The 288,358-nt window shown below is 42.7% G+C and overlaps 3 protein-coding genes and 1 non-coding gene across 6 annotated transcripts; 1 reads left to right on the top strand and 3 right to left on the bottom strand.

Moving 5' to 3' along the window:
* Positions 1-52,351: 52,351 nt before the first annotated feature.
* Positions 52,352-106,953, bottom strand: HS1BP3 (HCLS1 binding protein 3). Its single transcript, XM_065631445.1, has 7 exons — positions 106,838-106,953; positions 101,769-101,934; positions 92,222-92,429; positions 89,751-89,973; positions 66,503-66,660; positions 65,866-66,001; positions 52,352-55,157 (listed from the first exon to the last, which is right to left on the bottom strand). The coding sequence occupies exons 1-7, from the start codon at positions 106,876-106,878 to the stop codon at positions 54,929-54,931; spliced, it is 1,161 nt and encodes a 386-aa protein (XP_065487517.1). The 5' UTR covers positions 106,879-106,953; the 3' UTR covers positions 52,352-54,928.
* Positions 106,954-107,090: 137 nt separating this feature from the next.
* TRNAS-AGA (transfer RNA serine (anticodon AGA)) lies at positions 107,091-107,172 on the bottom strand. Its single transcript has one exon. It is a non-coding gene; the product is annotated as a tRNA-Ser (tRNA).
* A 15,747-nt stretch (positions 107,173-122,919) lies between these two features.
* GDF7 (growth differentiation factor 7) lies at positions 122,920-126,670 on the top strand. The gene is made up of 2 exons (XM_065632508.1): positions 122,920-123,256; positions 125,748-126,670. Exons 1-2 carry the CDS (start codon positions 122,920-122,922, stop codon positions 126,668-126,670), a joined length of 1,260 nt encoding a protein of 419 aa, XP_065488580.1.
* Positions 126,671-139,102: 12,432 nt separating this feature from the next.
* Positions 139,103-267,333, bottom strand: LDAH (lipid droplet associated hydrolase). 3 transcript variants are annotated; one of them, XM_065631272.1, is made up of 8 exons: positions 267,257-267,320; positions 260,963-261,081; positions 251,560-251,718; positions 230,036-230,170; positions 210,609-210,778; positions 180,713-180,953; positions 157,601-157,683; positions 139,103-142,327 (listed from the first exon to the last, which is right to left on the bottom strand). In XM_065631272.1, the coding sequence occupies exons 2-8, from the start codon at positions 261,066-261,068 to the stop codon at positions 142,136-142,138; spliced, it is 1,086 nt and encodes a 361-aa protein (XP_065487344.1). In that variant the 5' UTR covers positions 261,069-261,081; positions 267,257-267,320; the 3' UTR covers positions 139,103-142,135. The 3 variants fall into 3 exon arrangements, with proteins under 3 accessions (XP_065487344.1, XP_065487345.1, XP_065487346.1); XM_065631273.1 differs by lacking the exon at positions 260,963-261,081 and having other exon boundaries at positions 267,257-267,333; XM_065631274.1 differs by lacking the exon at positions 267,257-267,320 and having other exon boundaries at positions 261,036-261,064.
* Between the last annotated feature and the right edge of the window lie 21,025 nt (positions 267,334-288,358).

Below are 288,358 nucleotides of genomic sequence, written 5' to 3'. Positions count from 1 at the left end.
TAATCTAAAAATAGTATGCTGTAGAAGTATAAATGCTGTAGTCTAAAAATAGTATGTTGAAGAAGTATAAAGGTTTCTGTGTGACTAACAATAAATGGCTCTCATGATGATCATATTGGTCGTGTCGTGAAGTCCATGCCCTCGCGTCATGCAGTCCATGCCCTCGCGTCATGCAGTCCATGCCCTTGTGTCATGCCAGCTTGACTCGATGAAAATCCTTGCACTATGAGCAAAAGGAATTGGTGATAGCAGGGTTGTGTATTAGGCAGAGGCAAAATCTTCATTTACTTGTGTCTTAAGAAAAATGCTCATCAGATGATAGATATCAGAATTGTTCCCTTTTTTAAGGGAAGCAATGATGAAGCACTAAGAGTAAATTGGAGAAAAACCTTGCAGGGATTGCACAACCTTTGTCGCAGTAGAAGGTAGTGGATTGTACCAGTGACATTCAGCTTGCTCATTTTTAATTTCTCCTCATCTGTGTATCAGAATTAATTTATACTGCCATTAATCAAGAATAAGCTGTTGCCCTACAATTATATGGCAGAATGACTAGTTCTCCTGGGAAGCAAAGGCTGCCTCTGCCTCCACTGCAGGCTAGTCCTTGGGAAAAACACCAGGGAAGCTGGGCTGGAAGAGGAGGTGCAATGTCCAGCTGTACCCAGTCTGCACTTGGTTGGGACACAAGTCTCCCCATGCAGACAGTGAGACCTGGCGGGTAGGAAATCAACTACACACCTCCTGGGGCATTGATTCTCCTCAGGGGTCATGTCTTGCCCTGACCCAAGTCCCCAAACTGGCAAAGCAACTGTGGTTCCTCAAACCCACCTGCTTTTCCAGAGTTCATAGAATCACAGAACATTTTGGGTTGGAAGGCACCTTCAAAGCTCATCTAGCCCAATCCCCTGCCATGAGCAGGGACGTCTTTAAACAGATCAGGTTGCTCAGAGCCCCGTCCAGCCTGGCCTTGAATGTCTCCAGGGATGGGGCCTCTACCACCTCTCTGGGCAACCTGTTAGCTGCAAGGAAGGCTGTTTCTCTTGAAGACATGCCTTGGTGGGGGTGGCTTTAGCGAGGATTTTCTCCATCCTGGGTGGCTCCCACTGGCCTAAGTCTTGCTAAGGCTGGGCCCCGCGTGTGCTACCCAATGCCAGGAGATGAGCTGGTGAAAGGAGTGCCCAATCTGCTGGGAAAGGTGTGACAAAATGCATCCTCTTCTTCCAATGGGCTCAGAAAAGGTCCTGAAGGTAGCTGTGGGACTGAAGAGGGATGACCGGCAAAGGAAGAACAAGCTGCTCACACCAGACAGTCCTGGCCTTGCATGTGGGCAATGGGGATCGCTCAGAGGCAATCAGCCTTTCAGAGGGGAAAATACCCATCTTACTTAGATCTGACATCCATGTCTAGTCATGGTTTCCACTGGGGCAAAGAAACCCTCCCAAAATGGTTCTAACAATTAGGCCATTTTTCATATGCTGACATTTCGAGCCAACGGAGACAGAAAGCCAGAAAAGAGCATCCTTCTAGAGGTGAAGTGTAAAGCTGGCTAACTCAAACACCAGGCCCTATCATGAGGTTTTTTTAAAAACATGCACTGTCCCTTTAAGTCAAACACATTTCAGTTCATAGCACTCATAACAAATTTCATTTATGTTTAAAACTGTACCACTCAGTGTAATTACTCCATCATCCCTTGTGGCTAAGCCCTCATCCTGCCTTTTTATGAGCCATCTATAAATACAAAATGATTTATCCAAGTGCCACCATATTGTAAACTTGGTCACGTGGAACTCTTGATGAGGGACATCCACCAAGTTTAATTATGCCATTGATTCTTGCTAAAATATTAACTTGAAGCTGGCTATAGAGTACTCCAGTCACTTGAAATCAAATGAAAGTATAAAATGTCCTGTACTTTGAAGACATGCAGCATGTACTTTTCAAGTGGTAATCTTCAGGGAAAATCTTTCATTGCCTGCTATAAAGATAACCTCTTGTATTAGGATTCAATGTGAAGAGTTATAAAAATCAGAGCCAGAAAGGATCTATTAATTCACCTCATGTTTCTCTGCCAATGTAAGTTTGTTCCAAAAAATGTATTATTGAGTGTTATTGGTACAGCTAAGCTTTCAAAAGAGCTAGCTAATGGGGATTCCATAACTCTCTTTGGACAACGTCCCCCAGGCTAATAGACCTTGGCTTTGGAAAAAGCAGTTCTGACATTTAATCTGCAGTTTCTTTTTTTTTTTTTTTGTTTCACCTCACTGCTTCCAGCTATACCTGCTTGAATCAGCTTGAATTTTGGTTCTCCAACCCTGATGTTACACAATCTCCAACACAAAGCCTTTCTGCTGTTGTCTGACTAGCCTGGACCCTTGGATCAGTTTTTCAAAGCAGGCTCAGGGATTCAGCCACAGCTGTAATGGAGAAAACCAGGATCAGACTAGAAGATTCAGACATATAACTCACTTATTTTTGTGGAAGTTATGCAGCTACCACCCTGAAATAGCTTTGGAAACCTCAGCTGTTTTGTTCTTTCTGTCATTGCAGAGAGTGAACATCCCTCCCAGCCTCCAACTTGGTTTTGCTAAGGTTTTTTGAGTCCCCTACAACATATAGATATTTCTGCAACATCACTGTCAATTCAATGACTAGGCCAGCTTCGAAATGACTTAATTTTGACTCTTAATGTATTGTGTAATGTGTGTAAGTATTTGTATGCACAGGCGTATATGTGTACCTACAAAAATCCATACATGTGCGAGCACAAACCCGTGAGGTTTGTCTTATCTGTGTCTACAAGCATATTAAACTTCTTTGAACTGACATTTTATGGTGGAGATATCTTAAGTTCCACAAAGAAACTGTTTGGTTTTTGTAGTTGTTGTTTTGTTTGGTTGTTTGTTTTTGTCTACAGAGTGTAGTAGACATTCAACAGACTATGATGAAGCACCAGGATGTGTAAGCCAACAACACTGAAACGGTGATGGCCTTTCTGCCTGTTTTGCTTATGACAAATCCCCAGAAACCCAGACTGGCTATTGCTCCGCGAAGTACACCAGCTTTGTTTCTTGAGTAGTTGCTCTCCTTTAATGTCAGCCTCTCCTCATCTGTAGGCTGGTTTGGAAGAGCCACGGCTGTGCTAATAGTGAAAGAAACAGGTTAGTTGGAGGAACCCACAGAGACGATGAGCAGCGCCCAAATGCTGACCCAGGTCTTACCTGGTCCAGGGGGATGAGATTTGTCCTTCAGTAGAGATGCCCCAGTTACTTTGGAAAGCAGCAGAATAGTCACAATGTGTTAACAAATCTCTAATAAATGGGGGTTTGTGGCTCATGAGTTCACCTCCCTGAATCAAAACAATAATACTTCAAGTTGCAGACCAGTGTTCCTCTATGACAGGAACTACTAGTTTCAAGGCCATGAACCAGGTGGGATGAAGTAACCTCCAGAAGTGGTTCAAAGCAGCCTGAACTCAGGGTTGAGTTTGTTCATCTGAATGCAGAATTAATCAGGTAGTGATAAACAGGGTTATAAGCTGCCATTTCTGATTCCTGTCTTATAACACCATCTGAGTTTGGTCGCATCTGTTCCCTGAGGAGCTTACCGCATCCCGGGCAGATGGACAGTCAGCCAGCTGTGGCTCAGAGATCACAAGCACCTCTTCTCTCTGATGCAGCAACATGATTGACAGAGGGAAGCACCACAGTGAGCAACAAGACAAAAAATGGGTATCGGGTGCTCCTGAAGATTTATTGTGCATGACATGTATATGAAACTCAACCATATTAATCTTGCCATAGACTGTAACAGTTTGTCCCTGCTGTTAGGAGATTTAAATACTGCAGTAAAACATCACAGACATAATTCTGATCTGTTTAGACTCATATTCTTAAGTTTCACATCAAGGTCTTGATCTCAGATCTGCAATGATTTCCAGCAACCAGGGAAGATGTGCTGCAAACCTGAGCTTTATGGGTAAGTCCTCAGCAGCTCCTGCTCTAATGACTTATTCATGACAATAAATTAGCACGACAGGCCCCCACCTCTGAAACAGAAAGGTTGCTGCATTAATTAAACTTCTTAATTGGTATGGCCACCTCCTCCCACCCAGAGCTGACAGTGAATAAACATAGCATGTCACTGCATCCTTCTTACGAACAGACATGGAGACATTTCAGAAAATCAATGACAATGATTAAGAGAGTTCTCATTCCTTGCTCCTACCTACATTTTAGTTTCCACACCAAGTGTATTGACTAAATGTCTCCTCCCACAAGGTTATGTACACATGCTTTCTGCAGACAGCACCCACAAAGTTTCTTGTTAGAGGCAGGCAACACTGCTCAAATTCCTAGCAAGCATCTTCCTTTATTGTTTGGAGTACAAGCCCGGTGGAGTCTGGGCACTGTACAAGCCTGGAAAGAGATATTCTGTCCTCAGAGATCTTCTGGTCTGTAAAACAGATTAAAAGTGGCCAGGGAAGAAGAAGTGATGTTAATTTTTCCTGCATGGGGAGCCTGGCAGTAGGATGGGGGGATATGGCTCCTGGTTGAGGATGGAAACCCCATAGTAGGGTCCCTCTTCATGATCCTCCTCCCTCGAGAGGTCAGGCCAGCTACTGCACCATCCCGCAGCTCAGCAGATTTGGCATTTGGGAGGCCGTCGTTGTGCTATCTGAAGAGCAGCCATAAGAAACAGACGAAAGAACACCCTTCCCAGAATGTGTAAAACTCCTAAGAATTGATGAAGGCATGTTGGCCCAGCCTTCCTTGTCTACTCCAGCTGCTCTGCATGGTCCCAGTGATGCTCAGATCTGGGCTAGCGTCACAGCACGATACAAAGCAGATGGAGCTCAGTGGTGAGCCTGGCTCCTGATACTCGACTGCTAAAGAGCAATCTTCTTGAAGAGATTTTTTTTTTTTTGCTTTAAATCACTAGTTGACCCAGATTAGGAGCTTTCACTGTTAGCAGCAGTGCTTTGTGCACTACTGCATTATTAGTCAAAGATGTATTTTTGTATCTTAAAAATTTGTATTTATTCATCAGAATTTTAGATATAATTTTTCCTATAAAGACCTAGGGAGGTGTCACCAGCATTACCTGTGAAACACAGCCCAGCAATTGGCAGAACACGCCTATATTTTGTTTTCTTAAATGGATTTAAATGTATATCAGGTTAAGTTAACCAAACCTTCTTGACCTCTCCTCACTGCTCCAGTGAACATCAATCACTGTAGTGGGATCTACCTACCAACAAAGCTCAGAAACCTGCCCAGCTTATGACAATGTCACAGGTTCCTCGTGGTGACTGTGCTGCTGTATGACGTGTGAGCCGAGGGAATGGCAGGAAGATGTGCCAGGGGAGGTTTAGGTTGGACATGAGGAAAAGGTTCTTCCCCCAGAGGGTGCTGGACACTGGAACAGGCTCCCCAGGGAGCCTGACAGTGTTCAAGAAGAGACTGGACAATGCCCTCAGACACACGGTGTGAACTGTGGGGTTGTCCTGTGCAGGGACAGGAGTTGGACTCAATGATCCTTGTGGATCCTTCCAACTCAGGACATTCTATGATTTTAGCACTTCCAGCCCATCTCTGGAGAGAAATAACTTGACTGATTTTTAAACCTCAGTAAAAGAGGTTTTTCTCTCTGTTGCACATGCAGATACCTGCAGGGAGGTGTGTGATCTCTACTGTGATCAGCTGATGAATGGTAATTTATTGCATTTCTGTAATTCAGATGTATATCCAAGTCCTGGGGCAGGAAGTGTGTGTGTGTATATGTATGTATGTGTGTTATCACAGAGTCACAGAAGAGCTGAGGTTGGAAGGGATCTCTGGAGATCACTTAGTCCAAAACCCTGCTCAAAACAGGGCCAGATACAGCAGGTCAGGCTGGGCTGTCTCTGGTCAGATTTTTAACGTCCCCAAAGACTGAGGCTCCGCAACTTCTCTGGGTGACCAACAGTGATGGCAGAGCAGCACTTGCTTTAATCCAAGCTGCACAGACACTGCAATCCCCTGCTCCCACATGCGTGGCCGGGACAATGTCTCTGCCTCTCTCCTGTCCTCCAGTCAAGGGGGCAACTCCTTTTGTGGTGTAGATACACTGCTGAAGAGGTGTACCCAACATATGTGCAAGCTTTCATCCCCAGAGTTACCAAAGAGCCTTTATGTTTTTGAAAACAACCATGCCTAGAAGACCTTTGTAGGTGCAGAGCCTGTTTGTAAGGCTCCCATCACTATAGCCTGAACCTCCCATGATTCTGAACACATTCTTTCTCACAGTGGCCCAGGATATAGAAAAAAAAAAAAAAAAGAGTTCAAATGGTTTGTCCATTTCTGAGACACAGCAGGGACACCAGGTTGTTCCACCTGAGCTCCAGACCTGAATCATTGGTTCACTTTCCCTCTCTATTCCAGTATTGCCTGTAACCAGGTGGTAGCTTTAAAGTAAGAGAAGCTGGCACATGCACCTGGCTTCAAATTGCAAATATTAGAAAATATTCAGGATTTTGGATCCAAATAACCCTGGATCTGTATGCAGACTTTGTAGCTAATGCCTAAAAAGCATGAGGGATTCGTAAATTGTGTCTCAGAGAGACATCTCTGAGCTACTGACACTCCTACTGAAGGGTTTGAATGGTGCTGCTGATTTTGCCTTTTAGGTTGTTAGGTCATGACTAAATAACAGACAAAAACTAAACTATGCAATATTATGACTATTGCATATGGGGGCTGAATGACTTGGCTAAAGGCAAATGTCCAAAGAAACACTGAAACAGAGCAGCTGCTTTATGACCCCTTTCCTCCTCCTCCACAACAGTTGGGGCTTCTCAACTGCTCCCCAAATCTCTAGGAGACACCTCCCACTGTGAGAGCACAGGAGGTACTGCAGAGCAAAATAATTTGGTTTTGCTGCCTTTTGACATGCAAAGACCCTCCTCTGACTTCTCTCACATGAATATGTATTTCCTACCCAGCTACAGGCTTTGTGTGCTGTATATATATTCTATACCATAGAAACACCAAGGGCAGGCCCTACACCTCTGGACTACATTAGAGAGAGGATATGCCCATGGATGTGTCCGTAGAGGCTGGATGAGTTGGAGTCTGACTGTGCTGGACACTGTATGAACACAGTCCTGCTCACACATGGTTTGGGGGACAGCTGAATTCAGCTATTTTGGGATTTGAACTGCTCTACAACACAGACTTCTGTATAGCAAGTGTAGGGCTCTGACAACAGATCTCCTTTTCTTTACTAGTTTTTGCACAACTGCTTACAAGTAGCACAAAAACCTTCCAGGATCTGTAGACCACAAGTTGAAAAGCAGTGATTTAATAAACAAAACACTAATAGTTGAGACAAGCAAGCATGGAAAAATCATAAAGAAGTAAATTGGATGTGCGGAGTTATTAGCCAGAGCGATTATCACAATTTCTTGCCTTCTAAACTATCTTCAGGTTGCAGTTTCATTGCACATGCTATAGAACTTCTCCCCCACCCCCTTTTTTTTTTTTCCCCCATGTGCTTTCATTTCTAATAACATGTGTGAGGCCAAGTCTTTCAGGAAGCAAATATGATCAAGCAGCAACCCAGGGGCAAGCACAGCACTTGGCAGTGGTGCATATCAATATTGTAATGCCAGTTCCCATTAGCAGCCCTGCCTCAACTAATGTACACAAGGGCTGTGGTCAATAAAAAGAGCTCGATGGATGGTGAGAACAATTAGTCCCAGTATCGCTTCTCATGGTCATTATTGGCAGGCTTTCCTATGAATTCTTTACGAAGAGAAGATGCTGGACTGGGGGCCCTCATAGGGTCAGTCTCTACTGTCACAAGCCACCATGTCACACGAATTCCCAGGTGTGCAGCCGTCACCTCCTAAACCAAGTTTCTCCTCTGGCTCCAGTGCTCCTCCTGCAAGGTTGCAGCTGAAGCACTCTCCTCCAGTGATTGGAAAACCACGTTTAATTTCCAGCCTAAAGTTATTTGTGGCTGGTTGATACACGTTTGTACTTGTGCCAACAGTTGCCTTTAGCTTACATGGGTTTTTTTTTCTTTCTCTGGTGCTTACCTCCTTGATGTATTAACAGACAGCGCAAGTGAATTGCTTCCCAGCTTTTGTTTTGCCAGGCTAAACTGGCCAAATTCGTTCAATTCCCTCTCACTGGACATGTCTGGGGCTCCATCCAACATCTCTTTGCATGCCAGCCTGCTCCAGCTGGAATGACTTTGGGCTAGAGGAAGCTGTGATGACACAATTTTTTTTTCCAGAAAAGGTTGTAAAGGAGAAAAAAAAATGCTTTTGCTCTTTCAGATGTCTCTGGTCTGTTACAGGCTGTGACTATTTTTGCTGTCTTGTGCAAGCACATTGCATAGGTGCTCACAGCAAAATGATGTAATTTCTTAAGGCTACGTCTGTGTCAGGCTAGTAAAGCAAGCCAGGGCCTGACGGCGTGGCATGGCTCGCATCCACACAGCTCGACTCTCATAATCTCTAAATCAGAGTGACCTCATCCAAACAGCCCGCTGGAAGCGATCCCCGGCCGGTGCTAATCCCCAAACCGTGCCTGGGCATTGTCTAGCAGGGAGCTGGTCGGCCCCGGTCAAACGGTGCCAGGAGGCACATAAACATTTATCGTCTGCAATGGTCACAGGGCAGTTCATAAACCTGCCCTGACTCGGTTTAATTAATTAGTGGAGAGGGAGTTTTAGTGCATGACGAGCGCTTCGGACTCTTCACTCCGGGTCCGCTGTTCCAGCTCTCATACCTAGCATGTTTTTCCTTTATGATATTCCCAATTCACTGACGCCTCCTAACTGTCTATTGTCTGCAAATATCATTAGCCCTCACTTACTTTTTGTTCCAGAAGAAAACTAACTAAATCTGGCTCCAAGGAATTTCACCCATTATGTCCCCTCCGTTCCTATCATTTTCCTTTCAGACAAACCTGTTGTGTTTGTTCTTGGCTATTTCCTGACAGACCTCCAGCTTGAATACCAGTCCCCGCTTCTTCCAACACAAACAATAATTTCCCATGTGGCTCTTTTATCAAAAGTGTTGCTGAAGTCCAGACAGATTAGATCTAAAGCATTTCCCATGTCTAAAAAAGCCTATAGAGTACTTTGTTTGGTCTTTTATTTTTTTTTAATTTTCTTATCACCAAAAGCTATCAGGTTTGCCTGACTCAAGTGACCTTGGTAAAGCCCTGTTATATTTTTATCGTATTTTTTCCTTTACTTGCATGTCTTCAATCCTTCCTTCAAAATCAGTTTACATGTCGTTCAAAATTTGTACTGAACATATCCAGCCCTTATTCTACAAATTCATGTGAATTCAGTTGCCGAGCAGTCCATGTCACTTGCATATCCCAGGCTCAGGAGGTCTGAAATTCTCCCTGTTTCTTGAGCACAATCAAGAAATGAGGTGCGTTTAGGAAGTCTATGGTAGGCAGAAACAAAACCCAGAGCTGGAGCTAGATCAAGCCTGCTGATCCTGAGGCTGCTCGCTACCTCTCTGGAAATTCCCGTTTTTCGATGGCAGCAAATGAGCCGTGTAACTTCCCATCGTTCAGCATGCTCAGGAAGAAAGTAATGGATGCATGTGATATTGCAGTGCACAGGCAAAGCAGCAAAAAGAAGACACAAGCTTTCGCCATTTACCATGATTTTACCCTGCCCGTGTTGGTCAATGGCACTATGGTGCAGTGCGGGAGCACTCAGCCTCATTTTTGCTGAGATAAAGGTCCAGTCAAGGCAGAAAAAAAAAATCAGTTGTAGGGCTAATCCCCTTGGTATTTAGCATTTAGGCAAAGGCCTCCTTGTTTCTCCGTGGGGGTTTTGCAGCCCATCCTGAGCCCTCAGCTGCTGTGCCAGCCGTGACGACCTGCTCTGGCCATGCTGCACAGACACACGTGTCCCCCATCCCTGGCACCAAGGGGTCTGCAAAGATGGATGTGTGGGGATGTGCAGGGCCAGCACAGATTCTGCTTAGGAGAAAGGACAGTACCTGCTAGTTTGATGTGTGTTTCCTATGAGCCTCATCTGGAAATACCCTACGTGCGCAGGACCTGTGGTCCCCTTTTCAGAGGATTTGGTTTTCAGCCCTGGGAGCCATGTGAGGTGCTGCAAAGGCTCCTGCTTGATTGATTTCCAGTCCTTTCACCTCCTTTGCTAGCAAACCTGTCCCTCATCTGCCACTATTCCACAGCTTTCTGTGTATGTACATGTACATATGCATACATACAGAGTGTTTCAAAAAGATGGACCCAATTTCAAAGCAGTATATTTCACAATGGCAACAACTTACAATTACATAAAAATTTACAAACAGTTTAATGAGAGGCATCTAGGGTAATCATTTGAAACTCTACGCTCCACCATTTCAAATGGTAAGAGTTTCATCCGTGGGCAGTCCATGGTTGCAGAGATAGAGTGATTTCAAATTGGGTCCACCTTTTTGAAAAACCCTGTACACATATATGTATATAAAATCAATTTATTTCAAGCAGTCCTCTGTCTCCTTTTCCACTCAGCCCAACGCAAAAGACCCAGCGGCTGCAGACAAGCTCCTTGTCCACCGTCTCCAGCAGGCTCTGCTCCAAAAGTCTGCTGGTCTTATCTGGGACAAAGGAGCTCTTTCCCTATTTAGCTGGACGGTAGCTATGGCAACATGGCACAAAGACATCTCAATAGCTGGCTAAGGCTCTACCGGCCCCCTATGTAGCAGACAGACACTGTTCGCTGGTACTTAAACTCTGCGTCGTTTTGACAAAGGCGTCGTTTATTACCTAGGACTGGGCCCCTGGCTCAAAATGTCCAGTAGCTGGAAGCGAAAGCAAAGCACTGCAACCCCCTCAACAAATGGGACATTTCAGGGGATGTCCATGAATAGGTCTTGTAACGGGTAATGAAAGAAGCAGTGGAGAGGGAGGGGAGGAAATGAATGAGCGGAGATTGCAGCAGCTGAAGGGAAGCCCGTTGCAGGAGACAGCGAAAGGGTGCTCTGAGTTATGGCTTGTCTGTCTGGGAAAGCTGCACTGATACAGCTTTCCTTTTTGTCCAGAATGAGCTGCCTGTGGCCACACACGAATTGTTTCACATCCTTTCAGCTTGCCTTTAAATGGAAATGCTGCCTTTTTGTGTGTGTGCAAGGGCTGTTTGCCTCCTCTGTGCTGTAAAGACGACAGTGCAGCCACAGCAAAACTCTCTTCCCTCTACCTACCAGCCTGCACATGTAGCCATCATTGTCTCTGGAGCTTATCAGAGGCACATTTCGGAAAGCTTTGTGGAAAAATGACTTATAGATGCCTCGCGTGTAGCACTGCATCAGGGAGGTCTGCTGTGGAACACCAGCACTGTACTTCTGCGTCTCAACATAAAGCTCCATTCCTGTGTTAACCTGACGTATCTCCTCTCCTTTCCTCTTTTTAACTTCTACAGCATTTTTGGAGATGTTCCTGAAAAAAATCGACATTGTTTCGACTTCTGGGCAGTGATAGCACAGATTTCACCAGAGTCCTCTCCACTTTTGCCATAGCTCTGGCTGAAGCAGTCCCAGAAAGCACCAGGCAAGAAGCAAAGGGCTGTGGAGATGCCTGCTTTCCTGGCCATGTATTGTCTGATGCAGAGGTCTAAACCAGCAAGCACCTCTTTATTTCTCCTTCATGCCACTGGCAGCATTCCTCCCTGCAAAATCCTGCTGTACCCTGGACTACGAAGCTGCCCAGGCTTGCACATGTGGGCTTGGCCGTGCAGCCTGGGGACAGGGCTGTGGCACACGTCGCATGGTGCCTCGTGGCCCTGGCCTCACCCAGCACCTGCCTCAAGCAACCTCACACATTGCTCGGGGAATTTTCTGCTCTGTTCTGCCCCAAAGTGTTTCACAGCGGTGGCAGAGCCAGGATGTGCTGCCGCTTTGACCAGCTCCACTGCCTTAATAAGCCCGTTTCAGGCCGGCCGATGGCGTTAGTGTTTGTGGTATCGCCACAGATACATTCAGGCACTTTCCTCACCAGTTAGTTTCCTTAAAAGCACCAAAGACTCCGCAGAGCCGCCAGCCCCGGCACAGGGCCATCTGTCTGGCATTACCGGCCCTGTCACCTCCTGGTGACAAGTACCTTGAGAGCGGCACGCCAGCTGGTGCACGGCGGTCACCGTGCTGACAGCGGGGATGTCCTTGGGTGTTCTGCAGGCTCAGTGCCTCCACCTGCTCTCCCTGGCCACACATGTTAATTGTGAGCCCTGAGGGGTGAGAGGTGGATGAGCCTCACCTCCCCACACCCCATCCCAGCCGCAGGCTCGAAGCGTAAGGCAGGGAGGGAGGGAGCTGCCACATGGCCCCATTGAGCCTCGCCAAGGTGGGCAGCACCAGCTGGCAACCAGCCTTTGCTGGTTACAACCATGCACCAAGCCTCGGCACGTCCAGGGTGTGCAAAACCCTCTCTGCTCTCTTGAAGGAGAGCTGGAGGCATTCAGAAGATGGCCATCATCTCACAAGGCCACCAGTTCAACTCAGGCTTGTGAGGGTGCAAAGGTGATATAAGGCTTGCTCCAGATTGCTGGGGAACCGCGCATGAACGCAGAAGGCTCAGAAAAGCCCAAATATGAGGCTAGCAAATAGCTCATATTATGTTTGCTGCTGCAGAAGCCTGATGTAGCAGCAAGCTCTTTGCAAGGCAATGGCTATTCATCACTCAAAAATATGCTAATATATTAGACTGGATAGTTTATATTTCATCTCTGCTCCTCTGCATTTCCATATGTAACCTCCTGCTATTGAGCCCGACAGGCTGCAGTCCTATTTGAAGAAATCGAATTAACTCTTATTTAAAGTGGAAAGTTGGCTGCTGCAAAAAGCATGAATCTATCTCACACTCTCATGCCACTTGGCTGGCAGCACCAGCTTTGGGACCAGTGAGGATGCTCGTTGCCTACACCCATGTGAGAGTTCCTGGTGCCTGGTGCCCTTCCTGCTTCTCACAGTTGCTGAGGTGGTCCCCAACTCTCTAATTATCAGCTCTCAGGGACTTGCCCTCTGCCTTACCCCAATAACTCACTGCCTCCCGCAGACCCATGTTCCAGCTTTCACCACAACCTGTCTGAGCCGTTTCGAAGTCTTAATGCCATTGCAAGCTATTGCTTTGTTGGATGACGGTGCTGAGAAGTCTGATGTGCCCCAGAGCTGAGGTGGAGGGAAGGAGAGGAGGCAGGAGAGGGAGCAGCACACCCCTGAGACCTGCTCAGGCTGCCATGAACCTCCTGACAGCTGCACGACTGGCTGAGAATAAGCACCAAAATGACCTCTCCAGATCCTCAACTTGCTGCCTTGCCTCAGGCACATTCCTGCCTGCCATATGGGCAAAGACACATTTTCTGGGCAGCAGCGACATACCTATTATGTTTTTTCTCTTGTTCTCAAAAGGACCAGGATGTATCTTTTTGATACCTTTACCCAGCAGCTTCAGCCAAATTTGGCACAGAGGCATGAGTTCTGAAGTTCTAACTCCCAACAAACTCCGGGAGAGCAAAGCAGCAGAAGAGAAGAGCAAGCCCTGGAGAAAAAGACCACTGAAGTTTCAGCTTGAATGCACACCAGAGAACAGTATGGGGTCAGTGTAGGTGACTGCATGTGCATTTGGGGTGGCTGGCACCCACAGAATCATAGAATGTCCTGAGTTGGAAGGGACCCACAAGGATCATCGAATCCCTGAATGTGACAACCCCACAGTTCACACCATGTGTCTGAGGACGTTGTCCAGTCTCTCCTTGAGCACTGTCAGGCTTGGGGCCGGGACACCTCCCTGGGGAGCCCGTTTCAGTGCTCCAGCACCCTCTGGGTGAAGAACCTTTTCCTCATGTCCAACCTGAACTTCCCCTGGCACATCTTCCTGCCATTCCCTCAGGTTCTGTCACTGGTTGACAGAGAGATCAGCACCTGCCCCTCTTCCTCCCCTTGTGAGGGAGCTGTAGACCATGATGAGGTCTCCTCTCAGTGTCCTCTTCTCCAGGCTGAACAAATCAAGTGATTTTACCCAGTGGGATCCTACAGCCATGCCACATATGTACCCTCACCCCAGGTGTATGGTCCCTGGGGATGTCAGCAGGGATGTCCATGAGCGGTCTTTCAGCCCCTGGGGTTGTCCCAGGTGCCTGTTGGGATGGTAGAAGGACACCTACATGCCACTTTTTGAGCGATGAGAGGTGCCTCTCACCCTTTCCTGGCAGACAGGACAGTTTCCAGCAGCACAACACCCCCATGGCAGAGCCTCCGCAGGGAGCCCAGGGTCAGAGGACACTCACATTTTTAGCTTTAGGCATCAGATGCTCAAGCAATGACATCAGCAGGGCTCTGTGCAGGCAGGAGGGGGGCTCGTTCCCAGCCTGCAAACCGCAGCTGGTGAAAAAGCCCAGCACAGTGGGAAAGCAAAGCCGAAAGCTGCAGCTCGCTCCCCCGCATGTCTGGAGCACAGACCTTTTCCTTTCTGGTGGCCAGAAGTGGGCAAGGCTGCTCTTATCTAAAGGTCAGCGAGGAGACAGCTGAGAAATATTGCTGTCTCTGGTTTGTCATTGTGCACAATGCACAGATATTGAAATAAGGCTGGATGGGGGGCTGGGAGTTGGTTGCAGGGGGGACAGGGTTGGAGGTGCTACGTTTTGTTCTAGAGAAAGATGCATTAGCTTGTCCTAAATGCTGAAGTTGTTACGGCCTTTTCCTTTGCTGGTTAGATGAAAGCAGGGGAAAAGGAGGTCTGGAACTTGTAGTCCTGAATCATTTAATGGTCATGATCTGTACTTTGAAGCAAGATAATAAAAGACATATTTTCATGCTGCTCGTTTCAGGAGCCTTTGCTCTTCCGCCAGGATGTTTCTGCCTGCTGGAAACAGGCTGATGGAAAAAGTATTAAAACTTTCAGAAATCCTGCCTGAGACTTTTACTTTGTTCTTTACCTCTGAGGTTTATGTAGCATTTGTATGGTCTTATCCATCAGACAGGACAATAAACATCAAGAACCTTCAGGTCACAGAGGAACCAAGTTGCCAACCCAGAGCTCAACTGATTTCTCCTAAGTCCCACATGCTACACCAGAGCAGTTTAAACACCAGGGAGTTCTAGAAAGCCATGAAGAACTTATCTCTCAGGCTCTGCCTAACTCCTGAAGATGCCAAAAATCAGGAGGAATGACTGTCGTGTCCCACCCAGCAGTATGGGAGAGGGGGAGAGGTGACTCAGGTTCGTGGGTCTCCTTGGTTGGAAAGCAGTGTACACAATACTTAAGGTCTGTAAACAAAAGGCTTTTGTTTTGCAACTTGGCCCAACTGGCAAATGATTTGGTGGCAGGATTTACGTGATTTAAGTTCAATTGGCAAACATAAAAAGTTTGCAGCACGTGTGGGGCTGTAAATCTTACATTACTATATTACTTATAAAAAGGAAAGCAAAAGAATAGAAGTATAGGGAAGAGAGAAAAGAGATTTCACCATCCTTATGGCTCCGCAATGTGTATGACGGGGTTCATAGTCTCAGATCCAGCGATGTCCAGCATGCTCCGGTGTCTTGTTCAGTTCCTGAGGTGAGACTGGTGGGTGAGGTGGTCCTCAGGGTGGTGGGTGGGCACGGCGGGCACCACCCCGGTGCTTACACAGGTGGGCTTTTATAGTCCTCTGGATTACTTGCTTGCATAATCTTTGGTCTTTTGAGTAGGCATCACGGCGGGGGAAGGAGTGATTGCAAAAGATGGAAAAGTCCTGAATGGTCTCAAGCGGTCAGGGGTCTTCTCCCTTAGTGCCATGCTGGGCCTATCAGAAGACAGGGCTACGTGTCCTTCAACACATCCCCCATCTCTTATATTAGCCAGCCTGCCTTGGTCTGTGGCTCGTTAGTGTGTCGTTGATATGTAAATCGTAGCTCGTTAGCATGTCGTTGATATGTAAATCACAATTCACCTTATCCTGAATGTCCCATCTCCTGCTCCTAGGGATGTCCCATCTCCCGTGGCTGGATGAACTGTTTTTGCCAGTGTTTGAGACATTACCCTTTTCAGTCTCTGACAATGACCAGAGTGAGCGTCCAACAACAGACCGTTGCTGATGGGCTGCTCGTCACTGCTGTCACATGCTACGACATCTGACATTGGGTTCTGGAGGAGATCTAGGGACCTTACACATACGTGACAGAGTTGAGTACGAAGTAGCTGCCATGCCCAAGAGACACTGAAATGAGGCATTGTCAGGAATTGTCTTTTAGTTATCAAAGATGAGCAGCATCACCATGGAGATAATTGTCTGCCACAGCATCAACCCTGAGCACCCTGAGCCAGCTGGGGAGGGCAGGGGCACATCTTCTGCCTGAATCACAAGTGGGTTCAGGTGTAAGGTGGACTTAGCTCAGGTAAAATCACGTATCTAGGCACTCAATGAAGAAGTTCTGGTTCTTCAGAAAATCTGAGGTAAATCCTGAGTTGTCTACACAGTTCAGGTACCTCCACAGAGAGGCAGCAGATGCAGAGATATCTTCACGCCTGCGGGTCTAAACTTGACTAAGACCCAAGTCCAAGTTGGATTTCTACACCTTTTACAGGGATTTTGCCTTATTTCTTTAGTCAGTTGGAGGCTAAATGCAGATAATCTCAGCTCTCTTCCAGATGTATTGCTATACTATGCTGTTAAATTTTTAATGAAGCCAAGATACTGTTTTTCCAAAGAGCTTTTGAAAATCAATAGTGCTCTTTTACAGTGATTCATCTTTACAGTGGTAGGTCAATAAGGAGGAAAGCCCCAAAGCCTCTGGGGATAAAGCTATGTTCTTAACTGAAGTGCCGAATTTTATGTGACAAAGTTTGGTAAGATTTGTGAACAGACGAATAATTTAGAGGACGTATCACCACTACGTCACTTGTGTTGTGATACTTGTTTTTTAGAGTTATTAAATTGATCTTTGGTAACAATGAATTATATGCAGCTCAAAGGTAGTTTAGTGTTTTAGAATTTTAGCACAACAGAATTACTGGTCTGAATTTCTTACAGCACTTCTTATACTATTATTTTTAATTATTCTACTTGAAAGCCAAAACCAATTGGTGAATAGGAACACTAAGGCGTCCTTTAGGTAACCTATTATTAAGTCTGACCATCAATATTCAGACTTATCATGTCAGAATAAGTAACCCCCTGGAAAAAAAGTGGAACTGCCTGGTAAATTAATATTTGTAATAAATCACCTTTTTTGATTAGTTTAGGAATGCTTTGTTTGATTAAAACATCAACAGCTAAATTAATTTGAATCCACCTTGGGAATCATATTCATATAAAACTCCTACAGCATGTCTGCTTCCTTTAACTTCAGTGAGACTGAAAGTAACGCCCAGGGTTTTTCCTAAATTTAAATACTTTCCTGAGCCACAGTGTATATTTGTGAGCTGTCATTCAGTCTTGACACCCTCTGCTTGCCATAGGAAGGAAAAATGAAGAGGAAAAGTATATTCATGCTGCCCAAGTTTAGGCACCTCTGCTAGAAGCGATTTCCTGGTGTTCCCCACACCTTTACTGGGGAGAGCTTGGGGCTGCTGAGGAGGGATGCAGAAAGCCTGCATCAACCTTCTGGTACCAACCAACCAACCAACCAACCTCCTTTCTCCAGCCATTCCCAACATATTCCTGCAAACTTTGGGATTTTCTCCACTCCTTCTATTGAACAGCCTTGGCAGCTGTTGGCAACTTTGACTTGTCTGTGTTTACTTGGTCTGTCCCTGGCTTGGGGAGACACACGACCTTGGACAAAAATCTGCTGGACCTCTCCCCGTCCCACCCCAACTTCCCTTTGCACCCCGGATAGATGTTGTCTGCACTTAATGCTTTGTAAATACCGAGAGGCTTGAAGCCTTCACAAGCTATTTTAGGATTTATCTTACAGACTTCCTTGTTTTCTTGTTTCTCTCTAAATCTTATCACCAGTTTAGGTACAAGCCTGTTGTTCTCTGCTTTGAAGCCAGATAAACAATGGCCTAATAACTCCACTATTCCATTATTTTTAGTTTAGACATTCCCCTGTATCATTCCTGTAACTAAAAATCACTTCTCTTCTGTTAATGGTATCAATCATAAGCCTTCAGGTCTTTTTGGTTAATCCAGCTGTGACACTTGGTCTTATTTTTGTCGTTTTTGTTCTCCTATATTTTGTAACTTCATTCAAGTTTTATTCTCCTTTCACCTTCCTTGAAAGTTTTTTATGCAAAAATAGGTCTCGCGCTTTCATGGGTCATCCCTGAAACTGAAATGACATAGCACGAGAGGCTGAATTGGAGGATAACACTGGAGTTGGGTGCTTTGCATTATTCTCCACTTCTGACAGAGTGGGATCAATAGCCAGGAGCAAATTACTCAACAAATCCATCTTGTTTGAGCTGTCTTTGAAATGAGAAGAATGTTTGCCAGTGTCTTATTGCTGGTTATTTCAAACATAACACCTAGAACACGCCTGGGTGAAGGGCACTGGATAGCTCTTGGATAAAAATGTATCTAGGCCCAGGTAAAACATTATGCAGAGAACCGATCACAGAATCACAGAATCACAGAATGTTAGGGATTGGAAGGGATGATGATGGTGAGATGGATGATGAGAAGGACAATGTGACCTCCCAGGAGAAAGCCCAGGGAAAATCTCTGCTAATACAGCTCGCAGGCACAGATGTGGCAGGTATGCCACAAGTGTAGACAGAAGAATTAATAAGAGCAAAAGTAAAGTTAATTGGAATTTCTGGGATGCATTTGTTTTACCCGCAAATAATCGGGTCTTTCCTTGAGGATATTAGTATGGGATTTCCTTACTTTAATACAAAGACCAGTTTCAACAGCAAAATTGTTCACAATTCAGCTAGTGTGTGCAACCACTTCTAGCTTTAAAAAAAGCGCAATGTTTTCTTTCCAAAGATTCTTGGTTTTTTTTCACTGAGCTTGGGACCAGGCTCCTGGAGATAAAACACTCACAATGGACGTGGAGCAGCATCTGAGTCAGGGATTGTCGCAAGGCTTCCCCCAGCAGTACGGCAGGGCAGAAAAGGGGAAGATAAAGGGTTTTCTATCCAGGAGAAATCACATTTATCTCGAAGTGACAAGCAAGCTTGAGAACAATGCTCTTTATTTTATTGAACAGCAATCCTTTCTCTTCTCCTTTGCAGAATACTTTCAGTGGCCAACTGGGCTGTGTGCTGGAAAACCATATTAGCAGATTAATTAGTAATGCATTTTTAACAATAGTGTAGAAGATATGCATAGGAGAGAAAGATCAGGCAGTTAAACTGAATTATTATGCTTGCATAGGTTTTTAGATTGACTACTTTATGCTTTTGATTAAATTATTAAAATTTATGTGTTTTTCAAGCAGTAATCTTCTCTGAAAGATTATTTTCTCTTGACCAATCTCCATATAGAATTATTTCCATGGCAACAGTTTGAGTGATATGAGAAAGAAACAAAATTATGAACTTCCATTAACATTGGGTTAAAAACCTAGTTTGGTTTTAAAGCAAAAATACAGCTGATTTTGGCTTTATAAAAGGTAAAGAATAGCCACTGAAGGATTCACAGCTGTATAAAGAGGAAATTCAAACTTGATCTTTCATTATTTCTGTGTAGCAAATGTATTATTTTCAAAATAGGGTTATTAGCTTGCTATTGTCATTAGACCTAATAAATCTAATGTTTATGTCTATTTGGAAGTATCTTTGAAAGTAATGGGACGTAAAAGATCCATTACTTCTCCTGAGTTAGCAGACTGATAAATCAATGCACAACAATCATTATTTGGTATTTCTCGGTAGTTTCCTCAGTGTTGAAATGTTTAGATAAGTTAAATGTTTTAAATGTAAGGCATAAATTAGAAAAATTAGATAAACCCGGAGGGACAGATGCCGTTCACCCTGGGGTAAGTGAGGGACCAGCTGAAGCACTCCTTGAGACATCAGCAATTATCTTTGAGTGCACAGCAAGGGTGGAAGAGGAGATCCCAGCAGGCTGGATGAGAGCAAACAAGAGAAGAAAAGGGAGAAGGATGTGGATGGAGAGAAGACAGACCAGTCAGGCTCGCTTTGGTACCCAGAAGGATTCTGTATGAATTATTCACAACTTTATGAGTACCGGCAGGATAAAATGCAAATATATCAAAAGTAGATTTTTCAAAAACAAGTAACATGAGTCCAGTCTGACACCTTTCTTTGACAGGACAACTGGTCCCAGGAACAGGGGAAAAGTAGTTGGTGTGTTGCATCATGACTTCAGAAATGCTTTTGTCATGGCCAAATGATGTTCTTATAATAATAGCTAATAGAAAGTGAAAGAGACTAAATCATACCAAGGTAGGTGCTGAACCCCTTGACAAATGACACCCAAAGGCAAGACGTCGATCGTTCAAAGTTCACTCTCTAATGAATTTTTCTTTACAGAAGTTTGCAGAGATTTCAGTCAATTTGGTTTTCACTTCAAGTTCAGACAATGGAGTAGAAGATGCACTTTCATTTGTGGAGGGACGAAGTCCTCAGAGGGAAGTTTGCAAACCTGCTTGAGGTACACAGAGCGGTACTCAGAGCAATCTATAAGTCATGGGAAGAACACAGCCAAAGAAGGTGAACGTAGTAAAATGTTAACTTGGGAAGGAGAGATCAAATGTGTAAATACAAAGCAGGCAGCAAACCAGCACCACCACATCCACCACCCCAAAACCCAACCAAAAAAGCAAACAAGCAAACAAAAATCCAACCAAATGAAAACCCCAAAACATCCCCAAACATGAGATTATAACTGATAGAAGATGAAATGTTAATTAAAGGGGAAAAAAAAGGGAAAACCTGTTCTGCATTGTGTTCATAAGTGTGTCACAAGCTGTGATTTTGCTCTGCTTTTTGTTGATGAGTCTTGTGCTTGTGTGCTGAATCCCAGTTTAAGAAAGGCTGGTGACCGTCCAGGATGGGCAGCTGTGACAGAGATTTAAGAAATTTGAGTCAGGAGGAATGGCAGAGAAGTTACTCTAGAAGAGAGAGGACTGAGGGGAGAGGAGCAGGCAGCAGTCTCTCTGAACGTGGTAGGGAGGACAGCAAGCAGCTTTTTCTCTCTGTCTGGTTGCACTTGGCAAGGCATATTTGATTGAAGCTGCTGCAAACGGCATTTGGATGAGATAGTAGGAAAATATTTCCAACTGAAAAGCAGTGGAAGGAGCGGCCGGGGGAGTTTCTGAGCCTCTTCCACAGGTTCTCTTAAAGAGCAGGTTAGACAAGCTTTCAGCAAGGATGGTCTATATATGCTTGTTCCTGCCTTGAAATGGGCTGAGAGGAGGTAAGTGCTGTTGCTGTCACCTGTGTTGGATGGTGCGTGCATGGAAGGTCACCAACATGTAGACTGTGGGAGGATGCAGCTGGATGATGGTCTCTTCTCCTGTTTGAAGGTTTTCTTCATACTCAACAGAGGCTTTGTTCTCCATCACTCAGATGTCAGCAGAAGAGTTCTGGAAGCAGGAGAGATATCAGGAGCGTGTTTGGAGCCCCCAGGTTCACAAGCTTCCCACGTGAAATATTCTTGATGCAAACTCTCTGGCTGCACTGTCAAAGAGCACCTGTGCATCTCGCACGTCTTCAGAGCTCAGCTCCCACACTCGCAGGACACCATCTATCCTGGACACGTGCAAGACCGATACCTTGGAAAAGCACAAAAAACCCTGTTCTTCCTCAGATCTGTCATTACCTACCTGTACAGCTTTGTGTATATATTTTTGTACTTAAATACTCTGCTGAACGGGGCCCAGAGGGAGAAGAGTAGTGCTAGGAGCAGAGTAAAATTTGCCTAAAGGCTTCCTGAGGCAGGGTTTACCTGGAGATTCATCAGCAAAAAACCCCTCCTTCATCTTGGCAGGCTCTAAGCCTCTAATCTGATCCCATCAATAAACTACAGATTCAGCTATCAAGAATTCTGTATCATGACACTGTAATTACTCGTTATTGTGCATTTCATAAGTGCACCATGGGCAGAGTGGCTGCTGGGGTGAGCAGGCTTTCCTGCTGTAAGGTAATCAAGGCTTATGCAAAAGGATCTGCTGGGGACATGTGTGCTGTGTAATCCTTGCCGTTAAGCGACTGAAAACAGAACTTCCCGCAGAGCCCATTTAATCCAGCAAGATGAAATTCACTTTGGATGGTTTCCATTTCTCAAATCATAATGGACAAAGGAAGAAGCATCTTATCAGGTTGTGGAGAACATCAATCTCTTCAACAATTTTTAGAAACATACGTTACCCTGTCCACAATGGATCTTCTAACATGTTTCTTCCTTTTTTGTAAATTTTCAGGCTTGTCTAGGAACTCTTTTAAAATTCTAATCCTTTAATCTCAGTGTGATAAAGTTTCTTTTAAAAGTTAGCATTGGAAGTGCTCTTAAAAGTTGCGTGGAATGCACACAGCCTTTCAGAAGAAAATCAAACTCATGTTTATGTCTTCTCACTAATTTAAATCATGTTTATTACAAGGACACTACAGCTAGGATGGCTGTAAGTGAACCAGGGAAGCTTATTCTAACCACTGTTAAACTTTCCTGTTTTGTGGTAATAACAAACTGAGGTCTAAATATTTTGGGGAAACAAAGTTGGCTATGAGGGAGGAATGCAGACAAGATTGTTTTCAATAACAAGACCTTGTGTTCATACATTATTTTGCACTTTTCAAGGTGCAGAAAAAACATTTATAGGTTAATTGCCATCACCAGCAGGATGCAGCTCTGGTCCCATCAAAGTTTGGTATGGGCTGAATTCAATCAAAGCTTAATGGCTTTGAAAACACTAAAATAATCTTCTACAGCGATGTTACTATCCTGGCTGCTGCCTGCTCCGGGTCAGACAACCCCTGGTGCCAGCAGCTTGGAGGACAGGACACCTCCCAAGCTGGGCTGCTCAGAAACATGGCTTATTACCCAGCTGTTTTCTTGCCTAAGGAGGTTCAGTATTTTAAAAAGGGCTTCTGGGAAGAGGTGGGTGTGTATCAGTGGGATGCAGACACTGGGATGTTTGTCGGTGGGGGTCTAGGTGTTACTCAGAGGCCAGGCGTGTTTGTGGGTTTTGGTGCCAGGATCTGGCACTTCTCAGCTGGTGGCACACTTGCCTCCCCAACCTACCACTTGAGGTTGCCAATCTCAGCCCTTTACTCAGTAGTTTTCTCTCATGCGTTTACCTTTAGCAGTCAATAGCTATGGGCTTTCCTGTGTGCAGGTTTCCTCCTGGGTCTGTGAGATCTGTGGTGTTGCACTGGAAGCCTTTCTGTGCCTTTCTGCCTACCTCTGCTCCTGGGAATCACCACTTTTACAGAAAAGAGCCTTCTAGAAACAGAAAAGTGCTACCAAGCTAAAAGTCCAACTTCCTTTTCTTCCCATTTTCATTAAATAAAAAGAGCCTACTTCAGCCCAGGCTCATCTTTAGAATCTCAAAAATGACTTTACCTTCATTTGATTTACTTCTACAGCACGAAGCCCTGGATCTAGTCCTGATAACCTGCTTTTCTTTCCTGGACAGAAGACCAAGTTCAGGGTGAATCAGCCTCTCCTGAGCCTGCAGCTGAAGGACCAGCATGGAATCCAGAAGCCCTCCACACCATTTTTACAAGTCAGATGGCTGCCAAGGCACCAGCGACCACTGCAGATATGTGAGTATGCAGCACTCCCTAACATCTGGGGTGTTACTAGGACTTGCTCCTGCCCGATGCCACAGTGCAAAGGGAGAAGGCAGAGCCCACGCAGGAGAGACCCCAGTGCTGTCCCTCTCCCTCAAGTCCCTGTCCCTGCAAGCACGGCCAGCATCAGCAGCGGGGATACCCCTGCCTCTCCACTCTGATCGTACTCGTCAGGGTTTGTCCAGTACTTACTGCCCTTTAATTGTGCTCTCTCTTACTACAAGGCTTAAGGTCTTCAAGGGCCAAAAGATTTCCAGGCCTTTCTCTGACTTAGTTATTTTTAGGCTTTAAAGTTCAGCGGTGATCCTTTCCTCCTCCTCATGTCTGTGTTGTGTCCCGCTAGGATAAAAGGGAGAGGCTGTGCTTCCTTTGACTTCGGTCATCACCTCCTCATTTTTGACGACAAGAATCTCATAAACATCATTAGATTCTTGTGTTTGTTTCACTGGGAAAATTAGCTTTTATGCTGCAACAGTTGAAGATTGAAGGTGGACCACAAACAAGTCACCAACTTGGAAGTGCCTTTACCCATCTTCCCTTTGTTTGCAATACTTAGTTAAGCACACTAATAACTGAATAGAAATCAAAATGCTTTCAGACAAGCACAAGCTGGGACATCAGTTCAGTAAGAATAAAGTATTTCATTAAAAAGAGCTCAGTAAGATGAAAACACTCACTCTAGAACTGGCTTATAAGAAAAAGGACAACAAACTGTTATCCATGCCAAATGCAAACCAGAAATAACCGGAGTTTGCAAAGATACCAGTTTAATCACTAATTGAAAGGACTATTGTTCTGCAAACCTTGAGGCAGGAACTGTGTTGCTGTTGTGGGATCCAGTCCAGTCCCCAGAACATGGGCTAATGCAGCAGCTTGCCAGCACCATCAGCTCCACTGCAAGCAAGGGGGACATGGGGTCCGTCTCCACACAAGAGGTGTTACACCTTCCTCCTGTGCCTCCCCGAGTCCAGAAAGTAAGATGTCTGTGTTCACTGGCAATTTCTCAGCATGAAAGGCAACTCTGCCAGCCACTTTCATTAGCACTGTGGCTGACGCTCCTTGTCGTGGGGATGAGCGGATTTCTGTGTGCTGGGTTTTGGGAGGTTGCTTTGAGTTGAGAGGACTCGTCCACAAATAGTCACAGGCAATTCAGCCCTTCCAGACCATTTCTGGTAAACGGGACACTGGGTTTTGCATATTCTGAGGAGGTAATCGGAGTACCACGTGGGAAAATGCCAGGCAGCCATGTGTGTTTGTGTCACTCGTGTTTGCTTCAGCAGCGTCCATCTGGATTTAAATAAGGAGCCTTTCAAAGCCAGAGTTTAAATGCAGCATTTAGGGCTGCTTTGTCCCAGAATAGTAAAATGTCAGGAACCATAGGTCCGTTGCAGCAGTCTGGCTCAGCTGACGGGCTTTCTTTGTGCTGCTCAGATTTATGTGACCCCCTGTCCTGAGGTCTTCTCTCCGTGGCGAACATTTGCATGTCCCCTGGGACTGTGAAAGGTAATACTGCAACGACTCTGTGTGTACGGATGTGGCAGTTGGCTCCTTGTAGATGCTGACAGTGGGATTTTCGTCACCAATTTAGCTTTGATGCTTTATGAAACTGCCTGTTTTATGTAATATGAAGCTGACTATAGCACATCCCAGCGTAGTAATTAATTAGGTAGGGAAGGCTGTGCCCTCTTGGGACACGTTTCATTTTCACTCAAGATAATTGAGGAGGTACTGTAAATTGCCTTGCCAGGACAGACTTCCCTGCCATTGTCCACCCCGTCCTTATCCCCGTGGACCACAGAGGGACAGCACAACCTACTAAGGTGGCAGAGAAAGGCTCCTGCCCCACAGATCTGCCAAGGCAGGTGTTTTCTCATCTATCTCTCTCCAAACTCAGATGCTTGAAGGCCTCCATCATTCACAATCCTGAGCCTTGAGCCTTGTCTCCCAACCTTGTAGCCCCTGTGGGGGTCATGGGGAGTTTTTTTGACCTGCAACATCCTCGTATTTTAGCAGGTTAAAGCATTCTTGCATACAGGAGATGTGGATGCAGGTTTTGGGGAGGAAGGGGCAAAGAAGTCAAGAAAATAGGATTTTCCCCAAGGTGAAAGCTCTGACCGCTGTCACACAGAAGAAGAATAGCAGCTTTGCTAGCGTGTTCCTGAACACAGACATTGCGCTATGCTAAAGCACTGCTGACAGTGATGCACCTGGTTTGTGCTGAGCATGCCCAGGTAGCAGCTGCAGGGACCTTGGATTCAGGAGGACATGGACAGTGTCAGCAATCTGGGTGTAGTGTGGCACCTGGAAAAGTAGTCTGGTTCCCAAATTCGATTCTTCTATGAATTTAAGCCCAAAAGTCAGTGTAAATAGCATTTTAGCTGCATTAGGGGCATTTTGCTTATGCCACTTCTCAAGAGTTCTTGTTCTCCCAAATTAGAAATTTTGTTCCCAGGTATTAAAACACCTGTTGATATGCTTTCCTTTAGTGTAAATTATCCGTGAAATGAGGTTATTTTACTGGTGTGGAGTAATGGTGGCTGTTTGCTTACATCTCAGCAAACAGCAAGTCCGCAATAGCAGTGATAATAGTGGTTTGCTCACTGGGTGTTGGCACTTCTGAAAATGGTTGGCAGTGTTTGCTCAGAAATTGGGAAGGGATCTAATGATCCAGAACTGATCTAATTTGCATGGATATCTTACTTTAAATGCCACCTTGAACAAAATTTAAATTCTGCAGTAATGTTTAGGAAGGTAGATGAGACTGAGAAAATGGAGACTAAAAGAAAACAATTATTTATCCTAAGGAGGCTGAATTATTTTCTGTAGGTTTTCATATCTTGCTGTGGATTACACAGAAAGCCTGGGAGTGTTCAGGTGACCAGCTATGACTCTATACTTATTTTTAGCACCCACTGTGTCAGGCCTACTTCTCTCCAAGCATATGAGTGCCAATTGCTCATCTCCCTCTTGAATCCAGAGGGTCTGATGGTGATGTACTGACCATTTCTCAGTTCTGTCACTGTCTGATGTTAATAAAGGCTTGGCTTAACAGGTCACTACTGAAAGTTTAAACAGTTCAAGAAGTGGAAATCAGGCAAATTTAAAAGCGGGTAGGAATGTTTGAAAAAGTCCCATCAGCGGCAGAAACTTCTAGGTAAGGTAAAGGAACTAAAACAGAGCATAAAGTGTGTTGAAGTAGAGGGTTATACAAGGCAGAGGCAAACCACAGTCACCCTACTGAAGAGATTCAGTCCCTCTTAAATAAGGATTAGAGAAGGGTTATTTCTGTCATTGCATTCGAGTTAATTGCAAAGCAAGCTCTTACTTGCCTTCAGGTAAGTATGGGAGTTGGCTTCACTCCAGCAGAGAAGCAGGGGGGATGGAGCAGAAGAAATTCGGGATTGCAGCTTTGCAGAGCCTCTCAGGCTTTGGCTTCTGGGCCTGATTCTGCACAGCTCCACAAACGCTGGGGAAGCCCAGTCCCCTCCTCAGCAATTGCCCAGGTGGGGTGTCATGCTGCAAAGGGGAAGGAAAGCTCCAGCACTCTCCTCCTCGTCAGCCTCCACCAGGAGTGGTGCCCCAATCAGACTGGCTGTTGAGGTGGTTGTAGTGATGTGGAGATGACTGAGATGTCTTGGGCATCCTTCCAAACCCAGCCACAGTAAACAGCAGTCCTTGATAATACCAGGATCTATATATAGAATCACAGAAACGTTTTGTTTGGAAGAGACCCTCAAGATCATAGAGCCTAACCATAACCTAAATCTAGCACTAAACCATGTCCCTAAGAACCTCATCTACTCGTCTTTTAAACTCCTACAGGGATGACAACTCAACCACTGCCCTGGGTTCCAATGCCTGACAACCCTTCCCATTCAGAAATTTTTCCTAATATCTAATCTGAACCTCCCCTGGTGCAACTTTAGGCCATTTCCTCTTGTCCTATCACTTGCTGCTTGGGAGAAGAGACCAACCCCCTCCACGCTACAACCTAGTCTGTACCTATCTATCTATTTTCCTTTCTGTGGGGAAGAAGAAAAGGAGTTAGGAGGTTTAATATGATCAGAGTCACCCAGTATCAGACTTCGTTACTGTAGGTCCTTTTCTAATTTGGTCTGGGATCTCTCCAGTAGCCAGCTGAATCAAACCTTCACAGAAGGATCACAACTGCTCCCGTCCCTTCAGAGCAACACCACCAGAGCTGCTTCTTAAAAGGGCTGGAGGGAGAGGCAGGAGGCACAGGCAGAGGAGATCATCCCAGGAAGGAGTAGTGGAGACCTCTAATTTAGGGTGCACAAAGTTCACAGTGTTCACAAACCTTCCCCTAGACAGTCCTTCCTTTCCTCTTCTTGACTATACACCTACAATATCTGAAGGAGCCGCATCAGGCAGCAAGATTTGTCCTCCGAGTTTCAGATGGCCGAAGTGGAAATAAGACCAGTCTATGGCCTTATAAAAGCAATCCAACAAAAAGTGGCCTATAAGCCTCATGGCCGTTTTACCTGCCCAAAATCGACTGCATCATGCTGGTGGTGCAAGAACAGGTAAGAAAGCATGTAGCAACCTGGGTGAGAGCAGCACAGCCACCCCACCCCTGTTGCAGGAGGGGGATGAGCAAGGATGAGTGCTCCTGGGTGGCCTGGGTTCAGGCTGTCCCCATTTACACAGCAGCAAGTGTCACCTCCAGCTCACGGCTGAGTCTGGGCTACTCTCCATGTAATGAGAGCATACTATTAGGATCTGGAGAAGGTTTGTGGGTTTGTTCAAACTACAGTATGGACCCTGATCCTGACAAACAGCATTTAAAGTGTTTGTCTCAGTATTTCAGCAAAAGTTCCTTGTTGTGTTTCTTCCTTTTCCTAATTTAGATGGCTGGAGGGTGCTAACGAGCAACTCATTGTTTTTTCTGCAGCTCACCAGCTCCAGCTTGCCCAGCATCCTCAGCTTTTGAGCTTCAGGCACTGGCACAGGTGCAAGATATATCCATCACCACTGTGCTGCAGAAAACAAAGGAGATCTCAGCACAGCAGGAGTGAAAGATGTCTGAAAAACAGTTGCTCCCTGTTCAAACATGTAGGCTGCATCTATGCAAGGAGTTAAGCCAACCAAGTAGAAGGTCTTGAGAAAGGGAAAGGATCTGTGTTAATCTTCATCTGTTTGTGAGAGAGTCTGATTTACTACAAACTGAAATTCTGTGTTAATTAAATATCTCACCTTCATCCAGAGAACATAAGTACACTGATAAAAAGTGTGGGATTTGAGTGCAAGTTGGCAGGCAAAACAGGGTAGCCTAAGCGCAGAGACCTCTGGTAATGGGCAGGCTCTCCATCAGGAACAAAGGCATGGGTAATGCAAGCGGTGGGGAGCCACAATGGCCAGAATGATGTGGAAGCTGCAGCTTCTGTCCTGCTCTCAGTCCTCTCTGACTTCCACAGCAACGTTCTGTGGGAGCTGCAGGGAGCTCCCAGAGCTGTTGCAAGGGGAGCAACAGGTTAGGGACGTCCCCTATCACATGGGAGCAGGTGAAGAAGTTGAGCCAGGATGCAAAGGCAAGGGAAGAGTGATCCTGGGCGGCTGTTAAGCACTGAGTCTTGTGGCAGTTCGCCACTCTTCCTCCAGCTCCAAAGCTGGGCTTGTCAGAACTGGTGACCTCCACAGTGACCACCTTTAACAGAAGCCATTGAGATACCTCAATATGTAACTTTCCTGTTATCACAGGCCATCGTGGAATCACAGAACAGTTGAGGTTGGAAGGAACCTCCAGACATGCTCCAACACCCCTGCTCAACCAAGGCCACCTCGAGCCAGTTGCCCAGGACAGTGTCCAGACAACTTCTGAATATCTCCAAGCATGGAGACTCCACAGCCTCCCTGGACAACCTGTGCCAGTGCTCAGACACCGTTGCAGTGAAAAAGTGTTTCCTGATATTCAGAGGAAACCTCCCAGGTTTCAGTTTGTGCCCATTGCCTCTTGCCCTGTCACTGGGCATCACCAAAAAGAGCCTGGCTCCATCTTCTTTGCATCCTTCCTTCAGGTATTTGTATACATTTATAAGATTTCCCCTGAACCTTCTTGTCTCTAGGCTGAACAACCACAGGTCTCTCAGCCTTTGCTCATATGTGAGATCCTCCAATCCATCATCTTCATGACGGTTTGCTGCACTCTCTCCAGTATGTCCATGTGCTGGGGAGCCCAGGACTGGACACAGGAGCCAGGCAAGGTATCACCAGTGCTGAAGAAAGGAGAAGGATCATTTCCCTGGACCTGCTGGCAATATTTTGTCTAATGCAGTCCAGGATGCGATTAGTCTTCTTTCTCTCAAGGGCACATTGCTGGCTCATGTTCAACTTGGCGTCTACCAGGACCCCCAGGTTCCTTTTCCACCAAGTTGCTTTCCAGCTGGGTGGCCCCCAGCATATACTAGTGCTTGGGGTTGTTCCTCCACAGGTGCAGGACTTTGCACTTCTTGTTGAGCTTCATGAGGTTCCTGTTGGTCCATTTTCCAGCCTACTGAGGTCCCTCTGGATGACAGCACAATCCTCTGCTGTATCAGCCACTTCTCCCAGTCTTGTGTCATCAGCAAATTTGCTAAGGGTACACTCTGCCCCATTATCTGTCTCCACTAATGAAGATGTTAAACAGGGATGGACCTCGTATAGACCCCTGGGGTACACTGACCTCCAACTAGACTTTGTGTCACTGATTACCACCTTCTGGGCCTGACCACTCAGCCAATTTTCAATCCACCTCACTGTCACCTGCCTCTCCAGCTCATACACAACAATAGCTTGTCTATGAGGATCTCAGTGTCAAGAGACTTGCTGAAGTCTGCGCAGACAATATCCACTGCTCTTCCCTCATCTGCCAGGCCAGTCATTTTGTCATACAAGTTTATCAAGTTGGTCAAGCATGATTTCACCTTAGTGAAGCCATGCTGGCTACTTCTGATGACTTTCTTTGTCGTTCTTGTGCCTCAAAATGATTTCCAGGATTAACTGCTTCATCACCTTCCCATGGATCAAGTTGAGGCCTGTAGTCCCCTGGGTCCTCCTTCTTGTCCTTCTTGAAGATAGGAGTGACATTTGCACTCACTCCTCCTACTTAGCTGGAAAATATTCCAGTCCATAAAAAGAGATGTGGTAAAACAGCATCATCACTGAAGAGATTCCACGTGCGAGAGGGTTTTTTCTGGCCTGGCCTTGCTGGCACAGAACAGGCTTCGGTATTTGCAAACACTTTAAAGATAAAGGGTGTCTCAGGAACCAGGAAGAGGACTATTTTGACTCCAGCCTTTTATGTTTTGATTCCATCCATGGATTCACAAACAACATCTGGCAGTCCTCTCCTCAGACGATCTCACGGGCTATAAAATGTTGTGAATGCAAAGACAGGAAAAAAGAAGTGGCAGCCCCTGTGGGCATCTCTCCCTAATGATGCACTTCTGGCGTGACACGGAGCTTGGAGCACTTTTGATGTGCTCAAGGGTCCCAACTCTGCAGTGGGCTGTGTCAACCATTCCCCACTTGGCAGAGGAAATGCCTTGATACTCATCCACACAGTAAATGAAGTGAGAATAACAGCAACGAAAAAGATAATTAAGGAAAGATATCCAATAGAGATGCAAATTAACCTCCTTGTACAAAGACTTCTGCAGATCCTGGGATTTTGTGTACTTATTACTTCTATTAAATGTGACATATTGAAAGCTTCCCTTTGCCAAAAATGCTCTTTCACTCTTTCTCTCTGACCTCACTTAGCTAGGTCACGAACAAAAGCACAGATTAAAGGAGAGATAAATACAATTTATTAAACACTTTGGACTGTGGGGAAAGATGTCATATATACAATCTTCATGAAACATTCAATATTTTAAAATATTTTATTTTGCTGGAGGTTTTGTACTATTAATTGCCAGTAACATTCAAAAGTTCAATGTTCCTCTTTCTCTACCAACTCTTCCCTTGCTTGCAAGGAGCTTAACCACTCCCTCCACACCATCCTTGCTGCTTCTCCTCTTTCCTCTCTGCATCCAAGCTTGCAGCATCTACTGCCTGATTTAGGCAAAAAAAAAAAAAAGCCATAAATGTACCTTTCCTCTAGGTTAACATCTCAACAAAGAAGGGTTGTTTCTCAAAACAGGATGAGGTGCTTGTCTAATGTGGAAGGTTGCTGTCAGGCCAGCATGCAGACCATGCAGTTTTGTGATCTGCAACCCCAACATGCATGGTGAGGCACTGGGTAGAGGCCATTAGGCACTGGGTCAGTTAGTGGGAAGCAGGTTTTACAGTCTCAGTCATGGGATAAGTCCATGGGGCAGCAGAACCCGTCGCCAGGCTGATTTCTCATTGACTTCAAACGGGCAAGTGCTTTCCTCCTGTCCACAATAATCTTCTGTGGTTTTGGTGTCATCTCCTAAAATTGTCATTTGCTACTGCAGGGCCCCCTGTGTTTCAGCAGGGACATCTCATTCCTTATTCACAACTGGGTTTGGATGAAGCTTCTGGTGGTGGAGGTCTCTGAGGAGGCAGTGCCACCAAACAGTGCACCTCCAAGAGGTGCACAGCAATCCCATGTGCCACCTCACGTGCCAACTAGCTCTTTCCATCTGCCATGGTTGGAGACCAGCCATCCTCAGCAGGCGTGAATTTACTGACAAAGCTAAACAGCAATGAGACCTTGGTGAGCACCGGCCACTGGCTCCAGCACATGGTGTGTCTGTGTCAGGACATGTAGCATGGCTGGAGCCGGCATTGCTGGATGCGAGTGGAGACAACATCCTTAAACAGCCAGGGGCAATGACATGGGCACAGAGAACATCCCAAGGAACACGAGGCATGTTCTGCCAGGCAGAAGGTCAGACACGTTTGCTCCCATGAGTAGTAGTTGTGATGACTGTCTGGACCAACATTTCAGCCTGCAGGAGATATGAGGCAATTTGGGTGACTGTATCCTCTCTCACTGCAAGCTAAATGATGTCAAGCGCAATGTCTGCTGCCAGAGGCTCAGATCACGCTTGGGCGCTTGCTGCTGCTGAGGTGCTGTGTGATAACCTGCCAACCTGCTGTCATGTTTCGGAGCCTCTTAATAAGTGCAAATCAGGAGCAACTCCATAAAAGTCAATTACATTACACCCCTGCAAAGCATCAGCATCGAGGCTTCTGCACACTTATCAGCAACACTGTGCCCATTAGTCATGTGTTACTCAAAAATGTACAGAGAAAAAAAAAAAAGCCTGGCTGGCACTCATTGAAGTAACTGCTTCAAGCTAAGATTTATGAGAAATGGGCTGGGTAATGGGAAACAGATCTTTCCTTCTGAGCTCACGTGCCACTAAACAGTTTTACTATCTTCCACGTGTCCTTGCCAGTCATGTTTCATCATGGTGAGCACATCATTTTTTCTATCAACATCCTTTGGAAGTCACAGCTAGCTTGAGAACTTCTTTTATTTAGAAAACAACTTCCTTGGGACTGAGTCAATGCAAAAAGCTCGTGTAGCATAGCAAGAAAACAAGGCAATTATGAGAACTGCTGTGCTCTTTCCTCACATTACAACTTCCAGCAAATGCCCCAGCAATGCTGCAGTCAACTGCACTTGGGCAACCTGCACCAGTCCCAGGGGCCTGGGCACAAGAAAGACTTTGTCTGTGATGCTGAAGTGGTTGGTGGTCCCTGGCACATGTCTGGCCCTGATGGTCTCCCCAGGTCTGGGAGTCAGCTCACACCATGGACTGCTTCTACAATGGCATGGTCCCCCTGTGCCAACGGGTCTCAGGTCTGGAGGTCCTGCAGAGGTTCACCTACCAGTAGGGTTGTAAGGTTTATCACTCTTGTATCTACCTCTTGGTCTGGAATGATATCTGCTCCCCAAAAAGGTAGACTCAGAAGCTGCTCATTAGCAGATATGGGCTCCTCCTGTTAATATTAGTAGACTATGATCAGTTTATTTGCCAGTGCATCTCCTCTTGTTTCCTTTCCTCTCCAAGAACTTTGCAGTCCTGAAAACAGATCTTCTTCGTGTCCTGGGTTTCAATGTTGTTGTCTCTCAATCAAACACTTTCTCAACAGCAGTGGTGCAGTCTGCCCTTGAAAGATTCAACCTAAAGAAAGTCTGTCAAGAGAAAAGCACAGCCTGCTCTGGATGGCAGATGTAGGCCAACTGAAATTGCTCAAATGCCACAGCTTATTATTAAGTGTGACTAGTCCTGGGTGGTTTCTTTACACACTGAGCTGTGCAGGGAGAAGAGGACTAGCAACAGCTCTGCTTTGTGCCGTGCCTGGCCAGACTCTGGTCAGCAGAGCACAGAACCATCTCTGCTGTGTGAGCCGTGTGTTGGTTGCACATGAAGCTGCTCTGTGTTGTATGGCTGGGGTGCCCAGGGCCAGGATGAGGGACTCCAGAGCTAAAATATTTGTGCTTATAGCAGAAACCTGTCAACAGTTTTGGAGAGGGCAGCCGTGGCTGTATATACCTGAAGTAAGCTCCTCAGGGTGAACGTCTCATTGGGCAGAGCTTGTTCTGCATGCCAAGACCTGCACCTGAGCTCAGCTCATCATCCTGGGCATGTCCCAGGTCAGCAGAGAAAGGATGGGAGCAGCATCGCCTGCATCGAGTAGAGGTTTGGCAGCACTGCCGGAGGCTGAGAGGCAGCACCGTGCTCTCCTTTGTGGGGCTGAACTCAGGACCAGGTGGCATCATAAGGCAATGGCTACCACAGCCTTCAAGCAGGGTGCTTGCTGGAAACTAGACAATTTTCCCATCAGATTATAGCAGTTATCAAGGTAGTGACACGAAGACCTTAAAACCCAGAGCATCGCTGATAATGAATGTTCTCCCAGTGAATGTAAGTTCATCGCTCACTTTGCAGCCCCCACTGTGGTCACAGACCACAGACAGACACACAGGAGACTTTTGTGACCATGAGCATCAGAGGGAGGGGGAAGCAGCTCTGTGTGTATGAGCACATTAGTCACCATTGCCCGCAGGGTTATTTTTAACTGCCTTTCTTCTCTAGGGGAGCGCTTTCACGCAGCATTTCTAAAGGGAAAAGAGGGGCTTGACATCATCACACTTCCATTCTGCATGAGAACGAAGTTCCCACCAAGAAGAGAAAGACCCAGCCTGCTGCTAAGGCATCTTACGGACAAGCAAGTTCAGTTTCGGGAAACCAGCAGCATGACCCTCGGTGCCACCGCGGCATAGCCGGCTGGCACAAAGCTGAACGTGGCTGCACAGACCTGGCATCTGCCAACGAGGATCTCACCTCAGAACTTCAGCGTTTGAGTCCAGGGTCATTCGAGATGGACAGGCCAAAGCAACAGCGCTTCAGAAGCCAGCCTGCCCTGCAAAGGATTCATCGAACTGGCTGAAAAAGCTCAGGATGTCTCCTGGCTTGAGTAGCCTGTAATGAATTAAAAATCTGGCCCAGCTCAGGTAGTGACATGTGTGTGCTCAGGCCTGTGAAGGTGACGCTGCCGTGCAGAGAGGCCTTTTCACACAGGACAGTTGGTGGCATCCCCTGCTTTTTTCAGTCATGCCGCTCTACTGTCAAGTGTTTGTTGAGGTTATGTAAACTAAATCCGAGGACCAGCCCTGGGAGAGGCTTTTCCTGAAGGGCCAGACATCCTGGGGCTATGGGGTAAGAGCTCTTCGCCATTAACCAAGAGTGCCATGACACCAGGTGTCCTCCTACGGCTGGAACAAAAGGCAAAACTGGGGCAAGGGCACTTTTCTGCAGACACGAGTAACAGCAGATTGTTTCACAGGAAGAGACAACTGAGGTGCAAACTCTTTCCATGTACCAGAGCCATCTGCAGCAGTCCAGCCCCGTGCTCGGAAGCTGGGACACGAGGGTGTCCCCACTCCCGTGCTGCAGGGATGGGGACGTGGGGACGTGGACAGGGCTGCCACGGCTGCTCGCCTGCAAACCCAGGCCAGAGCGAACTCCAATACTCAGTCCCATGTTTGTGTGTCAAAGCAATGATGTCGTCACGTTTCTGGTGTGATAACAGACCAAAAAATTGTTCTCAGTACAGCAGCAGGGAGGGGTGTGACTTTGCCAAAAGTGTTTACAGACCAGTGGGGAGCAGAGGCTGGCCAAGAATGGGACATGTGGCTTTAGAAACAAACAGTTTCTACTGGATGGAGGGTGACAGAGCAGAGGTAAATCACCTTTGAGGACACAGAATCATAGAATCATTTCAGTTGGAAGAAACTCTCAGGATCATTGAGTCCAACCATAACCTCACTCTAGCACTAAACCATGTCCCTAAGAACCTCGTCTAAACACCTTTTAAACACCTCCAGGGGTGGTGACTCAACCACTTCCCTGGGCAGCCTGTTCCAATGCCTGACAACCCTTTCCATGAAGGATTTTTTCCTAATATCCAATCTAAACCTCCCCTGGAACAACTTGAGGCCATTTCTTCTTGTCCTATCACTTGCTACTTGGGAAAAGAGACCAACCCCCTCCATGCTCCAACCTCCTTTCAGGCAGTTGCAGACAGCGATCAGGTCTCCCCTCAGCCTCCTGTTCTCCAGGCTGAACAGCCCCAGTTCCCTCAGCTGCTCCTCATCACACTCGTGCTCCAGGCCCCTCCACAGCTTCGTCACCCTCCCCTGCTCTCTCTCCAGCACCTCAATGTCCTTCTAGACAGGGCTGGTCTAGAGCACAGCTCTCCACAGACCCACACCTGCCCCACTGGGGCGATGGGGACGTGGGTCAGGAAGCAGCAGCCACAGGAGGGATGCTGGAGGAGAAAGCTCTTCTGCATTGGCTCCTCCACCACAGCCTGTGATTAGGAGGTACCACCCTCAGCACCAGCACCTCTGCTATGACACCCACTGTCATGGTCCCCAGGATGTGGCAGTTATAGCATTTGGTGTCCCAGGGATGCACCCTAGCTGTTCAGTGCTCCTCAGCTCCAGCTCAGCGCATGGTCCCAGGCCAGATGTGGAGCTGAGGGTTTTGTTAGCTTCAGGAGAGATGATGTTCATCTCAACCTGACCTTTTTCTTTTAAATTCTGGTGGTAGAGGTGTTACTCAGATTAGGGATACAACTGGCAGAATGCAGCAAACATTTCTGAAAGATTTCAGCATCAACACAGATTTCAGCTTGTTGAAGCAATTTCCTGACTCTTAATCTAACCTCTAAATCCAGTAGTTTTATTCTGAAGGGCAGGGAAACATTTTGAAAACTTATTAGATTTTCTACTCTTGCCTGTTTCTATGGGAAAATGGAAATGGGCAAATAGTAATACCTATCAAGTCATTCCTTGCCATTTTAATTGCATAATGCTACAAATCACACAAGTATTGTGTCTGTCTGCTTAGAGCCCAAGGGCTGGACTCTGGCTTTCCCCTCGCCCCTGTAAAGGAGAAATATCTCAGCAGTGGGGAAACCTTTGGAACAGAGATACAGATCTGCCTCTTTGTTTTTGAATTCACTAGGAAATATTCCAATTAAGTGCCAGTCCCCCCTACATGACTTAGCAAACGCAATGTAAAATAGTTGCTTGAGATAGAAAAGCCACATCACAATCCCTTTAAGATCAAAATATCTGTGGAGATTTTCTTTAAAAGCAGACACAGGTTTCAGGTTCTCTTGATGCTTCTGCTCCCATTTACTGTATTTATTTTGTTGAGGTGTCAGGCTGGTGTCAGAAAGGCAGGAGCGGAGTCTCAGCGTGGCAGCTCTCGTTCACGGGCGTTGGACTGAAGGCAAGAAGACAGGTCCTGCTGCCCAGGACGGCATCGCCTCCACTGCCGCATGTCCATGTTCTGCTCATGGACCATGCCAGCAGCTGCTTACCGCCCAGTCACTGGGCTGTGACATCCTGTGCCGGTCGAGGTCCTTTGCTGGAAATCCCAGGCTTCCTCAAGCAGAGCACAGAGCCCACTTTCCTTTTGGCTCCTGTAAGTGCTTCCTTTGGGCGGTAATTAGGTTCACTCTTATAGGAGGAATTAGGTGACTGACTATTAGAGACCTTACCAAAGGCGGTGATGTGCAAGGGAAAAGGGGCCACCCTTTGTACTCAGTTCATGGAGCTTTGCAGCAGACACCCTGAGCTGCTCAGGCCACAGGCAGAACAGCCTTAAAAAGGATGGAGCAATTTACATACCGAAAAGAGTTTAAAAGCCCCAAAATCAGATAAGAAACAAACCTATTTAACCTGTGCGTTGTCCTTGGGTTTGAAGACCTACTGCGCAATCCCAAAGGCAAAACCCTAACAGGTGGATTTTGTTTCTGGGGAAATGGAGACGGTGCAGCTTTTTGGAAGTTTAGGAACATGTAGCTTTCTCTTGTGTGTATCAGCTTCACACACGATCTGCATGCTGCATTATAGCACCATGTTCTTAAAGATGTAAATGGGAATGAGATGAGACAGCGTGGGCAAGGCACAAGCCACCTCCCCTTTTCCCAGCATCGTCTGTTCTCCGTCCCCAGGGCACCGTCAGACTTTCTTCATTAAAGACAGAAGCCAGTGGGAGCTGGGTATCCTTGTTTCCCTGAGCCCAGACATCCAGATAGGTGTCAAAAATTTGTCAGATTGCCTTAGAAGCCACTGCCCCAAAGAATGAAACATATATATATAAATTTGAGAACCTTTTTAGTTGACTTCGATGCACAAAAAGACTCAGGTCACTCTTGGGCTTCTCAAATGCCATTTGAAGGACGTAGCTTCTGAGTCTGACCTTTGAAAACTCATCAGCTGCCTGGTCCTGGTGCATCTAGTGTCTGCAAAACGCTCAGACACTGATATTTCGGTCCCCCAAGTCAGTGATTTTTCATCCATGGTTCACAGCTTCTGTGAGTTGATGTCTGTCTACCTCTTCAAATTTCAGAGCGGCTGCTGAAGGGCAGGTCCTCTGCCAGCAGCTCATTCTCACCACATGGATGTGGACATCCACCTTGAGGTCTGAGAACCGGCAAAACTAAATGTCGCAGATCTAAGCCTGTTTCTGGGCACACCAAGAAATGCCTCAGCCTTTTCCTTTGCTCAGTAGGAGCAAACAGTGTTTAAAACAGGTCTGGGGAGGATGTGGCAAGACCTGTGTTTTATGTTCTAGGTCAGTGATTAGGCAGCTGCTGGAGGAAATGTGCAGAGCTGTGAGACAAGCCCGTGCCTCCATCCTAACAGGTAGGCGCTTTGAGTGTCCGGTCAGCAGAGACTCCAGACAGGGCTATAGTTAAGCTTTTACTGTTAAAAAGTGTTTTGGTTTGTATTCATTGAGATAACAAGGGTGTGAATGCTGGGTACTGCTTGGGAGTAGGGAGACTACTATCAACACCCGCTTAGTGTAAAAATACACATCCTTCCAGTCATCTTAGGTGGACTAAAAACCAGATACATAGCCTCATGTCTATATTATGGAAACATACTTATTTGCATGCATCTGATGTTCATACAAAAAACATAAAATAATGTTTATGTTTAGGGGAACATCAAACTCCAGAAGGTTTTTAAAATCAATTCAGTCGCAGGGGAAAAATGAACTATGGTCTCCCATGTCTAGAGACATCTTACTAGCCAAGAAGTACATGATGGTGCCTCGTCCAGCCCTACCACAAGGGGAGTAATTAAAGGTCCTCCTGTTCATTGAGAAATTTGCTTTTGTGTATGACTCTCCTCCAAGAGGGAAGACCTGAAGACTGGATCACATGCTGCTGCTCAAAAGCAGATCCGTCTTTTTCTCCCAGTTATATCAACGGGGCTATTGATAAATACAGATACAAATCTCACCTTTCTTGTGTCCCTAGGCCACTACTGCAGCAACAACATTGCAGCCAACGCTTCTCATCTGCAAAACTCAGGCCCATGGGGGTGCATAGTCCAGAGCTGGGACAGAAACCTCGAAGGGATGTGTCTCAGTGCCAGGCTGCAATCCTTGCAGCGGCTCCAGCCCTCTGCCCCACGCCTGCACGCCCTACCTTGCCCCCTCAAATGATCTGCCTGGATTAAACTCATGTTTTAGCTGCTCTGTGGCTTTCTCAAGGGCTTGTCTCTGCTTTTACAAGCTGGCCACAGAGCAGCTGGGCTGCAAATTTGCTCTGGACAAACCCTCCCCTGTCACTACAATAATGAGCAGGCTGTCCACACGCAGGTAGTAGCAGCGGTGGTCATTGAAAACAGGCAAATAAATAAGGAACCAGTGGTTGCTGCAACAGGTGAGCAAACTTCCAAAGCAGCCCCCATAGTCCTGAAAGCCTGGGGGGAAGCAGGGGCACCCTGAGAGGGAGGGAAGTGCTTGGAATTTGCTAGCACTCTTTCAGCCTTTTTATAGCAAAATTCAGCACTGCTGTTTTCCATCTCTGTCTCTTTCCTGGTGGCACTGTGTTGGTGTTAACAGCAACAGGTACTTTCAATCATCAAAATATTACTTATCCTGTGTACAAAGACAACACCCAGCCCTGCAAGTCTGTACCCATATGAGCCTTACCCCCGGAACCAGCAAAGGAGACCTGGGTGCATCTACCTGAGTGTTTTGCCTTGGATCAAGTGTGAACTTTTGAAGAGAATCTCCCTCTTCTCCCCACCTACTACTTCAGTTCACATCAAGGAAAGGTTCTGGAGCAAATGATGAGTATTTCAGATGAAATGACTATTTGTTGCAGCCCTGGAGGGCACTCCTGAAGGGCCTTTGGCCCATGGGACCTGCGAGGGTAACCCAATGTAACGCCCACACCACGCAGAGTGAATGGTGGGACATCAGCATCAGCTTCCACCCACCCACCCTGCTCTCCTAATTCAAAATAAAATTCAATAATCCTGACCTTTCAGGAAAAACTTGGCATATATTTATATCACTGAATTAATTCCTGCCAGCTCTGGGCAGTTGTTTGATCTCTTTGTAAAGATCTTTTCCTGTCAAATAATGGTCAGCTCATCTTACTGTCTGCATATGTTCCTGCTTGAGGGGAGAGATAAATACTGGCGTACCCATTTTCTAGGTGGGAAATAGAGGAAGAAGGACATTGCATTATTTGCCCCATGTGAGTTCTTGATAGGGATGAGTTTGGAAATCACAGACTCTCCTGTTCAGTCTATAGAGCTTGCTGCTTTCCTGAATGTCCTATCCTGAAGGATGACTCCTGTAAATATGCCTTATAATATTGGATATTAAATGGTTGCAAAATTTACTGAAGGTGGTGACTGGTATTGCAATCCCTCAGAGAGAGAGAAGCTAAGTGCTCTTCCATTCAGTGAGAGCTAGAAAGTTAGAAGATACTGTCCAAAATAATAGGAGTAATAAGAAAAACAAAGAAGCCCATACATCATGGCTTAAGGGAAACAAACAAATCAACCCACAAACCAAACCAATAAAAAGGGGGCAGACTGTCACTTGAAATTATGCCAGGGAACTTGCATCTTGGGTTTTCGTGGTGGTTTGTGTGTTTTTTCATTGAGAAACGGTTGCATGAATTCAGGTTTAACAGCGTTTCAAGATAAATGTTTTTTCCTGAGGGATAAGGGTCATTTTCATATTACAAGGGTTTTGCGTGAAATCACAGAATGTTAGGGATTGCCTCCACACTGCCTCCCTTTTCTCCCACCTACCCGCCATGTATCCCCTTCTTTATCAGACGATGCAGATTTGCAGAACTGTCTCTCCAAGCACCTCTCCCACCGCACCAGCAGCAGCAGGAGACAAGGCAGCCGTGGCGCTGGGTCTGCCGGCTCCCAGCGACACCGAAGAGACCCCGGAGGGAGCTGGCAAGAGAAGCAGGGCTCCTCGTTAGCCGCTGTCGGAACAAACCCCGCTAACTGATTTCCAGCCTCCCGTGACTGTTTGTGGAGGCAGGGCCCCTGAGCCCGCTGCCAAGAGCCTGTTGCGTTTATTCGACTGGGTTGCTCAAGGCAGTGTCTGGGGATGGGGTTGGGTTTCTTTGCACGCACATGAAAAATGGAATAACGGGCCAAGGGCTCCCTCTGTGTCCACCGCCAGGCATGACTTCTGTTCCCCTGGCTCGGGGAGCCAGACTGGCACAACCTGGGTTTGGGCACACGCGTGTGACTTTGTTTAGCCCCTCAGTCCAGCAACGCTGCTGAGAGATGATCTCCAGGTAGCTTTGGAGGCCACCCATGGAGGGCCCAAAGCAGGTCAGAGCACCCCGGAGCTCCCTCTGATGCCCCTGCATTTCTTCAAGGGGGCTCAGACATTTTATTTTATAAGGAAGCGTGTGCCCACTTCAGGTTAGATTAATTTTGGTGTGACAGGAGGCATGATGGGATATTTTGCATTGTGTTATTTTCAAAAAAGCTCAATCCCTGCTTGCAGAGGGCCTGGAGCTGCTGTAACAGGCATGATCTTAATTTTACACATAGAGCTTTTATGTAGGTGCGTGGCCTGTTGGGTAGCTCGTCAATGAAATATTGTTCCATCACTGCATGAGATAAGCAGCTCTTATCTTTGGCTGGAAAGGCTGACAGCAAATGCACCTTTTGCAAAATGAGAAAAAGAGCCCTTTGGGGGAATGAAAGAGGTGGGGGCACCACTCTCCAGCGCCCGTCTGCACAGGGAAGTCAGGACAGTGCTCATTTTTTGAGTGCAAATGCTGCAGTGCAAATCAGAGAGCTTGTCTCCTTAAAATCCCAAAGGCCAGATGCAGGTACAGTTCTCTTTCATTATTCCTGAAATATTTATAACCCAGGCTTTCCAAAACACACCACTAATCCAACAACTGCAGGAGATTGAAAGTTATTTTTCTCCTCAAGTGTACCCCCTTGTGGGTTTTGAAACATTCGTGACTTTGGGTTTGAAAGGAACTTGGAGTGCGTACAAGCTGTGCAGAGGAGCAGGGCGAAAACCCTCTGCGAAGATTTTCCCATCACCTTCACGCGAGTTCGAAAAAACTGCAGAGCAACATGAACTTTCCACCCCACAACTCAGAGGTACCTCCCCATTATGCCACCAGCTTATCTTGTCTCCACTTCCAGACACACGGCCATGCTGTCCCCTCTCTTGCTCCTGGCATCTCAGCCCCCGCACCAGGTCACAGTGAGGAGGAAACGCTGGTTGGGTTAATGGCACACGAGGCAACATGCCTGAGCTCGGGTTCATCCCGGGCACACCACCTTCCCAACAGGCACGTCACCCACCCACGTCACGCCACGGCTGCCGTCTGCCACCTGACGCTGTAAATATTTAATGGCTTCACAGCCAGAGAATGTGCTTTTTTTCTTTCCACGGATAAGAGGTCTCAGAGTCCTCTGCTCTCGTGCTTAGGGAGGCAGCTCTTCACATGAGCTGTCGGTCCCGAGGAGACAACACTCCCTCCCTCCCTCCTGCTGAAATGGGGTTTGCAGCCGCATCCCTCCGAGGATGCAGCGGCACGGCACAGCCCAGGCCTGCAGCAGGGCTGAAAATCGCTTCGGTTTTAACACCCAGAAATGAAACTTTATTAAAACAGGGCAGTGTGCCTCCGAATGAACTTCTGGGTTTCAAATTTTTTTTTTTTTTAAAAGCTGTCACAGTTGTTCACCTACCTCACTCCTGGCTTTTGGTTCAAATTTAAAATTAAATTACAGTTTTGTAGTTTTAGGGGAAAAGTGATACTCCAAATGAAAAGCTACTTCCATTGTTTCTGGCTGGTGCTTTCTCTTATTGTTTTGCTGAGGAGATTTTGTTGCAGTTTTCGCCTTTCTGTGGCAATTTGAAATTGTGGTATTTTCTGAAAACTTCGGATTTCGCTATGAATAGATCCATGATGCCAACACTTCCAGCTACAGCTCTCCCAGGATGAACATGTATTAATTTAATTTTTAAAGGCTCCCTATGAAAATACGCTTTTGGCGCAAGGCGAGCACATGGCAGAGAGGGACAGACCTCTGCCTACCCACGGGAGGTGGCCCACCATGGCCTGGGAGGAGACAAGTCCCACCTGGGACAAGCCACCGCCTCTCCATTCTCCCTGCGTCGGCTGACACGAACCCCTCCACAAACCCACCACCAGTACATTTTTCCGGCTGGCTTGCTTGATAGCGAATGGCCACAAGCACACGTGCGGCAACAGGCCCAAAATACTGCTGGTGGCACAGCTCCAGCCCAGGGGTCCCGGCCTGGAATAGCCTCCCGGCAGCTGGTGGGTGGCAGCAGCCGCCTCCTCTGCTTACAGCTCAGGGAACACCCAGCAGGACTTTTGGGGAGAAAGTGTCCTCAGGAAGGATCCATTTCACCTGAGTTTATAGATTCCTACAGTCTGCAGCCAAGCGTGTTGGCCACTGTCCCTTTCTGAGAAAAACAGGCACTTCCAGAGGGTGTTTCATCTCACCCCAGGTTAGATGAAGGTCAGATGAAGCAGTCTGCAAACACCAGTTGTTTTCATTGACTAAAAAAGGGTTCTCAGCTGCCAGCTCTGATAGGAAACACTGCCCTTGAGGTCTGGTTCCTTTGCCTTGACATGGATGTCTAATATCTGCTTGGCCTGCAGCTGCTGCCCCCCAAAACTCCTGTAGGTCCACCTAGGTAGGTCTTGCTATGTGCCACAGCCCCTTTGGAGGTGGACATTGGCGACCAAGAGATGTGCTTGCTGGGAAAGTCTGGCTCAGCCTCCTCCTACACTGGGCTTATGGTGGAGAGAGGTGTCCATGGGCTGGCTGCCAGGGGAGAACAGATGCGCAGGAAAACTTACGGAATTGCCCACAATATTTTAGTACCAGCAGTATATACATTACTTTTTTTTAACTTTTTTTTTTTTTCCTTTTATCATACAGTTAAATTTGGGAAGGTTTAGGCTTTATTTGTCTGCTTCTAATTAATAAGGCAAAAGGCACAACTGTGACATCCATGTGATTTCTACGCCGGTTCCCAAACCCTTCTTTCAAGACATGGGACTACAAAGCCTTCTTATCCACACAGTTTTAAGAAAAAATTACATGGACTAAAAGAAGACCTTCATGCAACTTCTTCACCCAAAGGCTGCTGAACTGTTGGAGCTGAAGCTTTCTTAATATCTCAACTGGAGCCAAATAACTGAGCATGTGAAATGTTATCCTGAACAATTAAAATCTGGCAAAGTTTAAGGAACTAAAAGCAGTGTCCTGTAAAGGAAATGGCTAGACATATTTATCTGCAGCAAGAATAACTTGGCACTTAATACTAATAACGATCATGTTGCTATTGGTTTAACCAGGTGCCAAACGGGATTATGGTCTCATTCGCGACGTGTAATCAATAAGGAAAAAATAACAGGAAGCCTCCAATGAACAGAAACTACTCAGATCTCGGCGAACTATGCTTTAATTCATACTGCCAAATCTCACTGATTGCTGTCCCTGCAGGTCCCCTGCCCTGCGCAGCCACGTTAACAAAGCGCAGGGATGGCAGAAAGCCCCGCTGCCCTCAGCCCGCCGTGCTTCGGCGACCTGCAAGCCTCTGTGTTCAATCACTGACCTCGCTTTCTCTTCTTGTGAAGCACGCAGCCACGCTCCCACGTAACTGCTCATTAGTCAGCATCCCATCACTCCTCAAGCATTTTCAGAACCGTGTTTCTAGGAACCAAGACTGCCGTCAGGACATCGCTGCCAGGCTGCAACAGCAGCATATTCAGCTCTGCCGCGGCGGCGGCTGATGCCATTTCCATTCCAGGCATGGTTACACCCCTGCTGAAGGGGCAGCGATGTTTTCATGTTTTGTTCAGCCCTGGTTCTGGGAAGCCATGCAAAAACTCAAATAAAAGGGGCCTATCCCATTTTTGTATTCGGTACTATTTTTTTTTTTTGTTTTTGCCGGGGGGGGAAGCCACACAGGTTATAGTCCTAGTGCTTAATGCTGGGGAAAGCCACACAGATGGTTTGCTCATTTTTATGTCTCTGATGGTTTTTGCTGTGACAAGTTGACTATGATTTCAAAAAAAGTTTCCCTTTAAAAAGTTCTGACACAAATCCAGTAAAATGCTTCATTCGCACCCATTCTGAGTAGTCTGTAGTGACTGAACTGTGACTGGTTTGGGAATGGGAAACTGGACGGGGAAGAGAAAGGTGGTTTTTAAAGGAATTTGCAGTTTGGCCCTGTTTTGCTGACATAATAAAGAAAACAGTTAAGGTTTTCCTCTTCTATTTATGATGGTTGTTCATTTCCTTCTTATATTTTATTGGGAAAAAATAGGAGGAAACCCAGATTCTCACACCCTTAGTATCGGGAAAACTCATTAGCGATCCTAACAAACATTGTTTTTCTCACATTGTTAGACATTTCAAAATGAAACAAGAATTCAACTGGAAAATAAATTAAACTTGTAATACCAAAATATCCTGTCCTATTTCTAGTTTTCCCTCCCTTTCGTCTCTTGCAATGTCACCAGTTCACTGGTTGTCCAGCAGTCAAAGCATCTTCCTGAATTTCTAACAGAACAGAGAAAAGGCAGACAACAAATTTTTCAGAGGTAGAATATTTCAGCTCATCCTTATGCACATCACAAAAAAAGGGAAAACGAATCAGAAAATCCCTTAACCCACAAGATAGTTTTGTTTGTATTTTTAGTTTGGCCTTGAGGTTCATCGCCAAGATAGGAAACCAGACAAATCTTTTGCTGGCTCTGCTACAGGCTCCCTATTTAACTGTGGGAAGGTTAATAAGCCTGGTTTTTTCCATGTCCTCATATGGACTACATACATATATATTATCAGAGAGAAACACAGAGCCTATAAATGATTCCAAAGTCTTAAATCCCAGTCTCAACTGAAGCATCTAAAATAACGGAATATTTTTTCATGAAATGACAATTATTGAAATAGCTACAGGAAAAGGAAAGGGAGGCAGCAGGTCTCCAACAGGTGAATACCCCAGCCCTGGGCAGGGGCACGGGGCTGTGCCCACTTTGTCACTCCTGTCCAGCACATTTTGAAGTGTCTCTGTCATCTGTGTCATTGTCACAGCAAGGCGAGACAGCAGACAGCGATACCTGCTATCCTGGGATCTCTTAGTGGATTTTAATGCTGCCCTGTGTAACCCCCTGTGTGGATCTCTGGTAGAATTAAATGGGATACGTTATTCAAACATGGCTCTAGGGAAACAGCTTTATTTCTTTCAATAAACTTCCAGTTTTTCTCTTTCTCTTCTTATCACGTGGCTGAGCCAAAAAAAACCCCTATGATTTTCTTTCACAAAGCTGGTGCATCTGCAGATCAAGTAGGAAAAAGGAAGAGGGGGAAAAAAAAAAGGAAAAAGGAAAAATAATTTTAAAAGCCTCAGGAACATAAACGGATTAAAAAAGCTGTGATAAATGCAGATGTTACAGATGTCACTCACAGTAATTACTGGATGAGCCACTGTAGGTCAGTGCCTTGAAGGGGAAGGCAGTGAATCTGGTAATTACTGCATCAAAAGGAAACAGAGACATCATGCACAGGCTTGCAAGGATGGGCAAACTGAAGCTGGTAAATCTGCTTAGACATGGGAGGTAGCAATGGTGTCTCATAGCGACCCCCAGTCACTGGTTTTTGAGCCAGGCTTAGGACAGGCAGTCTCCTGTCTTGTTGCTTAAGGAAATTTTTATTTCTTCTAAATTTTTTTTCTGTACTCACCCAGAAGGGGAGAAATGTGGCCTTTTACCTTTCTCAGCCTCAGGGACTTTTGAACATCCACCTCTCATTTCTCCAGCAAACATAAAGCAAGACAGTGCCAAAGTCATGCTTTACCTTCCCTACTGAAACGGGAAAGAAATAGGATTCCTAGAAGAAGAGACAGGGATTTTATAGCGAGTCATAAAGGACATCTACCTGGAAGCAGTTTTCTCCCCCTGCCACTCCTTTAGTTTAGCCAATCTTTGCTTAATGCAAAACTCGTTAACAGCCTAAAGAGCAGAGACAGATGAGCAGAGACTAAGCTGCTGTACTAAGGGCACCTGACTGGGTTTTGTGAAATCGACTCCAGCATGTGCAGAGCAGGGCACACCTGAACCTCCCTGAGACTTTGCTCCTTCCTCCCTTTGCTCGTTCAGTACAATCCCTCACTGCGAAGGTGGAAACAGGCTGAGGTCAGCTGCACTTTGGGCTCAATTTACCACCAAACATGCACTGATGACACCAAGTGCGGCAGCACAACGGAGAAGGATTTGTGAAGTGAAACAGCTGGTAGGCAGTACCCACCGTCCACACGGACACCTACGGGGAAAGTTATTTCCACTTCTAGGTGTCCAGTTTTTGCTCGGTGGCGGCTCTGTGCTGGGAACGAGCATGTGGCAAGTGGAGTCCATCAGGAGATTTGCTGTGAAAGTGCTCCCTTCATCTAAACTGAAACACGGGTGAAGACAGCCCCAGATTCTTTTTCATCCCTCATGAAAAAGATGAATTTTCCACATCATTCCATGTAGAATTAGGTTTTCTTTTTAAGTAAAGCATTGCAACTATAAATAGCCAGCAGTTCTGGACACAAAGAATTCCTTTCACAGACTGTACACAAGACTAAATATGTAAGCTATTAAAAGTCAAGACAGGGGAAGGCATAAGGAGGAAAACAAATCATAGTAGCCTGCCGTTTTGTTTGCATAAGGGGGGAAAGCACCAAGTAGCTGTGCTTCTCAGCATTCAAGGTAAAGAAATGATTATTTTTGTTCACAGTAAGAACTTGTTAACATACTTTGACATTATCAAACTCAGCAATCTCTATAAGCTCCTCTGAGGTGAAATCAGTGGCCTTCAATTATTATTACCGACAAAATAATCTGAGAAGTTTGTGATCACTAGCACAAATTCCCTGGATGAACTTAAAAAGCAGAGAAATCAGCAGAGAAGTAAAAAGAGCGTTCAGTAAATACACCAAGAATTTTGTAATTTTATTTTGTTTGGTTTTATGTTCATTTGAAAGAAACCATGGCACTTACCAATGAACCATGAAATGAGTTGTTCACTTTGGCTCTACAGCCCCAGTCTTTCAGGGGACGTGAGAGGCTCTGGAGCTCTGTGGATAAATCAGGCAGACACCTCCTCTCACCCTGTCCTGTCTCTGCCATTCCCACGGGTGCTCTCCAAGTCGATCAGGCTTCACCAGCAGTGTCACATCCTATTCCTTTGCCTCCTCTCCCAAGCATCAGCATCACCAGGCTCCTAGCGATCCGCACGGGATTGTGACAGACTAGATTGACCGCGTACAGCTCTCCCTGCAGGCGCAGGAAGCAACCCTTTGGTGACATAAATGGCATGGAAACATCGCCTTTGGCAGAAAATGGCTAACTCGCATTCGGAGAGCATTTAAGGAGAGACTGGTTTGCATTTTTTTTACCCCAAACCGACAAAATGACGCTTTTCATACATTGTCCTGATTTGACTGGGTGACTGAAACTCCCACATTAAGGTGGCAGGCTGGCCACGATGCTTCCCCACGGCTTTAACAGCTCCAAATCTGAAACTGTGATTCCCCAGTACTGGATAATAAAAACAAAATACTGGAGGGTAACAAACAGTGGTGGCTGTTAACACAGCAGTGGGCTGTTACGTCTTCCCGTGTTTCGTGGTGACTTCAAGCTCTGAGGTTCCTGAGCACCTCACTGAAGCCTAAATAACATCAGATGTTCTATTTAGGGGTTATTCCACTGAAATTTGCTGAGAGTTTTGATGATGTAATTTGTTGCCTAATAACCCTTGGTAAATCTTTTACATTTAACTTCCTAGGCAAATCATAGTATCTACTACTCTTACCATTAAAGGTGGGATCTGGAGGAGCATTTAAGAATAGTTGAAATCTTCCTCTGATATCAGTAAGGCTTTTACTGCAAATATAACACCTACATGTCAAAAGTGGCTTTGGAGAAAGTATATGTTGCAAATCAGAATTTCCACTCACTCAGAAATCTCTCCTGAGTAAACAGGACAAATGGCTTTGTTGTTATAAGGCCAGTGGACACATCTTATTGAGGGTGCTGGGAAGCAGGATCTTAAAGCACTGAGGATATTCTGTTCTTTCGGTCGTCAAATCCTCACTAAGTGGCTCATTCAGAGTGAGTTTTGGGTTAGCCCAGTATCGTATTCTTCACAACAGCAAAAGCAGATGACTACAGGAAAATACAAAAATATTTTCTTGTTGAATATTCTCCTCATTTCCAGCAACTTGTAGCTCAAGGACTTCCCAAGCTCTAAGCGGCATCTTTAACAACCCTTGACAGATTTCTCTTCCATGAGTCTAACCAGTGTCTCCTTGACCTCAAAGAAACTTTCGGCATCCATAACATCCTGGTATGAATAAAACTTAGTCCCTAAATATCTATGACTAATCAATCCTTCAAGCAGCTTCACTGACTTCTGAGCTTCCACAGCAGCACTTAATTTGGCTATTAATTTAATTTACCATCATCGCTCTTCACTGCTAGTATTTTTCCTCAAAGCAGTGTACCCTACAGTACACAGTAACACAGGCACATGATTTCCCTTCACTTGAATTCTCCATTAGGTTCAGTGCATGACATTAAATATCGGTAGTATGTGGAAGGCTATAAAGGAAGATCAGTGATACGGTGAGGGCTGAAAAAAAGGTTTTAAAGATGAATCAAGGAAAGAATAGGTGCAATACAGAAAGCAAATAAGTGACTTTATTCAGTCCTGTTATTGCTGTTGAGATGAAAAGTAAGAATATAGATAAAACCTCCCAGTAAAACCCCTCTTTCTTCTTGACTTAGAGGTTTAAACTGTCACGAACGTGTGATCACGTCAATCAATAAGAAACATGGTTGATGCACACACACACAGATTCAAGAATCATTTGTGACATTAGCAAGAGTCACATTTTTAAGCGAAACATCAGTGCTTTCTTGTACTCTATATTAAATCTAACAACCACAGGGATTGGTCATTTACAGTCTCCTTTCGTTACCTAACGCCTTAGTGCCCCGTGAGCGTGCTGGATTTTTATGACCTTAAATCACAGGCTGACTTGTGTATTCTGCTGTAGCAAGTTCAGCTTCTTTGCAGAAGCTAACATCTGGGCAAAGATTAGCAGAAAATATCAGTTTTGATTAATATATTTTTTTAGACTCAACCCAAATTGTCACTGACAGAACTAGGCCTTAAATGCTACGTGGGAATTAGCTTTCCTAAAAAATTAGCAACAGAACAGACCTGAGCAAATGACCAACAGGTCACCTGTGAAATACCCAGCTTGGTGAGATCAGTGTTTTGTGACTCAAATAATGAAGTATATAATGTTGTTAATCAGTGCTGTACCATGTAACAAGAAGAAGGTCATGCAAAACACGAAGCAGCTTCTAAAGCAACAGCGATACCTTTTATGAGTTCTAATCACTAAAGAAAACATCTTTTGCAAGGGTTTAAATATAACTCTGTTGCTTTTCAAACCTTCTGATGAGCTAGCTATTAGTGATGTCGAAAGGTGATGCCTGTCAGCCAAGAACTACATTAGAGTCTGTAATTGAATTTCGAGAGTTGTCAAGAACAGGCTAATAAAATAGCTGCTACTAGAAGTGATGTATGAAAAAAAAATTAAAAAAAGAAAGTTCTGGTCTGGCAGGATGCAAAGTATGTCGTGTGGTTTCCCTATGTCATTTCAAATAATATGTTCAATTTTTCTGGGCTACATTTCTCTGACATTTTTCTCTCGTATAATAATGATTCATTATATATAATTTATTCAAGGACTGTAATTCACCTCTAAGTGCCTATAAATATTACTGCAGCTAGACATTTGCATTGTAAAACAAATGCATAACACTGGGATTTATGAAGGATCCTTTTATGTTAGTTCCTTGACAGGAAAGATAGATTTTTTCTGAAGAAAAACATTGACCTTAAAATCATCTTAAAAATCTAGCACAGGAAACAATTAATAGATCTTCCTTCTCTGTGTTGTTTACATAATTTGACAATTTTAGGGAGGGCTGGGAGGCAAAATATTCCTTGGCCATTCATACAGCTATACTGTTGTTACATCAGGGTTACTGGGAATGTTCCCATGGTTATCATGGTGATATATATCTGCCCTCCCGTTGCTTTGCAAAGGCATGAGCCATTTCCGAGTGGAGCTCTTAGAGGTGGTGGAAGGCAGAGAGATGACACTGCTGCGAGGAACGGTAAAAGAAAAACAGAGTCCCAGCTGGAACAAAGGCTGCACATCGTGTCTGCACCAAGGGGTGTCAATGAAAAGGTGAGGGGTGCTGGTGTCCTTTGGTGCCCTGGGTACATTGGTATGTGGATATGTAGACATTCTTCTAAAACCAGGAGAAATCCAATGCAAGATGACAACACTAATCTAGGGCACACCAAGCCATAACAAGCCAGAACCATAGTGATGCCCTGAGCTGTCTTGCTGCCACCCTCACTGGGCAGAGTTTTTCTGTCTAGAAAAGAGAGTGAAAGGAACATTCTTAGTTCTCTTTCTGTAGTGATAAGAAATAGAAGTAATGAGCTTCAGTTGCAGGAAGGAATGGTTATGCCAAACAGCAGGACAACATTTCTAATAGGATAGCAAAGGGTGAATGTCACAAGGATGGAGCCAGGCTCTTCTCAGTGACAACCAATGATAGGACAAGGGGCAATGGGTACAAACCGGAACACAGGACGTTCCACTTAAATATGAGAAGAAACTTCTTCCCAGTGAGGGTGACAGAGCCTGGAACAGGCTGCCCAGGGAGGTTGTGGAGTCTCCTTCTCTGGAGACATTCAAAACCCGCCTGGACGCCTTCCTGTGTAACCTCATCTGGGTGTTTCTGCTCCGGCGGGGGGATTGGACTGGATGATCATTTGAGGTCCCTTCCAATCCCTAACGTCCTGTGATTCTGTGAAAGACTTGTCATGGCACAGCCAGAAAGCCTCTGACACCTCCAGTGCTGCTCTTCAGACAAACTTTTAAGGACAGGTTAGAAAAATGTCTGTGAGAGATAACACCAGCATAATTACTGCCAGGGCAAGAATAATTCAGTGCTCATGCTCAGCCTGTGTTCAGCCTCCATGTCCTGCTCTGGCATCTGCCTTCTCTTCCAGTTGCATCCTCGCACCAGTAGCACCTTGTCCTGGACAGTAAGATCTGCCACCAGCAGGACACAGGCCAGATGTTCCTGCTTAGGGCAGCAAGGCGGACAAACTGGACTCCCCAGTCTGCTGCCAGCTCTGTTCTTCTATGATTTCTCTAATTTACTTCAAGAAATCTTAATCCTTTTCCTTTGTCGATCCCACACTAAGGGTGAAGATCTGCACTCAGTCTACTGATCATTAAATCCATGGCCCTCAATATGGTAGTTTTAGCAGTGTTGAGGCCATGTTCTGGGCTGCAGGCCAAAAATACAGAAACGCAAGCATTTTCCCCCAGTAGTGCTGAATAAAGTGGAGATCAAGATTCCTCAAGCCTCAGTTAAATATACAGTGGTTGTTCATGACACAAGGTAGTGCAACAGGAAGCCTGTCCTGAATTAATTTCTCCTGCCTGCCATCCTCCACCTGATCTTTGACACATCATTTATTTTCTCCTCAGTGCTTTTGTTCCCCTTTTGCAGGATGGGGCAAACAGGCTTCCTAATTGCACCAAGACACCATGAGAACAGACAGGATCAGGTACTACCTGTGCCCATATATAGTTTTACCTGACTTACCTTTTTTAGCTGATCTCAAAGGAAACATGAGCACAGCTACATTCTTGGTTTCATAATTATTTACACAGGGTTTTATCTGAGCGTGCACTTCAGCACCATGTAACGCTCCTCACATCTTAAATGGAATCCATTCTTTAAATTCAATTTGCTGCTACTGTACAAACTAGAGAAGAACAATAACACCTGCAGGTTAGCAAAATGTTTTATTATACTGAAACATACTGCACATAGACGAGAGCCAATGGTTATGTTTTATCTGTCCCATTAAACTAAAACACCCTTACCATATTTTTAGTTGTCTTAAAAAGGAAATACTAATAGAGATAATTTCATTATAAAAATATATACATAATGCTTTCTATTTGTTTTGTTCTATATTAGAAAGACAAATTTGAGGACAGTGATATGGCTTAAATTTATTAATATTCTCCCTCTGGGGAGCTTGTCTTCACATCTGGATAGAACACACGTGGAATAAGTTCAGGAATCTCTTGATTGACAGTTGTCAACCTGTGACAGCAGGTATCAACTCACATTAGATGTAAATTCAGCATGTTCAGTAAGGGTGCTTGAGCCAGGGAAGAAGAGAGGTAGTTTGGGATGCCCGTTCTACCATGTTTTTTCCTGCATATTAAAATTTCTCTCTTCTTTTTTCCTCTGGATAATCCCAGATTTGTCCTCCCTTGTTTTAACCATTGCTATAGTAATGACCAGACCGTAACTTTATCAAAAAGCTATGATGGCTTCTTCTTTAAGTTCAGGGAGAATGGAAGGAGAGAGTGACTCCAGAGAGCAATTCAGAGTGCCTCCATGAGGACACCTGCATGGAATCACCTCCTGGAGAAATCTCTTTCTCTCCACTAACTACAGTGGAAGCCCAGGAAGACTTGGCTGGAAAAAAATTAGCCCATGTGAATCTTGAGTAAATTCACAAGAGTCCTACAGCATCCAAACCTCTGACACTCCACAACCTCCAACGATGTCTGGAGCTGCACTCTCAGCTATTTTCAGTCATTTGCTGTTCTCCCCAGGGCCAGAGGTGCACAGTGTCCAGTGTTTGCAGTCCTGCAAGCTGGCATGTGAGCAACAACAAAGCCAGCAGATTGTCAGGCTTAGCTGGAATTTCAGGATTTCTCTGAACTACAGAGGAACTGTTACCTATACTTAACATGGTTAAGTTCCTGGTTATAAATTACTGAAATACCAGCCTGGGAGGAAAGGGCCACTACAAAAATGCACAGGATAAAAGGAAAATGACCTTTCCAGTGAGCTGAAATATGCTGTCTAAACTGACAGGAACAGCATCCTTTCCTGCCTCAGAGCATTTGTTGGACACTATTTACACCTGCCACGTGTGCAACACGCTTACCATTTTCAATTATGACTAAACTGGCCAAAACTGTAATTTGTTGATACTAAAATAGTAGTAGACAATCTGCAGTGCTGTGTCCTTGTCCACATTCCCTGTATAACCCGGAAAATTTAAGCAACACTATACCACAACTGCACTGTTTTGAAAACATCACGTTGAGCCTGTGCCAGTCAAACCTGCCGCTCGCTATATGATGATATGTATACAAATGAGCACTGTGACTGTAAAGAGATCTGGTCAGTTCTTGCTGCCACCACTTGAGCTCATTGGAAATTTGGGCCAAGACGACATCCCTGCATTTTAAAAATATATCTGTTCAAAAAAGACTTGTATCTTGGTTGTTGATAGATTCATTTTCCTGGATATACTGGAGAATGTCCACTTCGCTCATTGTCTGAATCCTGTTTTCCTTCGGCTTTGCCAGTGGAGATGGATTAGTGTTCCTGGGGGCAACTGCTGGCTTCGGAGGCAACGGCGGTTTTGACGGTACCTTAGGTTTTGGTTTGGAGGTTAAATTCAAGAGTTTCTCTAAATCATCTTCAACTCTGGAATGAGAAGAAAACATCAGTAACCTTTAGGGAATTTCTGAACTGCTTCTTTTTTTGTGTGTAAGAAAATGCATTCTTGCAAAACCCAAAACTTTCTGCACGAAAGGATCAACTTTGATGAATTTCTCTTTTAGGAAGAACTTTCCATAAAAGTTGCAATGATGTTACCAAAATAAGAAGTGTCTTTTTATAATGTGATTTTTTGGATCACTGTGCAAGTCAATTAATTTTACAATACGTTTTCAAATGTTTAAATTAAATGCAATTTGCAATTATCAAAATAAAAAGAACTTGATTCTAGTTTGGGGAAAAAAATACTTTTGATTTGTGACAGGATGGTTTGCTTCCTAAAGAGCTCAGAAATTTTCATGGGATAGTAAAATTTTTCACATTCAGCTCTGCTTCCCCTTCATCCCCATCCCCCAAGATTGAGACTGAGCATTGTCCATGCTCAATCATGAGAACTTGGAAAATCTAATGGCTTTAAAAATACTATATTCATATTTACTTCCAAGAAAATGACGGAGTTTTCCTACCTGTGAACATATACAACAACTCTTTTTGGTGACTATTTCACTAGGAAATCCCAAAACACCTGAAACACTTAAGTATGTTTTCTACCTGGATCGTTTGACCTTATCAAAAGCCACAGCATGCTGTGTGCGTTCAACTCTCTTCCCATCGAAGTTGTTAAAAGATACTGAGAGAGACTTTTTAACAGATAATCTTGTGACTCCAAGAGGTATCTGCCTTTGGAAAGTGAGTATGTGAAGGAAAGGGAAAGAAGGCTGTGACACATCATATCTCTAACAGATGTAGCAGAGATGGCAAAGTAAAAGTTACCATAGCTAGAGAAGTCTTTGCCGGCCACAGTAACGTCTGCCCTGAATCAAAACAGCCTCTTGTTTTGGTCCTTTGAGCACAATGGTCAAACAAAGCACCATGAAGAGTAAACACAGTTGTTAATTTCCTAAAAGTTTGATTGATAAATAATTGTTAAGCAGTCAAAACCCAATGAGCAATCCATGCACATCATCAGCTGTGTAATGACGAGCTATGGAAGTGAAGCCCCTGATAAAATGCAAACTTGAAATATGCTTACAAAACACATAACTCCCGAAAGGCTCCACCCCTAACTGTGGCACACAAAATCAAGAAAGCTAAAGCGTAAGAAGTGCAAGCAAAACCTTTACATGGGGGACCAGGAGCCAAAGATTAAGATGTAATATGTGGGTATCTCCTTGCCAAACCCCAGCTCTAGTGTGACACACTCTATGCCCATAGCATCTTAGGCAGTGAAATGATTTAACTGTTTAATTGTTTACAAGCACTGATATATGAACTGCTTTTATCAAGCTTCAGTATCAACTGAATCAGCCCGTTAGGCTGTAACAGTGCCAGCTGTCAAACTCCCTCTGCCCCAGCCAAAGGGCAGTCTGAGAGGGAACCTACAAATGAACTAGAAGACAAAATTAAGGTGCAGGAGCTATTCCAAAGGGACTGCAATTTTCTTGGGTGCTAAAATTCCGTTCAAAACTTGTAAGGATAAGAATGTCTGATCAAATGATTCTTAAAAAAAAAAAAAGGCACACGTACAGCCCATCCTCTCCCTCTGTCTCTGCTAGAGCACTCCATCCAGAGGTGGGACAGCCCTTCCATGGTGTGAACTGTGGGGCTGTCATCTGCAGGGACAGGAGTTAGACTTGATGATCCTTGTGGGTTCCTTCCAACTCAGGACATTCTATGATTCTATGACATTCTATGATTCCATCCAGGAGGATGGGCTGGATGCTCTCTGTTGGCCACAGCACCCGGAACTATCTCATGGCAAACGGCAAGGAGCAAACGGAGATGTGACTTAGGGAAGAGACAAGAGCTGTTTCTCTCTGGGAGGATTTTCTGAAGCTCCTCATTTGAGTCTCTGGAGACTGGAAGGGGTTTGTTGGAGCGGCTCTCCAGCAGCTCCACTCACTGGAACAGGACAACACACAGGGTGCCTACAGAAGGTGCTTTCTTAGTTTCTTCTTCTACAAGCCCCATAGGTAGGCAGTCCCCGGAGCATGAATGAGTATCACCTCATTTCATGTCAGGTATTTTTTGGTCCTTCCACTCACTTGTCTTTTGTAATTCATATCTTCCTCACTGCCAGACAATGAGGCCATCTTGGAGGCATTATCCAGACCCCTGCGAAGCCACTGGGACTGCTGACTAAATGAGACTGTGATTTTTCCCTCTCTTTGTTTACCAGTAGCCTTAAGAGAGATATTGTACATACTTCAACCACACTGGCAGAACAGTTGGTGGCGCCTTCTGCAGACAGTTAAATTAAAGTAGGCAGTTAAAGCAAAGCTGAGCTCTTCCATAATTTGGGAAGCAACTGATTAGGGTAACTGGCCAGAACCATGGGGAACATGATCAACAGAAGAATCAATGTATCTGAGATACTTTATTACTCCATACCTAGTGCACTTTGTTTGAATGTTAAAGCCACAGGGACTTAAAGAGCTCCAGCACCCTTAGCTAAGGATCTCACTGTTATTAGCTGTGAGGAACTTCTGACTGCACTGTCCAGGCTGAAACAAACTATGCTTACCATGAACTGGCCATACAGTGAACAAGGACTACCCTGGAATTTCTGCCGAACAGATGATCAGAACCCTGCAAAACCATTCTTGAAGTCAGATCTTTTTGTGACTCCCAAAGAGAATCTAAAAAGGATCGTTTAAACCAAGGCTAATCTTGTAAAATCAACTGCCTGAACACTAATATCTAATACCAGGAAACACCTAAACAGACCAACTGACAGAGCAGACAGACAGAGCAGGGTCACTGTTCCAGAGCTCTGCACCTTGAACTCTACCTCATGGATTCTGTGTTCCAGCATGCAGCTCCTGCTGTTCCCTCAAATTTCATGCCCTAAGTAATTGTGTAAATTATATTCTCTTCCACTTAGATAATAAAATTTCTGATATCTCTTGTTTTCCACAATTCCCTGTGGGTGTCATATCCCATTTAACTTACAGAACACTTTGTCAGTGTATTCCTTTCTCCTGAATTCCTCATCTACACAGAAGAAATTAATTTAATTTAAGCCCAGGCATTTTTATTTGCTGCAAACTCTGATATCCAAGAGATATCACACGTGTGATCACATTGCCAAAACATGTTCTTGTTCTCTTTGCTGCGTAATAAACAAAACATGTTAGGGCTGGTATTTCTGAAGCCCAACTTTCTTTATCTGATCTGATGCCTCCTTTCTTGGCATAAATAAATACTGAATGAATCAGTGTCCATGTCATAAAGTTTTGGTCATAAATAACAGAAACCATAATGACCAGATGAACAATACACACAGATCATATGGAGGAAACATGATTTTGAACTAGGTCCACTGCCCAGAAGGGGCAGCAGAAAACACAGCTCATTAACCTGATGAGATGGTAGAACTTCCCAAATTCTCTACCCCTCTGTGGCTCTATGCTAATTTCTGTGCTAACCACAGCAACAAAACCACTCAGCAAAGTAATAAATGTCCCAAAAAATGCAGTCCACTAGGTTGCAGGGGTTTTTTTGGGGGGGCGGGGTGGGTTTTTTTGGTAGTGTGCTTTTAGGCCAAAAATTTTACAGGAGATGATTTTTTAGATCATGTAAATCTCCTTTTTTTTGTCCTGGATTTTTGAAAGACCTTGGTTAGACAGAAGTCCTTTACAGAGAACAGAACAGATAACATTTGTTCTTTGTCTTAAAACTTGCTTTTCAGTGCTGCAGTGCTAGGCAAACTGTTTGATCCACTGCCGTTTGATCAAGTGAGACACAACTGTCTTTGAAAAACTAAAGAGGTAAAATGCAAAATGCCTCAGGCAGAGATAGAAACAAGGACTTCTGTTTCTTAAGAAGCAAATGAATCATTACAATGCGTAACTACCACCATGTTTAACTCCAGATCAGGAGGAGGAAGAAAAAAATCAAGCAACTATTCTGGAATAACAAGGAGATTAAAGGAAGAACTTTCCTACCCCCACCCTCCATCTTTTTACAGACAATCAGGCATGAAGGCCATGTAATTAATCATTCTCTAATTAGTCTCTTTCTTTCTCTGTAAGGAAAAGCAGTGCCACATTGTTTAAAATTCCTGCCATATTGTTGTGCTGATTAAAAAACTCTATTGGTGGAAAATCTCATTGTTTCCAGACACAGAAAGTAATCAAAACCCTTTCTGAAGAAAGGATGTCACAAAGCCCTGTGATATAACTGCTATCATGTGGACTTTGAGAGAGTGAATGAATTCTCACTCGGAGACAGACACAGCTGCCATCATTTTAGATGCTGCTTCTCTGAACTCTTTCCTGTCTATCTGGACAAGATCTTTGGGACAGGAATGACTATGGGCATGCATGGCATCTAGCGTGATGGGGACAGTGACCTCTGCTTGCTGGGAATACTCTAATGAGGAGAATCAGTAATGAAAGGAAGAGACAAAAGACTCCCATAATTCGCTAAACTATCCAAAAGGATCACGCTTGAAGCCAGGTTATGCAACTCACAGCAGTTCTTGCAGAACAGACTTTTATCCTTCCCTATCTTATCATCAGTGTCTTTATTTTGTCTAGTGTTGATTCCAAGTACGAGAGATACCTTAGTGAAGCCTTGGGGAGAGGTGTAATGTCACATATATGACTTGGGAAAATACTTGTGCCCAAAACCAGGCAGGAGGCTTTGAAGCATCTGTTGACCATCACTTTTGCTATGGTCATTACAGACAGCATGATGTCTAAAAAGGCCTGTGGAAATTACACAGGCTGGAGTTAACCAGAGCAGGGTGAAGCACAGGGGGCTGTGTGGGAGGTATCTCCCCTCCTGCTCTTGTTTTCCCCTGCCATCCGTCACAGGTAAATTCATATTGGTACTTTAACCAGTGCTGGGCAATATGTCTGGGCACTGGAACATGAGAGTCTGTACTGTTGAAATGCTAGAGGAACCACTGCCACAGCTTTGGTCTGGGACAGATTAGCCCTCCTCAAAAAGCTCCCAGGCACAACTCGGAGCTGGTGCAGGACAAGGACCATTCCCAGCTGTGTGTAGTCACTGTGTTCTGGAGATGGAGAGGGTCTGACAGCGTGGACACAGCCTGGTGGGACTGTCTGGCTGAGGGACAGAGAACAGGCTCATGAGTAGATGCAAGTCCTACATGCACATGTCCACAAGAAGCTCTCTGAGGGGAACAGCCTACTGGTTAGATCACTCACCCAGGAAATGAGACAATTCAATTTTTACAATTTGAACCAGACAGCTGGTTCCACTTTTCCCCAGTCTGAAGAAGCTCAAGCCTCTGTCTCTTGCTTCTCTAGAAAGTGTAATTTGGAGGGAGTCCAGTGGTGGGCCACAAAGATGATGAGGGGTCTGGAGCATCTTTCTTATGAGGAAAGACAGAGAGAGCTGGGTCTGCTCAGCCTGGAGAAGAGAAGCTGAGAGGGGATCTCATCAATGTTTATAAATATCTCAAGGGTGGGTGTCAAGAGGATGGGACCAGACTCTTTTCAGTGGTGCCCAACGATAGGATGAGGGGCAACGGGCACAGACTGAAGCACAGGAGGTTCCATCTGAATATGAGGAGAAACTTCTCTCCTTTGAGGTGCCAGAGCCCTGGACCAGGCTGCCCAGAGAGGCTGTGGAGTCTCCTTCTCTGGAGATATTCAAACCCACCTGGACACATTCCTGTGCCATCTGCTCTGGGTGAACCTGCTTTAGTAGGTGGGTTAGACGAGGTGATCACCAGAGGTCCCTTCCAACCCCAACCATTCTGTGATTCCATTCTGTTCCCCAATCACCAGGCAAAGGCACAGGTGGGGCAGGGAGGAGCAGGCAGGTGAAGATGTCTGTCAAAAATGCAAGTAACCTTGGCGATGACAGTTGAAATCTGGTGACTCTCAAGCCTAGCAAACACAGCTCTTGCTACACTAGGAGAGACCAGGACTCTGGGTCACTTCTCTGCATTATCCTGTACAAGACACATGTGTTCCTAGGGGTGGGGCAAAAATTAATGTTTCCTGTCTGGCAAAAGCCTTTCTATTCTGTTGGCCAAGTTTACTTTGTAGCTCTTCCACTGTTTGTAAGTAGCGTCCCTACACATCACAGCACAAATGCAATGAACGAAATAAATTCTTGGAAACCAACACAGAAAGTGCTCTGGGGCAGCAAAGACGACCCATCAAAAACTGTTAGGAAAAGAAGCATGTATTTGTTTACAGAAAGCTACTGCAGCCAAATCAAGGCTCCTTCTCCAAAGTCAGGTCACAGCAAGCAAGAGAAACTGCCCCCGAGTGGTCAGGAAATGTCTGATTCTGTTGCTGCAACCTCCTCTGCCACCTGTCCAACACCCAAACAATCCTCTGCCCAGAAGATCTAGAGTTAAACCCTCTGGAGATTCTCAAAGCTCTTCTCCCACCTCTGGTGCAGCTCTCACATCCTCAGGACAGCAAAGAAAGCATTTCTCATCATGTAGTGCTGGAGATGGTGTCCCATATGACTCCCAGCTAGTCTGAAGATGTAAGTGTTGCTCTCTGAATTCAGCATCTGTTAACGGTCTCTTAAATGAAGAACACACAAACCTTTTCTGCTTCAAGAGTGGAAACACATCCTCGGTAAACCTGAACCTAACAAATCTTCTCCAGAAGCTGTATGAATTGAATGGTATTTAGAAATGGCCATTGTCAGGATGGGGTTTCACAAACAGCTTCAGCTTCTAATAAGTAACTCCTGAAAGGGTCATCACTTGCATCACTGATGGCACAGCTTGCAGCTGTGAATACAGATAAACCTGTAAATCCAGGCAAAATTCATCTTTTAAGGGTATGGGCAGGATGATGCAGCTGTAGCACAAAGGTAAGAGCTGGACTGTCCCTTTCAACACCAGCAGTCTTAGATCGGCATAAGCCTGAGAAAGAACACATCAGGTCTGCCATCACAGGGCAGAACTGGGATCCTGCTGCCAACACTGGTTTCGGCACTGGAAAAAAGACAAATCTTATGCTGACAGCTGCTTCCTTCCCATTCAACTACCTATTCATTATCAAAGGTGAAGCTAATTAAATCTCTCCTGAAAAGCTGCTCAGACCACAGTGATAATTATTTCAGGCTAGGATGTGTGATGATTTATGTAATTCTGTGGGCCCACAGAGCTGCTGAAACATTCACAGGATCAATTCTAGCATCAGTTTTCCACAAAAGCCTGATCCATCACACCAGGCAGGCACAATTTAGATTAATGAGGCAGAAGAGGTCGACCACAGTTCTGCTGCATGAAAACTTAATTTGCACATCTGTGGCCACTGGGTGGATGGAGATGAGAAATTAAGATGGCATGAGAATCCGCGATGAGAGAGTTTGCAGGATAGCGATTTTTACAGAAGTCGACTTCTGTCTCTAACTTAAATGGGAATCAGACCTGAAGAGAAGCTTTGAGAGTGGAGGTAAATGGCCACACAAATCCAGAAGGAATCTTTATATGGTATGATGTGACCCTGGAAAATGATAGGAGAAAAGAGAAGCCTGGTCCCAAGGATAATTCTTTTTAACATCTGGGAAAGGGTTGATCAACTACCCTTTCATCTCACTGCAGCTGGCTACCTTGCACCTTGGAAAAGTCAAAAGCAATGGTACCCAGGACTTCTCAGAAGAGCCTGAGGTTTCTCCATATCCCTGTGGTGAAAAGATAAGCCAAAAAGACTTTGTTATCTATTCCTCCCTTTCTCAAACCACATCCCATGAAGGAAGAGTATGATGTGCTCCTTTTTTCCTGAAAGCAACATGATGGGGCTTCACCTTGCTGGTTCCTACCACAGCAATTTGTCTCTTTTCCACAGGTTCTGGAAGGACATGCAAGTACAGTGCTCTACAGGCATCTCACTCACATATTCTGGCAGACCTAGTGGGAGGAAAGAGTGTCTGTATCTACAATGCCAGTGGTTAGAGTGAGGTAGCTCACCTAGTTTCTCCATCACCATGATTTAATATTTGTTGGTAGGCCAAGAAATTAGTAACCAGTAAAAGGCTGGTCAATGGTCAGGAAGAGGGAAGGTATTTGTTTGAATGGACACGGGCATTTTGTCATAAATCTTTCATTACACTTACAAAGCAATTGCTGCTTCTCAGAGCTCAACACTTGTCAATGTGAAGTAAGTAATTCTATTTAAAATAGTAATTCTCGTTTCATTTAAGCAGGTACCCACAGAGAGCACAGTCTTCGGTTTGCAATGAGAACATTTATCATATTCTCTTCTCCCTCGTGTTGTGACAAGCACAGCCCACGCACTTTTTGCAGACTCATTTGTCTCCATAACAGTCTCTTCCTCAGGAGTTACAAGTCACTGCTGGGGATTCTCTGCTGTGCTGACGGCGCTGTGGTGCTGCTGCTGCTACAACCACACAGGTACCATAAAGACCACAAAGGACTTAGTTGCTCCTGTGCTCTGCTCTGAACGTCACCTTTGTCCCATCTCCCCTTTGGAAGGAAAAGGTTCTGCCTTAAGATGTGTTCTCCTATCTCTGCCCATGATTCACTGGAAAGCACATTTTCCAGTAAGTCAGATGCTTCTCAGATATACCACATGCATGTGAGCAGAGCATGTGGCACACGCAAATGCACACTACATAAGTCAAGAGCTACTACATCTGCATTACTCAGCTCATCCATCTGTGGATAGCAAATATGTCTGGGTTTCTGGACCTACCACAGACCCGCTGGTGCATCAGAGCTCAGGCCAGTTTTAGGTCTTGACAAAATGTGCCCAGGCAATTTACATACAGGTGAGATGAAACAGTCTACTAGGTTAAAACAGCATTGCCTCTGCTCTTCTTTCCTTTAACAGCTGTTAAAGGGATTATCCTTGGGAATAGATTTAGGACCAGGCTTCTCTTTTCTCCTGTCATTTTAACAGTAAAGCCCCCAGTCACCTTGCAATTCAGTCCACAAACTCTCTACAATGTGCAGATAACACTGTGAACTAGGTTTATTTGGGGGACTTCAGAGAGTGTTGGGCACCTGAACAGTCCTCTCTGCCCGTACCTCTTGCACAGCCAGGAGTTGCCTCTGGATTCCCATAGCAACTTTCCCGTTGGACCACTGCCATGATTTTCTGCTTCATTACATGTGTTCATTTCCAATTGGACCTTGATGACTTGTCAACTACTGAAAGCGCTGAGACAATTCAAGAAGAAATGAAAACTACTGGAATTGAAAAGAAATGGAATCTTTTCCCATGGGTTTCCGTTACCACCTGGGTGTGCTGCTAACACTGATAGCCTCAAATTGATCTAAAAGGACGGTCTATTGGTCTCGGCGCAGACTTCAGAGACCTTTCTCTGCCACAGAGGAAGAGAAAACATATAATCCAAAGGACATTAACCTGACAGATGGAGAAGCTCTCTCCACTAGCGGATAATAATGCAAGGACTGCATTGAAACGGGTGCTTTTCTTCTAGCCATACGAACAATCTGGATCAAGCACTATATGCTGAGATTGCTAGCAGAGGAGAAAGCAAACACGAAAATATTGCAAGCACATACATGTTTGTTTGCTCCCAATATACCACAACCCTAAATCAGGTCACATCCTGCCTCATCAGCTTCTATAAACATCAGGTGGGCTGTCAGGATGTAATGTGAGATGGCACCCAACCCAATTTAACCTCTGTTTAAATTAAGTTAGGCGCTACTGCTGAGACAGCTAGCACTTCTGCATGCACAGAAAGCAATAGCTGCAAAATTACCAGCTTCAGGAGAGGTTTGAAACCACACACAGGTTCTCTCTCCTGGGTTTAGTACCTGCTGCAGAAATCATACATCCTAATAGGACCTGGCTGGCGAGAATTAGCCACGGGAGCAGGTTGGCTTCATCATTCAGATGCCAGCCTGAGATCCAAAAGGTATGAATTTGGCTTTTTACTGTAGCATAGATTCCCTGGTGATGCTGGTCTCTCTAGTTGATCTCATGAGCACTACCAGAGCAGGCAAACTAGCCTTCTGGGAGAGATGTCAGGAATAAAACACATTAAGTGATGGTATACTCCAGTGTTACACTAACAAGTGGGCAGGTAAGCGTAAGAACAAGTACATTATGCATTCCTGTAACTGTGAGCTCCAGCCCTCCTTTCCATTAGATTAAAAATTAAATGCAGGGTGATTAGTGAGAGTCCTTTACAACAGTGGAGGTGGGCACAGGATTCCTCCTGAAGTGGGCACTGAGGTTTGTGAGCCATCAGCAGAAAGTCATTCCTCTTGTGGCAAGAGGCAAGAGCCCCTGATTTCAGCTCTTCCAAGCTGAATTCCTCTGTTTCTGGGCTTAGTTTCTCACTATTCACTGTGGAGGTCAGTTTTCACTCCCTGTGGATCACTTGCAGAAAGTCGAAGTGTCATGTTAGGAAACAGGGCCTAGCTGGCATGCCTTGGGCCTTCAAGACCCTTCTTCTGAAGTCACAGAATAATACCTTGCACCCTACTTTTCTCAAAGGGTCTTCCTAATTTCCTTTTTAATGTGCTTGCTTTCCAAGCTTCATGACACATATCTTACCTTTACCTGTAAGTACAATTACTGATTCACAGTTAGCATTCAAAGTATTTAAGCTTTGCCCTCAAATTCATCTATTTTGAGGTCTAAATGACTCCTGAGATCACCTTCATCCTACGGGACAGATTTGAGATGCGTACCTCAGCAGTTCCTCAGTGTCCTCCTCAGGATCCGTGTTCAGTACGGGCTCCCTGTTCTTACAGGCCGCTGGCAGCAGTAGTGAGTCACCCAGTCTTACCACCCCGCCGAGGTCTGGATCTTCAAATAATTTCAGATCTAGAAAGGGGAACCAGAAAACGCTGTAGTTACATCATGCTACGTAACACAATACCTGCATTAACACCAGCTGGTAAATCTGGCTGCTGGACTGAAAAAAAGGATCACGTAGACAATTCTCTTTTTTACAAGGAGTTCCAGCCCACAAAGTGCAGTGCTACTCTGCACTCTCACGACTTGGTAAATCTACTTTCTTCTTGCACTCAAAAGTAGGTCACGTTATTCTTGTTAGTGTGGCATGAGTGACTGTGGGACCACCAGCTCCCACAGAACTATTAATATCCCAGCCCAAAATCTCAACGGCGAACAGCTGTGCGAACTACAGGTCTTAGAGATTCTTTCTGAATTATTCTAGATGACTCTGCCTCAGCTGAAGATTTGCCGTGACATTCCCAAGTCATTATTTAGCTGGTACACTCTGTATCACTACATTTTAAAAGCTCAGTTATACACATCCTTTAGAGAAAACAATCTGTATGTAAAAATATAGAACAGATTTACTCTCTTTCATCTTCTTCCTGGGACCAACTGATGAGAAATCTTTTTCTGGGCCAAAGAGTCCTTCATCTGGATCTACTTCCTCTTCAAAAATGGTTAACTTGGGCTTCTCTTCCTTGGTTAGAGGAGCAGGAGTAGATATCTTCTTTTTTTTTTTAGTTCTGAAAACATGTGAGACAAGAAAGTCAGCTGCAATTCTTCGTTTAACATGAAAGATTTACAGCTAGAAAGTCTCAAAAGCTGAAAATAGATGGAGGCTGGGAAAGGATTAGGGAAAGGATTAGAGAAAGGTACATGGACATCTTTTAGTTGCTGGCAGGAACAGGATATTGAGCTGGAGGGACTGTTGGTCTGACATCACCTACCTCTGCTCGCGTTTTGTATTCTTAAGAACTATCAGGGAACCCAATGGGACTGGAAGAGCAGGGCTAACAATGCTGTGCTGTGCAAACTACCACCCCATTCCATTTGTTTTAAGCAGTTTTACTCCTCCAACACAGAAAGCTTAAAATAAGAAAGAAAAAGCCATTCATAGACAGACAGAAAAGGGACGGCTTGAAAAATAAAGTGCAGGTTGGACCATCACACTGATCCCTTTGGAAAGGTTTAAAAAAGTCTCTTTTGCTCCTTTATTTTGCCAGTGTCTGCTGCTGTTTTTGACTGCTGCATAGTCTTTACATCAAGGTGTTAGACACTCTCCTCATCCTCCCCAAAGGGACATGATATGAAGACTACGTCACCTTTAAGATGAAGCAAGCAGGGACTGAAAGATACTTGCTTGGACAGACTGCTATTTCCAGAATTTACAAGTGTCACTCAGTTCTTTCTTCAGCCAAGGAGAAGATTAGCTTCCTCTAAACTTAGTCTTCTCTAAAATTTGACAGTGACAAAGTTAATTTTTAGGCTTCTTCTCAACTCAGTGGAAAAAGACATCTCCACAGGACAATTAATCCCATCTATTTTGAACACTGATATTTGGATGCAATAAATCTCTGAAGATCTCCTCTCCTCCTGGTTGGAGAAGGAAGCTAAAAACTAGTTTGGATTAGAGGCCTCATTTGCACATGGCTTAAACATGGAGAGATGAACCCCCTTCCAAGAACAGAGTGAAAAGCCTGTGCCTCATGCTCTCATACCGAGGAGTCACATTCCACCAGCTGAAGCTACAAGGCAGCTCTCAGAGCAAGGCAGCTTAAGTTGTGAGGCAAACCAGATGGCATGTAAAAGAACATTTAAAGAACAGGACAAAATCCTTTGGATGAAAAAACCAACTCAAACTAAGCTGAAAGGAAAGCATTCCTTAGGACAGCATGTCCTTCCTAGAAATTGCCAAATTTCAGAGATCTTTACTCTTAGCAGTCATGGCCCTGCAATTTCTAAGGCAGCCCCTTTGAGGGCCTCTTACAAGAAAAGATCTGATCTCCTTTGCAGAGAGCAGGTCAGGTTTCAGCCCAGAGCAAACTCAATTATCAGAACTTAACATGCCATAGTCATCAAAAACTAAGAACAAGGTCAAAAGATTATACATACATTCCAACTACATTAAAGAATCTTGTAAAATCCTCTTCCGATTGCAGCTGCACACACAAGAGTGGAGTCCAGTTACTTCTAGTTATTTTCACAAGTTTATTATCACCAAAATAGAACTCGTAGATGATGTTACCTTGCTACCACCACTTTGTCTCTTAGCAATGGGAAATGCTGCAGTTCAAATGCCTAAGAGGAAGCCTCATGCAGAAGTTAAATATAGCCTTATTTGGAAATATACCCTATTTGATATACTGCAGTTGTCAGTGACTAATTTACTGCACTATTTATGATACAAACCTTCTTTTTAAAACAGGAGAAACTTTGATGGCTTTCTTTTTTTCACATTTATTTTCATTATGGGTGTGACTTCTGAATTTGAGCTTCTTTTGAGAGGTCAGCTCTAAGGAACTGTCTCAAACGGAAGCATTTGTAAAAGATCCTTCTTCCAAAACCTGACAAAATCTGAAGTTATAATATGTACATGCCAGGTTGCTTTCAGTTAGGATGTCTACACAAACTCAAATTCATTGCTTTATTAACTGTGGTAAGAAACCTATCACTCAAATGAAGCTTAGTATCAAAAGAAAGTTAAAAAAATGAGAGCCATTATGTTTAACAACAGCAACGGAAGAACAGTAAGACTGAATCTTTCAGAACTGGCAAATTGATTAAAAATAGAATTAGTAGATACAACTAAACCCCATCTACTGGGGAAGAAGCAACCTTTATTTGTATATTCGTCCCTTGTAAATATTCTTTGAGAAGTGAATGATCACATAGATGAGGATTTGCCAACCTACAGAGTGCCAAAAAGTCTATGACATGATCCCTTGTCCATCTAGAGAGTTACAACAGCTTTCCTGATGCTTAAGAGCCTGTTATGCCACAGGTACTTATATACGTGAGCCAATACATTCCCAACAACAGCTCTCCATCCCAGTGAAGTTAACAAGGAGTTACTGATAGTTAGCTAAAGCATTTGCAGCAGAGTATCAGAATGGTGGGAAATGCTGCGGAAAGGGAAGAGAACCGAAAAGAGTGTGATAAAGAACAGCCATGTAAAACGAAATTAATTGAACTGAAAGGTCCTGGTAATAACTTTCTGTTTAGTCTACCCACCAAACCAGCCCACTTACACTGGTTCACTTTCTGTTTTGCCAGGGGACTCCACTGGCAGCTACAGGGCACAGGGCCAAACCCACAGGGCCTGGCTGCTACCAGTCGGAACTCGAAGTTGTTTTTCTGCCTTCAAGTTGTTTCCCCTCACTGCCCTTCTAAGGAAGCCACAGCTATTCTGCCAAGTAATTCCACCAGACCCATACAGGGACTCTGCTGAGGTCGGTCTCCAACTGGGAAACCGGGTTCCCACGGTTCTGTATTTAGCTGTGCCAGCCCAGGCTGTGCACTGAGCGGAGGTTAATGGGTGAGAAAGGCTGTGCAAGAAGTTTAGGAGCTTGTCTGAGGTTCTGGTTTCTCCATGAGCTTCAGCTGGGCTGTGTGTCTGCCTGCCCGCTCATCCCATCTGTACTCCTGCCACATCCCCACGAGCAGGGACCAGGGGCTCAGCTGGAACAGAGCTCATTGTGAAGCCACACGCTGGTAGGTGTGCGGAGGAGAAGCTGCAAGGACAGTTAATTAAATGATCACGATGTGCTAGGATGCAGTAAGACGGTGCAGGGATGCAGAGGCTTTGGGGAAGACAAAAATGAAGGAACATCTAGTCTCCCAAAGTGTTACTGTACCCAAGACCTGCACTTCATCAGCATCTTCTTCGTACATCACACAACCTTGGCACCTGACATTTTCAAACTATTGGCATCCAGCTGGCAGAAGATGACCCGTGTCACTTCTATTTCTTTTTTGCTGAAACAAGCGAACCTTGGAACACCACTCTAGTGAATTTCAAAAATCTTAACAAAAACCAAACCAGCCCTAAAGATGATGTATCCTTTGTTCAGCTGACCATATTTACCCAGTTGAGCTCACTGACTATACATGAAGCACTATGAGAATGATTCCAAAACACTACCATCTTCTGCTCTGAGTCGAAAAGGAACCAAACTGCTCATAAATGACTAGATAAAGAGAAGCCTCCGAACTGACATGGACAAAACTGGATGATCAAAAATTAGGGTACATGAATCCACCTAGTCAGGCTGCTGGCGCACTTAACAACCCAGCTGAGATTCCTGGCTCCCAAACGATTCTCACATCATCCCTGAAAATGTCAACAAACCCCTGTATGCAGAAGGCACTTTCAAACCTAACTCATTTTGTGAGCGCCATTCTCACGTGGTTGTTTACCAACACAATGCAGGTCACTTGTTTGGCAGCCTCCATGTCTCACTGGTCCCACCAATAATGCAGAGAAACTGTAGAAAACAGCCACGAGGATGACTAAGACACTCCAAAGTCAGAACATTTCCAGACCTGCATGTGTGGTAGTTGTATTTTGAAATATTGGACCTCCAGACCTAACGCTCAGTGACACAGAGCTTAAATCAAAGGGCATGTCTACTGTGCTCGATACAGACAGGAATCCTTGATCCCTGCTCACTACTGGGTTAAAGAGTGTGTGTCATTATTCAGAATAAGTATAATCTCAGCACACAGACAAAAGTCTTCAGAATTTATTATTCTGAAAACATGACCATCTCTTTTTTATAGAAATAAGATTATGCTCCATGAAAGGAATGTTGTGGTAATATAAAAAGACTTATTCAGAATGGACATATATTTTAGGTGTCCATGGGATTTTACAAGGAAAGAGCTCACTAATACAAATGGACATCCCACCTCCCGCAAATCTAGGTTCAGGCTTCAACAAAAGAACTGCTGCTAAAACAGCAGCAATATTAGCACATCTTCTTGAAAACCAATTCTGAAAAAACAAAGAACCCACACACTAGTCCCTGCAGAAAACAAAATGTCATCTGCCGCTTTCTTTTCATCCAACAGTGCTCATTTTCCAAAGCTGCCTGATAATAACAGACAGGACAAAGGGAGTCATTCTCATCCGCTTTGGGCAAGGAAAGCCAAATAGAAATTCTAAGCCCGTCAGCTCCACGCGGCCTGACTGCTGAGCGTTCAGCAACCGTGACAAGTGCTGGCCGCGGGGATATTTTACCTCACACAGTAATCTTTGTCTTGAGGACATCACAGTAACTTACAGTGTTTTAAATGGCCCTGGCATATCCCAAAATAGGATAATGCATAATAGATGGAATAAATCTCCTATTAGAAATCATTTGGAAGACAAGCAGTCAATTGCAGGCAAAGTTTCTGCTGTTGCAGCCCCCGGATTAGCCCAGCCTTGGACTATTGTTCCACCAGAGCAACAGATGGAAGAAAGCCTGAAGGAACAGATTTTCAAGAGTTCAGCTCCCATCTAAGGACCTGCTTTTGTGGAGAGATTTTTCTGAAGGGGTCAGCACTCATGAGAACCTGTTCTTCCTAAAAGAAGCCAAGCTGTTTTCATAATCTCCTCAAGCTTTCTGATTACTCCTTTTTCAATATAATTTGAAAACAGATGACAAGACCACAGACGGACAACTTTTGTTTAGTATGCAGCTCATTAGCAATAATCATAACACAGAAACATTTCCTAAAACGTTCTCAACTAAATAACTAACAACTCAGACAGGCACTCTCATTCCTGGCAAGGGAACGAGGGTTACACAGTAGATTGCAAAGAAAGAAAATAAACATAAAGGAAATTTCTTTATCATTTTCCTTCAGTTTTCTAGACTAAACCAGAATGTGAGACTTGCTGAAAGAAGTTAAGGACAACAAAAAACAAGCTCCAAAATATAATAATGACTAAATTAAACTACAGCAAGGACACTGGTCCAGAACAAGAAAGGCATAATAAAGTTGCCAATAATGATGTGAAAAAGCCAAAAATACTCACTAGTATTTTAGATTTCATCTGCAAAGCAGCAGAATGGTACTTTCAGGGTTTTTGACACCAGTGAAACAGTTCTTATCGTAATACTCCTGTGAATGATGCACATTTTCAAATACACAATACCAGATAACATGCACTAATATGTTTTGGAAAAAAACTGGCCAAGCATCTTTCTGCACCCTGGATGTAACTACTCAACACATTTTAGAACTTCAAGGAGGTTACGGAGGGCTAAAAATAAAGCTATTTTAGAAATTAGAAAAGTTAGAAAAGTACAACATGAAGTATGGCCTGGTGAGCATCGCCTTGATGCTTGGTAAAGTTAAAGAAAGGCAGATAATTGCATATAATCAGTAAGTAATTAAAATAGCATTCATTACTAAAGTCCTGCTGGAATCACGCTGCTCTTCCCTTTTTATGAGCCTACAGGCTTGGTTAATAATGGTATCTTATCCAAGGACTGACATCACAACCCTGAGACTTCCCCCTGTCTTCTTCCCCAGCAGGACCAGGCCAACGGCAGCTCCTGTGCTCAAGCTCCTGTGGACGGGGATCCCACTGAAGCATCGCAGGTACCCGCTGCTCTGGAGAGAAGGAGTCTGAGCTATTAATACATCTGCTTTAACTCAGGCACTCAGATGCCTCAAGCAAGGAGGGGGCAAAATGAGAACATTCTCTTTTTGGTTCTTCTCTGCAACTTTGGTGGGACGAGGAGGAGAGAATATTATGTCTTGCTGTTCAGCCTATGAATTAATAAAAGAGTTATAAGGCATGCAGGATGATGGCAGTGTCAGGGCTTGTGGTGTAACAGCTTTTTTATGCCCCCAATTCTCTTTCTATATTTGTATTTTGGTAAGAACTGATTTCAAACTGAAAAAAATGAGAGAAACATTGATTTTTTCCTCTGCTTCCTTCTTCCGGGGCACCTTCTGTTTTCTGTGTGACTAGTCCTTGCAATTTCTGCCCAATATTATCCTATTTCCCCTTTCCATTCAATCTCTCCAAATCTCTCCATTTCATCTCTCCAAATTTCTGGCCAGTATCAGGCACTTGTTCCACCTCCAGAATCTGCAGTTTTGCCTTATTCTCCAGACTGAAATTATAATAGGTCTCCTCATCATCTTCAGCCCTCTCCTCCTCCTCATCTGCATCATCCTCTTACCCTCCAGAGCTCTATTCTGGACTCTTCTTTTTCTGCTTTAATTCTAAAAACTACTATTGTTGGTCAAATTGTGCTTTTGAAAAAGACCACAGGCTGCAACTGAAGGAGAAACAAGAAACTGCAATGGGAAAGTGGGAAAATGCAGAAGGGAGGGTAAGGAAAAAAAAAGGATGAAATTAAGCAGATGTAACAGCAGACAAGCTAGCAAAGAGATGAGGTTGAAGGTGATTACAAATGATAACCAGCTATAACTGCTCACCACCAAAAATAAACAAGGTTGTTTACCAGTCAGTTTTCAATAAAAGATAAAATTAATGTTAAATGTTAAATAAACATAAAATCTTTCTGGAGAAACGAAGCTTTATCAGGAAAAAATTAGGATGGACAGTTTGGACTTAACAAACTCTGCCAGATGTTACTCCTTGATCTGTTTTCTTTAAGCTCACTATCCAAGCTAATGGAGTTACCTTTGGTATGAGGCCTAGCTTTATGTTTTGACTCTATAAAAATTACACTCTTAAGAAAAAAATCCATTCCTTACACTAATTAATAATTGTTACAGGTCTGTAGCTCCAAAGACAACAAATTCTTGAGCAAGTACTGCATTGCATGCCTGTAAAGTGATGTCTACATGCAGTATAACTCAACAATAAAATGTGTGACACGACAAGTATATAAATATGACAACTGTAATTAAATCAACCTCCCAACGTTGCCCCTTCATGAGACATTCTTCACAAAATGTCCTGAGCAGCTTCACGATCAAAGTCAACCAGGCTGAAACAAACAGGGTGTGAAAAAATCTAGATAGTGAGCATGTTATCAGCCACATGCTCAACAGTTTCAGGAGCAAACACAAACAAGGCGGCCTCGCAAATAGGGAACTGATGGTACTGAAAGTATCCAATGTGGTGGTAAGAATTCTTACAACTAGCAAGTAAAATTAAAGTGACAAATGCAAATAGCAACCACTTTGGAGCAGTGATTGGCTTTTTCAACACTGAAATGGAGAAAAAAGTCAAACACACACATGGAACATAGCATGGCAGCTTCTTGTTACATGTATTTGAATAATTTCTGGAAAAGCATTGAACACATGAATAGTTGATGCCTCATTTCCAGAAGTGTTGGGCACTCACACCTCTGAATCACAGAACCAGAGTCACAGAATGGTTTCATTTGGAACGGACCTTTAAAGATCATTTAGTCCAAACCCCCTGCCATGGACAGGGACATCTTTCACTATTCCACTAGACCAGGTTGCTCAGAGCCCCGTCCAACCTGGCCTTGAACACTTCCAGAGATGGGGCATCTACAGCTTCTCTGGGAAACCTGTTCCAGTGTCTCACCACGCTTATAATAAAAAAACTCTTCTGTATGTCCAATCTAAATCTACCCTGTTTCAGTTTAAAACTTAAAGTTTTAAAGTTGTCCTGTCACTACTGGCCTTGGTAAAGTCAAATCAGCAGGACCTGCAACTGTTTGGTGCCTCCTCCCAAGGGCAGGCAGCCTGACTATTTCACATCTACTTCATAAAAACGATTCATTTTGTGTTACCTAATCTGGTGAGGGACCTGGAGCACAAGTCTGATGAGGAGTGGCTGAGGGACCTGGGGCTGTTCAGCCTGGAGAAAAGGAGGCTGAGGGGAGACCTGATCGCTGTCTGCAACTGCCTGAAAGGAGGTTGGAGCATGGAGGGGGTTGGTCTCTTCTCCCAAGTAGCAAGTGATGGGACAAGAGGAAATGGCCTCAAGTTGCACCAGGGGAAGTTTAGATTGGATATTAGGAAAAATTTCTTCATGGAAAGGGTTGTCAGGCATTAGAACAGGCTGCCCAGGGCAGTGGTGGAGTCACCATCCCTGAAGGTGTTTAAAAGGCATTTAGATGAGGTTCTTAGGGACATGGTTTAGTGTTCAAGTTAGGTTATGGTTGGACTCGATGATCCTAAGGGTCTCTTCCAACCGAAATGATCCTGTGATTCTATGATCTTTACCTCCTCACAAACAGAATGCCATCACATCCAGCACCATCTCCTGCCACCTATGTCTGACAGCCTCCCAGCCTCACGCTGTGCTCCTCAGGAGAAGGGCACTTCACCTGTGGTGCTGCCTCACATGAATTCCCGCATCCAAAAGCAGAATGGGCACAAGAACCCAGACTGTGGGCACAACTCTAGTTTTTATCTGCCTGTGGACACAAAGGCTCAAATAGGTAACTTGCACCAAAAAACCTCTGGCCTCCCTAATCCCAGAGGCTCCGTGTAAAACCGTCTGCAGGGCATCCTTCTTTATTTTTTTGCCTGGTACCTGCACAGACCCACCCCCAACCTACAGAAAACCTCAGCAAACTGCAAATGATGTTCCAGTCTAAAATTTTGCCTGACATACCTGTCACACCACATCTAGAGAGCTTACGAAAAGCCAGAGCAGGGCTGGTTACCAAGGCAGTGAGCAGATTCCAGCAGTAAAGCAGGATTTGCACTCAGAGGCAGAACTGCTTCGGAAGCGCAGGGTCTCAACCGCGCCACGATTCAGCTTGAGGAGGGAAGACAGGGCTGAGCCTGGTTCCCCACTACCTTCCTTCCCCACATCTCGCTGTTCAGAGAGGTCACTTTTTCTCTCTCGGCTGCACTGCGGGTAAAACAAACCTCTCACCGCAACACAGAGATGGCTCTGCAGGAAATAAAATAGCGAAGGACACAGTGAGATGTTGTCAGAGCTAAATGAAACCGCTGCTGCAGACACAGCCCCATGCTCTGGCTGCTGCCTCTCCTGCTGATCATGAGATCAAAACCTCTTCCATGAAAAGAAAACGTGACTTTCCTGCCTAGAGGTTTCTTGTGTTGTTATTTTTTGTAACAGAGGTAAGAAAAAATTGCTCTGGGTGAAATATTCCCCAGGCCACGGATATGCACATTGCACAAAGCGATTCCACTTCTGATGTTGTAGACGTTGCTGGAGGTCAGGCTGTAGGAACAGTCACGCCAGGGAGCATCGGAGACATAAAACTCCCCCCTAAGCAAGGCACCAAGGCTCCGCAGCGCCAGCTGCCAAGGGGCTGCTTTCTGCTGCAAGCAGAAAAAAAGCTGACACAGTTCCGCATTTTTTTAATTGGATTCCTATTTATGTTTTTATCGCTAACTGTCGTGACTTCTTAGCACACAAGCTTTTGCAACGTAAGTAATTTCAGGGGCTGGGCACTGAGCTCGGGACACACAACAGCTGGCTGTCACGCTGAATGGACGGGTTCAGCTGGGGAAGCACTGAGAGCCCCTTGCGGAGCACAGCGAGGTCAGGCGCTGAATCGCAGAAACCTGGTAAATGCAAGGAATCCACGAACACGTGACTAAAAGAAGAAGAAATAAGCTGTCCTTACAAGTGTTCTGGCTCATGCATGAGACCCAGCTCAGTGCTGGTGTTATTTAACAGCCACGATAACATTCTAAAATCACAACCAAAATCATTCCCCTCCTACTGGCAAAAAAATCTCTCAGAGCTCAGCTCACCCAGAGCGACACTTGCTATTCCCACAGCGCTCTTCAGAGATGGCAGGTGGATGATCTCAGTGAGGCCTCCAACTAGCATCTCGTATCCCCAGAGAATTACGACTTGACACAAGCAACACGAGCCTGCAGATCCACCCAACCGATTCACTGCAGACCCTGCTCCTTGTTCCTGCTTACCCACCTGATGATCCGCTACCAACAGCCACCCCCCTTGGGGCCGGCTGGATTAGAAACATCGAGGATTCTTGTGCTGCAAGGAATGCAGCTGGGAAAGTGGATCAGGGAACACATAGAAATGCTGGTAAATATTTCAGACTCCCAAATCCCAGACAAAGTGACACCTCAGGCCTCTCTAGGGACAAAAAGCAGCAAGTGGATGGTGCTGTATTAGCCCAAGAAGAGCTCTTTTCAGGCTTAGCTGCTGTTGACTCACAGTGTGAGCTTAGGCAAGTAACTTGATCGTTTGGGTCAGTCTGCTGACTCACAAATCCTAAATGGACTCAAAGGATATTAAAGTTACACCATTTTATATCAATAGAGAATTTGGTGAAATTAAGACATCTAATAAATGAGAGAAATTAACTGAGGTTTGGTAAGGGAAATCTTTTGTTAATACACAGGGAGGGCAGAAGTTATTATATATCACTAATCTGTGTCAGTGGGGGAGACTAGTGGAAAAATGATGAAATGATGCTGATGACAGCAGGGGAGTAGCAATTACAAGTAACTGCACAATGTTTTAAGCCTCTGCTCCCTGGTGTTAACAGTGGCTGTGGCAGCGTTGGAGGAAAGAATGATGATTTCACACGGAAAACACACACACAGGCCATTTCAGGATCTGTAACCACAAGGAGAAATGCTACGGCAGACCTTTCACGTGCCACATGGCTAAGGCAGAGAACCAACATCACAGGGTCAGTGTGGTTGTAAACATCTAGTGCATCAAACATAGCCCAAAAGCCAGGTGTTGATTCACGGGGCTGCCTTGTGCCCCACACCGAGCCCGTCCATGCTGCCCACCCAGCTCCTACCTGCAGTTCCTGGTCTCACTCCCATCTCTGTTCATCCTCCTTCGCACCCCCAAGGGAGGACTCTGGTACCTGCCTGGGGTGTCTCCAAGGAAGAGAAGGATTCTGAGGCTGCCCACCTTCTCACGGCTGGAGGAACTCCAGCGCAGAGGTGCCACGAGCACAGGAGGCAGCACACCCCGCCCCTACCCTGCTGAACAAGAGGGCTGGGGCAGGACTGAACCCATACTATAGAACACTCGGCCTTGGTCTTCTCTTGCTCTATATGGTGTCCTGGAGCCATTATTTATTCTGCCTCTGATTTTCAGTTCAAAGTGCTTGAAATAATGTGAGGGTTGAGCTAGAGCTCTGCAAAGTCACAGCCTGAAATGGAGGGTGCTCGTGACATGCTTTGGGCACAGAACGAAGGCATGTGGAGGTATCTGAAGGAGCCAAGTTTGATGAGATCCTGCCAGAGGACTGTGCACGGAGACAAACTTGATACAGTCTTCTCCATGTCACCTTTTGGAAGTGATCCCTGCGACGAGTCCTGGGTACCAGCCTCTCCCAAGGAAGAACAGATAAGCAGAGAGCAGAAAGGAGACTGTCCTTTGCCATGCTGTCCATTTGTCTGCAGGGTTTACAGATACCTTGGCATCCTTTATAATATCCATGAGTAGCATCTGCCTTGTAGCACAACAGCACCATGATGGCTCCCCTCCTGTGGGCAATGGTGCTGTGCTGCCAACAGCTGGCAAACAGCTGGCAGACCAGGCAAGTTCCTCCATAAGAGTAAGGGATACGACTGGGTTACATCTTCCACCATGTCCCAATGGCAACTAAAACAATGCTTATTGCCAACAGACTGAAACGTTTGGATAGACCCCAAACACCTCACAGCCTTTCAGAATTCACTCTCTCCACCTCTACATGGCAGGGCACACCAGAACTCTTCTTTCACAGATCGGGAATGAAACGCAGTCCTGAAAACCAGAAGTGAGCTGCCTGCAGCCTAAACAGGACGTCTTTGAAACAAAGAATTGAAACTAACTCCCCTGAGACCTTGGCCAGCCGCTCTGCACCACACGCTTCTCCTTCCCGTTTGAGCACCCTGCACTGTGTGGCACTGCCCTTGTCTCCTGGCAGCACCACCGAACAAATAAAAACAACTCCAGTGAGGTCAGGGTTTGCTGTAACAGCCCCCGAGCGGGAAGTGAGGGTAAGACTTCAGGAGCCTCCTAAGAACCCATTTGCATTCTTTTTTTTCATATTACAGGAACAGTGGGGCCGTGGCTCTGTCACTCACAGCCGAGACAAGAAAGAGGGATGACTTCTGAACAAGTTTCCAGGACAAGACTGTTATACACAGCAACAGCCTATGCTGGCAGATAATCGCGGAGATGAAAAATGAGATGTCTTTAGCAAATGGGTCTAGATAATGTTGTAAGGAGGTTTTGAGGGCCTGACACCGTGTTTTGTGTTTAACGATGTCTTGAAGAATGCCTCAGATGCTATCACAGACAAAAAGCAATATAGCAACGAAGAGAGAAGCTTGGAAATCTTCCACCCAAGCCACTCTGACCAGTTTGTGTAACGTGCTAAACAAGCAGCAGTTATTACAGAAAATCATGGTTCAGAGAGCAGACCTCAGAAAATAACCTATACCAGCAAAAACCCAAGTCAAGACCTTTTCCCAGCCAACTGACGCACCACGGCTCGCACTCACATGGCCAAACTCTGTGATATTCCAAAACAGGCTGGCTGCACCCATCCAGACCTGGCCCATCACCCAAAAGGGTGCTGGCTGATAGAAGCCACAGCACCGGCTACACACTTACTGCAAAATGCCCTTGGTGTTTTACGCTCATGGAGCATCCTTAAGTGCCAGACATACACTCAGCACCGTCTGTACCAAGAAAAGCCTCATTACGGGGCCCCAATGGCTCCAATCCAGACTCCTAACTGTGCAACTTCTTCGGGCTGTCCTGTTGACAAAAAAAAGCCAACATCTATACTAGCAAGTAAACATGGTCAGGGCTTGGGCTGAGATTACAGCAAACAATAGTGGTCTTGTGAGGTTTTAGCATGCTTCCTGGCATTAATTTGGCCCAGGCTAATTATTGCTTTCCCAAATGATGCCTGGACATAGTTTAGGGATCAGTGCAAGCTTGGGGCTCTTCCTGTTTTGGACGTGGCCAGCTTGCTCAGGAGAACAGAAGGATTTAGCTGTTGGACAGGAGCTACTTCATCCCAGTTGGCACAGAGCAAGACCACAGCTCCTGTCCGGTTTTATTTACTAGTTTAGCCACAGTCAAATCACTTACCACAGCTGCGTATTTCACTGTGATGATAAATCTTACTTTCCCTTATGATCTGGACATGACTGAACATCTCACGCAATATGGAAAGAAAGGTTTTGAGTCTTATCCAAATTTATGGAAGGTAATAGGAAGCATTTCTTTCACTTCAACAAAAATTGTCATTAACAATGAGCTGAATACCACATTTCTGTGCAGAGGGAAACTCTTCCCCAGGCAGACCTATAAAATCAGTTTTATTCTTTTTACTGAAGGGGTAATGGAGAGATCTAACTTAAGTACTGTGAGGCAATCAGAGAAAGTCAAATGCAGAATGAAGAGCTGCTGAATCCCAGATGTCTGTCTGTCCTTAAGGATATTCCTCCTTTCACTGGCACTTGAGATGATCTCAGATCTGGCCAACTGCTGCAAGGGACAGCAGCAAGAAATGTGATCCCCAGGTGTGTTAATTAGTACCAGCCCACAGTTACAATGGCTAATTCATGCATTTTTGGCAAAGTTTTACAGATTGCTTCCAAAAATGGTTTTCCAAAAGCCAGTTCTTTGATCCTTTGAAACAAAGACAGAAACTTCTGCAGCAGATCCATGGGGAAAAGGGAACAATGGTTTTATTAAGTCTGCTGGGTTAGGGACTTGACAGCATCAGATGAAAGGAAAAGTGAGTCTCCCATTCGATTTAAACTGAGCACGCATTCCACCCACAGGCAGCTTCTTCTAGAGCAAACAATTCTGTTATACTTGGTGAACAGAAAAACAACAGGGCAGCTCTGAATCCATCCCTCATTAGCATTCTGTCTCATCTACAAGCCGTTCCCTGTGTCTGTCGATTAAAGATTTCCTGTGCCTCAGTGAAAGGAGTAAGCTAATCGATGAGGTAATGCTTTTTTATTCTGATTAAGGACTTGAGTCATCCTATTATTGTAAAGTCCATGAAACAAAACATGTTTAAATCTGCCCAATTACATCATGTTCAATTCTTTTCCAAAGCAGAAGGGGAAAAAAAAGACGCTTTTGATTCTGTGTAGTTGTAAATTTATGCTGTAGCCTGTCTAAAGGATCTCCTGCCTCCTACGAATCTGTCTCAGTAAGGACTTGCTTAATATGCCTGCAGAATGGCTCACAGCAGCGTCTGCATGCCTTCCTTGCTGCTTGGTTCTGCACTGCTACAAATGACCGTACATTGCTGTTAAACAGGATGGGAAAAAATCAAAAGCTGAGAGTTCACTTGGAGGACTATGGCAATTATTTGAAAGCTGGTGCCAGCTAGTGGCAATGGTATCTCATTCCAGTTCTCTGACATTACTTGGCTCTACAATTCTTCTACATACAGAAAACTGTGTGGTAAGTATTGCTTTAATACATTGTAAACAATCACCGAGGTCTATTAAAAATCCCACAACATCTTTCTTAAAAGCAGACACATCTACTTCAGCGAGCTGGTCAAATTCCAAGCTGGGTATTTACACTTACATCAGTGCAATTCCCCCTGCATTTCCAGTTGAATTACCTGTTCTTCACTTACCATCTAATGCTGCAATGAGGTGTTGCATTAAGCTATTAAGTCCTTTCTGCACTTTACCCCAGGTGTCGTTACATTTGTGTTCTGCTTGAAAACATTGCTGGATGGCATACACAGCTGTAACGCTACACAGACTACAGAGCTATTTGCAGTCCTTTGTGTTTAGGATGATGGTATAAACACAAATTTACTATTTATAAAACCCATTAAAGTATATTAAGTGTTCTAATCAGAAAGAAAATGAAGCACATTAAAATAATTACTTAAACTCCCTCCCAAAGGATCCTCATGTTCCAGCTGTGTATGTACTGGAATCGCTCAAGCCAGCCATGGCAGAAACTCATCACTGAAGTTTAACCAAGGCAACTGCTTCAACATGCAGCATAGAACCTGGGGAAATAATGACCGCATAATATTTTGAGACCAAAAATCCAACACTAGACCAGGAAATATGAATGCGGATAAGGACAATGCTGGCACAGAGGAGTTTTCCTTAGGTCAGGGAAATGACTATTTCCGGAATAAAAGAAAACATAGAGCAGCCAACTTTAGGTCTGGAAATTACACATCCAGTCCTCTCCAAAGCCCTCTGACACTCCGAGTGTCCCAGCTCTGATCCCAAAGTACAGCTCAAGTGGATGTAGCAGGAGGTTTTTTGCAATCATCTGTCAAATATGCTCTCCTGAAGGAATGACTATGGATGTAACAGATGCCAAATACGAGCCAAGGAGTACCAGAAAATCTCAGTTTTCCTCAGTATGCTTACAGAATCACATAATGTTAGGGATTGGAAGGGACCTCAAATGATCATAGAGTCCAATCCTCCTGCCGGAGCAGGAACACCCAGATGAGGTTACACAGGAAGGCGTCCAGGCACGTTTGAATGTCTCCAGAGGAGACTCCACAACCTTCCTGGGCAGCCTGTTCCAGTGTTCTGTTACCCTCACTGGGAAGAAGTTTCTTCTCATATTTAAGTGGAACGTCCTGTGTTCCAGTTTGTACCCATTGCCCCTTGTCCTATCATTGGTCGTCACTGAGAAGAGCCTGGCTCCATCCTCCTGACACTCACCCTTTACATATTTATAAACATGAATGAGGTCACCCCTCAGTCTCCTCCAGGCTAAAGAGACCCAGCTCTCTCAGCCTTTTCTCATAAGGGAGATGCTCCACTCCATCATCTTCGCTGCTCTGCGCTAGACTCTCTGAAGCAGTTAGCGCTACAGCAATGAGAGAAGAGGGGTCAGTCCTTCACACATACAGCTCGATTTGCCTTGTTGGAAAGTACATCCAGAAAAGGTTCTCAGTTCCATTACTTGGAGCCACCCAGACCTTGGTAGAGTTCTCCCAAGGAAAGCACATTCCAAGAGCAATCACTCAGAAGGCAACACAGAATGAATAGGGATGATTCTGTGAGATTGAATAGCTAAACATGGTTTCAATTTCCATTGTTTTCCTTCAGTCGCCCTCAGCCTTCCATCTGTGGGGAACAGCAAGATTTGCAGTAAAGAAACGTGGTAAATTGTGCTCAGGGGATGGGACTAGAGGCAAAAAGGAAAGGAAAGCCCATTGCATGGGAAAACAACACTCACAAAGCACCTATGAATATAAAAAATCTTCAGGACAGACAAACTGGAGGGACCAAATTTCTGCAAAGAACATCCCTGCCATCCTGCTTTACTCCCTAGTTAAAACACCTCCAAGGAGAGGCTGTAAGGTCGCCCCTGAAAAGGGTTGAGAGCAGATAATTTATGAAAAGTGAGTCTTATCCTTTATCTGGATGGGTAATACACACGTTTCGCTCCTTTTTCTTCTTTTTCCTGTCTTGGATGGGGAAGAATACTATACCAGACTATGTCCTTCGTTTTTGGAAAAATTTCAACCATCAGCAATGTTTCAGTAGAAGACCAATGGGGTTGTTTACTGGGATTTTGCAAGTTGCCAATCTGACAGCAGCTGGACTGGAATTGCGACAAATACTTGTGTCACTTGGCAAAGTGATGGTCGAGCATGCCTTGCAACCTAAGCTTGTGACTCAACAACTGACAGAAAATAAAGGTCTGCCTGTTTAAATGTCTGAAGACTTCACAGCTGTGAGCACGGATATACACACTGCTAGGAAAACAAAGGTCTCTCTTTTCTTGTTCATTGTTTTAACAATCTGAATTTCATTACAGAAAAAATAACCTATATCTTCTCTCTTCTTTGATGTTTTGACACCTTCGCTGCCTCTCAGCTTATCAGGACAGACAGACAAGTGTTTCTACTGCTGTGTATGAATCCTTTTGGATTCAGAGGGAAATCACGGACACACCTGGCTAGACCAAAAAGTAGTTATGAATTTATGAGTGGTTGAGGAGCAGGAGGATGCCTGAGGAGTGGGATCCTGAGGAACAGCAGGAGTACAACCCTGCAGAGCAAGGACCAGAAGACACAGCAGCTGAACACAATTTTGACAAGTTTGCTCCAGACCATCTGCCCAGCAGACAGCAGCTGTGCCGTGACACCGCTCCAGACTGCGGAAATTGTCTTCCTTGGAGGTAAAAATCCACTGGCAAGCATATTGCCCTCACCTATTACAGCTCTGGGCACTCTGCCAGTAAAACCACTCGGAAAGATGTTAAATGTAGGATTTTCTGTTAAGCCAATTTCTGTCTCTTCATCAGCCATTCTTAGCAGCCCAAAGTTACTGCAAAGGAAGCAAGATCAAACATGGCCACTTATTTCTCCCCCAAAGACAAAAGGCTGAGGACATCCTAGGCTCTTCTGCCACAATAGGAAAAAAGGAAGGAAAGGGGAAGGGGAAGTGGAAGAAGGGAAGGGAAAGGGAAAGGGAAAGGGAAAGGGAAAGGGAAAGGAAAGGAAGCACTGGAATGAACAGCTCAGGAGTTAAACTCTAGCCTAGCTGCCACTAAGGGCTGGGAGACATGAAAGTGAAGGACACAACCCAGAAACAACTGCTGGTTTGTGCACCAACCCACCTCCTCCTGCAGCCAGCCCGGCTCTGCGGGGCTCTGGTGAGGCCTGGGCTGCTTCTTCCCTGACAATCTGTTGCTCAAAGCTATCGTCCATTTCATCTGCAGCCAGAAAAGGCCCCAAGTCTTTTAATAATCTCCTTATCAACTAAACCCAGCAACAGCAAACCTCTGGCACTGGGAGTGGTTGAGCTTGACCTCAGCAACAACCAGCTACAAGGTTTTAAAAAACTTTTGGCAGAAGACCCCCAAAAGGTCAGCCCTCACCAGTCCCATCCCTTCCTAACTATTCTCAGGAGTCAGCTGTATCTGTATTTATACATAACAGATGCAAACCTTCCACCTACCCACATGCCTTTATGCCTCTGGGAAGGAATCAATTTGGATGAGGAAAAGCCATGAGGGGAAATCCGCTGAAACAATAGCAAAGGTGGAGAGCGGAGACAGAAACTCTCTAGGAGACCCGAGGAGATAGAAGAGCTCTTGCCTGGGGAATACCCACCTCTGTGCAGTTTGCCAGGAAAAAACTAGGGCTGAAGGAGGATAAGCTGTCCCTGAAAGATTTAGGGAGGCAGAGGAAAAAGACGGAAGGGAGGGCATGGTGTGCAGAGGAGACACTCCTGCGAGGGCTGCGGAGAACTGATGGAGGCAGAAAGGAAATCACAGGAAAAGGTGGGTTCTCTCAAGCTGGTGAACGAATATTACCTCAGAAGTTAATCGCAGCTGAAGAAATGAATGCACAGGGCTGCTGCATGCTTTGACCCAAGAAGCAGCCATAATCCTTCAGTAAAATTGTTGCTGCTTTGTTCAGAGGAGCTGGTTCTGAGTCATTTTAATCAGCTGCTGTCTCAGGTTTATTGGAGTAAACTGAATACGAGTACTAAATATTGCTGGTTTAACTACAAAGAGAGCAGAGAGAGATACTAAAGCTCTTGGCTTCGGCCTACAAACAGTAAAACTGCATAGTTCATCCACAAAGGGAGAAGATAAAATCAAATTCAGTTACTGTGATGTAGTTTTTAAAATGTTTTAAGATTCAGAGCTAGAAATGCCTAACTTGGTCCTGCTTGGATCAAGTGAAAAAATCCACAGCCAGTTGCCTGAATTCCCTACAGAAAGCAAAACCCCAGGGAACCCTCAGGACAGACTGAGAGCAAACACGATGGCAGGCACAAAGCTAACCCTGGGGGCAGAGGAGCTCATGGCTATACTATTTTTTTTTAGTAATTCCTTCACACCCTTGGGCCTGATCACAGGAGTTGGACAGCCCTTGGTGCTCCCCTAGCATGGGACAACCTACCTGCTCCTAAACCATCCTAATCACAGAATCGCAGCATGGTTGGGGTTGGAAGGGACGGCTGGGGATCATCTAGTTCAACCCGCCTGCTAAAGCAGGTGCACCAGAGCAGATCGCACAGGAATGTGTCCAGGTGGGTCTTGAATGTCTCCAGAGAAGGAGACAGCCCAGGAGGCAGCACAGGCCAGCAGCCATTCCCACTGGGCATTCAGGACATAGCAAACCTAATTTGGAGGACAGGAGAATATAATGGTGTAGACATGGCCAGATCCTGCCCTGGCACAGCTGAGCTGATCAGCATTGATGCGGCTCCAGATTCCTGCTCCACGCTGCTCTCTTCAATCCATGCAAATCCTCTCTCAAGCCACTGGCAAATTACACCTTTTTCCATTGCAGAATTTTCAGCAGTCTCATCAAGACTATCCTAGCTGTGGGTGAATAGCTCCTCTGTCTTGTGGCTACCTTCCATGCCTTTCCCTTTAGGGGATGAACCTCTTTTGGATCTTGTATTCTTGCTTCTTTCATTCCTGAAGGCATTTCAGCTGGAGAAACCCCTGCAACTCTGACGAGCCACACAGTAATATTTTGCAATTTATGAGGAAAATCCTTTAAGACACAGCAGTGTTAAAAGATACCGCACCTCTAAAAACCCAGCTATATTGTCAAAGCACCGTGGTAGCCTACTAAGTACTTAAAGATATGTATCTGCAAATGTCGAGATAGATATAGAGTGATAAATAGCAGTATAGCATTCGCTTTAAGGAGAACAACAGAGACAAAGGTAAGTCAATATACCTAATATTGTCCCTACAATGTGGAGTAAAATACATATCTGACTTCCCACATGTAAAAGAATTAAAACATTTTAACAAAGGGATATTCTAATGATTGTGGCTTACCAGAAAAAAAAAAAAAAAAAGAAAAATAAAAGAGATGGTAACTTTAAAAAAAATAATAGTCTGGCTATGACAGCTTTCTGACTTACAAGTCACTGTACACTTACACTGCCAAGCAAAATGAAATAGAGCTAGAAATGTGCTATTGCTACAAAACTGAGTACACTATATTCATTCCCTGCTGCACAGCTGATGTCAAAGGACCATCCTACTCTGTACTAGGAGCACTTGTTCTTAGAGGACCTGTACATTTTGTCCAAAGTTGAAAAGATTGCTAGAAACGTCCAGGAAAGTTTGCAGAGTAACTCATGACAACACACTGGAATAACAATAGTCCAAACTATCAAGAAAGGCAGTGGGTGAAGAGGAGAAAGCATTCACCTAGAAAAATGTATTTGAAATGAATTTCAACACTGCACCCCACAAAAGTAACCTAATTTTTAGCACCTTTTATTCTAGGAAGAACCAGCTCTGGGGATAAAAATAAAGAAGGAGGGGGATTAAAAACTGAAAACTTAATCGGAAATATGTATTATGGTTTTTGATATGTCCCTGATTTAGACAAGAAAAAAACAAGTCTTTCTGTTGCTAAGAATTCCAGACACGGTCCAAGATCACCCTGCTAACACAGAAAGAAAGCTTTGGGGCATGAGAATCATACAGCAGGGAAACACAGTTTGGAGACCCCCATTTATATCCACAAAAGCTGAAGAGCTGAACTGGCAAGTGAGCTGCTGACCAGACATGAAAGAGCAACTCAGACACAGCCTTGAATGCAAGGGAGAGAACCAGCACAACTGGGATGTCTCCTCCAGGCAAAAGGAACCAGACCACTGTGAGCTTCCACCTGGATGATCACCAGCAATACAAAACCAGAAAAAAAGACACCCCAGTTTAGCATTTTACCCCTAAAGCCAGTATATTTAACTGGCTATGTGGTGGTTCAGCAGCACAGCAGCAGTGCTGGGCCAAATCCAAGTCACAGCCTTCTGGCCCAGGAGGAACAGTTGTTACCAAATGAAGTGTGCTGACAACATATGCAGGCCTGTGCTACTGGAGCAGTTTCATCCTCATCCAGAAAGAAAAAATCTGTGAGATTATGCCAAACACATGATTCAATTTAGGTCAGAGCTCTGCTGGCCACTGATGATACTTGGAATGGATGGGCTTGCTTAAGTGCTGACTTTACATCTTTTCAACGGTTTTTCACAGGGGAAAGGATCATGGATTATTATTTATTTTAACCTGAATTTACTAGGCATTAAGGAGCAGTTTGCTACTAAACATATTTGTCCAGTCTGCATCACCTCCTTTTTTATTCATCCCCATCCCAAAGTAACTTCAAGCACATGTGAAGCACTACAGCTGTGAGGCCTGCAAGCTCTCTCTTTAAAGCGTGTAAGCACCTAACATTTTAATGGGCACAAAAGACAGCCAAAAATGGTCACCCAAGAAATGCCCATCCACTGACAGATAGTTCTTGCCTTTGGCCTCTCACTCAGACACCTACTACTAGATGGAATAAAGCTGGGATACGATGCTTATGTCCAATCTGATCTCCACTGATGCGAATTGAAAATATCTTCCATGGATGCAGGATGAGTTACAGGACAACAGAGACAACGTAAAATCAGAGTCAGGATTCTCACTTCCACTGTCATGTTTCTGCCTCAACACTGTACATGTGAGATTTACAAAAATAATAATAAATACATATGGAGATGTTTTTTTTAATAGATAGCCTACCACTGGTATAGAGTGAAAAACATCTGACTGCATAACATGTCATGCTGCAGGGCGGTACCAGTGAAGACCATACTTTTTATATAAATGAAGTTATTCTGACTCAGTAAGAATTCTGTTCTCGAAAGGAATGGAAGCAATAAACTAAATGAGGATTAAATACCAGATCTTGTCATCCTTCAATGCATTAAAAGACCAAAATAATACAGACTTTCAAATGCTATGTCAAACTGTGCAGAGCAGAAAAGCAAACTTCTTGCTTGTTTTGGCACAGCGAGTTCTTCACAGCTTATACTTTCTGTAACTCGGAAAATACAACATTGCATTTGCTAACCAAATAGATCATTTTCCTATCCAGAAAAGGACAGCTTCTTTTGTAAACTTACCAACTAAGGACCATTTTGTGGGAAGCACTGCTTTATCTAACTTCTCATTGTAAACAGTTATTTTACTTCTTTAAACTCTTCCTCAACAAAAGAATAATTTTGATGTTGAGTAATTAAGCACATGCTTTGTCAAAAGAATAATATTTAAAGTTTTCTGGTGATACGTAAAGGATTAAACACTTCAAGTAAAAAGGATGATATCTGGACATCAACAATTACATATGATTATAACAGCAGGAGCAAAGTCCAAATGGCGCTTCCAGTATTAATCACTGTAGTTGACCTGACTTAGTGTGAGAGACTCCGGCTTAGAGCCGGGAGCGAATGATCCCCTTGGAAATGATTCAAGGTAACTGGGAAACAGTAAGAGAGGGCTCTGGCCTGTTACTATCAGTTACTGCCTATTGCTGTGAAGAAGCATTTGGAAGCACTGTCTGAGTTCAAGACAACATTCAGTAGTAGGCGGCTGAAACAATTCAGTTGAGCCAGTCAGTGCTTACTGAAGATCAAGAACAGCTAAGTCTTTTCTACTTGGGCATCTAAAGCCTGAGACACCCTAAAAAAAGTAGTCATTACTCGTGATCCCAGCCACTGAGAAACTAATTTTGCTTCCAGGCTTCAGTAGTTAAGAAAGTTTTTGGGAATTAGGCAAGAAATTCTACCTTGAAGTGAAAAAAATAACTGTCTGAAAATGACTGGACTGGTAAGCAAACCCAGATACAAACTCCAGCAAGCTTTGATTCAGTTATTGTTTTTCTAGCTGTTATTGCTTATGCCTTAGTGGCATTTAGCATGTGACACCTTCACATAAGGGTTCCTGAGGAATGCAGTAAAGAGACGCTACAAAGTCTCTTCCCTCTACCAAGGCACCTTCCTTCACGAACTGCAGAGGCTTCTCCTCCTCTGTGAAATTCAGCTGAAAGTGGTCGATGTTATAAAATGTTGAGACGAGGGGACAGTTTGGAAAACTAGGCTAAAAACTAAATAACAACAGCACTATCAGCTGTACCTTATTATACCGAGAGGGTCTAAATCTTCTTCCTCTTCTTCCTCCTCTTCCTTTTCTTTTTCTCCCCCTTTCTTGGCATTTTCCACTGATAAAAGCTGTGAGATTAAGTCAGGTGCCTTCTCCTCTTTGAAAAAATCCAATGCTTCATTTTCTTCATCTTCTTTCTCCTTGTCATCAGGAATGTTTTTACCCTTGAATTCAATGGCAGTAGTAGATTTTGTTCCTGCAAAATACAGTAATGGATGCAAAACCGAGTACACAAGATAACTATGTTTTATTTAATACCTTTCACCTGTTCCTGATGGTTTTGCTTGGGGAATGAAGGACATGATAACTTTTTCTGAAACTCTTTCAACATTCCTGACTGTCCCTTCCATCCACTGATGTGTCATTATGTGCCTGATCTGTTTACTGATTTAAAGTAGTTAAGTGGAGAAAAGATAGAGGAAATGAACTTTATCTGAGACATAGCAGCATATGTCTAATCTGCTTATTTATGTTCCCTCTATAGTCAATAGAAACAATAGAATTTCCACGTGGTGATTCATCCCATCCAAACTAAGTTGTTTGAGAAGGAGTTTCCCTCCGAAGTGCCTATTTCTCTCCACTGCCTACAGAGTGACTGTAAATACTCTGCTTAGATGTAGTTATCTAACTTTCACATAGCTAGTTGAAATAAAGTCCACTTTTTGTTACTATTTTAACCAATTTCGGCTATAATTAGAGCACATTGGACAGCATAAAAAGGTTTCCATAGCAGCTCTTCAATTTAGTCTCAGAAATTAAGCCTGAAGTTCTAACTCCCTTCAGTGTGCAAGATTCATCCAACTGCGCAAATTCAGCAAACAGACCAAGTCTTCTCACCATACTTCTAATGTGCAAAGCCCAGGAGAATGAGGAGAGAACTGTTCCTTGCTGTGGAGTCTCTGGATGCTCAGGAAAGCAGTTTAAAATACTGAGACTAGTTAAAAATAGGCTAGTGATAACCATGACGGATAAAATTCCTAGTTTCATCCTTTTGACTGTTAAAGTAACATGGCATGGGAGACTCATCACACCCAGCTTTTCGTGCTTGCATCTGCCAAACCACCCAGGGCAGGCTTCATTGACTAAATGAGCGTGTCTACACTGAGCAAGTGGTCTTACGCTCCCCTTGTAGGCAAGGGGGTGCTGGTCAGGGTGGGCAGTGGATGTCTGGATGCTGCTTATCCCCACAGTCATCTGGGTTTTACCATGTTGATTCTTCCTAAACACCCCTGAATGTATCAACTGTGTCTGCAGCACCTGTAAGGAAAGTGTACACAACCAGCTTGAGGATCTGCAGTGTCTGTAACGAATTCCACCTGGTTTGGGTGAGTGACACTTACATTATTCTAAAGCAGATTTCGATGAATGGGTCACTTTACTTGCACCCAAGCTGTCCTCAATATAAAACCAGTCCAAACTAATTCAGCTGTAGATATGTTAGGTTATTCAGAATGCAAAGGTTAATCAATATGAATTCTGAATTCTCTGTGCAAGGGGTCTACCTTCAAGAGAACACTGCCAAGGAAATAATTAAAAAAAACCCAACAAACCAAACACTCCAAAACCTTCTAAACCAAAGGATTTTGCCAAATATTATGCAATTTTGCCCCCTTTGACTTTAGGAAGCTGCCAGTCTCACTGAAGTTCTAACCTGGCCACACTTGACACTTCAGCAAAATCGGCTGTTCACACATGGTGACTTGCCAGCACCTCGCAACTTCCCTTCCTTAAACTAACGCTATCCTGCGAATGCTGTAGAGCACCAGGCTGCAGTATTCTCTGCTCAGCAGCTCTCAGCTGAATTAAGAACAGCCCATCTGTTCCATTTATTCAATGACTCCCTGCTATGCACAAGGAACATAAGAAAGGAACTATATGAAACCCTGGAAGAGGCAACAGGATCTGGACATGAGGCTAAGGAAAATTGAAAAAAAAGGCCAGAGAATGGAGTTAGCTAGTAAAGAATCTGCATTTTATTCAAATCTTTCTCAGGGTCAATAATTTGCTTTAGGACCCTCTTCACCAAGATCTAGCAATTTCATTAGGAATGGAAATCAGACAAAACTTGGAACAGCTGATCACTAAGGGAGACCCTGCACTGTCCCTTTAGGGTCCATCTCTCCACTGACAAGAGATGATTATTTAGCCTTCTAAACTTACGTGTTCCGAATCACAACTTAGGTATATGCCCAAGGGAAATCAGAGACAGTGGGACAGATACTTTCAAAGTGAGCACTGTGCTATCGCTACTTTTGAATAAAGCATGTGTCCACTGAGAAGAGGAGAAAACACCAGCAGATATCACTATGCAGCATCGTAGATGCACAAGAGGGTATTTTCAGTGACAGCCTTGATTCTGGCATGCTCTAGTTTTTGGCTACCTGAGTTAAGAACTTAATAACGCTTTTATCAAGCACATTTATGCACTCACATCTTTTAGTTACCTAAAAATTCCAGTAACTCAGGACTCGTTGCTAGATCCTCATCTTTTGAGATGGATTTCATGATATCATTGAACATCGCTCTTCGTTCACAGATGTCAGATTCCCCCACGAAGAGAAGTTTTCTAGGCAAGAGTGGAAGAGAAGCCTGTGGATACCGTGCTGCCAGCCTCTGGTAGAGCTCCTCGATCTCGCTGTACTTCTTGGAAACCTGCAATGAAACATGCTGCCCGGGTGAGTTTCTTAACAGGGGAGACATGAGCAGCAGTTTAAGCACTGTGAAACATTAACCCTGGAAACTGAAGTGGGAAAACATGTATTACCAAAGAGCTTTATATACAGCCTAGTAAAGCCTGTTATCTACATAGTGAATCCCCAAGCATGGTTGCTGGTCTTCTAATTATGTTATTAAAGTCCGCTCCCTAACGGAATTGAAGTTCATTGCCAGATACCCAGTGTTCATTTTTCTGACTCATCAACTAACAAAATACTGAGAAGATCACTGCTCCAGATACTTTTCTCTGACAGCAAAAATCCTTGTCCACTAAAAATGAGCTATATGATGCCCAGCCCCGAGAGACAGAAGGAAAAGAAGCCCAGCCAGGGAGGGACCTGATGGAGAAAGCAGCCTGAATCTTTTCACCATTGAGTCAGAAGACCCATTTCTCAGCCCAGGTGGGCTTCAGTGCCCTTCTGGCTGTTAAGGCCTGAAAAATGGGCACATTTGCTGCCCTGCAGAACAGCTAATGCAGAAATCAAAGGGCAAAGACCTCAGCTGACCTCTGACTATTCAGTTTATCCCTGAGAAAATAAAAAACAACAACTTGGCCATGCCCCACAGGTTCTCACACAGGGAGAAGACGATGCCAGCAGTGAATGGAGTCATTGCTTCTGCAGACAAAGACAGGAAGCCTGAGGAGAAACAAGGCCCAAGATATTAGAAAGAAAGCAATAACCATGGGAACAGTGGTTAGAAATGGGGTTGCTTCTATTCCACATTAAGTTTTAAACTCAATACCTTAAAAAATGAACACCAAAAAAATCCCACAAAACCAAAACATTATCTCTAACTGACGTTACAGGTATAATGGAGAGTGACTGTCAGCCTCTGTGACAGTGGTGTTATGCAGATAGTATATTCATCATGGTCCTCCACAGCCCCCTAATCTAATAATGTGTTTCAACAAATATAGAGTCAGATTAAAAAAAAAAACAACCCCAAAAACTAGTGCTAGCGGAGTGTGTATGGGACTGATCCTCTACTAGGGTCCAATTCTGATCCTCCTGTGACACATGTTGGTGAACTGTAGCAGAGTGAATTCTAATTAATACTGCAACATAAAAGATGGAGAGACTCAAGCACCACATAGTGGGATGGGAGAAGTCAGAATTCTTCTGCCAACACAGTGATAAGAGAAAGACAGCCTAACAAAAAGCATAGAAGGAAAACAAGGTATAGATTAACCCAGAAGCCGTAAGCTGCATCTATACTAGTGAACTAAACAGTATAAGGGCATACTCCCAGGCATTGGAACCTGAGAGTGTCTATTAGTATCATAGAATTATATACTCTGGAAGAGACCTTTAAGATCAAGTCCAACTGTTAACACTGTCAAGTCCACCTCTAAACCAAGTCCTTAGGAACCTCATTTACACATCCTTTAAACACCTCCAGGGATGGTGACTCAACCCCTTCCCTGGGCAGCCCGTTCCAATGCCCGACAACACTTTTCACGAAGTTTTTCCTAGCATCCAATCCAAACTTCTTCTGGTGCAACTTGAGGCCATTTCCCCTTGTCCTATCACCTGTTACTTGGGAGAAGAGACCAACAGTGAGTACTGGAACCTGATAATGTCTGGCACAGTTTGGACTCTGGGCAGCTGGCACTCCCACAGATAATTTTTCAGCCCAAGATTTAGTCCAGTGCAGAGACCACTCAGTAGCCAGTTTGGGTTCTGATGCCCATTGCAGAGGGTAAGAAAGTTTCATACCATGGATGCAGCCAGGCTGCACCAGCTGTCCTCCAGCCCAGAGAACATTAACAGACACACCTCAACTAGTTTCCTAAATTGGACATAAGCATAAAGAGGAATAACCACCTTGGCTTTCATGCATCCCTGCCTTTTGCAGTAATTATCAACAAAGCTAGCTGATTCGAAAAATATTTGCAATTCGGTTGTGCGATGTTCAGTATGGGGTCAGTGACCAGTCACAAAAGGCAAGCAGCTCCATAGGAAAGATCTGAAGCACAAAATCAAACCTGAGTCAACAGGAGTATGAAAAACAAAGATTTTTGACTCATTTCGTGCAAGCAACACAGGTAAGTGTGAGCAACAATGTGCAAGGTCTGACATGCAATTCAGCAGCCAAGCATGAAAGTGATGGCAATAAAACAGTGTTCCCAGAATAAGACAATCCTTCCTTTGAGAGATACTCCAAAAAGAGAGAGGAAAGCATTTCTGGAATTTCTGAATTGTACACTTCTAGTTTGCTAGCTCCCAGTAGCAGTCTGAACAGGGTACAATACCAGAGCTCCTCCCAAAAACACTATGTAAGCACAAATATAAGGGCAGTGAGGAATTCACTGGTACTTTTTCAAAAGAATAAACAATATTACCCTCCACCTAGGAAAAAAAAATCAAGTCTGATTTGTGAAAAATGTTCAACATCTAATTAATTTCAACAATAAATAACAAATTAATGTCTAAAAGCATTACAAGACAGCAGCCAATCAGCAAGACTATGCCAAAACAGCTTTAAAATACTCCAAAAGTAACAATGAACTGAGACATACAAACTTATCTCTTTCCCCACTTAATTTTCATTCCTCCTCTCTCAAGCTCTGTAATTTATTAATGAATCTCAATTTATGTCTAATTACACCATTGAACTTAAAGTAAATGCACACCCTTGCATCATGTCGCCAATTGAGCCTCTGTGAATCTGCGTGGGCTCTGAACACCACCATCAACCCTGCCAGACGACACAGCACACAAGCTGGTAATGCTGCGTCCAAGGCACACAAGGTGCTGCCCAACAGCTGCAGCGCACCCTGCCAGCTCATCTCCAGCGGTGTGGGGATGCCCTCTGCTGGGATACCGCACTACATGGGCCAGATCTTAAACCTCCAGCCCAAACCTCGCTTTCCTAAGCCTGGCGCTGGCCCCTGCAATCCCCCACCAGCTGCAGGTCTTGTCCTCCTGTCCCTCTGCCTCAAATCCCAGCTGCTGCTGTGTCCTCTACATTTTCACTCATCTTTACCTTGGTTTTGGTGCTTGAAATGCAGCAGTAAGACTGGCTGAATCCATCAGCCTCAGCTTGATGCATTTAGAATCACAGAATAGTTTGGGTTGGAAGGGACCTCTGAAGATCATTTAGTCCAACTCCCCTGCCACGGACAGGGACATCTTCAACTAGATCAGGTTGCTCAGAGCCCCATCCAATCTGACTTCCAGGGATGGGACATCCACAGCTTCTCTGGGCAGCCTGTTCCTGTGTCTCACCACCACCATCATCATAAAAACTTTATTATTTAGGCCTAATCCAATCTGCCCTCTTTCAGTTTAAAACCCCCTTGTCCTGTCACTACAGGCCCTGGTAAAAAGTCTCTCTCCATCTTTCTTAGGAGTAGTCTTTGTATATTGAAAGGCTGCAGATAACGTCTCCCCGGAGCCTCCTCCAGGCTGAACAACCCCAACTCTCACAGCCTGTCCTCACAGCAGAGCTGTTCCAGCCCTCTGACCATTTTTGTGGCCTCCTCTGGCCCCTCTCCAACAAGTCCATGTCCGTCTTGCACTGGGGACCCCAGAGCTGGATGCGGCAGCGCTGAGACAAGGCAGGGGTCTCACAGATTGTATTTTCTCAGGTCAAGTCCCCTGTGTCACCCAAAGCATTCTCACATCTCACCAGTCAGAAAGCACTGTTCTGCTGTGACAATTTTGTACCTTGTCAATTTTACATTCTCTGGCAATTTTCCAGGAGAAAGGAGTTATCAGCGTGTAGCAAAATTAAATTGTGCTTTTCCTGGTTACCACTCACAGACATTTGAAAAGAGTTGATGAATCCTATGGCCCAAAATGTCAAGATAAAAAAATAAACGCTGCTTGAAAAACCATTCCATCAATCCTATTAAGTGTACAAAGTCTCATTTGATTAATATGGAAATATTTTTCTTCTGCTGCCTGTAATCCCTCTAGGTCTTGATCCTGTACTTATCCTCTCCCCCTCCATGTCTCTAACTGAACTCTGTGAACACTGTTCAGCTAAAACCCCAACCACCTGAGTGCACGCACTTCAAGGAGTTCTGTCAAGTCACAATATCAAAGGCTCAATCTACTTCACTTCAAAGGAGTTAATCATGCAAATACAGCAAAGCATGTGCATATTTGCCAGGTCAAGACCCTATCTGCCTGTAACAATTAACATCCAACATAGAACTAGAGGCAAGGATGGGTTTGAATATTTTTTTGCACCAGGAACAAATAAGTAAGTTGAATATGATCAAATATAGCTAGAAGGTTAAGAAAACCACCGGGAAGTTCAAAGTGAAAGCCTGAAGTTTGCTGCTAATCCCTCAAATCTCATGCATGTGCCTTGCCCCTTCTTCAGGAGAAGCTCATGCATGAAAGTACACACACCAGAATGCCTGCAGGATACGAGCCTGCGACTCTCAGATGTGCATAGGAGAATTTGATCTTACTCGGTATTAATGGGATTTAATGCTTGCTTTTTCCCTAGGTTCCTTTTAATGCCCCATTTCTGACCTCAAACTGGCCTTCATATGCTTTATATTTATCTCAAGGATTTCAGGGAAATGGAGATCTCAGAACTCAAACCCTTTGGTCAGTCAATGCATGCTAGTGAAGAGGACTCTTGATCTTATAGGATTTCACAAAATACTTACGGCTACTGTGACTTTCTTTTACGAAGCCTACTTCTTAACACTGTCACAAAGTGGAAGTACAGCAGCATTGTCCTTTACACAACCACCAGCTTTGGGTTCAGGAATCAAAAGAATCCCTTCTCACAGAGAGCACAAACCAACCTTTCACTTGTAGACTCCCTGTTCAAGCCACACCAGAATTCATGTTGCTTGGTGACCTCATGGGTTTGCATTCTGGTGGATTTTAATTACACGACCACATGCTGTTATCCCCACCTGTTTTGCCCAGTAGAAGAACAAGCACTCTAATATTTCTTTTTAATCAACATGAATTCTTAGCAGCTCCTGAAACTATTGCTATACTGAGCTGGGATTTTTTTTTTTCCTTCTCACAACATAGAGGTTATAATGTGAAGGAATTTATCTTTACAACACACTTGTACGTTCAGGAAATAGCAACTCCAACATGCAGATTTTGAGGCCCACAGAAAGAAGGACAACATACGTAAACACGCAATGATGAAAACATAGATGATTACACACCCATGTGCTCATACACCCTCATTATAAGAGAGGAAGACAGTTCTATAGTAAATTCCTCTGAAAAATGTGCTGTACCTGTCAAACATCAGCAGTTACTTTCTCGGCTTTGAAAAAGAAAGATCTTGACTAACAAATGCAATTTGTAAACAAGAAGCAATTCAACTGGGTACATGTAGAAAGGGAAGGCACTATAGACTGGGTGGATTTTGAATAAGGCTAGGAAGAGAGAAGTTAATTGCTGAAAAAGGTAAGGTGTGGCTAGAAAAAATGCATTTAAGATAAATAAAGCCTTTTCTTCTCACAGAAAATACCAGATCTACAGGTAAGAATAATGTCCTCCCTTTGCAGCAGAACCTCTGATGTAGTACCAAAGATAAAACAAATTTCACTGTTTCAATAGGGCAAGAGGTTTCTGACATTTGAAAGAAATGGAGCTGAGTTTTCCTTCAATTATCAAATATAACCTCAAGGTTAAGCAGTTCTACAACCTACTTGCTCTGTTCTACAAGTGATTTATTTAATTTAAAAATCCCTCCAGTTCTTAAGTATATAGATCTGAAATTCATCACAGAAGTGAATTTCTTCTTCTGTTAATGCTTCAGAAGCATTTAAATTAGAAACACCATGATACTGATTTTGCATAGTCCCATTAAGGACGGGGAACAGGGAAGTCTGGATTGCTCATACCCACAGTAAAGGCCACAGGTCAGATCTGAAATCTTGGTGCTGTTCATCTGGTTTTGGTCATAGGCCCTTACCATGTGTCGATCCAGTGTGGTCTAAATCACAGCTAGCTTAAGAGGATGCTTCTGTCCTGTTCACCATCTTTTTCCAGGGGATACAGACAAGCTATTTGAGCAATTAATGCTGCTCCGTCACATTGCTACCTGTGGTTGCTCACAGCCTAATGCACAGAAAGCCAGTTTCGCTGCTGCCACCTAGGGCATCAGCATGAAGGGGAGTCACTCCAACTGGAAACAGGTGGAAGAACAGGTAGACAAGAAAAATCAATTTAGCTGATATTGCAGGGAGAGAAAGAGGGGAAGGAGGAGGAAGAAAAATAAAGACAAAGGTTCTCGAAACACAGACCTGGCTCCTGAGGTAGCCAAAATCGGATTAATGTACCCAGAGCCAATGAAGACCCTATGATACCTACTTGTCTTCTCCAACCTACTTGTCATCTGAGCACTGTGACATCAGCTCCTTGCTTCAGCCTCTGAAATTTCATGAGTTCAACAATAACAAGTTCCCTCTCCCATCCTGCTCGCATACTTGGGAAGGCAGAATGGGCACACGTTGTTCTTTTTCCTCCTTTCAGATGTCTCCTCCCACTCCTCACTATACAAATTTGACACTTAACCTGCTGCCCAGTGTAACCTCATTCTTTTCTGCTGCTCCCTAGTCACCTGGTTCTCTTACAAATCACTTGCAAAGTCTCTGGGGAAGGGCTGTGGTTCTTGCTTGTGCTGGTACAACACCCAGCAGAACAGGGCACTACGCAGATACTACGGGTGCAACTCACTTCCCCTGGCAGTCTCAGGGCTGGGGTTTGCCTCCAGGTTAAGACAGCTGCAGGAGGGGTCTCAGGTCTCATGACAGTCAGATATAGTCACTAGATTTTGGCAAGATGTGACTGAAACTCAAGTCACCTGAGCACAGGCAGCACAGTGGTACCTTGGATGTTGTGCACTATGTTAACCCCCGCTGTTCCAGGATGGTGCCAAAACTTTCGCGTCCTGTGTCACATCTGCCAGCCCCATCTAGGGTAACTTAGGGTTTCTCAAATGGTACCAGTCATATACATTAAGCAAAGTGGATTCCCCCACACCAGAGATGCTCAGCTACATTCTTCTCAACACTACTGCCCTGACTGGGATAGGAGCTTAGAAATTCACAGCAAATGCAGGCATCTAATCATAGAGAGCAGATTGTTCTGCATCTCATGCCATCTGAGATGCTTCGTAGTATCACAAGAGGCTCGTGTGGGGCAGGCAAATATCACACAGCACCTGGGGGAGACCCACAACCTCCTGAAGGCCAGATGGAATATCCCAGGGCACCTCTGGTGGTATAGACAGTGAGCTGTGTGCAACTCAACTGAGCCTTAAGTATTTTAGCCTGGAGTTGAAGCCCCCCGCCCTAGCTGTCTAACATGTAGAATGCTTTCCCTTTACGGTGAAAGAAGAGAGGCATTTCCAGAGGATGAGTCACCTCATTCCCTTTCTCGACGTTGACCATAAAAGCAGGGCCAGACTCAGATTAAAATATCCAACTTACAGAGAGATAAGTTAGGACAGGTGAATCCCTCTGTTCCTTCCAGTAATACAGAAAAGACTCATTGGAATGAATAGATGCAAAGCATCCACCCTCCAACCTCCCATCTCGGGGTTTTAAATTACTCTCGCACCCCAAACTATATAATGCATCGGACTTCGTCAGCTAAAAAAAAAATGTATCTGATGAGATGTTATTCCCAGCAGACTATACCAGTTTTCATCTTCATGAAGAATGAGATGTCAGGAGGCCCGACCAGAGAAGAAATCGGAAAGGTTCATCTCACTTGAGAAGAGCAACTAAGTGCTGAAAATTCTCCTAGAGAGAGTGGACATGAGAATAGACAATCTCAGCAAGCCGGGGGGGGCACAGTAGAAAGTCTTTTTCTCCTCTTTATAGATGAGCTGATTTTATCTACCTTTTCTTAAGTGAAGCAAAATGTTAGATGGCAATAGGCCAGTTTAACACCTAGGGTTTAGCGTGGTTCTTTCTTGCACAGAGCTGCATGGATATACTACGTGACATAAGCAGGTCTTGCTGCAGAAAAAGAAAGTGATTTCACATCCCCTCCTCTTATCTGCCCATGTCTGGACTTTCCCCTACCCTAAAACAAACTGTAATCAGGCTGTGCAACTTGCAGGCTAGAGAAACAGGTGTAGATCAGTACTAAATAACAAACTCCTTAATACCCGCTTTTAGCCAGGACTAGTTCCTCAGCTGATGTTACAGAATAGGCACATGACACCAGCACACAGAAGGAAGCACAGCAGGAGCCAGAACAAGCAGCCAGGGACAAGAAGGGAGAACAGACTCTTATGCCAGCATTGCTGCTTTTACCATGAAGTTATATATAGCATAAGGAGTACAATAAATGTATGAAATCTCCTCACCATGCATCTCTTCACAAAATGGACAGATGTGTCTTTATCTGCAAATCAGACTGTATAAACATTCATTTATTCAGGTATCTTCTATGGAGTGTGAATTACATTAGGGCTAATGGTCTACCAGGTAACCATGCACTCACATCACTCTGACATTATAGCCATCCCCAAAACACCTGTGAAGTGCAAATGCTTGTAGCATGCAACAGGACGCATCCCTTGGAGTCCCTTTACAGTCAACTGACAGAGAAATACATTTCTCGGGACTGGTTCAGCAGGCAGCTAAAGCAGATCAAATGAAATGTACCCTAAATGCACCTTTTTCCATCAACTCAGTTCCAAGTGAGACAGCTCGAGTGGACATGCATGTATACAGATGACTTAAAACAGGTGAAATCTCACGTGCTGTATTTTCAAACCTTTACTCTGCAAGCATCATGAAAAAGACAATCCAACTCAATAATGTTTTATACGGACACTTCCTTATAAAAGTCTCTTACTAAGGATTTTAAAAACCATGTCAAGGCTAATAGGTCAGGGCTAACCTACTGCAAGGTTAATTCCTCTTATTGCCCCACATGATTCTCTCTCCATTCACATAAACTATTACATATTTATTTCATGTTTATGTATCAAGTCCCAGTGCTGATACATATAGCAGATAAACTAATTTTGCAGGAGAACTTATAAAAAGCTTAATTGGTTTCTGTTTCTTGACACATAGTGCAAAATGCCTTAAGGCAACAAAAAACAGTCAATGTTGCTTTAAGCTCCTGGAATAAAAAATTCAGTTAATACACTGTAATATTCCTATTGCAGGAATGGTACAGACTGTGTTGTTCTATCAAAGACCTTGACCCAGGGAGGCTGTGATGACAAAGTATCTGCTACATCAGGACCAAACAATTAAAGCTGATTAAGAAAGAAAAAACCTGATCACTAACACAGCACTGATTAAACATTTACCATAAACTGAACTACATCTTCAGGCTTGTGCTTTGCTGATTTGAAGGCAGCCAGTCGGGTTACAACGACAATGCGATACTCTACATGGCCAGACATCATCTTCCCGCGGATTTCCTGGTATTCCGGCACTGACAAATCCAGCCCTGTGTGCACATTCTGAATTTGCCTAGGGAAGAAAACACAGGCAGAGTTTAGGGATTGGCAGAGAGACTTTTAACTGACGCTCCTCAAGGATCCAGTTCAAAGCTCAAGGAAGTCAGTGCAAAGACTCCTGTTTCAACAGGACACCAGAGAGACCCTACCCAACATTGTTCCTACTCTGCAACAATACAAATTTGGACATGGCCTGCTTCCAATACTCTGTCCCAAAGCACCTGCCACAGGCCACTGCAGGCAAAATGCCAGGAATACAGCATTTCTGGGAACAGAAGATGGGGACTCATTCAGAACAGGACTTCACTCACAGGACCTGAAGGTGCTGTCCTACCCAGCAGGGCAGATGAGAAGATCATCTGGCCTTGTTTTCAAGCAAAGGTCTGTTCACTAGAATTCACCCCAAGCCCTACCCACCTCTCCTTTGTCTTAGGACATCCCCAGCAATAGCAGAGACAACAGCTGAAGGAGGCCATGAAAGAAGAAGGAGCTTGCTTGAGTGCAGAGACAATGTGAGGTTTCTAAGAGCCAACAAAGGAACTAGATTGAAGCCTGAAATAGAAACAGAAGTTGCTGGAGTAGACTCCTGGGCCAACCACACAGTTTCAGTTTGTGGAGGTCCTTGAGGAAAACCAAATATCTACCAGGACTGAGCAAGTTAAAGGAGTACATGATCTCTTTGAGCTGCCTTCTGGTCTTGACTGCCTGACAGTCTTGTTGCCAAATAGCAGAAAGGGTACACTAGCTAAAGTATCACAGAAAATGCCACTGTCCCATCTGTCCTTTCAGAACCAGTTGAAGTAGACGAAGAATCAGAGTGTTAACCTCTGAGAGCTGCCAACAGTCAGAACCACCCATGGCTCCTCTTGGAGGAAAATACAACAAGGGAGCTGCTGCTGCTGCAGTTTACTCAACACGTTGTCTTCTCCTGCCAGCTTCAGATCCACTGAAACATGGCATCAACTTCCCTCTGGTTTCCCATCCAAGGAATTACTTCCAACATTTCTGCTAGATGAATGCCAGGATCGTGTTATAGCGCTCGTGCATCCAGAGTAAGACTGAGCAGCTGTTGTTGGGGCACCAGAGAATGGTATATTTAAGAAAATAAACAGTCTGTTTCAATAGACTGTAAACCAAAACTGACCAGCCACCCTTTCCCCAAAGTTACCCCCGTGCCAAGCCACAGCACATTCACTGCTGCTGTCGCTGAAACCAAGTACTTCGAGAGATGCAGAAATTAGTTCATCATCCAGAGCATTGAACACTCTCTGAACACATCTCTGTGTGCATCCTTCCTATGTGTGAGCAAATGGTTTTAATTAAATCAGAAGGGACTGTTAAAAAAATTTCATTAAACATTTTTCTGCTTCCTCTTTTTTTTTTTTTTTTTTAACCTTAGCTGTATGGGGAATGTCAAGTCTCTCCTGGACTTCCTGTGGATTGCAGAGGTGTCTTGTTGAATTCTTGCCTCTTTCTTTAGGAAGTTTAGATTCATTAACACAGGTGTTCTTCACCTAAGTATGCATGAGGCGTACGATCTTAAAATACACTTTAAAGAGGTTTAAGTAATCTAGTTTCAAACAAAGATTCAAAGCTTCTCTCATCATGTAAAAACTTGACCAGTTCTTTCGAAACTTGAGTTTTCCCAGGAAGGCAACTTCTGAATCTCCAATGCAAAACTGAATAAAAAGCTTTTTAAAGAGAATATCTCAAGAGTTCTCTATACATTGGACAGCAATAAAGAAGGGCACAGGCCAAATTTTGTACCCAATCCTGTTTGCAAGCCATGTTTAAAAGATTAGGGCTTTAACAACAGCTCTACTGTCACTAAGATTTTGTACTAGGTACCCAAACACCATTCTGTTTGCTCCAATTCTGTTCTCATCTTCTGCCAGCCAAGCCCTTGACTTTACACTAACAGACAAAATTTTGTTCTCAGTTATACGTTGTTGGACTCTGAACATAGAATCAATAGCACCTATGTATAAATACATAGGTGCCTGACTTTCACCCAGCAGTCTGTTGAACCCGTAAGTAACTGTCATTATCTGGAGCGTTGCCTCCTTCAGTGGCAGCCAAAATGCTGATTCAAAGGACACTTGCCAGCCAAATCAGCGGGATCTGGGGTTTTTAAAATATACCTGCAGCAGAGAAAATGTTCTCCAGATGTGCAGTCACTCAAATGTTGTGACTGCAGCTACAACGGCAAAAAGGTCTGTCAGATGGTACTCAGGAGTGACTGACTTCTGTTAACACAGGCTCGGAGTATAAATGACAAATTAACATGCTTTTCATCTCAGAACATAAATAAAAGAACCAGCACTAAACCATCCTTCCTGAATAGTCTTATTTGGTTAAAACACCAACCACGTACAGAAGGTCTCAGATGACAAAAATTTCACTGTGAGAGCTACTGCATCAGAGTGAATTAGTACCTTACCTGCACCCAGGGCTTTTCGCTTAAAGTTGTTAAAAGTCTCAGCTAAAACGAGTGTAATGGAAAGCGATTAGAGGGAGGCGGAATAGCTATATTTTTGTTTGTCTGCTTTACACCTTGTGATCACTTTCATTATCATCTCTTACAGTAAACCTTCCACTATTATTTCTTCCATAGCAACAAGACTGAGTGGGTTTTTTAATACAAAAATTATTCTAAACTAATAGAAATCAGTAGGGAGGCTGAGACAGGTACAGCATAATATCCAAAGCTTACACTAGTTCTTGCGATGCCTTAGTTTCAAAATAAGCAGCCCCAGTGTTTTAATTCACTCGATATTGTTATTGTTGTTACTCAAACAGAAGCAGCACCTACAAATCCCAAGATAGAATATAGTTTCATCGCATTTTTCACATCAAACGCAAAGATTTTTACACTAGTAACTTTAAAAGAGGAGAAAGGTGGTTGACTAAATTGGACTCGTAACTTTAAAAGAGGAGAAAGGTGGTTGACTAAATTGGACTCGGAGGTTTATTGTTTCTACTCTTTAGTTTGTGTATCTCTTAAATTACACTTTTGTCTACAATACAGATGGTTCAGGGGAGACTTGGGTGCATGGTTAACTTTGCTAACATGAATGACCTGACCTGAACACAACAGGACCATTCACACCAGTGACACTGTGCTTGCACAATCGGATTGTGCGGGATCCGCACGGGACAGAGGAAGTCGGCTGAACAGAGCAGTTTCCACAGCTCACAGAAGAGCCACCATTTTTCATTCCTGTCTTTTGATTTGCATGTAATGCAGAGGCTTTGTACTTTAGTTCCTCTGCTTTCTGTGCCGAAATGTCAAAATGGGAAAGAAGGGAAAGCAGCCATTGCTAAGCGAGAAAGCAATGTAAGGGATGCAAGCACTACGACCAGAGAAACTTTATTCCGGTGTTTGTGTGGTCAGGAAAGCGGACTTTGCACTTTCTGCCTTGATAAAGTCAGCCCTGTTAGCAGCACCAGCTCCAACAATTCTGCTCCTTCTATGGGTGACCCCAGAGGGGACCAAACTCTGACGACCCAGGTCACAGCAAAAGGAGAAAAAACCTGTACAGCTAGTTTATTCATTAACTGAAGGCAAAATATCAGACACAAATTAGCCAGCAAACATTTTTGTTTCTCTGTATAGTCTAACTAAAAGTATACAGATTATTATTTATTTATAATACCACAGCAACTAGGAATCCTACTCCTAAACCAAAACCAGTACATGTAAAGAGCGAAAAAGGTCACAACTATACAGCTATCTTATCTCACAAGCTAGAGAATACACTCAGTTGCTAAAGCCTTAATCCTACACATACATATATATCCAATTTAATCACTGAAAGCATTCCAGTACCAGTGGGACAATTTGCAAGTGGTACAGTCTATTGACTATAAAATAAATCCAGGTGTTCGGATTTCCATTTCCAAGCTAAACCTACTACAAAGTCAGTCCTATAAAACACGTATGTGAGTTAAGTCAGAAGCGTTTGAAGGTCCAAGGCCACTGCTCCAAAAGAAGTCAGGACCTGATAGAGCCAAATGTTTAAGGATTAAAATAATGGCTTTGAAGTTAATGTGATTGAAATAGTTGCCAGTTATGTCCTAGGAGGCGGATGTGTGAGGCAAGACCTTGCTGAATCAACACTTCTGTTCCTCGTGCCACATCTGATAGGAAACCGCTTTCATGCGGTCTCAAATATCTCACGGGGGTAAAAAAAGGAGAGCTTTTAAAAACTTAATGCAACTGAAAGCAGTGCCTCCGCACCCACCTAGGGCATGGTTTCCAGAAGGTGGGAAAACAGAATAAACGTATTTTGCCCATCCCTGGCCTGACTTCCAACCAGACGAGCTCCCTGCGGCCTGGTGGACACGGGGTGGGGGAGGCGGCTGAAGGCCCTGGGGACACCGCATCTCACAAACGTCCCCTCACACCTCAGGCATCATTTAAAATCCTTCTGACCTGCCTCAAAATACCGGCAAGGAAAAGACGCTTCTGGAAGGTGGGACAACGCGCTGCGCCCCCAGCAGTGTCAGTGCGGAAGGGAAACACCGCCAAGTTACCACAGGAGGAATCGCAGTGTCCCGAGCTGGGAGGGACCCGCCAGGATCACGGGCTCCAACGGCCGGTGCCACACAGCGCAACGGCGAGCGCTCCCGGCTGCCAAACGCCGCGGACCCGCACAGGTGCCAAGTGTCCCAGCGGCAAACCCACGCACCAGCCGCCCACATCGGCCTCTCCTCAGCTCCGCCACCGCCCCCCGGCCTCCCCCCGGCTCCCGCGCGGCGCCGCCCGCCGCGCTGCTTCCCTGCGCCGGGCGGCTGCGCGGGCCCTGCCCCGCCAAGGGGAGGCCGCGGCGGGCGGTGCCGCAGCTGCAGCGCCCGTGGGTGCTGGGGGAATGGAGGCGGGCGGCGGGGTGGCTGCCCTGTGCCCTCCCCGGTACCTGGTGGTGACCAGCGCGGCGGGCGCCGGGCTGTGCTGCATGGCGCGAGGAGGCGGCGTCGCTCCCGATCGGCGCCGGGAGGAGAGGCCGCGTCCGGCAGTCACGGGGTCCCGCCTCCCTTCCCTGGGGCTGGCAGCGGCCGCCCTGCCGGATGTTTGGCTGCCGGGCGGCTTCGGTGCAAAACGGTCGCTGGGAAGAGAGCGGGGGGGGAAGGAAAACGTCCGGGCCGGCGGCAAGAAAATCACACATGGGCCGTAGTCGGCAGGATTCGAACCTGCGCGGGGAGACCCCAATGGATTTCTAGTCCATCGCCTTAACCACTCGGCCACGACTACACCGACAGTTATCCTATTTGGCACGGACACTCCACTAATTCACCTCCGCGTTTGCTCTTTTTTTCTTTACGGGACAAAAAAACTTTCCCCAAGTCTCAGTGGCATGTGCATGCCCTCCCCCTAAGGGCAAACAGCTCGCACGCATCTTTCTGCCTTAAAATAACGGGCAGGATGCTGCTGAAGAGCGTTAGGTTTAATAAAAACCTGCCCGCTGGCTGGGCGCCTCCTCCCCGGCAGCTCCGCCCGCCGCCGGGCGCTGCAAACCCCCCGCTGCCCCGGCCACGGGGCTGCCCAGAGGTGCTGTTTGCTCCAGCCTTGATTTTGGAAAGAAAGCAGCAAGCAGCTGCTCCCTCTGCTGCCCTCCACCCGCACCCACAGCTTCCTTTGCACGCTTCTGGCTGCACCGAGATGTGCACCTGTGTTGCTCGGTGCTTCCCTGAGCGGGCGTGAGGAGCTTTTCACAGAATCACTGAATGTTAGGGATCGGAAGGGACCTCGAAACATCATCTAGTCCAATCCCCCCGCCGGAGCAGGAACACCTAGATGAGGTTACACAGGTATGGTGTATGTGGTGGTGTGAACCATCACTGCTCTGTCTCCCAGAACAAGAACGACAGAGGGTCCAGCAGATGTTTGCAAGGTGAAAGACACAAGGCAGATCTCAGTTCTCCACTGGTCAGCAGTTCAGTAAAGACTTTGTCTCAAAGGCACCATTTGGAGTAACCTAATAGTTGCTTCAGGTATATCTGGGCTAAACCACATCAAGAGTTGAGGCCATAGTTTCCTCCCCATTGGCACCCTACTCCCTCCCCAGACTTAGAGCAACCAGAACTATGTCACCAAGGAAAGACTGGCACTGACTCCTGCAGGAGTCAACAACAAATTGGAGGGGTTTATATACAAACACCAGCACCAACCAACAGCTCCCACATGTGTGCCTCTCCAGAATGATAATTTTTTGCAGTGAAGCACCAAGGAAAAAGCGCTTGGCACCGGGCACAGCTTGCTGCTGTCTGCTGCTCACACCTCAATACCACAGCAGAAATCTAAGTAGATGCTGGGGAACAGAAACAGAACCAGAGGCTGCAGCTGCATCAATGCAGCCACCCTGAGAACAGGCTCTGCACCCTGAGTGGGTACCCAGCGGGGTCCAGGGGTGCCCCCAGAGAGGAGCAACCCCCAAAGGAGAAGCTGGTGAGCGGATTAGGGCTCTTCGTCCTAAAAAGAAAAAGCTGCAGGAGTTGGGGAGGCGATGGAAGTCTGTAGAAATCACGAGAGGTCCAAAGGTGGCAGATACAAAACGATCTTTTGCTGGTTTTGGTGAAACGAGGAGTCTGGCGAAACTCATGAGTCAAAACAAACAAAACAGGGAGACTTCATAAGTGGAGATCCTTCCTAAATCCTGGTTGTTTTCTCTCCCTGGTTATTGCCACTGGAAACCTTTTGTTAAGCTGAGTGTAAATACGACCACATGGCTGCAGCCTTCGGCAATTGCCAGAAGTGCTGCAAACCACTAGAAAATGCTTTTGAAACGTGCATTGTTCTCAAGTGGCCTCTGAAAGGTTAAAAAGCCCCGAGCTGGAATTCCTGAAAGCATAAGTATATCCTAAATAGTTATATGTCTAAATGAATTACTTCTCTAGTGGCATTTTTGCCTCCGGTTGGCTTCCTGGATAATTCAATTTGTTCAGATAGTGACAAGGAGTAAGCGACTGGCAGTTTGCCACCTGAGACAGCAAAGATAGAGCAGGACCTGATCTGCAAGCCCTGGCTGAGGCAATGCCTGTGAAGGTGCTTCAAAAACTGGAGCTTTTTTCCCCAAACAGAAGTGTCTGCCTAGCCCTAGTGTGCTGCTGGGCTCTGTCTTTGACCTGGAGAGGCTGTATGCACTGTGTTGGTGTGCATGTGAAGATATCCAAGCTCTGCTAATTTATCTGATTTCTTAGTAGGTCTCATTATATGTGGCATTTTTATAGCTCCACAGCCTGTATTATCAAAAGAATCATGTAGTTGGAAGGTAAACCAAATGTCTTGGTGTTGCTAACCTCTGAAGTTGTGGAAAGAATCAAGTGACTTACCCGTAAGGTTGGAGTAGGATCTTTCATCAGATGTTGACTATGCAGGGTGCATTTCTGAGTGAATATTGGCATAAAAGTTGGACAAAACTGAAATCCAGCAGAAGAAATCTGTAATATGCTGCTAGAGCTGTCTGCTGGAGCTATGCAACAATCTTGCCTTTTTCTGAAGCAATATCCCAGAATATTTGGGGTTTGGTTCCCATGTTGCTTTGCATGCTACATAGAAAATTTCTTCCATAGGACCCTTTTTTGTGTGTTTTTGTTTGTTTGTTTTGTGCACAGTGGCACTGGGACTCAGGACAGCTGATTGTCATCTGGAAATGTGGAGGGGCAGGCCTGTGGGAGACTGTGCAGCAAACCTGAGAACCAATACCAATATAACAGTCCTTATAAATCTCATTATTTTGGGGCACCCTTTGAACACTGAGGTTCAGTAATACACTTCCGCTGATCTGGGAGCACCCGCTATGTAACCACCTGATGGCCTATGCCCTGAGCTGACTTCCATGGGATAAAACCCTTCTTGTCACTTTGAAGTAGTTTAAGTTTCCACTGTGTCTGGTGGGTTATCACTTTGTCCTATGAAACAAGGACTATCTTCCCTTAGAGCCACTGTGTCTGCACTGACAGGACTTTCAGAGCAGAGGGCTCCTGGAGTGGCTGGTGAGTTTATATCATCATTTTTCCCTACCTTTTCACTAAATACCTCTTAGGGACCAAAAAATGTTTCTACTCTTTTTCCACAGTACCTATCTGCTCTTCTACCTGCTCACTGCACATGTGGGAACAGGTCCTGCAGATGTTTCCTTCAACAGATGGAGAAAGACCATGTGACGGCGATGGGGTTGGGATGTCACCCTGCAATTCCATGCCTGAGCTCTTATCAGAGGCATCTGACGAGGCGTACATCCCCCGTGACCCTGCACTGTTCCCATATCGATCCTCTGCCCTTCAGGGTCACAGATCAAGAAGACCCTGCTTGGAACCACCCCCCAAAACCCTGCTCCCAGACACCAGCACAGCCCCATGGTGTGTAGATATTACAGACCCAGCGCATCAGACAGCCGGGTGAGGGCGACTTCGGCTCAGGGCGGGTGAGCATCAGCCGTGTTTGCCTCTGGACTAATTTTTCTGCCCACTAGAGAGCACTCAAATACAAGTTGTAGATGAGGGCTGGGTCGCTGGCGATGGCTGGAGTCCTCATCTCTGTCTCACCCTTGGGGAACCAACTGCCCGACTCCTGTCCAGCACCGTTTTCTTGCACAGTCAGTCCCATTGACTCCAGTCTCTCAGCTCATGCCCAAAACCTGACTCTGGGACTAGTTCACTGGCATTTTCTACAGAGCTCAAGCCAGTCAGTGATATGACCACATTTGCAGTTAGGGCTGATATTTGTCTTTATGTTTTATACATAGTTTTACTCCCTGTTGCTAAACTAAGAACCTTTCACTGACTCATAATCCAGAGGTGTTTTCTCGGCCACCTGCCTCAACATGAAGAGGGTTGTGAGGAACCAAGTGTTAGGTTTGCACTTGGACTCAATGACCTTAAGGGTCTTTTCCAACCTAAATGATTCTGTAAGTCTATGATTCTATTCTGAGTAGGCGTAGGATGAAAAAAGGGGAGAAGAAAGAAATGCTAAAGGTTTGAAATCAGCAGCCTACAGCTCGTGTTCTCCGTGACTTCTCCCTGTACCTGGCACAGAGCGTTTCTGACAGGGAACAGATCATTCTTCATCCACTGAGCTGGAGGAGAGCAGACAAATACAGAGAAATGATGGAGATACAGCAAGCATCCCCCTCCCCAGTGCTTAGAAAGGAGCACAAACACATTTGCTGTCCCTTTCCAGACATGACTCAAAAGTTCTCCCCTTGGCCCTCCCTGAGGCAACCTAAAAAACCTGTGGAAGAGGTTTGCAAGGACTTGGGCAAGCTCACATGGCCTGGGGGCTGGCAGGCAGCTGGAGAGCTTGTGGTCTGACACCTGTGAGATAGCCAGGTCCTCTGCAGAGCTTATGGTCCGATGCCTGTGAGATAACTGACAGCCAGGTCCCGGCCTCCTTGGGGACCCGTTTGGTAAGCAAGCAATGAGAGACACCAGTGGTGAGGAGTGTGTTGAAGGGCAGCTGTAGTAGAGAGCCCAGACCTGAGAGGTGAAGGGGATGGTCCTCCCTGTCCCTTCAGCTCTGGCGGGGACATGGAAAAAGCAGATTAGCACCAGGTAGCCTTTCACCACCTGTGCTGGAGGACTGCCCACCAGACATCTTCTGCAGACCCAGAGCGCCCACAAAGGGCTAGAGTGAGGAAAAAATCCTCCCAAAGCCTATTAAAATACTGAGAGTTTTGTGGCTGGAGTCTGTTCATTCAGCTCAATGCAAACAGACTGCAGCCCTGCAGTTTAATACTTCTCTGTTGCCCATGAGGATACGAGGGGACCGGGAGTCTCCATCATAGAATAGAATCATTCCAGTTGGAAGAGACCCTCAGGATCATGGAGTCCAACCATAACCTAATGCTAGCACTAAACCATGCCCCTAAGAACCTCATCTACACATCTTTTAAACCCCTCCAGGGATGGTGACTCCACCACTGCCCTGGGCAGCCTGTTCCAATGCCTGACAACCCTTTCTCTGAATAAATTTTTCCTCATATCCAATGTAAACCTCCCCTGGCGCAACTTGAGGCCATTTCCTCTTGTCCTGTCACTTGTTACTCGGGAGAAGAGACCAACCCCCTCCATGCTCAACCTCCTTTCAGGCAGTTGCAGACAGCGATCAGGTCTCCCCTCAGCCTCCTGTTCTCCAGGCTGAACAGCCCCAGGTCCCTCAGCTGCTCCTCATCACACTTGTGCTCCAGAACCCTCACCAGCATCATTGCCCTTCTCTGAACTCTCTCCAGCTCCTCAAGGTCTTTCCTGTAGTGAGGGACCCAAAACTGAACACAGTATCAGGGCCAAGGTGTGACCCCATGGCCCCATCCCAGGGCCACATCTGTCTCCTGGCCACCAAGCAGGGACCAGCTCTCGCAGCTCTACATCCCTGCCTGCGTCTGATTCTTGGCAGTTCATGGATCTGCTTTTCATCTCTCCTAAGACAGCAGGCGAACGACAGTGAGTTTATAAGCCTAGGGGAATTTTCCACCCGTTTTTGAATCCCTGGCAGAGGACTCTGCTTGTAATCATGGATGAGGAGAAATCAGCACTTAGGGTATAGTAAATTAAATTGGGGGGAAGAAAGCAAGAGGAAAAAAATGGCTATTAAAACACAGTCCAAAAGCTGAACATGATTTTTTTTTTTCAACCTTGATTCATATGGGGAGAAATAAAATATTAATTAATTACTGAAAAAGGCTGCACTGGAGTAATAAGATTTCAGTGAAATGACCTGTCAGTTTATCACTGCTACCATTATTTGTTTTCAGATGACAATTACAAAGCCCAGATGTGAACCACTAGGAGATTTTACATTAGGACTGGTGTTCTCTGTGAGTTTCAAAGGTAGCCAAAATGGTAAATTTAAAGTTCGCTCCTGTTATATGATGTGGTAAGGTTGTTCATAGCCTGTCAAGGCAATATTTTAATCTACAAACCTCCTAAACTCAGGATATACTTATTCTGTGGAGAAGGGAAGAGAGTTATGTAGCTGTTCTTCATTATGCCTCATGCTTTCCCCCACCCTTTAAACAGTTAACCTGTAATACGATGAGCCACATGTCAGAAATAATCTAGTAGAAACCATAGGTAATCCCTGCCCAAAGATAAACCTGGCTCTTGAGCTGCTGCAGCCTTGGAATTAAAATTCCACCTCTCTTAAGTTTGGAGGTCCTAGGTAAACCATGGATAAATTTCCTAGTAGCCAGTGAGGAAGCAAAGATGAGATTTCCTGTTTTGCCCCAGTTTAATAAAACTAAATCTTAAAATACAGAAAAATTTCTATATTATTAAAAAAACACATTTTCAGTAGATGGATACAATAGACTTTAAAAAAAATTTTTTCTTTTTTTTCTCTCTTTTTTTTTTTTTTTTTCCAAAAGAAAGGATAGATTTGGAGTAGTTGACTCTTTACATAGGTGCAATGAAAAGAGTATTTCCCCAGATCAAGAAAAGGTGAAGGAACAGTCAGTAATTGCACAAGTTTCCAGGTAGACTCCCAAATAAGTTGCTGAGTTTTTCAAGTACATCTTCACCACACACCTGACCTAAGCTGTTGCCCAAAGGCTTTACCTTGGTTTCCCTTACACCAAATAAAGCTCTGGGGGTATTTATGTCTATGGTCATTTATTTGGTTGGAGATAAACAGGAATCCAAGGTCTGCTTGGCTTTGGTGCCGACTCCTGGTTGTTCTCAGGAGCCACGTTTTTGGCTTTCTGTAAGCCAAGGTGAAGCAACTGCCATTTGGTGAGAGAAACAATCAGACTGTGGAGAATGGAAATGAAGTCTTCTTGAGAGACTACGTTGTTCTAGGTGGTCCTACAACCAGATTTATCCATACCCTCTTCACGCGACTGGAGCCTCTGCTGAAATCAGTTCAAAGCTACAATTACAAACCCAGCGTGATGAATGCTACCCAAGCATTACACAGTCAGGTGAATTGGTCTGGTAGTCTGGGCTGTGCTGAGCTGGGGAGCACAAAGGGAGACCCATGAATTATGGAGAAAATGATTGGATAGAAGGTGCTCTTCCTTCCGCAGTCTCCATCAGGAATGTCCACACTGACCCTGTGCAAGACTGGAGATTCACCCGTGTATATCCTTTGTCCAATCTGCCTGCAAGAGCAGGCAGGGACCTGTTGCCACAGAGGGGGGAAAGCTAAGATGGGAGGGAGTGTGGCTGTTCCAAGGCTCTGGCTAGTGCTTCCTTAGGTCCATCTTGAGGAGAAATCTCTTCATTGCTCCCACTGACAACTTCTCAGCTCCCCATCAAACACCAAAGGTCTGGGCTTTTCCTCAAAAGAAAAGCCTCTGTTTGTTGGATAACTATGGCTCACCCCAACCCTGCTGAATTAGCTTTTGAAAGAATGAAGCTCTTGACAATGAGACACATAAGTTTATCAGCTACCCTGCCCTGATCTCCATGGTCTCCAGAGCTCCATTTACACAAGCAAATTAAATAATGCCGGGGAGCAATGTCAGCACTGTCACATTGTTAAAAGGATCCCTGGTGTATTTTCAGCATAGGGCTCTGCTGAAAGGTTCCTGAGGGCAATCCAGTTGTTAACTCAGGCCAGGGACCATCCTCAACTGACAGCTTGTACATGGCCTTCAGCCTTGGAGGTTGAGTTTAGCCATGCAGACACGGGCTGATCTACAGGAGTTGACCTTGGTGCCAAAGAGTAGTCCTACAAACATTTAATTTGCCTGTATTAGATGTGGTCTAAGTGTCTACTTACACAATTCACCTGGAGAGCTCATGGGATGAGTCTTTATATTAACAACCTGTCTTAAACCTGTCTTACTGTATCCACAAACCCTCACTGTACAGAGGAAAAACTACTGAGTAGATTCAGAGACGGGTTCACTTGTAGTTTCCACATCACTAAATCATCAAGGTCCAGGAAGACCTTTAGCTGTCCTTGTGTGTTTGTCTCTTATTTAAACTGTCAGCCCAGACTTCATCCACATTGCAGGGTGAGGTCCTGCAGAAAGGACAGAGGCAGAATTTAACACCTCCTTGTTCCAAGTGCAAAATGCTTGTAAGCAATCTGGCAGCTGCCTGCTGGACAATCATTTTGTTTCATACAGGAGCCAGTCATATCAAATAATTTTCAGCTTCACTTTCCTTCTGGGCACAGAGTGAGGAGCCCAAAATGACACATTTTGACTTACTAACCTGGTGGGACCAATGTGTGAACCACAGAGATAGGCAGAACTCCCCATACACTACTGAAGTGACCCACGCACAGTGGTGTGCTCTTCAAGGGTTTCTTCAATATTGAAAAGTCTCATCTTACATATTTTTTTCTACTAAATTCTGGTGATCTTCTCATAAGGGAATGCGTTTTCTTCAGGTGTTACAACAGGCACCTGGGGTCTCTCTGCAGGCTGCCAGGCACCCAAGACATCCACATGGTGCTGGTAGACGAGGTGGAAGGTGTTAGGACAGCCCTTCTCTTTTCTGAGGCAGCAGCTGGAGGTCTGGATGTCTCAGGTGGTACCAGATGCTCATGTTTAAGCATCTGAAATGGTCTCAGGTGCCTGAACCTGCACGTGAGCATTTGGATGGGTGGGAACAGGCAAGGGCAAGGCAAAGTGAAAATGTTGCCTGCATCAAATATTAAAGGCAGAAATCTATGTTACCTAAATACTGATGTCGGCACAGCCCACACCAGCTTGCAGCCTCTGTGAAGAGTTGTGTATAGGCTGTTGTAACATATTAGGAAAGCAAGGGTATTGCAGATAGGGCATTTGACATCCCACTCAGTAATGTATCAAATGCTTCTCCGTGTAGCTGTCGCGACCTGGAGGCCTGCCTTTAACTTTAGTGGGAGCACTAAATAACTGTGCAGTGACTGAAGGATTTTATACATTGCATGCGTCTCCTCTTAATATACCTATCTAGGCAAAGATATGCGGACAAAAATCTCGCTCTGAGTTAAATAGCAAAACTATGCAAAGGACCCTCAAGTGAGATGTAATTTACACTTTTTATTAACTCAAGGTCTCTCTGAGACAGTCAGAGCCATGTAAAATAAGATGGAGCTTCACCTGATGCACCTATAGCAAAAACTCTGCAACGGCTGATCCTGCGATTGATGCTCAGAAGTCTGATAACACAGCACAAAGAAAAAGGGATGTGTCCACATAATGTATTGCTCTCCACAGCCAATTTTCCATCTCTCTTTCTTATATATGGTACATACTTGTACTGAGCTGCTTTATACATGTTTCACAGCCTAAGGGGAAACCAGAGTGAGTGCCGGGCTGCTAGTGCCGTCCACCCTTCATCTGTGCTTCCGAAAAACACCTCGCACAGCGGTTTGCTGCTATAAATCCCTTCACCGGGAGATGGTGCTCCTGCCCCGGGAGTGAGCCCTGCCTGCTCCCGGTGCTCCCAGCACCCTGCTGCCGCTGGTCCCACCGCAGCCACACAGCCCCCCAGCTGAGATGCCTCGGGATGTCCCTGCGGGATGGTTTCTACTTCTGTGAGCTTCTCATGATACTCAACAGCTGAAGGAGAAAGAGGTTCAGGGCATGAAAAAGGAAAGCAGAAATTATGGGGTTAAAATGCAGAACTGGACAGGAGGCCAGAAGTTACACGGTGGTAAAAAGTGGGTTACGAGCTGCTCAGTTTGCTCCATGGTCTATGCTGGTCTTTGTGGGGCTTTTCAGGTAAGAGGCATCTCTCTTAACTGCCGGGTGCCCAGGCCAAATCACCCACATCCCCTCTGTTGTGGAAGGACGTACTGCCCTGGTAAGGTCAGAGAGTCATCATCTTTGAGAGGAGTGATCTGGACCATGCAAAGTTGTGAGCAAACAGGAGTTTGGACCCCATCCTGTTCCCCACCCGGACACCCACCTTCCTCCACATCTCCTCCTCCTTGCAGCACAGCAGCGGGCACAGAGGAGTGAAGGCAGGAAGACCGTGCTGGAGCACAGGGGTTGGCAGGTCTGCTCTGGGCCTCTGCATGCCTTGGATGACACCTATGGCTCGCTGATCTTCCCAGAGTAACCATCAAGAAAACCTAAGTTGGTACGTCCAACTAGTACCTTGCACTTAGTTGCATTTAGGTAGGATGGAGCCACCTGTTGATTCCTGCTCAAGGTGATGTTCCCAAAGGGAGGGAAATCAGTTCTTGAGGACAGAACTTTCTTTGCCAGATCTCTGTCACTGTGGAGAACTACGGGGCTGACCTTAAGGTCTTCAGAGTTTAGCTCCATTTGGCCGGTCTACAGCAGAAAATAAAAGCAGGGGATTAAGAGCATTGGAATGAATGAGAGAGCAAAAGTAGCTGTGTGGCAAGGAATAAACAATAGCAAAGGATGGGAAGATAACCTAAAGGGGAAAAAAGGAAAACACCTTCCTTCCATGTTCATAGTGGTGAAAACCTGCATCCAGGCAGTTAGGAGTGAGCCGGAACTGGAGTTATTGGTCAGACTTTGCATTTGGTACAGAGAAATTCTGTCTCAAGTGGCAGAGAAGTGAGAATGACACAACAGCCCTGAGCAGCACTGGCTGGGGAGGGATGGGGAGAGGGCAGAGAAAGGATCTCTTGGGAAGAGCTGGGAACTGGGAAGATGGGGGTGAAGTACTGCATGTAGTGTTCCCTTTCTGATGCTCCCTTGGGTGCCTGCTGGCAGACACTCCCCTTCAGGACTGGTTTAATACCCCCCAAAACTGAGGAACCTTCACAAAGGGGCTGGGAGCTGGAGGAGAAGAAGTTGGGGAGAAACGCAGTGATCTGGGAGACAGATGGGAGAAAAAGGGACTGAGTGGAGGTCAGAGGGTGAAATATGTAAAAATAAAGAAGCACAGAGGAGAGCTTGAGGAGCGCTGAAGGAGGGCACTTCCCCTGGTGACATCTCACATGGACAGCCAGGGGTGGGGAGGTCTTTCTGCACGGGAAGACCAAAACCTCTATAACAGCTGTCTCAGATGTACTCTTTTGTTAATGCTGTAGGAATCCCTTTCTGGAGGTACAGCTCTCTCTCCAGTAAGTATTAATGGGAGGAAAGCGATTAGCTAGACTGAGAAAGAAGCCAAAATGAAGCAAGGTGAATGCCACTCCTTCTGACCAGACACTAGCCTGGACTACCACCATAAGGACACTTGGGGTGAGTCATTGCTCCGACCCTGCATCTGTGGCTTGGTGTATTGACAAATTACCTGCTGACTGCTGACTCTGACTCTGCACTTTTCAAAAAGCAAACAGGCTTGATTTTTTTTTTTTTAGGTGACTGAGTGTTCAACTCTGTTTTGACTTACTGTCTTCAGGTGGCTTATACCAGACCCTGTTGTCCAGATGCCGCATAGGAGTTTTCCCTGAGGGGAATGGAAAATCTAATCCAATAAGCTTTTATGTTTCCAGGAGGGTTGAACTCTCAGTAAAGCATTTCCATAAGTCTCCTGTCCCTCAGCTAGAGTAAAATGTTCAAATAGAGATTGTTGTACGACGAGCACAGCTTTAGACATCAGATTGCAGTGACGTAAGGTCGTGGGGTCTGAAGGAAAGCAGCTCTATGGCTCTTTGAATCCATCTGACGTTTCATGCATGGAGTTTGTACCTTTAGTTGTCTTATCTTCCATGGCTATCCCTGCACAGACAACGAGGAAGAATTGCTTGGCTTCAGCTTAAGTAAGTTTTGGAAGGAGTTGCTAGAAGATTTGGAAATAAAATTATGCTATTGCTTGTTTACTTGCTGAGCTGGCCATGTCATCACGTGTGGCCGTCTCGCTAGAAGACATTTGTTAAGTGAAGCCACTTGTTCAGTGAAGCCACAAGAGGCTTCTTGTGTGGTCACTACATGAAAACATATTCTTCCCAATAACCACTAGCATCAATACTGTGACCACTCTGAACTTGCTCAAGACTTGCAATTTGGTTGAGCCCCACTGGCTTAGCTGATGGAAACAGCCAGAAACACCTCCAGCTTTGAAGCACGCAGGGGGTTTGTTGCTGCAGTTTATTTTTGTTCCATCAAAAAGTGCTGATGATGAGAAAAGTGAACATCTGTGGAGGTATAGGACTCAGGGGATGTGGCTGACACCAGCTACATGGTTATTGCTTGAGGATTTCCTTTCTGCCTCAGTATCCTCCTTTGAGAAGTGGTCTTCCACAGCTGGTGGGGTTCTGGTTAAATCAAACACCCGCTTTTTTCCTTTGCTGAAGAGCGTCTGTAGGGCAGCCCCTCTCTGGCAGGCAAGAGTCCCAGGCTGGGACCTTGCCCACAGTTGCAAAAGAGGATGCAGCTGTGGTAGGAGAGACCACCCTGCCCAGGACTCAGCCCCACAGATGGAAATGAATCAATGCTCCACACACAAAGGCCCCCACCACCACAGGTGATGCAGAAGGGCAAACAGAGAGCAGAGGAAAACTGCAGTAGATGGGACAAGCCTGAGTGTCAGCCAGGCAAGAATTATTCCTTCCTGATGCTGAAGAAACCAACATGCCAAAAATGTTCCCAGTAAAAAAAAAAAAAATAAATAAAAAAAGCTTAGTGGGCTGGCTGCCCTCTTCTTTCCAAAAACCTGCCCAGAAGAGCCTCTTGGTGAACAAAGGGGAAAAATGTAGTGGGACACAGTGTGATCGGGAATCGGGATCCCTCCCTGGCATACAACCATTGGCTTCACATTTTTTGGGACAGGTTCTTAGGGAAAAATTAGTGGCAAATATGGCCCTTTACTTTAGATTCTGTCAGACTTGTTGATTTAACAGTTAGTGAACAGGGTGATGAGACAGTCCCAGAACTGTGTTTTTCAGTCTGTGCTGGAGGTACCCAGAGAATTTTAAGTGTAAAAGCAAAGAGAGATGGAGCAAGTGAGGAGGGCTGGAGCCAGCATCACCATGTTGGTTAAGGGCCACCATGGGCAGGAGCATGTCACTGTACCCACAGCAATGGGGAGTGCCCTCAAGAGGAAGATGTCTATTTGCTGGTGAAGCCAGATGGGCATAAAATCTCTCTTGGTTATATGGGTGTTTTTCTGTATAAACTTGCTAATTAAGTTGTAAAATAAAACTGCAGCCTTTCCTCTCCAATTTCTGCTGCTGCAGCAGCATGCTAATTTGGTTTTGGAAGGGGACTGGTAGAAGGTGGATCTTTGCCAGCGTGAAATTATGTGCAAAAGTTTTGCATTGGGAGAGAAGGGAGCCCGTCCTTGGAGCAGTGAAGGGCTGGGGGCAGGAGCCGCTGCGCAGGGCTGGGGTGGCTTGGGAAGGTCCCGCAGCTGGGCTGGGCTGATGGAAATTCAAGAAAGCCCAAAAGGGTTTAGGTGAATCTGCAATGGAGAACAGATGGGAAACTTAGTGCTCGTGCATCTCGATAGATGTTGTGTGGTTGAAATGATGGGCTGCAGGATTTTCACGTCTCCCAGCTGGGCAGGATTTGCTTCTTGGGTCTGTGTACCCTCGTGTGTGTGTGTGTGTGCCAGCTGGTATGGGCATGTGTGCCTGGTGCATGCAGACGTGTGTATGCGTCTCTCGGGGTTGTGCAGGTATGTGTGTGCCTGTGTTTGGGTCTCCATGCAGACGGTGAGGACAGAGACCTGGCTCTCATCACCCAGCAGCACACGGCTTCGCCACAGGGGTGGCTGTGCACTGGGATGAGGATGGTGTGGTGCAAACTGCCATGGGGGAACTGATCGCTCAGCTGTGCCAGCTTGCACCAAGCGGGTATTTGGCCCTGCTGCCCACAGTGGGGGCTAAGGACTGACTTGGAGGTGAAAAAGTTGGGAGAAAATAAAATACAGGGGCTACAGCCTGGCTATCTGTTGCAACAATGTAATTTAATGTTTTTAAAGATATACAGAAAAAAATGCAGTAACAACTCCTGTCCATGGGAATTTGGCAAAGCCTGGGGTGCCTTATGCATGGCAGGTACACACACCCCAATATGCAGGAGGGTGTACCTGCGTACAGATGTGGGTTGCCCCCGGCAAGGCCCTCACTCACCTTTTTGTACCTTTCACTGTTTCCCATGAAAGTTGCTGTGTGAAAGGAATCCAGGACACTCCAGAACCCATTGCAAGAAGCCTGAAGGTTTATGGATGGACTTGTCTGCCCATTTTTTAAAGCTCGGCAGTCCTTCACATCACGTCAGTCCATCCTTCCATTGACTCCTTTTCTTCTGTGGAGAGTACTGGGAAGTGCTGCTGGTACCCCAAGGCGGGGGCCTGAGGGGAGAAGGGAGTGCCAGTCCAGGGTTCCAAAGGTGGGATTGGGAGGTGTGGGACAGGACAATGCTTTTCTGCCTTCCCATCTTCGGGAAGGGCTGTCCTGAGTGCTCAGTGCGCTTGCTCCAGTGCTATGGGGTCACCCAGCCAGGTCCCAGCATCCTGCCCAGAGGGGAGCAGGGTGCTGGGGATGGAAAGTCTTGTTGGATGCTTCTTTTTAAAGTGACCTTTAGCACCTGAACAGCATCAGGCTGATTTGAATAAGGAGCTGACAGAAGAAAAACAGTTAATGAAGTCTTCCTCTGCCAGCCCTTCCTCTGCCTCCTGCCCCAGCCCGATGAGCATGGAATCATGCAAGGCCCTGTGCAAACTCAGCAAAGTGTACAAATGCTGTGCAAGCCATGCAAACACCATGCAAATGCTGTGCAAAGGCTGTTCAAGCACCACGTGAACCGTGCAAATGCCACGCAAGGTGCTGTGCAAGGTGTGCAAATGGCTTTGGGCCAGGCCATCCCGCACCGCAGGGGACAGGGATCTCTCAGGACGTTGTCACAGGAGCTGCCTCTGTTGCTTCATGCTATGGGAATGTACCGGGCAAATCCGCTGGTTGGCATTAGAAACCCGCTTGCGATACTGTGACGAAGCACCTGTAAAATAACAGCAGAAAGAACTCTGAGAGGCTGCAGTGACAAATGCTGGTGAGAAGCGATTGTTTGAAGGGTGGGGGGGAAAGAGGAAGAAAAAAGCTGTGTTTATTTTGGCGAAACACCTACATTCCTTCAAATAAATCATCGCAGCACTTGTTTTTGTATTTGCGGAGAAATCGCAACAGACATAACCAGGGACTTAAGAGACTTGAAATAACATCCTAGTAAATACCCCACTTTGTTATTTTAATCGAGACCCAAGGAAACATCTGAATTTTACCAAGGAAACCCTTCGTGCAAGGGAAAACATTAGCTCGCAGCCCGGCCGGGGCTTTGTTTTGCTCCGGTGTCGGTATCCCGAGGCGAAATTACCGGCGCTGACGGAGGCGCGGGGCAGCGCGGAGCCGGAGTCCCCGGGGCCGCCCCGCAGCGCGTCGCTCCGCGCTCCCCCGGCCGCTCCCGGCCCGGCCGCCCCGTCCGGTGCCAGCCCCGCAGGGTCGTCCATCATCGGGGCGGCGGTTCCCCTTCCTAAACAGTGGTGGGGTATCCCCGTCCAATATGGGGTGGGGGTTCCGGTCCGAAACGTGGGGTGGCGGTTCCTCCGTCCAAACCAGAGCCGGGGCTGCCCCGCCTCCAGTATGGGACAGGGGTCCCCCGCCCCAATGCGGGGTCGCGGGTGACCTCCCCCCCCCGCCCCCAGTACCGGGTGAAGGTTCCCCCTCCAATATGGGATAGTGGGGGGGGTTCCCCTCTTCGAAATCGGGGCCCTCTGCAAATAGAGGTGGCAGTGTCCTCCCTCCGACCGGGGACCCAAGACCGCCCTCCAAAGTAAGGGTAGGACACCTCACCCCAAAATAAGGCCAGGGGGACCCCCGCAGCACGGGGGCTGGGGGACGGAGGTCTCCCCTCCAGAGCAGGGGTGCGGGTGCCACACCAGGGGCGCAGGTGCCCGCCACAAGGCAGGGCCGGGGGCCGGGGGGGGTCTCACCTGCAGACAGAGGCGGGGCGGGGGCCGGAGCGCGGGCGGCGCCTCGGCGGGGGGGCGGAGGGCGGGCGGCCGGCAGGGGGCGCCTCGGCGGCGGCGGGCGGCGGCGGCGGCGGCAGCGGCGGCGGCGGCGGCGTCGGGCGAAGACGATGTTCAAAAGCGGGCGGGGAGCGGCGGCGGCAGCAGCACAGCGCCGAGCACCGGGGCCGCCGCCATGCGCCTCCGCGCTGCCGCCGCCCTCTGCCTCTGCCTGCTGGGCGCCTGCCGCCTCCGCCGCGGGCTGGAGGCCGCCGCCGTGCGCGGCCCGTCGGCGGCCGCTCCCCAGCGACCCTCGGCAGCAGCCGCGCCTTCCTCCTCCTCCGCCTCCTCCTCCTCCTCCGCCGCCGCCTCCCCCTTCTCCTCCCCGCCGCGGAGGGACGGGGCTCTCCGCAACGGCACCGTGGTGCCGCACCACTACATGGTGGCCCTCTACCAGCGCCTGGCCGCCCGCCGCGCACCCGCCGGCCGCCGCGCCGACACGGTGACGGGCTTCGCGGAGCGGGCGCGCAGCGGTGAGTGCGGGACGCGCATCCCTCCGCGCAGCGCAACGGCCGCAGTGGGACAGGGGAGCTGGGACGGGCTGCCCCGCCGGGACCCCGCCGTCGTGGGTGGGTTCGGGCTTGGAGATGCGGCTGGTGCGTGGGTTTGAGGATGAGCACGGGCTTCCGGGTGGGCTTGGGGATGGATACGGAGTTGTGCATTACTTTGAGCATGGAACTGGTGACCTGCAACACACGGAGGTGTAGCTCGCGCGTTGGTTTGAGCACGGGGTTGTGTCTGGGATGGGGTCGTGCATGGGCTGGGGAGTAGGGTTGTGCATTGGTTTGAGCACGGGGTGGCTGCGTGGGATGGGGTAGCGCGTGGGCATACAGGTGAAGCTTAACGGGGTAGGAGATGTGCATCAGTTGTTAACGGGGATGGAGCTGTTCTTGAGTTTGAGCATGGGAATGAGGATGAGGAAGGGGGTGGGAATGGGGCTGTGCGTGGGCATGGGGTTGGGGTCGCGATGGGGATAGCAAAGGGGTTGTGCCTGGAGCTGAGGAAAAGGGTTGATGGTGGTAAGTATGGGGCCGTGAGATGCCGATGGGGTTGCACAGGCAGTCGGGGTCGAGGATGGCTCTCGGGGCTGGAGATGCTGTTGGGGACGGGCGGCGACGTGCGTTCCAGCCGGGACAGGCAGGGAGAAGCCCCACCAGAGCCTCTGCAGCCCGAAAAACCCCGCGCCGGGCCGGGCCGGGGAGGGAGCGCGACTGCGCCCGTCGCGGTGCCCCGAGGGGGGCGGCTCAGCCCCGGCTGCCGCGGCGCTCCGGAGCCGGCTGAGCTCGGCATCGCTGTCCACTTCCCTTTCTCCCTCTCCTCGCTCTTTTGCCCCGTTCATACCCGCCGATCTAATGATAATAATCAAATAAACACATATAGGCACGTAATGATATATTTTTAATATATATACACATATATTATATATATATATATATATATAAAATACACATACATTGCGCCCTGCTGATGAAGTTCGCTCTGCTGGGGAAGAAAAAAATCCCGATCGAATAAAACGCAAAGACAAACTGAAAAGCAGCCACAGGCTCCCCACATGCCTGTATCCGCCTGCCTCGGAGTGGGAAAGCGGCGGCTGATGGTGCGGAGCCCCCCGCAGCCCCTCAAGCCCCATCCCCAAACCCAGCGGGGACCGTATCCTGCCGGCAGCCTTTGCAGGGAGATTTTTGCTGAAAGCTGGTGGGGGAACGGCGGGAGAGTGAGGCGGGACGGGGGGAGGATGCTCCGATGGGAGGGTGGGCAGTGCCCGGCTTGTGGGAGCGGGGGAAAAACTGCGCACAGGTCCTGGGAAATTGCAGTGCAAAATGAAACCAGATGAACTGTTCAAAGGGATCTCCTTATCTGCTCCTCGCCGGAATTTTAGATGTGCTTTTAAAATAATAAGAATAATAATTACAGTAATGATAATAATAGTAATAATAATAATAATAACAACAATAATAATAGCAAATGATGGGGAGAAAAGTCTTTTCCCACCCGGTGGGCAGTGCAGGCTGCAGCCTGGCAGCACTGCCCGTGGGTGGGGGCTGCGTTGTGGGGGTGTCGGGTACGGCTCTGCCTGCAGTGAGTGAGGGACCTTGCGCACAGCAGCACTGTTTGCAGCATGCCCAGGTCAGGTTTCTTGTTGGAAGGGGAGAAAATAAAAAACAACCCTCCCAGAACTCATTCATCTTTTTTCCCAACTCCACCTCCTTTATCTATCCATCTAATCTGTCTATCTATCTATCTATCTATCTATCTATCTATTTATTTTTAAATTCCATCAAGTATATTTATTCAGTGCCAGAAAGCATGCAAGTCTGTGTTTGGGCTTTGGATCCACCCAATGTAATGACTAATTCAAGCTGGGCTCACTTTCAGCTTCTGGAGGTGCCCCTATTAGACACCCTGGGGCACAGCATCTGCATCCCCGACTTGTGTGCCTGTGCCTGCTTGCGAGGGAAAATGAGATTTTTCACATTTTACTTGGCATGGCTGGGGCTGGCAGAGTGGGGACACTTAGGGCAGAAGAAATTGGTGACAACCTGCTGATTCGGGATGGGACTGTGCCACGCAGGTTCAGCTGGGACTTCCGTGCCAAAACAGGATAGTGCTGCAGCTGGGGGCACTGAAACACCCGGGAGAAGGGAGAGGAGCCACCTTGGGAAGCAGGGAACAGTGCTGTTGAGAAGCCACATGTTTGAATTGATTCCTCCCTCCCTCTCTGCCATATCATCCCCTTTTTTTTTCAGTGCCTCCAGCCAGGGTGACGCTTCCAGATGCAGGAGACACAGGCTGTGTCCCCGCTAGGCTGCTCAAAGAGTCTTGCTGCAGGGTGATGATCTCCTCCATTAGCTTTGTGTCCCTTGCGCCTCTGTAATGAGAGCTTGGCTTCAGCTTGCAGGGTTTTAATTTTTTTTCCCTTTTTCTATTTTTTTTTTTTTAATTTCTTTGTTTTATCTCTTCCAGATGCCTCCCCATATGCCCATGAGCAGCGATACCTCTTCGATATCTCCAGCCTGCCCGAGGCGGAGGAGGTGACGGGTGCGGAACTGCGGGTCCTGCGCGCCCTCCCTGAAAACCGGAGCTTGGCCCTGTCCCCCGAAGGCACCTTCCACCACCTCCTCCTCTCCACCTGCCCAAGCCGGGACGGCGAGGAGCCCCGGCTGCTGGACTCCCGGGCTGCAGACATTTTGGACACGGGCTCCTCCAGATGGGAGGTGTTTGATGTGTGGGAAGCCCTGCGGGATCGGAGGGATGGATCTCCCCCAGGCAAGCTGCTGTGCTTCTTGCTGAGGATCATCTCGGATCAGTCAGGGCGGCTCCTGCCCCCCTGGCAGCTGGGGTTCAGCAAACCCCGGCCGCAGCCCCACGAGCGGGCCCTGCTCGTGGCCTTCTCCCGCACCCAGAGGAAGGAGAACCTCTTCAAGGAGATCCGGGATAAGATCAAGGCCCTGGGCAGCCCCCCTTACCTGGAGCCCCCCGATCTGGGCCAGGAGGTGTACCCCAAGCGGAGGAAGAGACGGACCACCATTGCCGCCCGGTCTGGGGGCAGAGGCCAAGGGAAGAAGGCGAAGACCCGCTGCAGCAGGAAGCCCTTGCACGTGAACTTCAAGGAGCTGGGCTGGGACGACTGGATAATCGCCCCCCTGGATTACGAGGCATATCACTGCGAGGGGGTCTGCGACTTCCCCCTGCGCTCCCACCTAGAGCCCACCAACCACGCCATCATCCAGACCCTGATGAACTCCATGGACCCGGAGTCCACCCCCCCCAGCTGCTGCGTGCCCTCCAAGCTCAGCCCCATCAGCATCCTCTACATAGACTCCGGGAACAATGTGGTTTACAAACAGTACGAGGACATGGTCGTGGAGACGTGTGGCTGCAGGTAGCAATTTCTGCAGCTTTCCCCCTCACCACCGCGCCCTGCCCTGCCCTGCCTAGCAGCCCTGTCCCATTTTATATATATAAATATAAATATATATATATAAAAAATATATATATACATACACATATTGATGTGTGCCTTTCCAAAAACCAAACTCAGAGCGGGTGTCCCCTGCCTTCCCAGTGCCACCCTGGCCATGAGCCCAGGAAGTACGGGGGATGCAACCCCAAGACAGCGAGGCTGTAGATTGGCACCCCCCCCCAGGCCCTCTCAAAGAAACAGCGACTCCCGCCACCCACGCTGGGATTCCTGGGGCTTAGCAGGGGCTGATGCGGTGCCGTGGGAGGCCGGGCTCCCTGCTCTGAGCTGCCTCCATCTCCGTGCCTTGCCTGCTCCCCCCTGGGCAGGGGGGGCACACAGCCTGGCAGAGCCCCCAGGGGATGCCTGCTCAGCCTCCGAGCTCTGCCGGATCCTTTGGTTTGCCCAAGCTGAGCAGACACCTTCTTTCCCAAAGGGTTTGGAAATTGTCTGGCCAAAATTGTCTCAGTGTGGGGGACAGCCTGGGGGTGGACTGAGCAGTGGCTGTGGCAGAGGGGCCAGGCCAGCACCACCCAGCAGCGGTGGGGCGGAGGGGAGGTGGGAATGCTCTTTGAGTTAAAGGAGTTTTTCTGGCTGCCTTCAAATCTCTACCCTGGGTTTGCCAGGGCACAAAAGAGGGGCAAGGTTGGAGGTGGACAACCCCTGGCTGTGGGGGGTTGAAATCATTTGGTTCAGGCCTGTTTGCAGTGGGGCAAGATTTGTGATTCTGCTGTTGAAGACAGGAAAGAAGGTCCCATAACTGGAGGCTAAAATGAGAGTCAGAAGTTCGTGCTCTCAGCAGAGATGGGAACGGCCCGGGAAGGTGTTGGCTGGGAATGGCTCCCTGTGCTCCGAAGCACTTGTCCTGTAGCCGATGTCCTGCAGGAGGTACTGGCTGGTGGGTCCCTTCCCTTTCCTGCACAAAACCCCATTTCCAAGGCACACTGGGCACCCGGCATCAGGCTCACGAGTCACACAGCTGTCCTCAGTGTGTCTGGAGAGAAGCAAAGGTCCCGAGTTCCCCAGGGAAGAGCCATTTTGCTCGGGTTCTTCTTTTTCCAAATAATCTCTATGAAAGCGCCAAGCTCTACCCTGCCTTCCTTTGGCACTCATTTCCCAGGGAGCTCCATCCCTTCCCATAGCGTCTGCCTCTCCCGTACCATTAAGAGAGCTCGGATCCACCGGGAACGGACATTTCCCACGCAAATGGCTGAATGCCACCTCCGAGACCGCTCCGTGAAGTGCTTTGACCCATGCTGAAAGGGCTGCAGATTTTAGTAACTCAGGAGCTGAGTAGAAATTATGCCTTTAAATCAGAGAAGCCTTGCATCCATGCCAAAACGTGTTTTGGATTCTGGAAAGTGTTTTTGCTGCACCTTGGTGGCTTTTGGTACTGAATTTTGGCTTCATGGCTGGGTTGGCTTAGACCAGAGATATATTTGCACAGATTTTGCTTTTGATGGTTTGTTTTTTACTGGCTGTCAAGGTGTTGGCATGTAAACGTCAGTGCTCATTAGTGCTGGTAGTTTACTTTTGGGGGGGATAAATCCTTGCTGGAAAACACGTTTTGTTTTTTTTTCTATATAGCCAGTTGTCCTCCATCGCAGGGATGTTCTGCTAGGGAGCGCTGAGCGAAGCCAGGGCAGAGAGGGGGTCACCTTAAGGAGCTCTACTGAGATCCAAAGTATTTCAAAGGTCAGGAAAGCCTCGGTAAGGGTCCAACAGTCCCCTTTCCCCAACAAAATGGTACATCAGCAGGGAGTAAAGCATGCATATCAATAACGGTGATATATCCACTGGGATAAACCCCCCCAGCCTCCCTCCATCCTTGGCCCACTGAGGTCTGCTCTGCATCCTCAAGCAGTGGCCAGTGGCAACTCAGGGGAGCAAGTGTGGTACCCGTAAGTCTCGTGTAGCCCCCTTGACACCCATGGAGCTCCTCTGGCTTTATATCTGCATATCTGAGAGGAAAATCTGTCTCTTTACCTCAGAGTGAATGTAAATGTGTATTAAGCGTGATGTACCCATAGCCAGGGGGACGTTCAGAGATGGAGGTTAGTGGAGTAGAGGAAGAATCAGGTCCATGCCGGTGGGTTTTCTCACTGTCAGCATTTGGGGGGGCTGAGGTGCAACTAGTTGGCAGGAGGGCTCCTGGCTTTCCTCTGCTGTTTGCCTTCAGCGCAGGTGGTTGGGGGAAGGAGGTTGGCACGAGCAGCGCTGGAGCTGCTTGCTCTGGAAACACCGCATCGTTTATAAAGTTACCCAGCTGTCAAAGTACCTAATTTTTCAGTTGCTGTTGGTTGCTTGGTAGGTTTTCTCACTGCTGAGACAATTTTTTTAATGTTCTCCTTTCTTTTACCCCTTCCCCTTCCTCCAGATTTTTGCAGTGGAGGTTCGTGAGCAGTTCAAATCCAGGCAAGACACATATAGCTCCTGGCAGCCCCCGCTGGCTGGTGGCTCTTGTGAGCCTCCTCTGAGCCGGTGGCCTGAGACCTGCTTCTGTGGGACGTGTCCAAGGGGGTGCTGATGCTCGTGACCCCCGATTTTTGTGGCTCTTGTTTAGCCACAGCTGCAGAGAACAGACAGATAGACAGACAGACATCACCCACCTCAGGTCTGGAGGTGGCTGATGGAGAGCAGGGTGATGGGTTGAGTCTCACGATGCTTTACCCTGACCCCAGTGCTGGGGTGCTGTGCGCTGCTGGGGCTCTGCCCTGAACCCCACGATGGCTCCACTGGCCCTGGGGAGAAAAGCTGCGGCTCGGTTGCTGCAGTTTTGTAGCCTGGATTGCTACGATATTGCTCTCTACAAACTATCTGACAGGAGGTTGTAGCACGGAGGGTGTTGGTCTCTTCTCCCAAGTAGCAAGTGATAGGATGAGAGGAAACGGCCTCAAGTTGCACCAGGGCAGGTTTAGATTGAATATTAGGAAAAATTTATTCAGAGAAAGGGTTGTCAGGCATTGGAACAGGCTGCCCAGGGCAGTAGTGGAGTCACCATCCCTGGAGGGGTTTAAAAGATGTGTAGATGAGGTTCTTAGGGACGTGGTTTAGTGCCAGTGTTAAGTTAATGGTTGGACTCGATGATCTTGAAGGTCTCTTCCAAGCAAAATGATTCTATGATTCTATGATAAACAAGGACGGGGAGGATGTGGGGGGAGCACAGAGGCTGCTGTTGGCAGCGGTGCCATCCGTGGTTTTGCTCACATGGGAACCAGTCGTGGCTGCAGATACCTCTCCCTAAACAGGTATATTTGGCTGGAGAGCAAACTTCAGCTCCTGGGCTGAGCCCAGCGGTGGTGTGGCCCTTTGCGTTCACACCCATGGTGACACCACCATGCCAGCCACTCTTTGAGGAGAGCATCTGTTCCTTTCCTGGGCAAACAATCTCTGGAAGACAACAGGAGGGTGAAGGATGGCGTTGGACCCTCTTTCTGCTTGCCCAAAGGGATAGGGGAGGGCAGCTCCTTGCCTGGGGCTGCTCCAGGGGGGCGTGTGTCAGCAGGGGAGCGGGGATGGGGCTCTTGGTGGGTAACGTGCTGCTCCACCCTGGCCAAGCGTATCGGCCGCAGCTTGTGGCGGTCACATCGCTCATTGCTCCAGGAGAAGTATTTCCAGAGCAAAAGCCACCGGTCCTCCCTGTACGAATCTCTGTGTGCTGGCTGCAAGGGCTGCACATCCATCCCCAGGCAGATACAGAGATTGCACCCAAGCAGTGGGATTAGCCTTGTGCAAATGGAGGTGCTGAGCACCCAGAGGGATGTGAAAGCCTTTGCCGGGCAGGGACATTCCCATGGCCGAGGTGCTGCAGCCCTGATGTGTTGGGGAGCAATGTAGGAAATGTCTGCAAAGGGCACGGACGAGTAAATCCTGCCTTTGGAGGCAGGTAAGCAAGGCATCGGCGGCAGGACGGCAGTAGCCCAGCCCAACACTTCAGCCCCACAGCTGGTCCTCTGCAGAGCATCACTCTCTAGCACCACAGAAATGGTCCAGGAAAAAAGTATTTCTGATCAGTCACCTCTCGCCCGAGCTGATTTTTGAGCACATATAAACATTATAAATAGGAGACTAGGGGTTGAACATGGACAAATGTGAATTCAGTAGACTCAGAGTGATTTTAATGGATAATTATAGTTTCTCATTCTGTGGTATTTATACAACCTTTCCAGTTAAAAAAAAAAAAAAAACCACCACAGTTTCCATGCAGATTATATTCTCCTGGAGGATTTCTTTGACCTTCAGCACCATTTTTATCTGCAGGATATAATTACAGTGAAGCTAGAAATATTAAGCATTTGAAAAGGACTATGTTTCTGCGCTTAGCTGGCTCCCTCCCCTCTTACATGGGAATGTAATTGTGCAGGAGAAGGGAACTCAGTGCTCCCGTTTTTGCATTTGACTTGGAAGCGCCTTGGCTGCGATTCGGGGAAGGACGCCTGGTCGGGACAGGACTGATGTGTGCGCCTTGCCTTGGGGCTCCTTGAGCTCTATAAAACTAAAGCCTGTGCTTAAGCCACTGCCTGCACTGTGTCCTGAAGCCCCCTGTCCCATGTAGTCCCATAGCAGGGACAGTCAGAAGCAAAATGGCTTTATGCCCCATTTAACTGCCTGATGACCAGGGGTGCTTCTGGCCTCAAAATAATTCCCAGGAAACGCATATTTTATCCTTGTATGGAATAATTGGGTTTTTAAAATTCTCTTAAAATAAGGGAATTGTATAAAAAGGTGATTGTCTAAAGACCCCTCCCCGCCTTTTTTTTTTACATCATACTTCACATCCAATGGTAAAAGGGGAATGAGTACCCTCTGGCAGGGAGAAGGGTGTTCATATGGAAAAGGGCTTGATTCAGGCTTGCAGCAGGTTCACCCTGGCATAGCTGTGTTGGTCCCAGCAGCCTTTACTTCTGGTCAGCACGGGCAGATGGAGCCGTGTCCTCTTTGTCGGTTTGCTGATGCTTGGCGTACCTGTAAGGAAAAGACTGGAAAGGCACCGGATCTGATTAGAAGAAAACCCCAAGGTGTGAGCCTTCTGCACAGGTCTGAGTGCCAGCAACTTCTGTGTCTATTTGCACCACATGGATTTTAACTCACATCTTGGTTATGCAGCTCTCACTATTGGAGGAAACTGGATAGGTCTGCAGTGATTTATTGGGTCACACTCCTGTTGTAAAACAAACGGCTCCTTTTCCTGTTGGCAGTTTTGAGCCCTTATTCCACAAACCTGAGAGTGTGTGTTTAAGGAGAGTCACTTGTGCTGGCCCGTATGTAGCAGCACACTGTCTCCATCATGGGGAAGAGATGAGAGAGGCTGGGGCATCGCTTAGGATGTCTTGGGGACGTGGGTCTCACGGGATTGCTGCTGGGAAAGTGGAGTGGAGCACCTTGGGGTGCTGGTGGGATGCCCTTGGCTTTGCTCTCCAGACTTAACAGGTGTTTTGCCATGAGCTTCAGCTTGACGTGCTTGTTTGCAATACCAGGGTCTGCAGTTATTCACCTCAAAAAACACAGGACATATGTTGATGTGATGGATATGTCATAAATACCAATCCACCAACCAGCTCATACTCACATTAGAGTCAACCTGATGGGAAATGCCATGGTTTGCCACCGGGTGTGTAGCAAGTCCAGAACTACGAGTGCCTTCTCTTTTGTCTGTGTTGGGGCAGCATAGCCACGTACTGGGAGAAAAAAACCTGCGTGGGGTGACAGCAATGGGAGTCTGAGTGTTGCACTGGGGCTGGTACCTGGAACAGGGCTGTGCTGCTGGATTTGAAAGATGGTCAGACCGAAAGGCTATCACACGGGCCTCGGCTGGGCAGTTCCACCAAATGGCTTGCTGTGTCCCCTGTCCTGGGTGAAACCCGAGCTGTGGTGTAAATTTTTGACTCTTCATGTCACCCTCTGGGGAGGTGAGTAGGCAGGAAAAACCCATGTGGGCAAAACTGAGCTCTGGTCTTTGAGAGCAGTGTGGTTCTTTTCGCTCACCATGACCAGCAGAAGGAGAGACCACTTGTGTCCCACTGGTGTCAGAGCAGCTCCCCCAGCATCAGGGATCCCTAGAGCTACGTGGGGTCCAAGTGGAGATGCTAGGTGGTGGGAGCAGAGTATGGCAATGTCCTCACCATCAGGACTGTGTCCTCCACAAAAAACATGTCAGGGCGAAGAGTGGGGAGTCTGTCCCATGGATGGGGTGTTGCTGATGGTCAGAAGCCTATGACTTTGCGTGGTGGAGGGACAATTTTTCTCCACCTACTGTCTTTGAATCCATGACTGGTAAAATAGTGACGTGTTCCACCAGGCTGGTCTCTGTAACACTTTGAATTTTGCTGTAAGCTGTTTTATGTCTTCCATGGCAAAACCAGATGCATTCGTGCTCTATATTCCTCATACAGAGTGTTGTGAGATACACAGAGGTGCAAAAATGTCTATGAAAATCAGTTCTGCTCTATCAGCAAGTGCTCTGGACCTTTGAAAAATGACCAAAATTTGGAACTCGCCCTAGTGCAACCCACTGACCAAGGTCCCCACCCTAAGTCTTGAAGGATGTTTTGCAGCATTGCACCTCAAAGCCTGTGTAGCCCATGTGGCTGATTTTTCCTTTTACTGGCACTGGTATTCGAGCAGCCCCCTGAATTCATCATTTGGGAGAGGAGCCTGGTGTACGTGGTGGTGGGCAGGAGCACAGCGGCAGGATGGCTGATGCACCGTGATTAACTTTTGGCTGAACAGACTAGAGTAGGAAGCGTTGGGCAGCAAAGGGTTTTCATGTGGATTGGTATTGAAAAATTCTAAACCAAAATTTGACCTGTTCCCAGAAATGGCCGGAAATGAAACCCAGCCATTTTTCAGCGTTTTTTCAGCAGGTTTTCCTCTTCATTTTTCTGTCGTCACCACTTATGAGTTCTTTTTGGACATTTTGTGAGCTCATTTTTCTACTTCGATACTTGTGCTCGTGCCTAGGGTTTTCAGGGTGGGGAGTGTGGAGGCTCGCTGTGGTGTTGGGAGGGCGAGGAAGGACAGGCAGAGCGTCAGCAGCACGAGGCTGGGGCGCAGTCGGTGCCCTCGACAGGGGACGGGACTGGCTGGGTTGAAGCCAGCGGGAGGAGAGGACCCACTCACGGTGGATCACACGCTCAAGAGTTTCCCTGATGGAAGGCGACAGTGTTTGGGTCTCCCCTCCACTTTACCACGGCGTCAGCCTGCACCGGTGCCACCCAGGTCTGCCAGCAGAGGAGTAATGAGACCGAGATGCTGGGTCAAGCCCGGCATCCCCGGGAGCTGCGGCGTTGGCTTTGGTCCTGGTCTTTGGGGAGATGGTAGTGTTCCCTGTGGTGTTTCATTCATTTTCTCCATCCTGCCTTGATGAAGGGAGAGGGAGTGGAGCAGGAGGGAAGAAACAAGAGCCAAAGTTCAGGGCTCCCTCACTCCCAAACTGGTCATCCCAGGTAGCTGCGTGCCAGCCAAAGGGCTCACAGGAGCTCAACCATCAGCAGCAGATAATGAAATATAATAACGTCCACAGGCTGAGAAAAGGGAGGGTCACATAGGGAGGGACTAGGCTTTAATTCTCGAAGAGGTGCCAAAGTTAAATGGTTGTGTAGGTGGTGATGAGTTGGAGATGGGGCACTTCGCAGGGGCAGCTTGTCCCCTCCTTGGCCAGGGACAGGGAAGTGATCACGTTGGTTACGTTCACCCCATGTGCTGGGAGTAATTAACCTTTTAAATAGTGCCAAAAAGGAAGAGTCTGAGTTTCTGAGGTGCTGAGCATCCAGCGTTCCCACGCGCTTCAGTCGAAGCCACGTTTGTGTGGTGCCTTTGCAAATCAAGCTCTTGCAACCTGAGGAATATTTAGGGGCTTTCCCCACCTGGAGTCACCGGCTCCATCTCGCACTGCGGCTTCTTTGCTGGAAAAGCTGGTGGAGATGCCGCTTGTGAGAACTGAACACGTGTCTGCAGGGGAAGGACCTGCTCCGCTCTCGGTGCTCCCGCTTTCCATGTGGGCAGGAGCAACGTCAGCCCTGCTTGTCGATCCCTTTTGCCAAATCACTACACATCCCATCACCGCCTGCTCGTTTTCTGAAGTCAACACTATCTGGAGCTCCTTTGACAAAATGAGCCTCTCTGCTGGTCAGTCGTGGGTTTATTTATATGTTCTTTTCTTTGATTAGAAAGGAAAATAGAAAAAAAAAAGAAAAAGGACTTGCATTTCCAATAGCCGTATCTCTAGTAGTTATGATTTTTGAAGCAATACTTGTATCCCTGTGTGTGCCTCTAAACTATCCATGTATTTGTTCAGCTTTTTCAGGTCTGAGTGTGTGAAATATCTCTAAAGAAGATAGCTCTGTAAGTGATGGTGTAAATGCATTGTTTGTATGTATTCTAAAGTTTAAATAGATTGTACATATGGGATTGTAAATGAACTGTAAACAGCAATCTATATTTTCTTGAATATATTATATAGCAGTATATATTTGTTAAATAAGTATTCTTGTATGCTCTTCAATAACCTTTTTAATATTTTGTACAGATAAGTTTATTAAATATTTTATTGATAAATAGATCTCTGCAATATTTTTTTCTTTTGAAGACTTGTGCCATTGTCCAGAAACCAGATCGCTCGTTTCACAGCAACCTTCATAAGTCACCTTTAATTCCTGGGCTACCTAAGATGTTAAAACCAAAAATGAAAAAATACCTGGAAAAATGTAGTAGAGAGTTATTTTCCCCCAAATCAGGTCTGGTAGTTTAATTCCTGTTAGGTACCACTGGTATATGTGATACATCACCTAGTATTCGAAAGATTAGACTATTACTACTGCAGCAAAATTTTTGCCAAAGATTGTTTTTAATTGAATATTGATTTTTATTTTATTTTAATATTTATATTTATTTTACATTCATCCCTCTTTCGGCATTTTGTTTTTTTAATAGCTAAATAAAGCACTCTGGGACATGAAACTCTTTTGCATTCGTAGTAAGTGAACTTTTAAAGTTATGGGCCATCCAGAAAGCAGAGAATCTGTAAGATCAGCTTAATCATTCGGGCGGCAGGGGGCTGTCAAATAGCTGTATGACGTTTTCTCATCTGCTTTCACTAGGACATTATAGTGCCAGAACCAGAGGTTTCAGGGAGGGTGAGTTGCTTTAGCATGTGTTGCTGCAATAGACATCACCAATATGCCTTGGAGACAGCAAGTGAAGGTAATAGGGTTCAGTCTGCCTCTGCTACATCCCTGCTGCATACAAGACTGTGAACGTGGAGATGCAGAGTAGGGCACATTTGGAAACACAGAAGAAATCTTCAAGACATCAGGTGTTTCAGTCACAGCAGAGTAGCCTCAGATTTCAAGACCCAGGAGAAACACATGGAGAACGGACGAGGGGTTTGCCTGAAGGACTTAAAAATTAATTCTTACAATACTGGTATTCTCTAGGCTGTCCCTTCATCTTAAGCACATCCTCAAACACATGGCTCAGGTGGAGTGACGCACAGTGATTTCTACTCCCAGGGGTACATGGAGTGATGTATCAAGCCACATTTTGGGCAGTATCCTGCATCCGCACGTGCTCATTTACAGTCTCGTTAGGTGAGGGGGTCTTTTGGCACAAGTTCCCCGGCTAGGCAGGCAGACAGGACGGCGTTTGCCCCCGTGTCCCCTGCCCACTCTATATGCAGTTTTACAGGGAAGTATTGTCTTAAGCAGTTATTTTCAATAGAACATTGAATGGCGAGAGCAAATGGTTATTCACAGGAATCCCGTCATGTCTGCACTGAAATCAGTGGTGGGTTTGCTTTCAGCAGAGACAGGTTTTTAGTCTATAGTACTAACGTAGCACTTCGCACTACACCGTGTGATTTACAACATAAACAAGTTAATCCTTATATACATTCTGAAAGCCAAGCATTGTCACGGGCAGTTTATACTTGGGAGAAGTCGGAGGCACCACAAGGCCAGGTGAGATGCCACAGTCACACACAAAGGAAGAAAATGCAGAGCACTGCTAAAACAAGACACAGTCTTACTTGGGCACCTAGTGACTTAACCCTAAAGCAAATGCCAAGTCCCTTATGTAGTAAAAAAAGAGTTGGTGCCTTGCAGGAGCTCCCGAGAAAGATCTGGTCCACCTACATTTAGATATTAAGTTAGACCAGATAGAGAATTTAGACATCTGTTTTGGGAACCTGCTTTACGAACTGGGGGCAAGTTAGGTGAGCCAGATCTATTTTGCTTGGAGCACCAGTTTTCCTCATAGCACCAAATCCGAAGTCCAACAAAGTTAATTTCAATGTGTACGTTCAGTAGGTTTTGGACCGGTCTCTAGCATCTGCTTGAGACTTATCTGAAGCCTCTCACGTTCTATCCCATGTGGTTTTCTGGAATGCAGACCAATTCAGAAGATGCTTGGGGAGATCACTGGGACATGTGTTTGCTGTTGGGAAAAACTGCAGTCCCCAAGGGTTCTAGTATGAGAATTTTATCTTATTTTCAGTAACTGATAGTAGGCGGGCATGTTTTCATTACTATGACAGCTTAAGTCCTCATTATCACAAAGTGCTAATTCCACAGGAATCTTGCTATGTTGGACTGCTGTATCTTGGTGCAAATTAGTAAGAATACGAGGATAAAAGGAAAACGCCTGTCTCGCAGGTAATTCTTTTGTACTGAGGCTCTTTGTTCATGTCATGTCACCTCTGTTGTCCTAGTTTCAATCAATCCATCACTTGGGTCTCCCTAAGCCTGTGTGCAATCCTGTTGGCTCCATTGAGGCTGTATGGGGGCTGCAATTGCAGTTATACACTCCAGTTCACTCTGGATGCTTAAAATCCTTGGGCTTTTTTGTGGGTAAAAACAGAGGTTCCTTCCTAATAAACACATGACTTGCAGTGCCTCCTGCATGATGACAGCAGATGATGTTAACGCTTCAAAATCTTTATATTCTGTAAATGGTATTTCTGTCTCTATCAAGTTAGATTGGAACAGCAGGATCCTTATCAAATTTTAAGGGTGCCTGTTAGGGAAAAGGATTAGCTGAGTCCTGACACTGGGAAAGCCTTTTTTTTCTTTCCCCAATTCCAAGCCATCATATACGAGGATTTCTCTTAATATATGAAGCACAGTGTATTTTAGAGCTTGGGGGCTCTAAGGTGACTTTATTGAAGATGTTCATAAACAGGGAAAATGGGGGGCACCCTCCACTGCCTCTTTCTTTGTGAATTGCTTCAAATAGCAAGGCAAAAATAAAATCCTTCAAGCATCTGACTGGCAAACACTGCAATCGGATACAGAGTGAGTCGGAAGTTTCAAACAATGTTCTCATTTTATTAGCTACCGCAAACTACCTTCCGCAACACAACTACTTTCCTGCAGTAAGTGGAATGGGAAAACCCAGCATTTACCATCAGCTTAAGCATTTAAACAAAGTCTCTAATTAAATCTCTCCTGCCTGGCCCATCTGAGCGTGCGTGTTAGCCCGTTTCGTAACTTCTGCACGATGCTACCAAGAGCAATGATCGCTTCTGGCAGCGCTATCTGCCGCTTGTACTCAAACCCCACCAGCTGTTCTAGAAATATACGCTGGTTTAATAGTTCCTGGTCACTCAGAAATGCTCTTTGGATTCTTGCAAATGCGCCAGGAAAGGGAACATTTGCCTGCAAGTGAAGAGCCTCAGAAACTCATTGTAGTTGGGAGTCTGAGTGTGACCCGTGACACAGAGTAGAACAAGTCTCTTGGGTCTCGTAAGTTTATCCAAACCCAGTAATAGTTTCAGCAACTTTATTAATGATAACATTGAACATCTTGTTTAAAGTCTCTGCTGGCAATTAGCTAGACCAAAGAAAGGGGAGTGGATGCACATATAAACCCATTTTCTGTAAAATAAATACGTAAATGACCTCAGCGGCAGAGAAGAGATTATCTGCTGTGGCTCATGTATGCAATCTGTCTCCTGTGAGTCAAGAAATTGGTATTTAACTTGGAGTCCAACCCCAAATTCTTCATCATAAACACTGAGCAAGCACTCATCAGGCTTCCTGAAGGGACAAACCTCACTAATCCACACAGTCTATGGCTCATTCAAAGCAGCAAACACAGAGCTGGAGGAAGCAAAAGGAATAATTGATTATTTTGGAGTGGTTCTGGATAAAAATGCTTAAGAGAGTCAGGTGCCTACCACCCTCTGATTTTCTCTGCGCTTAGCAGATGTCTACATCGCATATGAAATTTGGGGTTTGGCAAGTGTTTTTGTAAATTTTGCGTGCAAGAAGTAACGAAGAAGGTGAACTAAGACTAAAGAAGTTATCAAAATAAAGAATTGGGTTGCGTTTTACAATAAATGTCTTTATTTTCATTACTGGAGTTGTGTACATTTTCATAAAAGGCATCGATCTAGCAAAACACTTGAACGTGAATCAAAGTTCTTGAAGCTAGCAGGATTACTCGTGTGGTGAGAACTAAGCACAAATGTGAATGACAGAGATTAGGTGCTACTGCATACAGTCAATTCATTTGTGATAGGTTTTCCAGGAATTCTAAAATAGTCTAAAACAGGCAAGACCACACTGTGTTTTCATGGTAAGTTGGCACATTTGGACCATAAGCACTTTTGACACTCTTTGCCTGGCGTCATGGTGAACACCACGGGCTTCAGAGGAGCTGGATTCTCGTTGAGTGAGATCTGCTCCTCTTACGAAATACATCTGTGAAAAATAGACCCGTGGTTTTTTGCAATGAGTAGAATAGCAAATTTTCAGATTGTAGCCTTACGGTAACAGCTTCTAGGAGGAAGGTAGCAATTGAATCACTATGGTTTTGATAATCTTAGAGAAAATTCTTTTAAGAAAATCGTAAGGCATTATTCTGCAGTAGATCTGGTCATCATTGACCAGACCTAATCTCAGTTTAGGTCTCAATGCAGTCAGTAGGATTGATTATAACGGATTAACATTTGTATAAAAGGAATACACAAGTCAAGTACAAGTATTGCTAAATTAATTCCTCATACAAAGTATATTAATAATGTACTGTAAACAACTGCTTCTCGTAAGTGCTTCAGTTTCCAGGCTTTAATAGTTGCTTGTCATCTTTGGTTAATGCAAGATTTTTTCTGTCCTCAGGAGATCCACTACAACAGCGGAGCTTTCACAAACTGAGTCCTTGCTTGATTACCTGATTCCATGTACTTTGAAGAACAAATGTTTCGTTCAACCAGGTCAACGTGTAAACCAAAACAACCAAGTGAACTGTATTTTTGATGTTGCTAACATACAAACATGTGCATATGTATATATATATGTGTGTATGTATATGTATCTCCACATATGTGAACACCCCTCCTCCCACTCTGTCACAGGGAGCACCTTGGCCAACAGATGCATTTAGCATCTGCCCTAAGGCCATCCGAAAGGAATGCCAACATCTGGGGGCTATTTAAACACGCACAGAACACACAACTATGGATTTCCAGTGTGAGCACAAGAATTGTTTTGATCATGACTGAATATGGCCCTCCAGAGAGAAGGAAAGTCCCACGACTCTCTGATAAACAGAGTCAGTTGCGCAGTGTCAGTCCCTTCACGCTGGATGCATCTGGCTCTTCCCCACGCTGCTGCAACTGTGGTCTCAACGCTCCTGCCTCAAGGTTCAGTATCTGCTTCATTATGTGGCAGTGTAATCTGAAAATCCACTGGCTAGTCTCAAAAACTAAACCAGTTTCTGATGCGAAGAAGGTCACTTAAATCCACTGTCTGGATAGAGGTTTGCAGACTAGTCCAAAATATCCAGAAATTTAATTCTATTACAAATTGGTCTAAATATCAGTGAAAGATTTAAGGGAGATTTAGAGAAAAGTGGAAGGTGTGTAGATAATCGTGTAGGAAAAGGAATTAATTGGTCTTTCTGCATCTCAGAGAACATTCTCCAGTGCCATTCTCCCTAGTACCAAGTTAAAACTGTTAATAAATCATATAAGTTAGATACCCAATGCATCATCTAAAATCATCTGTTTGTAAGGGGCAGGACTTCTCCTGACGATATTCTGCAGTGTTTTATTTATTTAGAAATGTCTCTATGAACTCCATAGGGAGACTACTTCACAGGTTCATGGCTAGAAAGCTTTTCCTGATTACACTTGGCTCTGTTCCCCTTCATTATTTTCATTTCTAGCTATCGTTTGTAATGTCTTCTGTTAACACAACTGGCAGGATTTTTTTTTTTTCTATTTCTTTGTTATCTATAAAGGAGAGGGATGAACAAATGGGAGGAACAGTGTACTTGTCAGTAATGTGCTTTAGCAAGGATCTGGTTCTCTACAGTAACATTTCATGCCATTTCATGGCTGCAGCCATGGCGGAGTAATAGCCATTTTCTCACGGTGGGCTTAGCTAATTTGTGGCTTGGCATAAAATTTCATACTTCAGTCTTTGGAGCAAAGAACTGAAATTTAGGCATGCATCAAAACTGGTTTAATTCTTTAAAGTCGCTGAGCAAGTACTGTTCCCATGGACTTCATTAGGACAGTTAGGCCACCTATAAGTAGTTACATATGGATTCTGCCATCCATTTTAACCTTTTAATACCGGCACTTTTCACTAGTGTCTTTTACCTTCTCTACAGTCAATCAAAAAATGAAATACTTGGCCATGCTCCAGACAAGAGCTCCACGGGTATTCCCTCACCAAGCAGCCACAGTTACCTTACGGTATTTTTAATACCCTGTGGAGTCCTGGCAGCACCTTAAACCCCTTCTGAGATTTGGAGAAACTGCACACCTGCTCTGCACATCTCCCTTGCACCCATCCAGAACTCAGCCTGACCTCTGATTGACCACTAGCCCCATCTGACCTGGAGGAGACACCATTAGGCTTGTCCTGGGGCCTTGGGTTGTTCTGGCTGTCATGCACCAGGGTTACATGGAAGATGAGACATGTGGAGAGGGCCAGGTCTTCCACAGCACACCAGGATCCATCCACAGGGGGATTTTTATCTATAGGGATATATAGGTATTTCTTTCTACAGCAGGCCAGCTGGGCTGCCCCAAATCCACCCCTGACAGTTCTCCAGCAGGTGAGTGAGGTCGTAGTAACTCACGTCCGCTTGTAGCCAGTGAATCTAGTACCAGTGTTGTCTAGAGTGCTGGCAGGCAATTAATATTCCACCCTTTGCCAAGTCCAGAAATGTCCTGAAGACATAGGTTGAAGGTACATCGCCACTGAATCAATAAAACTATACTTTGGACCAGCCAGTCTCTCTTTAACTTTCTTTAAAACATCTCAATAGAAAACAAGCCTTAATCTATAATAAACAGAAAAAAAAATAGGACAGACTCTCTCACAAAAAATTACACGTTCACAAAATAATTACATCGTTTTCTCGTTAATCACTAAATCCACGTTTATAATTTGGTCAGATCATCCCGTAACCAGTCTGTAATCATGGCAGCCATCTCCTTGCTGGCATCCAGCACGAAGGCATGGCGGAGCCCCTTCTCACAAAGCCGAATGTCCCCGTCCGGAAAATCCATTTTGATCTCATCGTAGTAGTGCTGTGGACACCATTTGTCTCCAGTTCCATAGTAAAAAATCAGCTAGAAATCAAAGCATATCAAATCATTAATTCGAAAAGTTACTGATGAAGCAAACAGTATTCAAAGAACACTGAATTATTTGGAAATAAGCGGTGCTTCATGACCCAAAATATGCTGCAAGGAATAGCAAATCGGTAGTTCTTGGTTGTTTCCATGTCTGCAGCTTTGATGAAGCCAGTTAAATGCTCTGTGACTCAGATTCCTCATCGGTAAAACTGTGGAACACAATCCAGGCTTAACTCTGAAAACAGAGATCTCCTCATGAAAGCCTGGCTGTCTTAAGAAATTTGTTATTATGGATCAAATCATTTAGTTGTCCATGGAATCCACCTCTACCAGGCAAGCTGCTGTGTTTTCCCTAGCTATTAGCTGTTTTCTATGTTAGCTTTCTACCTATTTAATCAAACAGCAAAATTACCAGTAAACTTGATGCTATGTCCCAGCTGAAGGTGCTAACCTTTATGGCTTTTTTCTGGATATAAACTAAGAGAAAGTAGGAGGCTACTCCACCATCTGTGAGTAGCTCAGTGTGGCATCTGTTAAGTGTGATCTCAAACCACCTGCCTGCTTGGGGCCTTAGGTGGAGCAGTACCTATTTTTCTTAACCTCGGTGTTAGATGTAAAATAGAGGTGATTCACTCAGCCATGTTAGAATAACAGCAATGACGGTCATTCTCAGAAGCAAAACTTTTTTGTGTGGAGAATTTTATAATCATAGAATCTCAGAATCTCAGAATCATAGAATAGTTTGGGTTGGAAGGGACCTTCAAAGCTCATCCAGTGCCACCCCTGCCATGAGCAGGGACATCTTCACCCAGATCAGGTTGCTCAGAGCCCCATCCAGCCTGGCCTGGGATGTCTCCAGGGATGGGGCATCCACCACCTCTCTGGGCAACCTGGGCCAGCGTTTCACCACCCTCAGTGTAAAAAATTTCTTCCTCATGTCTAAACTGAATCTCCCTTCTTTAAAACTATCACCTCTTGTCCTATCGCAATAGGCCCTGCTAAAAAGTCTGTCCCCATCTTTCTTACAGGTCTCTTTTAAGCACTGAAAGGCCACAATAAGGTCTCCCCAGAGCCTTCTCTTCTCCAGGCTGAACAACCCCAACTTTCTACCTTATTTTTATTAAGTGCTGCCCACGTAGAGCATAGACACCTCCCAGAGATCTATAAGCAATTTTCTTTTGGGTTGTAATGTGGAATTAAAATTCTACCACAGTCCATTTTGTTTTGATCTTGACCAAGTAACCTTGTTTAATGACACACATGAAGCAGGTGCTACAGGGCCCACCTAAACACAAAACTGATAAATTCCAGGCAAATATCATATTCAATGAAATGTCTTTTCTCTCTGTTAGAAACACTCAATATCACTCTTTCCCAAATCATCATTTCACTTCATTTTCATCTCAGCTTTGCATGCTATACCTATGCTTTTCGATTTTTATAAAGTATTTGAAGGGACGGTGGTTGTCTTGGAGATTAAAAACCTATAGATTTAAAACTATACAGAAAAAAGATTAATGACGAGGACTCTTTATACTATAATGTTCAAATGCAGGTATGAGAAGGATGCTGATTGCTCAACGTATCACACACACAGCCTGGCCCAATTCCATCACTCTAATTTGTTTCATATTTCATTTCTGTACTTCAGTGAATAATTGAGCAATGCTAACATAAATTAGGGGACAAGAAGTTTTCCTTTCATCACAAAAATCTTCAATTCCATCTTTTTTTTTTAGCCATGAGGAATATAAATAAATGCACCCACTGGGGCAGAGGTGGGCTAAGAGCCCAGATCGCATTTCACAAAATGTTACAAGTTTTTGCCTAACTCGCTTTTCTCTTGTTGAAGCGTACCCAAATCTTGGACATTACTGATTATTGGCTATATGCAAAATACAATATCTCAGTTGCTCAGACGCCACCCCAAGTTACACTCTACATATATGCAAAACATAGAACATAAACCATCCCATGTTAACAAACATTATTGGTTTCCTTTGTCAGTCACTAATTGCTGGAAACAAGGTATGCTGTTTGCTTACTTTAGCAGAAAATTTCATAGAATCACAGAATCGTTTAGGTTGGAAGAGATCTTTGAGATCATCAAGTCCAACTGTTAATAACCTAACACTACCAAGTCCACCTCTAAACCACGTCCCAAAGTGCCACATCTATATGTCTTTTAAACACCTCCAGGGATGGTGACTCCACCACTGCCCTGGGCAGCCTGTTCCAATGCCTGACAACCCTTTCCATGAAGAATTTTTTCCTAATATCCAATCTGAACCTCCTCTGGTGCAACTTGGGGCCATTTCCTCTCATCCTGTCACTTGTTACTCGGGAGAAGAGACCAACCCCCTCCATGCTCCAACCTCCTTTCAGGCAGTTGCAGACAGCGATCAGGTCTCCCCTCAGCCTCCTGTTCTCCAGGCTGAACAGCCCCAGCTCCCTCAGCTGCTCCTCATCACACTTGTGCTCCAGGCCCCTCACCACGTCATTGCCCTTCTCTGAACTCTCTCCAGCACTTCAATGTCTTTTCTGTAGTGAGGGGCCCAAAACTGAACACAGGATTTGAGGTGGGGCCTCAACCAGCGCTGAGTACAGGGGCACGGTCGCTGTGCTGGTCCTGCTGGCTGCACTATTGCTGACACAAGCCAGGATGCTGTTGGCCTTCTTGGCCACCTGGACAAAGATCTTTTGATCTTGTCTTCGATTCATAAATCACGGGATGTCACACTAGCAAAAATTTTTAACAAAGGCCAATGTAAAATGGCCAGCTGCATTCAGGCCTTTTGAAAGCCAAATATCTGACTGAATACTGTTTAACCCTGGGCTCTGTTACCAAGAGATACAAAAATAAAGATTATGAAACTGAGAAAAAAAGAAATGGAGCAACTCCAGTCTAATGGAGTAGTCCTCGAAATTATTAGATATTTTGATAGGCTAATCATAGAGTCTCATCATATGATCATCTAGAAAAAGATGAAAAGCCATTTACACTTATAAAGGTGGATAAAATACTTGGCTTAGTCTGCATGAACGGCAAAATGGGCTGTTCTCCAGGTGGGTTGTAAACTCGAGAACTCACAGATTTGGAAATGCCTAAACAAAAGATTTATGTGCATTCTTAGCCTGCATCTGGTATATTTGCATTATAGTTTAATCTTTCATTGCACAATCCAAAGGATCCTTGACTCATTCAATCCACTGACAGGGTGACGTTTAGCTGACGAGCTGCTATTTGATAGTATTTTTTGCTTTAAATTCTGTGTGTGGTCTGAGGATTTATTTACGACATATTTCATGTTTTAAAGACGGAATCTATTTTCTTATGTGCGTTCCTCTGGAACACACCACTGCAGGATTTGCATCCTCACATTTATTAATTTAGTTTTGCAATACCTTAGTGGTAATTTTTAAATCAATTTTGCAGATGGGGAGCACAGAAGTTAATGTCAAACTGCATACATTGATTTCTAAGTATGTAGTGTAGTCTAAAACACCTAGAGCTGGTTTTCCAGTGTGCAGAGCATTACACAGTATTGAGTATGTTAAAAGGACTCTTGGACTTCATTTGTGAGTGCTCTGAAACCCTGTCTATCTCTCCGTAAAACAGTGTTCAAGGTCTTAAATGAGACAGGTACGAACTGTGACCATCTATGAAAAATATTAATGACTTCACCACCAGCCCATTCTTGGATGTGAAGTTTAGGTGCACTTACCACGAAGCTATCCATTTTTACTTAATACAGTTCCCTGTTTCTTTCAACAGGTGTCTTACTGCTTCTGCCACAAAAGAGGTAGTTCTGCATCCTGCTGTCTCCTTCATTACACAGGTCTTTTGGTTAATGAAATGGGAAGAAGGAAAAGTGACGTTTTAATGAAAGACCAACTCTTAATGCCTCGTAAGAGGCATCTGAATTAAGATTAGTGCTCCCTAACTTTGAAAGGCTTGGTAATGCAATATCAACTGGTTATAGCAGAGCTTGTGCATACACTCTGCTGGACTTCTTGAACCAAAACCCGGGTATTTTACATGTGGCACCTACATGTATCGGCAACAGTATTGGCACCTCTAGTTCTGCTGCTTTATGCCTCTGTCCCTTAAGGTAACATGGGACACCTTCCTGCTGGGTGTCACACTGGAGGTGTCCAGCACAGAAATTAGTTATTTGGTCTGGATCTATTGTGTGTTTTGGAAGCAAATATCGTGTTTGTCCAGATTTGCCATGCTTTGGTTCACTTTGTGGAGCAGCCTTGGAGCGTATGAACTCTTTTCAACTGAAACTAAGGCAAAGATGCTCTTCAGGATCACACTTAGTGAGCTCCAGTCACTAATGGACATTCAGTCCATGGGACCACACAGCTGTTGGCTCAAGTAATAACCCTCTAGAGATGCCTACGTTGGGAACATCAGGTCCTCACCACTCGCTATTTATCTCTACAAATTCTCTTCTGTTGTGTTGCTCCTGTTTTGAAGGCAAATATAGCCAAAGGCTGAGAACAGAAATAAGATTTTGGAAATTTAGATTCCATTCCAAGCAGAAAAGGGCAGAATATTTACCAACTACTGGCCTTGCTGTCCAGTTGTTTGTCTAGTCTTTTGAGGTATGACTTCTTCTGTCTTGTCCCTTCGTGGTCTCAGGACTGTTCTACCTGGCTTTGGCTCATTGTTTCAGCTCTGTTCACCTTACCTAGTGTCCTGGTCTAACTCCAGCTGGCAACTAAGCGTCACACAGCTGCTGGCTCACTCCTCCCCCGGATGGTGGGATGGGGAGGGGAATTGAAAAAAAAAGGAAAACTTATGGGTTGAGGTAAAGACAGTTCAACAGGACAGCAAAGGAAGAGAAAATAACAACAACAATAATAGAATATACAGAATGAGTGATGCTCAACACAGTTGCTCATCACTTGCTAATGATGCCCAGTCCACCCCTGAGCAGCAATCTCCTACTTTTTTCCTACTTTATATACTGAGCGTGATACCATATGGTATGGAATATCCCCCTGGTCAGCTTGCATCAGCTGTCCTGGCTGTGCCCCCTCCCAGCTTCTTGTGCATCTCCAGCCTTCTCCCTGAAAAGTCCTTCACTCTTATGAACGCTGCTTGGCAACAACCAAAACATCAGTGTATTATCGACATTTTTCTCTAAATCCAAAATACAAGCAGTATACCAGCTACCAAGAAGAAAATGAACTCCATCGCAGCCAAACACAGGACATTTAGTCATTTCCAATTTCCTTCTGCTTCTTATTCTAGTCCTAAATTCTTGCCTTGCCAAACTCCACATTTTAGTCTTCTGGTTTCTCCGTTTCATTCTGAGTCTCAACTCCAACCCTAGTTGCCTTTTCCCCCAGCAATTCTCCACATTTTTAGCAGTCTAGAACCTCTATTCCCAGCCCTACTCCTCAAATATCTCTCAAACTATCAGTTATTCCTAGTGTTAGGGTTGGGTTCAGTCCAGCAAAAAACCACATCTAAATACAGGTAACTGTATTGTGGTGTTTACATGGGTACCAGGCATCCAAATTCCCACCACACAGTCATGAAAGATATGCTCAATAAAGCCATTGGTGCTTAGAAAGCTATTTGGCTGAAACAGCAAGTGTCTTCTGCAAGGTGGGTGAAGCTGCACTTTAGGGTCAACTCAAGTGCCTAAGAGTAGGTACCTACTGCCATTTGAGATGCTCTAAATATCTAAGGCATCTGCACAAGACTGGCCGGTATGACCGACAACTTTCTGGAAAAACAGCTGGAGGCCAGATGGGGATATTCCACAGTGCCGAAAACTAAACCACATGTCCCTGTTTAAGGGCCAAATTCCACCTTGACTTCTTCAATAGATTTCTACTGACTTTAATGGGGTCATCTGCACCTTAATGCCTACTGCACCTGTAGATTCCTACAAGTGAACACATAAAGCATGATTCAGGTGTCCATACATAAATATCTAGTAGTGTGTTAGGTTAATGGTTGCACTGGGTGATCTTAAGGGTCTTCTCCAGCCTACATGACTCTGAAATCTCACACAACTTAAGATCAATATGGTAGCATAGTCTGTTTGGTCTCCACTGCTGATACAGGCAGCTCGTGTGTCTCATGTGCCAGTCTTGCTCGGGCAGCTCAAATCTACCACCTCGTACAGCACCAGAAGCCTACCTTTGGCCAAAGAAACTGAGCCTTTGTATCTTCCTGCCCCCTCTTCCTCCTCCCTGTTTACCCCTCACTCACCAGTTCCCTCTACACCAGCTTAGCACATATCCCCTCTGCACTGGAATGAATAGATTCCTGCTCCAAGACAAGAATTTTTACCATGAGAAAATGATGCATTTTCCCCTGAGCCTTATTTGTAGACATTGTAGAACCTTTCGGACTGAAATAAAAAATAAACAGTCAAGGCAGGATAGACACTCATGTCATATATGCAGTTAAAGTTTGGGTACATTCTAACCAACTAACGAAGAACAGTTTGATAACAGGAAGACTTCAGGAACTTTATTTGATGCTGCAGTTATTTTGTCTGCTTATTTGGAGTGCAGATGTTGGTGTGTGCCTTCTGTGTGTCTGTGCGTGTATGCCTGCAAATCTAAAACTTTACATGTTTCTTAATTAGAAACTGCCAATATAATTCAGAATTGTTTTCAAAATGCTTCCCTATTAATAGATTATGCAATAAAATCTAAAAGCAGGATTGCAATTAAGGTGTAAACTTCCAGTGATCCAGATGGTGGTACAGGGTCTATGAAACCTGGCAGATACTTGACTGTCGTTTGTGGCATTGAGGGCCTCGGTTTGAATGACAAAACATCTGTGCTCTTTGCCTATGGCACACACAGCCACATAATATATAGATGTTAGGATGCTACCTATTTTTCTAATATATCAACACAGATTCATTTTAGACATATTTAAACAAAAGTTTCCAGAGTCCAAATGTTCTCGTCTTCATTTTAACATCACGCAGGCAGGCATAATTAACAAACCATGTGTAACCAGAGGCACATGGGATCTTCATTAATGGTAGGAAGCACTATATGGTTTGCATGGATCTGTACAGTACCTATTTTCCTGTGGACTGTGCATGGCTGTAAAGACATCCTGAGTCAGCACAACCACTGTACCAGCAATGGAAAACTGCTGCCAACCAAAGCATTAAAAAATGGTGAGTCAGGCCCCCAAAATAATGAGAGTATCTTAAAAATAAACAGATTTACAAAACAATAAATAGAATGTTCTTGCTATTTTTCTTCTGGGCTTAGAATTTTCAATATTTGCATTTTTTAAACTCTTCTGCCATAAGGGCGAGAGGATTATTTTTTTATTCTTTTGTAACATTGTATGCTGAGACTTTCAGGTAGTCCGGACTCAGAAGGGAAGTGGCAGCTACCACTGGACATGACAAAGACTTGACATGATTCCTGATACAACACTCTGCTTGTTACGAGTGACCAAAATGTCCTTTCAGGATCTGACGATGAGGGCGGAGTAAAGGGGACGCGGGTTATCTTTGCCGGCATTCCAATACCATGTTTGAGATAGTTATTCAGTTTCTAATTTTCAAATAGTTTTAAAATAACAACAATGTTCTTGTAAGCTGTTTTAACATTAAATTGCTCAGAAGTACTTTCAGCCTTAGCTTCCGTAAAATGAAACACAAGTCAGCCTAGTACCCAGTAATATGGTATGTGTACTCAGACACTGCACAATGATGGCAGCTGCTAAGTAAACATCAGAAGAATCTGAGATTCGTATCAACAGGATGTTTACATTTTAAAGAGTTTCTAAGAAAATAATAAAGATTTCCTGCATTTGACTTCACCGGCACTTGCTTTAGTATGTATGACAGTTCACAGAAGTATAAATTACAGAGAGATTTCTTTTATGCTTCTCCTGTAGCTGTCATAGGTCAACACTGAAAACAAATCCAAAAAGTTAAAAAATATTAATTGAATTTCCTCTATCTTTCTGGAATGTGGTACATGTTATAACAACTTTAGGATCTTATTACACGGGCAGGCACCTCTCCAGCTGATAGCGAAGAGCAAAGGACTGGTCTCTGTGGATATAAACTAGCGGCACATGTGCAACGGCAAGCAAGACCGTACCAGTGTCCTTGCTGAAATCCTTGTCCTCTGATACATTAAATTTTTATCAGTGTTGCTCCCACGTGCATTCACTGGTTGAGACAGCAGCTTCTTTCTGGGTGACATCTCTCAACAGTAACCAGCAAACATTTTCATTTGCTTTCAGATGACAACTGGTTTAAAAGGTATTAGCCCACAATTAATTTTAGCTTCAATCAACGTTTATAGAAAATGACTTAGGTTCTCTGGAATTATGGAAGTGCCTCCACCTTATCCTGCCAAAAGAACAGTATAAACGACATGGGAACAGACTGGTTTGGGACACGCTTTTTTTTTTTTTTGGACTTGCTTCAGTTGTACTTTGGCTTTACTAATCAGCTTCTGGGAAGAATTCAAAGAGCTGGCACTGCCCTACGAAGCCCTAAATGCTTTGGGATCTGGTTCTCCGAGACACCATCTCTCTCCCCTTGTGATCCTGCCGTGGTTGAGATCAGTGGGTTTGATGGCAAAGTCTTTGGAACTTCCTTCTCAGCTTGTTTTACCAGAACTCAGATTTCTCAACTTTCCCAGGGCAGTGTGAAGCTAAACTTTTTCTGCTGGACCACTTTGAGAAGAGGCAGTTGACAATCTGGGGTACACAATGTTTTTTTAAAATACTAACTATAGAGGGTGTAGTAAAGGTGTAATGGATAGTTCAAGTACTTGTGGAGATTTTATTTAACATAAGGAACGTGGCCAGTTTTGTTAAACCAACATAAATAATAAACAAAACCAGTTTCACTGTCTGGAAAGGGAGTGGAGAAACATTTTAGAAAAAATTAGGATGCAAATCCCGAGTCACGGCCAGATGTAGTGGCTACTTTGCGTGTGATTCAAGATGCGCTACTCCTCTCCCTGGTATCAGGTACGGTGTTCTACCAAAGGGAACTGGTGCAGGCTCCCTGTTTTCATGCTTTTGTCAGTGTTAACTGGAAGTTTGGTAAATCGAGGAAGGGGAAGGGGCTGCTATTTAACTTTGCTGCAGTTTGGTAGCAATGCTACGGGCTGCTCTGCATGTAGACCCAAGAGAGCAAGTGAGGCTACTTCTATTTCCATTTTCTCACACAAAATGAAGGGTCTAACTCAATGCGAAGTAAAAATACCCTTTTAAAAATGATGCACAGGATTTATCAACAAATCAGGGTGATTAACTTATTTATACTATATGTGTTACTTTTGAGTGTTTTAAGGGCATATATTTAGACGTATCATGAACATGCATATTTCAGTCTTTATAAATACCAAAATAAAAACAAACAGACCCGAAACCACTATTTAAGCAATACTATTACCAGGCCAGATTCTTCCAGTCATATTCACTGTGAACAGTATTTCCCTCTGAACATCAGCCTGACGCTGTCTACATTCAGTGGGACTGTATTGAAGGTGAATCAGTCAGATCTCTCTTGCAACAGCAGGATCAGCATCTGGCCATAAATAACAATTTTGTTCCCTGCCATGCAATGAGCTCTGTGGCAGAGGGAGGGAAGGTAAGTGATTAACGGGTAGTAAGGGCTGGACAGTAACTTCCTAAGCATTCTTCAGAAGACTGGGGAAATATTGCTGTCTTTGCCCATTGTGTGTAGCACACACCTTATACTCATCCCAAAAATCCTGGAAATTCATGCCATTGCTTATTTATTAGAATACCACACAGCATGAATGATGTTAGCAGGAGCTCAGTTACAGAAGAAGTGAAATATCACAGATATCGTGGTACATCGAATTTTTTGAATGCCCCCTGGGATCCTTTTCCACCGAGGAGAAAAACTTCTGATCCCGAATGAGGCATATTCTGTGTGCTTCAAGGAGAAGGTTGTTCTTGTGGTTAAATGACACAGGCACCAAAGTCCCCAAGCACATGTGCAATTTCCCTGACTTCAACTCTGCTCCTCCAGGGAGCGCAGGGCAAAGAGGATGTGAAACCAGCCAAAAAAGAGGTGTTCTTGGCTTGAGAGAGCACTTTGCACCTATTCAGAAAGAGTGTTTGGAAGGTTTTTCACAAATGTAGGCAAGCAACTCACTCAAGCTGTGGGCAGGCAAAGTATTTGCAGTATTCTTTTAACCACTTTTCTTCAGATCATGCTCCTCTCACTGGGAATAATTGTTAGTACTAAACTCCTGTGGATGTCTACAGACACCCAAATAAAAACACTGGGCAACATCAAACCAGCTGCTTCAGGGGTCAAAATAGTTCTTTGTTGCTCAGTTTTAAAATTTTTCTCTAGTAAAGACAATTTTTCAAAAAGAGAAACCTAGCACTTTTCAGTGGAAAGGAAATATTTCATTTTTGCATTTTTTACCCTAAATCTCTGCATATAACTGTTTAGTTGATACATTTTCTATGGTATTATTGGTGTGACTTAAACTTGTATTACTTTACATTCTAAATACACCATTGAAATGAGCAGGAAGTTGTAAACATATTTAATTAATTTAATTTTTTCAAACTGAATTTCTTCCCCACCTAACCACATATATGTGTGGTTATAAGCCACCCACAATACAAACTTCCTCAATCTGAGTGAAAATGGGTTCATGTGTCCACAAATGTCCAGTTTATACCTTTTCCCATTTGATTAAATATTGTTCTTCTTAGACAACATGGTTTTTTTTCACCTTTGTATCTCTACTTCAGATGTTTCCTGTCTTTTTCCTTATATACTTAATGTATGTGGTACACCAGACCACTGGCAAAGCTAAACTGAAGAAGCATATAAATTCTTTTTGGTTTAACATGCTAACCAGAAGAATAACGATTTTTAGTTGCTGGAGGAGATGATTTATGGTCTTAAGAAATTATAAGCCACTACAGAAAGTTCACTGCCAAAGTGATCCAAGACTTCCTGAAGTCTGTGGGAGCTCTTCTATTGATTTAGATGAGCTTTGGAGCAGATTTTACACTTGAAAATAGGACTACTGTGTACTACCCATGAAGTAATGAACTAAATAATTCTCAGTAAAAATAAAATCTTAGGGGTGATTTTTTTTAAGCAGAATTTCCTCTGTAAACACCATACTTTTTACCCTTTAATGCAATATCTTCTTGGTTACAACAGGGTTATAAGTTTGCTTGACAGAAATAGAGTCAATAAGCTTAAGTCTTAAAATAAATCAATGAATGTGGCACGGTGCAGATTTAAAAAGTTAAGTGCTATAGAGAGCCTCTATGTGGAAACATCATTGTCCATTACAGTCATATTAGTGAATGCCCAACATAACCATATTCTCCTTTCTTTTACAATTTTTATTCAATTTGTAAAAGCTCCATCATGCTCAATGCTGATCCATCTTTTAAGAATATGGAATTACACCCACTTCCTTTTGTGCAAAAATTACAATAAACTTCCTCAAGTACAGTAGTATCTTTGCCTCCGGTTTCTGTTAGGAAAGGGAGTTGGTGTTATTACAGTGGAAGAACTTAGCTCAGCTGGCTTAGACACAACCACCTCATGATAATTAACCATCAAAGCTGAGCTAATCTTATATCTGTACCCCTTTCCTTATTTGTCTGGATTTTGTGACTTATCACAAGTCCCTCTGTCATTGCAATAAGAAGCCTACATTCAGGTACTGCCTGATCCAGACAGATAGCTTTAGAGCCAGTATTTTAAATACTCTATGATATATTATTATAATAGAAGACAGGTCTCCATCCTCCTCGCATAGTTCCACTGGTATTTAATGTGCATAACTTCTGTCTTTAGAAGATTATAAGTGAAATACCTCACTTAATTATCCAAACAATATTCCAGCTCCCATTCTTTCAACATAAATCTCAGCAATTAGCATTGTTAGACTAAGAATTTGAGGCCTGAAGATAAAGTTTCTCCTGGTCCCTAACTAGTAATAATTACAGTTAAACCTGAGCATGGAAAGACTGGAATAATTTAGTGTCTCTTCTTCTTTCTTCTTCAGATCACAGAATGCAAATAAGATCCAGAAATAACTTTTCTATTCCACAGCAGCTGGCAAAGTCAGGTGTTAAGATTGGCTTTTAGCATATGATCACAGCAACTACTAAACAGCATAAATTTTTTGAAGTGACAGCTTGCCAGTTCTATAGCAACTTGGACTACAGTTCCTGTTTTTATAAACTTCCAACCTTTATAAGTTAAGCCCGTTTTCATTGTCAATACACTTCAAATTCAACATAATGCCAACTCAAAAATTTTTCCTTAATTCTTACATTCCCAGAAATTACTAGAAGATGAAAAAAGAGAAGCGTTTAGCTTCATTTTTAGACCTGCTTTTTCTTCCGTTTGCCAACTGCTTATAAGCTTGTCTCAGCTTTTTGTTTTCTTGAGTATGTTTGCCACTTTAAAAGTATGAGGAATCAATAAAAGAAAGTTAACAGAGGTTTAAAAAAGCTCCTGCCTGCCAAGGCCATGCTTAGGTCGACAGAGTCAACAAAAGCACAGATGAAGCAGACTAGGACACCTGCAAACTCTTACTGTTGGCTATGGGCCTTCATTCAGTACAAGAAATCAGTATTTTTGTAATGTGAAGCATCTGAGTAGACCACTTAAAGTCACTGGAGCTGCACCTGATTGCCACCACTATTGTCCCCATCCAACAAAGAATTTATGCGTAACTTCAAGCACGTGTGCTCGTGATTAAAATTTCCAAACGCACCTCAAGTTCTGATCCTGTAAACTCTTCACTTTTGTACCCTAACACGGTAACCTGCAGAGTTTTATCCCCAGTTTCAGGGCACTATCAGACCTCACCAGCCTCGCCTGGGACTCTGACCTGCCCACGGGTCCAGGGTCTCCATCTCTGTCCTTTGCCTTTAGTCTCTGCCTCTCAAGCTACGTTGTAGGAGTATCCGTCTCCAGTCCTGTGTCCTAGATTGACACTGGACCTACACTGTACATAGCTTGTCACTTGGATGGACCCCACCTTGCAGCTTGCCTTCCACCATGTCTTTGGCTGTGCCTCCTGGATAGACTTTGGACCCATGTTGTAACCTTGTCTCTAGTCCTGTCTCTGGCCCTGTTTCCTTTTGCTCCCAACTAGATTCTCTGGAGGGACACTGGAACTAGTTTATTGCTTTACCTTGTAGCTGAGGGAGCACTGTGTCCGGTTCTGGGCTTCCCAGTTCAAGAAGTGCAAAGAATTACTGGAGTGAGTCCAGTGGTGGGCTACAAAGATGATGAGGGGCCTGGAGCATCTTTCCTATGAGGAAAGACAGAGAGAGCTGGGTCTGCTCAGCCTGGAGAAGCTGAGAGGGGATCTCATCAATGTTTATAAACATCTCAAGGGTGGGTGTCAAGAGGATGGAACAGACTCCTTTCAGTGGTGCCCAACAACAGGATGAGGGGCAACGGGCACAGACTGAAGCACAGGAGGTTCCATCTAAATATGAGGAGAAACAGGAACAGGCTGCCCAGAGAGGTTGTGGAGTCTCCTTCTCTGGAGACATTCAAACCCGCCTGGACACATTCCTGTGCCATCTGCTCTGGTGAACCTGCTTTAGCGGGTGGATTGGACTGGATGATCTCCAGAGGTCCCTTCGAACTCCAGCCATTCTGTGATTCTGTGATGGACCCTGTTCCCTTGCCCCACTAGGGTGCTGTGGGGCTGGGCCTCGTGCTGGGGTCACCCTGGGCTCATGGCTCCTTTCCTTCCGGGAACAGGCAAACCCTGCAGCTCCCTAACAGTTGGAGAGGTGATTCAGTCAGCAAAATCAACCAATTTCCTTGAGTTCACTGGGCTTTGGATCAACCCATGGAAATTTGTGTTCAAAACAATGAGAATATTTGCAGTCTGCAAGATCAGCCCTTCAGTTTTTTCACCGAGATTCCCCCTGAAGTGCAGAACTTTGAATGCTCTGCAGTAAAACTGTGACAAGCCAGGCATGCCTCGTGCAGTGTAGTGTTCCTTGTTCACATCTGCTATTTCAACTCCTTTAAAAAACTAGAACTGAAACATCTGAACATACCTTTCAAAGTGCACAGAAGGCAAATGGGATAAGTAAAAAACAAACCCATTTTCAGCCAAAAAAGAAAGACTGATTTATGAATTGAACTTTGTACTATATCTATTTACAAGGCACAAAGTAATCTTACAGAGATCTAGGACCTCTGTCCTAGAAAATTCCATTCTCCAAGGAAAATCTCTGCCAGTGCAAAGTGCTGGAATCATTATTCCAGCAAAAACACAGCGATGATACCAAAAAATGGAGGGAAGGAAGAGGACGCAGCAGAATAATATGTTATACTGATTATCTACTCACAGGGCAGCTACACCAATAGCAGTTTATTAAATGTGACAGTTTTCTGGCTCATAAGCCATCTGGAGTTGTCTGATCATGGCCATGCTATTAAATTCTCTCAGCCTCCAAAACAGAGTGACCACATCAAAACTACAATTAGGAACAGCTCGTGGCCTGTGCCAACCCCTGAACCGTGCCTGGGAACTGGCTGGGAGAACGCGATCAGTCCAGAGCAAAGCTGTATCGGGATCTCTTTCAGCAATAAATCTGCACAGACAAGAAAGTTTAGTGCAGGAGAAAGGTCCCCAAAACTACTTCATTACTTGTATAGCAGTAGTTCCAGTCCCCAAGGAATGCGCTTTCTGTATCTTTCTCTTACAGTTGAATGGCTGAAACTGTGCAGCTGTAGTAATTTTGCTGACTCCTCTCCATCATGTTTTGATGCCATGGAAAAATCAAGCCTGTAGAATCCCATGATGTTAACTGACACCACACAACACAGATGGTACATGTTCTGCCTGACCTGTCCAGCAGCAAAGTCAGAGGATTTGGTCAATCAGCCTGTGCTCATGTCCTGGCTGGACACCTGCCTGTCTGACCAGAACCCAGGCAACCACTGGCCTCACTGGGAACCACATCTCAGGCTTAGCCACAACATGGGCTGTTCCACCTCCACAAAGGAAAACACGCCAGATGGGACACTACATCTGATAGTGGTGAACGCTACTTCTACAAAGGTGTGGATCAATGACACTTCAATTGTCAGTGACCCCTTAATGGCTTCTCCAAAGTCAATGGCATGACACTAATATAAAAGCAGAACGAAGCCTGCTGAAATTCTGGTTTTGCACAAATATAACCAGATATAACATTTCCTTGTGCATGTGGGCTTCCTGTGAAAACTGTGAGGATTAAATAGTTACCTTCTTTAAATTTTGCTTTATGGTTGTACTGTCTCTCTCCACAACCTTCATCATTTCTTGGCTTGCCATATACAAGATGTTGGCTGCAGAAAAAAGAAATATGCAATAATGTAAGTACACAGCAAATCTTTTAGAAAAAAACAATATGGGCCCAAGCCTGCAAAAAGGTAAGGCACCTAGAGCAGTCATCATCTTGACAATCCCACTGACAAGAAAGGGCAGAATTTATCTCACCTAACTGAATCATTAAAGAGGCATATAGACTAAATCAAGTCACCCCACATGAATTAATTCCATAATTAATAGAAAGGAAAAGATACCTTTGGAACATAACTCTATTAATCTATCTTACAGACTCCTGAATCAGCCCATGGTGATGACTCTCTCTTTACTGACTCGTGAAGGAACTTTGATGACTACCTTTCACTGCATACTTTTAGAAAGGTAAAGCTAAGCATGATAAATCACCCACGAAGTCTTTGAAAGAGTTGGCTTTTAAATAAAAAACATATATTAAAATACATTACTAATCAATAGATTATTAAATTATTGACATTTCAATATGCAAGTGATTAAAATATTCAACATAACAAACAAAAATAATAGCAAACACAAGTATCATTGAAATAATATTGCATGATATTGATGGTACTTACCAAGACAGGACTGGACTGGACACCAAATGTCTAAGCCTTACCTTTCCGTAATGTAAAGTATTAAAAATGGCTCTATACTATTTATTGTGAGTTGGTCTGCAAGACACTGTCTCAGAGACAGAAATGATTGAGTCTAATGTTTGGAAATATAATTAGCAGCAGTCTAATTTTACGAGGGGTTGAGTTCTGTCAGGTCCCATGTATGACAGACAGCAGCAGGAACTGAGTAATTCTGAAAAGTGGGTCAGTTTGCCTGAATGCTTAAATATTCATAAATTTAAACATTTTGACACAGAAGAATCACACTGTGTCCACCTAGTCTGGCTTCAGTTACAACAGAACCTACAGAAGCTCAGCAAGAAACTTCAGCGCAGGGTTCAAACCTTGGCTTTGAACAAACACCTGCCTGTTAGATTATAAGTTTTGCTGCTAGAATGAACCTCATGTATTCAGTTGCAGAATCAAGAATTGCTACATGACCATCAATATTGCATGATGTCTGCAGATAGTGAGGGTGTTCAGACTTCCCAAGTTTTAATGGGGGGGTATCCATTTCTGACATCAGTGCTGTACTGAATTAGCACTTCTTTTACCCTTTTTTCTGCTCAGTCAGCTTACTGTGCTAGTAAGACGGCCAAGCCTCCCCTGTCCTCACAACCTGAAGCTTCTGTGCTTGTTGGATCACAGAGACACTCATAACCTATATGTGGGAATGAAGGGAAATATTCTTCTCTTTTCTCACCAGCTAGCAAAACCAATGGAAGACACAGAATGGCTAAATTACGTTAAAGCATTGCAATTTCCAGGTCCTAGAATGACTGAAAGTATTCTAAAATATTAAATCCTCTCCTGAAAACCAGGAGAAAACGGAAAGACTCTTGACAATTTTTAAAATTTGAACCAATGAAGTTTTGCGCACAAATAGTGACTGACAGTGTTGGATCTGACACTGCCCTGAGCCAGGAGCAATACATTCTCACAACATGTGATAGTGGAGGAAATGGCAATCACATCGGTCTTTGGTGGTGACCAAAACACAGAGTTGGCTGAACTCCAGCAGTGCTCTAAGGAAACAGAACACCACCAGAGAGATGACGGATGGCTCCAGAGATCAAATGTTAAAAGACAAAGCCAGTGTTCTCAAGTGAAAAAAAAAAAAAATCCTAGAAAGTATTATCTACTTGTGAGCCGCCAAAGAAGATGCAATTCAGTTATAAGCCTGCAGAGCTCTGTCTTTTTCAAAGAAAAGTTGAACACAGCTAGTGCAAGTTCCTCCTTTCCTAAACAAGACGAAAGGGTTACAGATGTGACATCATATAGATAATCCAGCAAATTTGCTGGTCCCCTCCTATTCTGTTGGGCAAAGGAGACTCTGTGCGGTTTTGTGTCTAGCAACCCAGTCACCTAATCCTGTGGTGTAGCTGGCAAAAGTTTGTCCATCTACAGCATTCTTAAGTTAATGCCCCGACAAGGTCTTCTTTTTCTCAATTCAGCTCCAAACAGTGATGAATTATACACCTTTGTTTTCAGAAGGACACGCATCTCAGAATGCACCTTCAAAAATTATCTAGGAAAACATGAAGAGGTATGAAAGACAATGAGGAATTCCATAGGTATTTCACTAATTTCAGATTGATTCCTGTTTCTAATGTGACAAATATGACTTTAACGCTCAAACCCCTGCCTATAAATGCAGCTGTCTATCTGTCAAAAGCACTGTCAGAAGGAAGGGAAGAACATGGGGAGCAGCCCTTGCCACCCTAGGTGCTGGTCCTTCAAGTGATGGATGTGGCTTATTATGGATTGGCAAGATTTCACTAAGCGCAAGAGCCTGGATTTGGCAGGGTATCTGTGGCCATGGCACCTGTACCCAAGCCATTATATGAGGATTTTAGCAGGCCAGGCCTTTTACTTTCCAGTCCAGAATAAGGTTCTTGTCAGTAGGACATGGTGGATAGCCTAAATGCAGCCAGAACTTTTGCAACTGCCTTGCAGCACCAGCAGTGGATATAGGCAGAGATGAAAATATGGGTGGCCACCAGTGCAGAACCTGACACCTACCAGTCAATTCAGGTTTACTGGGATTCTGCAGGCAGCCCTCCACCTCCAGTTCAGCCGCACAGCAAAAGCGGGCACAGAGAACACTCCCCAGCTTCTCTTCTCCCATCTTACTGGCTTCTTTGTCCTACCTCTTGTTCTTGGTGTGTTCTGCTCATATTTCTGAGTTGCTCGTGTGTTTTTTTGCAGGAAAAAAATAAGAAATGAAGTGGAGTTCACACACTTAGCAAACTTAGATTAGCCATAAAGATCCCAAAAGTAAAACTGTAAGACAGTAAAGACAAAAAGGACACTCCTTTAAAAGGAACCATCTCTGAAGGCTTGTGTCCTGTGCAAGGAAGGGAACCAGGAAGGCAGGATTAAGCACAACCGGATGAATGGCAAGGTTCAAGAGCCTATTTCAACCAAACAGAAATCCTTCGAATTTTGGAAACATGATCCTAGGGAAGCCAATAAACAGGAACTTAAACTTCAGCAGGCACTAAGTAAGAGGAAATTGCAAAGAGCAAAAGTAGGTTTCCAAGAACAAACATTAAAAGATTTAAAAATAAACAACAAAATATTCGCTAGGTATGTCAGAAACAAGAGGCCTGCAGCAGAATTTCTACAGGCTAAGGGAATTGCTAAAGAAGATAATTACACTGCTTGGAAGCCAAATGATTTTCCTTTTTTTTTTGCATACACCTTTCTTGTTCAAAACATTCAGGAGGTTTCTGCTCTCTGTTACCTTTTTCTGGCAATACTACTTTTTGGGTAGTGAGGTATCAAGAAGCAGCAACAGTGGAGAATTCAGAACATATCAGGGCTAGAAGGTACATTTAAGAGTTTGGAAGAACCTGAAATACAGACTTGCTGAGCTAATAACAATCCTGCTACTTAAGAATCACCCTGTCCAGTGGTTTGGGGAGTTAAAAATAGCGTCTAATCACTACTGATTTTACAAAGCAAAACAGCATTTTGCTGATCTGTAATTTCTTGAACATTTCAATAAACTCAACCAAATGACAAAAATAATTGGTCTTCTAAAAGCTCTCTGTTACATTTCATACAATAACCTTTGGTTGAAACTAAACAGTTGTAAAATGAAAGGTTGCAATGTGTTAAGCAATAGTCTGGAAGCAAAGAAAAAAGATTAGGATTAGATTAGCTGGTTTTCATCACAGCAAGGAATAAGGTCTAGATTCACCACAAATACAAAAAAAAGTATAATTTCTGGGGTGGGTTAGATCACCTCTCAAGATTACTTTCTTTTCAGTGATAAGGCCTTTAGACCTTAACTGGAATTTAATGCCTACACTGAGGTGGGATTAATCCTGGCCTAATATACTAGCCTGGCTTTATAATAAAATAATGGCTAACATATTTCTTAATGATCTGGTCAACGGGTAAGTAGTTTATTGCTAGCATTTGCACAGGACACAATGTTAGTTTATGAGGACCAGGCAGTGGGAAATGTGAGAGAGACCTAAAGAAAACAGAAAACAATCAACGTGCTAGCAAATGAAATTCAAATTGAATAAATGGTAAGCAACATACATGCAGAAAAAACCTAAATATTATTTTCCTTTACAAGCTTCTAAATGAATGCAAGCAATGGAATCAGAAACCCAAAGAGCCCTAAGATGACTGCTGCTTACTGTGCCCATTTACTCAAAATTCCAATAAAATCATATATTACGTTTCATAAATCATAGGAGGATGATGCTACAGAATTCTGCAGTGCCATTATATAAATCAGACACCACGACCACACCTGAAGAACCGTGTGTGCCGGCAGTCACAGCCTCTGTAAAACTGACACTGCAAAACTGAGAACGGTGGTGAAAACAGTCAAAGAAGTACAATTAAAGATGTGCTCCTGGTGTTCATGATACTTCATGATACACTGTTTTTCCCTCTCTTACAGCATAACACTGCAATTAACTGTGAACCTTAGTGCCATAGGAACCTATACGCATATGTATTTGCCACATTCACATCTAAGCAGGTTGCCCTGAGCTCCTCTAATTGTAAATACAGTTCATGCAATTAATCTTAGAGCAAAGATCTACAAAGACCAGATAACTTATACCTCAAACAGTCTCTCCTTCCAGGTACTATCCTCTAGGTCAGCTGTCATTCCTGCTTGATTTCCTCTGGATACATTCAGTGGCTCACTTCTTTCTTGAATTTTACTGACACAGTATTTCAGCTTATGCTGGAGAGTGTCTCTCTTCAGCACCAGAGCTGTGGTTACGAAAATCATATCTCACTTTACGGCACAACGTATTAACCCACAGAAGCTTATATGGCCCACGATATTCCCAGGATTTTTTTCCTGCAGAACTGCTTAACCAGTGATTTACCATCCTTGTATTTAATTTACACACAGAACAACTCGGCTCTTTGAGGAATGACAGACGGCATTCCACTCTCCTTGCCAGACCACTTTGCTTAGCTTGTGAAGGTCATTTCGATCCTGTCCCTCTCAGCATCTCTGCAGCATATTCTAGCATGGAACTACCTGTAAACTCAGTAAACACACACTGTATTCTGCCAGTTGCATCCCTAACACAACTACTGAATAGTAAACGAATGAAGATAAAACTGTTATAAAACCCTACTAGCTACACCTTTCCCGTTTCAAAAATCCTCCTGAATCCCATTTTCCAAACAATAATACGTCTGGGTAGTAGTTGTTTCAGGTATGTCAGATTTCCCAAACTTTGTTATAAGAACATAAGAGGAGACACTGTAAAAATCTTTATTAAGATCAAAATATCCTAAATCTGCTGCTGCCCTCTAATCCACATTACACTGTAAGATGCTTAATGTCTATGGGAAGCTATACTGAAAGAGATACCACTATAGAGCAGGAACAGTCACCTTCTCTCTTGCTGCTGTGGAATGTCAAACCGCAGTTCTTCAGAGAAGCTATTTTTCTCAAAAGCTAAATCACAAGTTCAGGGAGAAATCTCTCTGCTGTTTCCTAATGCTATACTCTGCTAACCTTGGCATTTTTTGAATATTTTGTTCTTTCCTTTTAAAAAAACCCTCGTTCTGTTTCCTTATTTCACAAATACTAAGCTGCTTTTTCAAAGGAAATAACTCAGAAGAATTCACTTGGTTTTTGTGTATAATTGGAAAATCATCTCAAAAGGCTCCCAGGGACTGTTATTATGAGCATTTCAGCAGCTCTGAAAATCAGGTTGTGAACTGGGCACAACCAGAAGCTGACACATACCAAACGAATGGCCTCTGAAATCTTTCACTAGGCTACGCAGAGGAAGGTCGTCTTGTCAGATCACTTTGTCAGCGCTTGCTATCCGGTGTTACAGTCTCTGGAAAGACTTCCAACCTGTGCTAACACTTGCTTTATCTGAAAATCTCTGAACATTCCCAGAATCATTACCAAGAGTCTTGGAAAAATATTTATTGGTTTTGATTGTCATGATTTCAAGTGCTATATAAATGCAACCTGGAGCCTACGTGCTGAACTTCCTGAGTGATGAAGCTGTCCCACCAAAAATCTGCAGAGTTAGTCACTGCACAAAATAAAGCGCATCCAGGAGTTTGCAGGACCCTAGCTCAAAATGCAAACATAGGGAATTCCCTTAACGGGCTATGTGGAAGCTCTGTCGGAGTTGTGACCTTGGTGTCCATGCTGAAGTTAAGCAGAACATGTAGCTTCAATCTGTTTGGCATTCACCACTAGATTGCACTACTCACTGAAGAAAGAAACTTCTGGGGTTTAGTAAAGACAAAATAAGATTGAAATTAGTATTCTGAAAAATCATGACATGTGAAAGGTAAGACTGAATGTGGGATGAAAGGTCAGGAGACCTGGAATTTTCCTGAACTACCACTGAGGTCCTGCGAGGCCCTGTACAGATTACAAAATTTGTGTGTCTTGGTTTCCTCATTTTAAAAACATGCTTCAGGCTGCTATGACAATGAAGTGGTTTTTGTAGACTGTCTTAAAAATACTTGAAGTGAAAAGCATTGTGTAAACATAATGACTACTAGTTAGTCCTTGAAAAATATATTTCTTTAACAATAATGAAATGTACAGAGTCAAATTGATCATGTCCCTTTAGAATTGCCCAGTACTACCTTGAACGTTGTATTTTAGAGTGAGCAAATAACAAAAACTTCAAAGCTATCCAATGAAGAATACACCAAAACCAGAAACAAGGGCCAGCCTGTAAGTACCCGAAGTCAAAATGTGTCTCTGTGAGAAAATTTTACTTATTGAACTTCAAATCTTTCTCTAAACTGGCTTAGTGAAGCCAGCGCAAAAGACTTGGAGGACACAATTCTGTGCACACATACACTTCTGCGTATGATCTGCTGCCTCTTTGCTTTTAACAGGAATGCTTGAATTGATAACGTTAAACACTTGAAGGATCAGAACTGTCCTGTAGTTTGAAATAGGTATCATAGTATCATAGAATGTTCGAGTTAGAAGGCACCCACAAGGATCATCAAGTCCAACTCATGTATGTCTTCCATCAATCCCTAGCTGATATTTGGGTCAAATGAAATAAGCTGATTTGTTGTAAAATGAAGGTGTATGCAGTGTTTGCATGAGCTTTATGAAAAGTTGTGCAGTTGATACAGTTTTCTACTGAGAGCAAACCAGTTCTACTTGCTTGCTGAAGGAGGAATTAAGCAGTGATAAATCAAGAAAACATTCAGCATCCAAAGAACTCCACCACAGCACAGCTGTGATGAGACGTGTAAACGAGATGAACACCAAATACATTGGTTCCTGTGGTAACTTCAATATTCAGACCTCAAAATGATAAAGGAGTTCTCATGGACATGAATGTGAGCACTGCAGAACTCCTGTCAGAGACCCACACGATGACTTGAGAGCACTTTACTTGGCATGGAAGGTTTGCAACATCAAGGCTGGAGATGAATCCTAAATCCCGGCTTGCAGAGATTTGTCTCAAGAAGCCTTCTCTGTCCACTGAGGACACATCGACTGTAGTCCTCTCCCAAAAAGACTTTGGAAGAAAGGAACAACATTTATTCTTTTCTCATCCCGTATGGCAGAAGCCCAGTACCTCTGCGCTCTCAGTTCTCATCTAGGAAACATGCTCCTAAAGATTTGGTCTTGAATCAGCCTAGGATTTCTGGGAAAGGAATGTTTAGAAGCTCCTTAACTTTTCCTGTCAACGTACTTTTGCTTATTCAACTTGTTTATCTGGTCAAACAGCCTAAAGTAAATTTTAGCTGTTTTTTTTTTTTTTTCCCTTAATTTTTGTTGTCTAGTTCCATTCCTTCAAATCTGTACTTACGCATATGGTGGACTGATACATTATGAGTTGGCCTGGGTCAGTGGGATAATCCAAAGCAATGAAAGAGAAGCATATAACATGAATCTTTGCAGTATCGTGGCCTCTGTAAATATTCCTTCATGTGGGTTTTTCACATAGCAACTAGGAAAGGAAAAGCACTTCTCAAAGAAAAAAAAAACAACTGGCCAATGTACCTGGTGACAGCAGTAGAACTCCAAAGCATTTTTATTACATTTTATTCCATCTCAAGCTGCTGAAACCCCTTGTAATTTATAACCAGGTCATCAGAGTTTAATAATAAAAAAAATCTATTGTTAATTATATAATTATCATAAACAATAAAGCCTTAGAGCTTAAAAGTGAAATCAAAGTTTTAACAGACAAAGACCATGTTTATCATGCTTTTAACACGTAAATGGCTTCTTAAATATCCTAACTTTTTATATGCAGGTCTTTTATATACCCAGATTACCCTGAAAACAGAAGCCCTTCATTTATTCCCAGGTCAGACTTATGAAATTAACTGCCAACTTAGTTTCTCCCCATGATCCTGCCAATGACCTTTCTCCTGCCCTGGTAGGATCATTCCCTCTCCATGGATTAAAGGTGATTAAGGATCAGTGTCAGTTTAGTCTCACACATTTTCTAAGCAGAGACGACAAACTGTGCCAAAATGTGTTTGATTTATTTGTGGTGGTTTTGTGATGGAGGAACCCTGATTGGACTCAAATCAAGGATCCAGAAAAGAAAGGAGTGCTTTATATCATTGGTAGCTCTTTAACCTAAAGTGTCACAGCAAGGACTTAATATCTTTCAGCTAAATTATTAGTTTGCACAAACAATAATGACTGAAATCAATCAAGCTTTTCAGAGCTTAGGGTTATTTAACCACCAATTCAATTAGCCAGTTGTTAGATTAATACCTGTATCTATTGAGCTGAACTTCAAACACATTGATAAATCCACAACGCAGACAAGTAAATAACATATGCAATAGAAGATTTCCTGATTTTGAAGAAAGACATGTCTCGCAGAGTCATTATTACTTTCTACAGATTTTAGAACTATATTCTAAACCAGTATATTGTCAGTTGACTCTATGAATATCAACAGATCTCTGCTGGAACTTGGAAAGCTGTGCTCATTTCAGGAAAGAAACAAGATTCTACCTCGGGACAGATAAACTTTCTCTTTATACTTGATTCTTGAAGCAATACAGAAGTTTCCTGTACTTGAACTGAAATATGTGTTTTTCCTCAAGTCTTTAAACTTCTTGCTTTATTATCGAATATCCAAAGATCATTCGCGTGCTTATTTGCAAGAAAAAGATTAGATTAGGGCTAGATCAATTGTAAACTCACACTAGAAACTGATTATGTTGCCTGTGGAAATTCAAGATGAGTTGGATCTATGTCTGTATGAAAAGAAAGCTTAAAAAAAGGACTTACACATGGTGCACATATTCGTAAAATATAAAAGAGGGTTAAGTATTTCCAACTTAACACTGATAAACTTCGAGAGACATACATGACCGCGATTAATTTAAAAATCAACTCTGTGTTGTGGTGCCATGACCAGATCTCGTTCTGTGTGGTTTTGCTCTGTAGTCAGTATCTTAATTACATAAAAACAATATTGTATTCTCTGCTGGGCTAAGGAGATGAATTTACTGTGACAGAAAGAATAGACAGAACGAGATGCCATACTAATGAAACAACAGAGACAATAGGAAAGAAAAAAAAATCTTTGCAACTTCATTGGCTAATGAATCTCAGGAAATAATCATAATAGTTCCTTTTCCAACAAAAATGAGTGGTTGTGAAGATAGCCCAAATCTGGACACTTTAATGGATGCACACACACATTCTTTAATAGCTTGTTCATCAGACTAAAATAAACATAAGACTACAAAGGGTTACCCGAACTCACTTCATTTCCCTACTGCTGTTGGCTTCAGATTATGTTGACTCTATCAACAAGATTGTGGCTCTATGTGTAAATTTATTAAGTCCCACACATCAAAATATTGCTCTATTTTGTAAGTTAGTAGGAGTTATGCTCTGGAATGGGTACAGGGAGAAACATGAAGCCAAATTTTTACTTCAAGGTCCAGGCAGCACAATTTCAACAGCATTAACCTTGGAAGAACACACTATATGATTTTCCAGAGTGGACAAATCCAGAGGAAAAGGAGACCACAGCTCTACCTTCATCATGCTTCCCAAACGCAAATCTGGTGCCACTACCCACCACATTTTGACCAACCGATCCCCTGAGCAGATAAATACAGATTGTGGAGAGATTTCTTATGCTGTCTTACTAAGGCCACCATATACTAAGGCATTGTCTTTTTTCCACCAAGAAATGAAGAAACTATCTTTAGCTAGAACTGGAGGAGGTCTATAAGAAACCTGTGATCCTCTTGTGACTGTGGTGCAGGCTCTGGGTATTTTCTGTACTTTCAGAAAGTTTTCTGAGAGCCTGCAGCATGGCAAGTTTTTATCACCCCTCCTGGTCTCTCTCACCCCCCCGCTACTTCTGGCTCTCTCGATTCTCTTCCCTACCTACAGAGAATCTACGTCTTAAAGACTTTTTTTTTCTTCGTATGTATTCTATTAGCTTCATTTTTCCAGGTTGAATGTAATTTAGTTAATTCATGCATTTTTCAGTCAAATAACACTTTTCAGCTGGTCTCTGTCCTCCCTTGTGTTTGAGGCATTTAATAAAAGACTGCTCATCATGATTAAAAACCACAAATCTGAAGGGCAACCAAGCCCAGAAGAGATCCTTTCAGTTCTTCAAAAATCTTTTGCAACTCATTTGTAATATAAAGGAGCATTAACAGGTAGAAATATCAGAACCTGTAAAAGGAAATCTATTTTACAGCACATATGATACAGCACATAAGATACAGCCTATTACAGTAGGAACCTCTGAGGGCAAATAAATTAGCAACTGATAGCAAAGACACTGGAAGTCAACAGATATTTAGAACTCTCTTAACAAACTACAACTAAATTTAGAGCTACAGGCTATTACAAAAGCCTCAGGTCTTAAAGCTTTTACCCCTAAGAACAATTAATTGGAAGACTTTTCTACTGCAGAGTTTTTGTTCCTTTCTTGGAAGAATTTTGTTCTGACTATTGTTGTAAATGAGGGACTGGACAGGATGGATTTTGGATCTCATTTCCATACATTAGTTCCTATGTAACTTAATAGTGTACTTCAATTACTATAATAATAATTATTATTCATCCAATCTTGAACTAATTTTTGAGCAATATTTGTCACCATCTCTAAGAAAATATCCTGCTAGGTTAGTACCGTACTATCAGGGTCTCAAGCACTGAACATCAGTTCTGCTTAATTCAGGTAAAAAACTGAAGAGTGGCTACAACTTGTTTAGTTAGTCCACATTTCTTACATAAAACTTTCCCCTTAAACTCATCCTCAAGCATTCTTTACTAAATCTTTCAACGTTAATCCCCTTTTCATGGTTAAGGAAGCTGAAGCCCCCATGACATTGGTCTGACTGTTCGTGCTCCAACCTCTGTACACCAGTGCATACCTGCAAATATTCTTTCGAGGAAATATAGGTTTTTCAATAACCCTGTGAAAAATAAGCAAACTCATTACTCTGTCATTAGTTTCTCACTCTCTATGGTTTGTTTCCATACATCTTTCGTTCCCGCATTGATATTGGAGTTTCCCAGGACAGTTCTGATGCTCTGCCTTGCAAAACCATCATTTACCGTCACGTTTTTCGCAGAACGTATCTGTTATTTCACTATTTGCCATTTAACTGCTATTATTGCTGTTACTTCAGATTGTTGCTTGTGTTGGCTGAGGACCACAGTAGAGACTGGGGATGCATTTTATCAGGTACTGCACATAGAAAAGCCTGAAATGATGCTTTCTTCTGTCACACAAGGGACTCCCAGAGAACCTCCAGAAATTCTTTATCTCCTTCTCCCAGAAGGCTTCACTGATGCCTCCCTTAGTAAATCTGCCTGAAATCTGCCTGGCAGAAGGATAATTTCACAATAATTTGGTGTTACAAAATGCTTGAGAAATATTTTAAAATATGCAAAACACTGGAAAATTTTAATTCCCATTCCTGGCCTCTGTAAAACATAGAAATAAATGACAATTTGATGGTAATTGTAGCAAAAGGGAAGAGTGCTAATTGATTGCCTGGTTGGATAATTTTGTAACAAAGGATTAGTTATAGTGTGTGGGAGTGCTAAAGGTCCCAGTCAGGGGTTGGCTTCAGTGTGTCAGAGGCTATTCAAACTATCAGAAAAAAACATAATTTCTGCTCCACAGATTTTACCGTCTATTTCTATATCCGTGACTGTTCAATATCGAGTTGCAGATATGCGTGAAGAGTTTTGCTCATCCTTCTGAGGGACTACAAGCAGAGAGTAGAGGCAGGAAGCAATTTGACTTCAACAGGACAATTACTTCCAAAGACTACCCTGTTTCCCTGAAAATAAGATATGGTCTTATATTAATTTTTGCTCCACAAATTATTACTTTTTTACATGTACAGCTGCCTGGACACTATTTAATTTTTTTTTTTTTTTTTAATGAACTGTAACTATGGCTTATTTTTGGAGTAGGGCTTATATTTTGAGCATCCTGAAAAATCATGCTGGGGCTTATTTTTGGGGTAAATCTTATCTTCAGGGAACCAGGGCACTATTTTCACGTGCAACACAGCTCACCTGTGCTTTGACATGCTGTAATATGACTCTTTCAAAACTCTAAAGCAAAATTGCTTAATTGCAAAGTGATGAATCAATTCTAGGTTGGATTCACATGCTAAATTGAAATGCCCTGCAAAGAGTAGGTCGAACTTTTGAAAACAGGTTTTCCTCAGGGAATGTACTACTATCTGGTCAGATTTTTTTTCCTGGCAAGTTGCCCTGCTTGTTGTAGGGTTCCTCAGGAGTTTAACACCAGCTTCCTTTCCAGTTTATCCTTTGCTCTGTAGGAAGCAATCTCTGTCACTCCTCAGAAAGAGTCAGAAAACAGTTCTAAAAACTAATAATACCAAACAGCAGTGTAATTTCCTCCGGGGAAAACATATTTTCTACCGGTAATTATTGCCAACAGCAATCTTGGAAATATCGTATAACTTATTGTTTCAAACATCAAACAGGAGGAACTCCTCAGTATCAAGGATGACTAACGCGGGAACATGTGCTTCCACACAGGCACACACACATTAGATAAAATGTTGATGTTTAGAGGTTTACAAGATATAAACATTGACTTTGGGTTCTGCTTAAGTTTACACTTGAATTTAGAATGAAAACATACCGATTAATATATAACCATGATGGTCACAAATAAACAGAAATATCTGCAATTGTTATGACAGACTTCTCCAATCTGCCTGGTATTAAAGTTGCAGGAAGATCAGAACTATACAAGAAAGTCAGTCGGTGGGGCTTGAGAAAGTATAGTCGAGGCTGAAGGCAAAAATAAAAAGTTATTCGACAATTATACCCAGCTGTTTTACAAACAATAGATGCTTTGTTGAGGAGTGTGAAAAACACTCATTTACTTTGTGTGAGGAACCATAGGCAGGTGAAGTGAGGTGTGTGATGGAAACTGAAATGTCTATGGACTTAATCCTGCCCTAAGTTATTTTGGAACAACTCCCATCACCTTCAAAGGACAGAACTATCCCTTAGCTGGAGAAATTAATCTCCAATTTAAGCTCTCACAAACCCTAGCAGATAGCTGTGATGATGAGATTTCTGCTAGGGTCCAGATTTTTAGTTGTGGAAGGCATCTGCCCTCCTTCTTGGAGGTACAAGATGCTGGAAAGCAGCTCCGTGGAGAGGGATCTGGGGGTTCTGGTAGACGGCAAGTTGAACATGAGCCAACAGTGTCCCTGGCGGCCAAGAGGGACCCGTGTCCTGGTGCATCCAGCACAGCACGGCCAGCCGGGCAGGGACGGGATTGTCCGCTCTGCTCTGCACTGGGGCGGCCTCACCCGGAGCGCTGTGTGCAGGGCTGGGCACCACAGGATAAATAATATATAAAGATACTGGAGAGTGTCCAGAAGAGGGCCATGAAGTTGGTGAAGGGTTTGGAGGGGAAGCCGTATGAGGAGCGGATGAAGTCACTTGGTTTGTTCAGCCTGGAGAAGAGGAGACTGAGGGGAGACTGAGGGGAGACCTCATCATGGTCTACAGCTTCCTCACAAGGGGAGGAGAAGGGGCAGGAGCTGAAGTCTTTGCTTTAGTGACCAACGACAGAGCCTGAGGGAATGTCAGGAAGATGTGCCAGGGGAGGTTTAGGTTGGACATGAGGAAAAGGTTCTTCCCCCAGAGGGTGCTGGACACTGGAACAGGCTCCCCAGGGAGGTGTCCCGGCCCCAACCTGACAGTGTTCAAGAAGAGACTGGACAACGTCCTCAGACACACGGTGTGAACTGTGGGGTTGTCCTGTGCAGGGACAGGAGTTGGACTCGATCCTTGTGGGTCCTTCCAACTCAGGACATTCTATGATTCTATGATTCTACCCTGCAGTGGAGCACAGAAGGGGCTGGTGCAGGTTGCACTCAGTCCCTCTGGGAGCAGCAAGGACACACAGTGTCTGCAGCAATTTAGCATCTCTGCAGTGTGGTTCCTGCCTGAGCTCTACCGGAATTCATATGCTCTTCTAGAGAAGAGCTGATGCACGTGAGCGGCCATACGGAGGTCAGTTTAAGTGCTTTTCTGGATTAGAACCTGATGCTGACTCTTTCTTGAGGAACCCTGACGAAATTCAGCAACTGGACTACCCCTCCTTTGAATGAGGTAAATTCCTTTCAGGTGGAGTGCCTTTGATTGGTATGAAAGGTGAGCATCACACCACCCTTCATTAAACATAAACCACTGTTTCTAAAGCTAATTTTAAATACATCTGACCATTGCACTAACCAGCAAGCAATCTCCTGCACCACTGCGTTTGCTCGAGATAACACCAGCACTTCTTCCACAGATCCATGAAAACTCCGTAGGCATTTTCTTCTTCTCAATATCGTCATGTTAAAGAATTAGGCAAGGGAGATGGTGAGTGCTGCTGGACATTTTCACGACAAGAAGTAGCCACCGAGCTGGCTGCAATATTGTTTTAGATGACTGTAGGAATTACATCCAGACTGGTGTCCCCTTAGGGCACATCGAATGACAGCTATTGCATAGCTAGCAGCTTTGTAAATGTCGTTTTTCAAAAAAAATCCTTATTCTGAGACACGAATGCCTATAGTTTACTCATGGGTATGGATTTGGTGTGTGTTTAAGTGCTTTGCTGTGACTGCATGATGAAGGAGTTCAATGAACCAAATTAAATTCCCAACCAGTAAACACAAGAGCCACAAGCTCTGCTTCACATATTCCTTGGGGGAGTTCGGACAGACACCTGAGACAAAAGAAATGAGCCTCCTGCAGAAGGGAATCCTTCCTCTGCATCCAGGGTGCTCTGTATTGGGCCTAGGAAAAATAAAGTGCCAATTTGCAGACGACTATCTGGCACTGGCTAATACGAAACAACTATAGCTGCTAGCACTTAACTGGCGTACACTTATTTTCAACATCCTTTCTGCTTTGTTGATGTTACTCCTTCCTTTTTCATGCCATTCACAACACATCATTAGACTTGCTGCAAATTTGTGGGAGTAAATCGTATCCCTGGGGATGAAACCCCACCAGGGGTGAATAAACAATCTCCCGTTGCCCAACCAAATCCCAACTGTGCCTCACATTTCATGGAAATGATCAGCAGTTCCACTATCAAAACATTCACACCTTACAAGTAATATTTATGATGGGAGTTTTTTGTGTTGGGTTTTCCCCCCAAAGAAGAAAAAGAGGAATAATTAACAGAAATAAACCCAATGAGAAATTTCCGCGTTATTACTATTATTTTCACAAGCCTTCCACAGGAAAGTAAAAGTTTTTGCAAGTAATAAAAGTCCTTGTTAAACATCTTTCTTTCATTTGGAAATGGGGTAAATTATGAAGCAGATTGACTTTAAAAAATAAATAGGACTATAAATACATAAAAGTTGTTGCCTTCCGCCAGTAATTTAATATGAGCATCCTACTCTGAAATAAGGAAAAGTTTAGTTCACTCACAAAAAGAATAAAGCAGATGTGAGGTTTTTCCGTCAGCTTAAGTGCTGCCTTGGTACAGTGAGTTGTCCAACTACATAAAACAAACATTTTAGTCAGGCATCACACAGGAAAGTAAACAGTAGCAGAGGAAACATGAAAATATTAAAGACTGTTATTCTTTGGCCCCTTTTCCTGCGAAGCAGGTGATAAAATATTACTGTGTTTCCACAGGTAAGGAAACACGCTCTTAAACACTTTGCAGAAATACATATTACGATCATCACTTAAAATGTCAGCAGCGGGTAGGAGTCAACAGTGACAGGCCAGAGGAGCCGGCCGAGAAACCTGCAGGAGCAGAGGGTTCAGCCCGGCGGGTCAGGCTGCTGGGCCACCTAACGCAGCCTCTGACCCCCGGCAATATCTGGCAGTAGCGAACTCAGATACGGGCAAAAAACATCTTGTATAAGACAGCCATAGAGTTACCCGGTTTCAGTAAAGATGACTTCTCTTGAAGCCTAATTAGGTGGATGGTAGTGAGAGGGAGGGAGATGGGAAATTATCTGCTACATCATTTTGACCTCTTTCTGCCCCACTGAGTAGCAAAGAATGCACACAGGAATCACAGAATCATAGATTCATTTTGGGTGGAAGACACCCTTAGGATCATCAAGTCCAACCATAACCCAACTCTGGCACTAAACCATGTCCCTAAGAGCCTCATCTACATGTCTTTTAAACCCCTCCGGGGATGGTGACTCCACCACTTCCCTGGGCAGCCTGTTCCAATGCCTGACAACCCTTTCCATGAAGAATTTTTTCCTAATATCCAATCTGAACCTTCCCTGGTGCTACTTGAGGCCATTTCCTCTCATCCTATCCCTTGGGAGAAGAGACCAACCCCCTCCATGCTCAACCTCCTTTCAGGCAGTTGCAGACAGCGATCAGGTCTCCCCTCAGCCTCCTGTTCTCCAGGCTGAACAGCCCCAGCTCCCTCAGCCGCTCCTCATAAGGGAGGTGACCCGTCGAGCTTCATTCTTCCTGCCCACCTGTGATATACTACACTACACTGTCCAGATTTAACATTATTTAGTTTATGTAGATGTAATTTATGTACCATGTCAGTCATTTCTGTTCTCCATGAAATTTTGTCTAGCTATACACTATGTTTGAAATTCTATATTTATTTAAATATAAAAGCAGAAAAATATCCTTGAAACGATTTCTGCATTATAGCCAGAAAACATCTAAATCTTACATTTATCAGAAGAAACAAAGCAAGCACTTTTTACTGCCAGAGCTTTCATTTCAGTCAGCCTGGGAAATCGACTTGAAAATTTGCTGGTCTGTGTTCAAAGATCTCCACCATTGCCTATTGGCGAGGTGGGTGGGAAAGTTTTTATTCTCCTGCGCACGATGAAAAATGTAGGTGTGAGATTGCAAGGTGCTACCAAAATCCTTCGTGGTATCAGTTTCTGCCACAGAATCATAGAATGGTTTGGGTTGGAAGGGACCTTCAAAGCTCATCCAGTCCAACCCCTGCCATGAGCAGGGACATCTTCACCAGCTCAGGTTGCTCAGAGCCCCGTCCAGCCTGGCCTGGGATGTCTCCAGGGATGGGGCATCCACCACCTCTCTGGGAAACCTGGGCCAGTGTTTCACCACCCTCAGTGTAAAAAATTTCTTCCTCATGTCTAAACTGAATCTCCCCTCCTTTAGTTTAAAACCATCACCCCTTGTCCTTATCACAACAGGCCCTGCTAAAAAGTCTGCCCCTCATCTCTATTTTAAAATGCATGGCACACATGGCAGCCTGTCCAGCTAGTGTGGTTTGTGGAAGCTGCACATATATATATTTTAGAAGGTTATATATATGTATATATATTTTTTTATACGGTTAAACTAATGGTTAAGCAGGTTCCGTAGATTAACTCTTGCCCTGGGATGTAGATCTATGTACAGTTCTGCTGCTGACCAGCTATGTGATGCTGTGCAACAGCCCCTTGCTTGCCTTGAATGCCAAGTTCTTTTGTGAATGTGCTACTACAGCGTTTGAAATAATAAGAACTAGATGAGAATAAAATGGGCAATGCCCCCCAGGCCTTACATGCCTCAATGGAGAGTTTTAGTTCCATACAACAAAATGAAAAGAGCTCTGCCTTCCATGCTGAATTTAGAGATGCTCATCATATCTTCTGTTACTTTTAGGAGTTTTTAATTTCAGTGCAAGAAAAGAGCACAGTTTTAACTTAAAAACAAGCAAAGAAAAATAAAATAAATTTTAGCTATGCGGTTATATAGCTTTTTTAAAAATACTCTTTAGGGGCAAAACGCTCTTATTTCACCAATTCAGGTGAAATCATTTATGAAGTGCTTACCTGATACATTAAACACTCTTTTTTAACTCTGAAAAATAAGAGCAGAACAGGTGGAGGGGCCATTGAATGCCAAGAATACAACAGCACACACTGTCCTTACCCAAGTATTTCAGTTAGATGGGTATTTCTACATTTCACTCCTCAAAAAAAAAAAGAACTCTCCCAAAATTTCCTATCTTACTTGTCAGGAGATGGAAGTGAGATGTAAAATGAATTTTCAAAGACAGCAGGAAACAAACAACAGGATTCACTAGAAACCAGCTGTAAATTCAACAGAGCCAAAGCATGGGATATCTGACTGTCCTGGCAGCAAAGGTAAAGGCTGTATGGACAATGCAGATCACATTGTTTTTGATGTCTACAGCAAAACGAACAGCCGGTAGATACAGAATGTATCTCCTCTGATTTTTGTTATCTAGTAGAGCATGTCCTTTTGTGGTCAGTAAAGACAAACAGTCATCTGCAGGGAGTGATTCGCCTGTCGTGCTTTAGATGCCAACTGTTCAGACAGTATGATGTCTGCAGTGGGCAGATGAAGACCACCCATAATGTCATATTTAAAATCTCGCTGATTAAGAAGAGAGAATTGGAATAGAAACAGATCTCAAGACATGACAACTCCCAAGGTTGGGATAATTCAAACCCAGAAGGCAACTTTCCAGTTGACTCCCTGGAGATAAAATTTTTAAATAACTTAGTCAATGTAAAAGCTTGCATTCCATTTTCATAGCAACCGGAAGCCTACGTTTCACTGGCTTTTGATATGAATTTATCTCCCAGATGCTATTTGACAGTTCTGCACATTTTATCCCACAAGAAAGCTTTTTACACTATGGCACTTCAGGGATGTAATTTTGCCATCCTGTATGGCCAACAGAGAGAAGTAGCTTCCTGTACAGTCCTGTGGGCATAAGACTGGAACGCCTGGAACTGCCTTAGCCCTTTTTTCTCTGTAAAATGAGGAAATGTAGATGCTCCACGTGAAATGTGAATGTCTCCATGCTTGGAACAAGATAAAATTTGAATCCAAGTTTAATCTTAGTTGTCTTCTTATAACATTTCCTGGACACTTCACATAACCTAGAAATCTACTGTCTCCAGCCTGCATTCGTGGGTCAGCATAAACCCATCTGAAACCCTCGTTTCAGGTTTCTGAGTCCCCTCCTGCCCAACCAGCCTAAACTGCACAAAGCAGACCCTCTCCTGCCCCTGATCGCCCTGCTCCCCAAATAGGTTAAACAAACAGGGAGATTCCTCCAGGGAAGTCACAGGTTCAAGATCACAAAGGACTCACCGAGTTTGGGCCAGTTGGAGGTTTTTCTTGCTATTGTGCTTATCTGTATCTTCACTGTCATCCAGACGTTAACCTCTGACCTGCCAGCCCGCCTCTCGAAAAAGCCTTGCGGTGTTTACCCATTGTGTAATGTCTGTGCTTTTGTGGAAATTTTACAGAAACAAATGGAGGAAGTTTGCCAGTCAAATGGCTGGACAATAAATCCTGTCCCGTGTAGATAGAATAGTTTACTGTCACTGCGAGTCTGCTACTGGCATCTGTCACCGAAGAAATGTTTACAAATTTCAACGTGCTGGAGTGCCAAAGTATTCCAGCATTGCAGGACTGTACAAGATTTGTAGAACAACCACCACTGTGCTAGATAGGGGTATCCTTGTTTTGCTAGCCTGAATAAACAGAGTGACAATGTTTCAGATAACTCAAGGTCACTAATGTCCAATTTTTCTGTCTACTAATCTCCTAGGTTCATGAATACAAGTACCCAAATGCTAGTTTGTCCACTGCAATGCTTTTTCTGCCATACAATATCTTAGCTAGAAGTTTAACTCAGGTAGGCAAACTGCCTTCAGATCCCTTTGCTTTTTTCTAATAAGTCCTTTATTATTTATGCCTTCCCTTTATTATCTATGTCTTCCCATCCTTCCTTACAATCCATTTTCTTTACAGTCCCTGCTGTCTCTCCTCTTGCTGCTCTCTGTCCTTTGGGACAGCCATTATGTTATGTTACCCTTCTGCACAGTGTCATCGCAATGCCTTCTGCTGTGTGCCTTCTACGTACCATCAGCTACAAAGTTAGGACAATGGAAAGATGAGCTTGGATAAGAAGCAGAAGCAAACCTAACTTGCAACAGTGGGATAGATAGGTAATAAAATTCTTCCTTCACTGACTCTTTCAACCAAGAGCCTGATTCTGCTGCCACTGAATGGAGCTTTTCATTCTTGATGTCAATGGGAGCAGCACCCGGCCTTACATTGCTGCTATAATTAAGTTTTCGAATCTCATTTCCTTTCAGAGGAGAGAAAACATTGTTGTGACTAAGCTTTGGATGTGGTAACAAATCCCTGGCAGGTTGGTTTGTTTTAACGGACGTATTAGTTTTAAGGAAACTTTTACCATCTTTTCTGCCCTTAATCACGGCTTTTATTACAATTACAGTAATGCAACACATGTACATGCCAAAGGCAATATGTGTATTTTTAATGAGTTGACATGCAACCTTCATGAAAAGGAGAAACAATTTCATTTGCTGCATGGTTCTGAACCATATCTAGCAGTTTATTAAGGGACAAGGAATCAATCAGAAAAGCATTTACTGCAAACCAGGGGCTTCGGTAACTCAGAAGACAGTCTCAGTAGTTGTGCTAGGTTTAGTAAATTTTTGCTGAATGGTAACATTTTCTATTGTCCGCAAACAATACAAGAGAGGTTAACAAACAGTATCCGGAAATTATTAATCCACACATGTGGTCCTGAGTCACTGGGCTGTAAAACATCACCAGTTTCCAAAGAATAAACCAAAGGGGAATTCTGCTTGAGAGAGATGTTATCACAAGTGCAAAGGAACTAGTTGCATCAATAAGGCCTATTTATGCAAGTTTTACAAGACATTGGCTCACAGGGGTTTTCATTCTGGTATAATTAATTCAGTCAACAAATTGAACATAGACAGAGATCACATCCTATGAATAAAGAGCCTTCAGCCTGGTTTCTTGCCTCAATTTACCTTACAGCTTGGACACGGATCAGGCACTGGTGCACACAGAAAATTACAACAGACTGACATGCACACAGCAAATGGGCTCATCTACCTGGGGACTAACGAGCTCGGAGAGTCAGGATCCAGCAGCAGCACACGAAATCCATCCTGTTCAATTATTCCTGCCGCTGCTGTGGTCTGGGCCAAACAGCACTCACAAACAATGGCTGGCCACGTGTTTTTTGGAGGTTAATGCAGGCCAAGGACCATTTCCAATACAACCCTGGATGTGGATAACCTGTTTTGAGACGTAAAAGTTTATCTGTGGGGACCAGAGAAGGATTCCTGGCTTGTGGAGATGTGACCCCACAGACCTTCACATACCTTTCTCCAAAACTAAATTATCAAAGGAAGAAGCCCGAAAGCCTAGTGTATGTATGACTGCATGCTTGCTTTCTCCTTGGTCATCATAAAACTGACAGAAATTAATACAAACAGACCATATAACTCCTATCAGAGGTTTACATTATCAACCAGAAGCCTGATTTTGTCAGGCACAGGGTACTTCAGCGCAGCAAGCATCATTATGCCAGGTTTGTACAACATAAACGGGGCTCTCTAGGTTTGGAAGTGAGAACACTCACCGCCCATCTGTTTTTGGTCTCTATCCTGTCCCAGAGCGAGCCCGCAGTACAGACCAACACATCCACAGAGATCCACCAAAGCTATAGGACCTTGCTGCAACCACAGTTATTCTGGCACATCTGTTTGGATGATTAGTAGGTAAAATTTAACTGATAGAAGACAGAGCACAACTGGAAATGTAGGAATGTGTTTTTACAACTATTAATGCAATCAAAACTTCCTTCTTGCTATTATTACTGTGTTAGCACGTCAGTTCTATTCCAAATTGTTTTCAACTGCTAACTTACCAAAATACCTGGAGTATAGCACAATCCACGTTCTGGTTGTCATTCTAAACCTAACATAATTTATCTGAAATTACTCCCTTTCTTAAAGCTGTTTCTCTTGCTAGAATGGGCAAAATATGCGTACAATAAGCACTGGAGGAACGTCAATCTTCTTTCTTCATATGCCACAAAAAGCACTGAAATTCTTCAGTGCATAAAGTAACTTTTATGTGTCTTTGTAGGCTGAAGGCTCTTTTCTGAATTTACCAATATTCCCATTCAGATGACAAAATCTATAGAGCTGGTTAAATCATAGCTTTAAAAAACAGATGCAAAAAACCCTTTGTGAAACATGTTCTGATTTATTTTCACCATCCAATATGAACGAAATGCAAAAAGTAAGTAGACACAAGTAACATAAACTAGATTGTAAACCAGTGTTTTAATCACGTTATTGTTAGTAGTATAGGTCAGTTTTCTGTACATATTCTTCGGGGAAATATTTTACTTGCTGTTTTCCCCTTAAGACACTTTTTTTTCCTAAATTGACTAATTTGAGATTTTCCTGTACCCACAGTCTTAATTTGAGAAAAGATTAGACCTGTTCTTCAAAATGCATTCATGCTTCAGTATCAAACTTTTGCCCATAAAACTACATGGACATTTACCGAATGTGAACAATAGAACAGTTGGTAACAAAAGGAAAAAAAAAAGGTGCTCACCAATGCAGTCCAGGCTGAAGAGATTCACAGAGGTTGTTATGGAAGATTCATCACAGGTCTTCATTCCTCGCAGAGCAAACCGCACCAGGGAGGCTTTGACTCCCTCTGGCAGAAAGGACAGCAGGTAGACGGGCATGTACAGCACGTAACGAAGTTTGCAGAGCAAGGGGGTCATGAGCTTTCCTTGAGGGGACTGAGCCATCCGCTCGATCGTCGGAAAGAGCAGCACAGAGCGCAGAACCTGTCGGGCCACGAGAAAATGACTGTCAGCAAAGTCCTACAGCACATCGCAGCCCGGGAGACTTAATTTTTAAACATCTCCACTTGAAACGAAGTTGAGTTTCCAGGCACGCTGCACCTCAAAAACACAGCCGGGCTTTGCGGGGTGGTCGGGTTAAATTTTTTTAAAAGATGAAGCAAAGAAGAACGTGGTTGTGAAATGCTCAGTTGTATTGGTTTTGAACCAAGTGCCCAGGAGGGTGAGCACAGCCCCTTGCTCCAGGACAGGGACCCCAGCAGAGGGCAGCAGGCAGGAACCCTCAGCTCAGTCCAGGCAGATTTTCGATGTCAGCAAGAGTACGCTGCTTTTTATGGCATTTGGTGAACTATTCTTTCTAAGTAAATCAAACCCCCCCCCCAAAAAAAAAAAGTCAGCCCCTGTGACAGTAACGTTACAGTTTGACAACACATGGAGTTTTAAATTTTCAGTTCAATATAGGTAAATGTGTTCAGAACAACAGTCTAAGCATGCATCCCCTTCAGTGGCATGTGTACAGTGGTGCGCAATATTGCTTTTTATATGTTAGAAGGAAACAAACATATTATAGAGCTGGTAATTATGTTATGATAACACAGAATGTTTCAAAAAGATGGACCCAATTTATTATTACACTGCTTTGAAACTGGGTCCACCTTTTTGAAACACCCTGTAGAATACACTGTAACCTTAAAAAAGAATGAAAAAATTAACTAAAAACCCACCCATACTAACCAAAAGTGAATTAATATACGTACTCTCAATTATATTCCAATGTTAAGATCAAACAAATATTCTAAAACGATACCTGCTGTTTTTTTCTGGAAGTAAAAACATACTATAAGAATTCATACAGGAAAAACTGTGAAAGACACACAACTACGGCACCTGACAGAAGTATCAAAAAAGTAAAGTAAGAGAGATTGTGGATGTTGCATTTGAATACAAATAGGTATAAATTGCTGTGCTTTGTTCGTCACTCAGTGTAAATAAAATCGATGTAATTATATATGTCTGCTTACTGCACATACCGCTCTAAGTATTGCACAAATGACATTAGCATTTCTGTAAAAAATATTAAAAAATAATTGGTTTTACTCTCAGATGAGACTCAGCTAATGTATGTCACTGCATCCGTGTGCAGAGCCCCTGGTCTCAGCAGCTCCAGTGGAAGGCAGGACACCCCACCAAGGGATGCTCACGAGGTCTGGGCATTGTAACACAGCAAACAGGAGAAATTTAGGAAATATCAATAACTTGCCATACTGTACTTTCTGCAGTATTTAAAAAACAGACTTTGAAAGTGCTATTTATATCAAATACAGAACTATTTTAAGAAATGCTTCAACTTTGCAGCTGATACTACTTTGGTTTTAGACAAAGGAAAATACATTCTCAGGGAAATCAATCCTGGGCCTCTTTTTATTAAAGGCAACCAGCAGCTGAAGTACAGGAATGCGAGACTTGTACTAAATTATATGGTAGTTTCGTGATATTTCAGTGAGGAGCTGAACTCAAACTGTTGTGATCTAAAGCAGATTTGACCTGCGTTCCCAGGCACACATTAATCCTGTGACATTACAGTTTATAGATACAGGATTAGTTGCTTGGAGTGCTGCACTAACCGCTGGGGGAAGTTGCTAAACCTTGGAGGAAAGAGGACAAACCAAGAAAGTTGTTCCAATCTCCCATGCATTCCTGCATTTTTTAATGGCACACAAATTAAAAAAGATAGTGGTAACATGAAGGGCAATTATATTTAATTTTTTTCCCTTTTTAAACTTTTGCAGACAATAACATAGAAATGTAGAATTCATATTTTTCAAACACTTATCAGCTATTTCTTAGTTTACTGCTAGGTTCCCAAGACGGGACTTTGAAATGTGCATTTGACTGCAGAATTGCTTAAAGGTGTAGTTCAACATCTTTGAAATACAATTGCAGGTACAAGTGATTTAACATATTTTATTATAATCACACACATGTTCTTTAAAGTATGTCATATTTGTGTCTTGAAATAAGCGAAGTGGAAATACACAGGTAAAATGAAGGAAATGAATGAGACTGAAATGCTCAATGTCAGTTAATACACTTTTTACTTTTCAAATGCTAGGATCTTATCTATTAATATATGCAATTTACACTAGCTGAAAACAAGTAGATGGCACAGAATTATATTGGAGTTATAACTTTCAGAATTATTATAAGAGTAGTCATTCTGAAGATGAAAGGACATCAACTACCATAAACACCAGGTACTGTTGCACCTATTGAATGCCACAGTATATACCATTAAGTAATGTGTAAAGGTTGATGACACCTTTATTTAGGGAAACCCTTCTCATACTTAATGATAGAAGTTTCCTGTGGTAACAATCAGTCAAAATACAAACAATATTACACATAATGAGAGAGAGAAATTCAGATTTACCTCGTTTAAATTACCCCCACTTCAAAGTCCAGTTGTTTTGATTGGTTAAGTACAGGGCAAATCTGGGGGCTGGGTAACTAGAGACACTAGGCACAGAGACCTGAGCAAATCTGGGGATTTCTGGAAGTTGGCCAGTGAATGTACTGAAGACAAACACACCTCATGCCCACAAATTGCTGAGAGCCGTGGTTGTATCACCTACCCTTGCTGTGCTTTGGTCAACCTGATAAAAATAGTACACGTATTCTTACATTATACTAGAATTGTTGTGACAATAAACAGTATTTGTAAAACTGTCATTTAATTTATTTAACAGTTACTAATTTAATATAATATTAAACTGCAAGATTTCAACATTCAGGATGACGCACACATTAAAGTTCAATGTGTAAGGCATAGATATCTCTTTGGGTTAGTCACCAGGCAGCTGCTTCTACTTTCATCATCAATTTTTAACTCATTAGATTACTTACGACTCAAGACCTGAATGGTTCAAGGGACTGTAAACTACCTACATAAAGAACATATACGTTCCTGTACATCTGGGCTTTCTATTCAGCTTTTAATCTACCTAAAACAAGATGACAACGTGACAGCTGAGTACCTTCGAGTCTTCACTACACAATGGTTATATCGGCATGCTTTTGGATTTACAGAAACAGTTGCAAGTTTTTTTTGCTTGAATTAAAATCAGAACAGAGTACAAAAAGACAAACAAGATTACAACAAATTGTTGTTTATCACTGCACAATTTAATAGCCTCAACTACACCAGCAAAGGACTTTTGAAAATGTTTAAGTGGTTTCTTTATCAATACACTGAAAATATGTAAATCAGATCAAGCAAAAAAAACCCCACAACTAATATTTTTCATTAATGGCTTCTACCAAAGGTGTTCAAAGACATTTGTCAGCTATGATTTGAAGTTTGAGTGGGTAAAACTACTTGTTACAAGGACTGGTAAACGACAGTACTGAGGGTGTAACATCACACCTAAAAACTGGATGCCGCGTACAAGCAGTATTCAAAAAAGTGACTTGATTTTCACAGCTGTTAACTCCTGTGGTGCCAACGAGAGGAGCTCAATACTTTCGAAATCAGGCAGTTTTGATTATGCACCAGAAATGCTGGTTACACTCTCCCGTGACCACAGACATCAGCCAAGGGCCCAGAGAGGCCTGTCACACGAAGCTGCTGGTTCTTTATACAGAGTGACATTTTGCTCCGAGAAACAAAACGGGAAAGAAAAGCCATCAGGATGTGAAAAGGCAGATGCTGACTGACAGAAAGGAGTAGGAACCATTTTAAAGATTTGTTTCAGAAGAGACCTCAAGTAGGTGAATTCATTAATTACAGCTAGGCTGTGTCAGTCCCGCACCTTGGCTCGCAGGCACGGTCGGATCTCTGTACCATAGTCATAAAACAACAAGACTCTGACCTAGTTAAGAAAATATCCCTCCTATACCACCAGAAAGCAAACATCCTCAGAAATAACCTGCTGGTTCACTCCACTTTAATGGCAGAAGCAATAGTCGCTGGAGGTTCACACTGACTCTTGAGTGGGGAAGGTTTTGGGAAGTATTCACTCCTGCTGAATGACGTGTTCTTAATCACCAGGGGTGTAAAAAAGGTTAATATAATAGCCACGAACAAAAAGAATCACACGGAATCACAGAATGGTTGGGGTTGGAAGGGACCTCTGGAGATCATCCAGTCCAACCCACCTGCTAAGGCAGGTTCACCAGAGCAGATCACACAGGAATGTGTCCAGGTGGGTTTGAATGTCTCCAGAGAAGGAGACTCCACAGCCTCTCTGGGCAGCCTGTTCCAGGGCTCTGGCACCTCAAAGGAGAGAAGTTTCTCCTCATATTCAGATGGAACCTCCTGAGCCTCAGTCTGTGCCCGTTGCCCCTCATCCTGTCATTGGGCACCACTGAAAGGAGTCTGGTCCATCCTCTTGACACCCACCCTTGAGATGTTTATAAACATTGATGAGATGCCCTCACAATCTTCTCTTCTCCAGGCTGAACAGACTCAGATCTCTCAGTTTCTCCTCATAAGATGCTCCAGAGCCCTCATCATCTTTGTAGCCCATCGCTGGACCCCCTCCAGTAATTCCTTGTTCTACTTAAACTGGGGAGCCCAGAACTGGACCCAGTACTCCAGACGTGGCCTCACCAGGGCAGAGTAGAGGGGGAGAAGAACCTCCCTCGCCCTGCTGGTCACAGTCTTCTTAATGCACCCCAAGATACCATTGGTCTTCTTGGCCACAAGGGCACATTGCTGGCTCATGGTCAAGCTGTTGTCAACCAGAACTCCCAGGTCCCTCTCCACAACGCTGCTTTCTAGCAGGTCAACCTCTAACCTGTACTGATGCATGGGGACATAAAGCTCAGATCCCGCACCTGTTCTGCAACGCAGAGCCCAGGAGGAGCCCCAGAGACCAGAAGCAGACGCAAGGAGGTGATCTTTTACATTTGATAACGGACCCATTGCAGTGACGGATGCTTGGTGAGGAGCATCCCAGCCCAGCTCCACAGCCACACGGTCCTGCTCTGCAGCAGCAGCATCACTATGTGCATGGCTTCAAATCACAGGCTGGAAAGCAAATGGGCGAGGAAGTTTTATTCAAAATTCCTTCAAAACCCTACAAAAAACAAAAGCTCTTTCTCTGTCAAAAGTAACACTTCTTTTAATATATACTAGTCCATCTCATAAATTAGTTTGTTATTCCCCTATTGTTTTGGCAGAGTAAAAGCTATTACCTGTCAGGCGAAAACTTGTAAATTTTTCAGAGATAACATAATGATGCACTTAATGGTAATCTACAGTCTACCCTTGACATGGAGTGCCACATTAATCACAATTTCTTTTACTCAGTATGCAGAAATCTGCAGGCAAAACAAGGAGAGTCAGGGAAGTATTCCCTGCTTTATTATCACAGCTGTGCCGAGCAGATTTCCAAGAAAACGCACAGGACAAACCAGTCAGAGTTGGCTTGGGCTTTCCTCTCACCAAAGATGGACTTTCTGGACTTGACCATTCACTTTGCTCAGTCATTAATTTATATATAAAAAATATGATGTCTACACTACATTATATAATGTATTCTACATTTTATACAAGATATAATTATATAATGTATAATTATATATAATGAAATAAAAAATTCAATTTTTAAAGTTTTTAATAATTTAATCTTCTGCTGCTCAAGATGCCATTTGGTTTGTTTTATCAGCAAGTTGTCTGTCACAGCAAAATATGAACAAAACCTCATCACTGCACGACAGCAAAAGAACTAAGTAATGAACACAAGTGACAAAATATTATTTCACTCCTGGTGTGAAATAAGAACATACTGTGTGTACTTTTTTCTATTTTATCTTATGGATCTCTTGTGATCCTAAATAAATGTTTGAGCATACTAAATGGGCAACAGAACAAATATTTCAAACACAGTTAATAGAAAATCTTACCACTGAAAATTTCAAAGTTCTTTATAAGAAATAAGTCCCACAGAGAAGTCTTATCATACTTGTTTTATGGATCAATAAATGTAAATTCAGGAAGTTACATGACTGCACATGACAATACACACTGTGAAAATAAAAAGACTTAAAACAACGGTATAGTAATTCACAATTCTCTGCTCTAACCAAAGCTTACTTTTCTGGGTAACCAAACTGTTTCTATAAAACAAAGTGGTAAAAAAAATGTAAATAACCAACATTTTGTAGAAAAGTTTGCATTTTTTTACCATGAACGTCATGGTGGCAGAGATTGTCAGTGGCTGCTTAGTCCAAGAAAGTCTGCTACCATCTTCTAAAGCCCCTTCTCAAAATGCTGCTGCCAGGCAGGGGCACACGCACCTGACTTCACGCTTTCAAAATAAATTTTCTACATTGCCTATTTATTAGTGCCCAAATTTTCACTTTGGCACCAGACTAATTTAATTTTTTCTGTTCCTTTCATTCCAGATTTGTCATTATATTACGTATAATCTATGAGACTAAGTGAAAGGAAGAAGGATTTTTTTTAAAAATTTTTCTAAGAAAATCTTTGTATGTGAGGAGTATAATTTGCTCCCCGAAGAGCTTAATTTGTTTTCCAAACAAAATCGTAGTTAGTGTATGCAGCTCTGTGAATGTGCAGTCAAAAGTCTAAATAACAGACTTAAATTTTCTCTGATGGGCTGAAGGAACTCTTGCTCCCTGGGAAAAGCAAACTTTTTGAGTGCCACTGACAGGATCATGGCAATGTCGGCCAGCTTGACTTTACTAAGGGGTATTTGAGTTTTCACAGTTTGAGACTGGATTGGATCAAGACTCCTGAACACAGGACCTCCTGGTAGAGTTTTCCCAGGCACACTGAGACTAAGATAAGGATGGAGTTGTTCAAGGAACCGACTCATGCAGGGCTGTGAAGGCACGTGGAGGACGTGCAGATCTTCACGGGCAGAATTTCTCTCACAGTATCTGAAGATGTTATGGTTCAGTTGAGCAGAACTACTTAATGCCATCTTTAAGCATGCAATGACCTCGCCAGCCTTTTTATGTAGGTGAGGACGCAGTAGCATAAACGCAACAAGATAACAGCATAGAGCAATGTCGTTAAAGATAAATATTATTTAAACAGGATATTTTTTTTTTGCTTTTATACAGACATATATGAATACAAGCAGTAGTACCCAGGATAAAAACTGTTAGCATATAAATGTCAATATAATGCTAAGGACTAAGCACAAAAGCATGCAAGCAGCCCATAAGATCCATTTACCAAATAAACTTTGGTTTGAGTTTTGCGTGACAACTTCTGTGTGGTTACCACACACACACACAATGCCCAGGTATATGCTTCTAATTCTTTGCTTAATAAATATAGCAAAACTTAGAGATCCCCATCCAGTACACTTGTTATGTGAATATTAAGGATGTCTTATACTAAGAGAGCGAATTCATGATTAAGCATGGTAAAGTAGGCTCATATGTGCAGAGCTGAGCTATGGCCAGAACAGGAGGACAGTTTTCTTTATGGTATCAGTACAGAAATAACCTAAGCTTTATCATATCAGAGGCACTGATTATTGACTATCCTACATTATTTTTTCCCCTTGCATGCCTTCTGTAAATAGAAAGAGGTGAAATTAGTAGAAGAATTTTTATCACTTATGCTCGTGGCTTCCAGTTTGCACCACAGTCTCCATACTGGTGAACTAAACAGGGCTATGACTTGGGCTCCAGGACCAAAAGTTTTTAGTATGTCCTCTGGCATGATTTGGGCCAAAACCAGCCAGCACATTCCCACACAGTGTCTGGGCAAAGGTGAGAAAATAGCGCAGACCAAGAACTATTCTTAGAAGCAGATGTGTGTGAAGCCATCATGTTTTGGGCTACAGGGAATGCCGAAGGCCTCGCTATTTGAATATAAGCTGTATAGTGTCTCTTGCTGTCAAGAGCCACAAGATGTGCCCTGATTTGTTTTACGCAGAAAAAATAATTTAAATACTAGTTTTAGTGTATCTACCTCAATCAGAAATATCTCAAACTGTTCAGAGAGGTTTAGTAATTGATTCTAAGTGAGATTCTAAACACACTGTATGCCATCTCTGGCAATTATATACAGATCCTCCCTTCTGTTCCAAGAGATCATTCATCGGATGCTCAACAAGGAAAAAACAACCAGTCACTAACACCGTATGTCTTTACATACGTGTTCATGACATCTGCTGAAATCATACCTTGAAATGGTGGGAAAATGAATGAGAATAAACTCTTGACCTTTTCAGAGTTCATTTTGGCTCCATTTCACCCAAGTTCACTACTGGCCATTAGCTGAGGTGCCTAAGTTAGGAGTTAAATCACCTAAGACTCCCAACAAGACATTGATCATGGACAAATACTCAGAAGATGTCAGATGAACTGAAACCACCTTCTAGTAGAGTCTTCTGCCTCTGTAATGACACGGAGGACCTAAGACTTCTAATTAGGACCTTCACCATATAGAACAAAATGAGACCCTTCCCTGGGAGAAGCAGAACATACTTCTCAAGAAGTAATTTTTGGGGGAGCAAATGCTACTATAAAGCAGTACTTGAGTAAGTGGTCTCTAAAAAGGCTCGTTCATAGCAGTGTATTATCTCCAGCACTGAAAACATTCTGTAAATATACTGGTGCCACTTAACACGGCAACATATAAAAACTGGAATTTAGTATTTACTTCTGTGAAAGCTGCAGATATGCAGTAATTGCAGTGTTATGGTCTTGAATGACATGGAGTTACTATAATAAAAACCACTTCATACAATATGTATAGTGCTTCTAAAGTGCACCCCAAGACAAAAAGTACAGGTCAGCACTATTCTCATCAGTCCATGATGTCCGCAATTGCATTGTGTTTCATCTTCATTTCTGTGCAGTCTCAATTCCAGGCTTCCTCTGCCACTGAAGCAGATTAGCTGTATCATGACCTTCACTGCCAAATACAGAAGAATCATATAATCATTTTGGCTGGAAAAGACTTTCAAGATCAAGTCCAACCGTTAACCTAGCACTGCCAAGTCCACCTCCAAACCATGTCCCTAAGAACCTCATCTTGTACAGTGCTTTCCTATTACTTTTTAGGCAAGCAAAGTCTGCATTTGCACCAAAGGACCTTGACACTGGTCTGCTTAGGAACCAGAAACATATTATGTATTGGGTCAATGTTTGCAGATCTGGTCTTCAAATTACAGACAGGCAGCAGCAGAAGGGAAGCTAGAGGTATTTCATAATGACTGTCACTACCTCTCTTTTGAAGTTAGACTGCAGTTTCCAATGAATGTAGTGCTTCAGTACATGCCAAAACAGCTTTCTGAGATCCAACCTGGGCATCTGCTTCACAGTGCTCAAGGCAGCTTTTGCAAGCAGAAGTACAGAGAAAACCAAACCAAAACAACCCCCAAAACAAACAAACAAAACCCCAGCAAACAAAAAAACAACCCCAAAATGGAAAGAAGAAGTATAATGAGATTGTGTTAAGTTTAATTTGGTACTTTTTCAGCTCACAGAAGCAACTCAGAAGCTGCTACTATCTTTAAATATGCCCAGGAAAAATAATCTAAAGCATGAACAAGTGGGAAAAAACCTGGCAAGTAGCAGAGCTGAAAGGACACATGGGAGATGGTGAACAGCAAATGATATGCAAGTTTGCAATATGAAATGGTGCTGAAAGCAAGCAAGAGAGAAGTTTTGCAAGCAAATGTTACCATATAGTGAGGAAACATCCCAAATGCCAAAGGAAGCTTTGTCTTCCTGGGAGACAATGCAGATTGCATTCCGTGCTGTACATGTTAAATTGAAAGATTTCAACCAAAAGCCACCCATAAATACAGCATAAAATTAATGAAGGGCTTGGATGATTACATTTCTGAATGTACAGAGAAGAATATGAATAGCTTGGCATAATGAAAGCAAAAGGGTAATGGGGTGGAGAACAATAATTCCACAATTTTTTAAGGGCTATAAATGCAAAGGATGCATTTAGGGTAGGACAAATTATATAAGTAGATGTGATAGAAAGAAATGAAAGAATTCAAATGCTAAAGCAGGTATCAGAAGTCTGTGCTGGCATTAAAGTTTACATTGCACTAAGCTGTAAGGTCCCAACTGCAGAACCGTTACCAATAGGAACGGTGCAAGAGAGAGAGAAAGCCCACCTTACATGGATGTGACAGACACTCCAGTTTTCCAAAACCAGAACACTACATCAGGAAGCTGTAAAAAAGTTAACATAAGGCCTGATAATGTTATTTATACATTCACTTCTCTCAAGGAACTACACCGTCCTAGGACAGTGTAGTTTAATGTTACCGCATTAAAAAAAAAGAAAATAAAGCATGTTTCAGTTATACAGCAAGCGTGCCACATCTTTGCAGAGTGGTTATGCTCAGGAAAGAAACATACCCTTTCAGGAGGAGAAAATCAATCAAACGTGATTTGCAAAGATTTTACCACTCCTCCAAAAAAATCAGAATGAAACATGAAGAAGTTGAGAACACTACAGAAAAAATGTTTCTCTCTAATTCAAAGAACTCTCTCCAATTCAGTCCATAACCATTCAGCATGTCCTCCCCATCAGGCCACAAGAAATCTTTCAGCACTCAATAACATATTTTGCAATGCTTTGGAAAAAGATCCAAATCCCCGAAACCAATGATCCAGCACAGGACAAGAAGCTGGCAGACGCACAGCGCTACCACTGGCATGGGCACCCTTTTCCGATATGTAACTAATTAAATTAAAATATTTTAAAAATCCCAGGAAAGGGTTTTTTTCAGCCAACAGAAAATGTTATCAAAACAAAATACAGCGATTGGTGCTGATGGAGAATTTCTTCGTAATTTCAAATCTTTGATTAATTCTATTGTGAGCATGTAAACAAGACAGACCACTTGCCATCTACAACATTTTCAGTATTATGGGGAACATTGTATATACTGTCCACCTGCGGTCAATCTTTACTGCTTCCATGGAAGGTGACTGAGGCCACAGAAGCTGTATCTCAACATAGGGCAAAACATATTTCTTGGGCAACCAGGGGGAAGACCACTAATAATAAATTTCTCATATATATATATATATAGATGACATTTACAATATTTAACTTACATATATGAACTTAGATAATTACACATGGTACAAAAACTACAGCAACCATAACAAATGTACTCTCTTACCTTTTTTTGCAGTCCTTTCCATTAACTGCTCACATCCACTAAAAACAACATAGTTTTCTTGCTGTTACTTATTTGGATGATTACTTCAGATTTAATATTTTCAAGTCCAGAAATCAGTTTCTAATTCCTGAATTTATTTATATCCATCTGATCCTATAGAAGTACTGCATTCTAATATAACATAATTGATAATTGCATGACAATTCTATTTTTTGCTCTGTATTTACTCTTTGTAATGTTTATAAAGGCACTCATATACACATTCTCTCTTTAACGAAGTTAAATGAGTCAAGATATCCTGAGTTACTCCCATAATTTAGCTTCCTTATTATCTTCCTAGGCTTTCCCTCTACTTATTTCAGTCTGAATTCCTCTTTCTGGAACACAGCTGGCTGGAAATTACCTTGTACAACAGCATTTATGCCTGTATGCAGCACTTATGTCCTGTAAACCATATTATGCTGAACTAAAATGTGTGCGAGTTGTCTACACGATGACACATGTCATTTATCTTCACAAGAGCATTGATGGAGACCCTTAGCCCTTTACTTTGTTTCTCCACACATCCAGGGAGCAAAGCAGGCTCTTCTTAAACCTTATCTGTGCAAATATGGCTCACGAGATGTATAAGAAACAGTAAGTACAGAGAACATGAAGATAATATTTTTAAGTCCCTCTCCTGCACATCCAGACTTTTAACTCTTACAATATGTGTAAAACAGATGAGGCTGCCTCTGCTTAGCTGGTTGTTTTCTCAACCTTCCCACTCTTGCTCCTTTGCCAGATTGTCACTCAAAGGTCAAACTAGAGCACAGTCAGCAAGAACCGAGGCAGGGGAGAAGCGGTAGCCAAGCTCCAATCAATGTCTCCTCTAGAGATCTGCAAAGCAGAGCAACTAGAAATTCATAACATACTTTTAGCAAAACAATATTGCCTTAATATTGTGTTGCATCACATCCTCAGCTCAGGCTGGCTCTGTGATAAGGGCTGTTTCATGTTTGAATTCTGTTTTCCATTTATCTTTGTCTGATGTCAGGGATGTCTCTGCCTCTTGACATCAGATGTGTTTTCCTGTGTTCATATTTAATTTCACGTTTTTGTAGTTAAAATTACTTATAGCATAGTCTAATAGATTGGGGTATTCAATTCAATTCAATCCAACTCAATTCCTGTTCTGGATTCGAACAAAACAGGCAAAATGAGAATTATCGAAGTGTGTAAGAGAGACCTGTGTGACCGCAGGTACAACCCAGTCCCCTTCTCACCTCTACAGAACTTCATGACTATCACTGACCTCAAGGGAGCTGGGCAACTTAGATATGTCTTCATCGCTCTGAATTACAAAAGAGAGAACTTTGGAGACTACAACAGGCTGAATTCAGGGTAACATAAATTCAAACAATCATATAACCAGGGTTTTTAGCTATTTCTATTTAGACGCACACACGAAGTATCCGCTATATTGGTTCTTCAGGAAACAGTATGCAGAATTTTTATCTCTCCCCACTCTACAGGCTTATTCACAATGTCAAATCTTTTCCTTATTTTTCATGACTTAATCAAAGAAATGTTATTTAAAAAACATTAAGGAGCATGTCCTGCTTTCATACTCTGCCCCTGGTATATCCTTTGCCTATGTCACCATTTCTGGGACAAGCTAGTTGAAGGCATTCTTTTAGCTGTGGCACATAGACCAGCAACAAACAGCCATGCTATTCCTTACTAATGAAACGCAGAAGTAAAATTAATATATCCAACCACCTCACAGGCAGCTAAGCTGTGCTGTAGTTTTTACAGACTATCCTGATAAAAGAAGACAGGAGTAATTTAAGATACACGCAGACATTTAACTTTTAGCTGATTCTATTCAATGCCAGGAAAGCAGAAAAACTCAACGTCCTAGCTGATGGACTCCCTTATGTAAACCACCAGAACTACAATGAATTTTTGTCAGCAGCAAAGAGTCTCCTTAATTGAGCTGTGTATCTAGAACAGCTTTGCTTCTGTTCTATGTCGTAAAAGTAAGAATTTAGCAGAAAAAGCAATTAGTAGGATGCCTTGAAAATAAAAGTTAATGTACCTGTTCCACAGCATTTTAAAAATTATACTTTCTCCCAGTCTGTCCATTTATGAGTGCATACTAACTTACAGTTTCTTACATTCAATATATCCAATATTATCATATAAATTATACCTCATTCGACATCTGAATTTGACACACTATTTTCAAATATATATAAACCACACATTTTTCGAATGAACGAAAACTTGGGTTTATTTTTATAATATTTTCTTGCAGATTCTCCCTGATGATATTCTCATCTGTTTAAAATGCTCTACAGTGATCACGAAGCTTTTCCCTGTCCTGGCACCCTCTTTATTTAACATACATTATCCAATTTTATTTGAAGTACATCTTAATTGCCCCAAGCCTCCAGTGCTTCCTGGCAGTTCCACTTGGATGGAAACAACATTCAAGGACCAGCATTTTTTTAATGTATTTGTATTTTGAACTGTAGTCTTCAGTGTAACAACGAATACAGTGCTGGGTTCAATGATTACGACCTTAGGCATGTAGGCTCAAGTGTCATTTGCACCAAGGTGAGGTGTGACTAAATTTATGTCTACTTTAAGGCCACTTTCCACTGACTTAGAATAAATTTGATTCTGAGCCTTATATGTTGGAATACTGTATCCAAACTCATCGGACAAGCCATATGAAGAGTCCTTTTAAAATGGGAATCAGATTTCTGCAGTGGTAACTTTGCTTGATGTTATCAGGAGCACACTAAAACTTGTTCTGCAGAGTTTAATTACAGAAGAACTAAAATGGGATGACAATACCAAGTGAGAGACGTGGAAATCTTGGTAGTATCTAACTTCAGTTTCCAAGAGTAAGAAATTACTTTGCCAAAGATGTGGCTGGTCACAGGCAGAGTAAATGAAAAGGCAGAGGCATAAGGAGGCCGCGGCGCGGCCGATATCCTGCTGAACGCTTCTCGTCCTCTGTGATTCCACCAAGATTCTCTTATCTGTTCTTGGACAGACAGGTCAAGACCTTGGCTGCCTTTAAACACTTATCATGGTAGTTACAGAACAACTTCTTGGACTGAGACCTTGATGGAGACCTTTCACAATTCCTTTCGAAATCAATGTGCTTTCAATCACACCTTTCAAAAGGTTGTCAGTATCTTCTGCAATACCTGACTTCCAACGCTGAAAACTGTTTAATGGCAACAGGAGAGGGACCATCCCGACCTCACCTTACAAGTGGGTCACAGCACAGGAAAAAATAATCTGTTGTTTCACATTACTTGAAATATTTTCCAGTAAGAAGTACTTCCAGATGAAGCCCAGAATTCTGCTAAACATACAAAAGGCTAGAACTCAGAAGTGTTCTCTACAGACACTGCAAACTATTTCTTAGCAGGTCAGCTCTACATACTGAACTATATGTGAATTATTAAAAATATTAAAAATATTAAACACACAGACTGTTCATTACATTTATTAGTCTCACAGGGCTGAAATGCAAATTACTCTGTACTACAAATATTTAGGTAACTGAAGACTTGCCCAAAATGTTTGGAAAAAAAAAAAAAAAGAAAAAGCCTTTTTATGGGTTAAGGTAATAATGAGAAAAGTGTTCTCCCAAAAATCTGTATCTTATTGTTGGCCTGAAAATAGTTTAATAGAGAAAATATTCATTGACAGAGCAGTATTTTACATAGAGAATTAAGCCCCATCAAAGTGGGCAATATCATTCCATCTACAAGGAAAGTGCCAGAGGAGACGGCCAAAATTTGCAACGGTGTGATAATACCAGCAGGGATGGATTTGTTGCTATTATGATTAAAGCATATAAACAGAAGAAGATTAGGAGGGGTGAGAGTGAAAAGAGAGGAAGAATAGTTTATTGGTTGGAAGAAGGGCAGGGAGAAGCTTATGTTGGAATGCCGTGTCACAGTTACACACCATAAAGCTTTCAGTTGCTCCCATTACATGAATGTCAGAAAGCAGCTGCCACTTTCCAGGAGAAATTCTTTCCATTTTCATTTTGGAAGTACATGGTGGGATTTTTTTTTCAGTGTAGCACTCCCATGAGATCACTGCATTGCATCTGCAGGTACCCTTATGGTACACAGACTGGTAAATGCGATCCTTGTAGACATGATCTGAGACACTACGTATGACGAACCGTAGAATCATAGAATCATTTTGGTTGGAAGAGATCCTTAGGATCATCAAGTCCAACCATTAACTTAACACTGGCACTAAACCATGCCCCTAAGAACCTCATCTACGTGTCTTTTAAACACCTCCAGGGATGGTGACTCCACCCCGGGCAGCCTGGTCCAATGCCTGACAAAATTTTTTCTAATATCCAATCTAAACCTTCCCTGGCGCAACTTGAGGCCATTTCTTCTTGTCCTATCACTTGCTGTTTGGGAGAAGAGACCTGAACTCTCTCCAGCACCTCAATGTCTTTATTGTCCTGAGGGGCCCAAAACTGAAGAGAAGATTCAAGGTGGGGCCTCGCCAGTGCTGGACCTGGCACTTGGCCTTGTTGAACCTCAGACAATTGGCCTTGGCCCAACAGTGACCAGTAACATGCCCTTAAAGTGGAGAGATGGCTCAGCAACAAAAGAAGTATTAAGAATCGGACTTTCTGTTGTCTTGAACCAACTGCTTTCACAGTATGTGTAACCATACCTAGCATACAACAACAACTCATTCTGTGTGAGGAAAAGTGGCTGAAGAAAGTGAATGAGAAACCGGTCCTGCAATTATAATCTCATTTTGCTGATGAAAAGGGAAGGTCATGATTTTCCATCAGAGCCTTGAGATTCTTGGACTTCTATTTTTAAGTGCTCCATGTAAGATATTTTGAAGGGCACCCAGTCAACCCAAGCCCACAGCCCTCCTTGGCTAGAAGGCTTAGTAGACAGATAAGAAAAGTTGAACTGACAGATGATGTCAGGAGTTCTGTTCATTCCCATTTTAACCATTTTAAGTGGCTTATTTAATGACATACTTTGAAGGAGAAGAGCAGAACAAGTCCTGACTTGTGTTATCAGTGAAGAACAGAAGGATGAGCGAGCCAGGAATGATACACTGGGAAGAAATGGAACTCACAGCCAAACCTTGTATTTTTGTGAAAGGAAGAAAAGATAAAAGTAATATTTGAGGTTCAAGATAGAACTTATACCCCCAAATCTTGTCAGGGTATCAGAAGAAGAGAAAAAGAGAGGAGAGAGTGAGGAATTCTCTCAGTCAGCTCGTTTTTCCATACTTTCCTTACATTTCCCAGAACTATAAGCAATTTAAATAATAGGGAAAAATGCAAAATTCCTTGCTTCGCAATACTACAGATTGCTCCTAGCCTTAATTATTATGACAAATGGAATATAGGTAGGAATTTGCTAAAAGAGCAAAATTATCGTATCTAATTTATCACAGAAATAAAACTGGTCATCGGGTAGAAATCCTTTTAGTGCAACTGGGAACATGAATTTGGAGAATATCTTTCTATTGCCAATGCCGGATAAAAAGTCTGAACTCTGCCAGATCCCATTAGATATCATAATTCAAATTATATTTATTGAGATTTGGGGTTTGTACCTTTCATTTCAGTAAAATAGACTTACAGTAGTCATACTGCTGCTCTAAAATAAAGAAGCAGAAATTTAATGTTTTCAATAACAATTAGGACACAGTGAACTCTACTCCTTATACAAAATTATGCTTCATTTTGGAATTTGAAATGGAGTGGAATGTTCTTACAATTTTCCAGTGACTAGCAATGTTGTAACAAAGTTATTAGAAGCATATTTCCGTTAACATTAATTGAACTTTCTTACAGGACTCCAAAGGTAACAAATTTATTGAATACATTTGTGGTTCCTGGACTTCCGCTTAAATGTATACTTAACACTGAATTCCACATGAAAGACCAAACTCCAATGATTTTCTTTTTAATTTCACAGTTAAACAGACTTGCATACAAACAACAGAAATCAAGCATTTCAAATATTAATAGGTTGAAATAAAAGGAAAAGGAAGTGGACTTTATTACATTTCATTTTGAAGATAACATCATAAGAGCATAGAGAGTGATTCTTAGGAAGAAATCTAGGGGTTGATTTAATTCTCTAAGCATAGGTGTACAGTCACTCAACACATCCTCAAGTTTCTGCTACATTGTGGCACTGGCAAAAATTCCCCTAAAATAATCAGTAATCAAAAAAATACTAAAAAGACAGGGAAAAGAAAATTCTCTAGTATTTATCTGAACTTTAGAAACACCCTAAATGCAGTGAATGTGTGATTTAAGGTCAAGATCTTATAACTGTTCTGTATAAACTTTGTGTCTTTTTCCAATTCCTCCCACTCCAGCAGTGAACTCTTCAAACGGGACGCACCGTTCGCGGTACAGAAGCCAAGGCAGAAGGACACATTTTTCCACTCTAGCTTCTAAAGCGAGCATCCTTAGACTCCACTGTAAACCACAGAGAATGGTCAAATTAACAATATGCCAGAGCAGGGAATATTTTTTAGTTAAAGCACTGTCCATTCTAAGTAATCTCTTCCAACCAGGAGATCCAAGCCAAGTCCTTCCCCACTGCTAGATGATCACATACGATGAGAGAGGGGCAAGAGCTGATCAACTTCTTTGTTAAGGGTTCAGGATGGCCAGTGAAATTACATTTTAATATAGAGCTTCTAGGAACAGGTATTGGTTACTAGAGTTATAGCCATGCTCAAAGTTTAACTACATGTTTGCAAAGTCTATGTTCAAAAATTCCACTTTGTCCCTTCACATGCTCCTTTCATGAACAATTCTTTAATTCTCTGCTTTTGCGTTTTTTTCTACTCAATTTTGAATTAGCATGAAAACTGCTGATTTCTAGCTGTATTGTCTTCTGTAAAAGCGTATTAATTGCAGTAGAAAAACAAAACAAATTTAAGCTCTGTGTGACATATCTTGGTACTGAATTTTGATTGTTTAGTCCAGCTCTCCAAATAGCGGATCTCTGATTTTCAAGTACTGCGCATACACACCTGCAGCCAGAATTTCAGAAGATCTCACCATTCAGCATAAAAAGTTCTTTGGGAAATCTGGCTTTCAAAAGGGTGTTGAGCTCTTTTGAAAACGTGCTATAAATCCTAATTGTTTTTGAAATTCACTTCTTGTTATGTGCTTACGATTCCCTCATTTTTATGGAATCATTTCACTTTGTTATTACAATATGAATCCAAATTTTTAGAGATTCAAAATAACAAGATTTTATGAACAAATCTGTAAAAATCCACAGTACTTAATAAATCCTGTTATTCTGCCATTTACCATTCTAGCCATCTTTTTCTTTTTAGTCCTTAATTTCCTCTTCATTCTCATGTTTTACTTTGGATTCTTGATGAATGATCACAGAGTCCGTTTTTCAGTTTATTTTTCTTCCTTTTCTGTTTGTACATTTGGCTACTTTAATGTCTTTTAACTTCCTAGAAAAAATAATTTTTATAGGCTTATTTGAATTCTGACTACATACATCTGAAATCAGATGTTTCATTAGCAGCGGAATAAATACACACAATGTTATTAAAAAATTCAATCAAAATTATTATACTTATGTTTTCCTACTTGCAATCATCACAGACCAAAATCTTGATTTTCATATTGTTTCTATATTCAACTGAGCAGTAAAATAAATACGTCAAAGAAGGTGATAGAAGTTGAAGTGAACACTATGAAAAAACCACGATTTTCTTCAGAAAGTCTTGGGAATTCATTTTTTCCTCAGGCCTTATCACAAGTTTGTGAGCTAAACAAGCTAATCTTGATGCAATAGCACTATTGACTCTGAATCCTCACTCTTCAAAATGCGATCCATGTGAAAACCTGAAATGTATTCATATGTTAGGTAATTACGTTCTGACGGATGTACTGCTGCTGATTTTGTCAAGCCTGTCTTTTAATTGCAACAGACAAATTTTCATTAAATTTGCACTTGTGCTTTTAATTATCACTCTACTATTTACCAATCTGATTTGATCTTATCATAGAATCACAGAATCATTTTGGTTGGAAGAGACCCTCAGGATCATCGAGTCCAACCATAATCTTGAACATTTCTGGACTAAGTTTTGCCGACTCTAAAAAGTACTGAACTATATGTAACCCAGTATTTCCCATAAAGTTCTAGGACTGAGCCCGTGACATCTACCTGCTTCACCCACTTCAAAAACACACAAGCTATGCTATGTATATACATGGCAGCACTGTTCAGAAATGAGTTGTTTTCAAAACACATATAAGGCAGTATTAAGAATGAATTATAGATATATTTCAAAAGACTTTTCCAGAAGGCAAAACAGAGCTTTAATACTTACTGTACCTTATCTTTCTGATATATGTATTTCTGTTTTTAGGAGAGACATATAGGAATCAAATGATAAGACAAACTGACAGTGCATAGTCTTTGGTGTGTATTTGGTAGATACAAAAAGAGCAGATTTAAAAATGAGTTTTGTTTAATCTAATGTATATCCCTTTTTTATCTACTCTTAAGCTTGTCACATTGCAATCTTTAAGCTCTTTCTTTTCTAAACTGACTTTCTATACTGACGTTTTTTGGTCTGATACCAAACTCAACTAGGCAAACCCACAACTCAGCCACCCCTTCTTGAGTGTTGACAATATGACGAACCACAGCTTCCATGTGGCTGAGACGAGCTGAGCCATGGTGTAGTAACACAATATAACAGAAACATGGCATAAAATACTACTGAGCAGAATAAAGTAGAGCAGTTGAAGTCAAAGTTAATTCCAAAAAGCTTTCTTTGGACCAGATAATTAGGCACGAGCTTTGGCCCAGTAGGCTGAACGAGCACCATAAGCCTAACCCAACGCTTCCATTCATGCGTCCTCGGTGTACTCTAGGTTTTGGTTGACAAGTTTAAGATGTCAACCACAAAGAAGGTCTTGAAAAGGGGTATAGTTCAACAGGTAATCCTTCCCAACAGGAAACTTTGAAAATTTTGCATGTTCCTGATCTTAAAGCTTTGTTGCCGAAAAATCCAGAATTTTATCATTATATGCTAGTAACCTGACACTCACCTTTCATTGTTTCTTGCTTGCTACTACCACAGTTACAAGGAAGAACAAGTCTGGTTTGCAGACAGGGCAGATATAAAAAGTAGAGCCCTCTGGAAATCTCTTTTACTTTTTAATCTCTCTCCCTTTTTTTTTCGGGGAGGGGGGGGAAATTAAAGTATAAATCTTATTATCTCATTTTAGAGGGGATTGGACTGTTAACTAGCAGGCAGTTATATACTGTTGACTACAACATATTTGGTTAATGTAAGAGTCAGAAGATGGCATCATGTGTAACAGACGACACCATGTATGATTAAAAGCTAATTCCTCTGCTTAAGAAAGCAGAGAACAGAAAACCAGACAGATACAAAGCCACAATGGCCAGGTATCTTCATAGCATGACTGAAGGCTGTTCTCAAGTTGTTAATCACATTTCAGTTCCTGATAGGTTTAGTTATTGGCTGATAATTGATAGTTCATACCACTTAGGCTTATTTAATTTGCCCTCAGGCATTTTTACAAATGAAGACGCGCCACCTTCAACAGTTTATTGCTCATGACAGTTTAACTTTACTAAAATTTTTTTGTACCTTTGAGATATTTCACATTCTTTTGTCCACTAAATTACAAGGTGGGTTGTTTGTCTGTGAAGGGAAGAGTAACATCAGGCAGACCTATGCAGCACGTGGCAATCTGGACAGTGCCTGCTCCTATTTACAAAGGTGGCATCCAGTGAAGGTTATACAAAAATATCCCATCTGCCTGTTGATTGCTGCCTTTTCTTACAGTTTACATTTTTTAAGCTTTATTTTAGTGGTGACATGCATGAAATAATATGACTGGGACCGTTAGGATTAGAGAGTCTGTCATTAAGCCAGAGAAAATAATGGTTGCTAATGGTCTCTTGGGTGAGCTGACACTCTCAACCCCATTCCAGAGCTATCAGCCTTACGCCGACAACGTTCTAGACTTTTGTTGAGCTTTCAAATTCAGGTCAGTGGCCTTTCATGAGTGTCTCAGTCAAAAGTCAGTACCTCTCTAATAAATCTCTGTTTGCCGTGAACTCACCCACTATTGCTCTTTGCTTTGCAGACTCCCACCCCAAAGACAGGTTTTATGTTTGTCTTCACCTCTCACATGATGGTTGTTTCCATTTTTGCCTCTTTAAAAAAAAATCTCCCCATAAATCTTTATAGAAAATTCCTTGATGCTTCGAAAATACAGTATCTTATTTATTTTATTTGGTCAGGTTTAATAAATCATCTGCATTAAGTCTTGCTTTGTCCAAATAGGAGAGCTGCACAATGTTTGCACATGCACCAAGTTCACATTGCTTGCTTTTACTGGCTATTCCGCTAGATGTACTGATATTGCCTGAGGTGTCACTGAGAGAACGTACCTGTCAGAACTTTGTCATCTGTTGCAAGGTGGATTATGCAGCCTCTGCAATGTGTATATCACCAACTAAATCAAATTTTAGTATAACTGCTGGCTCAGACCACCTGTGCTTCTTTGTATATGCTCTCAAAGGCTTCCTTTCTATCAAGAACTGATAGAGAGAACTGTCAAAAATATACGTTTATTAAAGAAATAGTCCAATTCAGTGACCACCTTAAGCTGGTCATCTGTAAAGTCAAATTAACACACGTCTCACTGAAGGCAGTTGAACTTAGACTCACAATTAAATCTGTGCAAAACTGTGTTAGATTCCTTTTTTTTTTACTCCCTCAACTCTTAAAGGGGGATGTGTTTCAGCCCAATGCTGTTTGCTTATTTTTTTAATATGTAGCTCATTTACCTGGAATGGACGGACTAAAGAAGAAAAATACATCAGACTTAGTTTAGTTTTATATTATGGTGTAGAAATGTGCAGCGCTCTTCACAAGACACACATTTCTTTGAAATGTGTACCAATTTCCTTCTGAGGTCTGCTAAATATAGCCATCTATTTTTTTCCTGCATAATAATTTTGCGAATGTTGTCACTGGGTTTGTGTTACGGTAAGTCTTTTACTTTTTATTTTTTATGTTGTTTGTGTTTTTTTTTTTTTTTCACTTTATTATTTAAGCTTGCAAGCAACATGAAATTCATATAAAAATAGTATTTCTCTATTCGGTTTCTCCAGATCATGATCCCTACTGCTACACATAACCACATATCCATATTCCACTCAGCACTGCAAGTCATCAAGGAACCAAGAGCAAATGGTTCTCAGCAAGGACAGATCAACACAAGGCTGCACAAACCAAGGACATTCATTCAAGCTTCTACTGTGCTGTTGGTTACACCACATCCTGGCACACAGGTATACAAAGCATAATCCTCTACACGAGAGAAGACATCTTCTCTCTTCGGAAATCTTCTAGCAATTTTTCTATTTTATGCAGTCTCACTGTACTCTTCAAAAGATCTGAGACAAGCTTACTTTTGTAAGAGAGCATGCAAGGTGGTAAAAAATATATTTGTATATTTTAAACATTATAATCATCAGTTGAGGTCATCAGAAGTGAATTTACTCAGACAACAACTATGTAAACTGACTTTGTTAAAAGTACTGTGACATAATTTAGGTAATCAACATTTGAATTACATGCCATTATGTTAAATAAAACTTTCAAAAAAAGGGACAAAAAATTATATACTTGTTTATCTCAGGTACTTTTATAATTTCATTTTCTTTCTATTTTCAAATGCACTACAACTTCTAAGAAGTCAGAATCTGCTAAATTAGTGTTCTTTGAGGAGATATTTTCTGTAATGATGATACCACCGCTGTTGGATCACATATATAGCTTCTAATCTCAGCAAAACAGGAATGGAACAAATGTCATTGCCTTCACACAGCCTTTCCCTCATCCATTCATGCTGCTGAAAAGATTCCCCTATTATCGCAAAGGTCAGACATGCTTAGCAGTTCCTGTACCATTGAGAAATCTCCCTCTTTTAATCGTGTAGTCCCTGTGGGTTTCCAGTGATTTTATACTAAAGAATTTTGTTTTCTTATAGAAATGCCCGTGTTCAAGATCATGGCGACTTCACTCTTTCCTGACATTATGAAAGCGCTTCCCAAATTCATAATCAGACTTTCAACATAAATGAAAACAAATTATTCACATAAAGGGTCGCTGCATTGAATTCTGTATCACAATAAATCACTTAGCAGAGTAATTCTAGGATGGAGTAAAGCTGGGCATGACTCTAAATGGAGAGAAGAGTGGCTGGAAAGCAGTCCTGCAGAAAGGGAGCTGGGGGTGCCGGTCAACAGGCGCTCAACAGGAGCCAGCAGCATGTGTCCTGGCAGCTGAGAGGGCAAACCCAGCCTGGGGGGCATCAAACACAGCGTTGCTGTGGCCTTACCTTGAGTGCTGTGTGCAGTTCTGGGCCCCACGATTTAAGAAGGAGGTGAAGGTCCTTGAAAACGTCCAGAGGAAAGCAATAAGCTGGTAACAGGGCTGGAAGGTATGTCTTACTAGGAGCAGCTGAGGATTTTGGGTTTGTGTAGTTTCGAGAAAAGGAGGCTGAGGGGCGACCTCATTGCCCTCTACAGCTTCCAGAGGAGGCGATGTGGACAGGGCATGTGGGAATGGTTCAAAGCTGCACCAAGGGAGGTTTAGACTGGACATTAGGCAGCACTTCTTCACAGAGTGAATGGTCAAACATTCAAACAGGCTTCCTAGAGAGGTGGTTGATGCCCCAAGCCTGTCAGTGTTTAAGAAACATTTGGGCAAAGACTTCAATAACATGTTTGAAGTTCTGGTTAGCCCTGAACTGGTCAGGCAGTTGGACTAGGTGATCATTGTAGGTCCCTTCCAACTGGAATATTCATTCTATTCTATTCTATTCTATTCTATTCTATTCTATTCTATTCTATTCTATTCTATTCTATTCTATTCTATTCTATTCTATTCTATTCTATTCTATTCCATTCTATTCCGTTCTATTCTGTTCTGTTCTGTTCTGTTCTATTCTATTCTGTTCTATTCTGTTCTATTCTGTTCTATATTCTATCCTATTCCATTCCATTCCATTCCATTCCAACATATCTCTCCCTCTTATGGTCTAATTCTACTTTCACTAAAGTTAAGGGGAACTTTCCCAGTATTTCATAAGAGAGGAGCTAAGTGTTAACCAGAGACAAAAGAAGCAACTTTATTTGAGGCAAAAAGGCACCAGTGAGACAACCTAGTATTTGTTCAAGTAAGATTTTAAACCATTACAAAACAATTTACACACTCCTTTCTCCCTCTCCATAAGTAACTATTCTTATCACACAAAAAGATGGGAAACCAACTCATTTAGAAGGTGGGATCTCTTTGCTATGATGGCTTATTATGCATTTGCTAACACTGGCAAAATAAAATTATCTCCTTTTCTAGTTTAGCTCTTGGGAGACTGATAGATCTGAAAAAGAAAAAAAGACACCTACTTGAACCTTCTGTCTTTAGGAAACTTTTATTTCACAAAGATTATCTGTGCCAGTAAACTTAGGAAAAGCTTTGATAATTTACAGAACTAATGTTGACCAACAGATTTGGTAACATAAAGACTGAATAAAGAATACCTAAATGTGAAAATATTCCACAATAACTTCTTGTGTGAATGCTCTTGTCCAGAACAAATCTAGAATACATTCAAACCCGTTACCTTAATATATTTTGAAAATAGATTAAGCTATATCAGAAAAAGACATCTGGTTTAGAATCAGAAGGTTTTAACATGACTTATTCAGGAATAGCTAATTTGCTTTAAACTTCACAATGTCTTACTGCAAAACCGTATTTATGGGTAGACGTTCACACATTAAGAGACATGTCTTTCATTTCTTCTACAAGTAAATAATTATTTCTTGCATTTTATGTTGCATACAAAGATACATTGCAATGCAAACTATATATTGCCATTTTTTGCTGTTTTAGTAAAGTTTCTTTTAAAACTAACTGCTTCCTTAGATAAAGGTAATTTATGAAGATAAGCAAACCCTGGCCAAGAGATGGCAAAGAAAAGAGCATTTCTAAAATTTCAAAACCCAATCAATGTCTATGTCAGAAAGGTCATGTGCAGAGATATCTTTTCCCACTAAGCTGTGTTGCAAAGGGCTGCAGGCAATTGAGAAGAAGTAGATTTCTAGACAACAGAACAAAAAATAGCTAAAAGTGTCAAGACGTCTGTCATTCTGTTGTGTACCTGTGGGCCATCAATATTTCCAAGCAAGCTGTTCACAACAGATGGAGCATGGCCGTTTGGTTCAAGTATGAAACCACAAAATGAGGGCTACATATGTCACGCTTAAAGGTGTGTGTGATTTAGAGGAGCACCACGGGAAATAAAAGACTCCATTACTAACAATGAAACAACAGAAACTTTGGAATGACAGAAGACTATTACCAGCTAAATTTCAAAAAGAACAATAAAATATATTTCTGTCTTTTTCTAACATCAGAAGTAACAACAATAATGCTTTATAGATTAAATCTCTTGTGCTTTTTAACTAAATATTTTGAAAAAATTTTAAAAAAAGAAAGAAATGCAGCTACCATGCACATATAGGAACATCATCTAAAATAACTATATTCAAAAAGCTCCAACAAAATGCTTCCCTTTCAGGTCATTCAATCCCCATGACTAATAATAAGAATAATAATAATGAGAGAACCATTTATATATGGATTAGAAACTGTCTAAACAGACAGAAAATCAAGAGCATAGACACATAGCCAATTGCAGTAATTCAAGAGGCTAACAAAAAATGCCTAGTACCTCCTGTTAGGCATGTTTAATTTATTTATAAAAGGGCATGAATTTTATATGATTTTATATGATTTTATAAATCATAAAATAATTTAGAATAGTCATCAATAAATAAACATTTGCTTAACTCAAGAAAGGTTGTTTATTGGACGCTTACTGACAGGTCAGAAGAATAAGACACATTGTAGAAACCTTCTAAGCTACATACATTACCAGATCCTGAACAAGCTGTAGCTCCTCAAGTGAAAGACCTGAATGCAATTCATTTATGGACAAAAGAAAAAACATGAAAATATGGTTATGCTACTGTATAAGTTTGCGGAATCGTTAAATGCGAACTGTTATTTTGTTATGCTCATCAGATTTCTTGAAAGAAAGTACAGACCAAAACATTTCTGTCTGGAAGAGAACACAGTGAAGGGAAGATAAGGCAGATGCACATGATCATGTGCATGGAAATGATGTGACAAGGTTTCAAGGTATGAACTGGTTTTATGCACAACTATTCCAACTTACGCTTTGTTAGCTATTATTTATGAAATCAACCAAGTTCTAGCAATACCCAGTATTCACTGGCATCACTGAGACATAGTAGCAATGCATGGTTTTGAATTATATATTACAGAGATTTTGTTTGCTTAAACTGATACATACTCAGAGGTTTTGAATTCTTCCTCCTCAATGAGTTTCATGGGAAGACCAATGTTTACATTGTATGATAGTTTTGCTCATTAATAAGTGTTAATTTATTACCGCAAAGGTCCTGGCATTTCAAAAGCAAGGTTGCAAATGAAAGACTAATGCTGTAACAGATTGAATTTCATTAGCAAGGAAATGTGTCAATCTTTGGATAAAATTAATGATCAAAAGGAGTGTTTTAGGAAACACTCAGTAGTGTTGCCAGCAAAGCACAAGGAAATCCTCCAAGTAAGGATTCGTATTTTAGAAGAGAATGCCTGGAGGATGTAGCATATTTATGACTTAGGCTCAAGCTCCAACAACTGAGAAAATAATTTTAACACTCAGCTTCATTTTTCAGCTCTGCTGGCTGAACAAAGAGCAAAGAAGATCATGAGGTTAAGACCGAGTATCAAGTAAATTGTGCATTATTGTATTTTTCCATCTCTACAGAGTAAGGCTGATTAACATTTTTCCTTCTCAGTGACAAAATTTTTTAGCAGTCTGAGAAACTCTGGATGCTCCTCTTCCCACAAAGGGGTGCATCTTGTTATGATTTGATTCCCACCATGACAATTCAGAAGTGTTCATGGTTACACGTGTGCCAGCAAACAGACCGGCCAGGAACTACTGCCTGGTCCTGCCATTGACGAGGATGGCACGGGATGGTCTGTGTCTACACGGCTGAATTTCTCCCTGCCTCAAAACAGGATGTCTGCACCCACTGGGAATGCTCTTGGGCCTCTACCAAGTCCATGCCAGGGTCTTCTGGGAGTCACTCGTTGTTTTGGGCCAAAAAGTCTCTTAAAGACTAGGCCGAAAACTGTACAGCTGGCCTAGTATTCAAACCCACGTAGCAGCCCCACAGGTATGGATGTAACCTGCGTGGCTCTCTACTAATCAGATTTAGTGAAAGGCATCAACCTAAGACTAAGTTTGTGTTAAGGGTTCTCCTGAAGAAACCATTAACAGAAACTTCCCTGAGAGTCAACAGGAAAATAGGGATGGGGTCCTGGGGTAAATTGGTAATTCCTGTTTCATTTCTCTTTAAATGAAATAAGAAAGCATTATTTCACAGAGGTTTGAGAAAAAAAAATACAGTAGCCCGTTAACCTGCAGAGCATGAGGGCCCAATAAATTAATAACATTCAAAACTGACAGCTGAAGAGCAACCAAGGAGAGATAAGGAGACGACTTTCTCATTTTCACACATGCCAGCTCGAGTTCATTAGGTTCCCTCATCATCGTACAAGAGACGGACAGTCTAGTCTATTATATATTTCGTTAGATTATGAAAGGGCTTTAAATTGGGTAACAAAAGTCAAACCTGCTAGATGTACACTCCAAATATATACATTTACTGAATTATTTGAACAATAAATACAATACATTAACCTCTAGCTCAGAATAATAAACTCTAAGCAATCAAAGGCTCTTAAAGCAGAGAATTTAAGACCAAAACCAAAACTCACGTAATAAAAAAAATCACATAAGAACTACACAAAAATAAAATCAAATGATCTAGCTACTAAAATACACATATGTGCTCAAAATCTTGTGGGAATCAAATATTCCAGTAAAAACAAAGGGAGAGATGGAAACACAAGTTTCTTATTATCACACTTCATATGTTATAAAACCTAGCAGTTAACTTATTTTTGGCAAAAGGACAAAGGTTGCACAACACTCTGGCTTACACAAATATTTTCTATTGTTAAATGCATCTTAAATGTAGCTTGTCATATATTTCCTTCAGGCACACAGCGCACCATGCAGTCTAAGAGTGTCCCAAAGATACCTACACTTCAAAACACTGATTAATAGCAAGCTGCCAGCATCCAGTGAGCCAGGTGTAAAAAAATTACTCAACAATTCATAGTTTAATTGAAACCAGATAAAATAATTTGTGTAAAAAAAGATTGTACAGATGTTGACCAAAGAAAAGTTGATATTTTTTTGACAAATTACAGCATATGATATTTTCTAGAACACTCCCTCTTGAAAAGATAAAACAGTAATAAAAGTTCTCTCAAAAAAAATGCCTTTGTTTATAATCACAAGTGAAATACGCATGTGGAAATATACCAAGTTAACCTCATGTTTCACGTTCTTAGTTGTTGTTTCCTTTAAAGGAAAAAAAAGTTATATGTGCAGTGGAAATGGTTGTGAAGAAGCAGAAGAACCTATTCATGCATATATTAAACGCAGACTTTATGCTAACACTGCACTTCCTTCCACTAAGATTTTATGATATAAAGGAAGAGGCAATGATTTAGCAAAAGTGAATGCTTAAGAATAAAAATTCAGTATCATTCATCACCACTAGTGCAGTGAGTTATTACTGAGCACTAACAGTTTGCCATTTCCAGAGTTGCAAGGACACGGTCCTGCCTCAGCCCCCTTATCGCCGACACACACAAACATGCAGTAACACCTTTCACTCTCATCAGCTTACACAAACCAAGACTAAGCTGCAGAAGCAATGATATATGCATAGGTATTAAATTTTAGAAGCAACATTCTTAACAATTTATAATACTATTATTTTCTGTACATTTCCTCATGTATGGTCAATAATCTGTTTGTCCTGAGATAAGAAGCTGCTATTAAAATCATAACCAGTCTCAAGTTTGGGTGTAGTAACATAACGTAATTGCCAAATACCTAGTGATCTGTTTATACATTATTTAAAGATGAGAAGAGAACAAGAAAGTCCTAAATATATTTATCACCATTCCTAATTATTTATAAGGGCATTTAAACATCCAAATTCAGAGTCAGAACATTATTTTACTTCAAACTACTTTGTTACATGTTATGAAGATTACTCATTAAAGTTTTTATTTCATTTTAACTGAAAGTTTGTGTATAGCAGCATAGAGCTTCCACAGAAAAGACATGACATTACCCATAGGCCAAGTATATGCACTGCTTTGGTAAAAACATAACTCCCATTCTATACGTTTAAAGTACCTGAAGTTCTGATGCTCGCTTCATCATCTCCAGTGTGATGTAGCAACCAATAGAATGAGCAATCAGTACCAGCTTTATATCTTTTGATACGTTCTTTTTGAGGAAGTTCAGCTTATGCTCTACTTGTCCGTTAAGTCCAAAAACATCCTCTAGCTCTTTGATATCTGTGTCTGAAATACAGAAGAAAAAAGTCCTTCATTTTAATGATAGAAATTTCAAGTATCTCTTTTTCTTCCACTTCTTTGGAAAATTCTGAAATAAATAAACTTATTCATTAAAAAAACCCCTACAACACCAAGCGTAAAAATTAATTTTAACTTAACACCACTAGTAAATATAGAATGATGAATCAGATGTACAGGATGTGAAGCCTTATGTGTAGGGAAACAGGGAAGGATATGAAAACGCATGGAGATTCATGGACAATCATCTAGCACTGTGATCCCCTTCATTCAGAACAAGATCAAACTCAAGGCATTGGATCAGCTTAAATCAATCCAACTTTACATCGAAAGATCAGGACCTACAATAGCAATACTTCCCAGGAATGAGAGTCCCTTCACTCAAGACAAGCTATCATATATGTTACCATGTGCTAAGAACCTTCAGATATCTAAAATCTCTTGTCTCAAAATAAAGATGCACAAAAAGTCCCATGGAATGAAGAAAAATAGAAAATGCATATGTGTCAACAAGGAGCACTAGCACTTACATAAACTACCCCTATTTATAGGTTTTTATCATTGTCAATCCAGCTACAAAAAGGAAGATCAAGTTAGAGCTTCGTGGTTCTAAGTTACTGGGTAATTTCAATCCTGTTTTGCCAGGTACCTCCCAAAGGAGCTTGGGCAATCACTTACCATGAGGACTTTGCTACTCACCTCCTGGCCAGCCAACAAGACAAGGATGATCTGGTGCCTGTAAGGATCTAGAGCAATTTGGGCATCTTCAGCTCTTGCTCATGAGGTGGGTGACCTGGCTCTCAAGCTCCCCCACCTAAGGGGGTTCACAGCTCTTTCATCTGCTGGAAAAGTGCTCTATCCACTACACTAAAAGCTATACTAACGATACGCCACTGCAGTTTAAGCTGGACAGCTCGATGGAAAAGACTGTAAGAAGAAATACTGAAAAAAAGAATGAAAGAAAAGAGGCAAAAAGGATGAAAGGAACGTATTCCTATAGCTTATTTGAAAGAGATGTACTGGTAATAACATCACTTAATCTCTTAAATCCATTCTATTATCTCAGGGCTCAATTTCATACTCCAGTTTAAACCTCTGATCTTTTACACTCCTTACATGTTGACTTGCAATGAGGCTTGAGACTGAAATTAGCTACAAGTCCTGGCAGCAAGGTTCAGACAAATGATGGGGACCAGCTCATTACTGAGCCGTGGTCCTACAGACAGTATACAGATTCCTGTCGAAGGCCACACACCTGTAACAACTCCGGAGTAGCTACCAGAGGTAGTGCACACACAGTCCTGACCAGCCCACCAAGTATTAGGTGTTTAACTTCCCACTTGGTTTCTTCTGCATCAGTTCCCTGTGTGAGAAATAGATGCGGAAGAAAGTATCTACCAGGCAGAGATACCGTAAAGACACACACATTAAAAAGACTGAAATGCATCAGAAAACTACTGTAAGAGAAAGTCAGGTAGCACCGCAAATCCATCTCAGGTGCAGCTGGTTTTGTGCCTGCTTGGAGAAAGTGTTAACTATGGAGTTAACTGCCTATAACTGCAAACACCGTTTGTCAAATTATGAAGGCCGATTGGTCTTTTAAGCTATGTGTAGCAAATTTGATGGCAATTGGTCAGCAATCTCAAATGCTAAAAATTGCTAACGCCACGGCAGTGAAGTTATCAGGAGTTTGACAGTGATGATATTAAATGGTGGCCTAAGTGGGCTGGCACTGTGTTGCCTTTTTGATCGTCTGTATGAAATATAACCTTTCAAAGCAAAATAATTGCTCAAGAATGTGTTCTGATGGCTTTTTTTTTCTGAGCTCAAACTGTTACCACTGAGGTCACAACAAAGAAGTTCTTCAGTTAAACTAATATTTCTACTAAAACTACTAATGATCATATCCCAGCATAATTTATAGTAGTTTACCCTAAATGGAAAACACACTCAATAAATAAAACACACTCAAGGAATGCAAAATTATATGACAATTAATATTTTACTTTTAGGTTTTCTACAAGTAATGGAAAACAAAAAGCTTATTCTGTTTTCCGAAACCCTAAATAAAAACCTAAGGCCAAAACATTGTTTTTAAACTTAGTTTCTATTTTTAGCGAAAGCTGTCTTTCCTGCTTTTTATTTATTTACATAGCAGCTTAACTTCATGCAGGAGTGGGCTGTCTAAATCGCAAGTTTAATTAAGAGTATATATACAACACATACAACAGTGAATACTAGAAATACAACAGCCCACTGGATACAGCAACAAATGAAAGAGCATGTTGTGTTGAGTATTTACCACGTGTTGAGTTGAGCAAGTCAGTTTTCCCTTGTAAACATTTGCTATCATTTCTATACTGTTTTATTCAGGCATTGCCATCTCCAGTGATTTATCAGCATATCTTTTAATGTTTGACATTCCATTCATAGCTTTAATTCTTGAAAATAAGTGATTTTCCAAGAATTTCAGCTTATTTCCAGGTTAAAGTAGGGAAAAGGAGGTAAAATAGGTGTATAAATCTTTTAGAGAACTTCTTGTGGTTCACAAGACCCCAGAAACCAAGCAAGAAGCAAACCAAATTTTCAGTTGTCTTGTTCAGTCTCATGAGGTTAATGGTTGCTTTTCACTACCCAAATCCAGTATCTGCTACAGAGATGCTCAACATTGCTGCAATGCAATTAATAAACACTACAGCAAATACAGCCTAGCCCAGTCTCAATATTTTCCAAGTTAAGGTAGATAACTATGTTAGACAAATACATTTAATTATTATTAAGACATTAGATATCTAATTTAATTTTTACTTACCTAATAAACACCAGCGTAGAGATTGAGGGCAAAGTATTCATCGCTATTACTGATTCCAGCAGAGATGTGCCTATTCAGAACAGGTTTTTTTGCAAGAACCCCAAGGAAGGATATGGGTGAGGATTAAGAGCAGAGTGAAAATAAGGGCATTTTTCTCCTGGTGTTTGCCCAGAATTGAGCTTAGGACTTGAGCATACTCAACTGAAGCCTGTGCACTAGAGTTTCCTTAAGACAGCAGGGGATGGCAGAGTTTGCAGAAGTGATTTTTAATTGGATGGGTTAATCAGGATGGATGATGATCAGAGGTACCCAAAGCCTCCTCAGCACAGTCCTGCTCAGCACCACTCCGAGTGAGGCCGCTCGGGTTCCCAGGTCTACTGGCCTGTGTTATAGACACATTCATGTCTCTTTTAGACTGAAAGTGAGTCCAATGCTGACTCCAGAGAATTGTTTCAGCTGTGTAATACTTTTCCTTTTCTTCTGAAATACTGGTTTGTTGCCAAAACCAAATCACATTGGCCCTACTCCTAGAGAAGCCACACCGGAGGATGAGCGTGCAGCGTGGGGTCGGCAATCCACACGCGGAACTCTCCTCATCACCGACTGACCCTGCCCTCTTGTCAGGTGAAACTCCAACGTCATGCCACCCTGTCTTGAAATATTCGTCCTATTTTACTTCTGGACAAATACAAAATTGCCCACGCCCCGCGTCAGTTCAATGTTTCCCCAACACAAATGCTACAGCTCTCACAGTCCAAACTATGTGAGAGCTGGGCTGCGTCACAGGTTTGGAAGATTTATTTATTTATTTTACAGAATAAAATCGCCCAGGGATTATCCAAAATCAACATGAATTTCTTGGGTGGAGAAGCTTAAATGGGTTCTTTATATAAGCAAACGGACTTGCACAAACCTACTGGCAGTCAGCTCACTGATGGCTCTACATCAGAGAAGGGGCCAGAGTTACTTCACCTCAGGTGTGGAATAAATGCCACAGCTGAAGGAGAGCTCATTTAAGCAGTTTTCAGATAGTAGAAATTATACGACTTGTACCTTATGCTGCAAACACCTCATCTGGGCCAAGGCATATGATTTTAAGACTTTATTTAGCTGAAGTGCATTAAAAGAAATACTGTATTTCTTTATTTTCTTTAGCAAAGCATTAATCTTATTATGTGCTTTCGGAAAAACAAATGCACCATCACTTTAACGAATCTCTTTTTCTGACCTCTGCTAAACCCACAGGCAGAAAACAATGATAGATTAAAATAAAGTGTTTGCTCTCAGATTAGTCGACAACTTAATCTTGCTAGGAAAGAGGACTTGGGTTTTCAGGGAAATAACAAGACAATTGTGTTTGTTTGTTTTTCTGCTGTGTATGTATGCAAGGGAAATTCTTAGGCAGAAAAATAAAGCATATCAGTTATACAAGCAGACTTGAGACTGGAGATTCATAAAACTAGCCTTTCATTAAAAATTTTCCAAAAATCATAAACTCCTTTTTACCGGATGATTCGACACTGGAGGCCAGACTGTCCAGCACTACCCTCCAACTTGTGCATATAGTTTCTGCATGCCTTTGTACTTCCCGAATTTCACGAGGGAATGTTTGCACATCCAAACTCCCAACTACCCTGGGTCACAACAGGTGACTGAACGTTTGAGCTCAGTACATATGGACACTTGTCCACCTGTCACGGAGTGATTTAAAGTCTGTCCCAGGATCCGCTCATACACAAGGGCTCCAAATTACTCACGAACAAGTAAGGAACTGTATGAAGAGGTGACTTGTAATTATATGCCATGAAGGAAAGGGAGGTAAAAACCACTGCCCTACTTGCACTGTATCTTCTTCTTCTCTGGGTCATTTACTCTACAGGGTAGAACTAGGACATCTAAGGACAAACTCTAACAAACCACCTGTATAACTCTTGTTTGGTAAAGAATTTTCAGAACTGGACCTTTTACAGGACAAGGACAAGTATCTGGAGCCTGAACCAGGGGACTGGAAAAAGATTCACCTCTTCCTCTGAAGATGCTGCTCATTTCAGCCGAGTGACACATCACTGTACTGCTCAATGTTAACAGTGAGGAGAAATAACAAGTAAGAAATAACAGGAAAGTAGCAAGAGGAAGAAAAGAAAAGAGGGAGAAGATGTGGAGAGGTCAGTGACGGTATCAAAACATATGAAAAGGGAAGGCACAAAGCATCAAGTATGGCCAATCGAATAGCTCAGGAGAGCTAGTGCAGGGTCACGTTAAGTCCACTGAGTCCCCATTTAGTACCATAAATGTAACCAACACATATATGGCCAAATGTTTCAGACATTATGCACCACTTCCTTTTTGCACCACAAATGTATTAGAAACACTGGTGGGGGGAGCAGCAGCTGTGACTGAGTAAATACTGTTTAGACAGAGCGACCCATGGAAAGTTTTATCTTTGCCTTCATGTAGTGACAGGCAGAAAACAATCCCACAACTACGTGACTTAGAAGGATTACTGGTTAAAATGGCGTGCACAGTCAGAAGTCTAATTCTGCAATTTAAACAAATCATTTGATTGTGCTTGTTCTTATAGCAAAAGAAAATAATTCATTAGAACTTAATTATGCCATCTGAAAATGTTTAAATAGAACTGTAAGCTTAAAAACTGAGATTTCAGGTTTGTGGGTCTAGTATGGGTAAACGTGTTAGAAAATACATCACCTAAAGATATATTGCTTGGAGCCTGAATGCTTCACTCAGTCTTCCATTCGATTATTGAACCCTGGACAATTTGTATCAGCAAGCAATAAAATGCCAAAGAAATGGGATGGAAACAGTGAAAGAATGTTCAATAAATACTGAAGAACTCCTCCTGACACCAGGAACCAGGTCTTAAAGCATTGTGTTTTAGATTAACCCTTAGACCTTTATCTGGCCTTAGTACCCTCAGGAACTGTTCATGCAACTTTTAAGATAAACACACCACTCATTAGTGTTTATTGGAGCAATTACTTTTTGTAAAGGTATCCTCCACAAATAAATTACCATTACTCAGGATACTAAAGTCGTCATATGTATTATTTGCTTTATTAGAAAAATAACAAGACCTTAATTTACAAATTGAACTACTGATTTCCTTTGCTATCTACAGAGCTATTGCTGGGACACTTGTTTAACACCTAATCTGTTTTTCAAAGGAAGCTGTATTATAATTAAATTAGTTCAAGCATAGTCTGACAGAATGAACTAATAAACATGACAAACACTAAACCCCAATTTCTTATTAAAAGCATACAGGAGCACACTGAACGTATTAAATTAAGATGTCTGTGAGAGTCTTCTTTTTATTTTGCATTTTCAGTCTTACTTCCCTCTAACTGATTAGTGTAACTACAACCAACATATGATGAGATAACAGTACAAACTTTAACGTAGAATTTTTTTGGTTGTTTCCAATGTTGGCAAGGCAAACACCATTAAACAGTGTTTTACTATGCAGTTCTACACCAATCTATGCCTCCAGAATCACTTTAACATGCATAAAGCAAATCTAATATACCTAATATGGTGTTTTACAGAACACAGAGGGAAAGGTTTTCTGTACTTGAATGACTGCATTTTACAGTCAGTAAGCTGAATAACTACAGTGCAATTTATAAGAATTTTCAATATCACATTATTAAAAAAATTAAACAAAATGAAAAAATTCTTGCTAGGGTAGAGGTTAGAGAACCATCACTGTATAGGAGCAGATCTAAATTTCCATTGTCAAGTGACCTCAAGGAGCAAAAGCAAATAAGTCTGAGCCTTTGGGAAGCTGACTGTTCATATTACGTTTGCTGAAGCCAAGTGAAAGGCTCTGTGAATTCCCTTCTTCACTTGCCCACACCAACACAACTGGAAGGGTCTTCCTTGCTGAGCCTGATCGCTATGTAAAATGTATCTTGATACAGGAACAAGTATAAAACTCACTGTGACATTTTTAGTCTCATACTTTCTTTACTTCTAAGCTGCACCTTGGACGGCAACATGCTACTTGGACTATTAAGGACTGATTTTCAGTGGACCTCATCATTTTGAAGAAAAAGACCTGCAACACCATGCTCACGCAGCTGAGTTGGTTGTAAGGTCATTCCAACACACCAGATATCCCACTCAGCACATCTTTTTACTTTGCAGAATACGCTCTATGAGACAAGTAACTGCTGAGCAGAAGAAAAAAGTGGTATACCCTTACTCTACCAGAAGATAGGCTTTTATCTAGGCCTTACTCATTTTTTCCCACTTCAAAGCCATTTCATGTCCGGGTGAGCAGGTCTACCCTTGTGAAATAACCAATTTCAGTACTGGCAGCCCTTCAAAATCTTCCAGCAGTTTTCCCCTCTTCCAGTAATCCCATAATGAATCAGCTCTATCACAGCTTATTAAGGAAGAATCACTGAACATGGCCTGAAACAGAACCATATACAAGTATACAGGTACCAAACAAAACCAACATCAACAGTGTAGTGGGAATCCCTGAACACTTTTCCTGAGGTGCTGAGGTCCCTGGACATTCCAGAGTAACAGCAAAGACAAGTCACAACAGCAGCTGTGGACACAGCTGGGCTCAGCATTCCCAGACCAGGTACGCACCTCTCTGTCATTCAGGAAAAAATCAGATAAAAAGAGAGATTAGGAAGAAAGCAATGAAGTAGCCTTGCATTGGCAGAGACTTCATAAACACTGAGATGAAACAGAGCTCATGTACTTTACAACTACCTGAAAGGAGGTTGTAGCATGGAGGGGGTTGGTCTCTTCTCCCAAGTAGCAAGTGATAGGACAAGAGGAAATGGCCTCAAGTTGCGCCAGGGGAGGTTCAGATTGGGTATTAGGAAAAGTTTCTTCCCGGAAAGGGTTGTCAGGCATTGGAACAGGCTGCCCAGGGCAGTGGTGGAGTCACCATCCCTGGAGGGGTTTAAAAGACATGCAGATGTGGTGCTTAGGGACATGGTTTAGTGGTGGACTTGGCAGTGCTAGGTTAGCAGTTGGTTTTGATGATCTTTAGGGTTTTTCCCAACCTAAATGATTCTATGATTCTACTTGAAGATCTGGTGGTTGAGCAAATGAAGTCAACAGCAAGACCTGCAGGAAAAAGTGTGCACCTAGGTCTGTGCTTCTACCTGAACAGGCTCCACATTCAGTCTGAGCCGCTGGATGGGATCATTGTACCAACAATGACTGCCCAAGCAACATGGAGAAGATCTTGCAACTTCCATTGCCTTGCTGATTTGCTGAGCTTATGTCACAAAAGAAGGCTAGGTTGCAAAAATCAGTCTAGGCCCCCCAAAATCCACTTTGACTCTCCAAAGAATCTATTTTTCTTGCTTTGCCTAGCAAGTGGTACTTCTGAAAATGTCTGCCTTGCGTGTTTCCCTTACGAATACTAATTTTACACATAATCTGATACAGTATAACCCAACTTTTCAAGGGCAAATGGGCTTCACTGGTCTTTGAATTATCTTGAACCATCAGCCCAAGGCATGTGTCTCTCCAGAAACAATGCACACAGAGTATATTGTTCCTGAAAGTAATTCTTTACTGAAAAGCATATCAGTATCAAGACCTTTTTGTGTTTGGCCAGATGTAATGTCTTCCAGTTTAACACGGGGAAAATTCAGTCTTGAAATTGAGGCATAGATCTTTCTTACTGAATGAAGTGACTAAAAGCAACTTCAGGAAATAGCATACTTTAACAACAACCTGCATTTTGACACTTTAACAATGGAAGAAAAACAAAATAAGGATATTCTGCACATCACCAACACTGGGTAGATATAGCATTGGAGGTAAAGAAAGGACAGTGGCAATTGTCTGAGTGTTGAAGGGAAAACTATTGGAAACAGCACTTCAAAACTTTGGGAAGTTTAAACAGACACAAATAGAGAAAGAGGGACTGAAAGCAAACAAGGGAGAGCTGAAGTTTAGAGCAAAGTAAGACAGCTGGCCAAGGAAGACAACCCATATTATTCCACAGGCAGGGAATAAAAGGAATTATTTTAAAAGTAGGAGAAAATGACAAAAATGCTAGGAGGGGGAAAGGTGAAAAAGCTGGAGGGGCACTTAAACAGTAGCACAAGTAACAATACAGAATTTGTACTTCACAGCGACTGGACAGATCAATGGGTGACACTTTCTGAAGCGCTCGATGCTTTTAATGAATGCAAGCTAAAACTTAAAAATTTGTTAGATAAGTCCTGTTTTCTCTTGAAAATTCATACTGAAAATTTATTTAAAACTGTGATACAGACCATGACTGAAATGTTCAAATAAGTATGACTTCAGAATAATACTAAAATAAGACCTGTCTTTAGAGTAACACTAAAGTAACACTAATGCATTTCCTACTTCACTGGCTACCATAATGGCATTAGGACGGCATTCAGTATAACTTTGTCCTTTTTCTTTACACTTGTGTGTATTCATGTTGGATGATACTATTTTAATAGAAGTATAAAGGAAAGTGTAGGCTTCTGTCTTCGTTTGTCCACGGAAATGTTAAATTTAATATCTAGAATAACTATCTGCAGTAAACATGTCCAAATTATTTAACCACGCTGTCCAGCATCCTTTTTATTTTAAGGAGTAAACAACCCGCTTAGGCAAACATAACATTTTTCCATCTTTCATCTGCAAATCTTCATCTTCCAAATTGATGGATTATAAGAAATTTTCCGAATTATTATCTTAGATTCCCTGACGCTGTAAACTGGTGCCACACCACTGGCTGCAGAGACCTGTGTCAGTTTGTTCCAGCAGAGAACACGACCCCGTGCTACCTTTGCAAAACATACGCAAAATATTTTGCAATGCAGTGCCACCTCCCAGCGCTCAATCAACGCTTCTAATCACTATCTGCCTTGACGAGCCTTGCACGTCTCTGTTTGGGCTCCTCTTTGCTGACAGCAAAGGGAACCGGCCGTGGCTCAGCCGCTCTCGGGGTTCGCTGCTGCCTGATGTGACATAAAAAGAATCCAGCAGCCGGGAGAAGTGAGTTCTCTGTCTGACACTCGCCACTGAATTACACTTTGTGCCATCACGGGAAAAGGCCACAATTTGAATTGAGGAGAGGTCCATACTCCATCTTCCGTTACTTTGCACAGCATAAGGCAAAAGATAATTGGACAAAGGAGTATATGTAAAAGCCTGAATTTAGTAAAATCAGTGGCAAGACTGAGGAAAGGAAATACAATTTCACCTTTTACTTTCTTTAAATATAACAGGTTTCTTTATCAGTTGTTGATGCTTTAAATAACCATCTGCATGTGCTCTATAGCACAAATTTTATATCTTTGAGTATGAAACACATTTTTGTCATATTGACAACTTCAAATTATGATTTATATCTTCTCCAGTATTCTGTTACACCATTTGAAAACTAATTGGCAGATTTATTCCCTATTACCAGGAAAGCAGTTTCCTTTTTAACTTTTCTGAAGAAAATGCTGCAGGTTTCATTCTTAGTCGCGTTGCTGAACTGCTTAGCATAGCAAGGATGGCAACATGCCAAAGATACTGTGATGGCCTCATTTTTCTTGAAGTTTTGCTTTTTAGCTGAAACAGAGACTAAAGTGCCACCGCTACAAAGCTGATGTGTCACTATAGATGAATATGGGATTTTTTTGGTCTTCATTTTTACGCAGGTGAGAGGTGCTGCATAGAAAGCAAACTAATTCACCTGTGACCCACAAGCAGTGCCGAAGGTCATAGCTGGGCAAAGGTTGATTTTCTCATTCATTTACATTAGCAGACATCAAAGCCATGGCTCGTTACAAACTCTTTGAAACTGCCTGGGGCTTCACAGTATAATTTATATAAAAAGATAGCAACTGAATTTGACCTGCAGTCTACACATAAACAGATCCAAATATGATTATGTAAAGTTCACTACCTAATAAAGTGCCTTAAGAAATATTGAAATTGTTTTCTTCATTATTTAATTGCAGATAAAACTTCTTTCTCCAAATTATGTAGACATTAGTACAGAAGTCAGTGGAGTCTCTGACAGCAAAGACTCAGTGGTAATATGTTCCAAACCACAATTTTGTTCTGAAAAAAATGACACAATGGCAATCCCAGAGAATTTTAGTAATGTGCTATAATATTTAACCCAACAGGGACTGATTTCGCAACTAAGCAGCCATCTGACCACACCAGTAATTTGATAGCTGTAGTAAATTAGATTATTTTAATAAATGTATTCAGGCACAAAATATAAAATTCAACCTTTAGAAAGATAAGAATATGTCCAGCTTAAAGAAAAAGAATAGTCTCATGCAGTACCAAGAGGAGGGAAAAAGAAAAACTTCATCTAGCAAGGCGCAATGAGACGCCCTCATTGAACCCGAGTGCACAGGACTGTATCATCTTCTCCTTTGCCATTTCTCAAAGCGCTCAGTCCTTACTCAGATCTTGCTGAGAGAAGTAGATGCACTGGAGGTATGAATAATTAATTAATAGAGCTGATTATCTAAGAATGAGGCCATTTACAGTTACTTCTTCCTGCACAGTCCTGCCTTACAGTTTCCTGCATTTCCCTGAGACACTTACATCGCTCATCGTCCCTCAGTCTTACAACTGCAGAGCACTGTCAATCAAAAATAAAACTGCTGTTATATGCTGGATTGACCCCAACCAGATCTGTACTATTTGTTGCAAGCTTTGAGGGTATCAAAATTAAACCAAAAGTCTGTATCATTAAGTAGAAGTTCTTACTAATAAATAAAAGTACTGATCAGCTTTCTTCCTATAGTTAACCTATGCAGGGAATCAACTTTTTGACTCAACTGTCTCAGCCAAACCCAGACCTGCTACACCTTGAGACAGAAGGGATTATTCTCTGCTGTGGGGATAGTTTGTTTTCATTCTGTTAGCAGATGCAAATATACCTTTCAAAATGACTTGGATTAAGTGATTCCTAAGCATTCTCCCTGGGGAAAAGAACCTGAATCATCTCAATATTTAATTAAATTATTTTACTTTTTTACCTTCCCTACAATAGTATGGTGAACATTCCAACGAGTCACTCTGAATCACCACAGTGCTGCTCATCTTAGTGAACTGTGACATGTCTTCTGAAGTCAAGACACCACAAGATATAAATGTTACCTTTTCATAGGGTTCACATTCTTGAACACTTTTTTCCCCCCCACTAACAGCCATCTGCATCTAATTAGAAGTGATGGTATCAGCTGGAGAACATACCTATGTCATGGGGTGAAAGGTGGACAATGATCCACAAACAATCTCAAAACTTACATCCAAAGTTTCCTGGAATGCACTAAAGACATGATAGTCTTCAATGGATGAATGTACATTTTTTTAAAATGCCTTGTTTTCTGGATAAGCACCCAGAAGACCGTATCAGGTTTCAAAAGCTGTTACTTTAGAACACATCTTTAAAAATAGAATTATATTTGCAGACATGGATGAAAAATTCTCGTTCTTTTAACAGGGGAATTAGTTGAATAAAGTACCGGAATGGATTAGAAATCTATTCATGGACATTTTCTAACAATATGCCTACAGATATTATGTTGACAGACTCAGTGGAAAACCTTGAAAGAAACAGAGAATATAGAGAACCTATTTTTCATACAGCTATAAGAAATTTAAAGAAAAAGTCCTCTTCTTAGTAACACTAGCAAAAATTGGTTACTACTCCATCAAAGTCAATGGAATATAGAGCTGTGCATTAAGTGGTACCAGAATCAGCTTAACAGTGTTTAAGTCATCATTACAAATAAATCCATGGCTGTTAAGGTATGATGCTGTGAGCACTTAAAATTGATACCATTTTGGTTGGCCAGAAAAGAAAACAACAGAGTAACTTAGAAATACATCACATATGGCAAAATTTTATTTTCTTAGTTTTGATTTTGAATAGAACGAGATTTTTAACCACATGCTTAAAATTAAGCAGAACTGATAAAGTTAATGCTGGATGCCAAGATTTCACTCAAAGGATCTATTTGCATAATTATAGGCATGATTATGGGACCTCTATGAATAATTAACTGATTGTGGTTTAAAGGAAAGAAGTAAACGGAGCACTGCAGCATCCCCAGGGCTGCTTACTTTTCACACATTTAGATTTGAAACATTCCAGTGGGTTCATAACATGAAATGATAATTAGTTTCCTTAAAATAGACACCTGGCACTAAAACCCTACAGTAAAATGCAGATCTTACCAGGCAAAGACAAAAACCTCATGATTTAAATGCCTCATAATAACTTTTACATACACATACCCCTTTCCCTAAGCTGCCGTTTCCAAAGCCAAGGAAGGAATCAGGTTCCTGGGCAGCAGGACTGAGCTGGTGCTCCCTGTCCCGTCCTGTTCCTCTGCACGCTCCCCAATGGGGGACCTCGCGCTGCTGACAAAAACCATGTAAAGAGCTGAGTGTGATTAATCAGTGCCCAGGTCGGCTTTGTAAACAGGAAGCTTCTCCTCCCTATACATTACAAAAAAAAAAAATCACACTTTGATATGAAACCATCTTAATTCTACCTGTCTGGCGTGCTTACAACTAAGTTCTCTTTAATCTGTCTACAGTGTGATACCACTGGACTGGGAGACACCTTGTCATATAATTCTGCACTAAAATTCAGCAGTGCTATGTTTTGTGGGACACAAACATGAATACAGAGTTCCCTGGGTCTACGATATTTAAACATGCCCCATCCCTGGAGACATCCCAGGCCAGGCTGGACAGGGCTCTGAGCAACCTGATCTGGGTGAAGATGTCCCTGCTCATGGCAGGGGTTGGACTGGATGACCTCTGTAGGTCCCTTCCAACCCAAACTATTCTATGATTCTGTGATTCTATAACTGACTAAGCCTTGAAAGAATTTGTATTAAAGATAATGCATTTTTCAATGATTCTCAGATATTTTAGCCTATATGCCTAGGAAGCAAAAAAAATAATATTGTTGAAATATCAATTGATGTGAAATAAATGTGGGTAATGTGAATTAAATGCGTGCATGCATAAGCTTTAAGCATGCACGTGAGATGCGAGCTCAGCTGCCTTTCTTCTGCTTTTCTCCCTTTATTTGTATAATACAAGAGATAAATGCCTTTTAAGCATGGCTATCACTGTGTACCCGAATGCGGACAGATTCCTACCATTAATAGAGCTGTTTGATATCTAACTGAACAGTGCTGAACCCCAGATAAGGATTCGCTGGTCAAAAACCTTCTAAGCACTACAGACACTAAATCTGAGGCGTTTTAGTACTGTTTAGCACAAACATATTTCCAGTAGCTCTGAGTCACCTGATTCAGCAGTGCCCGTGTCCTCCAACATCAGCAATCATTAAAATATCCATACTTCTTAAAATAAATGAAAGTCACAAGCTAGCTAAAATTACCAAACGCGTACTGACTCCCTGTGCCTTTGTGTAACTCCTCTCCTTTGGGGTTATACACAACAACAAGGACAAAGGCTGTCAGCTGAGGATGAGTCCCTATTTTTAGGAGGCCAGTTCTTGGAACATTTGACTTCCATGATCTCCTCCTCTCCTGCCTGCAGCGGTGCAGGCCACAGTCCCACTCCCCCTGTCACCACACATCCGTGGTCGCGCAGCATCTCCAAGGGCACCGCAGCAAATGCTTAGACAAAAAAAGGGTTATTGGAAAAGTATTCTTAGCTACCGCTCATTCCGCTTAGCAAGTGGAAACCGGTGAGAGAGCCATCTGATCAGCCAGTTCTTCTTGGACCACAAGCAAGTGTCCTGGGAATCACCGGTGGCCCACAGACCACAGGCTGGGAATCATTGTCCTAAATAACTCATAACCCTCTTATTATAGCACACTATGCTCCTTGTCTTGCTCAGACTACTATTTTAGGTTTTTTCCTGCCAGGACAGCATATCATGACGGTAGAAACTTAGGGCTCATATCTGCTAATCATGCAGACACTTATATCTGTCACTTGGTGGACAACTAGTATCAATCACCAAGATGATTAACTTGCTGAAGTATAAATTCAGTATAACCCTAATGATTCTAGACTTTTTTTTTGGTAGATTTATATCAGTTTATCGAGAGACAGAATCTCACTCATAGTCAATTCTGCAGTTTCATTGGAAGTCAGAGGGCTGGAAAAGCAAACTCCATTCAGATGAACTGTAAAAACAGTTAAGAAACGATATATCAAACAAATTCAAGCTGCACGTGGCTTCCAAATTTTCCTGTAACACTAGAATACTTTTTTTTTTTTTAAATATAAAACTTCATTTCACTTCAAAACTTCACACTGACAGTCCATTAACATTTTGGCATGACACAATCAATGTCTTCATAGATAATTTATTATCCCTCCACCACTTCTGTGTTTTTCCCATCTTGCTTTTAAGGATATAATTCAGTTTCAAAATGGTCTGAAGGTCCTAATCTCCCTGCATAAAGAAAAAGCAATAGAAACACTCTTTTGATGGACTATAAATCAATGCTTATCTACCTCTTTTTATCATGGGAAATGAACTAAGTATAGTTTAACAGATTTTAAGGGCACACTATTATCTTCCACAGTCCATGGGATATAAAAAATCAAACTAGAATTTTATCCTGTAACTTGGCTGTTAAGAATCTCACTCAGATTTCCCTGTCATTCAGAAGTTACCTAATATTGATTCAGAAATGAAAGAACAGAAAATCCAGTAGACAATCTGTTCCAAAGGATAAACACACCTTGCTTATACAATAAAAAATATTTGTAGTATGATTGCATATAGATCAGTACTCATCTGTAGTTCAGAAACTACAACAGATTTATCTTTTATATAATTTATCATGTGATCAAATATTGTATCGTTAAGACATAGAATCATAGATTGATGACCAGCCATTTGGTTAGGTATGTATTTTAATGCATCGGTTGTGTCTCTTTAATCAATTAAGATACAAATCACACTATTTCATATTTCTATAGCACTTGGCATATACAGAATATTACAAAGAAAACAGTAAATAATTTAGTTCTGATTTAATTTTTCTTTACTTCTCAATCTTACTTTGCTACAAAGAAAAGTATCTTGGTGGTCCTAAGGAGAAACAAAACCAAACCTGTGGCCTTCCATTCTTATTTGTGTCTGAGTCGTTATATTTCTTATCAGAAGATGTCCACAGAATTAGACCATTTTAAGACCTGGCTATGGATGTACACCTGCTGTCTATACAGCCTTTACTGGCAAAAGCCAACTAAGGTGCTAAAAAAGGGGGTGAGGGACGTGTCAGATGGACTGTCAGGGGTTTCCTATCTAATCTCCTATTTTCCACAGCTTTTAAAGACATTTTAGGTGAGACTGAGTCTTTTAATCTTTATTTTAAAGTGGGATATTCATAACACAGCACTTGAATTAGCAATGCATATAAAATTAGCAAGGAATAATTTAAGGATTTTTCCATTGATATGTGTTAGTTTTCAAAAGAAATCTGATTCCTAGCAATAGAAGTTGAAAGGCTGTTGAAAAGTTTCCAGCTGGCTACTACTATTCGTTGCCATCAGAGAAGCTACTCCTAAACACAGCTCTTTAGTCCTTCTGCAGTACTCAAGCATTTTTACTCAACTGGATTTCCTAGTATAAAATACAGAGCTTCAGTCTCCACAATTCATAATGTATTACAATGCCAACCCCCACAAGCTGAGCGGCTACTGGTGTTTTGACGTAATAATTTGAGTGTGAATAAATATGGAATATTTTTTACCTTAATTTTATTTTTCAATTTTACCGTTATATATTTTTTTTAATGAAGACACTTACAAAGTATTTAAGAGTAACACTGTTTAATTATTTAACTTATTTAAAACCACGAAAGTACTTTTTCATTCTTTCCATAAACTGGTTCCTGCCTAAGGGAAATCATGTTTAGGAGAGAGCAATGCAACACAATTTATTTCCTTCTGATTTCAATACCTATAAAATGAAACATTAAGTGATGGCTACATACCATGAAAACATGACCTGGCTTTAGTCTTGCAACTAAGCCAAAAGACCATCCATTTAATCCCCAGGAAAATACAAATTTACAGATACTAGTGTTCAGGCAGTAGCCTCTGTTTTGGCAGCAGGACCACTGAGCTATGGTGTATTTCTAACACATTCTTATAGGAAACAATAACTTGCACTTTAAATAAACCCGCAAAACATCTAATAAGTTACTTGGTTAGACGTAGGAGAATATCTTATCAGATCAGAAATCTCAAAAGAAGCGTCATGAAAATTCTCCAATGGAGTGACACATTAAAAGAAGCTCCAGAACTTAAAAGAATAAATCAACTGTGGGTATGCCTGCCTTTTATTTTTACTTTTACAGAAAAAATTGCCATATCTTAATTATGATCTATTTGTATACAATTTTCCTTTCTTATTAATGTCTTTGTAAGGTAGAAATTAACCAAATGATGTGCAAATACCTGCTCCTTAAAAAGACTTACAATCATAAAATATATGGGATGGTAAACTATCGGAGTAAGTAGTAGGCAGGGTTTTGATGTTATAAAAGAACCTGTTTGTAGGTAGCATCTGTTCTAGAGGCATGAACACCTTAATCATTAAAAAGCAGAAAACTATGCGTCAAATCTCAGTATCAGGCACTGAAAAGAAGCAACACTTCTAAGACTATATGAGCATTTATAAAGCATATATAGATTATGCCAGTTTTAAACAAAATAACTAAGAGAGCTAGAAAACTACTCTCCTTCTGGTAATTTTTGCCTACACCTAAGGACTGATGTTGGCTTGTTTTACAGTCACAACAGTGTTCGAAACAACAGCTTTTTTAAAAGCTAAGGAGGAGGATAAAGTTGTTGAAATTGAGACAAAATTCTTTTAATGCATTCACTGAGTAAGAATAAGTTTCCCATCTTCTTGCACAGTGGATTGCTTGCTAGGAACAGAATTACAGCAATGAAACGTCCAATTAATGCTGCGTGTCTCTGTGGAGCACAGCTTGCAAGAGCTCTCTGAATAGAAGGACACCAGACAGAAGTAAAAATGAAGGGTGTAGCCTTGTTCGGTTCTCTGCTCACTATGTGCCATGTCTCCGGTAAATTAGGCAGCAGTCTGTGATTGATGGCTGCTGTTGGAAAACTTGCTTTAGCCTTTCTGAGAGCTTCAAAATCTGCTTGATCTAAATATAACCAGTCATATTATTCCAGCACAGTTTCTTTCATTTAAAACCCTTTATTACTTTACATACAGCATTATTTATATGTTAAGTGTACTGTATATTTACATACTTGTATACTCTAAATCAGTGGTCTCCAAAGTCAGGTGCACACACATTGGGGAGCAGGAAGAAAATATCAGGAATTCAGTAACACCTGTATACAACTTATATTAATTTTTAAAAAGACATATTGGGGGTGTATGATGAAAAACTTTGTACTGATAGAAATTATTTATTGATAGGATTGCTTGATCGAAAAAGCGTGCAGACCACTGTTCCAAATGAATCAGTATGAACTAGTCTTTCACAGTAGCTTCTCCCCTTCTTTTTTTCATTTGCTAGTTTCCAAACAGAAAAAACTCAAAAATCAATGGTGCCAGATAGTAAAATGTTGTTTTCGTCAATTTATGCCCTCATCCTTCTTATCAAGAAATCCTGAACCTCCTCTGAGGATTTGCAGAAGGCTATTTGAAATGAAGAATCGTGAAATGCCCATCAGAAGGATGAAAGAATACATGGAATTTTTACAATAACAGTTGCATGACTAGTTCTTTGCCAAAATATCTCCTTTTTCTGGTTTTGTGCAGCATATTAATAACTGATGTGGTTTTCACAATCCTATACAGTGTTCCTTGACACAGGAACTTTGCCTTAGAAATTCAGAACCTAGAAGCCAATGAAGAGCTGCAGAAAATTCTGTCCCTATGAATATGCTTCTGTTGGTCCTTGGAGTTCTGGGATTTTTTGCAATAATGCTACAAAATGTCAATTAAGAACTCCTGTGGGATGCAAGAGAAGAACATCAACAGTGAGTCCCTGACACCCTGCTCTTTTCAGTCAGTCACTTGGGAAATTGCAAAGATGCTCAAGTTTTTGTTTAGTAATTGGATCACACCTTTATAGATTGGATCACACCTTTATAGTCAGTTAATGAAAATTACATGTTTGGAAATAAATAAGAGAAAGTGAATCAGCTTCTAATATTTAAAAGTTGCTTCTCATTTCTTTTGCGTCATAAAGATGAGGGAGAATTACCCCAAATCTCCGCTCCCACTGCAGACAACCTACATTGTCATAAAATGGCAAAACATAAAGCCTTCTAGCCACTTTGTGCATTCCCTTGAGTTTGTATCAAATGAACCATATTTCTTTTGCTACATTCACGCACAAGTTCTGCTACTGAAATCAGAGGGGGTACAAATATTTGTATGTACAATTACAGTATCGTACCTTCTATCATTTCCATACCACTAGGAGGCTTACAATGTCCGGCATGGCTCACGACCCACACGGGATACTGCTGATTCAGCCCACAATATAAGGCCTGGATAAAGGTCCTGTAATAACCTGCCAGTCCAGGGTTACCTGCCAAAAGACAAAACATACAAGCACAGCCAATATTAACCTTCCAACAGTAAGCAATCTGCTTCGAACAGCATTATACAGCAATTTGTTAATTTATTTTCTCTAGCACATTCCCAATTTTTATTTTCCCAAGTGCAGGGGCTACGCCACTGAACTGGTTTAATTCCATTGATCAAAGGCACCCTTGAGAAGCATTTTACAGAATTACTTTGACATTGCAGAATCTAAAATTGAGGCCCAACACGAGAGAAAATCATTTCCATCAGAGGTCAACCAGCTTGCTTGTCTATGCCGTTAAGTTACAGATACGTGAACACTGGGCAAAGCAACCCCCAGATCTTATAAAAATATCACAAAGACGACAGTGTGTATCACTTGATCCAGACGTCTGCCCGCCAGAATATCCGTTACCACTTCAAAATAGGTATGTGGTATCCTGATAATACAAAGGTTGGTACTGACCCTAAAACAGAGTAATATTTTATTTTAAATTCATTGGACTGATTTTTTTCTGCATGCAACTTCATATTCTCTCTGTCCTCTTCCGTGTCTCTTGAGAAGCTCTTTCTTTTTCAACCCTTGTGCTCTAGAACCACAGAAGAATCTCCTGTCCCTCCTGCATCCCATCAGCTTTAGAGAGACCTTCTCAGAAGAGGTTGGTGTCTGCACGAATCTGGCTTGCCCTGGGATTGCAGACAACCTTGCTCAAAATCCATTGATTAACAGTGACAATATCGACACTCAGGCACCTCTGCTGAAGCGGAGCCTCAGCTACTGTCTGTGCTGGCAGTCGCACTTTCCCCAACACGCCCTGAGAACTGGTGCGGCGGTTGCACTGGCAGCTGCACATCCCCCTCTCAGAACTGGGGCCTTCAACGGGCAGTTAACGGCTCTTTGTGAGACCCGGAGTCGCTGGGCAGGGTTGTCAGCAGAGGAGGGGCCCAGAGCGCCCACAGCCCAGAGAAGCCCAGAAGCTTCTCGAAGGCCCGCACTTGGGGGGCGGGGTGTAGAGAAGCCGAGAAGCTTCTGGAATGCCCACAGCCAGATCTGAGCAGACTATAAATGGGGTTCCCGCTGGCGACCCCCTTTGTGTGGTCTCCTCAGAGCTGCGGGTCTGCCGTGCTGCCGGAGTCCCTCCCCTTTGACGGAGAAGCCGTCTGAGGTAACCTCCCGGGATGGGGAGCGCCTCACCTCCGCGTGTGGGTGAGTGATAAATTACTGAATATATACTTTAATAAGTCCTTGCCTGGTAGGCAAGTGTACCCTCCTCGTCTGGGGCAGGCAAGTGTAAGTCCTGGCCGCAGTAGGCTAGCGTTTATCTTTTATGGGCAAAACGGGGCAGAGAGTGCTCTGGCTTGTTTTCTTGTGAGTGCGTATATGCACACTGTGGATCCTCATTCTTATTTCGCTGCACCCCAAATAATTTCCTAACCTAATATCCGAACCTTTATCTTATGTTATCGGAGTGCTAGTCCGCCTAAACTTATATTTGGGATGCCACCATGATGCTGTCCCAAAGAGAAAAATATATATCTGGTAGGGATTTCAGGATTTCCAACCAAAACTCTAATCTCTGTTCCTCCTTGTTTTCTTTCTTTTGGGTATCAGTAGTGAGAGAGTCAAGGGATTTCAGTTGCAGAGTAAATCCATATGAAGACGAAGGAGATTTTGTTAGGATACATAAAAACTCCAAACAGACACAAAACCATATAATTCATCTCTACTTATTTATTAATTTTCCAGGGTAGTTCCACTGATTCCTTATTAACATTTATACACCAGGAAAGCCCACCATCATGGTTAGAATCACTCAGTTACATGTCCTTCACTCACATACTTGGTAATTCTTAGTTTGCGTATCATCAACAGCAAAAGGTGGCAAGAGCAGTAACGTGTAAAAAGACATTCACTTTTTAAGACAAAGGCATCCCAAAATAACACAAATGTATTACTGAAAGGGAATGAGAAGAAAACAAAACAAAACAGAAACCAAAACCAGAATCACAGTGTCACAGAATGATTACGGTTGGAAGGGACCTCTGGAGATCATCCAGTCCAACCCACCTGCTAAAGCAGGTTCACCAGAGCAGATCACACAGGAATGTGTCCAGGCGGGTTTGAATGTCTCCAGAGAAGGAGACTCCACAGCCTCTCTGGGCAGCCTGTTCCAGGGCTCTGGCACCTCAAAGGTAAGAAGTTTCTCCTCATATTCAGATAGAACCTCCGGTGCTTCAGTCTGTGCCCATTGCCCCTCATCCTGTCCCTGGGCACCACTGAAAGGAGTCTGGTCCATCCTCTTGACACCCACCCTTGAGATATTTATAAACATTGATGAGATCCCCTCTTAGCTTCTCTTCTCCAGGCTGAACAGCCCCAGCTCTCTCTGTCTCTGCTCAAATGAAAGATGCTCCAGACCCCTCATCATCTTCATGGCCCTTGCTGGACTCTCTCCAGTAATTCCTTGTCCTTCTTAAACTGGGGAGCCCAGAACTGGACACAGTAAAAAGAAGTCACTAAAATTGCGTAAACTCCTTTATATCAGCCTGAGCGTAATAACAGCCTGAGCCATGGAAGTAGTGATAGTGACAGAGAAGAAGAATCAGAGCTGTAATCAAATTAGTAGTTGTAGAAATGGTGCGTGGAGATAAAAACGAGGTTCCTTGCCCTCCAAAGAGACATTCAATCCCCCTGGCCAGGGCTCCTGGACCCCAACCTGCCCAGCACAGGCAACCCCCGGTGCAGGAGCTGATGCTGCTGCTCACACCAGCGATGAGAGACGGACGGGCAGAGCAGGGAAGTCTTCTGCTCTAGCTAATACATCACACATGCTTCATCCCTCACTGACGTGTAAAAAGTGTCTCTGATGGTTTTTAAATCTTAATAAAATTACAACAGTATTTTTACTGGAGTATACAGATTTGGAAAACAAAACAAAACACAAAACCAAAACAAACAAAAAGCCAAACCAAACAAAAAAAAACCCCCACCAAATCCCAAACTCCACAATATCAGTTATTAAAAGATTTTAAGCATCCCTTTGTAAGCTTGACATTAAAGGAAAATTAAAAAAAGAAGTTTTTTATATAAAATCTAGAACGCGTGATCAAATTTTTGCAAACTGATTTCCAGAAAATAAACAATTTAAAATTCACAGGGGTAACACATCCGTACAATTGCATCACACTTTCATATGTCAAAAATAATATAGAGGGCCTCAGAGACAATAAAATTAAATCTAAATGTCATCTGTCAAGCTCCTTGGATTGATGCTGCATGGAGGAAACGTGTCTTTCAGGAAGGTTGAAGATGAAAGTAGCAGCAATCCAAAAAAAGTGTGTCTTTTCTAGCACAAATTATCATTTTGGTTTGGCACTATGCTTCGTCCTGGAACATAATGCAATTAGGTACTCTGAGATCAAGGAATCACAAAATTAATCTCAAAATCAGCCTTTTTTCTTTACATTTTTCTCTCCTTCAGTAATGCAAAACTAGGAAAGGGAGAGGAATGGCAAGAGCTGTCTCAGACATTTTGGTGCTATTTCCCATCATCAGCCAGGTGAACCTCACATGTAAACATTCTGCTTACTACCAGTGAGGCTTTGCATCAAGTACTATGCAAAGCTCAAGGCACTCTAGTATTTTATTTGAAGGAAAGGGGATTTTTATCCTGTGATAAATGGGATCTGTATTTTAGGGAGGTAAAAGAGAAGAATTAATGCGAAGGAAAGCCATTTTCCCATTCTTCATAAGCATCTGCTTGCGGTAAAAGACATTCTGAGGGGTCAGCTGTTAGAACTGCTACTGATATTATACTTTAAAATGCCTTGAAGGGGTTTGAATGAGAAGCGCTGGAACAAATGGAAAGGAAAAACAACAAAGATTTTAACAGCAAAGATTTTTATAGATAAATCACTATGTGTAAAGCAGGTATAAATTTATTCTTTATTGAACTTTCAGTTTCAATGGAGGTATTCCAGATTTGCACTGACTTAAGTAAATGCAGATTAATAGTCCCTGCTCTTGAAAGCTTGCATCTACAATATTTATAAGTGGAAAATGTTTATCCTTTAATATAGCTCAAACTCACATCTCTGCAGGTTCAGTCATTTTGTATGCTTTTACTTTAGCTGCTGTCAAAATACATTTAGGGGAAGCAAATAAAAAACCTGAACTGATAAAGATTTTTTTTCACACAACAAAGTTACAGTAACAGCTAATGGAAATAACTAGGGTTTAATATGCACGGCAGTCTGTGATCAACAATATTTCGTGTTCATCTACTGCAGTTGAAATTTTGTTCAATTAAACTATTTTATTTAATAGAAAAAAGAACTACCAGGACCACCACAAGGGCACCCGGGCAATGCAGTGCTCGTTTGTGCATTTTAAGGATTTCTCAGTGCATCAACCAAAACTGCCTATGCTGTTTCACTCAGCAACCAAGTGTGAAAAAATGGAAACCAGAAGTAAATGCAAAGTTAAGCGCCACATAACTGAAGGTTACTCCAGTTATGTGAATGCCACATCAATCCTCAGACACCTCAGGGCACATGAATCATTCCTGCATCCAGCACATCTCAAATTGCAGACATCTGAACCAAGAAGCACATCTTAAGCAGTTGCTATCAACTGTGCTTCATTTTCAACAGTGTTTATGTTGTTTCAGAAGGCTTTTATACAATAGCTGTAAATGGTGACCATAACAGAAAAAGAGACAAAACTACAATACAATGTATATTAGCTTAATTTGCAAAAGTTTTCCAAGCATTTCATGGGAAGAGTGTGTCAAATGGACAATTTGCACAACGAATTAGAACACAGGGGGGTCACTTTATTTGGTGTGCCCATAAGCTGCAATAACTAAAGGACTCCTACCGCCTTCGTTCTTCTCCATAATACACACATTTCATCCAGCTACTCTACATTAAGCCCAAAGTTTTTCCATTTTTAACTTGAAGATGGGAATCCATGTCTCTGTTTTCCGATCCATTCCACCCACTGCTAAAGCAAAACAGTAGAGAGTGACTGAATGTGCAGAGATGTGACTCTGAGCTATATTAGGAGGTAAATATTCTCCACATACATCTACTGCAGATACAGGCTTTCACAAACAGGAACCACTACTCTATATTCACCCACATAGTTAAAAACATGAAACTTACAGATAAACATGCTTTTGCGTGCCTTTCACTTTCAAACACTTTTTTTTAAATGCTTTTTCCAGCAAAACAAAAATTCAAATACCAAATACTTCCTTCTTATGAAGACAGCTAGCAGTGCAAAAAGAACAATTTGTACAAACTACATATCTGTCCCAAGACATCACTGACAAAGCATAACTTTTACCCCGGTTTCACATGATTTCCTATGCAAAGCGTCATGAAGTCAAACTTGGCCTGTCTCGAAATACAAATTTGAAATGCTATACTTCCAAAAAAGAAGTTAATCAGACTCAGGAAGTTTGAAGTCAGATACAGTGTGCCATCCATGTAATTCAATCAAACTGCTTAATTCTGAATGCAAAACACAAACATTTAATGCTCATTTAAAAAGTCACAGACCACAGATACTCCTCACAAGCAAGGACAGCTTTTGTGGCTTACAAATTGTCAAGCATTTTAAATTCTTCTGCAATGGAAAATATTAATGTAAAATGTAAACTATAATTGAGAGAGCACTAGCATTGGATAACCCTGTGCAAAAATTATCCCCAGACCTATTGGGTTTACTTACAATGTAAACCACAACAGCAAAATGTTTCAGGTTAGAAACAAAGATACACACTAAAACACATAGTCTATGAATGAAACTGAGAAATGAAATTGAGACTCAATTGAAACTGAGACTAAAACACAGAATTAAAATAATTCTTAGCAGTTCTGGAAGGGAGATCTAAATTGAAAGGATTTATTTAAACAGCCTACAGTAAATGCCAAGAGTCATGGGAAGTGTAGAAGAAATTTATGTGCAGCTAAACCACCCCAAATTGCAACGAGGTTTCTTGCAACTTGTTTTGAACCGAGATTTTGGGTTCTGTGCACTGTCCTGTGAGAGGTTCCCTGGTGTTTTCAGTCGTGTCTTCAGAATTCTGACCATCCGCGGGAGCAGCAGCTGCCGCTCAGCTCTGCTGCTTCATGTCTCTTCCCACCAAAACGATCCTATGATTCTATGCACTTCTCCAGCAAGTCGCTTTCTGCCTGCTCTGGGACCTCAGCAGGACCATAAAGAATAAGGGCAGCTACATGAATAGAAGAAGGGAAATACGCAGCCAAGAGTGGGTTTACAGAGAACTTTAAGGAACTGCAAAATACGCCAGCAATTACCATGAGTTTAATTTTACAAATAATCCACAGTTTCAGAATTAAGTGTGTATGCTGCAGTATTTACATGATCATATCTTGCAACAAAACCAAATGAAGACTTCTTTTTTTTTTTTTTTTAATGAGCAGCCATAAATCAAATTTGAAATCCAGGGGTGCACAGCAGGACCACACAAAAATCGTTTCTGTGGCAAGGATCCTCACCGCCTCTTCGCAGAGCTGCCAAAGCTCCCAGCTCCAGCTCCAAGAGTCCCAATGACAAGTTCCTCGCTCAAGGAAACTTAATCGGCCTTTGGCACCTGACCAGCCACCATGGAAGAAGATGCAACTCCCCTATGTTAATGAATGGAAAGGAGCCCACGCAGATGTCAGAAGGATTTAAATGGAGCATGTAAAAAAAACAATGATGTTCTCACACTTGGGAGAAAACTGCAGAAACCGGCTCATGCTCCGGTCTTAAAAGGAAACACACAGGTTTCTGCCACAAGCCAGGTTAATGGATTTCAAATAAAACATGTTAAATAAAGTTTGAATGGTCATCATAAAGCCACATCAATTAAGCTTTCACCTGTTTGCACATCCAGGGGACTGGCATCCATCGTGCTGTATTCCATTTATAGCCCCTACACCAGGGGAGCAGCATCAGCCAAAGAGCAAAACAATTACAAGGATGTTGTGCAGAAACACATGTGAGAATGCTGTTTGATCCCCCCTAACTCTGGAATCACGAATTTGGCTGGAAAGCACCTTAATATATTTCCTTGGGTTGTGAAAATAGGGAATCTCAGAAGGATTCAGCCAGGTGCCTCTAACACAGCTTATTAGAGAGGTTTTTCAAGAACATTTCACATTTTTTCCCTATATATGTGTATATACACACACACAACTTTTACCTTGATACAGCTATAAAACTTATACATAGGATTTTATAATACACATTCTTTATGTGCATTTTGCAGAGCAAATAAGCTTGCCTGCTGTTCTCTAACAACGTTCCACCCTTAGGACAAATGTGGGTTCATTTACCTCTAAAGAAATCTCATGTGGAGCCTGATAAACCTAAATTAACCCAAGACAGATAGTTTGGCCGAAGAGGCAATCGAGCCTGAAGCCTGTGAATAAAAATTCCCAGCTAGAAATTGTGACAGGATAGTACGTGCCTCTCTTCTCAGAGGAATGATTAACAGCATCTCTCCAGGCACATAAGATACAAAGTCTGAAATTCTCATTTTGCCCACTGCAAACCTACTGGACTTTGTGATTAAGTGATATTGAAAGGGTTATAAAGTCCACGGATCTATTTCAACAGTTACCTCTAAGGTCTCAACCAAGACAAGTACATAAATACGAAAAAGCCTTGATTTTATTAATTATTTTTCATTTGCCTGTAAACTAATGGTTCATAGAAGGGAGCTAAGAGTGAGTCCCTTACAGAATAGTGGTTTTTTCACTACAGTTTTTAAAGGTAGAAACCAGGATTACAATTAAATAATTTTGTCCCATTTTCTCCACAGCAAATGAACAATCTACACATCTAATTGGGTTTCTTGGTACACACCTACACATACAGAGTCTCTTAAGCATCTGCTTATGTAGATGAAGACAGATTTAACTGCTTTTAACACCCCAGATGAGTTTTGTCTCTCAGATCCAACCCGTACTACAAGCGATGCTGGCAGAGGCTGCACTGAGCTTGGCACCGGGTCTAGAATTCCCAGCAGGAATTTTTCCGTCAGCTTCAGGGGCTGAGGCAGAATTGGACCAGCAGCAAACAAACCTCCTTCGGAAAGAAGAGGGGCGAACAAAGGAAGGGCGCACAAGAGGAACATCAGACTTGGTGTCAAATGGGTTCACAAGAAAGCATATGAAACACATCTGAATAACAACGACCCTGATGGGACAACATCAGCAGGAAAAAGACCAAAAAAAATGAACAATTCAAAACCAAGATAACAGCCGATTATTTGTTTTGTGCAGATAAACAGCTCTGCAGAGTTGATCACTTTTGAATAATATACAAGGAGAAGGCAAACAATACATTCAAGAAGCACCAGGAAAGCACATTTTCAAATCCGTATCAGATTTTTCTATGCTGCACCATTGTCAGACTTATGAAAAATAAAAGCATAGGTTTGGGGGATTTGGAGTTATTAGCTTTTTGGGTTTGTTTTTGTTTTTAAGACAGTTTTTAGAACAAAATAACAGATGGGGAAATAAAACAACAGGGAACATGAAGACAGCTCATGTCATAAAAAAAGACTGAAAACGTGTTTCTGCAATTTTTGTGTGTCAAGTCTGTCAAGGGAATGTAATACTTGAAACAAACAGTCTAAGGTGATTTTGCAAACTAATTTTGTATTTGCATTTGTTACGAGTCTTCAGAAACACAAGACAAAAGAACAAACTGTTCTGCATATGGATAAACCAAGATTTACCAATCCACAGCCCTAGAAAAAGAAAATACTTGCACTAACACCACTGTATGTCTAATTGAGAAAAAAGGCCCTGTAATTGGGATATTAGTCCTGGTCCTGAGTAGATGCTCCATGAAGACTTCAACGCAAATGCTTCATTCAAGCCAACACTTTCTTCATTCATAAACACAAGTCACTTCACAAGCACAAATGTTCAGCCATTTAAGACCTACTGTGAAGAGCTTCTGCCTCTTAAGAGAAGGCTTCAATATAAGATACAAAAGATCTAAAACTTAAAGGTGGAAGGCAGTATGTAAGTATACTACATATTTATTTACGTATTTATTTATATATGGGAGTTTCTAAATCCATCAATAACCAAGGATTCTTTTTCAAAAATAGAAATCAAGACAACGATCAAAATCTTCCATCATGCCCATACCAGGAAAAGGAGAGCAAGAGCTGTGACTTACTTAATTTTTGGCTCTACTGTTTTCCATAGATATTGAACATAATGGGTCAAATATATTTCTAATATAGCTTCAGTGTTCCATAGGAGTTACTATTGGGTTAGAAACAAGGCCGTGTGTTAACTAGAATCTGAAAGGAGATATTTATTTTTTATTATTTCAGTGTTAACTAGGTAAAAATATTTAATATCACGTCAAATCCATACCAGCTCAGGTATTTCAGGCAGTAGCTGCCAGAAAGGAAGAATTACATTATACACTGGTTCTGTAGCTTTAAACATTTTAATTGTGTTATTTGTACATGATGCACATAGAAACACTGGATTTCCTACATAAGTAGGTTGTTCAGTAGCTAGTTTCTTCTTCCCTTCCACCTCAGACATCATATGAAGAGAAACAGATCCTCTGTTAAATGGTCAAATCAAGCAAAATAACCTAGAACACAACTTTTCCATAACTCTGGCCAACTGAGGGCTGCGGGAGAGGAATCACCTCCTCCCCGAACACACTGCCGTGGCCAGGCAGGGAGGATCCGCGCTGGAAATGAGCCACGTCAGCAGGGAGAGGACACCGAGAGACGACCGAGAATTGAGAAATTTCAGTAAGTCACTTCAGCAAGTCACATCTGCCACCCAGATTTAGTGGAGGGAAACACTGTCAAGCACAGTTGGACGTTCAACCATCCTGTCATTACCCTGCCTCCTCAAACTTAACAAGCTCCAATGTGCCAAGCCCCCATCAGAGGTACTTCTGGAGCACTGGGAAATCCAACAAAAGTGGCATATTTCAAGCCTAGATCTGACATACAGGCTCCTCTTTGCATGAGGAAGTTTTTATTTTTAATGAAAGATTTTTTTCTTCTCTAAAGACAATGGAAGCTGGTGGGCTGACCCAGTAAACAAAGCACAACTGTCAACTATTTTAAAATATTAGTCACAAACAAACAACCCATAAGCAGTAAAAATAATGGAGAGTAGTGTCCTAAGAGCTGAATTTTCTAATATGTAATATAGGATAGAAAACACACCTTTCTTTCAGGGTGTACTCTATCAGTGTGCACGCCTTCTAGCCAAACTCTTATTTATTTGGTATCATTTTGAGACCTCTATCTCTCAGATAAAAACAGGCAAAATTGACCAATGTACTCAAAGCTTTATGGGGGTTAAAATTAAAAATCAAATAAGTATGGACAAATTAGTGTTATCCCCCAAGAATAATATTGTCAGGAAAGTCCTCAAAGAACCTTGGTCTGAGTTGAGACAGCACATCCTGTTGAGAAGTCCTCAAGAACTTGACAAAGGGAGATTTATTTCCATTTTATGAATGAGGAATAAATTGACTAAATAATCTATGCATGAAAAGTAAAGCATTAGTAACCACTGAGAACTCCACCAGTTAACAGTACCTTATGTGCATTGTCATCTGAGAAAACACATGGACCGCTGAAAATGAGACGGATCTCATAATTAAGGCATGAATATTCATGCTAGAGATAACGAAGTGGATAGAAAAGTTTGAAGAAGCTTTGAAAGTATCAGGAAGATAGCGTTTTTGTGGTTTGGGTTTTTTTTTTCTTTTTTTTGGTGTGCTTTTACTTCTGTACAAATGCAAATTTAAAAAGCATAGTCATCTATAACACATATCCCTTGCAAGCATGTGAATCAAAAGTGTTCTGCTGTGTTTATGTCTCACTGAAACAGAAAGCTCTGTTCTTACTGCCTCATCCACTTATAAGACCACTGGGCATCATAGGGAAAGGGGACAACATGTCATCTTGTGCTGCTGTAGGCCCTTTTACCTGAATTGCTATGCTACACTAACTATGAAATCTACAGTGTAATCTGTTGTCATTGATTGCTTTTGCATCATGGATACCACTTACTGGAGAGTAGGAAAGCTCCTTTCCCACTGTCGATTTTTTTATTCAGAAAAAAAAATCAAAACAATGTAAAATACAAATTCATCATTTCAAAACCAAGAACTCAGGGTCAAATGCAAAGAACTGGCAGCTTCATCTGGAGCTGCAGTGTAAACAAAGGCAGAAGCCTCAAGGGAGAAGCATCATTCTCAGCGAATCATGACCACCTGGGGCACCAATGCCTTCCAGAGAAGGCTCGAGACTGAGCGTGTGAACCCACATATATGCACTGTGTGTTGTGGACTGACACCCTAATTTAATGACAAAGTTCTGCAGTAAGTCCAGCTGAAGGAACTCCCATCTTCTCCCTGGTCCATCATTCCGATCCCCCTGCCATGGCTCACAAGCCCCTGAATTACACTGGCACAACTCTGTGGGGCCACGCTGTGAACCCAACCAGGGAAAACTCTGCCAGCTTTAAAAAGACCCCAGAAATAAATGTATGCATTTATTTAATTCACAGCATGATCTCTCAAACTATTGTTCTGGCATAACTGAGGCGTGGAGTGGCACAGTGTGGTGGGAACAGAAATACCTTATGCCAGTATTGTTGACAAACATATTGGATTGTGAAATAATGGCCTCAGGAAGTTTTCTAAGTGCTCCAAGCACTAAGCTCTTAGGTTTCCAGTGCCTGGTGGGTCTTACTGTACTCTCCACAAACAGTTTCTAACTTCCACACTACTTTAGACTTACTAACATCTGCTTTATACTTGATTTGATGGTTCTAAAAGCTACCTGGAGGTGAGCACTCTATGAATAGCCCAGTCCTGACACCCAGTCTCCTTACAGGCTGCCCAAATCCAAACAGAGGTTCAATTATTTGAGTCTCACCTGTTAAAAAAGCAGGGAATGTAGAAAAGTGAAGACTTTCCAGGAAGACTCTGATTACACGATGTTGATTACACAAGGTCATAACACAGACAGGTGGGATACAAGGAAAGATGCTCTTGAAAATTTTAGGAACACCAGCTAGCTTTTCCAGAGCCAGTCTGAAGAACAGCTCCGCAGGCAGGTAATACATTCATAGCACGAAGTGGTTGCTTCGAAAGTCCTGTGCTGTAGCTGTGCAGGAAAAGTCCTGATAAAAGAGCAAAGCATTTCTCTTCCTCTCTCCACAAAAGGGCTGCAGGTTCACTGCCATTCTCTCCTGGGTAACTCACAGTCAAGCAAGATGTCCTACAGTGAATACTCTGCTCAAGTGTAATATCTTCAAAGTTATTTTCAAGCACTGCAAATACCACAGAACTGATGAATGTTGATGCTAAGCTCATACCTAAAAGATGAACCTTTCTTAAATAAATAAATAGAGTCTCTGTGTACAGACAGAGAGGGGATCCTGCTCAGCTGTTTGGATGTAAACATCTACCTCAGGAAAGAATTTTAGATGCAAAACTGAGATTTTTTTGGTTCCTGCTGGTTAGCTGCCTCTCACTCAAGTGTGCAGCTGGACTTGATGCCATTTCTGAGCTGCGTAATCCTCCACATGCCTTGTCAAGGGAGCCAAGACTGCAACCAAACAAGGTTCTTAAGTTGATTCCCTGGACCAGGTATGTTAAATAGCATCACCTTCACTTCTGAGCACCTACATTTCCCTTCTTCTCTGCTCTATTGCTTCAGCTGAGGATGGACACAGCAGCAGTGCTCTACATGGGGAGGTATGGTCAGAATAAACACAGCTAACAGAACCTGTGCAACTTCTTGTATCTTACACTAGTAGAGGTAAGTGAAGATAAACACATAAAGTACAGTGTTAACATGATGGAAAACACACATCCACAGGAAAAAAAACAGCTTTTCAGCTTCAGGTCATCAAAAATATCTGATACAGGATTAAGAAAAATAAAGTGCAAGTTAGTGTGTAAACAGGAGTCCTACGTACCCTATTTCAACATTATACTCTATAACTTTAATCTAAAAATTCTCATTGCAGCTAAAAGGACTACTTAATTCGAACCACCAAAATCCAAAGTTAAATGAGTGATTCCTTTATTAAAAGACGTGAGGTACCTGAATATGATTAGTTATTTTCAGTAATGTCCTTTGGGTATTTACTGCTGTACAATCAGACGATGATATACATCCTGGTGCCAAAATTTCACACCATCACTAAGAGTGGAGCTGCCCATGGTCAATGATTTAAACGTTCCGGGAGGGGAAGTGTTTGTTGTCTCACTCTAGGCAGCTAGGCTTTTATTGTTGATTTATTGCTGATTGTAACTGAATGCTAGTTGAGAGACTTGGGTGATAGATTATATACACTTTGCAAATGTGAATGAAGATTTTTTTAGTGTTTTGGTATAGAATTTGTGAGGATGACTGTGCATCTGCTGAAAAGCAACCCAGTGGAAAGGCTGGGAACGGAAGTCCCAGCAGTCCGGTCCTTATATTTTCTACATGCTTTAACTGGACTTCCCTTATTTCACTCCTTTTAATGCAAGTAAAAGGTATTTTTATGATCCCAAACAATCAACATGACCAACTAATCACTGTCACATGAATGGTGTTACAAAACAACTGGGTTTTTTTGTGATATGCATACTGTAGAGGAACAGTCAGTGCTTACCTATGCATACAGATGTGAGCCTGAAGCCTGCTAGTACCTGGTATACATGTACATGGCTATTACAGCAATAAGCTTTCCAAAAAAACACTACATTTTTTTTTGGTGTTCTTTAAAACAGCTCCCTCTTCTGGCATACTCTTTCCATACTATGTTTAAGTACTATAACTCATTCCTCACCAATTTTTAACTCTGTTTGGTTCCTAACACCCAACAGACCCAATTTCATTGTTAAAGCACTTGCCACGCAGTATGGCTGTGACGATAAGGAGATGGTAACTCAAATTACAGATCTTGAAATAGTGGCTAATTCTCGTCAAGTATTTATCTAAGTTTATCCATATACTTATCGTTACTACCTTTTGAGGGTATTCCAAAATCAATCCAGGTCAGAACCTACACCTGGACAAGGAGCCTGGATGTCCAGTCCCTGGGTCACACTGGCAGGATCACTGAGGTCAGAAGGGATCACCTGAGATCTCCCAGCCCAGCCCCTGCTCACGCAGAGTCAGCTCCAGCAGGTCGCCCAGGGCTGCACCCAGACAAGCTTTGATTGTCCTCACAGCTGGAGACTTCACAACATCTCAGGGCAACCTAATCCCTCAGCAGGCAGAAATGCTCACAGCAGTGCCCATCCCTAGCTGCTGGTCACACAAAGTACCCGGGAATTTAGGCTCCTTACTTGAGCATCTTAATTAGGTGGTTAATATTAGGCTGGATGAAATTGGGCCTTAGAGTCTCTGAATTAGGTGACATGGACCTAGATTGACCCTTAGAAAAAAAAAACAAAACAAACACAAAACCACCAAAGACCATGCCAAACCAAAACCCCACAGGACAGCTCTCACAACCAGGCTCACAGTGACAAAACTGCAGAGGAAAAGATGAGGTGAGGCTGGACAAACATTTTTTCCTACTGCTGATGCTCTGGCACTCTTCTGTCCAAAAAAAACCAAACAACAAATCACAAAACCAGAAAAAGGAAAAAAGCAGCTTTTACTGCCTAACACATTCAGATAGAACAGGTTCTTGCCTTTGTTCATAGAGTTGTTGCTGAAGCTCAATCAGTGACTGTGAGCAGAACAGATATGGAGCAGAGGAGGACCCAGAAATCCCTTTGCCCAGGAGGTAAAAAGCTATCTTTCCTCTTAGTCCGGCTGTCCATTGCCAAGGGCATTCTCCTTTCCTCCAGCTGTATTTCAAAGGCAAACGGTGAACACACCTCTGCCCTGGGGGAAGAGACACTGGCTACTGACTTAAAAAGCAGTGTCTGAGAGGATGGAAAGACCTTCCTTGACTAATTCAGTGGTGTCCACACAAAAATCAGGTCGTACTTCACGTAAACACTTCTATCTTCTTTTTTATTGGTTTGATTACATGTTAAGTACCAACATTCATATACAGTATACTGAATTACGTTCTTGCCAAGATTGCAGGAAACTACATACAGCAACCTATTCTGCCGATACGAATCATAGAATCATTTCAGTTGGAAGAGACCCTCAGGATCATCGAGTCCAACCATAACCTAATGCTAGCACTAAACCATATACCCAAGAACCTCATCTATAGATCTTTTAAACACCTCCAGGGATGGTGACTCCACCACTTCCCTGGGCAGCCTGTTCCAATGCCTGACAACCCTTCCTGGGAAGAAATTTTTTTTTATATCCAATCTGAACCTCCCCTGGTGCAACTTGAGGCCATTTCCTCTCTTCCTATCACTTATTACCTCGGAGAAGAGACCAACACCCTCCATGCTACAACCTCCTTTCAGGCAGTTGCAGACAGCGATAAGGTCTCCCCTCAGCCTCCTTTTCTCCAGGCTGAACAGCCCCAGTTCCCTCAGCTGCTCCTCATCACACTTGTGCTCCAGACCCTTCACCAGCTTTGTTGCCCTTCTCTGAACTCTCTCCAGCACCTCAAGGTCTTTCCTGTAGTGAGGGGCCCAAACACAGGATTCGAGGTGCGGCCTCACCAGTGCCAAGTACAGGGGGACGATTACTGCCCTGGTCCTGCTGGCCACACTACTCCTGATAGAAGCCAGGATGCTGTTGGACTTTTTGGCCACCTGAGCACACTGCGGGCTCATGTTCAACACCACGAGATCCCCCTCTGCCAGGCAGCTTTCCAGCCACTCTTCCCCGAGCCTGTAGCGCTGCCTGGGGTTGTTGTGGCCCAAGTGCAGGACCTGGCCTTGTTAAACCTCATACAATTGGCCTCAGCCCAACGATCCAGCTGGTTCAGATACCTCTGTTTGGCCTTACTACCCTCCAGCAGATCAACACTTTCACCCAACTTGGTGGCATCTGCAAATTTACTGAGGGTTCACTCAATCCCCTCATCCAGATCATTGATAAAGAGGTTAAACAGAAGTGGCCCCAATACTGAGCCCTGGGGAACACCACTCGCGACCAGGTGCAAACTGGATTTGGTTCCAATCACCACAACTCTTGGGCCTAGCACCCCAGCCAGTTCTTTACCCAGTGAAGAATGCACCCATCCAGGCCATGAGCTGCCAGTTTCTCCAGGAGAATGCTGTGGGACATGGTGTTAAAGGCTTTACTGAAATCTAAGTACACAACATCCACAGCCTTTCCCTCATCTACTAAGCGGGTGACCTTGTTGTAGAAGGAGACCGGTTGCTCAAGCAGGACCTGCCTTTCAAAAACCCATGTTGACTTGGTCTGATGGCTTGGTTCCGTGACCTCTCCCAGCACCAAGGTCAGACTGGCAGGTCTGTAGCTCCCTGGATCCTCCTTCCAACCCGTCTTGTAGATGAGCGTCACGTTTGCCAACTTCCAGTCAACTGGGACTTCGCCAGTTAGCCAAGATTGCTGATTGATAATGGAAAATGGCTCAGTGATCACCTCCACCAGCTCCCTTGGCACCCCTGGATAGATCCCATCTGACCCACACTCGTGGGTGTCTAAGTGGTGTAGCACGTCCCTACCATTTCCCCTTGGATTATTTGGGCATCATTTTACTAGATCCAATGCAGTTCTTGCAGACAAATTGTTGCAACATACAGATTATGTTCTAACAAGCACATTTTATCACAATTTTTGTATAAATCAAAACACATTCTAAAACCAAATTTAAGAGAATTGGAGTAAACATGTTTTACACAATTTGTACAATAAGGAAATAGATTCTTTTATTATTAAGCAAACCCCTCAGTCTCGGTGGCAACAGAAGATCTCTGAAAAACTTTTCATTCCAGGGAATGCTGAGCAGAGTGAATGATTAACAGCTTAAAAAAAGATGTTTTAATGGGAGCCAATAAAACCAAAATACAGCAGAATTAAGCTTCAGGGCTATACAATCAGTTTAAGTCCAAAGTATTATTATACAGCGATTCTTAATACAATCTTTCTTATGCAAATGTTGCGGTTGATGACTGTTAAATATCAAAACAGCAGATGAAGACAAAGCCAGAAAATGTATTGAAAGCTTTTCAGGGTCCCTACATTACAGTCAAAAATAGAACTTCAAAGACTTTGACGTTAACAGGCAGTCTCACTAAAGGAGAACATATTAAAGACTTGTCATAATCCAGGCAAATTGTTTGCACTATTTTTACTGCTGAAAAATAGTTAAGTAGTCTTTAAGTGACAACAGTCTTGCTGAAGTAAGTACCTATAACTACTCCTAGGAGAAGATTAGAATCCAAATCCTCACCTTCCTTTGTGCAGAAAATCATGAGCAACTCTTGACACAGAGCATTACCTCAGGAGATTAAATCTTTATACTTCAAAAAAGTGTCTAGTTAAGTCCTCGTAGGCCTTAAACACGAGCAAGTCACTGCATGAGTTGGTAAAACAATAAGAGGATTCAATAATCCAGCAGCAATCCAACTGCAAGCAGGCAGCTCAAGAAACACGGCAAGCATAGGGAGTACTACTCTTCATAGAGGCAAAAGAACAGAATTCTGACATTATTCCTGTATATTAATGAACAAAACTTGGGCAGCATGCTTTACCACAAAAAATGTTACTTACTTTATACATTATCAACCGTGAACTAAGTTTCAAAATTGTCTAGTTTACAGCAACGGTTAACAAAAATTACAAAGCCTGGAATTAAGGTATTGCAATGCACTCCCGCAACGAAACACAAGAAAAACTTGGTGAAGAGCTAAACTTCATGAATTCAACAGCACGGTGGTTTTAAAATTTGGACTATATTTATTTACAAAGTTAAATGTTTCATAAATACACAGACACAAATAGACAGATGCTCTTAAAACAGTAAAAAAAATATTCCATTACACTTTGTGGATCCTGGTTTCCAATGAACCCAAGCAATGTTAAATATTGCTGTAGTAGATTTTATACTTCACTGCTAATTTTACACTAAACAAACACTGCAAAAGGGAAAACAGACCTTCATGGCACAAGAGGAAAAAAAGTAATTCCTGTCCTTTCCGTAACGCCTACATTTCCAGAAAACCATGGACCCGATCCTTCAACTGTACACATTTAATTTTACACTCATGAGTAAATTTCATCTATTTTAATAGAAAATAACTCATATTAAGAAATGCAAACAAGTACACACATATATTCTGGACTGCCAAAAAACTGGGCTTTTTACTCAGTAATTACTACAGTAAACCCCTTATTACTCCTATACAGAGATTTTGCTTGCAGAAGGAAAAAATGTTACAGAACAAAAAGTGTGCATTTCAACTAATATAGCAAAACTTTATTAAAATCATCAGTTTCCACAGACTGCCATTGATAAAAACATCAGCTTGTTGTAAGTAAATGAGATTGAACTCTGTTGCATGTTCTGTATTCCAGCTGCTTCAAGCACAGTGACCCTTCCGGAGGCAGAATCCTGCCACATTTAATGGGAATCATCACAGAATCGTAATAGTTTGGGTTGGAAAGGACCTTAAAGATCATCTAGTCCAACCCCCCTGCCATGAGCAGGGACATCTTCACCCAGATCAGGTTGCTCAGAGCCCTGTCCAGCCTGGCCTGGGATGTCTCCAGGGATGGGGCATCCATCACCTCTCCGGGCAACCTGGGCCAGTGTTTCACCACCCTCATGGTGATGAAACCCATTGTGCCATTGGTTTCAGAGTAGAAGAATGGTTTGGAGCCAGCTTCCTCCCTCTCTCTCCTTTTCTAAAAAAATTAGTCAGACCAGAGAGAAATCCCCTCCGTTGTGAAAAAAATTGACTAAAAAACAAAAAGAAAATAAGTATACAGGATTTATTCTGAAATCTCTTGCAACAATTAGATTCTAGCAAAAGCTGAGAATTTTATCTCTATTTCTCTTCGATATCCAGCCCCCCAACTCCATTTTGTTTGATCACATATAAACAAAATCATAGGCATGAATTCATTAAGTAAAAAAAAGTTTGTACCAGAGGAGTTTAATACACAGAACAATATATGACATGTAGGAAAACCACGTTTGGTTCAGGTCACTGAACACTTGGCTGTGCATACTCTCCTTTTTGAGCGAGAGTTGCCCTTGTCTGGATATTTCTTTCCCTGACCTGTACCATGCTATCCTTTTGCCCATCTTTATTTCATTCCATAAAGAATCTCATCCAGGGATACATGCCTTTCAAGTGTGAAAATTGCTGGACTCCAGAAGGGCTCCACATTTCATACTCGGGCAGTTACAAAAGCATGAGGGGAATGCTATCTAATCCTAACTGCTTAGGTACACGAACACGTTGCCAGATGACCCAAATGTCCAGATCTCTTTTAAGGCTGTGCTTTTTATGTTGGCAGATAGAATTTCCCCTGAAGGCTAAAAATGAGGCATATACCAGTAGGGAAAAAAAAAATATTTATGAGAAGCAAAACTGCATTATGTTATGCCAGGTCCTTGTGAGCTTCCTGCCAGTCACAGCTAAGAGCTTGGGTAACTTGATTCATTACAGAATTTGGATATCTAAAAATGAAGATACCATTATTGTAGTTACTGTGTTTTTTAAATTGTTTTCTCAGTGAGAGACCTTGCAGTTTGTTACCACCATAATTCTGAAAAAAGGGCAAAACCATAAATCGGCTGTTTGCAAAAGCTTGCACACTATGACAGAAACACTCTGAATATTTCACTGTTGGCTGTTTCTGGACACCTGTCTAGTTAATGTGAGATGTTGTTAAGGAGTCTCCACAGAACTGTTCTGCTGGAACATGCAGCCCTGCCACTACATTTTCTCACAGGAAAAGTTTCCTGTGGTGAATATAGAGCCCATAAAGTCTGTGCAACTCGGTATACTCCGAGCAGACTAACTTGTATGCCTCGCAGAGGTACCTTGCCTTAGATGCGAATGTTTTACTTTTGTGCTCTTTCCCTACACATCTTTCTACTGATATAAGTCAGCTTTACATATTTACCCTGGTTACAGGCTCTACCACCAACCCAAACACAAGGGCATCACAACCTGAAGGCAGATGAAAGCTTCAGAACTTGGAGGAGAAAAAACCCACTTAACTTAGCTGTTCATTTAAGCCTTCCAGAAATGCCTTCATTGGAAGAAAGCAGCAATTGAAAAGCATCAAATCAGGCTTGTACACCTGGAAAACTGTTGGACGATTTGGATCCATACAGATACTCTCACTAACAAGTAACTTTATATGGTATCTGGCTTAAAAAGTTGTTCCCACAAAACAGTAGCAAGATGCAATCATAGGACGCTTACTTCTTCTTTTCAGTTCAGGAAAGAATTTAAACTTCTCTGTCACTGGGTTAAAAGTTACACTATTATTCTACTCCAGGAGACAAGGGCATAAAATCATTGTGCCCAAAGAAACAACCATAAAATATTTCATGGGCCTTTCAAAACCTTGCAAAAAACCTGAAAAACAGAACCTGTGCTCTCTTTCACCACTAAGAACCAAGCCACATATTGGCCTCTAAACGGCAACTGAATGTACTTTAACAGAAGCAGTAAGTCAAAAATCTGGATAATCAGTAGAGTCATTATTCGCACCACTAATTTGGGGGAAGAAACAGTAGTCTCCAAAACATTCAAATAAACTATAGGAAGCATCAGAAATCTGCAAAGTCTAAGACAGTGAAAGAGTCACAATATCTGTACTTGAGCGCGTTCAAGCTCTACTATTGCTAATGATAGAACTCCTACAGTTCACTGGCAGACTTCAATGAATTTAGGGCTTCTCCATTAATTTTAACATATGCTAAATGAAAGTTTACAGCTTTCATTTTAAGATGACCAGATTTAAGTATAACTCAGAACTATATGACGCTGCTTGAGTTCCAGAGGCTTATCATAAAAATTAATGTACAAACATCTAAGTTAAAAACCATTTACTCCCTCCAACTTTAAAAAACTACTGTATGCAGAATTTTCCCCTCAAACACTGTAACTTTCATCTTTCCATTGGCACATGGCTGACATTGTTTCATGCATGTTGAAGTGGTACTGCAAATGGAAAGAAAGCAATGGAAAAAAAGATCCTGCAACGCTATCATTAAACCATCAACACAGAGTAAATGAGTAAGACATCCTAAGTTCTCACTTTTACCTTACAGCACTGTTATGAATACAGGTAACAGTAGTAACCAAATATAACAAAGAAATTTCACCATCGCAATGCTATTGATTTTTTGGCCATATGCACAGGACAAATTCTACCACTTAGCTATTTTCGAAATTGAATATCCGCTTTCCAGTCATGGCATTTCTAGACTTAAATAAAAAAAGACCCTTACCAGGAATAATCATGAATAAGAGCCTGGGCAGATTTTTACTTTCATCTTTTGAGAGGTCCTTCCAGGGCCCACACTTTAAGACATGGGTAGCAGCTCCACAACAATAGATAAATTCTTCATGTAATGGGACTGGCTCTTCTGACGCCGATCTCATGTTTGCTGTTAGACAGAATAAGATACTGTTATAATGGATCAGCCAATATTTACATAGCTTGCTCTTTGCTATTATAACTTCTCATAGAATAGTTGTAAAAAAAGCCCCAAACTGCCCTCCCCCAACAGCTGTTATCTCCACTAAACAGAAGCCCAATTTAATATTTAATGTTTGAATATGTTATAAAAGTTGATACATGTTACTATTATATGTGAAAAGCATCTCTCAGGTTTTGTCACAGAAATATATAGTGAGGAATCGGACAATAAGATCTATTCTACCTTAGACGCAAATGATTTTAAATTTCTTATTCACACTAAAAAGATCCAGTTGAAGCCTATCTGAAGGCAAACAAAAGGAAAAAAAAAAACACCAAACAAAACTACTTCATTAATGCCTTCATAAGTTCTGTGCGCCTCAACTATGGGAGCAGCGCATCACTTAAAAACTACCACCAAAAAACCCCAACAAAAAAACACCAAAATAAAACTCCAAAGAAAATACCAAAAGCCAAAACGGAACGTGCTAATTACTAGATTGCCTTCCAGCACTAGGTGGGCTCCTCACTTTGAGTGCAGCATAACTTACTTCTCTAGAAGTTTTCAAAGGATTAGAGGAGCCTTTGTCAGTCTTTGTCAGTCAAAGCTGATTCCATCAGCTACGCAAATATTCATGCTAACCTTTACAACTTCTTAAATTACTGTATTCAGATAATGAAATAATGGGAAATAAAACAGTATGTTGCCAAACAAACAAGGCATTTTCACCAGTTCATTTATTTATCTCATATGCAATCATCATGTCCTAATAGGCTATCACTTTGGAACTGGCTGGCTGACCAAACTCCCTTATTTTTCCTTCAGTAAAACAAAAAGGCCACTTCATCAAGTGATTACTTATGGATCAAAACGTCATCAAGATGAACTATGACACATGCAAGCATCTGCCAAAATAACCATTCCCCACGTGCAACCACAGGTGCAGTTTCCAAATGCAGAATCAGAGGCCTGTCCTTGTCAGAGCATGAACACACACTGGCCTCCACTGGAACATGGGCCAGGGCCTGGTAAGTCCGCAAAGCTGCTTCTATCAACCTCAAGGGCTATTGAAGCTCTACAAAATATTTCCAGTCTTATAAGAGCCACATTTCAGGCTTCTGAAGCAAAATATCTACCTTAAACAGTTCAAAAACTTGGTTAAACTATTACAGGAATGACTATGCATTCTTGATCCAATACACGGCCATCTATAATGGAAAAAGCTGCTCAGCTTAACTGTTTCAAATGTAATAAAATTGTAATTGAAGTCACACACTAGTGGGGGAAAAAAAAAAGATTAAGTCTAATGACTGATCTAAAAGATTAGTCTTTAGTGCCTCTACCTAATACACCCTGAAAGTTGACTGAAATATATTATGCAAAGGAAAAAGTGTGTAACGAGATAGTAAACAAAAAATCCCAATATTATAGGCCAGCAACTCGCAAAATTAACTCTCAAGGACTTCACATTCAGCCACAGCAGGAAAACTTTTTAGTAAGTCTCATCTTGAAATTAACTGACAAAAATTCAATGACCTTTAATGTTATTTAAGATGATCTTTCCCAAGTTCAAAAGCCACTATTTTGTGTATAATTTAAATAGCAGCAATCCATCAGCATGCAGAATAAGGGTAAATAATTCAAACAAAATAAGCATATGATCAAATAAGAAGCAAAAAAATATAACATTACAATAAAACTGAATATTATTGCATACCACCGTGATCTTTAAAACATCAAGAGCATCTAGTTAAGGATAACATTAGGCCTTTCAAATGTTTTTGCTAAGTGAAAAAGAACCATTCATTTCTGGGTACAAGGATCCAAATTCTACTTCCTAATCAGTTTGTGAAGTTTTAGGCATTTACAATAGAGCCTAAGATCTACAAACTTTGCAGGACCATGAGGTGGGGCGGCACGACCTTCGCATATAGTCACTGGAAAATTCTGCACAACTTGAAAGGAACAGCTCCAAATGAAGCTGTCACATGAAGCTAAAACAACAGGCAATCCAGAAGACACAGATAATGCTTTATTTTGAACTAACTAAAAGTACGTTAAAAAAAATCTACTATCATGCAAACAGAAAATGCTTCTGGAGAGAAGGGAGAAATTTTGTTTAATATTTTCAGAAGAGTTCTCTGCATAAAGCTTTATTTCCCAGCTCCCTACTTCACCCCTGAAAAAAGAACATTTAATGCCAAAGTAGACATCTTTACTACTTCTTTATTCATCATGTTATCACCTTTAACTTACAGCGACTTGAACATAAGTAATTGAAGTAATGACAACTGAATACTGTCGAACTATAACTAGGTATATTTTGCAATGCATTATTCCTGCTTTCATTTCTTCATTATTCAAAGCTGAAAGAGCTCAAGAACAGCTCTGACAGAGAAACCCTGTTACATCAACAACCAAAGTAAACATTTCGCATGTCATCCTTTTTCTGAGGTGCCTACAATCCAAAAAGCAAAAGTTAACAAGTCCTTACCCAAGAAACGTAGGTTTTATACCAAGTTTCTGATAATGAACCAATAAAATCAGTTGTAAAGTATCATTTTGAATTGATTTCACTGAACAACTCCAAATGGAAATCCCACTGACATCTCTTCATTCCAAGCAGCAACTGCAACTGGAATGGTAGGCTCTTCAGGTTCAAAAAGACTCTTGCAGAAGCTTTTGTCCAGCTTTCAGTTTATCTTAACTTCTAATTTCTAATAGGCACAATGTTGCAGTACCTGAAAGCAAGACTGCACACTAGAGAACAAAAGGTTTTCTGAAAAGCTGCCTGAGAAAATCCTAAAAGGTTTCCTAGTACTAAGTCTATAAAATATATAAGAGATTTTATTTTTATTTATTGTCGGGGTTTTAATTTATAACTTTATAGCCTTTAGTAATAAAAATGTACTGAAAAGAAAAAAAACAGAGAAAAGACGGGGGATATACTCCTAGGATACTATTCAGATTTGTTTTAAGATGAAATCAATAATACCCCAAAATACCTCTTCATACACAAAGCATTGAAGAACAGTATTTCCATTATAGCACCTATCTTTGGCATGAATTGTCTGCATCTCCTCTAGAAATATCTTCAGAAGGCCTATGGATTTCCAAACACATTTGAGGGACAGGGCTCTTGAGAGATGAGACTCCGACCAGCTCAGCCAGCTGGCGGGGAGGGCACGGTTTGCACCACTGGTGCAAGAAGCGGAGGAGAAGACAGAACTACAAACCTGACCAGTGGGAGTTTCATCACAGAGGAAAGTCAAACAGCAAGAGATGCAACTATGTAAGAAATCAAGCCTCATTATGTCCCATGCAATATTTTCTTTGTTCTCTCCAACCCCTACCCATAAACTCTCTAAACACAGGTGGAAAAATATTACGAGAAAGGCAGGTTCTGTCAACAGCACTTAATTTGGTAACAAAACTTCTGCTGGAATACATAAATTCACAGCATAGGGCTTTAGCACTAGCTTAACACACCCTTCCTGTGGGTGTCTACCTGAAAGCAAACTCGTATTACAGGATACCAAGATCTGGGCAACAGCAGATGGACTGACTGGTGAATAACCGTGGGACGAGCCAGTAGGTTTCTAACCCCGGGATGAGACAAATCACTCCCCAGCTAGCAAAGTCTATAATGAAACCTTAGACATACATTTGTACTTACAAACCAACACATATATTTAGGCTTCTTACTACTAATCTGGACTCCACCTACTGTCATTGTTTCAGATAAGAATATTTGGAAACAGTTACCCACAGGGAGCAGATTACTTCTGCCATGAGACTAAGTCTCTTCACATTCATCTTTGGTTCAACTGACTCCAAAGTAAAATGCTGAGAGTAAAACTAAGATTCCTTTGTATACGTTGTGCTTAATTATTTATGCAGCTGTTCTGATAGGGCATTAACTGCTCCATCCTACACTATTCCTTGGATTTGACATTTTATTTGAAAGATAACTTGGGAACGGCAAAACTTGTGATTTCCATCCAAAATAGCGTTTAACAAAAGAATTGTCATAAACTCAGTCTAGCACCACATAATGTAACCAGTCAACTGAGACTCGGCCTACAAACCATCCAATCACAAGACAGGCCAAAGAGGTTGGCGTACCCAATGCAATGGTAATCACATAGGCAAAGATAACTTGCATAAAACAGTGGTGGAACCAAAGTAAAGGCAAAAGGACCACTGAAGCAGATTTGACATATGCTATTCCAGAAAGCTGTGAGAAATACATCCCAGGGTGCTCATGGCCAGGGTCACTGTGAGGCTACTCTCTGTCCTTTTTGGTGTGTCACAATGACTGGGGGAAGTGCCTGCAAACTGGGAAAAGCCAAAGATAGTGCACACGTTCAAGATGGAGTGTGCAGGGAGCTACAGGCCAGTCAGCCTCATCTCTGCTCTCAGAGAGCTATCAAAGAAAATCCCCCCCCAAAGTTGTACCCAAGGACATGAAAGCAACTGGGAGCACACCCTGCGTGGATTTGGCAAGGGCACATCATGCCCAAATAACCTAATTTCCTTCTGTGATGAGATGAATGGCTCAGTGGATGAGGGGAGAACACTAGATGCTGTTTAGCTTAACTTGAGCAAAGCTTTCTACTCTGTCTCCCATAGTATTCTTATAGCTAAGCTGGGGAGAAACGGACTATAAGGTGCTCTTGGGGACCAAAAAAAAATAAAAAAAAGAAACAAACAAACAAACCACAACACAAAAAACCCCATTAACTTACCAGCAATGTCCTCCAAGGATCAATATTGGGCCAATACTGCTCAATGTCTTCATTAAACACCTGGACAAAGGGTATGCACTCTAAGCAGGTTGGTGCACAATACCAGATTGAGAGGAGGGGGAAGACACACCAGCTGAAACACTGGAGGGCAGGGCTGCCACCCAAACAGACCTTGACAGGCTGGAAAAACAGGAACCACATGAAATCCAAGGGCAAATGGGAAGTTCTGCACCTAGAGTTCAGTAACCCAATGCAACACAGGCTGGGGGCCTGAAGGCTAGGAAGTGGCTTTGCAAAAAAGACAGTAGTGGCTAACAAGTTGAAAATGAGTCAGCAGTGTGCACTTGCAACCACAAAGGCCAAGTGTGTACAGGCTGCATTAGCAGGAGTAGCCAGCAAGTTGAGGGGTGTGATTATCTCCCTCTGCTTGGCATTGGAGAGCCTGCATCTGGAGTGCTGTGTCCAGTTTGAACTCTTCAGCATAAGGAACACATCTACCTATTGGAAAGAGTCAATTAGATAATATGGATGCTGAAGCATGGGATGTATGTCCAAAGAACAAGGGCTAACAGTCAAAAGTTGCAATGAAGGAAATTCCAAAGACAAAAAGCACATTGAGTATTATTAAATGATAGAAGATGTTACCCAGAGAGGCTGTGCAATCTCCAGTCTTGGCGATACTCAATGCTGGACTGGACAATGCTTTCTGCAACCTAACGCACTTTGCCGTTTTTGAGAAGGGGGCTGGACTACAGTTTAGGGATGACCTACAGAAGCTGGATGTATGTAAATTCATGAGACTGGACTAGATATGCCTGAAAGTGCCAAAAGAATTGGTTGATGCAATTGCAAGGCTGTTGCTTATCAACAAATCATGGCAAAGCTCTTGATAGCTAGGAGGAAAAAAAAAAAAAAATCTAGGAAAAAATACTAAAATCACAGCCCTTTTCAATCAAGAAAGGTCAGCAGTACCAAAGGTACTACTGGCTGATCTGGCTCAGCTGAGTCCTCAAAAAAATCGTGGGAGCATGTATTCTTCTAATCACGTCAAGAAAAAGACATTAACCCAGAAGAGGAAACCAATTTCCCAACAGTAAATCATGCTCGAGCCATGCAATTGCCTGCAATGATAAAATACCTGGCTAACAGAAAGAAAGAAAAGACGTAGATACAATGCACATTGCCTTATTAAGACTTTTGGCACTGTCTCCCATTGCATTTTCCTTTCTAGGCAAAGAAAATGCAGGCTGAATAAACTGACTCACACGGTTTGAAACCAAATGAACAAGCTTAAAAGATAGTCAACTACTGGCTGTCAGCTGAATGTCCAACAAGTCAAGTAATCTTGGTTCAATACTGGAGGCCTATAAAGCTCAACATTTTCATCAGAAACCTGGCTGATGAGACAAAAAACGCAAACAACGCTGGATCATCTGGGATGTTGGATACAGCCAGAGCAGAACTTCAATTCAGAGGGTTGTTTCCTTGAGAACCTTTAGGACTGGGCCAACAAACCCCTTACGATGCCCAACAGTGGCAAGCACAAAGATCTGCACCTGGAGCAAAAGACCATACTTCAGAAGCAGCTCAGAAGTAATTGGCTGAGTAGCAGCCCTGCTAAAAAGATGTTAGTCACAATGGATGCCAAACTGAAAGACAACAATGCATACTCACCACTAAATTTCAGACTGAAATTGGAGAAGTCTGGCCAGCAGTTTGAGGGAAGTTACTCTTCCCTTCTATTCAACAGAAGTGAGGACATTTCTGCAATACTGAGCCCAGTTTTGTTCACCCCAGCAGGTCAAGAAGGACATAGGGAAACCTGAGAAGGTCAAGTAGATGAGTACCCAGAGGGTGAGCAACCTCGAGCACATGAGCTATAAGGAAAAGCTTTAGGAATTCTGCTTTTTTCAGTCTGCCAAGAAGAGGATAAGCTGTAATCAAATAGCAACCTAGAGCTATTTGAAAGAAACTTGCAAAGATAGCATGGCCAAGCTTTTCTTTGCAATGGCAGATGACAAAACAAGAAGCAATAGCCACAAGCTGTGTGTTGACAGTTTAAGTCACTACAGAAAAAAAAAATCCTTGCTCGGATGGAAATGGGAGATTGCTAAGGAGGCGGTGGAACCTCTTTTTGTTGGAGGTTTTTAAGTCTCAGCTGCACCAAACAATTTTGATCTGAACGGAAGAATGGGCTACATTTAAGTTTTCTATAAATCAACAGTTTACAAAACTTATGGCCCTAAAACACCAGAAAAAGATAAAGGGTGAAGTGCAACAAGGGTGTCATTCAATTTTTCTAGTACCTTAGCAAATGCAGAGGACTTCATGAATACAGTAAATGACAATAACTAAGCATATAGGTCAGAGAAAAGGAATCTAAACTAGATAAGCCCCCAAACACATGGGAAACTGAAGCAGATGTATTCCACAGATTGGCTGCACCAGCTTAAATAAAAAAGAAACATTGACCTAATTGGTGAGCTTGTGATTGAACTCAAGATCACAATGCAAAAGAAAACCGGAAACAATAGAAAGTGAGATCCCTTTACTTGCCTGCTATGCTAAGGCTGTAATAACTTCTGCAATATTATCCCCAGAAGAGAATCATCCAGACCTGACAGAAGCTCCTTGACTCACAGAGTGGAAGGAACATGTTCATAGCTAAGAACTAGCAGGGACAAACTGACCAAACTGGTAGAAAACCTGCAAAGATGAACAAGGGGGTGGGAGGAACAATACAGGTTGCCTAGATCTCATCAAGGATTTCTTTAGACAAACTATAGCCAAACAGCGGATGCCAGATTTTCTACAGAAAAACAACAAATGTAGCCCAAAGACTTTGCAGGCTGTTGTGACATCAGTCACAAATCTTGACCAATTCTGTATAAGAAAAGCAGGAACAGCAGCCAATAGCACATAAAATGTAAATATTTCTTCATTGTACTTTAGAGTACAGTTCTCTGTCAAAGTCATACAATGGCAAGAACCTGCCAGTGCCTTTCATACTAATTCTGAATTAGTAAATAAAAACCATTGGGTGTTAGTTGTAAAAATGAGCAAAGCTAGAAAGTTATCACTATGGACACATCAAACGAAGCAATGTAGTTACATGAAATAACCCAAGAAAACCCAAACATCTATACCTAAGGCAGCTCAGAGCAGCAGGCTGTTTTTGTTTAAAACAAGTAAAGCAGCGTTCTTTTCAGTAATCACTCAATGACCTAGCAATCCGATGCCTGCAATTTGTTTTGTTTTTTCCCCTGTGTCATTCTGCCCATGCCACTCCCTCCAGCAGTAAAAGAGCCAGGAGAATGTCACTGATGACTGTGCAAAAATATCTGTGAACTGCATGGAAATGCGGTACAGCTTACTCGTGCTTAGAGCCGTAAAGATAAAAGCCTCAAGTACAGAATGAAAACTGGAATCAGTTTTCATTTCTGGACCTTGTACAGAGATACCATACAAGGGACTGTGCACAGACCTAAGTAGGAAGAAATCTAGTTTTAAGAACTGTACCTACAGTATCATCCCAAAACTGGATTTCATTACTGCTAATAACCTTGTGGCAATCACTAAGAAAGTGTGTACTGTCCTGGTGGAATGGAAACAGGGAAAATAACTTCTGGGTATCAATTTTGTATTGGACAAGTGGTATCTCGTCAGTGCCAAGCATTATAAAATCAGTTACTGAGACACTTTTTCAGTAAAGCAGCATAGGACTTGCAAATCAAAAAAGTGTTATCTTGGAAAGGTCCAAGGTCCAGATTTTATGGATTCAGATCAGGAATAGATGGATATCCCATCAACTTTCTTCCAACACAGGTGCTTTGCTCTGATATGAACAATTTGAAAGAGTTTTGGGGTAAGGAATCAAGAAATCAGAGAATATTTTCAGATCTCACAATGACACATGTCTACATTAGTCTCATACAAAATTATTTAACAGAAAGGGTGGTCAAAACCATGTGGAAATGGATTAGGAAGGCCCATCATAACTTTTAACCAATCTTTACATCTGAGAGTTTTGGCTTTAAAAGTTCAGCATGTACTAACGGCTACAAAACAGAAAAGGACCTCTTGTTAATTATCATAATAGAACTATTAGGGCACTCTTGGTCTTGATTTCCAAACTACTCTCAAGAGCATGAAACAGCAACTGAAAGACTTCCATGGGAATCAGGCACAACGGCAAGCAGTCACAAGCTTGAAGGCATCAGCTGTTGGTCTACAACAATCAACATAGTCAGCAAGGGGATCTGACATTTCACCACAGTTCTGGCACCAAGACACCAAGTTTTATGCCTGGTCTCTTTTGCCTTTGGCAATCACACACCCCAGTTTTCATTTGTGCTGACGCTCCTCTCTCAAAGGTCTCAAAAGACTCGGTTATGTTTGCCCAGTGCTCAAAGAGCAGAGCCCTCATCCCTTGTTACTGGGTAGATCAAATGGTCCTTTATTACCATTGCAGCTTGAACACTCAGAAACACGTAGCACTGGAGTCATCGCAAGCATGAGCAAATCCTGAGAAGTTACCCTGGTGTGGCTGAGGGTCCCCTGAGGCTTCATACAACACCAGCAACTATAAATGTACCCAAAAGGAAAAAAAAAAAAAGAAAAAAAAGACATTACATTCTAAAAGTGGAATATGTTGTATCGAACACTCTTCAGCATACAGTGGAAGAGGTCCTACATAGCATGTTCTGTCAATCTATTTAATCATACCCAGAAGGTAACTTTCACTTTGTCAAATGAGCTAAAATGTCACAAACTGGTTGTGAACTGTTCCGATCTACCAACAGGAAAATCACCCCAACAGAGTTTCTTGGGTTTGTTTGGGTTTTGTTTTTCTTAAGGTAACTTCATAAGCATAATTAAAGTGGGTAATCCCACAGATTACAAGAAATTGGTAGCTACACTCCCAGCAACTCCCCCATTTCCCAGTTATTACAAAAGCCTGATGACAAAGCTAATCACGTTGATGACCTAAAAAGAAATGAGCAAGAAAACTGCTGCTTAAAGAAGTAACGATGGTTTAATTTGCATGAAAACAAATAGGATGGTTTATTTTGGTGTAATATGGGGTAATTTCCAGAACAGAAAATGGAATTTTGGAAAAGTTTTTAGTCCCAAAGGAAAAAAAAAATGTTCATATATGCACATAGTATCAAGATCTGCTGGACAAATGAAGTAACAAGACAGCTTTCCCTTCAAATACTGCATTAAAGTATTGCACCCAGAGGAAAATCTTGAGGAGATTAAAACTGAACTCTCACGGAGGAATAAACAGAAGGTGGTGGGCCTGAATAACAGATAGGTATAATAAATATACTTTAAATATATATTCTGAGATCAGACTGCAATGCTAGCAAAACCCCAGTCAAGTAAAGAGAGAATTTCTATAAATATTAAAAGTTGCTGTTGCAGTACAATGTCTTCATGCTAAAAAAGGTTTCCAGGGAGAAAACTGTGCCAGGTCTCTTCTAACCAGCAAATTTCACAGAAAGAGCAGACTCCTGTCAAGACAATATTGTAAATTAACTTCCCCAGCTGCCTGCAGGAAAATCAAGGAAAAAGCGAAAATTCTCCACTAGAAAATCAAAGGGAAAAATCACAGTTTGGAATGGACAGCATGAGAAAACTGTCACAAATACAGTAACATCTGCAAAGTATGCAATTTGATTGTTTATTTCAATGTGTATTATGTTAAACATAAGGATTTCAGGAGCCACTGGGCAAAACTGAAATGTAACACCATGATTACAGACTGGGTTAAAATCTTGATGAAGTCAGAAGTGGGAATGTTATACTTCACAAACAGGAACGCATCGCACTTATGTATGGATACAGAGAAAAAAAAACATTAGAGGCCTTCGAACTTCAGCACATACCATCATTCAAAACAGAGCATGTTCAAAGTTGAACAGGTATGTGTATTACATGGGAGAAGAGTTAACATGACCTTTCACAGGGTATTGCTTCCATAGCAGGGAGAGAAAGAGCAGAATACAGTGCAAAAAAGTGAAAGAACAGGTAATCAAGGATACATGTACAAGAAGAAACTGAAAATGGTATTGAGAGAGAAAAGACATGCACATGCAAATAGGTTTGTTTGTGGTCTAATAGTTTGGGAAAAACACTTGCTCACTACAAAGATGATGCTTCTTTGCCATTTGATTCCTACAGTCTTTAGGGAAAATGATAACTTTGCACCTCTTAAAAAGAAAAAAAGTCTAAGAACTATTTGGCTCTGCAACCATATGTTCTATAGTATTATTTTTTTCTCCTAAAAAAAAAAAAAAATATATATATATATATATATATATATATACAAGCCCTACTTCTGTTGGACAGCTGTTTAAGTCATATAGCTAATATGGACAACATTCGAAAACCAAAAAAAATGCATGAATTTAAAGTAATGGTAAACTACCTATGCATTTAAACTACAGCATCCAAATGTTAAGCATTTGAAGACACTTCCATCTTTCAGCAGCAGTAATGACAGGCAAAAGCAGTAAAAAGAAATTGCTATTTCATCTTGTGTTATATAACTCCTTTTCCACCACCTATCAGAATAAGATTCACTACTCTATGTAGAGCACTATTCTTTCTTTGTTCTTGAGCTCACAGAGAATAATGAATGCTAGCAAGAAGCAGATACCACAGCAAAAAAAAAAATGTACATCAATCCAATTAGCATCATGCTGTCCTCAATTTGGCTTCCCCCATCCTTTGCTGTGCTGTTCAGCATGAATCCCCCTACGGATATCTCTCTAATTTTTACATGGTTTTTCCATATTTCCATATTGATTCTTCTCCTTTAATGTAACATGTGCTCTGTATTCAAAACACTTTTTTTTTTCATTTCTTTCTGTTTTATTATTTCAACTTGCATGCGTTCTTACATCAACTGTTTATCCCACCTTCAACTTGGCTCTCTAGCCAAGATGGTTTTCTTACTTTGTAACAAGGACATAAAAGAATTAGTCAAAATACTGTCTACTTACAGTGGATCAACTTACTAGCCACAACAGCATTCTCCAGTAATCTCTCAAGCTGTGTTTGCTGCTTACCAGCTCCTTCTTATGTTTACTGCAGCAGCTGTATATTTTGATATTCACTGACTAACCTAAATGGGCTAGGAAGGCACTGCAGGCAGAGGCGTGAAAACAAATAGACTGTGTGCAGCTCTGTGCAAAGGACAAGGGAAATCAAACAGGAGAATCAATGAAGCAGAGACATAAACAAGAGACTACAAAGAATAACACCAGGTAGCATTAGATCCCTTTCTGAGTCACTACAGTAATAAAATTTTCTATGCTATTAATATGAGGCCTGGAGTCCAAGTCCTTCCCAATAAGAAGCAATGGCGATGTTTGTCATTCTGCAGGGCAGGTGTATAGGAGAGGGAGTTGAACATGGATGGAGAAAGTGGTGCAGTAGCCAAAAAATTACCCCCAGAATCGGTGCTGCAGGAAGGGCTGCACAGGCTGGTGCTCTGACACGCAGACCTACACCAGTGATAAGGGGATCCAAGTCAATTCACCATGCTGGAAACACTGCTAGCTTGTTCCTCAAATCCAGAGTGACCACTGACGTACCACTGTTTTGCTCCTCCTGTCAAAATAATCCTGCCAAACCCTGACAACACACCACTACCTACAAATACATACAGAAACAGAGCCTGTGTTCATCACAGGTGCAAACAATAACCCGGTTGTCATCTGATACTCATTTTATTTCCAAGTTGTGCTACGATTTCTTCTGAGAGGTGAAATTTGGGGAGGTCGGATTTCCACAAAAAGTTTGTATCAGTACCGAGGCTGTGTTTTTGTTTGGTTGGTTGGTTTGGTTTTCTTTTTTTAATAAAATAAGGAAAAAAATCGAGTAAAGAGCCTGTCTAAACAAAGGACAAGGGGAACACGATCTAAACAGAAGTAGATGAGACAGAAGAAGGAGAGAACCAAAAGAACAGCACAGTTACTGGCAGCAGCATGAGAAAGCAGCGATACTGAGGAAAGAAATGAAGATGCTGACTGATCAAAGAAATTCTGTCATACTTGGAGTTGTAGCATCTCTGGTTAGACACATTCTGGCACATCAGGATTACCTACCAATTAACAAGACACTTGCCGCACAAGGCACAGCCGCATTGGACGGTTGTGCAATTCTAGACAGGTAAATAAACAGTTCCTTTCTCTAGTCAGCTTTGTATTCAAGCTAATATTTCAGTGTGAAAACTTGAATTTGTTTCAAGCTTAAGACTCTGTTAAGTTCAGACCTTTCATATTACACGTCTCCTACTATGAATATTCTTTTACCAGAATTACTTACTTCCCCCAGTGTAACCTGTTCACAAACCTTACCAGACATCTAAATGTTATCACCCAAAGCATAAACTGGAATCAAATTTACTCAAACATTTCACTAAAAATTCACAGTCTTACACAGGTGTTTGTCAAGAGCAAAAAAAACATAGTTATATTGCTATTTAGAGCATGCCCTATCTAAATAAGCAAAACCTACCTGTACTTCATATCCTGCTTGCATATTGTCTATACAAACACTCTGACACCACTAAAGTTTAAACCTTGAAATTCTGCTCCTAATACTCGGTAAATATAACCTAGACATTACCCAAAATGGGGACTACCCCCTTCTCCAGACAAGGTGCCCTCATTATAATAAATCACAATAATAGAAAAAAATGTAATTTAAAAGAAATCAAAGGTATCAATTAAGCATAAGTAAATAAATAAATAAATAAATTAGTGAGAACAGCAATATTAGGAAGCTTTAGAGTAAATCTTGTCTTATTTACTGGTCAGTTCTTTGGCTTGGCGGTCATATTGGAAATTTTGTTTTACCATTACCCATCCACAATTTACTGTAATGGCTTTTGTGAATCACATGAAGCAGATAAATAGGTAATAACCCATCAATGTATCTTCTAATTGAAAGAGTAGGAAATAACAGATAGTAGTAGAAAGCGTGTTCAAAACCAACAGAGGTGCCTCCTGACCCACAGAACTACTTGAGGCTGGATGTTGCAAACACTAGAGCTCCACACGGGTGCAAGGCAAGGGTGAGCTGATGGAGAAGAAATCCACTGTGGAACTTTAAGCCTTCAGTATATCTGTTCCAGAAAGTTCCCGGGCTGCACTTTGTTGCAGGTTGAGTGGGTACGTACAGAGTGGGACTAGATAAAGAAGAATTATATATGCTTGCCTCTTTCACAAGCATCTGCTTAGGGTACTGTCAAAGATTCTTGAAAGATCAGTGACTTCAACACCTTTTATACAATCCTTGAAGTAACGCTATGAAGGAAAACATTAAACGTTAGTGTTGTCACCCAGTTCTGTAAATACATGACCCCTTCTCTCACTGCCATCATAAGCAAGCACCACAACAGGGAACTACAATAATCCTAATTAATAATCAAAGTCTTCTAGTCTCAGCGGCACATAAAATACAAATTCATATCCAAATTCTGCAACAGGTCCATGCAGATAGACTCTCAAGACCTTAACTGGATATCATGAAGTCCCAGAGGACTGGGAGTATAGTGCACCTTAAAAAATAAGGATCTGCATCGTTCAAGCTGTTCAAGTCTTCTGATGATAGGGCTTTAGTATTATACTTCAGTTGCAAGAAAATAAGCTATTTCATCATTTTTGCAAACAAAACAAAAAAGCTATGAGTAAGAAAGCTCTCAGCAACTGTCACACCTCAACAGCGCTTCATCATTACCATCATTTCTGTCACCATATCACTGTTTCACAGTGCTTCCCAAACCTGCTGCTCACCTCCTGGCACAGACATTTCTTCTCTTTTGCAGCTGCCACCTTCCAGCCTGTATGTACTGACAATAATGATGCTCTGCGACCAGAACAAACCTGACAGAGGGTTCCTGAAGGAGGGTGTGTACGTCTGCTAGAATCTGCTTCTCACATAATCACAGAATCACAGGATGTCAGGGATCGGAAGGGACCTTGAAACATCATCCAGTCCAATCCCCATGCTGGAGTAGGAACACCCAGATGAGGTTACACAGGAAGGCGTCCAGGCACGTTTTCCAAACTAATTATTTCTCTATTAAAAGGCACTTCCTTCCACTTACAAGTCTCATCTCACTTTTAACTTCTAAGCATTCGTAACCTTATATTCCTCATTTATAGGCCCTTCAGGCTACAGACATTTTCTTCCTACCTGTTTTATAACTTGCTGCTTAGACAATGAGCATCAGTGAGCTCCAAGAGATGCATTATAGGAACAAATACCAACATATAAAATGAACACTACAAGTGGCATCACCGCAGCTATTTTCTGGAAAAGTAGATGCCGCACAGGACTTGTTTCTTGAATTCTCCTTCTAATCCATGGAAAAACAAGCCAAGGGAGCACATAGGAAGCACTGCTGGTTGCATGGGATGTGCTGTTCCACCCTGAACCTCACGCCCAGAAACCGCCAACGCTGTCCAGCGGAACACGAGTGTACCAGCCTGAGTCCTGCCGGGCCGTTACATAAGGGCTGGGGGACAGCGAGCCCCGGCCCGCAGGCACCGCCTCAGCCCCTGGGAACCGGCTCGGCGAGGCCCGGGGCCGGCCGCCGCACGACACGGGGACCCGACACCGCCCGCCGGGCAGGGGTGGGAAGGGACGGGAGGGGAAGGGAGGTCCCCGCCACCCCGGCCCCCCGCCCGCCCTCCGCGCTGTGCCCCGAGGCGGCGGGGAGCGACGCGGCCGGCACGTACCTTCCCCCTTGGCGGGCTCCCCGACACCCAGCATAGCGGCGGCGAGGCGGCAGCGCCGTCTGCCAAAGCCGGGCGGAAGCAGCCGGCGAGGCCGCGCAGGGCGGCGGCGGGAGGAGGCGGGTGCGGCGGGGCCGCTCCTTCCGCCCGGGCCGAGCGGGGTGGGCTGAGGCCGGCCCCGCCTCCTGCCGGCGCCGTGCGGGCTCTCCCGAGGCGGGGGCGCAGCCCTGCCCCGCGGCCACCCCGGGCAGCGCCGCCCCTGCGTGCCGGCGGGAGCCCTGGGGCGACCGGGCCGCCGTTCCGAAGTGGGAGCCGCTGGCCGCCCCAGCCCCCGGTGCCCGCCCCAGCCCCCGGTGCCCGTCGCCCGGCAGGGAAGGGTGGGAGCAAGAGCTGAGCTCCGCCGAGCCGCGCGTCCTGGGGGTTTCCTTCAGTTTCTGTCATTCACGCTTGGCCAAGCCTTACGGTTTCTTCGGGAATTCTGGCAATGAAAAAAAAAAAAGAAAAAAAGGTAGTTTTGATAAAAAGTAAAATAAGCTGGGGTGCTTGTAAAGATGCAGAGAAGGGGGTAGCAGGAGCACGGTGTCATTCAAAGCGTTAGAAGTTGCATCTAAATGAAGAGGCTGGACCTGAGCACCTGGTAAAGAAGGCTCAAAAATAACAAAGATTTTGAGGGTCAGCTTGCCAAATCCTGCAGGTTCCTGTCATGGAGTTGCAATAAGGTGTGGGAGGAGCTCTGGGAAAATAACACTAATGAAAAACCTAAACCCTGTGTTTCTTAGAGGACCTTAGGGAGGTTTTCATGCTCAGATGCTGCTTTTTTGAGAAATGTGTTGGAGGAGCTGTTTCCAGTTCAAGTTGTGGGATAAGGTAAAAAGAAAATGAATTTAATAATAGGAAATTTGGACAATCATATGGTGTTTATCCAGGAGTTACAGAGGGATTCAGGTATGAAACAGTTGGACTGCTGAACAGGCCGTGTACCCACGTGCTAGAGATGGCGTTGGAGGGCCAGAACCACAGCATCTCCAAGAGGATCCTCCAAGGTTGATGCGCATGATGATCAAATTGGTGGAAGGAATAACAAAGACAAGAGCAAGTGGAACAGGAATAAATATGCACCAGCGAAACATCAGCATTGTTATATATGGAGGGACATTGTGCCGTGGAATCTGTGGGAGTCTTTGGAGGAGCCAAGTGACCACACTTAGCTAAGACAATCCACATTGATGAACTTGGATTTCCAAAAGGTGCTGGGCAAGAGCTTTTGTCAAAGATTCTTAGAAGACCCAGCTGTTGTGGGGTAAAGGTTATGACCTTCAGATGGATGGATACCCAGTGAAAAGATAGGCAAGAAAAGGTAGGAATAGATCACCATCTTTTTCAACTGGTTGGCATAACAGGTAGAGTTGCGCAGGAATTTGTGTGAACATCAGTACTGGCCAATGTAGTCGTGAGCAGCCTGGAAATGGGGGTGGATAGTGGAGTTGTGAAGTCTGTTCATACTGAGTTATTCAGGTTAGTAAAAATAACAGTCAGGTTGCAGAAGGACCTCTGAATTCCTACTGATAGAGCAGTAAAATTATAATGTGTTGACATGCGAGATAAAACTGTATAAACAGAAGAAAAGGCTCCAAACAAATGATTGCTCTTCATGTGTGAGACCTTGGAATAACAACAGATGCTCTGTGAGATCTCAGTGCGTTGTGCTTGGCAGTGGTCAAAATCAAATAAGATTTGGTAACCATTTGGAAATGGACATCATAATTCTCTCTCTGCTCTGACGGGGTCTGCAGCTCTAGCAGTTTCCACCTCTCAGGGTACAAAAAGCTGCAATAGGGATTGAAAAATGTGCCAAAGTTTTTCATGAGCCTGAAATTCTTCCGTATGGAGAACACAAAATAAAATGGAAGTCTGAAGACAAACTGATAGGAGAAGGAGGTTGGCGAAATAATGACAAAAGCCTGTACAATGGCGTGTGAAACTGAGTTGAGTGGACAGTGATTCCTCATTGTTTTTTCTAATGTGAAACTGGGAAAAGCAAATTAAGTTGATAGGCAGCAATTTCAAAACAAATAGTATTTTAATGTAGTGTTAAACTGTGTTGAAAATGTCACAGATTCCTAAAAGTTTGCAGGGGTTTTCGAAAAGATAAGGCAGATTTATGGAAAGCAAATCCATCAGTGGCTATTAAACATGAAGATGCTGCTTAAAGGTTCAGGAGGCCCCAGGAGCCATCAGTCTTCTGGAGGTTTTTCCAGGGAAACGGCCCAATTTGCTTGGTCTTTCCTTGTCTATCCAATGCTATCAGAGACATTTCAGGTTCCTATTTTCAGCTAACATTGCTTTTTCTGAAATTCATGCCAAGTCCTGCAGCCCATTTCTTATTCCAGTACTCACACTAATGTGCGTTTAAAACATCAAAGGGCCACCTAGTTGCTTGAGGTACTGTCGATCAGAGTACACCATTTTATTACACTGTTTTATTATAAAACTTGTCAGCAGCAGGTAAGTGCATGGGTGAATATTAAAATAATGACTGTGTGTATTACATCTGACATGAACTGGAGTCGTGAAGTTCCTGCAGTGAAGTCACAAAAAATACTTTCTTTCACTTTTCTACTGAAGAGCGAGACCAAGTTTGCCCTGGTGTGTTCCGAATGGATGTTTGAAGGAATCGGAATTCCACAGCTCTTTCTTGGGTGTTACATGTTAATTTATGTTCTTGAATAAATCATTTCAGTGTTTTGGCATTTGGGTTCCCCACTTAAAAATATTAATAAAAATAGCATAAAATGCAAGGCTTAGATGCAAATTCCAAGGCTGCTGGCTTTGCCTCTTTGCCAGAGGATCAACATTAGGCTTTTGCTCATCAATTTGTGATCTGATTGCTTAGTTGTGATGAGGGCAGATGACAGAAAGCGGGAGGAAAGCGTTTGAATGGTCACTGCCAGTATGATCATGCCAACATTCTGTTTATCAGTTGCTGTGTTGTGAACTGGCTAGGCTTATTTTCTTAGACTTATTTTAATAGCTGAAAAAAAATGTGATTGGTTTCCTCACAGGAGTATAAGCCATAAAATTATGTGTGGTTTGGTATATGTTTTTAAAGGGCAGGTGCTCAGTGACTTTTAATTTCTTAAGTGAGACCATAAAATAGCTGATCAGCATGAATTTTCATAGTGGTTTACCATGGGGAAGGGACTGCATGAACAACTCTTCCGCTGGGCATATATCGCATAGGGGTGGCCTAAAGCATCTCATGTGCGTTTTGTTCTAACAGGGTGCTGTGATGCATTTGCATTGCTCAAGAAATTGCTTATATGCACCATTAACTTTACTACTAATAATAATAATTTAGCATAAGATAGATATTTGTTGGCTTGTTTTCTGCCTTGATATTTGTACTGTGCTCTTTTAGTAAGTGTTGTTTGTGAATTAACATTTTTGAATAATACACTAACTTTATAGATTACAGACCACTCATTGATCTGGGTGTAACAAAAATAGAGGTTAATCAAACCAACATGTACGCTAAAGAATCAATAATCTAGTGCTGGGATTTAAGAAGTAAATGAAGCAGGTGAAGCAGATATTTTGAGGGCAACATATATTTTGCTTAGTAGCCCATTGTCTTCGCTCATCACTTGCCCTGACTCCTGTGTACTTAACAGTGACATTAGGCAGTTATTCCTTTTATCGTCATAATTGATTTTTAGCTATGTATTTCTACCACTTATATCCTCACATAAGGGAAGAAATGTCCTTATCGCCTTAAGAACACCAGTTCTCCAATTTATGAACTCAATTCTTAAGCCAAATTTCTGGGTATGAAGTAGGAATCAAAGACTTTCAGTCTGCAGTGGTCAAGCACCATCATTCCATCTAGAGAATGCATTTGCAGGAGATCACAAATTGTTCCCGATTTCCGTTTGCATATTTTTAAAGTTTAGCAGTAAAGTGAGACATTATATATGAATGCATACATATATATCGATGAGACACACCTACTGATTTACTGTTTTCAGTAAGTTATCTGCAAATATGAAAACCGGTCGTCTTTAATACTCACCAAATCATATAAATGCCTTTACCCTCAAGCTCTTTGTTTCTTCTGTTTTCTGGTGCTTTGAATGCAATGCAAAGACGGTTCTGGTCTGTGTGGCTCCTCTTTGATGCACTCACAGAAATGAATGTAATAAATTAAAGGTAATAAAGAGAAAGATGATGCTGTAAGAGTAGCCTATAGTCAAGATACAAGAATTCAGTGATTCTGCTACAGTTAAAACATTTGTCTTCATGTTGCTAAAGCATAGCATTTTTGGAGACAGTTTCCCAAAGGCAGAGTTACGACAGAGATAAACAGGATCTGTCACAGGACACTGATATAATTCTATTTGAAGAAATCCATGTGTTGCTAATATTTTAATTTACCTGTTTAATCAGTGAGAGCAAAAAAAGGGTCTCTGTGCATCTTTATGTCCAGCTTCCATGACAATTTTTATTTGTTTACAGTTGTTTCCCTTTTTTAAATTATTATTGTTTTTTCCTATTCTGTGAACACACACTGTACTAGCTAAATGGAGAAATTTGACTGCACAGGGAAGGCAAACAATAGATTGCAACATTTGCATCCTGAGTAGATTTTTCAGTTGAACTATTCACTCCCTTAGAATTAAATACCTCAAACTTCTGTATATCAAGATCTTAAGATTGTAAAAATATACACGGATCATATGAATACTTAGATTATTCATGGAAGTAGATTTCACACTGAGCAGTTAAGTTATTGTGTGCATACTCATTTTGTCTAAATACAATCTTTCAGAAGTATGTAAAATAATTTCCTTGTGGTTTTCAAATTACTTTTTTTTTTTTAAATTATAGAGCAGTTGGACATGCATGAATATTAAAATTATGAGTTAGAAGTGATGTCCTAGAGACAGCAAATGTTTCAAGTAGTTGCATTATCAGCTCCCAAAACAACTGAAACAGCGATTGCAAATGAAAAAAGTTCTTCCAAAGACTAAGCTGTTTTTACATGTAGTTAATGTAAGAAAGGGAAACATTCAGTTGGAAAAGGTTATTTTTCCACATCTGTATGGAAAAAAATTGACATGACTTGATTGGCTCACTGTGCCTTTACATGTGGGGACATACAGACCTTGTGTTATGCATTTGAGTATGTTCATGTAACAAATGGCAGAAATAACATTTTAGTATTTATTCCTGTATTATAAGGCTAAAAAAGCTAACTGCAAGCATTTGGAAAAGCAAGTTAATTGGAGGTTGTATATTTTTATATGTCATATATATAATATTGCTCTCATGTTTCATGTGATTTTTTTTTTAAGTATATAACGCCAGAGTACAGCAAACACAAAACTTGGAGCATGCGAATGGTCTCACATAAAACAATGGTCCCAGAGCTTCTGAGCATGCCTAGACTTTGGTTATATGAACAGCCCCCTTGAAAACAGTGAGATTCAAGTGGCTTCATGTTTTGTTAGGTCAGGGTTGAATAGAGTAAGTAGGGCCAGTTTAAGCTAGGGATAGGGGAAAAAAAAGAATTGGTGTCATGAAAACCTGAGGTAGTGCTTTATAAGGTCAGATCTTCCTGAGTATTTTGCATGTTACAGAGTAGAATTGTAGAATCATTTTGGTTGGAAGAGGCCCTCAAGATCATTGAGTCCAAACGTTAACCTAACACTGGCACTAAACCACGTCCCTTAGAACCTCATCTACACGTCTTTTAAACCCCTCCAGGGATGGTGACTCCACCACTTCCCTGGGCAGCCTGTTCCAATGCCTGACAACCCTTTCTCTGAATAAATTTTTCCTAATACCCAATCTAAACCTCCCCTGGTGCAACTTGAGGCCATTTTCTCTCCTCCTATCACTTGTTACTTGGGAGAAGAGACCAACACCCTCCATGCTCCAACCTCCTTTCAGGCAGTTGCAGACAGCGATCAGGTCTCCCCTCAGCCTCCTTTTCTCCAGGCTGAACAGCCCCAGGTCCCTCAGCCGCTCCTCATCACACTTGTGCTCCAGATGCTTCCCTGGTTATGTTTTTACTGCTAAATAAAACAGGACCAGCGAGTATCCTTCAGCACTAAACCACTGATTGTCCAGACTGTTAGCTCTTAACCCATTTTCTGGCATGGTTTGGGCCCATGAACACTCTTGTGAACAATCCTGGGTGCAGTTCAGGGTACGGGCTTGAACCAGGAGCCACATTTAGTAAGTTGGATGGAGAAGGCTGTGCCAAACTTGGCCTTTTCCACCTCACGTGGTCTTCCAAAGCTGTCGTAACAGGCTCTGCCCTCTCACCAATTGCATACTCCGCTGCAGCACACGCGCTTGGTTTCGTGAAATAGAGAAATCTCAGCGGAGGGCTGCAATACAGTCTTTATGTTTTTCAGGCCCTTATAAATGAAAAAAAAAACCCTTCACAATATAATCATTATGCTTAATGGCCGCAGTTGTACCACCCAGGTCCAAAAGGAGACTTGGGCCAAGCGCTAAGAAGTGCAGATGTGGCCAGACTGTGGCCCCTTGTCTAGTTAAGGGTCCCTGGTGCTGTTTCATTTAGGTGCAGGGCCCTGGCCTCTCTGACAAGGCCCAAGTAGGAACCTTTCCGATAGCCACGTACCAGGAAGGCCATGAGAAATATTGGTGTTGAAACAAACACAAGCCTGGAATATTTTTGCTGGCAACAAATGAGAGGCACAATGACATTCAAACGGGCTTGAGGAGTTGGTTGGTAGTATCTCCAAGCACCAAATAAATCTGCAGGAGATAGGTTCTTCTGGCCAGGGCCCTGGAGGCCATCTGTTGCGTACTTGTTTAGTAATGTAAATAACACAATAATTGCTATGACCTATATATTTAAGACTATTTTCATAGTCTTATATACTTAATCCAAATCCAAAAAATACTTAATCCAAAGAAAGCACAATTAATGTCCAAGCAAAATATAAAATACCCTTTACATGTCAACAGTTATATGATAGCAAATTCTGTTGAGGAACAGATGGTAGCGTCTTTGTTAATCTTGCCCCACAGGGTAGTGGAAATAGTTTTCAGGCAGCAGAGACAGAAAAAAAGAGCATATGTGTGGAAAGTAACATACAGAATTAGCTGGAACTGCGTAAATACATGAAAAAAAAGGTTGCCGGTAAAACTTCCTGAAGAGACATTTGGTTTTTGAAAGTACCCACTAGTGTAAAATGTATTTGTAGTTAGCTGTTAATGCAGCTGTGTGTACTGGAACAACTCACACAGCAACTGCCTCATATTTAATAGCTGTAAACTGTAATATGAAATAAAACACTGAATTTCATGGAAGTAAATTCCATTTATAAACACATTGGAGAATTAGTCAACTAATTTTTTTTCCTTTGCTTTCCTGTGTGCTATCTAAAACTGACCATGGGAACTGTAAGTCATAAATCACACCAGGGTTTGGCTAAGAGTCTTCATCAGAGATTTTCTTGTGTTTCAGGAGGTGTAGGTTTCGGCTCAAGTATAGAATTTAGTCTGTTGCAAAAAGTCATCTCTAGCACTAACAGTTGCCTGAGCCCCATGAGTCACTTCCCTGCTTAGCCTTTGCGGAACAGTGAATTTTATTCTGAACTGTTATTTATGATTACCTGTACGTGGTCTCCCAATAAGCAATCATAGGCCCATATGCAGAGTTAGAGGGAGACAGTGAAATCTAAACCACTAGAAACTGGCAAACTTTCCAAACACCTTTCTACACTTTTTCATGCTTGTTATTGATGCGACCAACTACTTTTCCCTTGAGGTCAGTATGCAGCAAAGACCTGCTGTGGTAATGTTTTGGTTTTAGTCCCTCAGCAGATAGTAAATTAAAATTCTTTCTGCCTCAGCCATTTTAAATATACAAAATTATTCTCTTTCACAACAGCTTTTGCACACGTTTAGCTACATTAAATCCCTAAAAAGCTGTGTATGTTGTGTCTGTATCTTTGATAATAATGCAATATTATTCATGTTCTAGAACTGTATTCTGCTGGTGAAATACAATCCAATACCATGACCAGTGCCTTTTAATTTAGCAATGTCTTATAATTTTCACTTAGTGTATGTCAGTGTTACATGAAAGAAAGTTTAACATTTTCAAATCCTCTTTCTCCCTTCCCCGCCACCATTGTATTGGTTCAGTACTTTATAGGGTGCAGTAGCTGACTTTGATGTTCTGTTTCCTTGTGTAATTTTGGAAAGACATGTAGTTCCAAAGCAAACACGAAGTCTAGACATCAAAAGAAAGAGAGGTCACCCTGTCTGCTCCTGAGTCTTCCACAAGTGGTCAACAGGGAACATGGACAAGTGGAAGTAGGTAGATATAATTTTACTCTTAAAGTAAAGCATGGGATAGACAAACCAAAATTTTTATTTTTCATCTTTTATATCTGCACTTTTAAACTACACTTACGGATTCTCAGACTCATGGATAGATGATGTTGGAAGGGACCTCCAAAGACCATATAGACCAGTGCCTCTACTCAATCCAGGGTCAGCTGCAGCAGGTTGCTCAGGGCATTGTGACCAGTTGGGTTTTGCATCTCCCTAAGAATGGAGACTCCACAAGTTTTCTGGGCAACCTCTTTTCCTAACACAGCCCCAGGATACTGTTGGCCTTCCTTGCTGCAAGGGTGTGTTACTGGCTTACGGTCAACTTGCTGTCCACCAGGACCCCCAGGTTCTTCTCTGCAAAGCTGCTTTCCCACTAGTTGGTCCCCATCGTGCTCAGGTATGTGGGGTTATTCCTTTTCCTGGTGCAGGACTTAGTGCTTTGTGGAACTGCAAGAGGTTCCTTTCTGTCCATCTCTGCAACCCATTGATGTTCCTATGAATAGCAGCACTTCTACCTCCACTACTCCCAGTTTTGCCCAGGGTGCGGTCTGCCCTGTTGTCCAGGTCAAGAATGCAGAGGTTGACCTGTACTGGTCCCAGTATTGAACCCTGGGTGCACTATTGGTGCCCTCAGCTGAACTTCGTGCCACCGATCACAGCCCTTTGAACCCAGCAGTTGAGCCAGCTTTCAGTCCACTCCACTGCCTGTTTATCTAGCATGTACTTTTCAAGTTTGTCTATGAGGACTTTACGGGAGACAGTGTCAAAAGCCTCACAGAAGTTCTCGAGAAGGGAGGCTGTGGCAGATTCCTGCTGTGACGTCTCCTGTGTTATCTCCCCTCTGATCCCTGTCTGCAATCTGTCATCTGACTCCATCTGTTCAAAAGCTGAGTTCCTTGCATTCCAGCCTGTCTTTTGCAGAGATCACCAAGTTGTTCTCCTAAACTTCTCAGCCTGTTCTTCAGAAAGGAGCTTGTCCACTGGCTGATTCTGGCTCTTGGTTGGCACCTTTCTTATGATGAGAGACTGAGAGAGCTGGGTCTGTTCAGCCTGGAGAAGAGAAGGTTGAGAGCAGATCTCATCAATGTTTATAAGTATCTCAAGGTGGGTGTCAAGAGGATGGACCAGACTCCTTTCAGTGGTGCCCAACGATAGGATGAGGGGCAATGGGCACAGACTGTAGCACCGGAGGTTCCATCTGAATATGAGGAGAAACTTCTTACCTTTGAGGTGCCAGAGCCCTGGAACAGGCTGCCCAGAGAGGCTGTGGAGTCTCCTTCTCTGGAGATATTCAAACCTGCCTGGACACATTCCTGTGCCATCTGCTCTGGTGAACCTGCCTTAGCAGGTGGGTTGGACTGGATGATCTCCAGAGGTCCCTTCCAACCCCAACCATTCTGTGATTCCGTGATATTTTGCCATGGTTTCTGCAGTTTCCCGATATGCAGTACATCAGCTTTCCTTACAGTTTGCATGAAAGCACCTTGAATGACTCCTCCATTATTCTTGGATAAATTCTTCTGCCTTTTCCCTGTAATCAGTGTTTCTGACTTCACAGGGCATCTTTTTCCCCTGTACAGAAGAAGGGAAGCTTATTGTGGCTTTTTTATATTTTCTGTCATTTAGCAATAGTGGAGCAGCTTTTCCTGTGTGCCTCCCTCCAGAATGCTGCCTGGGCACTGACTTTTCAGCGTCTCCATCTTTCTTTTTGTAACATTACTCCACATTTTCCTTGACAAGCTTCTAAAAAGTGTCAGGCTTTCCTTCTAGCTTACAGACAGACACACCTCTCCAGTTTCTACTAGTTTTATCACTTGGGTCCAAGGCAGGTGCATTTACTACAGAATTTGGGGAAAGGGAGGGGAGAAGACCAGGAGTTATGGTCTTTCTTGGTTGCTCTGGGATATTTACCAATTTAAAAACCCCCCATATATATATATATATATATATGTATATATATGTGTGTGTATATATATATATATAAAACAAGTATGCAAATGTTAGTTTGTGGATTGCTGGCAGCCAACTGTAAACAAACTCCTGTTAAGTTACAAGGTATATTGAGATAATAAAATCAGGAAATTCAGTTTCAGCAATACTCTTTAATGTTCTACAGTTGTTTTCCAGTATATCTTGGAGATATGGTGTAGTTTGGGGGAACCCGTTTGGTTTTGTTTTGAGTTTTTTTTGGGGCGGTGCATTTCAAATAGTTGCTCTTTTCAAGACAGTGCTTTTTTGAAGTAGGACAGAGGTGGGGTTAGGCTGTTACTGCAGCTGCTGATCTCTCAGCTTTTTTGCTGTTGTGGCAGTTAATGCTGTTTGTTCTATTTGCAAAGTCACTGGAAACTGGATTCGGCTGCCTAAACCCAGACACCTCGTGCTATTTTGAGATGTTCTTGTGGATCTGAGACATCGGCAGGGGTCTGGCACAGATGAGGTGGGACCTATCAGGCACTTTCTGGTCTGGCGGCTGGTGTCCGAACATCTCAGGACACTAGAGACCTACACTATGAGATCTCGGCCAGCACTTTCACATATGTTTATGCGACTTTATCCTATCCTGGCAACCAACAATCATTGAGTGAATTCCAGTGAGCAACAAGACGTTTATCAATTGAATTAAAAAAGCTTTTAGAATTAACAGCATTTCCAAACTGGCCAATAAGTTCACCAAGTTACTATGGCTGAAGGAGGGCAGAAGACATATCTGTGCATCTGTCTCCTGCCCCCTGACACCTGTATGTGCAGAATGTGCTGGCATATGCATTGAGTTGGGATTTTTGGGAAGACTATAAAAAGGTCTTTAATAAAATTATGTAAGACGTGTCAGAAATAAAAAAGACTGGATGCTTGATTAAGAAAACCATTTACAAGCTGAGAAGGACACACACTAGACTGTGCTTTAGACAGCAGGAATTATTTTCTAAAATTTCATATATTTTTAGACATTTGTAACAGAGTATATTACAAAAGTGACATTCTTGCATTGAGTTTGAAAGTGTTAACTAGCCTCAGCATAAATGGACGTTAAAGCTGCCCTGGTTAAGCCTGCAGTGGAGCTGGAGGCATCGTACTAATGCAAGTGCCGAACTTTCTCCGCTAATTCCTGGGCAGGAGCCCCGTAATCCTCTGGGAAGATGTTTTGACAGTCGGTTTCATTGCTGAAAGCTGTGCTGAAAGGAATTTCCTGCCTTAGATTTCAGAGGTCTGTTGGAATCGCTTGCCTTGCTGGGGAGACGGACTCTTCAGAGGCCACGGTCGGGCAAGATTTGCTCTGTGAAATTTGGCCTCGCTGCGGCTTCCAAGAAAAAGAATGGAAATTGGTCACTTCTCTCTTCAGCCTCAGAAGTCAGCAGCAGCTTGATATCCCATAGCCTCGCTCTGCATTTTTCTGCCTTCTCTCCTTCCTTTGTGTTTCTCTTGTGCCGTCTCTATAATTTAAATAGAACAAGTGTGTTCAGGAATTTGCTATCAGCTTTTCCTAGGTCATATTTCTGGAGACCTCACAAGCATCACGCTGCCATTTGCCAAAAAATTAACATAAGATAAAGTGAAATTCCAGTATATGGCTGGAAGAAGTCCAAGCGAGTGCAATGTGTAAATACTCAGACTTGCAGCTTCTGCCCTGTACTAAAGGTGTTTCCTTTGTTACAATCAGTTCTTTATAATTTGAATATCTCATGCCAATCTTTGATCACCAAATTCTCCGCTCTTCCTAACTTCTGCCTCTCTCTAATAAAATAGAAAAAAAAGTATGTTTTGCTAAAGCATACTGGGTTTAATATTACATTTTTTCATATTAATTAAACTTGCGGTATCTCTTGTTTATTTTAAACCTTATATTGATGAAAAATAGCAAAGAAAATTAGGAGTGATAAAGATTAACACTTCTTTGGACTGCTGAAATTCAAATTCAAATAAATAGAAACAGTTAGGATTTTTTTTTCTCTTGAAACTGAGATAATGAACAGACAACCAAATCTTTCACATTTCAGCTGACTACTTCTAGCTACAGATTTATTTTAAGCACATAACCCTGTTACTGATGAATATTTTATATGTTTATCTTCACAATATCCCTGTGAATGTAGGAATTGCTGTTGTCTCTTGCTTTCATGAAGTATTGAAACAACCTTAAAATCTGGCCTGAATACAAAGCCCAGTTTTGGTGGGGGTTGTTTGTTTGGTTTGGTTTGGTTTTATATACAGCTATATTCTTGCATGAGTTTTCAAAGATGTCTTTGAATTATTTGTGAAAAACAAAATTCTGTAATATTCCCTGAATTCATGTTAATTGAGTCATTTAATGAGTTAATTAGTTCTTCTGTCCGAAGCAGTACAATGCTGTGAAACAATTATTTTACTCTAGCACTGAAGGCAATTTCTGTGGTTTGAAGGACATATTATTGTGAATTTGAGCAGGAAAAACCTCTCTTCCCGAGCCGCCCTGTGCTCTTGGTACTCAAGCCGAGTCTTGCTTGGCTACAACTGATCTCTGATTTCTTTTCCTATCTGTATCTGTCTGGCAGATGATGAACCCAACCAAATTAGCCAGCTGCAATCTCTTATTTGTTCAGTTAACCCCTGTGCTGCCAGATATCAGCCACAGCAGCAAATGAGCATGATTTTTATAGGGTTTTGCAGATACTGAGTATTAGCAAGTTTTGAGGCAGCACCACAAGCCTCTGATTGCTTATGCTAAAATCCTCACTTTGGATGCTGAGAACAGAAATTAGCAAAATAAGAGGTTTCAGATGGTGTGGAGGAGTCTGCTGTTTCAGAGGTTGCCTTTTCTTTCACTTTATTTTAGAAAAAAAAAAATTAAGCTTTAATATTCTGGACACATTTTTTTAAAGTGTAGTCTATGTTTACATTGTCTAATAGTATTTGTATAAAGTGGCTGCCACCTGCATTTAATTTATCTTGTGACGTGTCTTTCCTGCCTTGTTCTAAAATTCTTCAGAACACAGGAGAAATTACTATTTTCTGCTTGGACTTTTCCTAGCTAGCTCTAGTTTGATTGTTGTGGGCCTCTTAGAGCCTAAACAGATAGCATACACTCAGCACACGGGTTTTTAACTAATTACTAATGTTCCTAGAGCACTTTGAAGAGAAAAAGCGCAGTACATGTGTTAATTATTATTAAGAACCTAGCTTTGAACATCGTGTTCTGATATGAAAAATGTTTAGTGAGTCCTCACCAAATCATAGCATTATAAATGTATTTCATTAAGAGATCATTAAGACATTAAAAGACATCATTATTAATCTATACATGATCTAAGCTTGGCAAACCTCTGTAATCCAGACTCATTATATTAGCGTGAGTGCCTTTCCGGCCAAAAAAGCGCTGCGATTTTGCATGGTAGCATTTCCATTTATCAACGATATTACGGATGAAATAAAAACTTTGATTTTTGGAAAATCTCCCTTTCTAGTCCCATTACTTTTTCCTGGGCTTGATATAGTGCAGTTGTTGTTTCTGGCATTAATGCCTTTTAGGTTCAGCATTGCACACATTATTTGAATTGAGTAGTCTTATACATGAAGTGCAAAAGATCTTCAGCAGGCCCTATCCAGGGGTTTCTTGGATGTGCATCAGTGGATTTTGTGGGAGAAAAAAAATCCTTCTGGTAAATAAGAGCTCTACGCATTCTTTGATAATGTGTTCTAGAGAAACTGTTAATTTTTCTAAATTACTAATTGTGATGTGTAGCACAATAAATAGACTGCTGAAAATTATAGTGATTTTGTTTAAAGTATGTATGATGAAAAAAAGAGTAAGTGATGAACTTCTAAAATGAAAACTCCTCAAAGAAATCTGCTAAGAAAAAGAAAAAAAAACCCAGTAGGGTGCCTTTTCAGTTTTTCTGCTAGCTTTTATCTGTCATTTGTAAGTGCATAGTTGTTTCTTAATTAGAACTTTTCTGCTTTGAAAACTTAAAGTGTGGCCAGCCACTGACATGTGAAGAAGGATCCTGATTTTCTTCTTATTGCGATTAATTACTCTAAAACACAATAAGGAGATCTTTTCTTAAAATGTGAAAGCAATTTTGCAAATTAAATTTGATGTGACCAAATGTGACTATGCATTTTCAGGGATAATTTGCTGTATCATAAGCAAGTGTTAAAAAGATGTTAAATCAGTAAAAGAGAAAATGTGTCACTTTAATATAATTACAAAGATGCACAAACCCCCTTTTGCATGTAATTGCACCATATAGTAATGCTACTGTGCAATCATCATATCAATATTCTTGCTTATAAATTCTGAAGCATTTTACCAAAATTATCTCCTCCTACCAATGTATTTACTTTATTGTAAAATTCATTTTATGCAGAAGAACGAAGAAGATTTTTGTGACTCTTGTGCTTGCAGACTCTCACATATTAGTTCATCTGATGTCAGCACTTAAGATACTGAAGAACCAAAGCGCATAGAAATGCAGTTCTGGATTTTGCAAAGCTTCTAAGGATCTAATTCTAGATATATAGTAAACATCTAGGGATTTTACCACTGACTTCTGTTAAGCTTTTTTGTAACAGAGTTCTGATTAATATGCTGGCTTGGAAAATCCTTTCTTTCCAGTTATGGACATGTATGCCTAGTAGCGGATGCCAAGTGAAACTCCTGTTGGAATTCAGTTTAGATTCAGGTGCAGGCATCTATATTGAGATGTGTACGTTGTAGGTGTTTATATGTGATCTAGGTAAGTAAACACAATATATGGACTTGATTCAATTGTCCGCGCTTAAGTGTTTACTGGCACTTGAGATGCTCTTGGGCATTCAAGACAACTGCATCTGGCTGGCAGATGTGGCACAGGAGCTGTGGGAGATCTTTGGCCTTCTGGAGAGGTGGCTGGAGCCAGGTGGGATACCCCGGGCATCATAGGTGGAGCCTGCACTTAACAACTGATGTAGGTATCTACTGTCAGACTACTCTAGGCTGCAGGGACTCTCTTGAGTTGATCATCATGGGCCGTAAGAGGAGCTTAGACGTGTAGCTCACTTGTACGTAGTTTACATGGTAGACACCTAAGTTCAGATGTCTAAATCTGAATCTCATTCCTTGGGCTCCATTCAGTTGCCTACAGATATATACTTGAGATGTTTACAATATCTGGGACATCTACATTAGGCTGGCAGGTGGGACAGAGTATAGGAAAAAAAGTGCTTTACTCAGGTAGCGTCTACATGCTAGGCAGTAAATTCTGCTTCATCTAAAATGACATGAGCAGCTTACGTGTGCACAGCTGAATCCAGCTTCTTATATTTATAATGAGATGCTTATTTTTGTCATTAAAGCACTTCCAGATTCCAGACAAAGGCATAGAGTCTCCCCACAAATCCTGAGCATAGTGTGCAAGGTTACTTCTAATAGGTGGTGAAGAGGCTTGCATGAAGAGAAAAATATTTGAGGTCCTCAGGAGAGCATGCCGTGATGATACTATTTAGACTGGGGCAGTTATATTGGAAGCTGTGAAATTTCACTGTTTCTCCAGTAGAATAATGGGTCTCTCAACCACAGAATTCGGTATCTGCACTTTAGTTTTGCAATGTAAAAAAAAATCCACTAGAGGCTCTAGTGGTACCAGCCAAGTGAGTGTGAGCCCTATTTTCAAAGGTGACATAACACTTTTAGGTTAAGGTTTTTGTCGTTGTGACGCAGTGCCATATTAGAGATTTTGAGTTGTTTCCAAATAAGCTGGCAGGCCTGTACAGCACAGCGCTTTTGAAAACCAATACCCTTGGTCTTCTGACTTTAGCCAGGCACATTTTGACAAATATTCTTGAGTAAGGAAAAGTTAACAACTGAAAAAGATGAATATTTTCCATAAGATGTTATGCTACAAGAAGATTAGTGATACAAACCAGAAATTGAGAAATTGATTAGTCTTTTAATTTTACTTTCCTGTTCATAATATTAAGCATACAATGCAAATATGATCAAAATAATATCCTTTTTTATTATTAAGAACTGTCTTATGATGCAGCGTTAAGATTTTCTACCACAAGTGAAGAGCTTAGTAGAGGAGACCCGCTCTGTGTAAATAAGTTGAATATGTAAGCCTACTTATGGCTGTACTTTTTGGTTGTCACAGACTGACTGACTGACCCATTTATTCCAATCAGATCAGTCAAGTCGTAGCTCAGTGTTACAGAGCACACTCTCAGGTTGAGTATCAGATAGCAGACTAATATGCTGCAGATTACATTAATCTTACTTGTTATCTTTTCCTCTCTACCCATTCCTTTCCATTCTTTGTGGTTTTGATTCTATGTTTGCTTTCACTGTTCCATAACAAAGATTATCTTTACAGGACACAAATTATAATTATATATACACATATTTCCTATATAATTTACTTATGACTGGTGCTTGAACTCTTACTTTCTTTGCTATATTAGATACACTTAGAAAAGGATAAGAAAATAAAAAACAAAAACCACTACTGACAACAAAAAAAACCTTAACTGACTTATAAGTTTTTATGCTTATCACTCAGACCAAAGCTCAAGAGGTCTTGGCTATGATATTAAGCATCTAGTCACAGTCAAATTAAGACTTCTTTAGTCAGCACACACTTAGATTTTAATATCTTAAGCCCCTCTGCATCAACCAATGGAGCAATATCTTTTTTACAGAAGTTTCACAGTCTAAGAAAAGTATGCCAGCCACCAAGCTGTCCGGTGAAGAGAGAAGGAAGAAGTAAGATGGTTCATTCACTGCTAAGGAATATAGGAACTGGTTTCATGTTATCCAGAGACCGTCTAACATAAACAGCTAACATAAACGTGTCAACATCTAATATCCCAGCGGAGTGATCTTTCTTCTTTGCTGTTGGATTTCCTATCGATCTTCCTCGTTAGAGTGGCTTCAATTTGTAAGATAACCAAATGTTCCACTGCTGTAGTTTTTGGAAGATAGTTGTCCACATCCTAGCTGGGTACTTCAATATTGGCAATGAAGAGTCAGGTTTCAAAGAGTCACCGAGTCACAGTACAGCTGAGGGTGGCAAACATCTCTGGAGATTGCTTAGTCCAACCCACCTGCTCAAAGTAGTCTGTGAAATTTACTTGCAGAGGACTTTGTGTCCAGTTGGGTTTTGAACATCTCCAAGGATGGAGAACCCCCAAGTTTTCTGGGCAACCTGCTCCAGTGTTTGATCACCTTCACAGTAAAACAAAAACAAAAACAAAACAACTTTTTTTTTTTTTAATTGAAATGGAATTTCTTGTGTTTCAGTGCTGCTCATCCTGTCACTGGGTTACACTGAGAAGAATGTGGCTCCGTCTTCTTCAGTCCCTCACATCTGAACTCTTTGAGCTAATAAATGTAGTCAGCTTTTAGTTCTATAAACTGAACAGCACACTTTTAGATACTAAGCTTATTAAAATTATTGTAGTTCTGTTCAAATACACTAATCTTTTCAAAAAGGCACAGTCAAAAGCTTGAGAAAAATCTTGAGCAAAGTCTTATGAAAAGTCATACTTTGTCCCAAAATGAGTAAAAAAAGATGAAGAATCCTAGAATGGAAAATACTGCTGAGCATTCCATACTATTGATAGAAATTAGTGTTTTAATCTATATGCTCTAATGTCAACCCATGCAAGATGACCTGTTATAGTGGTTTATAAAGACGGGTGATATCTATCAGTTTTATATGACCAAAGTCATACTGGTTTATGTATCTAAAAGCCACAAAGTTTATTTCCTTCCAGAGACAAAAATGAACCTGAGGAAATGATTGAATGAATTTTCCCTTGACTAAATGGACTCTCCAAGGCAAAAAGTATTCGTAAGTACAGAAGAAAAATATGGACATTCCCAATAAAATCCACTGACAGAAAGCTGAGGAGTATACCCAGGACAGGGAGAATCACAGAATCGTTTTGGTTGGAAGAGATCCTCAGGATCATTGAGTCCAACCATAACCTAACCTAACAGTAGCACAAAACCACGTCCCTGAAAACCTCATCTACACATCTTTTAAACACCTCCAGGGATGGTGACTCCACCACTGCCCTGGGCAGCCTGTTCTAATGCCTGACAACCCTTTCCGAGAAGAAATTTTTCCTCATATCCAATCTGAACCTCCCCTGGTGCAATTTGAGGCCATTTCCTCTTGTCCTATCCTTTGCTACTTGGGAGAAGAGACCAACCCCCTCCATGCTACAACCTCCTTTCAGGCAGTTGCAGACAGCGATAAGGTCTCCCCTCAGCCTCCTTTTCTCCAGGCTGAACAGCCCCAGTTCTGCCCTTCTCTGAACTCTCTTTGACACCTCAATGTCTTTCCTGTAGTGAGGGGCCCAAAACTGAACACAGGATTCAAGGTGCAGCCTCACCAGCACTGAGTACAGTGGCACGATTACTGCCCTGATCCTGCCGGCCATGCTAGTGCTGATACAAGCCAGGATGCTGTTGGCCTTTTAGGCCACCTGGGCACACTGCTGGCTCATGTTCAGCAGCTGTCAATCAACACCCCCAGATCCTTTTCCTCCAGGCAGCTTTCCAGCCACTCTTCCCCGAGCCTGTAGCGCTGCCTGGGGTTGTTGTGACCCAAGTGCAAGACTTGGCCTTGTTAAACCTCATACAGTTGGCCTCAGCGCAACAATCCAGCCGGTCCAGATCCCTCTGTATGCCCTTCCTACCCTCCAGCAGATCAACACTCCCACCCAACTTGGTGTCATCTGCAAACCTACTAAGGGTTCACTCAGTCCCCTCATCCAGATCATTGATAAAGAGATTAAAGAGAACTGGCCCCAGTACTGAGCCCTGGGGAGCACCACTCGTGACTAGCTGCAGACTGGATTTGATTCCATTCACCACAACTCTTTGGGCTCAGCCATCCTGCCAGTTCTTTACCCAGTGAGGAGTACACCCATCCAGGCCATGAGCTGCCAGAATATCAGAAGATCATACAAGGAAAATGGTTGACTTGTGTGAAATACTATGCAGTTTGAGTCATAGGTGCTTAAGAAAAATAAGCACAAGCTGGAACATAGTCATGATAATAACATGAGAAGATGATTACTTACAGGAGCATCTAAATAGATTATTTGGAAAAGGGCATAATTGCTATCTCTAGTTGTATCAAGAAAGTGACCACCAAAGAGGGAAAAGAGCTAATTAAACTTAAGGAAAGCTTAAGGACAACTGGATATGAAAAAGCCATGACTAACTTAAGTTGGGCATTAGAAGGAGACGCATGGCCTTTGTAAGAGTCAAGAACAGAGAGCAGCCTGCAAGGTTTCAGGTAGCTGGGGCAAATAAATTTACCTCTTGTGTTACGGATTTTAAAAAGCTTACAGAAGGAATATGTGATATGCAACCTGTGTCGACAAGTGACTGGATGGGGTTACTCAGGGTATTCTTCTACCCCTAAAGTCTTAAAAGGTGTGAAACGACTTCATGACATGGAACTTGAACTTGAAAGTGGTTTTCTGGTAAGAAACAGCAATTTCATTTCTAGATGAGAAATTATGAATCGACATGAATAATCCTGAATTCAGATAACTAGTCAGAAAAGTGTTGCAAAAGGCAGAAAGACTTCATTGGAACCATCTCTTGTATCAGTGAAGACCCTACAGGCTTTGATCCTACAAGAGAATAAGGAGGTAGAGGTAACTGTTTTGCTGCAAGAAATTATAGTCACTGAGGATTAGACCTGGGCAAGTTTTTTTCCGATGAATAGATTTGTGCTAAATGCAGTGTTGAGCTCTTCAAAAATATTCAATCTGAGGTTTTTAATGTTGAAAGATCAATATGGTCCCAAATGTAATTACATTTAATTTAAAAGTAAAAGCAGAAAAATCCCTTTAAAAACCGAAATAAAACTATTATTATGCAGCAAATACAAAGCCTAATTTTCTTTTACGATGTGACATTGTTAATTATCCTCTCATGGTGTCTTCTGAAAGCGTAATAGTCATGTTCTGTCTCCTATTATCTGGGTCATTAATGAAAGTATACAATGTGGTGTGCTGCTCATGTGCTTAAAATTAATTGGGCACATAAATGTTTGCAAGACATTCCTTTGTGGTGCATCAGTCTTGGAGGTTTTGGTAATTTTATGCTTTTTAAAGCAATTGAAGCTTTGGGTTTTTTTCTTCTTTTTTTTTTTTTTTTTTTAATAAAGCCATAAATTGCAAAACAGGCTTTTTAAACATTTCTGATATTCCCTTGTTCTGACCATTTGAAAGACTATATAAATCTTATCTGCAAAGTTTGGAATTTCCCATTAATAATAACGAAGAAAGAGAAAAGAACAATAAATTGTTCAAGAAGAGCCTGGAATTTTTCACTGCAAGTTATCCAGTAGAGTAGAGAACTGAACAAAGATATAAACATCAAACAAACGAAATTTTGATTGTCATTTATGAGGAGAAAACATCTGTAATGGATATAATGAGCAATATCTTGCATCTTAATATTCAGACTTTAATGAGTAAACAGATATTTCACCATCTTGTAAAACAATAGCATTATGAGCTCAATCTGGTTAGAACTACTCTGGTGCTTAAAGACAGGCTTAAGTGTTTTTCTGGATCAGGCCAGAATGGTCAGCACCCTGCCAGATTATTTCTTGGAAGAGTTTAAAAAATAGTGGGAAAACTTCTTGTTCATAGCAAGAAATCCAAAACAGTGACCAAACTTAATCTGCATTGACAACAGGGTAAGCCAAGTTCTTCAAGAAAATGATGTGAGGTACAGAGCGTCAAAGA

Source organism: Caloenas nicobarica, chromosome 3 (assembly GCF_036013445.1).
Source record: "Caloenas nicobarica isolate bCalNic1 chromosome 3, bCalNic1.hap1, whole genome shotgun sequence".
Lineage (NCBI taxonomy): Eukaryota > Metazoa > Chordata > Aves > Columbiformes > Columbidae > Caloenas > Caloenas nicobarica.
The sequence above is the reverse complement of the archived record's forward strand: the minus strand, read 5'-3'. Positions and strand labels throughout refer to the sequence as shown.

What these genes read in the sequence shown, in the direction of transcription:
- HS1BP3 (XM_065631445.1), bottom strand. Translation starts at nt 106,878, where the DNA reads ATGCAGCACAGCCCGGCGCCCGCCGCGCTGGTCACCACCAG. An exon ending in TGAGTTACTGGAATTTTTAG is followed by an intron (nt 89,974 to 92,221) that starts GTAACTAAAAGA and finishes TGTATTTTGCAG; the next exon opens with GAACAAAATCTACTACTGCC. An exon ending in GACACTGAGGAACTGCTGAG is followed by an intron (nt 55,158 to 65,865) that starts GTACGCATCTCA and finishes TTCTCATTCCAG; the next exon opens with AGTTGAAGATGATTTAGAGA.
- GDF7 (XM_065632508.1), top strand. Translation starts at nt 122,920, where the DNA reads ATGCGCCTCCGCGCTGCCGCCGCCCTCTGCCTCTGCCTGCTGGGCGCC. An exon ending in CGCGGAGCGGGCGCGCAGCG is followed by an intron (nt 123,257 to 125,747) that starts GTGAGTGCGGGA and finishes TATCTCTTCCAG; the next exon opens with ATGCCTCCCCATATGCCCAT.
- LDAH (XM_065631272.1), bottom strand. Translation starts at nt 261,068, where the DNA reads ATGAAGCCTCAGGGGACCCTCAGCCACACCAGGGTAACTTCTCAGGAT. An exon ending in TGGTATGGAAATGATAGAAG is followed by an intron (nt 210,779 to 230,035) that starts GTACGATACTGT and finishes TCTGTATTTCAG; the next exon opens with ACACAGATATCAAAGAGCTA. An exon ending in TAAAGCAAAATTTAAAGAAG is followed by an intron (nt 142,328 to 157,600) that starts GTAACTATTTAA and finishes TTTGATTTCTAG; the next exon opens with CTGATTTTTTACTATGGAAC.